Below are 253,429 nucleotides of genomic sequence, written 5' to 3'. Positions count from 1 at the left end.
GACAATGACAATATTGAAATATAAATCACATTTTAACACTTTTACCCCAAAGACATTGAAATATTACGAAAAAAAACGATTAAACCCGAAAAAACCCAATTAAACTCGAAAAACACCCGAAAAAATGGGCCCAGGTGGGTTTGGCTTTTTCAAAAAAGCCCGGGTTATTTCAAACCCTCGTTCATGATGAGCTTTTCTCCTCAAAAAAGTTTTAATAGTAGTCGCTAATGGTTTTCTACAGATGTTAATGTTAAATTGTTAAATTTTTTCAAACTTCCGATGTCCAAGTTTTTGTACCTACACATCGTGAAACAGTGTCAGGAGAAAGGGTTAACACTCGGAAAATGAAAATGAAATATTTGAGTTTTACGTCCCACGGTTATGCCGGTTAGGCTAAAGGAGACGGTGATGATGAGAGATGAATGAAAATGGTGGAATGAAGAAAGTGGGAGGAAACGGGAGAATCCCGAGATAACCCACGCACACGGTGTTTGTCCACCACAAAGTTCACTTGACAGGAGCAGGGTTTGAACCAGGAATCCCATGCACCAGAGATGAACGCTCTACCACTGAGCCACCGCGGCCAGCAAAAAATCAAAATAAGACAGTCTGGTGCAGGTGTAGTTTTGGTGCACTACATTTTGTAAGATTTACAGGTAAAATTCAATACTTTCTATGAAAAGACATGTTTATAAGGAACGAATTTCTACAGGTAACTTAATTACATACAATGTAATACAACTGTATCTTACGTTTACTAATGTTAAACCATTACAAGTGCTTTACGACGAATAAAACGAATGAGTGCATATGAAAAATGGCTCTATTAGATGTTATTTTCCACGGCCGGCTTATTTCTGCACCGTGTACACCGGCATCATATTTCTGCACAGCGTGCAGAACCTGTATTTTGTTTACAAGTGGAGAGTTACTAGTATGAAACAACAACAAGTGTTGTTGAAACTTGTATTATTCTCAAAACGCACTTCCTTCCACTACCCTCACTTCTCCGCATACACACTATCGCAGACGTGCCTGCTCCCTTCGGACGTATTCCCGCGCGGGCCCACCAGCTTCGCCCTATCTGACTCGGTTCGATAGCATTCGTGCTATTTAGTGGCCACCCAGCACAGATTGTTTTGTGCTTTTTTGCGCTGTTTTTATGCTAGACATCTGGAAGCCTTATTTATACGCAAATCGTAAAAGAATTATAATTTTTCAACAATTACTTCTAGAGGTCCCCTTGAATTTTATTTATGCCAAGTAAAATATATTCCGCCCATTTGAAACCGACTAGGGGACAATAAAAAAGAAACTGGTGAAAGAATTATAATTTTTCATTTTTTTTAGTATTGCGCCACAAGTAAACATGTACACAAGAGCGTTTAACCACTACCTCATTTCTCCTGTTTTTTTTTTTTTTAATTGGAAGTTTTCGCTCACATGTGAAACAAGTCCTGCAGTATATAATCTAGTGGATCTTATTAGGTTACTAAAGATACACTAAATACTAGAGAATACTAAAGGAGCACAAACCTTGTCATGGCACAAGCATTATGAGAAATTGTCCACGTTTCTCTAAGATAATTTAGCACCAGGTGCTAGTTGGCCACTAAAGAGCACGAATTCTATATAACTGAGTCAGGGCAGGGCAACGCTGATGGGCCCGCGCGGTAGCGCCGGGGTGTGTCCGAAGGGAAGAAGTGCGTCAGCGACGGTGGGTATACGCGTAAGCGAGGGTAGTGAAAACATATGGGCTTTGGTAATCATACATTTTTCAATATCACTTTTCATGGTTTCATACTAGTAACGCTTCAGTTGTAAACATAAAATACAGCTTTCGTACACTGTGAAGAAATACATTGGCGTTGAGTTAGAAGACACTTATCTTAAAAACTAAGACATGTAAACTTTTGCAATTTCAAGAAGAAAATAATGTACTACAGTTTCTTAACTGTCCCTCGTCTTGTAAATAAAAATTAAGTGAAACCTTTAAGTTTTTTGTCCAACGGTTATGCCGGTTAGGCTAAAGAAGACGGTGATGATGAGTAATGAATGAAATGGTGGAATGGAGAAAGTGTAAATAAACGGGAGAACCCCGAGGAAACCCACGCAGACAGTGTTTGTCCATCACAAAGTTCACATGGCGATGGCTGGGATCGAACCCGGGACCCCAAGTACCAGAGGTGAACGTTCTACCACTGAGCCAGCGCGGACCCTACAATTGTAAGCGAGTTCTTGATATACCGGTAACTCTTTACTTTGGGCAAGGCAATGATATCCTGTCAGTACATAGTATTGCCGAACGAGCGTAAGCGAGTGAAGGCGGGTTAGAGCCCCGCGGGGCACTTTGTTTTCTGTCTTGGGAACTGTAACTATAATTGCGGGAACCAGTTCAGTTGACTTGGTTATTGTCACTGCCTTGCCTAAAGTAATGACTTGCCGATATACCTTAGGGGGTTCGTGAAGGTAAGCAGCAAGGCAACAAATAGAATCGAAGTTAATACACAGGTTGGGCTAGGTAGTACCATTTAAATTACTTTCTTTGATACCCGCCCCCAAAAAATTTTATATGCCAGAGACGCCAGTGCGCGGGAACATACTATAACCGAATCTTTTTCATGCGCAGCAACAATTAACATATGTAACACAACATATAAAATTCATGACAATTTGAAATGTATATGCATAATATTAAATTAACTCACCCCATGTATATGCATAATAAGTGCAATAATATATGCAAATGTATATGAATAATATTAAATTAACTCACCACTCTCTCACTTCATGTTTTCGTGGTATTTGCTTAACCAGCAACTGTGTACAGTTCCAATGAATGAATATTTTTATGATAAACATTATTTTCCCTATTTGTAAACTTATCTCAACGAATTTTTTTTGAAGGACTTTACCCACACTGCATCACAATGTGACAAATGAAGAACGCGAACCGAACATACAGGCAGCGCAACCAGACTACGATTTCTGCAATCAGGCTCTTCAGCGGCAAAGGCGGCTCGGCGCCTGTCCGAGCATCTTTTCAAGGTCGGTCCATCCGCTGTTTGCCGACCTTCTTTCGGCTCCTTTACTTGTCGGCACGCCGCCAACGTTTCGGCGTCTTTCCGACAATATTTGCCGCGGTCGCCGTCCGCTGTTTGCCGTCTCCTTGCAAAATGTTTGTCAAGGATCCTCTCGTACTTGTAATTTATTTTAAGTATTTACTTCTCATATACCCTTTACGTGCAGTCCCTTTACTACATTTCTTTTCATGCATTTACCTTTTTCGTGGTCGGCACGCCGTCAACGTTTCGACGTCTTTACAACCATCCTTTGACGCTGTCGTTCCGTCCGCTGTATGCCAACTTTCTGCCGACTCCGTTTTCACAAGACATATTTTATGGAATTAGTGCCCACCCACAAGAAAAACCTTCGGACAGTTTCAATTTTTACTTCATCATTAAAGAAGATACAGGCTCTATTCATTTTCCAAAATTCGACTCTTTGCCGCTGGTACGCGTTATTGCAACTTTCGCCGACGTCGTGCCGACGTCGCTTCTCAAGAAATTGCCGGCAGTCTCTTTTTGCAGTCGTCGTCCGACTGTCTGCCGACTGTTTCGAGAAAGCTTTATACGAGGGAAATATAAGCCCTAATTCGTATTTTAAAGCAACAAATTACCTTCTAACTCTCTTTGTTTTCTATTGGTGAACGAATCTCTTTTTGCTCGTCGCGGTCGAAAATCGAGCGGAAAGACGCCGGTGTTCGGCGCCGGCAATCCGACCGCGGCATCTGGTCGGCATGCACAAATTGTCCGACTATAGGCGGCAGGATCCTGATGGGGAGAGTTCCGCTACTATCGAATTTCGAGGTCGTTAATTTCACATTGCATACCCTTTTGTGCGCGTATTACGACGTTTTGTGCGTCACTGGAAGACGGTCAAAATGGGCCTCGAAGGTGGGACGAAAATGACCCACTGCTCCGCCACTATACCTACTGAATTTCGTGGTCCTTCCTTTCGCGTCGACTATTGAATGTTTCGTGCCCTTATTTTCACGTTTTGCGCGTTCCAGAAATGTGTGAAAATGTACCTCCAAAGTGTGACCAAAATGACCCATTGTTCCGACACTGTCGAATTTCTAGGTCGTTTCTTTCGCATCGTTTAGTGATTATTTTTTAAAAAGTTTTCTGTGCCTACTTCCTCGTCTTGTGCGTCACCGGAAGTGAGTTAAACGGGCCTTTAAAGTGGGAGTTAAATGACTCACTATTCCGCCACTATCGAATTTCGGGGTTGGTTCTTTCGCATCATTTAGTGTGTATTTTGTACCGTTCTGTTTGCCTACTTCCACGTTTTGAGCATTACCAGAAATGCGTCAAAATAGTCCATCAATGTGTGAGAAAATAGAGCCATTGTTCCGCCACTATCGAATTTGGGGGGTCGTTTCTTTCGCATCGTACAGTGCCTGCTTTGTACCGTTTTGTGCTTCTATTTCCACTTTAGTGCGACAAAAAAAAATGGGTCAAAATGGACTACAAGTATAGCTGAATAACTTAATGCTGTTCCGTCACCATCGAATGAGGTCGTTTCCTTCACATTTTTTATACATGATTTGTGTCGCTTTGTGCATCAGTGGGAGAGGGTCAAAATGGACCTTGAAAGTGGAATGAATATGTCTTTCTCTGCCATATTTGTAGGTCGCCTTTGACCCACTTTCGTTGGTTTACAAAACGTGAAATTATGCGCAGAAACGGTATAAATATGCACTAAACAATGCGAAAAAAGCGACCTTGAAATTCGATACTGGTGGGAGAGTGGATCAGTTTTCTTCCCACATTGAATGCCCATTTTGACCCACTACCATTGAATCACAAAACGTGGAAATAGGCTTACAAAACGGTAGAAAACACGCACAAGACGATGTGAAGGAAACGACCTCGAAATCGTTCCTGACGGAACAGCATTTACTTGTTCCGCAATATTTGTAGGATAACATTGACCCATTTCCGGTGACGCAGAAAACGAGGAAATAGGCGCACAAAAGACACAAAAATGGAAATTTAGCTTAATTACATGGAAATTTTAAGTTTGTAAGCTTAATTATATGGAAAATTTTATACATTTTTCCTTTACGTTGGTCTACTTTACGTTGATTTGGGACTTTTAAATTTTATTCATTTTTCCACTGAAAAGTATGTATAAGTCAACAAGTTGATTTGATTTTGAGTTGATTTTGGGGTTTAACGTCCCGGTCAGCAGCGAGGGTATATGAGACATGGACCTACTGATTAACGTGGAATCCGAACCACATGAGCTCCCGCCGGGAATCGAACCCGGGTCTTCCACGCCAAAGGCGCGTACGCTAACCGCTTAGCCACGGAGGAGCTCTATAATTCAACAACGAAATAATTATTAGTTATAATCATAATAATTATCTATATAATTGAATTCATTGTAATTTGGTCCATAACAAACACTTTACCATTTCGTACTAGCTGTTATGCCCGTTCTTCGAACGGATCAGATAAAATATCAATGTAAACAAACTGAACAACGGGAGAACAATTAAGAAACATTTCTAACATTGGATATATTTTGTGTGAATATATATCCAACAACGTATATGTGTTTTCATTGGGAATGCCGATGGGGGCTGAATTTGAACGTAAACACTATCGGGAGTGTCACTATAGGTCTGAGCAACCCCGATAAATATGGATTTGACACAAATTCTAGTACTTTTACATGTCCTGGTCAACGCCCCCTCAGACCCCCTTGGTTCGTATTGTGAAAAAATCTCCTCTGGCCCCCACCAACCCCCAACTAATACAGCGAAAACAATGAATGTGACATTAACATCTGCCATTTTCTACTACTTTTTACATATGCCGGTAAAAGTCCCTATAATTCTCTGGTTCCAATTTTGAAAAAAAAAAACAATGTCTCTGGCCCGCAGCCGATGGGGGCTGTATTTGGAAGTCAACGCCTGTGGAAGTATCACCATTCATCTCAGCGACAGCGAAAACTATGGATTTGACACTAATATCGGTCACTTTCCATTATTTTTACATGTCTCGCAATTCCCAACCCCCTGTGACTCGCGGCCCGCATACAATGGTGGCTAAATTTGAAAATTATCGCTAATGAAAGTATCACCATTGATCTCAGCCACCGCGAAAACTACGGATTTGACATCGGTCATTGTGGATTATTTTTACATGTCTCGTGATCCCCGTTATAATGCCCCCGTTTCTTAGCTGATGGGGGCTAAATGTAAAGGTAAACGCGTTCTTGAGTTTCACCAATGAGCTCAGCTACCCCGAAAACTATGAATTTGACATTAATATCGGTCATTTTCGATTATTTTTTTTTACATGTCTCGGAATTCCCCCCTCTGGTGACCCAAGGCCCGCATACAACGGTGGATGAATTTGAAAGTCATCGCTAATGGTAGTGTCACCATTGATATCAGCAACCGCGAAAACTATGGATTTGACACTAATATCGGCATTTTGGATTACTTTTACGTTTCGGCATTCCCCCCCTTCCCGTTGACCCACGGCCCGTAGCCGAATACGGTGAATTTGGAAGTTAATGCGATAGGAGTTTCACCATTGATCTCAGCGACCGCGAAAACTATGAAATGGACACTGATATCGGTCATTTTCTACTACTTTTGCATGTCCCGGTAAACGCCCCCCTGAGACCCCCTGGTTTGATTTTTTTCGAAAAAGCTTTGCCTTGGTGTGGGACCTGGACCAAGGTATCTTTGACCAAAATTTTTTAACTCTCGGTCGACTTGTCTGGTCCCCAGGCCGGTACCGGTAAACGTCCCCTGGAGACCCCCTAGTAAGGAATTAAAAAAAAAAAACCTCATCGTCTTGGTCTGTGGCCTAGACCAAGCTACCCGTGACCAAATTTTGAAAAGTTTCGGTCCACTCGTCTCGTCCACAGGTCGCACAAAGATAGACAGATAGACACACGAACAAACTCTATTTTATTTATATTAGAAAGGTCAGATCCGCCGTTATTGTATTAGTGCGGTGCTTGAGCTATTGATCGTAAAAATTCAAACTCCGATGAGTGATAATTTTATAGGCTTGTTTTATTACAAGTTTAAACTCTTTAGTCAGTAGAGAAGAGGGCGTGAATCATGGGTCAGAGTTGATGACAATGTGTTTTGGTGGGTCTGTGGGTCACAGTGGGTAAGAGTGGTTTATGGTGGGTGGTGGGTCAGTGGGTCACGGTGGGTCGTGGGTCACGACGGGTGGTGAGTCAATTGGTCGTGGCTAAAGTTTTCATTGCCCCACGCCCTCTCTGAACTACAGTGTTGAAAATTAATCAGTGAAAATCAATTGCAATTGATCAATCAATTGAAAGTAATTGCTGTGGAAATCAATTGCAATTGAATCAATTGCCAATTAATTTCAATTGCAATTGAATTACAGAATTCAATTGCAATTACTTTCCACTGCAATTACTTTCAATCAATTGATCAATTGCAATTGATTCTCCTTTTTTAATGGCCAACTGCAATTAACAATTAACCATTACTTATTTCAATTGTTAATTGCAATTAACAATTAAATTTACAGATTAATTGTTAATTGTTAATTCAATTGAAATTTGCCCAGCACTGCTATATATTATGTAACGGTCTATATATTATGTCCATGGGCGTCTTTTAGGAGGGAGAGGGGGGAAGTTGCCCCCGCACTTTCTTGAAGTAACCCATTAATGTATATAGTTTTATTTGGAAATGTAAAGATTTTGTATGTGTTACTTGTTCATAGAAAAAATGGTGCCATAGAATATTTGCCATTACATGAATACGCATTGGTTGTCTTCCCGTGGAACAAAGAAAACTACAGGAGTTGCATTTTAATTACCACAGAAAATAACCTATTGGAAAACAATTCCAGCATACTTTCACTTCTTCGTACAAGGGCTCGATATGTTAGTCAGCCGCTTTGAAACTAATTGAGAGAACATTATGAAATAAAAGTATTTCACAAGTTATTTTTTAATTGCAGAAAAATTGACAGTTCCTAAAATGTCTTTTCTTCCTTCTAAAGTAAGGAATATTGATTATAAAGAGCGTAATAAGAAACAACTTCTACCTTTTCCATTGTTTTGTAGTGTAATATACGAGTGAAGTGTTGTGTTTAGAGGTGTACGAGTGTATATACAATTAAATTTAGTAAATTAAACATAATTCTAGGTGTTAAGGTTATTTTATATAACTGAAGTGTGGATTGATTCTAAGTATTGTCGTTTGATGTGTTCCAAGAAAGTGAAAACTGCACCTAATGGCAACAAACATGTTTCGAGAAGTTGCAAAAGTAAATATTTCTATAAATGTCGTAGCATATGCTTGTAGTATTTACTGCCTTTTATTTTCTAAGAGTAATAACATACATTTAATAGCATATGTGGAATTAAATATTAAGTTTTTCATTAATCCCCAGTTTCAATATAACTTTTGAAAAACAAGCATCATTATTCATTACTATGATTAATATTATCCTTTCTGTTTATTTGTTTAGCAAATTCATTATTAAATAATCTGATCACACAATTTTCCAGTCAGAATTTTAAGATGTTCATTAGCAAGGAATCAAATCTCTTCTTACACTTTTTTGTTTAAGAGTACAAAGGGCTAGTATCTACTTGTGTTGCTCTTGTCAATTTACTTAATAAAATATGAAATGCAATATACGGTATTTGAACTGAAAAAGACAACATGTTAATAGTTACACAACCTTTCGTCAAACAAAGTGTTAGAAGCAACCAGGAAAACTAACATTTATATACAAATATTCAGATCATGTCTTGTCCCCCCACTTTTAACGGCTAACCGCCGCCACTGATTATGTCAATGGTCTAAACATGGCGAGAAATATTCTTAATTGCATAAAAGTTTAGCATTTTCAGTGGCGGAGCTATAGGTGAACCTGGGGCCATAAACCTTAGAAACTTAACCATCCTAATGCCATTCAATTCAATAGTAGCTGCTGCCTCAAACTAAAATATTGAAATATACTGGCATTAAACAATAATGATTTGTTACATCAAACATTAAAAATTGTCCTATCTCAAAAATACCAACCTCGATTTTAAGAATTAGAAAAAGAATTATAATGAGTCTGAGTTCAACTTTGGTTATAAATGTAGTACATTGTGTTGCTTGGTAGATAAATAGAATATGCGTGGGTTTTCTAAGGATTCTCCCGTTTCCTTCCACTTTCCTTAATCTACCATGTGGCTAATTATCCTCTCCGTGTCCTGAGCTTTCGGAATGTTAAACAACAATAAGGATAACAAGGAAAAATCCATCCTGATTATTGTATACCGTCATTGTAAAAACTCCGAGCACACTGATGTGTTCTCAGAATTCCCCCCCCCCCAAAAAAAAAGTAGAAAGAGAGAAAAGAAAAAGAAAGAAAAACATGTAGCCCAAGGATGTTATAAAATAGCCTTACAAACCCACTTTGTGGACTAGTTCTGTAAAGTCAGTGTTTTATCCATCCATCTTATTAGGGAAAATTCCCCCCTGAAACTTGTAGAATTCTCCCCCAAAATTTTTGAAGATATTTTCTATAGCTATAAAAATTTTTCCGGTTTCAAATTTATCGTGCAGTTTATGTTTTTCTAATTTGCGAGTTTTCAGTTGATGTCCTTTTTCATATTCCGCAAAAAGTCAGATTCTTTTCATGGTACCATTTTTAAATTTCCCACTTCCCTTGTCATTTCAAGAAAACGCTTGCTAAAATTACCTGCAAAATTTGCTTTTAACTGAGAGACTGAATACTAAGCAATATGTATCTGCATGAAGCAACGACAGAAAAATATCAATGTGTTGATCGGGTTTTAATCTGGTGTAATGCTTGGAGTGTTATATTTCTTTATAATAGAGTTATTTGAAGTATCCGAAATTTAATATTGATGATAATATGTCGTGTTTAAAGAGAAAAAACTCACCCGTGCCTTTTGCCACTAGACAATGATAGTGCTCTTTGTTCAATATGTAGTATATTTTATAAAGAGAGACCACTTTCAAAAGGTTCTATTGGTACTTTCATAACAAAAAGTTTCACAAACTGGAATAAAAGTACAGGTTAAAATCTAAAAGATAATAAACTTTTAAAACAGGAACAAAGCGAAACTCATAGAAAAGCTCTTAGTAGTGACTGCGGGCCAAAAAGAAAGATGGAACAATGTACTTCGGTATATTTCATGTTCCACAATCTGAAAAATAGAAATGAGAAAATTTTCAGTAGCAATCTCTCGTTTGAAGGATATTACGAGTGATTCATCGATTTATTCGGAAATATTTTATAAGTATCACAAGAAAATGATGGAAGAAAGTCTGCGTATTTCTGGATGCAGATTTTGAAGACTAGGATAAACTCCCTAATGAAGTTATGCGACCATATGCGTTAGAGTTGCTAGAAAATTTTGATAGATTTGGGGATACCGTTGGTAAAATTTTTCTATCGTCGGAAGTATTCAATTGTGGTGACATTATATATATGGACAATGGAACACAAGAACTCAAATCGCTGTGTGATTTTTTCTGTGAATTTTGAAGAGTGCGTAACTGAATATAAATGTTTCTATCCAATTTTAAAGAAGTATGCAGAGAAGAATATGAAGTTGAGTGATATTTACACTTCAAGTGGATGATATTGGGGACGGTTTTCCTACATGACGACATATAACTGCCATATTGTGTGTCCTATTGGTTAGTTACCTGCAAAATTGAAAGATCATTCTCAAGTATGGCACGAAGTTGTACTAAATTAAGACAACAATTTACACCACATCACTTAAGTTCACGTGTGTTAAGTTCCTGGAACTTTTTCATATGAGAAATATTATAAAAATCTGGTATAGTGCATCAACTAGAAGAATTGCATTATCTTTTTTAAAACTTAAAATGTAAAATATGTTGGTTTATTCAAAATTTGTATTTAAATTTTTAGTTCATGAAAAGGTAAGAACCTTCTAGATTCGTCTTAATATTTTAATAATTGATTGAATATGAATCTTTACCTGATCAAAATATTATTAGTAATAATTGAACCTCTGATTGGAAAAAGGGAATAAATACAATTTTTTTGCGATTTTAACCTGAGATAGCAGATGTGTTCATTTAAGATAGTTACATCGTTGAGTAGAAAATAGGAATGTTTGGGCAACTCTATATGACCAATGTAGAAGACAAAATCTCTCGCTGGTTAGAAAAAGGGAATAACTACGTTTCTTATTCCCTTCTTCCAGTCACTACAGGACACCACCACAACTGTAAGACTGTGTGTAAGTAGACAACCACCAGAGCCCTGTGCTGTCGTTACGATACTTCGCCTTCTTTTCGCATTGCACAATCTATAGAGAACTTTTTGCCCCAATCAGTTACAGATTTACATGTTTTCAGTGATACAAGTGGTGGTCAAAACTGCAATCGTTCAATGACATGAATGCTTTTCAGCCCGATCGTGTCATAACGGTTCAGCACTATACAGCAATATTTGCCTGTCAGAGGTCACAGTTTTTACCATGTGACCGAAATTTTGCTGTAATCAAACCAGAACTCAAACGACACAATCGTATTTATTTACCAGCACAGTATAACCACATGATTGCAAATGTAAGAAATACTAATTCTCCATTTCAGGTTTACGAAATTGTCAATGAAGAAATCTTAGATTTTAAACATGGAGGACAACCGTTTTACAAGAAATCTTCAGGTAACATTGTGGACAAAACAATGAAATTCCAAGTAAATAGAGACACTGTTTACAAAGCAGAATCTCCAGGTTATGTGCAAGATCATAAGTTTATCAATGGACTAAGAACTGATATTTTTCGATTACTCAAAAGTAATGTCACAAACGTTCCACTGCCAACATCAAAGGCATACGATTGGCAAGTCTCTATCAATCAGAAAAAGATCAACGATTCTTCACAAATCATCAAATACACACCTGACCAATACAAACAGTTTTATAGGATGATTTATTCATGGAAAACCACTGACCAAGAAACTGTAGAAGACGAAGATGCACACGGATAAGACCCTATGTAAAGCCATTCTATTGTGACAACGTATTTTGCTACGTATTTTCTTCAGCTGTCTATTGTATTACTTTTCTTGCTATACAAATAACATGTGTTGTAAAAAAAAAAAAAAAAAAACGAACGGTGACAATAAAAGTGTTAGGAGCCTAACATTCGTGATAGTTTGGATACATATATCCAAGATTAACATACAACATTGTATTCAGCATGTACATTTTCATAGCTTTCTGTCATAAACTGCACATTACATATCCTACACACAATTACAATTGCGTCCAACTCTAATTGATTGGAAAAAGGGAATGTTTTTTTCCGTTTTTAAGCTTATCTAACCAATTGCAGTGCTGCAATACAAGATTGTTCTTCTTGTCTTAGTGTTTGTTAGTTCTTTTGCTACAAGTAATCAATTATACACTTTTTGCAACAAATAGAAACAACGCTTCGGGAAGGTTTTTTTAGCGTTTTTGAAAACTTAGATCTGATGCACTTATTCCCTTTTTCCAATCAGTGATTCAATTATTGTATACAGAGAAGCTTTATATTTTAATAGTTAAAAATTAATGTGTAGGAGTGAAGAACAAATATATAGTTCTCTGAAAGTATACTGACGGTTTCTTTGCACTCAGTATATAAAGGTATGGGTTGCATAAGGTATCTACATGGTTACTTTCCATATTTTTAATGGGCTTCACCCTAGAACTTCAGATTACCCTTTGAAACCGAGGGGACTGAATAAAACACTGGTGAAATAAATATCGCCTCTGGTCTTTTCATTAGAATTTCTGACGGTGTATGCATCCAAAATGTCTGATGTCAATACCTTCACCTGGCTGATGGCCCGAGAAGATTTACTAAAATCATGTCGCCAGGAAAAAAGAAATCTTTCTAATTTGTGCAAGTTTAGTGTTGTGTCACGCTCCGTTAATTTACCGAACTCTGGTAAGGAATAAGGCTCTCGGGGACACGACATAGTAGTATGCATTAACACAAAATTTGCGTTACAGTTTGCGATAATCTACAAAGGATTTATACTTGTATAGCGTTTCGATCTACAAATTTTGCAAAAACCGATATAGAGTATGATATGTAGCAGTTTTGAGGAGCCGAACAAATTAATAAAAAGTATAAAAGGTTGGACTAATGAAAACAAGATTATTTATTAGGAATCAGCGTTTATTCTCAATATATATAATATACAGGTAATCGAGCAAAAGTACATTCGGTGCAGTTTTACTATACGGATTGTAAAATGTACAGAAAAATTTGGGGAAGCCTTTAATTTGCCCATTTTATGCAGAGAACAGAATCCAACGTTCTAACCCGTTCCTACTCCTACTGCTACCCTTACTCCTACTCCTACTCCTATTACTTTTTATACTATGGATCCGTATAGTAAAATTGCACGATACATTTTTCGTACATAAGTAATATTTTGACAAATAGCAGGATACAGATGATGTTGTAAATCAGCATATTTCAAAGTGGGCATCAGGCTACTTTGTGTAACAGTTTGGAAAAATTTTGTGTTTAGTTGGCAACACTGTGGGTGTTAGTTTTTGAAGTCATTTGTAAAACATTTCTGAAGCTGGAAGCGCAATTAAAATAAGTAAACTAACTAAACGTTAAACAGTAGTTCAGAGATACGAAAGCAAGCTGCGGAAGGTGTATACTAAAAATAAGAAAATAGGAGGATGATTGTGATCAAGAGACTACGAATCTGTTTTTGTAATAATAATATCAATATTGCGTCGTCTGCTTTCAGAAAGGTACATACAAGTTTTAAGAACCATAAGGTTAAGGACTTAGCATTTGTTCTGATCTAGAGCATGCAATGAATGTTTGAAATCAAAGTCAAGTGAAATTGTGTTTTTCTTCCAGCAAGACTTTTTAGGATTGCATTGGATTGATGTAAGATCCGTTTTCAGCATCGAGGCAGGTTCCCATGCATAAAGTAGAATCCAAACCACTATTCTGGTTTAGAATCGAAGAAAATCCCTGGACCACAAGCAGAAAGCATGCTGGTTATTTACACAGATATAAAGATATAAGGGCACACTGTATTTTAAGTGTATGGCGAGAGTGCTTTCTGATTGCTATATTTGCTTTAGCCATTAACTCGGAATAATTTAAACAGTATGGATAATGCTTGTATTAGGATAAATGGTACAGTTCCAGTTTATGGACTCTTACATAAATTTATAGCTTATGTTCTAGTTGATTACAAAATGTATCCTAAGTACCTTATAACTTGCTTCTTACATAAGTTTTTGCATTAGTAGGTACAGGTTCATTTTAGGAAGGCTTAGTCGCAATGATTATAAATTCAACCTGTGACGGACATACTGGTATAAGAACAATAGTACAAATAACACTTGTTAGATGAGAGGGTTGGCTGGTTGGGTTCGCTCAAGCGGACGGTACTATGAATTGGAATATTTATAAATAAAATACAATGTGAAACACTTTTCGTGAAGGAACTAGGGTGTGCATGTCTAACATAACCTAAGAAATTGTCAAAATATGTTAGGACCATCTGCTCGAGTAATGCTGGCTGGTTTAAGCCAATTATTATTTACTTTAAAAAGGAAATTAAGTGCAGCAGAGTAGGTCCAGGAATATCCAACCTAACGGAATCAAAACAACTGAGCTATTCTTCCATGAGCTAACCGAGCCTTAGCATACTGGGTATACTTTGCAGCACAAAGGCCAAACAAAAATAAATACAAATAAAATAAAAAAAAGTCACCAATCTTGTGTACTTCATGATGAAATTTCCTTATATATATATATACAGACAGGGTGTTAATGAACTATACCGACAAACTGTAAAAGGTTATTCCTTACACCAAAATAAGAGAAAAAGTTCATATGGACCTGTGGGGGAAAAGTACATAGTTTCAAAGCTAGGGCTGTCCAAAATCGCGAAAAAGTCAAATTTCAACAGGCCATATTTCGAATTTGAGAAACTGTATTGTGGTCCTTATTAGTGTAAAGAAAGTAACGCATACGAAATCCGAAAATGTATATTTCATTTTCAGTGGGTGATCGTAGTATTTCATACACAGTGAAATTCCCAGACATGCCATGAACGGAATTTTGAGATATGCTCTGGCTTTATGGTTAGTCCAAAATAGGCAAACGATAAGCCTTGATAGCAATGAACCCAGAATTCTTTGGTGCGATGTCGGAAGTATTAAGGATCGTCAGTAGCAGGTTCCTCGTACTCGGGAAAATGCATGCTGCAATGTTTTCTTTCACGCTTATAAGTGAGGGAAACGTGATATACATCGTGACGAAATACATCGCATCACACATTATTCCGTACACAAAAAGACAACGAGCTGCCGGTTCCTAACACTTCCGACTTCCCTCTGAAGCATTAGATGTCCATTATTGTCAAGGCTTACCTTCTGCCTACTTTGGACCCTCGTTGAAATCAAGGTATATCTGAAAACTGAGCATCTGAGAATTATAACTTGTAGGGAATACTCTGTGTAGCTATTGAAAAGTGAGGAAATATGCACGCTTAAATTGTGTATGCGTGGCCTCTTTTACGTTGATAAGGGCCACCATCCACAGTTTCTGGAATTCGAAATAAGGCCTTTTAAAACTTGACTTTTTCGCGATTTTGGACAGCCCTAGCTCTAAAACTATGCACTTTTCGCCATAAGTCCATATGAACTTTTTCTCTTATTTTGATGTGGGAAATAACCTCTTACAGTTTGTCGGCATAGTTAACACCCTATATATACGCATCCTATATATATATCAAATCGGCTAATCGCAGATGGTCGCCGGCCCGAATTACACATATATGAAACTGTTTTCAACGCCGTATTGCTGTTTATTTGTTATTATTTTAATATACTTTACCTAGCATTACTCCTCTTTCGTATCCGTCGTTCATTCTTAACTGTTAATCACAAATATTTCTTATTTCTATACTTTCTTTGCTCTTCGCTAAGTAGTGACTAAGCGTATAGTATTACTTTAAAATATTAATACCTTCTACTGTTAGTGTTGCAAACTACCTACTATTCAGAAATAACGAAAATAATGATTCTTTACCTTATCATTTCCACGTAGCACTATAAACAAACTCTACTACAGTATTATGTAAATAGAGCTTTAGAAGAGGGATTGGCGGACCCTCCCCCCTATGTTTATATTGATTAAATATGAACTTCTCTTAGCTGGAAGTGAACTCTTACTGCCTTAGAAAGTACAATTGGACACCAATGATACTGAAGATATGAATATTCTGACGTCTCCTTAACAGAATTTGACTTAAGGGAGGAGTTGCATTAATAGATGCAGATTGACTTCAGGACAACTGAGTAAAACTACAGCGTGTACACATATGGCATAAAAGCTGCAGTGCATAAACAACGAACTAACGTAGAAACAAATCATTTTGTGCTAGGTAGCCACTAAAAAGCACGAATCCCATCTAACCGAGTTAGAACAGGGGTGCAGCGGGGGTACCCGAGCGTCAGCGAGAGGGGGCATATGCAGGCGCGTAATCGATGGTGGGTATATGCATAAACGAGGATAGTGGAGAGACACTGTATATGACATAAAACATGCCTTGTGTGTGGCAGAGATTCGCGACACTTCATACTCTGCTTTCACATGACACTTCACTTCACTTCATGTTTTTCTTATGTAGTACTATGTGCTATATAACACACTTTCCATTTTGTATTTTTACAATATTATACGTGTAAGAGATGAGATCTCGATATATTTTATTCCTTGTACAATCCTATTGTGAAATCAAATAACATATTTCTTCTCTTGATTTCACAATTTTTTACTTTCATGAAATGGGATAGCACCTAAAATTTTGCCCCATTTCACCACATTTGGGTAAGATACAACTCTCCACTTAATAGTTTCTGCTCTACATTTCTGTATTTCCCTCCATTACCGAAGCATACATGTCCTAGGTTAGTTAATAAATAACATCAAGTAATAACAAGAAAGGTTGACAATAGCTATCTAGAATTTATCAACTAAAATGACGTAGTGCATATAACTCGTCTGAAACTTCATCCTCTGCTTCACGTGATTCCTATCAATACTTAAACACTAATGTTTCTTTCCCACTGGTATGCTAAAATAGTTCGTCAGTGCAGATGGCTTAAGATCCCATGTTCGAGCATTTGATACCAAATTTTAACGGTTAACATGGATATAATACAATTTTGATAACTAAATCAAAAACAGACACATACCATACAATAAAGCGGTATAGTGTACAGTAATTTAGTGGATAGGGAGATTCTAATTCATGCCTCATTCTTGGTCCGTATTTACACATTCAGCAGTGATTTGCACTGATAGAGCAGCTAGTAATAGCACTGACACAGCTTTTCAAAACGATCCAATTTGAGAAATGGTTAATTACTTGGATCTACCGCATCGCATATTTCCAAAATGTCTACATGTTAAACTGCTAGTTATGGGTGATATTTTTAATTAAACAAAAAAGTGGAGAAGTTATTTATTTATAATGTTTCTGTCCAAGCTAACAATATTGTGAAAAATAATTATTATTATTATTATTACCTTTCTCCTTCTTGATGGTTCATTATAGTTTGCGAGTCAACCGAAAATATCCGCCGAATTGGAATACGAAGTTCACATTGGTCTGCAAAATAATACAATGAAGGCAAGACATCATCCAGGAGTTCTGAAGACAAAAGCGGTACAGTTACCACATAGATTGGTGAAGTCAATGGAAGTGGTGCTTGGAGGTATGTAGAAAATTAAGCTCTAATTGCGACGTATTCTGAATTATCTTCGCTTTCATACAGTCGCGGATAGCTCTGTATATATACTTCTAAATCAGGAAAGGAAAACTAATTTCACTTGAGCAATATAACAAATAATTGAGAATCTCAAATACAACCTTTTAATCTTTCCTAGTCTTGTAATTCTTGCCCCTTGATCTGCCTTCTGATTATATCCACCATCCTTACTAATGAGGAAAGTTTTACTTTTGTGTCTATCTTGCTTTTTCCTTTAAATTTGACACGAATTTTTTTAAAGCTATCCAGCAACTTGTCCTTGTTGGTGTATACATAGGATGAGACCATTACTTTGTACCAAGTCCTTAACTCTGTTCGTATTTCACAAAGAGCTGAAACGAAATCACGATATATCAGATCACTTGTGCGAGTTAACTGATGCATTTCTGAACTTCAGAAGTTTGGTTTTGAGTGGCGGAAGTCGAGTTTTTCAATGGTAGTATTTGGTTCAAATTTGTAATTACGAAACATATAAATAAATAAATTACATTCACCCCTCCCTATAGTGCATCCTTTGCGTTAAAAATTATGTTAAAAATTTAATAGACAAATAAGCTTAGTATATAGGACACAAATCGTCCACTTTTTCTAAACTGAGAAAACTGAATTACATGTACAGTGTGTACTTATAAGAATATTGGAATTAAAAGTTGTTGTTGTTATGTTTTTTTTTTTAGAGTAGATATACAGTATTCGCTTATGGCCAAAATCAGACAGCAAAGATGGGAGTTTTAATTATATTCATGCATGTAGGTTGATCCCTTCTTTCAATTTGTTAGCACCAGTATCACAGATTGCTGTACCCGAACAGAAAGCCTTCTGTGTTTTGTAGTTTACTAAATGAGAACAGCTTAACCTGCGTTTAGTAGATTTTAATTATCCGAAGTCATAAAGAATTATGGTCTTGTGTGTGTGTGCCTTTGCTATCTAATAACCTACCCGATTTGCGGCGCAGTATTGAAGCAGCAGTCACTTCCATTACTCCAGACAGGCTGATTAAGGTATAGAACTCGTCTATCATTTGGACTTGTGCCACATGTACCGTTCCCTTACATTGAATGTTTGTGGTGGAAAATTGCAAGTGTTACTCCTTTATTTTATTTGTGATTCATTATTGCAAGCCAAAGTGCAGAGATACTACTCAGGTTTAAAACTCCGATATTCTTTTTGTACACTGTATATAGCTTAGTCATAACTGAGAGGCTGTCGACATGTTGCATGTTTGAGGAGAGTGTCGAGATAATGTACCAGTGGTGTGTACACTATTTCATGAAAGCATTTCGAATTCGTCTTTTAGGTAGGGATCTTGCGAATAAGAAAATGAACACATAGTGCTGTCACACGTTTAGAGTTGAGAAGATGGTGCAGCATTTTCTCCTGTACTGATACCATACCTTTGGCCCCATTCCCAAATTACATGTCAGGTGCAGACTGGCTAATTTCAAAAATGTTATACTGCCCTCTGTTTTATTCAGTGAATTCACACTGAGTATACATTTTCATCAAAGTCATATAAAGTAGCATATGCTGAAAGTAACACCAAGCACTCGAAATGAAACTGTTTCGAAATGGTAGACTGATCAAAGATTTTCTACACGAATTGTCTTCACAAATTGCAAGATGATTCGATAACCTGGTAAAAAAAAATGTTGTCACCAACAATCATTTTCCTAGTTCAGGCATAGCAATTTCAGATATATTATTATAAATTTGTGTTTCCGGTAGCAGATAAAGATGATCGAGGTATCCCTTTATCATATAAATGATAGATTTAAATGAATAGGTAAAAAATGAAGTGAAATTACAGTTGAAAGTTTGAATTATGATTGGCTATTATCTATTGCACAATCTCAATTTTATAAACTGATCAACTATCGACCAAATATTTACCCTTCGACAAATACTCGAAAAGAAGTGGAAATACAATGCCCCGGTACAACTATTTATTGATTTTAGAAGGGCTTATGACTCGGTTAGGAGAGAAGCATTGTACAACATTCTTACAGAATTTAAAATACCGAGAAAACTAATTAGATTAATTAAGATATGTTTAAATGAATCCCAAAGGAAAGTCCGAGTAGGAAAATTTTTGTCCACCAGCTTTCACGTCGAGAGTGGCCTGAAGCAAAGAGATGCGTTGTCGCCATTATTATTCAACTTTGTTCTGGAATATGCTATAAGGAAAATCGAAGATAGCAACCACGGCCTAGAGTTGAGTGGTACTCACCAGGTTATGGCGTGTGCTGATGATGTAAATTTAATAGTGGATGATAGGAGAACAATAGAAAGAAATGCAGAGGTCTTATTAAGCACTTGCAGGGACATGGGTTTAGAAGTAAATGTAGGGAAAACTAAATACATGGAAGTTCGTCGGGATCGTAATACAGCAAATGATGAATGCGTTAGAATATCAAATAAAGTGAATACTTTTAAATATCTAGAATCAATATTAACAGACGAAAACCATATTCACAAAGAAATTAAATGTCGACTAAAAGCAGGGAATTCGCGTTATTATTCAGTTTTCAAAATTTCTTGTTGTCGCGAATTCTGTCGAGGAATTTGAAGCTTAAAATATATACAAAGATAATCATGCCTGTTGTTCTGTATGGTTGTGAAACATGGTCGCTTACTCGGAAGGAAGAACATAGACTGAAAGTATTTAACAACAAGATCCTGAGACAAATATTCGGACCCAAGTGAAACGGAGATGGGGAATGGCGGAAACTTCATAACGAGGAACTACATAATTTATACGTTTTACCAAACATGGTTAGGGTCATCAAGTCTAGGAGGCTCAGGTGGGCAGGTCATGTAGCCAGGATGGGAGAAATAGGAACGCTTTCAAAGTCTTAACTGGAAGACCAATCTGAAAACGACCATTAGGAAGACCTATGCGCAGATGAGAGGACAATATTAAGATGGATCTCGCAGGAATAGGAATACAAAGTAGAAACTGGATCCAGTTGCCTAAGGATAGAAGTAAGTGGAGAACTTGGGAACGTGGCATTGAACATCCGGGTTCCATAGGCCATAGAGTGAGTGAGTGAGTGAGTTAGTTATTTTCCAACTTGTTTCGTTTAAAATGATGTGCTTATATCTGAATAGATATAACTCTGTAAAAATTATAATAAATGATTTTAATTTTTACTTAATTCTAATATTATCATATGAAGTTGCGAATACTCAAACACACTTCAAGGAAAACAAATAGATAATTTTCTGTCTTAGATTTTTTAAACCTTCAGTCTACAAAATTGTTTTCGAATATGGTTGGTTATCTATACATGCTGCCTAGATTTCTATGTACTGAAAGTATCCTAAATGGGCACCTGAAATAGTCAAAGTAGAACTCAAATATCCTCTTACAGTATAAGATATGCAGTAAACTATGTAGTATTTTAAAATCTGTTACGTATTCTGTAGGTTGTTACCTCTTCTTATTCAACACTAGCTGAAATACCCATTCTTTGCATGGGTCAGATAAACTATCCAAGTAAACAAACTGAACAATGTATATTCGTCATTTTTTACTACTTTTATATATCCTGGTAAACGTCCCCCGAAACCGTCCTGGTTCCCAGCTTATGGGGGGTGTATTTGGAAGCCAACGCCTGTGGGAGTATCACCATTCATCTCAGCGACCACGAAAACTATGGATTGACACTAATGTCGATCATTTTGGAGTTTTTTTTTACATGTCTCGGTATTTCCCTCTGGAGACTCCCGGCCCACGTACAATGGTAGCTGAATTTGAAAGCCATCGCTAATGGATATGTCACCATTGATCTCGGCGACCTTGAAAACTATGGATTTGACAGTAATATCGGTCATTTTGGATTATTTTTACATGTCTCGGTACCTCTTCGCTGACCTCCGGCCTGCATACAATGGCAGCTGAATTCGAAAGGCATTGTTAAATGGAAGAGTCACCATTAATCTCAACAACCGCGAAAATCATGGATTTGATACTAATATCGGTCATTTTGGATTATTTTTACATGTCTTGGTATCCCCTCCCTTTGCAGGTGACCCCCGGCCCGCAGCCAAATGGGGCGAATTTAGAAGTTAATGCGATTGAGCTAAGCGACCGTGAAAACTATGAATTCGATACTAATATCGGCCATTTTCTACTACTTTTACATATCCCGATAAACGCCCCCTGAGACCCCTTGGTTTCCAGCGGATGGGGACTGTATTTGGAAGTCAATGCCTGTGGGAGTATCACCATTCATCTCAGCGACCGCGAAAACTATGGATTGACACTAATGTCGATCATTTTGGATTATTTTTTTACATGCCTGGGTATCCCCTCCCCCGCAAGTGACCCCCGCCCGCATACAATGGTAACTGAATTCGAAAGTCATCGCTAATGGAAGTGTCACCACTGATCTCAGCGACTGCGAGAACTATGAATTTGACAGTAATATCGGTCATTTTCTACTACTTTTACATGTCCCAGTTAACCGCCCCTCCTCCCCCTGAGACCCTCTTGTTCGAATTAAAAAAAAAGTTTCGTTTTGGTTTTGGGTCTGGACCAAGGTTAGGTAACTCTCGGTCCACTCGTCTGTTCTCCAGGTCACACCCAAACAGACAGACAGACAAACGCACAAACTAACTCCTTATTTTATTAATATTAGTTTATAACCTGTTTTCTTATGATACTCTCGTTTTTCCCACATTCTCATTCCACCAAATATTTCATTATTTACTTTCATTCATCTTCCTCCTTTATCGTAAAGGGTATAACCATGGAACGTAAAACTAGAAGTTAATTTCATTCATTTCTTCTTCTTTATCTTTCTTTATACATTATTATTATTATAAGCCACTCTAAAGTATCACTAATATGCACGTAATCGGGGACCCCAGAAAATAGATATTGCTGAACTTCAGTCTCAGTTTCACAATGAATCGTCAATACTCAGGAACAGAAGTCGTATTTTATGTCAGACAACTCCCTTTTTTGTTTTTCTTTTATATATACACACATCGTTCGACAATTAAGTGATGAGACTGAGTTTATTGTGATTAAACAAAGATAATGTAACCATACATGTTTATTATTCAAAGTACATCTCTCCTGCGTCAATAGAGCGAATGGCACGATTACACAAGAAATAGAACCACCTCTGCAACTGAATTTGTGGTATGTTCTGTAATGCCGTTGTCACAGCTACTTGAATGTCTTCAACATTGTCAAAAAAGTCGTCCTTTTAATTGTAAGTTCAGTTTAGGGAACAGAAAATAGTCTCAGGGGAACAAACCTGGAGAATAGGGAGGTGCTGCAGCATACACAATTGTTTTTTGGTCAAATATTCCTTAACAAGTACTGCCCGCGAGTACATTGTCATGGATAAGAACCAGCTACCTGGGGCTGAATATATAGGACAAACACGACGAATTCTCTTTATGAAATGCTCCAAAACACTTAAATAAGATTTGAGATTCACTGTGTGAACGTCTGGTACAAATTCATGATAAATAATACCCTTATTGTCGTAGAAACACGGGAGTCTTCACTTTTGACTTCGGAAGTCGAAGTTTTCTTGCCTTTGAAGATCCTGGGGACCATTCGGCACTCTGACGTTTAGTGGCTGAATCATAAGGATAACACCAACACCCGTCCTCCGCAACAATGGGAGGTTGGAAATTTTTATTCCTACGGGCTTTTGCCAGGATGGCACGGCATAAGCCCATATCTTCCACTAAGATCTTACGAATTGTCTCCCTGTTAACACCCAACTCATCTGCCATTCTTCTCACGGCCACGCAGCGATCTTCTTGCACACGTTCACGGACCTTTGCAATGAGTTCTTCGTTACGAACACACATTGGACAACCCGGCCGAGGTTAGTCTTCAATCGATTCTACACTATTTTAAAACATTCACACAATCTAAAGATATGAGCACGAGGCATACACGTATTCCGATGTACTCTCCGCATCAGATACAGTCTCTGTGGCACTTTTACCCAGTTTAACACAAAATTTGATATTCGTTCTATGCTGCTAGCGTGACGAGGGCCTGTCAGTGACTGCTGGCAATGGTGTTGTATTTCCCGTTATACTTCATGTGCGACAATACGGTGTTGCCAGATTGTAGAAGAGGGATTTCTCTTTCGAATGTACATATTGGTTTACGTATTGCATTCACTGTACCGTCACAATAAAATTAGTCTCATTACTTAATATATGTATATTTCCTTCTCTTCGTACACATATATACACACATTCTAGCGACCTTGAATTGATTCTATCAAAATATTTTTCTTCCTATTGTATTCACACAACAATTATCAAAATCATAAAAACATGTAATCTTTGTCAGTCAGTAACTGTGGCGTTCGTGCATTGCAACTGTCTGGTGTGTTGAGTGATAATGAATATTACATATTATCGTAGTAAGAATTCGTGTGGCGGTAGTGGTGGGCAATCTTCGTTTTGCGTACTCCTAGTGCACGGTTAGTTCAAACATGGAACATATGTTTCCAAGACTGTCAATATGTTGTGTATTTTGAAAGCAACAATGCCCAACGTGATGATGGTTTATGGAGTATGTACCAGGACCACCAGAGAATAGGAATAGTAAATGGAATCCGAGCATAGGTCAGAAAGATCACCAAATGTTGATGAACATTGTTACAGAGAACAGTAGGGCTAATGCGGCACAACTGACTGCAGCACTCACCCAGCGTCTGGAATGACTTGTTTCTACACGAGAGTTGCATAACCTCAACATTCGTTGTCTTGATTCTATTTCGAAACACATCAACCCCACTAACACGATAGCGCGAGAAAGGTGATGCAAAGAAAAACATGGGGTACCGGTGATTGAAAGAAAGTAATACCGTTCGGTAAGTCATCTTTCTCCTCTATTTCCAATAAGAATTAAGGGTGTAAAAAAAAAATATAAATGCAATCGTTAATGTCCTACGATTATGCTCTGTAGGCTAAAAAACAGATGAATAATGAAAGCGAATGATTATGAAATAATTGGTGGAATTAGAATTTTGGAAGAAATGGGAGGAATCTTAGTAAAGACCCGGTGTTGTCCACTATAACTTACGAGGCAAGATTGTGTATTGCGGACAGCGAAAGAAGCATGCCCTCAGGACTGTATACTTTTTACTGTTAGAATTGCGTCAGATTTATGCTGGTGTAGACCATAAGTTCATAGTTTTTAGTTTGTCCTATTTTTATTCTCAAAGGACGAATGATTCCTAGTGATTATGTGAACATTTTAGGTAATCACTTGCCCTGTGTGTTACATACGTTTTCTAGTATCACACCCTGAAAATGACAATACATCTTGTCAATATGGCTTGAGGACAGTCAGGATGAACATATGTCTTGAGGATATCAGGACTCTCTGGTTTGTTCAATTCGCCAACTACAAAATTATTTAACATACTAGTCAATTCAGAAGAACGGGTCCGGCGCGTATTTCTTCCTTCATCATCGCGGACGCAGCTGAATGCTGCATTACATGATGAATGATCTGGTATCCTCTTGAATCGATTCACGAGTGATATGCCTCAATTCTGCAACAAATATAAGAATGCAACCTATACTCTAGGCTAAAGGTACGCCAAGTGAACTTTGTGGTGGACAAACACCGTGTGCGTGGGTTTTCTCGGGGTACTCCCGTTTCCTCCCACTTTCTTCATTCCACCATTTCATTCATCACTCATTATCACTGTCTCCTTTAGCCTAACCGGCATAACCGTGGGACGTAAAACTCAAAGATTTCATTTCATTTTTTTATAGGCTAAAGGTAAATTCCACCTTTGTGTTTTCAGATGCCTTCATTTTGATAACTATCTGTTGATTGTATTATTTTAAAGATTTTCTAATCACTGTACGTTGACTATTTTTATGTGTAAACTTTTAGTAAAATAAAGTTAGGCTATATAACGTATTTCAGAAAAGCAAAGTAGTAAGAGTTTTTTAACAGCTTTTATTAGGAAAAGTAATAGATAATTTAGTAGTAGATACTTTAAATAAAACAATAGGCTGAAATAACAGTAAAATAAAAAAAAAATGGGCTGAATTTTATTTTCTGGTACAAGTTAATTTAAGAACACTGAGCGATTTCAAGGTAGTTGCGTAGTAGTCAAATTGTATTAATGGATGTTCATTTTTTAGATCAGCAGCATGTAACCGACATTCGTAAACAGAGCAAACTACTTGAAAAGTTTCTCAAAACTCGGAATACTCCAGTCGAAGAAAGCGAGATTCGTAAAAATGCTGCGCTTATCGAAAACTGGGTCAAAGAACAAGGTACTTGTGAATTGTTTCTAGTACATTTTAGTGATATCTGTTCTTTCATATGAAGTAAGATTCTAATAAATACGTTACTTCATATTAATGGTTATTTTACTATACCGTCAATGGGTATATTAGAGATTATTTATACATTATGTAGTATACACAAATTTCGATTTGGTGGAAATACTTGGAGTTGAAAAGATGTCAGATATTTGGATTCGCAACGATTATGCGGCGACCCGCAGCGCCGATCTGTTGGTTGTGGTGTGTTAGAACAAACTTCGTACTGCGTGAGAAGCAGTAGAACGGCAGAGTGAAGTGAAGTGGGCAAACAGAAATAGTGTAAAATGGTCAAACTCTGAATTCCAAGGACAGTAAATAATTGGCGCACGGCTATGTGGTGCGAGGAAACTGTGGAAAGTGGCAAATGTGTTGGATGTGTCGCGAAAAGCAGTGTCCAAGATGGTGACCTACAAAATTCAATGGCGAAACCACACTGGCGAAGAGAAACAATGGTTGAAAGAAAATCTCCAGAGAGAGAATACATTAAAGAGGATTGTCACTCAGAACCGTTGTGCGACTACTGTGCAGAATGACGAATGAACTCAAGCAGCATCTCCCACAGCCTGTGTCGATAATCTCAAGTCTGCCGCGAGTTACATGAGTTGGATTGCGAGGGCGAAACCACAGATAAGGAAGCATAACGCTTTAGCGCTATATCAATGCTGCCACAAGCAGCATGGACCACTGATGACTGGAAACGTGTGGTGTGGTCTGGTGAGTCATTATTTACCTTATTTCAAATCACAGGCTGTGTTTGTGTGAGATGGATGCCCATAAACAGCATATGATCCACAGTGCCTCCGTCCAACTGTAAAATGTAGCAGCCACTCTGTGATGCTGTGGGCCACATTTTCCTGGGTTTGAATGGGTGCACTGCTGACGCTTACCGCGCACGGCACTGCACGAGATTATGTCACCATTTTAGGAGACCATGGGCATTCTATGGCCCAGATGCTGTTTTCGGGCAGTGACACCATACTATAGGATGATAATGTGCCCATACACGTAGCTGGAGCTATTGCGGCTTGGTAGGGACACATCGGGATAAAGTTGACCACCTCTCCCGGCCACCCAATCCCTGGATCTGAATGTTATTGAAAATCTGTGGACCATTTTGGAGATATGAATACAGCGCAAAATTCCACGTCAATCGTCTCTCACGGAATGAATGGTGCGCTGCGCGCAGAATGTTGTAATGTTTCAATTGCCACCATTCACGACCTTTATGACACAATTCCATGTCGCATCATAGATGTTATGTGGAAGAAAAATGGTCCAACGTCACATTATTTTGGTAAGTTACACTATTTTCAGGTATTTCCATTAAATTGATAAATACATATATACTACATATAAAATCGACTTGTGGGTTTGTGGATTTGTACCATGCAAAAACTACATTGTGGAATTTGATTTTTTAATTTATTTTGTGTGATGATTAGACATTACTTGTGTCAAAACTTGTATCGGATTTTTGAAACTGAGCCATCAAAGAGACAGGCGTGTTCATTGTAATCACAGGGTGATTAAAAACAAACAAACTAACTAACTAACTAACTCATGGATTTCATTTGGGTCTAGAGTTTCTAACTGAAGTCCAATTTTCATGCGGTTTATGGCAATTGATCAAAGAAAGATGGGAGATTTGTGGGACTATGTTTACTGGTTTAAATTCACCCGGGGCAATATCGAGCACGCCTCAAGAAAAACAGCAAATATTCGACAGTGTACCTTACAATTGGAATGAGGTTTTGGATTTGTGAAGCGAAATTGCAGAATATAAGTTAAGTGTTAGTGAGAATACAAATTAAGTATTAGTGGTAACACCCATTAATCACATGTTGAATAGTTAAAACCGGTTTCTTGGGACAAACGACAGAGTGGGCGACCTAAAGAGTTGATAACTGACATCTTCCACAACATTCGACTGCACGATCCGATGCTTCCCTATCTTAGAAGCGATCCTCTTTCTTCCAATTTTTTCAGTAGCGATCATATTATGTTCCTGTCTGGGGCAGAAGTGAGACAAATTTGTTTCTAAATGCCCTTTGCGTATCAACTATAGATTCCTTCTCAAAAAACTTTTAACGATAAACTCGTGTTGCTCCAAAGAGTACACTATTCTCACTGTGTTTTGATCATACTCACCAGTAACATAGAACTGTACGTCCACAATTCCCAATACAACAACCCAGTTTCCTGTTTCTTACTGGCCTTGGCGGCACCTCATTCCAATTATAAGGTACACTGCTGTAAAACGATTTGCTGTTTTTCTTGAGGCGTGGCCGATATTACCCCGGATGAATTTAAACCAGTAAACATAGTTCCATCAATCTCCAATTCTTCCTCGATCATTTGCCATAAACCGCATGAAAATCGGTCTTCAATTAGAAATTCTAGACCCGAATGAAATCTGTGAGTTAAAAAAAAAAAATCACGTTGTATATTTTTGTTGAACTACGAAGGCACGGAACTAGTTATGATTTTATTCATTTATTTTGTCAGAGAATACTAGTCTAGTTTGTTTGCACAAATTTAGTATGGTGAACCAAAGTAGTGAAGGGGTGGGATCATTTAAATCTTTGGATGTAAAATCAAGAAGAGATGGATAGGAAGAGCAAAATATTCACTGCTAGTTGCCTTGTTGGTGTATTTGATAGTATTGAATGTCTATTATTAATACATGATATGTGACACAGTGTGTTAAGAAAATTAAGGTGAAAGTAAAATGTTTAACAATTAATCCTGTAACTCTTAAAGAAACTCCTATCCCGTACGTTTTCTTCTGTGATAGAATGGTACTTAAATTATTCTTCTTAATTATTTAGGGAAATATATTAGTCCAAACATTTTTTGTTTGCAGATGGAATTAATGAAGAATCTCTGAGTGAGGATGAAAGATTGCGTATTGAAAAAATACGAAAAAAGACTGTTTTAAGAATGCTTCGAGAACGCACATATCGATGGAAGTCGGTAGAGTATAATACATATTTAGGTTTACAGTATTTGGTAGCACGTTTTGCTCCTGAATATGCTGCACTGATACGAATATTCTCCGAAATTTCTAAGAGATCACCAGATTTCAAACCGCAAACGTTATTTGATTTTGGATCAGGCGTTGGAACTGTTACATGGTAAGAGATCAACTTACAAGTAGTGAGTGTTCTTTTCTTTTACGAGTTGTACAACAAGCTGTTACTATTGATGGTAGTGATGAAAATTGTCTGTTTCATGAAAACTTGCTTCATTTTTTTCCAATATAGTTCTAATACCCTGAACTTTATTTGTAATAGAAGTCTCGTGAGAAAAAGGGACAAAGTGAAAAATCTAACAATCCTTCATTTTTGGAAAAATGTATTCAAAAAATGTAATGTACTTTTTCCTCAGAGTTCATTTTTGATCACAGAAAATCATTATGTTGACGTTTCATCAGCTTCATGCACGTAATACAATGTTTTCTCATAACTTCTACTTTTCTACATTTACTTAGTTCCATCTCATATAAATAAGTACGGCTAATGTAAAGACCTACTGTAAACTTTTCATTACCCAAAATTCCAAAGTTATTTACTGAAATAACTCATTAAAATAAATACTAGAAATTTTCAGAAAGTAAAAAATTATCCATCTATTCATTCAGAAAAGGAAGTAAATTGTAACTAATAGAGAGATTGAGTTTTGCCGTTGTTCTTCCAACTAAAAAATTATATATATATATATATATATATATATATATATATATATAAAACAACTTATAAAAAAGAAGAATACAAAGCTGCAAGCCGTAATAAGTAATTTCATTTTAATTTATAAAATAAAAATATTTTTTATTTCTGGTTGTATACATATTTTTTCTGTCGTATAATTATTATGCTTTTATTATTCTTTTATACAATTTTATAATAATAATTATATGCATTCAATACATTTTTTTCTGACTGCATTGTTTAGAATTACAATGTACAATAATAAACAAGATTGTTGAGAAAAGGAAACAGACATTATATGAAACTATGTTCCAAAGTTAGAAATTCCTTCGGTACGTCCCTGTTTTTATAGCCATAGAAAAATAGATTTAACATATAACCATTTATGAGGAACATTTATGTAATTTTGTAATTAAATAAGAAGAAAGTATTAGTTTCAATATGTATTTACACATTCACAAACCCATATGAATTTTTCATTACCAAGTATGAAATAATATTTGAAAATTGTCCAATTTTGAGAAGTTGTTTCTGGAAAATTAAAATTTGCTCTTATTTAATATTTGTATGCATGTATTCATCCTATTTTACAACTTTATATATACACTAGGTGAAATGCCCGTTCTTCGCGCGCGGAGAATAGGTTTATGGGAAATATCCCCTTAGAATATTTATTTCAATGAAAGTGTAATAAAAATACAGAAGATATTCTACTCAGTATTGAAAGTCATAAATATTGAAAATCCTACCCTCACAGATTACACCTTTAATCAAATTGATATGATTTAGAAGCCCAGCGTGAACGGGGTACTATCTTCCAAAAGTCATTTCGAACGGGTCAGACGTTTTGTCGACTCCGAAAACTATGAATTCGACACAAATCTCATTTTTGACATTTCATTTTTCAACTGCCGATTGGGATGAACATGGATTTAAACGACATTGGGCGCGTAACTATTCATTTCAGCGAGCTCGAGAGCTATGGATTGCATACTAATATCAGACATTTTGCATCATTTTTACTTGTTACTCTTTCCAATTTTCCTCCCCTTGGAGTACCTTACTCCCACAGTACTTTTATTTTCAGATTGAAAGTCATATGTCTACCAGGTTTAGTAAAATTGCTCCAGACGTTCTGGAGTTACGCTGGAATATACTTTCATACACATACATCCATATATATATATATATATATATATATATATACATACATACACACACACACATATTGTGTGTGTGAGGAACGCCTTCGGCATTGCCCCTGTAAATTTTCAATGCAGCTGCTGTGCCCGTTTATGCCTAAACTTGGGATTAGATGTCATCACAGTTGTAACTTAATAGTTTGACAAAGCCATACTATGGATTTGAGACCAATAACTGTCATTTTCAACAATTTTCGCTTCACAATTTCCCCATTCCCCAAGATGGTAATGGAGCTGATCTTGAACTTAAATGGTGTCGGTAGTATCACTGTTTATCTATCAGGGATCCCGAACACTATGGATTCGATACTAATATTGGTCTTTTTTTAAAAATCATTTATATGTCTGTCTTTCTCACTCCCTCTCTAGGAATGCTAAGAGAGTCTTATCCCTCAGGGAGCTGAACTTGGAAATAAACGGTACCAAAACTACCACCAATAAACCTAGCGACGCTGAATGATGTGATAGTAATATCGGCCGTTTTCGATATTTTTATATGCCACCATTTTTCCCTCCTTTCAGGGGTGCTTAAATCGGAATTAAACGGCATGAAGAGTGTCACAATTTATCTAAGCTACCCCTAAAACTATGAGTTCGACAATAATATCGGTCGTTTTCAATCACTTTTATGTCACCACCTTCCCTCCTTGCAGGAGTGCTGGGAGGTTTCACCCCAACTGGGAGCTGACCTTTGACGTAAAGGCAGGCCCGTATTTAGGTAAGTGATGTTCTGTGCTCGAGTACAGGGCGGCAAAATTTTGGAATTTTTTTAAAGATTCACAATCAAGTAATTTTTAAAACTAGCAACCTGCAGAATCCCGCGCAAGCGCGAGAAAATATGTTAGTGTGTTTAATTCGCTCGAATTATAATAGTTACTAATTAGCTAGCTTATCCGATTATTTTTAAAAAGTCATCCTCTCCCACCCACAACACCAAGGCGGGAGGATAAACTTAAACATAATGAAAACTGATACCGTTAAACTCAGCGACCTCGAAAACCATTAATTCAACACTAATATCTGTCTTTTTCGATTACTTTTAAAATACCTCCCCCTCCCTGGGGAGTGAAGTATGACCTTGAAGTTGAATTGTGTTAACTATTACTATTCATCTCAGCGGCCCCAAAAACTATGAATTCAACTCTAATATTAGTCGTTTTCGATTATTTTTAAAATACCCCCATCTTATTCTTATGCGGACCTTGAAGCCCCATATCTCAGCTCAGGTGTAACCTAGCGACTTGAAACACGTCATCTGGATCATTTCTCCGATAGCTGTAAAACATATTAGAATTTCATGTTTCTATCTATTATGGTTCTCTAGTTGAAAAGCGCTACAGACACAGATTATTGTGTTATTAATATAGATGCTATTAAACCAGTACTAACGGTGAATAATGTAAACAATTGTTTATCTTATCAGTTATCACCAATAATTATTGGTGTCTTTCAGTGACGTCCACCAATGTATGTCAGTCAATCCCAGCTTCAAAATTACACCCCCATTTGATCTCTAGTAAGTAGGCTGCTCTAGATAATATTTAGGAGTAAATATTTAAGAAATTCAGTCATAATTCAAGTGAAATTATGGAATATAAAAATGATATAACGATTGATTTAAGAATTGATAGAATATATTTTCTCCGGACAGTAAATTAAAACCTACATTATATGAATAAATTACATGCCAGTATTGAGAGAATGTGGAGTTCCCGATGGATAAGTAGTTAGGCTTGTTGCCTTATAATAAAGGGATCCTGGCTTCTATTCCCTGGGGGATACAAAAGGTTTGGATCCCAAGTCAAGTTATAGGTTCTGTCCTTAGTACGTAATCATCATCCCATGGAAGGCAATGGCAAACTACCATGAGTTCACCTTGCCCAGGGACCTTCGGGTCAAACACCTACCTTCGGGCAGAACACCACATCATTCCGTAATCAACTATCATCATTGAGAGAATTAGACCATTTAAAATTACGTTGTAACTGTTGTAACTTGTAAAACCTAAACTGCTATGCAACAAGAGTTGGTATGTTTGCAAAATCACGGTTTGTTTTCTTGTTTGAGACATGTTTGTGTGTGGGTGGGGGCAAATTATTTAGAGCACAGGGGCGCACAATATATAAATGCGGGCTTGCTTAAAGGGCACCAATATATATTGTATATGTTGTTTATAATATATTGGAATGAGCCAACTGTCTCGTTGCAATTGTTTCCAATTATTGCTTTGTTCTGGTTCCTGTTAGTTGCCAGTTGCTTGTTATGTAGTTATATATCAATAACATTACATGTTAAAATTGTTTTCTGATATACATTATTCCTTATAAATAATTTGCATGATTTTTAAGAGGCAACTAGGCAGCTTGCATCACAAATTGTGTCACTTTCTTTTTCTCCTTGAATTTAAAGTTCATTTAACACAATAAAATACAAATTGAGAAGCCTTTACTATACGTCAAGCATTGTTGTACATCAAAAAACAAAAAAATTGTAAAAGCATCATCTGTTCAGATTCACTAAGTGAGCTTGCTTCATTGAACACAACGGAATGGAAAAGTAAAGCTTCATGGATTATACTAAATATCAAACATTTATATCTCTCTGTCTAAAAATAATTATCTCTTTTTGCCTTTGTCAAAGCTCATGTCAACGTTGATAATAGCAATCAGATGCTGCTGCAAAAAATTCATGCCTTAAGAGAAAGAAAGAAAAAAATAATAATAATAATTAAACTACCTCCAAAGAATTTATACTGTGCTATCATGGGAAAGTACAAATCAGAATTATCTACTTGAAGATACAGTAATCAACAACTTCCAGGACAATTCTACTGGCATATTATTGATAATTATCAAAATAAACCATCCAAATTCATAAAAACTGCTCTAGACGAGAAATTTTACTTTACTATAGATTACTATTTGGTACGACATTAACACCATCAAACTTATTCCAAATTATATATATAAAACCCAAGATATATATCACTGCTGGAGTGACAAAAGACAGACACTTGTCTCCGAGTGTGAACTTCTCCAATCTTCCCGATCAAATTTAATTGCTCTGTTTCAAATTACATGGTTACGATTCTCTTTCATATAAATAAGTTTTGGCAACTAATAATTGGAACTCAATCAAACCAAAACATAAGTTTTAACTTCTATATATAGTAATGTAAAATTCTGTTCTTAGGAAATCACTATTTCAGCGAAGTAATATAAAATAAATACTCATATAAAAAGAGTGTACATCAAATTTGACATTAAAGTCAGACAAAGGCAATCTGAATAAGGAATTTAGTATACATGTAATTTATCAAATCAAGAAATACTTTGAGCCTTATCGAATTATATTACTTCCATCGCTCTTAATTCACAAAATGACATGAAATTCCTGATATTAGTGCAATCATTCTTTATCTACAATTTTAGCATACTTGGGCTGCATTCTGGTGCTCTTAACTACCACTATTAACAGTGAAGAAGTGGGAGTGGAAGTGTATTACAAATTTGTACATCAAAGGATGAGGCTTATTTCCCATGGGCCATGTCCCCAGCATATAGTCCAATGAAATTTATATATGTTAAAGTACCATGCGAGTTATTACGAAAAACCATATTAGTTTGGACAAAGGCCAAACAGGGACGCGAAAATTGAATTTGGAATTAATATTATCATACATATCGGAGGGCCGGATCCAGGATTTTCTGAGGGGGGTGCACCGATAGCTACCAAAATAACCAATCACACTGAAACTCTTCAAAGTGATATGTGACAATATTCTTTACCCCTGACAACACTGATGCATAGAACGGAGGAAAGTATTTTAAAGAGGGTCGCAAGTGTTATGCAGGAAAGAATGTTCTCTCCTCCTGATGGCTTCTGTTTTCTTCCCTACTTGACAAATGTTATATTATTTTGCTTGGAGAATCCTTTTCCTTCAACCTTCAGAAAATCAACTTAAACTATTGGTTTGGAAAGCTCTGCTTTGTTTTAAGCCCCAAACGGAAACATGATGGCAGAAAGTTTCGGAAAGGGTTACTATTTTCACTCCTAGCTTCTCATTTTAGGTAGTCTATTTAAAACGAGAGGGATGCACGTGCACCTCTGCACCCCCCTAAATCCGGCCCTGTATTTGGGAAAAGTACACACACCTTTGAAGGATACAAACACCTTTTTTTAAACATTCCTTGCTTCTTGGTTTTGATAGAATTCTGTGATTTCTGCAGCAGTGAAGCATAGTATATCCCTGTAATTTTGGGATCCTTTGCTTGGAAATCCATCGTCATTGCTCCATGTTTGTACAAACAAACTGTCGTGAAGTCATGACCTTGTCTGCTGAGAGTGGACACAGGTATTCATTGAAGTTGGGGAGGAAGTATGCTTCCATTGCTTTGGCTGGATCTTGCCTCTGGGTCTTAGTAAGGGATTCATGTTTTATCCAAAGTTGTTAGTCTCAAATAAAGTCCTGGTTTTCGTGGTTTCTGGGAGCAGGTGTCTCGTTCCTGCTTTAGGAAAAGTGTCAGTAGCCAGGGAACCCATCGGGCGGACACCTTATAGATGTGGAAATGCTCATGGATTATTTTTCCACAGACTCCACACTTAACTTGACATGTTCAGCTAATTGGCGAATGGTTATGCGACGATTCTCCAAGATGGCAAGTTTCACTTGCTCATTGGGGTCTTCATCAGTGTTGGACTGGGATCCCTGGAATGGGGGCCGTTTCTACGGAAGTTCGACCACACTTGAACTGACGAGGATGGAGCTTCACAACGTCATACGATGGGACAATCTCTCCATAATTCTCTTTAATCTCCTTCTTTGGTGAGCGGCCTCTCTCAAGTACAGAAACTCGATTGCCGTTCGGAATTCACTTGAATCCATCTTTATACTTTCTTTCACTTTAGTGCTTGTAACACAGAAAATGTTAAGAGTTAAAATATTAAATTTCTCTCATAATTGTATCAATACTTCTGTAAAATTTCAGTATCAATATACATGTAAAATTTCATTAAATACAATAGGTCAGAGCAAATGTTCAATGGACCACCCTTGTATTAAGAATATATCAGTTGTTTTCGAAAGAACAACAAGTAGAAATTTACCTTAATACTAATCATGCACTAAGTGTGGTTTATGAAAAAAATATATAAATTATTTTATATTTAAAACTTATTGCATTGATCTACTGGGAGGAGAGATTTGACAAGAAATATCCACTACTGAATCCTTTTAAATTGATAAAAGATAATAAAATAGTGATAGTCTTCGTTATCATGCAAACACATTTTTGAATATCAAACTATGATTAATACTACTGAGTTACACTTCACATTTTAGTTGATTTCAGAAACCCAATGGAGTATTACGTGAGCAGAATGTTTTCGAACTTTTGTTCAAGGGATTTTTTTAAAAAAATGAATTAGAAGGAAAATAAATATTTATAAGACTTATTTGAAACGAGATTTAAATAGGCTTGCAAAAGTAACATACGGTTTGCAATACAAAATATGTTCGTTTGTTTTAAAGTGATAACAAATATGGTTTTGTTTGTTCTAATTATAGTTGACTATCTCGTGTGTTTCCTAAACGAGTTTAGGCAAAATAATCATGCAATGCCAGAGATAAGAACAAAGATCACAATTATACTCATAGTATATTTAGAAATTTGCGTTATTAAATTGTTAATATGTAGAAGCGTCTAATGTTAGAGATGAGAACTTTAGATTAAAAGTTATATATTGGAAATGTATTATTTTGATTATTATTTAGAGATCACAGATCCAGTTGTTGGTATTTCATAGAATTTAAGTAATTAGTTATGTAAATAAAATTTTTGAACAGATACGCATTCACCATTGTTAAAAGAAATATTGTATTCTTGAAATACTACTGTTTCCAGGGCTGCAAGAGCGTTCTGGGAAAAAAGTTTGAAGGAATATTTCTTAGTTGACTCCTGTGCTGAAATGAATGACTTAGCTGATCGTATTCTACGAGATGGTAACCCTGAGAATGATATGCCACTAAGAGGAGTCTTCTTTAGACAATTTCTTCCGGCTTCGCAAACAGTAAGTTTATATCTCAATACATAGTTTACAAGTAGTTTGAGCATAGAATAACTTTCGAGTAAACAATTTTCTTGACGTCAAAAATTATAATAACATTTAACACCCGATTATTATCAGCTGTTTCGAAAAAATCAATATGTTTTGGGTTTTAATGTTTAATTTATTTAACTACTCGTACTTCAAAAATCGATCCACAGTCTTTTCTATTAGGATTGTTCGGGAAACATGTAAGTTGAAATCCGTTTATTTATGTTTACTTAATTACGCTGATGGAAAGAGCCATTGAAACTTTTGTTGGTATAAAATTAAATAAACTTATTTAGTAAGTGAAAATCCAACGAAATCTGTTTGGCATTCTCGCCCTTTCATATGTTTGTACGAATATTATTTGTAGATAATTTATAAATATCATGTTAAGGAACACTATATACGTCACCTTTAAAAACGAATAGCCCGACAAGTCCTCTCACAAGACAAACCACACCACACGGACAACCTGGAAGATTAACAGTTCATTCTTCCATAACATGGAGATTACCTCTTGCCAAGTGCACACAGTTGTGGTTCCATTCAATAATAATAATAATAATAATAATAATAATAATAATAATAATAATAATAATAATAATAATAATAATAATAATAATAATAATAATAATAATAATAATAATAATTATTATTATTATTATTATTATTATTATTATTATTATTATTATTATCCTACGAATGGGACAGTGATTCAGTAATCCGGCTGCTGCTTGTCTGCGATCAATAGTGTGGGATACCACGGGGTATTGGAGTAAGTTCATTACTTGTGCCCAGATACCAGGCATAGATGTGAAGGGGTTACAATGGTCTTCGAGAACAATACACGGATCTTTCTTGGTGTGGTCAAACTTGGACGGCCGGAACCTTGACGACGCGTGTGGTTTCCCCTCACATTCTCATTCAGTCAAACATGGGGTAACTGTCACATCCGAATGTTCTATATGCCTGCGTATTGCACGATTCGACCAGCCCACTATATGCAGGGCCACAGTGAGGTCCTTTTCAATATGTGTCAAATGTTAGTAACGTCGTTACACACGAACACGTAACATTTTTCATGGTTTCTAACAGTGCTTAATAACTGTCTGACACTGCGCATGTTAACACCCTATTAGACCTGATAGCACGGTCTCGAAGTGACAACACTAATGCACTATGGTGACAGTTTTAGCTATCACAGGCCATTACAACTGTTATCATTTGTCACGCTGCTTGTATGCACGTGTAGGAAATTACGTCGACTTTAGACATTCCTTCCAAGTGCTTAACTTTCTTTTTGTCAGTCAGTGTATTATTATTATTATTATTATTATTATTATTATTATTATTATTATTATTATTATTATTATTATTATTATTATTACGGGTTCGATCCCAGCCCCCGCCAAGTAAACTTTGTGGTGGACAAACACCGTGTGTGTGGATTTCCTCGGGGTTCTTCCGTTTCCTCCCACTTTCTTCATTCCACCATTTCGTTCATTACTCATCATCACCGTCTCCTTTAGCCTAACCGGCATAAACGTGGGATGTAAAACTCAAAGCTTTCATTTCATTTTACTACTACTACTACTACTACTAATAATAATAATAATAATGTTAATGTAAAATTGATAATGCTATGCTGCATCTGAAAACGCACAAGGCGTCAGACAAAAAGCATGTATGACTCATAAGCTGGAAGGTGGTGGGGGCAGGGGAAGGGCGTGAAATATGCAGGCTTTACATAGGGAGTGCCAGGTAAACAAGATTGCAAACCACTAGTCTAAAAAGAACACTTTTGCAAACTTCTAAATTCCTACGACAGCGGTTTCGAAGATCTGGTGTGAACCGAGAAAGTATTTAATCCGATTAAAGCATTGCGCCCTCCCAACTCTTCGAGGTTGACTTTCACAAAATTTCTTCTCTCTCGCATTCTAGGGTGGAAGGAAAATGTTTGTACAAAATTTCGATTTCCTGCATTCATTGGTTTTGGAGATTTAAAGAGCAAGAAAGTGTTCAGTCCTTGTTTAAGGGTTGCAATTTCACGAAACCTTGCCCAATCGAAGTCTTGGATTCAATCAGAAGAACTGTACAAGTTCTTATTGGTGTCGAAAATTTGGTCTGAATTAATCTAGATTTGTATATACTAATGAAAAAAGGAAACAACCGATTTTTTTATTTTCTCAACAAATCCTCTATAGGTGCGAATTCTAATGCAAAGTGTGAAAAAATAAGTGACTAGACCGGAACTCGAATCTGGGACCTCCGGTATACTATGCTGATGCGTTAGAATTAGCACCTACGAAGGATGCGTAGTGGTTAACGCATCAGTAGTCCCGAGTTTGAGTTCCGGTCCAGTCAGTCACTTTTTCACTGTGTGTTAATTTAGATTGGTTTACTTTTTTTTTTATCAGTTCAGCTTTTTGTGTGTTTATTAAATTGTATCACGCGTTCACCTCTGGTGCTTGGGGTCCCGGGTTCGATCCCAGCCCCCGCCAAGTGAACTTTGTGATGGACAAACACCGTGTGCGTGGGTTTTCTCGGGGTTCTCCCGTTTCCTCCCACTTTCTTCATTCCACCATTTCATTCATTACTCATCATCACCGTCTCCTTTAGCCTAACCGGCATAACCGTGGGACGTAAAACTCAAAGATTTCATTTCATTTTTAAATTGTATCACGTACAGCCACATAGTGGGATGTTTACATAAAAGTGTAAGGTATATTCTTCAGAAAGATTGTTCCAGAATATTCGTAAATATGTGAGCTCTTTCGTAGCGAAATGATACAATTTTTGTTTTCGGTACGGAGATCAGAGTTTTTCGCACGAAGTAAATACATCTAGTTCATGTCCTATGGTAAACTTCAAGCTCACGATTTGTGTACATTCGTTCCGAAAAAGACCTTTCACTGAGAAAACAACAAAAACGTCATATTTTCAGTACCTATAATCTACCCGTCGTTTAATTGTAGTACTTAAAAATCTCTATCATCTAGTCGCAAAATTGGGGTTCCATAGTTTTCCTTTCTTGATTTTGTGACGCTTTGTTCTAAGAAACTGATGTCTTGCTAGATGGTAACTATAAGACAAGTTACCGAAAAGCATGTAAAATAGAAATAAGTATGAGCCAGAAGAAATGTTTATAAAAATATCAGCCATTTCGTATTTATGAAAGTTGCTTGCCCGTAAGTCCTTTCGTCGTGACCAATCTTTCAAGCAGTTAGACCAAAAAGGAATTATTAGAAAGGAGTACTTTATAGAGCTAAGGAAAATAAGAGAATCCATGAAAGCTATGCCGAAAGACAGTACACACATAGAAAACCAGTTTATCCAAAGATGTTAGACAACATCAAATTCATTTTCAGATTAACTTGTAGTGCCATGCATAGTAGAAGAGAGCAGAATATTTTAAATCTGAGTTTTTTTCAACATCTTACCTATATCTTAACTTTATCACCAACCACTAAGAGTAATTCTTCCAAGGAAACCCGTGCTTTTTTTTTTTTTTTTTTTTTTTTGAAATGAGACTTATTTCCGCGCAAAAAAGTTATTAGTTAATTAATTATTATTATTTTTTTAAAGCTGGAAATGGATTAAGCTCCTTATCCGTGACTGATGTCAATAGACGATAGGCAACATTGGGAAGTCCGAAAGAAAAATGCGTGTCATATTTCATAAAAGTCTGATAATGTTGTAATGAAGATATATTTAATTTTTTTTTTTTTTTTCATAAGATGGGATGTATTCACTTTCCATTTTAATTGATATCAACCCTAAGCGGTAAACCCCATTGGAAGACCTCAAAGAAAACACACGCCGTATTCGCTGAAAGTAGAGTAATTTTTAGGGAAGTTATTATTTTTTTCTTTCTTCTCAACAGAGGTGAATTCATTCCTTACTTCTAACTCCAAACAGTAGGGATTAAAATTAAGTTTTGGGTTTCAACTAAAACGCTTGCTATATTTTAAAAAATCGAAACATTTTACTTTTTTAATTAAGAGATGGGTGGGTATATTCACGCTCGTATTCTTGATAGGTTTCAAATCAAGCTTGTAGGCGTTTGGCATTTGTGGACTCCTTATAGAGTGTCAAAGAAAATTGTGAGATTTATCCCAGATGTGTATTTGTCGTTCAGTTATTTGTTATGTATTTTCCGTGTTGTTATGTTATAATCCGTGTTGTTACTTTCTGTCTTGTAATATAGAATAAGCTCAATAGAGAGAAAATCAATTACAACTCTTTGAGATGTCATGGCTAATTGATAAAAAAAGAAGAAAAATAATATATATTATTAATAAAAACAGGTCAAAAATGTTTCATATATATAATAATTATATTTTACGAAAAAGAACGTCAAGAATTGTTCAAATTAATGTGTAGGAAAGAAAATCTAATTTTGTTTCTGATTTCACCAGTTTTATATTTCTTTAAAAGTAATTTTGGATCTTTTCTTTAAAAAAGTAAAAGGAACAGCTGAGACTTCAGTTTTGAGAAGATTCTTCAACAGATTTTCAATGTACTTCAATTTTATTCTCAATGTATTCTCCAATATGTAATTATGATTAGTTTATTTGTCTCAGCTGGTTCCCAGTGTAGTACTGTCAAGATGAACCACATATAATATGTGAGAAATCTGCCTCTTGTTATATTTCAACTTTCTGTTCTAAATTATTATTTTTGTCTTGAATTCTTCTGTCGGAAAGCAGTTTATCAGAATGTAGAATCTCCTGTTTATTCAAATATATGTGGGGGAAACATGTGTTTGATATTTTTAACAAGCTATAATCGATTTAATAAGGATCTAAGGCCGTGTCATATATAGTATATAACCTATGATTTTGATGGTTGTAGATAGCTCAAGACCAACTAAATAGCGGGGTATTTTGTAGTGGAATAGATGGTTCTACTGGAGAAATCACTATATGACGAACAAAACAAGTATTAGTGTTTGTATTTATGTGTAAAAGGATGTAAATATGATTGCTATTTATTTTATTTACTTATTTAACAATCACCAGATACAGCTCAAAGGACATTTTATGCTGGATATCTAACAACAACAATAACAATGGAAAGGATTTGGGAAGGTATCGGCCAGGGCCTGTATAGTAGGTACCATCCCGGCATTGCCTGGTAGGACTGAGGGAAATCCTAGAAAACCCCAGTCAGGATGGCCGGCAGCGGGAATCGAACTCACGACCTTCCGAATACGAAGCCAACGCTCTACCACTTGAGCTACTTCACTCGGTTAAAAGTATTAATATGATTATTGCAACAGGTAATAATAGTAACTGCCTGTACTTCGAGGAATTTTCCCAATTGGCCAATCGTTGTGGAGATATAAAGTAAACTCGAGTCTGTTCCCTGTAACACCAAATAAGCTACACGTGTGTAGACATAGAATATTATTTCAGTATAAGAATCGGTATCTACAGTCCATATTTTGTAAAGCACTAAGAATTGATGTTGTCTCTACATTAATACGTAACTTCCTGATAGTGTTAAGGAATGAGGCAGTAGCTTATGAACTCCTGAAAAATTGTTACGTCATAGTTAATTAAAAAATGAATCTTGAGAAATAAAAAAGGAACAGAAGAAAGATCTATTTAAAAAGAATTTAGAATTATTTAAAATTTAATTTTCACTTTAATATCATGTACCAAATTGAGCTGCTTTTTAAAAAAAAATTTTTTTTAAAGAAACTAATAAATTTCACACTTCAGAGTTTAAACGAAGAACCCTAATCCTGGAAAGAAATAAACGTTGATCTGTTTTCACTGTTTCTTTTAAACAATGTTTCTTCTAATAGGTTTTGTAGCGAAAATATATGTAAAATCCGAGTCCCAGTAGCTTCGTGTTTTAGGTTATTTTTTTATTTAGGTTAAGTGGTTCGGCTCATTCATATGGCTGAGCTACATTAAACCAAACGACGTGCTACAAGCAGTGGGAATGGTTGGGAAATCTCAAAGTAAATGTTTGCCATACTCCATCGAAGTTAAATATGATGTACAAAAATTATCGTAGAAAATCGTTTCCTTATATTGTGCAATGAAGAAACTTCCAAGCTAGGAGTGTTATATCTTTATTATTGACCATTTTTAAATCTAAGTAATGAGGATGATCGGGGAACTCTAAAAAAATATATAGGAGTTTCTATATTGCTTCCAAATGGAATAATTTTTAAGAAAGTTGCATGCAAAATGTATTTTATTGAAAAAGTTTTTTTTTTCTTTTCTTTTCTTCAGAATTTGCTAATTCATCCTCTCGTCTCTAATTTCAATTCATAAACAAGACCGGTAAATTTCTAGATTTAACCCTTTGACTACCAGCGGAAACATCGTTGGGAATTTGTTTTTAGAAAAATAGAAAAAAAAAATGTTGTTCTCCCATCGGGTCAGATGTGACCAGGAGACTGTTTAGTTTCCAAAACTGTGTACAGACGTCAGGAATATCCCACATTAAAGAAGTCGTACATATAAGAGAATGTTCATATTTAAAAAGAAATTGGTAGTCAAAGGATTAAACAAAACAAACAGTACGTTTCATAAAAATCGAAGAACTTCTATAAAGTAAGTTGTATGAATATATTAAATAGAAGCACGAATTAACCCTTCTTTCTTTGCTGATTTTATAAAAGCGTTTTGTTGGTAAGCGCAAAGAAATACGCGCAATGTTGTGTCAATATCAACCACTTTTTACGAAAGATATCTTAAATCAGGAATCTTAAGAAATCTTACCGTTTTCTTATGGCATTATTATTTATAACAGTAATTTTCCCTTTGGAAAAGAACTTACTCTCTCATCTTTAACTGATTTTAGCCCCAAAAGCGGTAATCATCATTAAGTTCTAACAGGATTCCTACTGGTCAGAGAAGTCAGGAAAAACTCCGAGAAAATGGAGCAGATCAGAGAAGTTCAGGAAAAAAGACTGGAAGTCAGGGAAATTTTATAAAACAAATTTTCTAACATCAATTGTATACCAATTTCAGCTTAGTCAACCATTATAGTGGACGTTGTTCAGATATTTATGGGAAGTAAGTGGAATGTACGTATGAGCAATTGATTACTATCTGTCTCTATAGAATAAATGTTCTCATATATAAATATTCACCGTTATTTATTCCTTATTTACATGTCAACGTCATCCGTCACCTGTCATGAAAGTCAAGAAATTTCCAGCCAAACGTCAGGGAAGGTCAGAGAGATCAGGGAAATAGATTTCTCCAGATCAGTAGGAACCCCGTCAAAAGAAAATGCGAGGCAATTCGTATTGCGTCAAAATTATGTTGAATTCGCCGAAATTATGTTGAAAAATTGTTTTAACTAAAGATAGGATATTTAGACATTGAAAATTTGAAAAATAGGCATGGAGAGGCAAATTAGCACTTACAGTTCAAAATATAAATATATAAAATCTAACTTCAAATAGTGAAGATACAAAAACTGAATTCTAGTCCTGAATAGTGTTCAAATAATTTAAAAATATACACGAACATGATTTTTGAAGAACATCTTTTAAAGAAGTAAGAACTACATTATTTTCATGTAGATTTAATAAATAAATTATTTACAGCTTTTATCGCTATATACAGGGTGAGCACAGAAACAGTATCTGATTTTAAAGTGCCATATAATTAACATTTAATTGAATATTTACATGAAGTTTTGTACAGAGCTCAGTAAACTCAAAGTATTTTCCCATCTATCTATTCAGAATCCTAGTTCTGACCATGGCAGCTAGAGGGCAGTAACATCGAAAATGGCGTTCACCCCACAGCAACGAAGCTGGTGCGTTTTACAATTTGCAAAAACAAGCAGTTTTGTGAGAGTGCAGCGTGATTTCAAACGACAATTTAATGCTGATTCACCCACACACAAATCCATTGTGAAGTGGCATAGAACGTTTATTGAGACGGGGTGCATTTGTGATCAAAGAAAAGGACATTCAGGGCGACGTCCAGTCTCTGAGGAAACTGTGGAGCGCGTAAGAGCAGCCTTCGTATACAGCCCACAGAAGTCTACACGTAAAGCTAGCAGAGAGTTGCAGATGCCACAAACAACAGTAAGCAAGATCTTACGCAAGCGTTTGCGGTGTTACCTGTACCGACAGCAGTTGGTTCAGAAGTTATACCCACAAGACAAGGTAAAGCGCCGTGAGTTCTGTGAGACTATGCAAAATTTCATGGAGGACGACGAAAACTTTCTGGCGAAGATCATTTTCAGCGATGAGGCTACATTTCTCTTAAGTGGAAAGGTGAATAGACACAATGTAAGGATATGGGGAACCCAGAATCCTCATGCAACTGTAAATGTGGAACGTGACTCACCGAAAATCAATGTTTTTTGTGCAGTATCAGAGCGTCGGGTGCACGCTCCGTTCTTCTTTCAGAAACAAACAATTACAGGTGAAAGTTACTTAGCATTGCTACGTAACTGGTTGATTCCGCAACTTAGTAATGCAGAGATAGACGACTTCGTTCTACAACAAGATGGAGCACCGCCACACTGGCATCGTGCTGAACGCAGGTTTCTAAACGAGAACCTCCCAAACCGATGGATAGGGCGCTCTGGAGTCAATGATCAAGTTCTTTGCAAGTGGCCTCTAAGATCACCTGACCTCACTGTTTGTGACTTCTTTCTGTGGGGATTTGTGAAGGACAAAGTGTATGCACCTCTACTGCCCGCAACTCTGAATGATCTCCAAGAACGCATCAGTAATGCTGTCAACTCCATCATACCGGATATGCTTCACAACGTGTGGTTGGAGCTAGATTACCGCCTCGATATTACAGGTGGCGCGCACATCGAGTGTTTGTGATGTCAATTATTGCTACAAAAACTTTTTGAGTTTATGTATCACTGTTCAAAATTTCAGCAAAATATTCCTTCGCATATTAAATTGACACTAATTTGAAACCTGGGACTGTTTCTGTGCTCACCCTGTACAGTAGTCCAGTTTTACAGCATTTTACACACAGTAGTTCGAAGAAAGCGAAGATAAATTGTTAAATATATTTTAACTTAATCCAGCAGTCCGTTAAGATAAAAGATTAATTGCAGTTGCATGTGGTAACAATATATTTCTTTATCAGTTAATAAATTATATTTTCCACCTACAAAATATTTTCTCTTAAATCTAAAACAGTCTTTCTATTTCCATGGATGTAATCACGGCATGTTTAACGCATGTAAGAACCTGAGCCAAGATTCACGTGACACATTTTCATTCCTTAATCCTTGTTTTTTGTTTAAATCCTTACAGCCGTAGTAATTCGTTCAGATTTTTCGCTGCAATACTCTCTGCATATTCGGACTGTAATGTGAACATAAGTGAGTCTTTTTTATTTTTTTTAACCGACAGAAGCCTTTCTTAAAACAAGAAATCAAAGTATTATCCGAGTAAAGTCCTTATTTTGAAGAAAATGCGAAGAATAAGTATTATACGACACTTAAGGAATAATATAGCCTCTGTAGGACGAAATGGGTAAAATAAACTGTACTGAAATTAAAGCAAAGACCTCTCTACCGAACTCTTCAACATTATCAGTTTTTGTTTTATTTGTAACATTAAGAAATAGGTATTTCGTTTAACATCCGAACTCAAGTTATAGCAGGAAAGCACGATGGCTTAGTGGTACTCGTTATCTCTGGTGCTAGGTGTCACTTGTTCGATACTGGCCCAAGTGAATCTGTGGTTGACAACATGTATCCATGAGCTTTTTTCTGAGTCTCCCGTTTCCTCCCACCATATCATTCCATATATATATATTCATTATCATTCATCTTTATTAATATCTGTTTCTTTTACCCTAAAGGGGATAAGCACGTGGGACAAGAAACCAGAAATTTAAGTTCATTTCTAATTGTAACATTATGTATATGTGCGAACTTACAGCAGAGAATTAATTTTATTCCCGTGTTCTTGATGGATTCAACCTAAACAATAGGCTTATTTCCTAAGGTTGGAAGAAAGAAGGCACATTCCTAGCTTCATTAAAGTTGGTTAAGTTTTACGGACGTTATCGGCAACAAAAAAACAGATACGCGAATGTTAGTTGAATAGAATGGTAGAACATCACTTACGTTTACTTCAAATATGAGATGATTACCAACCTCAAGTACTGAAAAAAAGAAGGGTGATTTCACAAATCTATTGATGATTTCCTGAATATATGTCACTGATTGTGAGTGTGGTAAATAGTATATTGGGATAAGGAAAAGAAGTATATTTTAAAAAATAAAGAGATTGAAGAGGTAATCCTATTTCAGGATTGTTGAAACATCCAAAAAAAGCAAAATAAAATGTACAAGTGGTTAAGGTATTGAGAAGATCTAAAGAGGACGTAAGTCTCGGAGCCGCTCTATTATACTTGAAAATTTGGCCTTTAATCAGAATTGGAAAATTTCGGATAAAAATATGGATAATTGTTAGAGTGATTTATTGATTTTTTTTCCTGAGGCAGAGTTGTAAAGAGCAGAATGTAAGAGAAGTAAAGAAATATTACGATTTATTCATATTGACACCGCGTCAAAGAGATTGACGATAAAAGTTCCGACAATCATAATAGGTTTCAATCGAAAGAATACTTACCGTAAAATTTGAACTGCAGTTCTATTATTCTCTTGGTTTCCCCTTTTTTAAAATTACATTTTTCTTTCTCTTTGAATTATCCTTTAAGGAGAATACCAGGTCCTTGAAATATTGGAAGTATTTCTTCATGTCAAAAAGACAGGAGTTTAGTTAAGGCGAAGGGAGAAATGTAGTTTACAAAATTGCAGATAAATTCCTTAAACATATATTAAGTACTATATTTTTCCTTTTTCTACAGTTAAAATATGACATTGTTGTGTGTGCATATACGTTGTTCGAAATGCCTTCATCTCAAAACAGACTAGAGACGATACTGAACTTGTGGAATAAAACTCAAAAATATTTAGTTATCGTTGAGCATGGGACAAATGCTGGATTTGAGGTGAGTAGAATTTATAATTGTAAGCTAATATGTATCAGTAGAGAAGCTTGCTTGAGGTAATATTGTTATTTATGTGTCATTTTATATTGGAACTGCTTCATTAAGTAATTGTAAATTTACCCTGTTCCAGTTACATCGTTATAAAAACAGAAACTTCGCTGTGTTCTCTCTGTTACATCAAACAAAACTAAATTCAAATTGTTTCATAATTACTTTTAAAATGATATGTAAGATTAACATATCACTCAAACCTAAAGAGCTTTCGTTAGATATTTCGTCAAATAAAATCGGGAAGTAGGAAGAAAATTAAAAAAAAAAAAAAAAAAAAAAGTAGCTGAAAATCTTCAGGTTAAGCCATATTGGACGCAGGAATTTGTAATATTTTAATCTGACGCTTATCTGGACACACAATTACTTTTGACCGGACTAACTTGCTTCTTACCTGATGTTTCCGTGATGTGGGAACAAACTCGGAATGATAATAGACGATGACAATAGAAGCAATTGGAGAATAGAAACATCTTTAACGTTGTTGGATCTGCAGATTCCGTTAATGTCAAAATGAATTGAGAGCAGGGGAGCGCAAGGGTAACCTCAAAGAAAATTATGATATTTCCTTTGTCTTATAAAAAATTACGAGAAAGCATAAACTGTAATCACTGTGATTGTTGCAAGTGGAAACATGTACAACATCGTCAGCAAAAAATGAAACTTCAGTACTAGAAAAGAATGCTTATGGTGAAGGCAATCTTGTTCACGAGATTTAAGGATGAATGGACAACGATAAAAGAAGCTTTTTGACATATGGAACTACTGTTATAAAACGCGTCGGTTCCGAACTATAGCCCGCCAGAAATTAGTCGAAATAACCATAACTGGAGAAAGACTTGTCGGATTAAGGTCCGATCAAAGAAAATATTTCGTTGTTGGACTCGGAGATTCCATAATTTAAAAATGATTCCATAAATTTACACAGAAATTATTGTACTTGTTTCAAGAAGAACTGTGTACGATAAACTACGAGAAAGACAAGTAAGCGAAATAGGAAGGCAGCTGCAGTTAATATTAAAAGATCTGCATGGGAGGCGAAGAAGTCTGCTTTAGTGCAGCATACATTTCGGCAGCAGTTGAACTAGTCCAACACTGCTCTCAGTATCCACACTTTCCGTTAGGTGCAAACAATTTTTTACTTCGTGCATATTCACAGGACATACGATCTCCCTCCACACCCTAAAAGTAACATTATATAGCAACGAGAAAGTGAAGTAAGGCAATAGTGGTTGGGAAGTCCAGAAATATCGTGCTTTCTTGCGGGAATAACTTCGTGCCGCCGCTGTCTCAAGGGTTTTTCCCATGTACTTCCAAGGGGAAAATTCTCTGGAGTTTTTCCACTATATTGCAAAGCTAAGATAAATTGCCAATACATTTTACAATAATACCTTGAAATACGAAGTTAATCTGATCCAGAACCCTGTCCGAGTTCTCCAAGACATTTTTCTTCTCTTAAAAATATTATAAATTAGATTAAACCGTTGCTGAGTCTCGAACGATTTTAGTAGTAAATACACTGTATTTTAAGATAAAATATTAACGAAATATAACATACTTGAATGAAAATGAACATTTTGGGCTCCAGCTTCTAATAACGAATTAAACAACGAAGTGCATGGATACGCAAGGGAAATGCACCCCAAAACACACGAAATACGTGCTGGGCGTTCGGATTCCGAAGTATTTGTATTCCGAGGCATAATTTGTTAGAATACAATATGCAATCCAGCTACAATCGTAAACACTGGTACAAGTTTGTTTTACTCGAGATACTACACTTTTCTTTCTTTTTTTTATTTGTTTCTTTCTTCTTCTTTTTTTTTTTACTTTTCATTTGCCTGATATGTATATATAAATGTACATACCCGTTATATCTACAAACATAAGTAGTAAAAGAAGAAAGTTGCTAATAGAATGAGTTTTTAAGGCATTAGAAGTAGATTTTATACAAAGGACACACTATATTTATATTCATTATGTGTGACTTCGATTGATCAATTCGCACCGTCACGATCAGTAAATTAATTTTGTATTATTTTAAAATGTTGGTACAAAGAACTAACTAAAAGATAATTTTGACTTGAACGTAATGTAATTCAGCAATGACTTAATAGTTTAATAGGTCACTTATTACCAATGTTTTAGAAATTATTTTTTCTCTATCTTTGGAATCGGGTATCTTACTTGAAATATTCTTCTGATTACTTTTATTTCGCGTTTCTTTGCTGTGCTTTCTGACTGTTACATTATGAAATGTAGGTTACATTTAACTTTGCATTTTTAATTTTAAGTCTGTTATGTGATAAATCGTCAGCAAAACTATCTATATTGGTGTTAGAATATTAATTTTTTATTGAATTTTATTTCAGCTAGTAACTGAAGCAAGGGATTTTATATTAGAACTCAGTAAGGAAGAATCAAACAACGAGCGAATACCAAAAGCTTATGTATTTTCGCCTGTAAGTACTTTCTTTTTCTATGTAATTCAAATATATATTATGTATAGACCCCAGCAGAAATCCATGCCTATCTCCACATATTCGGTAATTCATAACTTCTTAAAAAATTGATCAATCCTAATACAGTTTTCGAGTATATACATAAAGCTTTTTCCTTGAAAAGGAAACTTATTTCTGCATGCAGTGATGTGTAACTACGAGTGTAAATCCATAGTTACTTGGATATGTAAACAACATATACAGTGTAAAAAAAGTAGACTATGTAATGCATGTAGACAATATGTGATCTATGTAATACCCTGATTTCAAGCATTCACACTCCTAAATCCTGACATCACAATAACATAGGATTGCGAAATTTTGCAGCATGAAATACGTATGACTGTTAACCTTTATTTTACCACTTTGTCAGTACACTGCCAGAATAGTAAATCCGTTCTTTCCCGCGTGTCACGTACTGACATAGGCGAAAGGTCTACTTTGACCCGCGAGCACACACATTTTTTTTAAAAAAATGATTCGCCTTATTGTTTGAAGAAATAGTCCATAGTGAAAGGAACCAAAAACGTTGGTTCTCAACCGGTGTGCTCAGGGGTCAAAGTAGACCTTTCGCCTGTGTCAGTACAGTGACACGCGGGAAAGAACGGATTTTCTCTTCTGGTAGTGTACTGACAAGGGTAAAATAAAGGTTAATCAAATCTTATGTTTTTATTATAAAGTTATTAGTAGTTTCGTCCTATCACGTTCAGATTTTGTAGTCGATGTATGTATAGTACGTAGCGTATGCTGTAATACAAGTACTACTTTCATCAACATCTGCAGAACAGTGTTTTGAATGTTTTAACATTGCATGCGATTTTGCCTGTAATGTATTTCATTATGAATGATAATTCTTTCCTTTTATATTTCGTTATGAATGTAAATTCGTTCCTTGAAAACCGAACTGGGTACCTAGTTTTGTTTCTCTGCGTTAAGAGCACCCTACTTCTTCGACTATTAATTTATAAAGCAATGTTTCTCAGCTTAAGATTACATTTTGAAGGTGTTGAAAGAAGAAATGAAAGAAAAAAACAATAAGAAAATTGAAAAAAGAAAAAGCGATTAAAACATTATAACTGATATGGGAGAACACTTTGTGTACAATAGGAAAGGAATTAGTGAGAATAAAGGAAGAACTAAGTATGGGATCGAGACTAAAACCAGTGCTATCAGAAATTGTAATGAATAAATGGGAACAGAGAGTGAGAGAGAAAAGGGATTAAAGATTGTGATGTTTTGCAGATATGTGGATGATTTCTTAGGTGTTTGGAAAGGAACGAAGAGGCAGTTCGAGCAGTTTGTGAGAAGATAAAAAGAATAAGCCTAGAGGTGGAATTAGAAGAATGGAAAATAAACTTTTTAGATATAACAATAAGAAAAGTAGAAGGGAAAATTGAAACAAAGTGGTATAGGAAAAAATGTTCAGCAGGTTTTTATTGCCACAGAAGGAGTGATGTAGATGAAGGAATTAAAAGAAATTTTATAGAAACATGAAGAAAAGGATAAAAATGATACAGACAGTGATAAAGAGAAGAAAAAGGAAGACATCGAGCAGTTCTATAATTAGTGCAGAATGGATATAGTGAAGCTAAATTGAAGGAGGATAGAAGAAGGAAAAGAAGAAGAAAGCGAGAGAAGACAAGAAATGATGGAATAGAGAGCATAGGAGAAGAAACGAAAGTCGTGAAGAACTTATAGAAAAAAGGAGGAATAACGACATACAGAAAAGGGAGTAGAAGAATGTTAGACTTATTAAAAAGGAAGAAAGTAAAGGAAGCAAAGATTAAACTAAGTGATGAAGGAGTTGTATATAGAATTAAATGGAAAGAATGTAATATGAATTGTATAGATGAAACAAAAAAGATGTTGCAGGAAAGGATTAAACAATACAAGAGCGACGTTAGACTGAAGAGGGATAGTAACGCAATATATAAACATATGAAGAAGACAGGACATGAAATAGACTGGAAGGTGTAGAGGGCTGGAGAGAGAAACATTGTAAGAAAATGGAAAGGATAAGAAAGGAAGAAAGCGAGAAATTAATGAACTGGAAGAGTGCACTAAATATGCATAATGTATGGATAAGGATATTGTATAAAGCAGAAAAGGAAAATAGAGGTAACACAGGTGTATTGAGTAGCAGATAGCCAATTAAAAGTTTAAGGTTCTCAAAAGTGAAAGTTGTTCATTAGAATAACACAGATTTGCGTATTAAAAGGTTAAGCTTTCAAGTGAAAGTTACATCATTAAAAGTTGCAAATATGTAATCAATTAAAAATTGTTAAAAATTAAAGGACTCATCCTATTGGTTGCTAGATATGACCTCCTCTCATTTTCTGAGATATACAAGATGTAGTTTGAGAGATTGTATTTTATAATGCGTCTAATGAAGGCAAAGATATTTTGCCGAAACTGTAACGATAATATTCATTAAATAATATATGCTTTGACGGCATTTCGATAGGAGGCAGAATGATTATGTGTTCACAGTTTGCAAATGATACGGTACTTGTTGCGAAATCTGAAAATAAAAACTTGTCGAACTTGTGAGAATTACAAATATTGAAGTAAGGGGATAGAAAATGTCATGATTTCTGAGTGAAAATGTAATTTTATCAAAAATATCTAATAGTAAAACCCTCGTTTTTTTATTTCTTTGAAATCACAAAACTACTCAGTATCATGAGGAAAGTAGTTTTTAATGTAATGATTATACTTTGCATAACATGTGAATTATAATTTACTTCCATATTATAACATGTTAATTCAGACTTTTTTTTTATTTCTTCTTTTGTAGTGTCCACATGATAATCCATGCCCAAGATACCACAATGATCGAACTCCATGCAATTTCGAAGTTTCGTATTTTCCTTTCACGATTGGTAAACCTGGTGATGTTCAAAAAGAAAGGTTCTCGTACGTAGTTTTAAAGAAGGGTATGTACTGTATAAACTTACACTATTTTGCGATAATGCTATTAACTATACATGGGCTCAAATTATACACATACTAAGCACCCCCATAGCAGAACATGCCGCGATCTGCGATGTGATCACAGAAAATTGCCGCGTCTGTGTAGAAAAATTGTCAGAGGAAAAAAAAAAATAACCAACAGAAAAGTATAAAAACATGCCTGCTATGTGTAGATGTCTTAAATGGACGGACTATTCACATAAATATAGTTTGAACTGTTTTTTACGACGTGTAAAGCGTATTTTTAAGAATCAACTGTTTCTTGTGCAGAAAATTTTTGCAGAGTTATGCGGAAAACTTGACTTACAAAAGCTCATCGCAGAAAGAGAAAGAAAGTTGTGCCATCGGGCTAAGCATTATAGGCAAATTGTGTTAATGTTCGCAGTTTGTAACAGTAATGGAGAGACGCCTTAGGGGTCAAATAAGTATAGCGTTTTGGTGGATGTAATGTATCATTGGAAATACGCTTTACGCCCATTACGTAAACATTGGTTGAAAATATCATAGGACTGACGAGAGTGGCATTTGCTTAGACTTGAATTTTTCAGACGTTTCTCGTAATTTTTGCATTATGTCGTACTTTTTTCGTTCGTTCGTTCGTTCGTCAATAGTAAGTTCGTTCTAAAAGTATTGAAGCTTTCCATCCTTGTTTTGTTACTGTTGAGGTTAGCTGAAGACGGTGGAGCATGGAAGCTTCTCACAAGGAAAGTACTTGGGCTCGAACGGGTGAATACGCATTAAAAGGAAAACATGTGTAATGTTTGCACCCCGGAAGAAAACAGTGAGGTCCGTTTTTCTGCAAGATGGTGTAAACGTCCGCAAGAGCAGGGCAAACTAGAGCCCGTACTGTAACTACAGAGCATCTATAAAGTCTGACACGGGCCATTTTTCTGGAGAAGTGTTGGGTGTATGGAAAAATCAGCGTGCATCTACCCCATTATTTCTAGGGGCACATATTCTCAATGAAAAAGTTGTGTCACAGGGTCTTAGAGAGGGTCCAACCAAAATTTTCAAATGGTAAATGGGTCAAGTAGTGTATCGTTAAAAAGGTATTGTGAAAAGAAATAAGGTGAAGCAAGTCCCGATTCTACACGCTCACCCTGTACAAAATGGTAGGTAGTCAAAATGTCAACACAGTTGTCATATAAGAGTCTGTGACCACCATTTTGCATAGGTTGCACATACAAACTCGGGACTTGCTTCACCTTATTTCTTTTTACAATACCTTTCCAACGACATACTACTTGATCCCCCTTACCATTTGAAAATTCTGGTTGGACCCTGTCTGGGACCTTTCGGGAAAACCTGGGACACAACGTTTTCATTCAAAATGTGTGCCCCTACAAATAATGGAATACGTGTGCGCTTATTTTTTCCATACATCCAACACTTTTTCTCAAAAATGGCCCGGGGTCAGACTTCATAGACGCTCTTTAGTTATGGCATGTGCTGTACTTTGCCCTGCTCTTGCGGACGTTTACATCATCTTGCAGATAAACGAACTTCACTAATTGCTACCGGGATTCTAACATTACACATGTTTTCCTTTTTACACATGTTTTGCGTACTCACCCGTTCGAGCCCAAGTACTTTCCTTGTCAGTTGCCACAAGTGAACTACTAATAATGGCGGAATACTTATGAAATGAAGTGAAATTTCTGAGTTTCACGTCCCACGGTTATGCCGATTAGGCTAAAGGAGACGGTGATGATGAGTAATGAATGAATTGGTGGAATGAAGAAAGTGGGAGAAAACGGGAGAACCCCGAGAAAACCCACGTACACGGTGTTTGTCCACCACAAAGTTCACTTGGCGGGGACTGGGATCGAACCCGGGACTCCAAGCACCAGAGGTGAACGCTCTACCACAGCCCCCGCGGAATACTTATGTTGCTGTTGATGATGATGATATGGAGATACCTGACCCTGGGAGCCCGTTGACGATGCTCACATTGCTAAACAACATTTTCCCGAAAAATTTCGGTTATATATATATATATATATATATATATATATATATAGGTTTCCCCGAATTTATAGGTCATTCATGACACGTGTGTAGTATCATTCAAAAGCTTGATTTACTTTAAAGTCGATGGCGTACAGTGGTACGAAATACTTAAAACGTGGCCAAAATTCAAAATCTCTTTCAAATGGGTATGCTACGGTTTTTGACCTCACTGATCACGAACTTGGTATAAAAATTAAAAACTTCAAAATGGCGGTTCAAATTTTGAAAAAAAAAGTAGAATAAAGTAAGAAATAATTATATACTGTAGGTTTGCAACCCACAGATTACAAATTTAATATCAAAATGAAAAATTGAAAATAGTGGATCCAATATCGCGGATCAATTTTTTTGTAATAAATAAATAAATAAATAAAATAAAAAATAAATCATATAAAATGCAGTATGTGTTTGTGAAAATGTATAATTACACTTTAAAAATCGAAATTATACAAGAAAGAAGAATTATCCAGTGTTAATGAAGAATTAGTGCAAAAAATAGGATATAAATAAAGCTTTTTTTTTTTTTTTTTAGCAATTCAGTTTATTAAAAAGTCTACAAAATACAAAATTTAATCGGCTTAACTGCAATCATCATCAGCTGCTTCATGTGAATCTTCATCCGAATCTTCAGATGAAGTTTTTTGTAAATATTCCTCACAAGATGAGATAGTATAGCTGGTGAACATAATAATTTCACTGGATCTTCAGATAATTTTTTTTTTTTACTTCCTTCTGAGTCTCTTCTCGCAAGGTTGAAATGTGCGGATCTGATGTTGCCATAAGTCTTAAAAAAAAAAAAAAAAAAATCTTCCATACACACGTCTCAGGAACGCTCTCGTGAGAAGTCTTCGCGGTATCTCCTTATCAACCTATTTAACTTATTCTTAAGCTTCGCAACGACCACTCCTCGAAGATAGGCGGTTTTCCAAAGCTTCAGCTATAATTTTTTGACCACTTTTCAAATGGCCTTTCAACTAAACAAGTATCTCTTTTCTCGATAATTGGATGATTTCATCTTTTAAACCTGAAATTACTATAATTAATATTATCAAATAATCACTTCTTGTATTACTAAATGAATTCAATTACTAATTTAATTCAGTTTATTGTACATATTTCATATGAATTATAAAATAATGAAAACAAAAATGTGTGTGTATAGAGATGCAAGGGCTCGAAAAAAAAACGGCTTCTTTAAAAAAAAAACGGTTTTTTCTGCTTTGCTTTTTTGCTTGAGAAATTTTGGGCTTTTTTCAAAATTTTGCTTTAAATTGATAAAGCAAACTTTGTTTCATTTCATTCGTGGTTGATGTAGATAATAATATAGAACCTCTAAAATAAACCATGAATTTCGAAAAGATTTTTTTTTTAAATTCTTAACATATTTACATTATGAATTCCAAAGGATTAACCAATATATATATATAATAATTTTTTAACTTCTTATACAGAAAAATAAGTACTTTTTTAAAAAAATAGATACACAAATAACTAGCAAAATTGTATGTAGTATTTTTACTTCAAAATATCACACACCCTCTTTTTGAAACAAAAAATAAAACATGAGAGAAATACATTTATATGATAATCTTAAAAGCTGCACATCAAGAACTTGGTTTCGGGTGGTTCTGTACATTCTTGAAATTTTTAAGTTTTAACTTTCATATACATTGTATGAATATTTCGAACAAATTTTTCATTCATTGATCACATACGTAATAATGTTACCACCTATCAGGTGCTTGGAATCTGCAAAATCGGTAAAATTCCGAATTATATAATGCACTAACTGTTCCTTGAGCTTGTACAGAATCGGGAAAGTACCAAATTTTCTGTTAATGGATCATATGCGTAATAGGCTGTTCATCTGATCGTGCGGTTTCCTAGACTTATAACCGCCATCACGGTTTACCCAGTCCTGAAGGTTTCTGAATTTTTAACGACAGGAATTCAACATATCATTACGAAACTTAAAAAAAAAAAAAAAAAAAAAAAAAAAAACTATGGAATACATTTAAGAAGAGTGGAAAGAATCAATCACTGTTCCAATTCACAAGAAAGGCGACAAAACTGAATGTAATAATTATCGAGGCATTTCTAACATTCTATTAACAAGATTGATTCCATACGCAAATGAAATTATTGGAGATTATCAGTGTGGATTTAGGGAAATCGATCAACTATCGACCAGATATTTACTATTCGATAAATACTCGAAAAGAAATGGGAATATGTTACCCAGTACATCAGCTGTTTATTGGTTTTAAAAAGGCTTACGACTCGGATAGGAGGGAAACATTGTACAACATTCTTACAGAATCCGGAATACCGAAAAAGCTAGTTAGATTAATTAAAATGTGAATCCCAAAGTAAAGTCCGAGCAGAAAAATTCTTGTCCATGAACTTCCACGTCGAAAATGGCCTGAAACAAGGAGATGCGTTATCGCCATTATTGTTCAGCTTTGTTCCGGAGTACGCTATAAGGAAATTAAAGATAGCAACCAGGCCCTAGAGCTGAATTGTATTCACCAGGTTACGGCGTATGCTGATGATGCAAATTTAATAGGGGATGATAGAACAATATAAAGAAATGCAAAGTCCTTATTATACGTTTACAGCGACATTGGTTTAGAAGTAAATGCAGAGAAAGCTAACTAAATACATGGAAGTTCACCGGGATCGTAATATGGCAAATTATGGATGCATTAAAATATCAAATAATACTTTCGACAAAGTGGATACTTTCAAATATCTGGGATCAATATCACCAGACCAAAATCATATCCACAAAGAAATTAAATGTCGACTGAAATCAGGAAATTGGTGGTATTATTTAGTCCAAAGTATTTTGTTGTCGCGAATTCTGTCGAGGAATTTAAAGCTTAAAATATATAAAGCGATAATCATACCTGTTGTGTTGTATGGTTGTAAAACATGGTCGTTTGAGGGAAGAACGCAGATTGAAAGTATTTGAAATATTCGGACCCAAGAGGAACGGGAATGAGGGAAACTTCATAACGAAGAAATGCATAATTTATACGGTTTATCAAACATCGTTACGGTCATCAAGTGTAGGAGGCTCAGGTGGGCAGGTCATGCATCCAGAATGAAAGAAGGTAGGAACGCTTTCAAAGTTTTAACTGAAAATCCAATCGAAAAACGTCCATTAGGAAGACTTAATCGCAGATGAGAGGACAATATTAAAATGGATCTCGCAGGAATAGGAATACAAAGTAAAAAATGGATCCAGTAGGCTAAGGATTGAAGTCAGTGGAGAGCTTTTGAAGTCAGTGGAGAGCTTTTGTGAACGCGGCATTGAACCTTTGGATTCCATAGGCCATAGAGAGAGAGAATATATTTAAGTTAAGCACAACTGCACAACAACCATGAGTGAGTGGTTAGCTTTAGCGCTTCTATCGGGAAGTCCGGGATTCAATCCCGCATTCGACCATTTTGACAAAAGTTTTTCTTAATTGTATCTGTGAATGTAGAGATAATGCGTGTACTATGAGTTCTGGTCGACTTCCTTTTTTATCGTTTTTAAATCGTTGTTATTACTAAGTACCAGCAGTGACGGATTTGCGAAAGGGGTTAGGGTGGGGATGTTTTACGGGTGAAGCTTGTATCGCGAAATTATAGAATTTTTAAAACAAACGAAATATTTATGTCTTTACTCATAAACTTCAAGCTCTTCTAAAATAAAAATTAGGTATTTTTAGAAAAACTAAACATTAATAAGAAAAATCCCTCCCAAAATACTTTTCTAAATCCGCCACTGTTTACTAGTATAAAATGGTCTTCAAGGTTGTATCCGGAAGGTTATTGCTGAATATACAAACAAAACGAAATATTAGTTATGCTTGTACTCATAAACTCCCAAATAAAAATTAGGAAATTTTAGAAAAAACAAACATTAAGGAGAGAAACACCTCCCAAAATACTTTTCTGAATTCGCTACTGATTATTTGTATAAAATAGTATTCAAGATTGTATCCGGAAGATTATTGCTAGATCATTGCACAGCTAGAGTATAACAAGAATGTGGAAGTACGCTTTGACAGATATATTGACAAACGTACGCTCTGACGGATATATTGAAAAACAACTTATGTGCTAGAAGCTAGAGTAGGCCTACTAATCTCTAGGAAATGAAACACGGATGACTAAAATGAAATGATATAGAAAAGAAAAAATGTCGATACTTAAGAAGTTAAGATAAATATCTTCCACAGTTGTCCTCAAATACTACAAGTTAAATATCTTCCACAGTTGCCCTCAAATACTACGTACTTTATGTTTACTTTAATTCATAAAACATGTGTTCCATCCATCATCATGATGAATTCCAGAGCGAAATATAGCATTTAGGTCATGAAATCTTATTTAAATTTAGAGTATACTATAAGAAAGCTATTTAAATAAAAAAATCATGAAAATGAAAAAAGCCAAAATTTCCAAAATTCTGTTTTTTTTTTCTTCAAAAAAGTCGGGTTTTTATGTGCAAAAAACCATCGATTAAAAAAAGCCGGCGTTTTTGCATCTCTATATATGCATCAACTATCCTTTTCTATGTAATACTGAAGTATTCTTTCTCTTTCTTTATTTGTTGCCCTTCGTGTTATTCTTATTCGTGCATGCCTTATAAACATAATTTTCACTTATTTTATAATAATTTGAGCTTTTTAAAAATGTTTTTGTTCAATATTAACAAAATAATAAAATATTCATCAACTGGAACTTTTTATTCATTCGTTACTTACGAAAAAAGGCGCAGCTAAGTGCAGCTGTTCTTATTATATTCTTGTAGTAAATCGATCACAGATTATGCTTCAATACAAAATTTAGCGGAATAGAGCGTCATATTTAATTTTTAAGGTAAGTTTTTAATCCACTTCGAAATAATTTCAATTTTTTTTTATATAAACATTAATGAAAATAAATATATCGTAATTAATGTATTATAAATAATGTGATGTTAACATACTTTACATACCGTCCAGAAGAACGTCCATTGTGATTGAAACAGATCGGAAAAGTATACAATTAAATATTTCAGAAGAACTCGAGCTATATTTCTCACGCGCAGCAGCTGTTACGAGATACAAAAAATTAGATTTACTTTGACATCCAGTATTATTTCTGGTATAAACGACGAAACGTTTCCATGGGTGAAGTTTAGGAGATCAACTGTCACAGTAGCCAACGTCATACTTAAAATAACCAAATAGAAACTTTCACATTTTCATTTTTAGCCACGTTTTAGGCATTTCGTACCACTGTGGGCGTCCGGACCTTGCATCTGCGATAGTTAGGGTTTGAGCCTTCCAGAGATATCATGTTTTAATTTTTTCAACAATGTCTCAGGTCATATCTGATTCGATTCTTTTATATTTATGCTTTTTATGCATATTTCTACAACTAGAGGCAAGGGCATGCATTATCGTTTAAACTACTTTTTCGGAAGGTACCTGCACCCTGTGCCCCAACTGTTCAGTTATGTTTCCAGATTTTTCATTTTGTTCTAAATTCCCGAAAAACGCCTGAATTTCGTGTCCGAGGGACATTTGTGTGCTATCATTCGAAAATTGATTTGAGAGATAATGGTGTAGGAGCATGAATTTAGGATATGAACATCAGGTTCCTAAGTTAAAATCTAAAATTTCCTTTTGAGACACGCGATTTTAAGAGAGTTCTGTGTAACGCATTATGACAATAGTAAGAATATACAGTGTGATTTGCATTTATATGTTTTATGTGGTTCAGTCTGTAAGGTTCGTGTTACGATAGTTATAATGAAATGATTTAATATCAGAATTATACTAGTCAATATTAGGTTTTCAATATGATAAATAAGTGAGCAATTAATAATGTAAGTGACTGAATAAGTGAGTCCGTGAGCAATTTATTTATTTATTTGGTTTTGCAAACTCATCCAGATTTAGATTCAGGCAAAGTTTTAAGTTGTGTCTTTTTTAATTCAAATTTTTCTTTTCGTTTCGTGTAATAATTTATTTTCGCAGAAATACTGAAGTAGTCGTCTTGTGTATTAGTATGTGAACGTAGAATTTATTTATACAGTGTACCAACGATAAGTATACTAAGCAGAATGTTGAGCAAAATATTACATATAATATCAAGAGTACAAATTATTTCAAAGTTCAGTGCAATTTCTTTTTCTTAACCTTCGCGTTATGTTACTCCCTTTTAATTGGAGTCTTGTCAAAAGTCGTTTCCAAATTATATTTTTCTTTTGATCAAACTGATTTCAACAGTCATTGATTGACATTACTTTAGTATACTCTATTATTAATTACAGAAGCGATGAGACATTTTCATGCTATGACTTTGTAGTTTGTTTAATAGTCGTAATATTAAGCGATTGTCTTTTAACACAAAGTTAGAAAGAAACATAAAGTACATTGCTAAGAAGTTAATGTTACACTTAAACGTGAGATTCTTTTTCTGATCAAAATTCCTTAAAATTATCCTACTTCTTAAACAAAAGATAATTTTATATAAGTAAGATTTCATAAATATTTCTCTTGCTGTAGTAAAGATAACTACAGGGGTTAATTATTATGTCTATGTGGAAATGCAGTTGTTCATATTTTCGATGTAATCAATCTTGTGTGAATGTTAATTCTTGAGAAAGCTAGAAATAGTGAAGTAATTGTTGTGATATCTTGAATCAAACCTTCGAAACCTATTATTTTATATATAGTACTTAGCTTTTAAATCTGTTTCAGTTATTACATAGCTAGAATACTAGTAAAAGGCTTTTCATTTGTAACGTAATTTAAATAGGACCTCGTCCAGAAGACGATCCACAGTGGCCTAGAATAGTTAGAGCTCCCCTGTTACGAAAGAAACATGTAATATGTAGAATGTGTGTGGCTGAAGGATGTTTGAGAGAGATCATATTTACTCCAAGGAAACATGGGAAGTAAGTATATTTTTCAACAGTAAGTATTGTATAATTATAGACACAGACATTATTTGGTCACATCACGCATTTGCCTATTAGCGAAACAGATGTGAGCCTTTTAAATTTTCTGTGTAGGGTGTTCGAAAAAAATTATCAAAAATCTTTGGAAAGTGCTTCCCCGCACGAAAATCATAGTATATATTCTGCAGGGGCGAATTTGATTTTCATCGCAGCTAACCAAAAGTGTGAATGCTGGTACTAAGAAAAACACATATAAAAGGTTTTAGTATACGAGCCGAAGTTCCAAATTTGCGAAACATCTCTAATTCATGGTTATGGTAAATCACAACCCTGCCCTGACTAACGTGGTCTTCTAGGATAACGATGCTTACAGCCAAGGCTATTTTAAAGGATTAAAGTTCGTTCTTTTGACAGACTCTATAGTCAACAACTCAGTAAATATTATATATGTTTAAAAAAATCACAGTTCAAAGAGTGTAATTTCAACTGCTTCGCTGGCAATATAATTACATTTTCATTACAATAATTGTTATATTAGTGACATAAACATGAAACAATATAAAATACTCACAAGCGAGGGTCACGAAGTGGCTCCGCTGAGATCCGAACGAGACAATTGTGTTTGCATTTGATGTCATAACTAGACGAACCCCTAAGTTATACGTGCCACCGGGCGGAATATTGTGAGTTACAACATATTTCTGTAATGTGAAAGCTACAAAGCTGGCATAATAGTTTGAAGCGGAACATTTGTTCGGAAACGGTTGGGTAACTGGAAAACTCGGTGAACACGTATCCTATCATTTTCAAGGGTACACTTTTTGGTATAAAAAAGGTTGCCCCAGAGCCCCCTGCAGGGTCCCAGACAGGTTCAACTGAAAAGTTTCAAATGGCAAGAGGCTTAAGTAACACATCGTTTGAAAGTTGTGAAATAAAGAAAATGGAGCAAGTCTCGACTCAAAATGGCGGTGGGTCAAAATGTTACACAAAAACTTAATTGAAAAGTCCATAACCACCCCTATAAATCGGAAACGGTGAGACAAATGTGAAAACTGGAAAGGACGTGTGGCATCATTTTCAAACTACAATGATTTAAATTAAAATGTCTTGTCCCAGGGGTCCCACAGAGTCCCAGGTGGGGTCCAACTAAAAAAGTCATATCGTTTGAAAGCTGTTCTTAAATGAAATAAGATAGAGCAAGTCTCGACTCTCTAGGATAATCCTGTGCAAAATGGCGATGGGTCAAAATGTAAACACAAACTTAACTGAAAAGTCTATGGTCACCTTGAATCGAAGATTGCCGCTTAAAACCTATGTCAATCATAACAGTACAAATCTAAATCTATTTTTCTCTATTATGTATTTAGAAACAATAGAAAGACTAAACAACAGTTGAATTTCGATTCACTTCAACTATCATTTCATTTCGTAACAACACATATATGTTTTGTTCCGAATGCACGTTCGTCACAGTTTTCTCGATATTTACGTGGATATAACGAATATGCGGTGACCACACAACTCTCACTTCCTATTCATACTGCTAAACAAAAGTTGAATACCTTCTGGTGTTTTTCTAAATTTATCATACGTAGTTCATACATAAAGGACTTGCTGCACCAGTCAGGTTAGGGGCTCTATTGTAACGTATTCATGATGGTTACATTTGTATCCATCCGTTGGTTTGATCACAATATTTCAAGTAATACCAAATGTACAAAAAGCGTTCATTTATAAGATTGGTGAGCAGTACCAAACCACGTGTAAATCATTTCAGTACATCGAGCTGCGCCAAACTTCGTTGGTTTTGTCACAATATTCCAACAAATAACATATTTATATACAAACTCAGTTTTTGTGCTTGCAGCCATATTGGATTACAGATGATACTCTTTGATATTTTGTGGATATTTACTATTGACCATAAGCATAAATACCACATTTCACCTCTCCAACATCAGTAGCTTGAGCTGGACATGCGTTCGAAATATAGTGCGGCATTTTGAACTCAAGATGTCGCGTTTTTGGACATTTCGCATCTTTTCGTCACGTACTAATCAATATTCATGCCAAATTTGGTTTTCCTAGATTCAGTAGTTTGATATGCCTATCCTTTCGACATACGTTTTAAGCGACCATCTTGGATTCAAGGTGGCCATATATTTTTCAATTAAGCTTTTGTTTACATTTTGCCCTGCCGTCATTTTGCACAGGGTTGTCGTAGAGAGTCGAGACTTGCTCCGTCTTCTTTCATTTAACAACCGCTTTCAAATGATATGCTACTTAACTCCTTTGCTATTTGAAACTTTTTAGTTGGACACTACCTAGGACCCTGTGGGGTCCCTGAGAAGACGTTTTAACTTAAATGGTTGTACTTTGAAAATAATGCCACATGTCCTTTCCTGTTTTCACATTTGTTTCACCGTTTCCGATTTATAGGGGTGGTCATGGACTTTTCAATTAAGTTTTTGTTTATATTTTGACCCGCCACCATTTTGCACAGGGTTGTTGTAGAGAGTCGAGACTTGCTCCATTTTCTTTCATTTTACAACAGCTTTCAAACGATATGTTACTTAACCTTCTTACCATTTGAAATTTTTGATTTGGACCCCGTCTTGGAACCTGCGAGGAATCCTGGGGCAAATTTTTTACCCCAAAAAGTGTGCCCTTGAAAATGATGGGGTACGTGTTCGCGAGTTTTCCATTTACTCAACAGTTTTCGAGCAAGTGATTCGGTTCAAACTATTCTACAAGGTAATTTTTTTGTAGCTTTTACATTACAAAATATGTTATAACTCACGATATTCCGCCCAGTGGCACGCATAACTTCGGGATTCGTCTAGTTATAACATATCAAATGCAAACACAATTATTTCGTTCGGATCTCAGCGGAGCCACTTCGTGACCCTCCCTTGTCAGGAAATGAAGTCACTATGTAACAACATCTTTTTATGTAACATATAAAAATTACCTTTTTAACTAAAAAAAACAAGAACTTCTATATAAAGAAAACTTATTCATTTGCAACACTGGATTATAGCATGCAAAAATAAAACTTCTGGGCTAAAACGTTAAACATTTAATCTTTCATTTTAAAATAATATAACACCAATAATATTACGAAAACATGAAACCGTTTTTTATACATGGAGTTTGTACTTGAATCTTACTAGAAGTAACTTTTTTCGTTATCTGCGTGAGAAGTTATCAAACTTCATGGAAGGACAGATAGGACAGCCAGTTAAACATAAGAAATGCTGATTTTTAAGGTATCTTTATATAATACAAACATAAAATATTCACTTAGAATCATGTCTTTTCAAAAAGGTAACAAACATTAAGAGTAGCAAATAAATAAATAAATAAATAAATAGAAATAAAAAGAGAGAAAAAGCTAAAAACTGCGACGCCCCTACAATACAGATATTTATTAATTTAATGGAAGCAGTTTGAAAAAGCGCAACTTACCATTTTCATCCGGTACTGGCCCACCCTTCGTTCTCAGAACAGCACGGAGTGGCGTGAAATTGAGTCATAGAGGTTGTGAATGGAAACAGGTTGAATGTTACACTGTTCTGCATGCACTGAATCACTCAGTTCGGTTAGAGGAGCTGGAGGCTGAAATCTGGACCAGAATGGACCACAAATGTTGTATTCAGGTTCAGGGATTAAGCGGGCCACGGGAGATGTTTAACTTCATTTAACTTCATCCTAATGTTTGACAAACCACTCCGCAACAGCTCCAACTGTGTGAATGGTACAGTATCATTTTATAGCGTTATTGGCCGAAAACAAGATCTGGAACATGAAAATACACATGGTCTTCTAAATTATGACATAATCACGGGTAGTGATATGAACGGTAAGCGTCAGCACAGTATCCACTGAAAACCAGGATATTGCCGCCCACATCACAGTGCCGCCTTCATGTTCACTGTTGGGCGTCTGCCACACATAAGCACTGTTCGTGGTCTGAAATAAGGTAAACAATGATTTGTTTTACTATAGCACATCTTCCCAATCATCAGCGGTGCGTGTTGCATATTCAGGGTATCGTTATAGTCCGTTATCAACCGTTTTGTCCATACAGCTCGACTCCATATGTTCATGTTGCCAACGCAAGCTATGGGAGGTGCTGCTTAAGTTCTTCCGTCACTTAAACCTCTGTCGCACGACGGCTCTGAGTGACAATCTGTTTTAATGCTCGGCGGGCCCTGTCACCGAGAGTTTCTTCTTACCTCTGTTCCTTTTCATTGAGTGGTTTTTCCGTGAATTTTGTAGGTTCATCACCTTGAAAACTCTCCTACGACACCCAACTCACTTGCTACTTTCGTTATGCTTGCTTCATATATCCGAGCGCCAACAATTACCCTCGTTGGAAATCAGAAATCGCCCATTTTTCTCTATCACCGTCTGCTCAGTTACTGCACACTTCCGCTCCTCACGTGATACTGAATTTGTCCTAACACACTACCAGTAACATTCCGACACTGCGGTCGTCGCCTAGACGTGTTCCCAATTCCAGGGTTTCCATATAGACTAATATTAGGGCACAAATTCGTTGTTTCGGAGCTATAGTCTGCCGAAAAATGGGTCGAAGCAAGAAAGTGGGCTCGAGAAAGTAATGTCAGATGAAGGTTCGACTAAAAGAACATAGTAATCATTTCGAGCCTAGATTTCATTAATGTAACAGTGGACGTGAAATAGGGACGATAACAATGTTAGCCTCGAAGCACAGAAAGAGATTCACACTAGGTATGAAATAACTACTATTTCGATTACTTGACTTTCATGTGGACATTTTGTCCTGGAGTTAACGTTATGACGCTTTTCATATCGTTTCGGCTACTTTTCTGCCTGCTGTAATCCAAACTTTCGTACGTGTATTTGTGCACCCAGGTTGACCAATATTTTTTTTTTTTTTTTTTTTGTTTTGTTTTCGGGAGGGTACATTTCGCAGAGTTCCCTGATGTTTCCGAGCAACCTATATAATATTTGCTCAAGTCATTACATAGCTTTTCGAATTTAAAAGGCATTGTGAACCTATTATGTAAAAGTAGATATAATATTCAAATATAAAATATATTCAAGTGTTAGTAAGTGGAATATTTTCACTTTCACAAAAAAAAAAGAAAGAAAAAATAAATAATTAAATAAATATAAAATTAAAAAGGTATGATCTATTTAGTTTTATAGCCAGCAAGTATTTCAACATATTGAAGATGTAATATTCAGTAGTATGTGAATTCAGTAGGAAAAAATACTTCGTGCAAACACAGGTTCTGAATATTTGCGTTCGTTAGGTTTTAATCTTTTATGTAGTGTACGAAGGCAGTTACATCAGAAGCTTTCCACACGAAAATCTTTATGTATTCTGAAATCTCTGAATTCCTAATTAACATGAATAAATCATTATTATCATTATTATAACAAATAAATTAATGTATTTTTGCTTAAAATACATGATATGTTTGATAGTAATAATTTTTTAACAAGAAAGATTTAACTTTGATACTTTCCGGTAATTTATTTAACACACACCTATTACAGAGCCAATTGCTCCAATTACAGCAGGTGAATACAAATTTTATATGCAATTGTGAAATTGCTAAATAATCTATTAGATTAAAATAAATATAAGAAAAAAAACACACAAAAAAGAAAAAAGTCTAAAATAGCAACATTCATGCAGGATATTTTTTCTTTTTTGAATGCAAAAACATAATCATTACATTACATAAGCAGGGTTCAAAAACAATTGAATCAATTTTATATACTTTTCCAAAGACATCGTAAAATCCCCGACTATTCCAGATTTTATAATATCATTATGTTTCTTACAAAGTCTCACAAGTGGTGAATTTTTATGGGAGGTTGTTTTAGATTTAGGTATAACAAATGGTAATCGTACTCTTAAAGATCTACTAGTGCTAAATTTTAACATTTCCAGAAAATCTTGATTAACTATAATACCATTAATAATTTTAAATAGAAAAACATGATGTATTATTTCCCTCCTTTTCACCAGAGACGTACAATTAAATTCCCTTAAGATAACACTATAGTTCACTTTCATTTCATACGCAGAGATTTCGAATCTCTTGTACCATAAATACTTTAAAGATTTTTTTGTATTGATTCGATTTTCCTTATTTGGTTATCATAACAGGGGGACCATACTAATGAAGCGTACTCTAATTTACTTCTAACTAATGAATTAAATAATTTAACTAACACTTCTGCGTTATTTAATTCCTTTGAATTTCTAATTATGAATCCTAAAGCTTTATAGGATTCATTAACAAAGTAACACCCAAATTCTTAATTTGTGTTGATCTTTGTAATATTTCATTGTGAATTTTATAATTATATTGAGCTGGTTCACTTTGTCGTGAAAAAGTAATAACAGAACATTTTTTAACGTTAAATTGTAATTTATTATCAATACTCCATTTGTAGCAACTGTCAAGATCCTTTTGTAATTTCTTTGCGTCTTCCATATTATTTATTGCCCGAAATATTTTTAAGTCATCCGCGTACAACACACATTTGGAATATTTTATAACGCCAGGCAAATCATTAATAAACAAAAGGAAAAAGAGTGGACCCAGTTTAGACCCTTGAATATTCCTGAATGAATCACGTATCTATCTGAACATAGCCCATTATAAGTAACAAACTGTACACGTTCTCTTAAATAGGATTTAATTAGAGTTAATAACGCTTCTGATAAGCTCAAATTTGCTAATTTGTTAAGCAATATGTTATGATCTAATTTGTCAAATGCTTTCGCAAAGTCGGTATATATTACATCAATAGAACAACTGTTTCCGTTCAAGGAGTCCAAACTAAACTGCGTAAGGTTAGTTAGATTCGTAGTAGTGGATCTCCCCGGTAAGAAACCATGTTGATACTCTACTATGTATGATTTTACATGATTAAATATCTTACTGTACAATATGTGTTCAAATATTTTAGATGGCATCGAAATTAATGAAATAGGCCTATAGTTCGTAATATCTTTTGGATTCCCAGATTTATAAATCGGAGTCACTTTACTAATTTTCCAACATTCAGGAAAACACCCAGTAACCAAAATGAGATTATAAATATAGCAAAGAGGAGTTACCAAAACATCTACACAACCCTTAAAAATATAAGATGGTAAATTATCTGGACCACTAGATCTTGTTGATCGAGTTTTCTTTATTGCTTCCTTACATTCTTACTCACTCACTTTTTTTATAACCAGGCAATGAGGTATTAAAGGTATATTCGAGGTGCTCCATTCGTAGAATGAAGACCTTTCATCATACACACTATGAAAATATTGAGCGAAACCCTCAACAATATTTTTATTTGTAATGTAATATTCAGAATCACATTATATATATATATGGTGTTTCAAAACAATCCGACAACGTTTAGGACGTGATTCCTGGCACCAAGATAAGGCGAAAAGTATAGATCAACCTGAGTGCACAGATGCTTCTTTTCGGAGTTCTTTCGGAGATGCTTCCGAAAACAAAAAAATGAAGTTGAAAGATCTATAGCTCCAAAACTGGGACCTACCGTAGTCGGGTCAAGACTTCTCTTGGGAACTAATATGTGCGCTATCCTAAAATACAGGTTTCAGAATCTTAAGGTACTCACACAACAATTTTTATAGAGGCAGTTTGGCTACGAGCATATAATTTGAAGTACTCACCAACTACCTCTATAAAAAATGTTACGGAAATACCGCATACGTACATGCATACGTACATAGATACATACATATACATACATACTTAGATTGATATCAAAGAGCCATATTAAGCAGTAAAGCGCTATTTGGCCAGTAGCAGTCGATTCCCCAGTATTGATATATTATTTCAGGCTGTTTTATGTTATACAATCTTTTGTTTTTCTAAGACACTTAACTAAAACTAGAAACAATTCTTTGACTTCAAACGTGGACATGAATAAATAAGATTAGAATATTTATTATTTTCAGCCTGCAGAGCTAATACTTTATATTTTCATATTTAACAATCAATTTACTTCGTTGGAAAAATACAGATACGATGCTAGTGTTTTAAACGGTCAATTTATTGTCTTTGAAATATCTGATTTTCAAATATCTAGCATAAAATATATTAACTTCTTAAAGATCATTAGTTCGAGCATTGTAATTTTAAATCACTCACTTTCAGCTAGAAAGGGATAATTTTGTCTACCGGACTTAGTTATACTTTTTAAAGTAATTACAAATAAAAAACTGTTTTTCCTGTTTTCTTCCCTGCACCGTAATTGTGCATAGACTGTAGCCTCATTAACCAATACTACTAAGACATCCCACTCTATACATATTTTTATATAAAAATATTTTCTTACAGAATAACATATAGATGCGTAAAAGGAAGTAATTGGGGAGATTTACTTCCAATGAAAACAACAGCTTATGATGAAACTGAGGCTGTTGCTGCCAGTGATAACGATAGTACAGATGAAGATTCACGGTAGTTGTAAATATTCTGCATATATAAACTCTTTTTACATGTGTAAACTAATGTAGAAAAATAAAGACTTATTTTGTATTTAAGATATGTTCCATTGATATTCAAACCTTTATAATAAATAAAGATACATACAGTGTGTGTGTGAGTTTATATTGTTTCTAGCTACCTATTATGTATGCTTACATGCAAGAGGTATATTTTTCTTTCATGATCATGCTTAAGATGGAATTTCCCCTTTGATACGCTATTTATTTGTAGATGTCTTCTAAGCAGTACACATAGAAAATCATAACTGAATACTTCATTTTCTTCTAATTTACTTCAAGTATAGTTTTTATTACACTTTTCAATACGGGTTATGTAACGGAGATAAAAGCAGTCATTTTTAGATATAGTACTTGTAACGTATATCCTGTTTCTAAATATATATATTTACTACAATTATTTTGGAAGGATATTAACACGTTACACGCGCACCTGCCTCCGCAAAGACAACTTAAACGTGCACGCTGGAAGGAAGGAGAATTAAATTCCCCCACTAATAAATAAATTACGGTTATGTTGGTATAGTTCAAGTAACTGAACAAAAGTGGGAACTTATTATATCCAATATCTACCAGTAATAATAAATAAAAAGTCTCATAGCACGCCAGGTAATCTACGCTCTACATTAGGCAAATAATAGATTTAAATCGGATATTATCAACTTTATATCTGTAAACTCGAACAATATAATTAAGTGCCAAATTTGAGAATACAAAAAAAAAAAAAAAAACACAAAATAAATTTAATTTAGATCACAAAATTGTACCTTGAATTCAACTATAAAACTCATTAGCATTCAAATATCGACCAGCGATAACATCATAGAAATAACCACAATGTTAAATGGCGTACTAACTTGGCAAGATAAATTCTAGAAAAATAATTTACTTACAGTAGGTATTCCAGTTATAAACCAAAGCTTTTACAGCAATAAACTCACATATTCACAATTTATCAAATACACTATCAACACCTAATTTAATTTAGAAGCCGATTAGGTTGAAACATATTGAATTTTGACACCAAAGATAATCGTTTTCCTTCCTATTTGATAGCAGCCTGTGATCTGACGATCCCAGGTAGCGCTGCACTTGAACAAAATTATCATTCCAAAAAGTACCACCAGAGGTCATTGAGAGCCATAACTTCTCTTGAAATGACGTAAATCTCAGATTAAGATATTATTATTACAATTCGGTGGAAAATTTGTTATCTTCATTTTAATAACAGAAAAATCGAGGCTAAGTATGATTTATAATTATTTTCGAAAATTCAAAACCTTGGCTATTTAATGACATATTACACACATCCGGACCTCCCTAATTAAAAAGTTAACCTTTTTAATATAAATGTTCCTAAATTATAATCCATTTAATAAGTAACTGCCATAAGGTAACTATTCCTAAATTATATTTAATAAGTAACTGCCATAAGGTAACTACTAATAATATCTCCGTTAGTTAATTCGAATCATCCACTCCATCATTCATACCTAACCCCAAAAAGAAAAAGAAAATTAAACGAACTAAACAAAATCAAATACTAATAATAACCAGAATCATCCATCGCCATACAAAATTCATTCACTCGCGGATCTCTACTTCTAATCCATCACCCGTTAATAATTATGGCAATTAACTCATTAATAAATTATAATAATACAGCCTAAATTTTTTTATCTTGTCTGATAAGTGATATATTAATTTGAAATCTTATTCCTCATAAGCATTATCAAACTAATTATCAATACTCAAATTAACAAAATTTAGCTGACTCGGAAATGCAGAATTGATTTTTTTAAACAAATATTGGCTCTCCAGAACATCCATTTAGGCAATGTACAATAAAAAAAACATATTACTTACATACAGCTGACAAATTCTGCAATAATTGACAATATCCGAAACCAAACTTATTCATGGACACATACATACATCAATGGTAGTCGCGACAATACACAAAACACGGCATTGCAGGCCTGCAATAGAAATAATTACTATTTAATCAAAACAAATAATAAACAAGCAAATGCATAACCAAACTAAAACTATGGTAAGCGGTAACATTCTCTGACTCAGATACTCTAATTAAATTAGCCGGATTTTTTTTTTGTTACAGTTACATCTCTCTCGATACTTTTTTAGTAAGGGCTACATGTGACCTACGAACATCATTAGGATTAGCATCAGATCTAATTTGAACACTGTTCTGACCCAGGAATTTGACCAATGTGTACGGGCCCTCCCAACGATAAGCCAAGCTCTTATTAAACTTGTCCACCAAAGATGACTTAACTTGCGATTTTATTAATAATTTATCCCCCACCTTATAATTAACAGGAATTCTCTTTTTATCATATAACGCCTTCCTTCTCTTCCACGCTAACTCCATATTACGCATCTCCGATGCCCAAATTTCGCCTTTATTCTTATCCACAAATATTTTATCCACATTCCACTTAGTGTCAAGAGGGTCACAAACATTATACCCGTATACTATGTCCACTGGACTACACTTTAGTTCTGTGTGGATCGAATTATTGAGTGAAAATTCAATTTCGTGTATGCCCTTATCCCACTGTTGTTGTTTATCATGGAAAAATATCTTTAACCCATTTTTTACAGAACGTATGTATCTTTCACTCAAATTCGAAAAGGCTGCGTAAGGGGAAATCCTGATATCTTCGATCCCTTGACTATATAAAAAACCCGTGAACAATTTAGATACAAAAATGGAGTGACAATCATGGGCGAAAGCATGAACAAAGCCATGCCTACACATTAACTTATACATCTTATTTATAATACTTTGGCTGGACAAAACTTTAATAGGTTCCAGATAAACAAAACGTAAACAACCATCTACTATAATTAAACAATAACGTCCTGATTTTGATCTTGTTATTGGCCCAATTACAGTCTTTTAATATTCTGATACTAGCAATCCCATCTTTTTCTTATTTTCGGCTTTTGCTAATTGACATTCTCTACAAGTGGTTACATATTCTTTAATATCTTTCAATATACCAGGCCATGTATAGCGCGAGGCTAATTTTCCAATCGTACGGCTCACCCCTCCATGACCACCGGGCAAAATTTGTCCATGATAGAATTCCAACAATACTCTCCATAAATTTTGGGGAACACAAACCTTATAGGGATTCTTATATGCTTTTGTTTTCTTACAAAGTATTCCGTTTACCAATTTATAACCTTCTACCTGTTGTTTGCTTTCCAATTTTTTTAATTATTTCTGACAGAAAAGGATCTTTATACTGATGCTCCTTAATAGATAAAGATGCATAGGGCATATCCCACATATTTACCATACATAGGTTTTGCATTTTCTCATCACTAGATTGTGTATTCTCAATCAGTTCGAAATCATGGGTATTATATACTCTAGAAATAAAATCAGATGTTACATTTAAATTTGACGATATGTGCTTAACATCAAAATGAAAGGCAAACAACCTATGCAACAAGCTACCATATTTTTTTTAAACGTTTAATATTCTTGAGGGCATAAGACAAACTTTGATTATCTACTAATAATTCAAATTTATTATGTAAATAGATTTTAAATCGTTCTAGAGTCTCCACTACTGACATCAATTCAAGCAAATAAATCGGCTTACTGTAATCATAAGGACGTAATTTTCGACTGAAATACGCTACAGGTCTCAAGCAGCCTTCTGAATCGTACTGTTGGATCACCCCTCCAAGACTTTAATGATGAATCGCAACATACTATAAACTTTAGGTTTAAATCGGGTAATTTAAGTACAATGTGGGATTCGAACATTGCCTTGATATCATCTAAGGCTTTTTTTCTGGGCGGGTCCCCAATGAAATGCTACCTTAGGAGATCTCAATTCATTTATAGGATGCGAAAATAAAGGAAAAAGTGACTGGTTTTATTTCAAGGTTGAGAGGGGAAAATGTAAAATAAATAAATTGATGTTTATAAGTAAAATCTTAAGTGAGTGAGTGACTGATCAATATCTAGGCCAAACCACTTAAGCTAGAAACTTGAAATTCTGATGGCTTAGGATTTGGAGTTTTGGAAGTTCGACGGGCAGAGGGGAAAAGAAGAGTAGGAATTATTACCTTAAAATGTGCATATCTCGAAATTTCTAAAGGTTAGAGACACGAAATTTGGTATATGTACTTGTTATTAAACAATTGACACGTATTTCAACGTTTTTTGGTGTTTGACCTAGAAGGAAGAAAAGGGGTAAAAAGGAAAGAGGGGTGGGAATTACATTATAATAAGATGCCGATATCTCGGAATCTCTTGAGGTTAGAGACGGTGACATTCAAATTTGGACTCCAATTTAAAATAATTAAATACTTGTTTCAATGTTTTTTTTTTAAATTGACCTAGAACGAAAGAAAACGGATAAAATGGAAGGAAGAGGAAGATATAATTACTATAATAAAGATACCGACATCCCCAAATTTCTAAAGGTTAAAGACACGAGATTCAATATTTGGACTTCTCATTGAAAATATTTTGACACGTGTTTTACCGGCTTTTGATATTTACCCTAGAAGAGAAAAAGGTTGGGTTACAATTGTTTTAATTAGAGGTCATATCTCGAAACCTGTTGTTTTAGACATGTTACGGATATGTAACTTCGTATATATGTCACAACGTTTCCGAAAACCTCGCTTTTAACGAGAGAAGGGGTTCAGTTTCAATTGTTTCTCAATATATAAAAATGACTGAGGTTGTCAGTCGCATAACCCGAAAACCGGTGAACCATTTGAAACGAATTTTTGAACAAATTTAACACGGGCTAACGAATTTTATCATCTTAATAAAAATACGTACTTTAGGGTGAAAAAGAGTAAATTTTTCGCAAATAGCAATGCCATAAACTTACGGAACCAAAGGCTGAAATATGAGTTGAGGCCGAGCAAATGCGCGGGTCTGAAGGCGAAATCCACAACTGGCCTAAGGCTAGTAAATAAATTAAAAATAGTGCGAAATGATGTCATTTTGGTGACTTTATGACAAAATATCGATTATGTTCACAGATTCTGCACATTTTTCATACCCACTTACACTAGGCTTTCGCACTGTTTTAGTACACAAAGTTTATGCCACTATATTCCAAGGAAACGGAAAATTTACGAAAATAAACAGAAAATGATGCATTTCTGAACTCGACAAAATGTTGGAATTTGTTTTCTGCATTTTCCATGCTGAAACACACTATGTTCATAAATTCTACACAATTACTTATACTGGGTCATTTGTGCTTCATACAGTTTCTGACACTTCATTTAATGGAAAAATAAACTAAAATAATGAAACATTTCTAAACCTATGAGTAAATTCGGATATTTTTGTGATTTTAATACTGGAACTATAAGTGAAAAAGTTTGTAAACAGAACGCTGCAGCCTAGTTGTTGCGCACCTAATCCTACATTTCCCCACTCCCTTCTCAGCGACGATGATGTTTTCCAGTGTTGCAATCTGGAGGGAGCGGAATGGTCTGAGGATTTTCTACGACATTTGAGTGTAAATGCTGTATATTGACTGCACTAAATTTTTAATGCATTTTAGTATTTCTCTTTGAATATTAAATGAATTAAGCATGATTAGGGGTATTTCTTACCAACGTAATATATGAATTAAAAGGTGGAAAACTTCGCAATGAATCTTAATGAAAAATAAATAAATAAATGATAACAGAAATCACCTAAATGTTTTCCATTTCTCCTTCAGTTTCACTCTCCCACTCATCTGAGTCTGTATCGGCCGATGAATCTGAGTCTGAATCGGTTTCGCCAAATCTAATTATCAGTTCATCTAAACACTCATTCATAAGTCCGTCTCTTTCAAAGTAAAAATCTTCAATTTTTTTCACGTGTTCACAACATTTTACTCATTTCTGTGGTGAATATTCATTAAATATCTTTCCCAGTAATTCTTTCTTTTCATCCAGTGAATCGGAAATGCATTGCCTTGCTTTGCTCTTGTTTCCCCCCCACACACACAAGTTCAACAGGATTTAAGTCTGCGTCGTAAGGTGGAAGTCTTATTATAGTGTGCCTCGCGTTTATAAATTTCTTGTCAATCGCGTATTGTTTCACATAAGGTACATTTTGAATTCTTAAGAAAAATTGTCTTCTGTTCATTCTCCACAATGTATTTACTCTATTCTCTGCTTCAATTTCGGTTTCGTTTATAGGTTTGTCTGTCGCTGATAGCCACTGTATCATGTCGCTTTTAAGTGAAGACATAGATAGTCTTTTATTGATTTAAACATTGTGATAACTGGCATTATCAACGACAACAACGCTGTTTTCGGGAAGATTAGGAAGTAGTTTTTCATCGATCCATTTTGAAAAATTTCTACTGTTCATGTCATCATAATAATCTCCACTTTTTTGCTTAGATTTGAACAATAATAGAGCATTATTAACAAACCCAAATTCCCCTCCTGCATGGACAATAATAAGACGAGGCCCTTTTCCAACAGTTTCTGTTGCACCTATTTCACCCTTACTTTGCCAACACGCCGGTACTGAATGTGATGCGTGAATGTAGATTTCATCTCAGGCCGGGCCCGTGAATTAATAATGCGAGGCCCGACTCGAGTTAGCATTTAGGCCCGACCCAAGGGCGCCGATTTCTCTCTAAAGTTGGGGGGGCATTCAGATGCAGAAGGTATATACATGAGGATTTTAAGACAAATTGCATTCAAATTATGCCAAATAATGTATATTCATAAATACAATAGGGGGCCCACATGACCTTTGGGACCTCGAACGTATAACTAGGGTGATAATTAAACCAAATATTTTAATTGCAACTATGCCAAATATTTTGATCCGCACTTCTGGAAGAGGAACTAGCTGAAATAAAAGAAATCGTTGAACAAAGTTTTCTATACTAGTTATCAGTTGTTATAGTTTTTTTTTAACACAAGTTGTATCTTCGGCCTTGGAAGTTGAATAATTATTCATTCTTACTCAGAAGGATGGGGGGCGCAAAATGTTAAACATTATAACACTTGAGACATAGTTTGTACTAACAATAGACTGAAAGCAGCTTATTTGTTGTCTTATATTGACAAAAATACTTTTGTCAACTCGTCTCATTGAAGTAAGACAGAAATATTTCCCTTTCAGAAAGATGCGCCCCCCGTTCTGTATTCGCCCCTGGTTCAGTATCGTAATGTTCTAGTAGGCTCGGCTGTCAGTTCAATCTTTAATGTGGAATCCAGAAAATTAAGCCATTTGCCTTTTGGTTTCTCTTCGTTATAAAGCTTAATAACGAACATACGCAGAATATACTACCATAGAATACGAAGAGCTACCACCGCAACGCATTTTCAAAAGCGGGATTAAATGAAATGGACCACTGATATGAGAATTACGAGTCGATACTGTAGGTATAACGCTACACGGTAATATTTCTCATTTATTTTAGCAGATGATATTTGTTGTAGCATAAGTTTGCTGAGTTAGTATCACTGGTACTTTCAAGGCCAGATCAGTGGATGGAAGAGTAGTGGGGAGGGTGGTGGAATACGAAGTGCTCCTCAGCGATCTGCGCATCTTGGTTTGAAACTTGTCGAGTTATAACAAGGTTTTCGTTAAGTTCTTAACATCTACAAATGCATCATTGTACAGGAGAGACAAGTAAAATGGAAGATCAAAGAAATACCTATGAAATGTAATTGATATTCTTCATTTCAACCTTGACATAGTTCTCTTTAATGTCGGTGTTTTCTAGTGATAAATACGTTGAGGAATTCCACCAAGACATTAATATCGAGAAACTTTACAGAAGAAAGTGAACTCTGCAATGTTCGCGGATTACTGTAAGATGATGCGAAGAGATGCTCCGCAAACGGAATACAAGAAACTGCAAAATTTGAAACAGCGTGAATTTCTGCCAGCAGAATGTCATATTTCATAAATATTTCTTGACCTCTCGTTGTATTTCTTTATCTGCTGTACAGTTAAGAACTCAGAAAAAGATGGAAATTCCATAAACATTTGGTAGGTGTTGTCATAAGCTTAGAAACATTTCCTCTTTTTCTTAGATACTATATTTGTAAATTTTCCCAGTTCTCTTCAAGTAAAGTGTGAAGTTTGTGTATAAAGACAGACAGTGCGAAGATACATGTATATGGCTGTGAAAAGCGTGCAGAATTGATAAACATGTTGAGGGTTGTCATGGAAAACGCAAATATTCCCAAATTTGCCATAGGTTTAGAAACTTCCTATTTCCCTATATTTTAGTAAATTCTCCAACTTGTCATCGACTGAAGTGGAATAATATTTTCATACAAAACAATACGAATGTCTAGAATATGTAGGTATGAGTGTGGAGTTTCTGAATATATTGGAAGCCCTGTCATGAAAATAGAAAATAAATAAATTCGAAGACTTCGTCAAGGGTTTAGAAATACTCTTTTCCGACTAATTTCGTAATTTTCACATTTTCGTTCGAATAAAATGACATAAAGACATTGCGACAATGAAAAATATGTAGAATTTTTGAATATTTTAGCTTTGTCATGAAAACTGCAAAGCTACATTAATTTTCCATTTTTCTCCGACTTTCTCCTTTTTCTGTAATTTTAAAATAAGAATCCAACTTTTTCATGTTTATCACCCGAAAATTACTTTTAAAAACTGCTGGTTATGTCTCCATTTCACACACTTTCTTAAAATTTTATGGATAGTGTTATATTTGAAAACTAGTCTTGGTAAATTGAAAGATAGTGTTCTTTTAGAGTAGGCTGTGGGATATTAGTGATTTCTCCTTAATAATAATAGACAACAAAACCTTGCAAAACTAATGTAATTAGCAGGAGTTTGTCGAAAAAGCTGTAGTTTCTAAGATACAGTCGATTCATTAAAGATGACATTTGTCGTGATGTCTCGAGAACGGATCCACCGAAATCAAGAAAACTGCAAGCCGTAGTATATGCATGATAGCTTTAAAATGAATTGTCTGCACCTGCGCAAATAATTGTGCGCATGCGCATATCTCGGAAACGTGAAGACTGCGATATATTTTTCTCTTGCTTAGTTTGAACTACATTACGAGTATAACAACGCAAGAAAAAAACGACTCAAAGGTGAGCGTTTTCAAGCAATTGAGGTGAGATGATGTTGGGGTGGTCTGGCCCCGGACACCCTCCTCTAGTTACGCACTCTGGCTTCTCAGTCGTACATTTCCATTACACCTGTGTAGAAGTCATATACTTAACGTGAATAGTCGCCATATTGGGGCGTAGTGATATCAATTACTGTGTCATAAATGTTGAACAACAGTAATACAGTATTAGGAGAGCGTAAGAATAAACTATGAGGCTTATAGTCGCTATTTATTGAAACTAGTGGTAAGCACAAAAACAGGTTTTCGATTTTTAGGAAAACCGAGACCGGGTTGAAAAGTTTCAAAAACCCGATTTTTCACCGAAACCGGTTATCCGTTTTCTACAAAGCAGGTTCGGTTTTTCACCGGGTCCGGTTTCGGTTTTCTTCAAACCCGATTCCGTTTTTCCAAAATTGGTTCTATTTCTGATCTGGAAATCGATTCCATTTTCACAGAAATACTTTTGTTTTCGAAAAGTTTTCACAGAAATCAGTTTTGGTGAGAAACCGAACCGGTTTTTGGCGAAAACCGAAGCCGGCGTTGGAGAAAACGAACCGGTTTTGGAGGAAATGAAACCGGTTTCGGTGAGAAACCGAACCGGTTTTGGTGAAAGCCGGACCGTTTTTTGGAGAAAAATTTCGGTTTTTCTAGAAACCAGTTTTTGTAAAAACCGGTTTTGACCATTCCTAATTGGAACCAGGCTATACTTTTTGTGACGAGAGACACAAGCGACAAGATGGGACAACCCCAAAGGTCTCGTCTCATGGCCACACTATATATAGGGAACCTTATGGCCTATAATTTTGCAAGTTTCTTTGAACCATAGATAGCTGCATCACACTGACGTGTTCCAATAGACCGCGACAATAGGCTTGATAGTTTGTTCTTACGCTTTCTTAATACAGTGAAACCTCCCTTAACGGAATCTCTACAATACGGACAGATTTTTTTGTCCCGGCAAAACTATATGTTCTCTTACGGAACAAAACCCTCCCTTTTACGGACACTCTCAGATACGGACGCGAACAGTCCTTTTCCCCCCAAACGTTTCGATAACCTCTTCATAACGGACAGGAATTATTCTCGGCTCTGCAATATATTACAGTAGACAGGAAAGTATTTTCCTCACAAGTGTATCTATCATGAGTCTAGACCTGGTGAATTATCGAACAGAGTAGCTTCAACCTGAACTTGAAATAATTTTTTTATGTCCGCAATAAACTGCTTTCTGGTAGAAATCCTAGATAACCTTCAATAAGCAATAACACTCATGCAGGGTCAGTCGTATGGCCAAGAATTCTATGTGAAAGATCTTCCCTTCCCTAACAAATTTAGCCCCTTCTCCCCACGCTCATGTTTCTTCCGAAACCGTACTGAGGATTCTCAGATGACGTTTCCTAATGAATTTTATTACCCTTGTAGAGAAAAAAAGCATGCCTTTTTCGGTAAACTAAAGAGTTTAGCCGGTTGCGGTATACGAATATATTAACACATCCCTCGGCAATAATATTATTAAACAGAAATGAATTTCTCCTTCATCCCTCCGAGTAATTCAAATACGTACTAAATAGAGTATTTTCACATTGAATTTTACGTATTTACTCTCATACATACTATATTTATTGTATATTACTGCATACAATTACCGTTGTGAGAAATTAAATTTCTGTAACCTCTCTGTAACGGACAAATATTCACGTCCCATTGGTGTCCGTTATTTAGAGGTTTCACTGTACTGTGTTAGTGTTGTGCACCATTGATGACACAGTACTTGATGTCACTACGACCCGAATATGGCGACTATTTACGTTAACTATATGACTTCTACACAGGTATAATGGAAATGTGTGAATGAGAAGCCAGACAGAGTGCTTAACTAAAGGCGGGTGTCCGCGGGGGCAGACAACCCCAACATTTTCTCACCTCAATTGCTTGAAAACGCTCACCTTTTGAGTCTATTTTTTTCTTGCATTATGTTATACTCGTAATGTAGCTCAAACTAAGCAAGAGAAAAATATATCTGTCTTCACGCTTTCGAGATATGCGCATGCGCACAATTATTTGCGCAGGTGCAGACAATTCGTGTTAAAGCTATCATGTATCTACTATGGCTTGCAAAGTTTGCTTGATCTCGGTGGAGCCGTTCTCGAGATATCACGACAAATGTCATCTTTAATGAATCGACTGTATCTCAGAAACTACAGCTTTTTCGACAAATTCCTGCTAGTTACATTAGTTTTGCAAGGTGTCCTATTAGTCTATCAAGTTTCATCAAAATCGGTTGTTGTGGCCCAGACACCTTGTGTATGTCACAGGCCCTTTTATGATTAGTAAACCATATTCTAATGCACATGTTCGATTATTTGCTAGTTACTGTTAAAGGTGAGTTCTGCGTTGTACAGACTGCAGATTATTTGGCTTTACTAATATATACTTGTTTTAAGCATAATAAACTGTCTGAATAAGCCGAGTCCTTCATGAATATTATTTAGAAGATAAATTGCAACAATCAGACGCATAATTTATTTAACTATAATAACATTTTAAAAATAATTCTTAAATAAAGTAATTATTTAATTCTGATTGCAAAAAGTGAAATTTCTACTATATGATACATGTTCAGATGGTTATCAAAAAGATCGCAGTACCTGAAGAAAATGCAGCTTGTGAATCGTGGAATAGATATATATAGAAGTCGTGCATGGTTTCTAGGGAATTATTGTACACCTATTGAATTAACTGGCTTAGCCAACGCCACCTGGATACAAGGCTTTACAACTACGTCATTCGGGGCGCTTGACGTCACATACTGTAAGCTATCAAGACAGATTCCTTCTGCAATGTAAAATGTGATTCTTGTTCTCGTAATTGAAGTAGAACAAAATGTTTTATAAGTTGTATTCCTGGGTGTAGAGGAAACTATCAAGGAGGACCGAAAGTGCATATATTTTCTTTGCCTCGAAAAGATGAACTCCATGAGAAATGGAAGAAAAGTATACCACGACAAAATTTAATTGTACTTAGCAGTACCGTCGGAGCTAGAAGGTAACACTATGGCTCTTTTTACTTTTTTGGTCGTTTAAGGAAGAATTTCGGGTACCCTTCTCCACGAATTGTTTGCAACTACTTTGAATAATTGAAGCAGACATATATCTGACTCAGATGTAAGCAGTGGTGCATGTAGGTAGGGATAAGGGGTCATTTCCATAAATCTTTCATCACACATAATATATATTGGAAACTAATTTGAAAAATGGATACAAAACATGTAACATGAGGGATTTCAGAAAAATGAAAGTAAATATTCATATTATTTAGTCGTAAATTGATGCATGTGATAGAGGGTGGAATGAGGCATTCTTCTTTCATATTTTATTATAGGTCTTTTTTCTAGTCATCAGATGGATCCAGCGGTATGAATGAAATTTGTCACTACTTTTGCGATATGTTTGTACCGCTGGATCTATCTTATGAATTGTGAGAATTGTTGATAGATTTGGAAATAATTGTAATCTGAAGGAGTGTTGCGGTGCCATCGTGCAATAATAGTCGTTGATAAAGAAACTTTCAAAAATCTTTGCTGGTGCGTTTAGGATTGCCATTGGTCTGTGGTTTTGGATTTTGTCAGTTCCACTACACCTAGGAATAGGGCAAACAGTGGTAGTTTTCCACTTTGTTTAGAATTCTTCTGCTAAGAACAAGTTAAAGACACATGCTAGAGGGGCAGCAAGTAGATGCATGCATTTCTAAATTATATATGGTGGGATTCCAACAGAACCAGAAACTGTTTTGTGTTTGAGACTTTTTATAGCTTTTTCAACTTTTAGACACATCATACAGGGCAAATGAGTCAAGAATTTTATTCACTTCGAGTCCTTTAAGAAGAGCAGAATCGTACATGGCAGGATGAGATTTATACGTAGAAAGAAAGTGTTGGATGAATGCATGGGCAGTTTCCTTATTACAGGTTAGTTTTATTCCTATATGTGAGAGTTCTGTTTATGTCCTTCCTATCCTTATGGCGTATAAAAGACCAGAAATTCTTTATATCAAGATTATATCAATTTCCGTTTTTTTTAACGTAATTATTGTAGACCACATGAATGAGTTATTTAAAAATTCTCTTCGTAAATTTTCAAATTGTTTCCGACGATGAGCATTTTCTATACCGCATTTTCAGTTCTTGTGATGGCGTGTTCCTAAGTGCTCTAATTAACTCTTACGTGAACCAGCAGAGAAAGTTTGAGCCGGCGTAGATCCTGTTGTAAGGTACAGTTTTTTTTTTTTTCAAATATCCCCTCCAAAAAAGTCAAGTGTACTGTTTGCATTGCTTTGATTAAGAAGTTCATCCCAGCTGATCAATATTCCCTCATACATTATTTTAAAGTCAGCATTGCGGGTGATGTCCATTAGTGTTACTAGAGTTTGGGTTTCGCTATATACGTACAATTTTCAATATTCAATAAATCTAATGTTCTGTTATTGGCACTAACGACATTGTTTTTGCTTGTAAGATTGTAATAGCACATGAAGTTATGGAGGGCATGGCATTTCTATAAACCTTTATTGAGATCGAAGCTAGAATTACTAATTTCCGGTTACTTAATATCAGCGGTAAGGATTATGCGTGACCGCACTGGAGAGACTATATAGAAAGTATCAACGAAACATTCATACGTGGTTAATTTCTGAGGGAGGGAAATATCCTATACATATAAAAGTGGCATAATATTAATTAAGTTTAAGTGCGAACACATCGTATTGACAAGTCCGGTAAACCAAGGGAAACTGAAGATATTTTATTCTGTATTCCAATAAAAACACCGCCGCCATCTTTTTTACCCATTGATGTATCACTTTCATGTTTGTTCATGTGGTACTTAGAATCTAACACTTCATCGCCTTTAATACTCGGTTGTAACCAATCATGTGGTTCGGATTCCACGTTAATCAGGAGGTCCCGTCTCATATAGCCTCGCTGCTGAAAGGGACGTTAAACTCAAAATCAACTCAACTCGGTTTTAACCAGCTTTCAACTACGGCTATTGCACTATAATCATTGCGCAATCCTCTGACATACTGAAATGCAATTGTAAACGTGCTTTTACTCACATAGTTTGCATTTTGACATTTCTTGGATATTCCTTCCTCACCGCAACCAGTGCTTTGGAATGCGCTCTTTCAGTGCTGTGAGGTATTTCGCTCTGATCTTGTGGGGAAGAGGGAGACCTGTTGTTCATTGTTGCTTTCTTTCATTGATGAACATTCACCACAAGGAGGGAGGGGGAGAGCAGGTTGTGCATGATGATAGTGGATTTCAATGCAGTCAATAGTAGATAAAGATGAGCAAGAAGAAATAGTATAGAAAGAGAAGATGAATCACCCTATGAAGAGTACCCTTCGAAAATGATAATACTAGAAGAGAAGAATGGCGTTCATATTCAGCCCTGGAAGATGTAGAGATAAATATAAAAGAACAAACATATGCGTCAATAATTGAGGTATTAAAAGAAAACCGTGCACAAGTAAAAAAAAAAAATATTGCGCACAAGTAGAAAATTGGTTAGTCAATTTAGTTTCAAATACTGCGAAAGAAAAATCATATCCAACTAGAATGGAAGTGTTATTAGAGGATGGTTTGAGAGAAGAGGAGTAAGAAGAAACGTTTATCAATAGTTGGTATATTAAAAGACGTTCTACAAAGGAAGTGTAGAAGAATTTTACTATAATCATTTGAAAAAAGGTTAGCAAATTTAGTTTCAATTCGTGGGAAAGATACATATTTAACTATAATAGAAGTGTTATTAGTGGATAATGAGATAGAAGAGGAAAAAATTGAATCTATAAACCTTGAAGAAATAGAAAAGCAACCAGATGAAATAATACAAGAGTGTAATCAAAACACAAATAAGATAAGATAACTAGGGTATGGGAATAGTAATCATGATGATGAGTAATGAACATTTCGAATTACAGAAGAAACGAGATGACAAGACAAGCAGTATGATATGTTAGGTAGAAGGTTAAAAATATCTCCTGTTTTCGAAAGTGAGAACTCCTATTGAAAATTGTTTACGTAAGCTAGTAAATTACCTCTTACAAAAACATTAAAACACATGATGAAGCTGGACTGGCAATTATAAATAAAAGTGAAAGAAACGCAAAAGACAATTGTTACAATTACAAATAAAGATAAAATGTACTCAGCAGGACGTTTGTGATAACTAGAGGATTACGAAAATATAAGTAAGTACATGTAGGAGAATGTAGGAAACATCTAAAAAAGAAACTTCTCTAATAGATCAAGAAACGCAAAACGTGACGATGCTAGTATAGATTTAAGTAATGGATAATTCCACAAATATGTAAATTTAAAAAGTACTTAGCTAATTATGAAATCTCACTTGTCAGTATAATTAGTTAGAATTAAGACTATTATTACACATAACAGAGTGACGAACTTATATATTTCATACAATAATGGCGCCAAGATAGCCCCCCCCCCCAAATGTCATCCCCTGTTTCTCGAAAACTATAGGGTACAAACGAAACTTTTCGGTACAAACGATTTGCTTTCGAATGGTGTGTTTCAATTTTTTGTTCTGTGATACGGGGCGCTATCTTGACTCCAAGATAACCCCCCAAATGTCATCCTTTCTCGAAAACTATCAGGGTACAAACGAAACTTTTTTTCGGTACAAACGGTTTGCTTTCGAATGGTGTATTTCAATTTTTTGTGCTGTGGTACTGGGGGGGCTATCTTGGCGCCAAGATACCCCCCGAGTTAACCTCTCAAGTAACCCTATAAGGAAAATGATACAAACGAAAATATTTTCGGTACAAATGGTACAAACGAATGACCTAAGTCATTGTTTCAATTTTCTAAAGTAGGGGGGGGGGGCTATCTTGTCAGACGTCACATGCATCATTTATAGAGAGTTCCAATCCCTTTTAGAAATTTGTCATCAAAGGTACATCATCATGGATTTTTAAAGGAATATGAAGACATTAGTATTTTCGTTTTATTGAAATACTACATTGCGTATATATGTTAAAGCATTATTTTAAATTAAAGATGTCCAACACTGTGAAATTACAGAGTTCTTATATCAAATACTTTACTTCATAATTATCATGTAGGCGTGTTTGCAGCGAATAAATTACCATATCATGCGTATTTAGCTCTAGCTGGTATAATAAGTACTCTCTCTTCCAGAAAACGAGGTGTGCACTTGATGGCAATATATATTAATAATGAAAGATATGATTATCTTGATCCATTCAGAGTTAAAGAATTGTTTTCCTTCATAATATAATAATTGTTCTCCAAGAATAATTAATTTATGTTCAATTTATTCACTTATTTCCATCATAAAAAGCACCTTTTTATGTACACTGAATTCACACACACACACACACACACACACACACATATATATATATATATATATATATATATATATATATATATATATATATATATATCAACCAATCAATAATTGAAATCAGTGAAACAATGATAACAGAAACCACATACACGTAATAAATAATATTATTTTATTTAAAGACAATCTCGTAAATAAACCTTGAATTTAATTTCGGGGCCATGGATAAACGACTATTTTTCCTGGAAGAGGAAAGACTTTCCTCTACCCCCTGTGGCTTAGCAACCGCAAACTGCACTGGAGGTCGCGAAGAACTCAATGATGCCAGATTTCTAAACTGAATGAACTGGCTTATCTCTGTTTTAAAGGTTTCCATTCCAGATTGTCATATGGGAACAGCAGACGTAAAAACTTATTTTTTAGTTCAACCTATTTTCAGTTCAACCTAGACCAAGCTTGCATTATGTTAGTATTCGAAGTTTGAGTTCTCTACTTTCCCTCGACATTTTCTTCGAAGAGATTGTAGGATGCTGGTGGTGTCTACGTATTTTCTCGCTAATTTATTTCGGCGGTACCAGATTTTAAGCAACCTGGTCCTTTTGACCAGAGCAGTCAGGGCCGCAACTAGGGGGGGGGCAGAGGGGGCACGTGCCCCGGGCGCGTGGTTGGAGGGGGCGCCAGAAAGAAGATAGTATATCAATTGTTTTAAAAATCGCACCCTTTCCCTTGAGGAACTTATTCTAGAGGTTAAAAGAAATCAGAAGTTTACTTGGCCTTTTCCATGGGACCTCTTTTAGAGAGAGAGACAGTCTCATCTAAATAGGTGTAATGTCATACATTAAAAACCTAATATTGCATGCATTTGTTCCTTTGGGCGACCACAGAGAATCCGCCCCCCTTTCCTTTTCCTACCACAAGGAGCTGTTTGTCTGTATAATTCCATTGAGTTGAGTTGATTTTGAGTTTAACGTCCCTTTCAGCAGCAAGGCTATATGAGACGTGGACCTACTGATTAACGTGGAATCCGAACCACATGAGCTTCCGCCAGGAATCGAACCCGGGTCTCCCACGCCAAAGGCGCTTACGCCAACCACTTAGCCACGAAGAAGCTCTACAATTCCATTGAGAACAGCTCTGAAGCTTAAAACGCTGTTATCAATAGGGGCGGGGGCGAAAAGTTACCGATTTTTGTTGCTTGCTGGTGGTTGAAGAGTTTAGCTCAGACGCGCCCCCTGTAATGTTACGCAATTGCTGTAATGTTCTTAAACTAGAGTGCAGTTTTGTGGCGGAAAAGATAAGTTACAAGCCTCGGTGTATTTAATTGTTTCTTGTACGCCTACCAAGGGATTTTGCGAGTGAAGGCTGTATGAAGTTTTATCTATTAGTTTTGCTTGAGAGCTTTTCGAGGCATTTTGAATTGTTATCTATCAGTCCAACTTATGCTTCATTATGCTTTATTGTTAATTTCAATAATTGTTTTACATTAATCGTGTATAATGTATAATATTTACTATAAATTAAATAATCTAAATATCTTGATCTATTTATTAATATTTTATGAAGCAATTTCTTTCATATTTAATGAACTTTCTAGTTAATGCACTGTAAAGAGATATGCTTTGCTCGAATCAGTTTTTTCTGTCACTTGTGTGCACTTGTGTACAAAATTATTTTTGGGTTTATTAGAACTAAATGTTATTTCAATTATAACTTTATGATGTACTAGATATTTTCTAGTTTATTTTGTGTTAGTTTCTTATTTTAATATGAAAGCGTATGTTCATAATTATTCTTCGGGTTATTAAAACTAAATGTGTTATTTCAATTAATAACTGTATAATGTGGCAGATATTTTCTAGTTCATTTTGTTTTGATTTTTTCATACAACATTAAAACAAAATGTATGTACAAAATTATTCTTAAAACTTGTGAGCACATAACGAATGTAATATATTTTTGTGGTTAAAGTAAGTTTGATTAAAGTACTTAAAAATCGATATAACTGGTTTCATTAAGAATGCTATTTACAGTTGCAATCCATAAGTAAGCGATACTTTTCGACTAAACCGGGGGGGGGGGGCGCCGAATTGTATGTTTGCCCCGGGTGACAGAAACCCTAGTTGCGGGCCTGAGAGCAGTCAGTACAAATAGAAGAATCGGGTACTTGAAGTGAAGCAAAGCAGAGGAAACAAAGCTTGAAAGTTTCAGGGGGCTGAAGGTGGTCGAAGGGGGCTCAACCCCTAGCTACTCCTAGCTAGGATCTGGTTTCGATATGAACATTGGTTAAGGAATCCGGGCGACATGTAGATATAATTTTTTTTTTAGATATAATCACTTTAGATATAATCTTCTTTATAATTTTAAAATATAATAGTGTATATATATATCTTTTTTTTTAAAAAAAAAAACATAAATAATTCGTGTTCAGTTTAGGTATTTTCGCCCTATTTGAATTATGTTGTTGGCACTCGATCATTTAACATTTTTCTTAGATCATTTTTTATTACACAATTCACGGCTCAATACGTTTCTACTACGGTTTTCAGAATGGCTTTCTCTAGAAGAAAAAACATATGGTGTCCAGACATTTTCAAGAAAAAATATGACAACCTTGTCCCTCAGCACGTGCAGAAAACACTTTTGTGGTCACTTGTGGTCATGTTTGCGGAAGGGGCTGTTTATTACGAAGGGTATGGGTAAGAGCCGCTTATCGGTGGCCGCGACTTTATGTGATTTTTAAATAATAATATTGTATTAGGCCAGTTTTAGGCGAAAGCATTTATCGTAGCATTTCTCGTAGCAGATATGCTGCCAAAAATCTCGTATAATATTCTATGGCATCAAAAGTATATTTTGGTTTTACACGGTAGCATTTTGTGGTGACGTAGCAAACAAATCACTGGAGAAGAGCGCAATTATGGCTCCAAAACTAAAAACAGATATTTCAGTCACTATTTCTTCTAAAACCCTTTTTCACATATCTTATTATGATACAAAGGACTTTTAACGGTGCAGTTATACTATTCAGATCCATAGATTTTAAAATTTAAAGAAAATCCTAATATTTTAATAGAGTAATGTATAAATAATTGAAACAGTGGCGTAGGGAAGGGGGGCCCGGAGGGGCCGGCCCCCCCAAAGAGGTCCGACAATGTACTTTGGTACTTTGATGTTTGTAATTTTTTTATATATTTTTATGTTTATAAATTTTTTTGTTTGTAATTTTTCTATATTTACCTATAACAGCACTTGCCCCCCCCCAAACACACATCCTGGCTACGCTACTGAATGGAAATATGGTGTGCACTTACATCTGAGATGCGTATTTACGTGGAAATATAGAAATTAAAGTCGAACCTGAAATGCACGTAATCTTCAATAAGCTGCCATAAAATTTTGGCAAGTCTGTAATTTCCCCATTTTGTATCGGGAATAGAACCCAACCAACCCTTTCGGGGCTTCTAACCCGCTCCCACTACTACTACTACTACTACGACTACCACTACTACTCCTATTCCAACTGCTACTACTACACGTTCCTACTCCTACTCCTATTCCTACTACTCTTACTATTACTACACCTACTGCTACTGTTACTATTACTAAGTACTCCTACTTCTACTCTTACTACTACTTACTCCTCCTCCTACAACTACTACTTCTACTACTATTACTACTACTACTACTACTACTACTACTTCTCCTCCTACCACTAGTACTACTACTTATACTATAGATCCGTATAGTAAAACTACACGTTGCTACCTGTTAAAGTGAACCTGCACCGGAGAATGCAAGAGCACACCTCAGAAATGATTGCTGAAGGTACAATAAATGAAACGAAAAGTATTTTTTTTAATGAATTTCTGTGTGGATCCATATAGTGAAACTGCACGCTTTTAACTTTGTACAAACAAGGGTGTTCCTCATATTTTTTAATCAACATAATAATAAAATCCCTACTCCAACTCATTTTTCTTTACTATAATTCAATTTCCCACACAAAACAGAGAGCATGGATATTTGACACAAAATCTTTCGCTTCCTTTTAACACACCACGGCGCTACAATCGGAGCAGAAATGCTGGGGAAAATGCTACGAAATAGAGCAGGTTCTATCGACAAGAAATGCCATAGGATATGCCATGGCATGGGAAATGCTATAGCATTTGCTACTTTACACGGTAGGATATCAATAATACGATTTTTACTACGATAAATGCTACGATAAATGCTTCCGTCTAAAACTAGCCTTATAATGAATTCAAATACTTTGTGTATTTTAAAAACAAGTATGTCAATTCTTTACTATCAAAATAAAGAAAAAATAAATATTATAAGATTCTTTTATATTTCAAATTATTTCACTGATTCTAATTATAAAAATTACTATTTTCAAATTTATAAAAAGCCTATCGTATAAAAGGACCACCTACATAGAGAGACTTTTGTAACAAAATGTTAAATTTCTATGCATGTTTATTGTTTCCACTAACAATACACTACGTTTACACTATTGTTTAAAAATTTGATTTTCTTCTTTCAAAATTTGTTTTTAGCCATGTTCACTCCATCAATACCATTTACTTTGTCTTAACAAAATACTTTGGTTTCTTCATCATCAACTTAAACACCAGCACTATCAGCAACCCACTTGGAGACTCCATGCTTATTGAATTTATTACACTCTGTTTATCAACACATGTTTTAATACCAGCCACATGTTTTAATGTAAGACATTGCGCTTGCACATGTATACGAATATTATCTACATGCTGTTCAAAGTTTTCTTGCAGTTCTCACTGTTTCGTACATAGTAATATCTCAAAAAACATTTGCAACTCGCTTGTATTCAAATATACTTCGAGGAGTGAAAAATATTTCTTTCTTTTCAGTTATCATCAATTTCTCACCCATTAATTTATAAAACATTAGTTCATGACGTGCAAGTTATTTAAAAATGGTTATTTCCGCTCCCGAATCCAAATAATCAGAAACAAACGGGACCAAAATAACAAGTTTTCTCTATGCAACCAATTTTAACTTCACTCTGAACAAAAGCCCTTCGCCAATTCAAATAGCTGAATCAAAGAACCATTGTCTAATGCAACAAAAAACCTGGTTTTCGTAGAGCTTAGATTATATTTCTCATTCAACAAATGATCTTTCTTAGCTGCCATAGTTGACGCAAAACACTCGTAGATATGTTATTTTAAGAAATATCAACGCATGATACCTCCCAACATGAAGTTATGTTAGGGAATTTTCGTACAACCTGTATAATATCGTATAACAATGTCAGATAAGATGTAAAAGTTGTAGTGGTGCAATGTTGAGATTTATTTCTTTTTGGTAATATTAGAGGTAGGATTAAGTTATTAAGTGTTTAGAATAGGTTAGGATTTATTTTGCAGTTATTCTATATATTTTGTTCTTTTCTGCCTTGATTTCGTATATTTCTTAAAGATTTTACCATATATCTCTTCATTTTTATCAGTAGAACGCTTTTCCTATCTCAAAACATCCTAAAAGCTCTCCCAGAAATTTTCTTCAAATTTTAATTTAAAAATATAATTCATAAAAATTCTTTAATTTTCAGCCATCTTGATAGAAATTCGTCAAAATTACTCAATTTTTAGTTCATCTTCAATTTTGTCTAGTATGACGTCAGTAGCAGATTTACGAAATTATCCATAATTGGTCGCTTTCCTTTGAAGTATCTTGTCATTTGCTCATTAGCCGATCTTCGTATTATAACGTCACATTGTTATTGTCTTGAATCTCATCAGTTCCAGGAGAGCAGTAGCTATATACTGGCCGTTGATTCTTTAAAGAAAATAAAGTGGTTACAAATGTTGCTGCAGAACAGAGTTAGGCGAAATTAGTTTTAAAAGTTATTCAGCCAGAAATTTTGCGATATACAAGTTTGCAGATTGGACTGAACGGAACTAACAGCATAAAATTTTGATGAGGCAGCTTCTTGTTGATTTCGCCAGCATGGCGAATGCTGATATGATTTGAAGTATTGAAGTTAAGAAATTTTAAATTTTTGAAGGAACGACGAATGTTTATCTTTGGATAAACCGTTCAATATTAAAATATACTTTATTCTGCGTCGTGTGAAACCTTTTTTGGAATGACTAAACGTTTAATCTGGCTTGTGTGTAGAATGTCATATGGTGGTTCAAAACAGTACTTCAGATTTCAAAGAGAGTGATATTTCTTCCATCTGGATAACTGTAAGTAAAGTTTTGGTTTTAATCTTGAGTGAAACAGTGTCAGAAACTCGAAACCTGAATTGGAAATAGTTACTTTTAACATTCAAATTAATCGAGTTAGATACAGTGTCACAATGGTGTGTTTCATAAAATATAGCAGTGTAAGCATACATTCGAAATCCCTTCCGTTCCCAAAGGATCTACCTAATTACTCAGACAATATGTGACGGCTTGAGTTTATTTAGAAAAGGGGGGAAATAGAATAAATTATTGATATAACGTAAGGATAGATTCCTTTAACGTAATTTCGTTTAAGAACGACCATCCTATAACAACAAATTAAAATCAGCCTAATCTCAGAAATGCAGTCGTATTCGTTTTCTTATTTTTATGATTTTACTTGTTTGGTCATGTATTGTTTCGACCCTTATGTAAACAAATGGGATAGTAGATAGGAGTGACGTTCTCTGGTGTCGAATCAATATAATATACAGATTTTTTTTTATATTCGTATGAAAGTTTATTCCAAAGCTGTACTTTGGCTGAAAGCTGATAATTTTTTTTTTCTATTAAGATTTCGATAGGGGCAACTGGTTTTCCGTATCGTGCGTTTATTCATATAGATGTAGAGAGATACAGCAAGTGGCAAAATCGCTTCACGATATTAACATTGGCCTTGGGTGCCGACTTAAACGTCTTTACGAAAGAATAATTTTCATTTATGTGTGTGTGTGTGTGGTGAGGTATGAATGCGTAGTAGGTTAGATTACATTAAGATTTCATACTTTTGTGTATATTTTCTTATTGTGCATGCTAGGTTAAGGCTTTCTTGAGATGTGGTGCCTACAAATGTGAGCTGTAGTATACAGCCATATAATTTAGAATTTGTTTATGGATGAGAATACTAGTACAAAACGAAAGAAGGCACAGGCATGTAAGCGAAACAAATGATTTATAAATATATAATGTGAAAGTTGATGTGATGTTTGTGAAAATAAATTACGAATGTCATGTGTGTGTGTGGAATTTAAAGAAAAATGCTTAGTCACGCGTAGTGACATGTACTTGGAAACAGATTGGCCATAGGAGCGTAAAGCGAACGCATCATTGTTCCCTATCGTATTTAAAATGACCTTGTAAGAATATAGCTTTCTTGAAACAAGTAAAGGTTTAGAAGTATAAAACCTGTTTTATTTGGTACTTAAAAGAAATAGTGCAGTAGAATATGAAAGTTTATTTGGCTGGTATAGCACAGCTTAATCAGTAAGTGCATAATAGTTCGTCTTCCTATCCGTCGTGCTAATAAATCTGAAGGGAAATGACAAAAAGGAAATTTTACGGGAAACCCATCGTTGGATGTCACGAATCTTGAATTTTTTTATTTTTCCAAAATTTCAAGTTTCTTTATGTTTTTCCGTTGCGCAAATCTTCATTCAGATAGTACACTTGTAGGACAGGTCTTCTGAGTTCCGATTCTTTCTCCCATGACTATGGAGCGAATGAATGCATCTCTGGTTGTGAGCTATTCGTCTGTGATGGCCACATAGACTTGTAGCTGGTTAAACTGGTGATATACTCAAACGCACCTTGGTCCAGAGAAAGCGAACATCTGAGAACAACAGTAGACACAATCACATGCAATACACGCAGAATAACCACACAATGTGTAGTAACATCTGCACACACATAAAGATGAAAATTCATGTTTCAACTTTTGTACATGATCACTGCACTTTTAAGGTGTCACTGCACTTTTCGTCACACCAACTCGTCAAATTCCAAATCGTGGATGTTACGTACAGAAAACTTTATCTTCTTTCTCTTATAAATTAAATCAACACTACCACCTTGCAAATACGATTTTTGTACTCCATTATCTGATTTCAATATTTCCATATAGCGACTACGTAAATTACTCCATTTACTTCTTGTAATGTCACACAAGCATTCTTTTCATATGGAGTATATATTATCTGACAGTGTATGATCCACTACGGTACATCGAATTTCAAATCACTAACTTTCATAAACAATATCAGTGTTGTAGTGATAAGTTTAGCCAATAACTTCAGAGACGACGTCATCTTTGATTGGTTGTATCTTCTCAGCACCAGTTAGCAGAATGCTCTGCACATACGAAGGCAAACCTCACATCCACCCTATAAGTCACCTGACGACATCCTCTTTTATTCTCTATTTCTCGACATATCACCGACCTCTACTACGTCATCATCACGTGACCCTATCACCGACCTCCCTATCTTCCCTTACGATAGCTCTCTGTATACGAATGCAGACTCAGCTTAATTTGACACTTATGGTCCAAACCTCGGTTTGTTCTATCTTCCATCTTGACTATTCAATGTTTATTGATGATGTCACATCGTGATTACGTCAATTAGAATGTTTCTATATTTACTAGTGGAAGAGTAGTTAAAAATAATATGATCTATATTTCTAGATGTTTGCTGGTACTCTAATAGACTTACACAAGTTGAATGTTGCTATAGAGTTGTCAGTTAACAATTATGCTATTTGTTATTTATTATATATCAATTGTATGTTCGTGTTGCATTTGATTGTTGTTTCATTGAAATACTAGCTGGAAGTTCAATCTAGACAAAACACAAGAACAACAACAAAAAAAAAAAAAAAAAAAAAAAAAAAAACGAATTGTATGTATGAGAAAGCATTTTTGTCGAAATGAGAATTGGTAATTTGTAGAGATACCAACACCATTGAACACCATTGATTCCAGTTCTAGATACAGAAACAAAATATCTTAGGTTGCAGGATTATTGAAAGCTGAAGTCCAGACACGAAAACTACGGGTTCTGAGGGAATAAGTTTTCATCAAAATTAGTGATAGTCATTAGAATGTTGTTCGAGCAAATCCCTGCATCATGTTACATAGGAATTAAGCTCCAAGAAGTCAACCTACGTCTATTTACTTAGAAATACACCTAACCGACTTTTGACTCTAGTCTAATACGTCTATTTACTTAGAAATACACCTAACAGACTTTGACTCTAGTCTAAGAAGTACTGTTGCATGACAACGGATCTGAAATGAATTTTCATAATTTAGTTCTACAGAATTTTGTTTATGGTATTATTGTAGTACTGCGAAAGAGTGGTTTATGTAGCAGTCAGGCGGTACAGTGTCAACAAGTGAGCAAGAAACGAGGGAGTGAAAGTCATTATGCTTCGTCGATATTGATATTTTTTCTGTCAGAGAGCAATGCAACTTCTCTTATGGCGAAATTGAGTGCATACACGGCATGCTGTTACAATGTGATGCTTATGTAGAATCAATGGTAAGTAGAGAATCATATGCAGTAGTTTACGCAATATGTCTAAACCATGGAATGACAGATATCTTGTCCACATAGACGTAACGGATCGTATGGAGATGTTTACAGTGTAATGTCGAAATTGTCTGCGTCGACAGTTCGTCGGAGTCTGCTGGATTTGTGCCACACAAACCTTTGTTTCTACTGTCGACACATTAGGCTGCAATCAATATGTAGCGTGCTCAGTGTAGAAAGCTGCATCTTCTGACTATGCTCGCTTCAACATATCTATATTGATCGTCGTATACGTGTTACATACAATTGTGCTGAGCGTGATCTGACAGCGCGCATTGTCGAGCATCATACGTTCAAGCAGATGTGGTAATCATGTGGAGCAGCCTAATATATACTGCATGTTGCTATGGTTTGAGAGCAACATCATCAGTGAGTGACTCATTGATTGCTAAGTAGGTTTCAGAGATTGAAATCATTGCGTCTCTCGTGGTTTTTGATCCCATGCTTTATTACGATTGCTAGCTTATCGCTTTGTGGAATCACAACCACCCATAAGAGAAACACAATTGACTGTGCATATAAAATTCTTCACATTGAAATTCAAGCACTGAAAGAATCACCAATAGAATGGATAACCAGGATACACTTATCAATATCTATCTACTTCTATGAAATTCTTACCCTGAGTTCTTTCACTCTCAAATATCCTCGCACAGGCCAGCGATCTGTCTCGACCATTACTTGTGTATTCTTGAATTCCTTCATTTGTGTCTTATCAAGTGAAAAGACAACCAACTAGACATCAAAGACTGGTCAGAAACGTATCTACACTTTTATCCATGATTGATTTGAATTCCTTCGCATTGAAGTACAGGGTGCGGCACGTAAAACCGGCCCGTAAAGTGAACACATAAATGAAATGTAATGTATTGAATATGACTACTCACCTTCACAGCAGGTGCTGAAAGTGTCCTCCGCCCACTTCAACACACATGTGAGCACGATTGAGGAGATTCATATATACCCTTGTCAGTTCTTGTGTTATAATGCTATTGGTGACATCCTGGATCCTGGTCTTGAGCTCTTCAATTGTATGTAGATTTGTTTCGTATACTCTTCCCTTTAACAGTCCCCATAAGTAAAAGTCACACGTGGACAAGTCTGGTGACTGAGGAGGCCACAAGCCTTTGCTGATTGTCCTCTCTGGTGTAAACATCTCATGCACAAGGGACAATGATGCAACTGATGTGTGGCATGTTGCACCGTCCTGCTGAAAGTAACATAACTGACGCTCCTCTTCGGTCAAGTGTGTATAAAACTCCTCCAGGATTCCCATATACACGTCACTGTTCACTGTCGTCTCAAAGAATATGGGCCCAATAACGCGTGTGGCGGAAATGGCACACCAAACACCAATCTTCTCATCATGCAAGGGTACCTGGTGGATTACGTGTGGATTTTCTGTCGACCAATACCGGTTGTTTTGGGAATTTACGTACCCAGACAGGTGGAACCACGCCTCGTCACTCATGATGAGCATTAGTGGATCCAAGAAACCACTGGCAAAATTGCTCAACAGCCATGAACAAAAATGCACCCTCTTCTGCAGGTCAGGCTCCTTCAGTTCTTGCACAACACTTATCCGGTACGGTTTTAACTTCAGTCCCCTTAAAACACGTCTGCAACTTCTCTCACTCGCATGAACCTGTTGACTCAATCTCCTGGTTGACTTTCGAGGACTTCTTGTCATTATCTCCTCCACCTGCATCTTTAATTCAGGTGTGCAGACAGATGGTCGTCTGTTCCTGGAAGTATTTTGAACCGATCCTGTACGCCGCCATTTTTCAATCAATTCCTGAATGGTGCGTTTTGCTGGCACAGAACGTCCTGGAAATTTTCCCCGAAACAAATTCTTTGTTTGCACAAAATATCCAGTGAGAATGAACCCTTCAACAATGGCAACACGCTCGGGTATCGAATACGGCATTATCACACACTGACACTCACCCGGCTTAACACAACGAGGCCTTTTTCTCAACTGGTTTCGACAAGTTTCACTGGCTGCGGCTGCACGTGACTGCTGCAAGTCACGTAAGTCGACCCAATTTCGACACGCCATCTCTTGGTAGGAAGGTAGATTATTTAAGTGTTGCCAAAAACACAATATACCAGAATATTACTACGGGCCGGTTTTACGTGCCGCACCCTGTATTATCGAACTAGATGTAAATTTATCTGTAGCCAGAGTCAAATTTCTTCACAGTGTTTTCGAACAGTGATCTCCCTTGGCAGAAATTCACGGGAGATAGCCAATGACTGTTACTTCAAAGAAGTTATAGAGACCGAGGTTATATCCTTTTAGACAACCACAGACTCCATATTTCAACAGAACAATGCCTGGTCATTTGTATTTTGTTATATGCAATCCTCCGCCAAGGAACAACGAGTACCGCTGCTTCCCAAACCTGCATGATCGGCTGACATTTCACTTACCAAATATAGTTGCTCGTCACGGTCCTCTAGCATACAATGTCGGTCTTGTGGTCTCACACACAAGCAGTATGACAGGAAATTCCTAGAAACATATCTAATATCTGTTTCGTTCTACGCCAGATTATTGAGGCTCTGATCACAGCACGGGAAACCTTCACGGAAGATGCTTTACGATTGATTTGTCAAGGTTTGTGGTCCTGTACAATTGATATTGTAATCTATCATGTAACGTATTTGTGGTATAAATTTCATTCTATTCACACGTATTTTCCTTCGTGTTTCAAATTTCTCAAACAGAGGTATGTATTTCCAAAACTCCGAGAATTTCCTCGTAAAAGCCAGAAAACTTTAAAACCTAATTTATACCATACGTTCAAAGGAATCACCTAAGGATTGCAACGATTCCAGCAATGTTTGTATTGTTGGAAGCACTGTTGGAAGTCCACTAGCTGTATTGTGATTAGAAACTATTGCGACTCCGCTTGCATGTCTTGGGTTAAGTTGGAATGCCATCCTTTAATCTGAAATTTCATTTTAGGGAAGAGGTAGAAATCGCAAGTGACTGGGTCAGTGGGTTGAATGTCAGTGTCACGTTATTTTCTGACCATAACATGGTGGTCTTGTTAATAGTAGTTCAAGAGAAAGGAAAGAAATATTACTGTAATTATAATGTTCAGTTTATCTACTAGAATCCGTTGACATGTCCTGCATTACAGCCCAACTTTATTGCCTGTCTCCTGACTTAATGGTGACTTCAAGTAGTTCCTCAATCTTTGTGTATGGTGACAGTAGACCCGAATGTTTATCATCCTCTCCAGACTCCCAGCCATCTGTGTGGCGTTTAAAGTACTCAAACGTTCTTGCTTGGCTTAAAGCTTGCTCACCGAAAGAAAGCCTCCTTCGACATTCAGAGTGTTCCAGTTGTCGTTTTGTTGCAATCTTAATGTAGATCCTTTACTCCTTCAAGTCAACCATTTCGAAACTAGCAGACACAGTGATTGGCATAACTAGAGGAACAGGGACAGATTCCTAGAACACTGTTCGTCCTCCTAGAAGACCATTGGACCACAGATAAAGTTCTTTCAATTCTCAGAATTTAGGGATCATGTCTCCACTATCCAAACATCTCAGGTACGTCAATGAACACTAGGGTTCCCACCTTTTGGTAAGCATAAAACGGGAACACTTGTCGAACGTGCACATATACTTAATTCCTCATGCCCAAATTTCTATATAGGACAATTTATTAGAAACAACAGAAAGAAATAGATACCCAGGCAAAAATTTAAACCAAAAAACAAACGAAACAGAAAAAACCTTAATTCCAATTCGTTGACGGTTAGTCAAACATAAGATATGGACTATTGATCCGTACAAAGAATAACACATTTAACGCTGATTTCATTGCTGTCGTGAAAAATTTATCGATATAGAACCATATCGATATCTCGATAGTCATATCATGGGTCGAATTACAAATATCACTTTCATATTTTCCAAGAGGTTTGGATAATTTCCACCATATAATGCATCCCGTAATTCGGGACACTGAAAATTCTTTAAAATTTGGGATGTACCGCCTAATTCGGGACATTTGACAATCCTAATGGACACAGCAAAATTGTATAACGAAACTAGGGATGGACAAAATTTTCCGGAATCCGGATTCCGGAAATTTTGTTTTCCGGAATCGGAAAATTTACTTTCCGGAATTCGGAAAAATTCCGGAATTCGGAAAAATTCCGGAATTCAGAAAAATTCCGGATTTCGGAAAAAAATCCGGAATTCAGAAAAATTCCGGATTTCGGAAAAATTCCGGAATCCAGAAAAATTCCGGATTTCGGAAAAATTCCGGAATTCGGAAAAATTCCGGATTTCGGAAAAATTCCGGAATTCAGAAAAAATCCGGATTTCGGAAAAATTCCGGATTTCGGAAAAATTCCGGAATTCAGAAAAAATCCGGAATTCGGAAAAAATCCGGATTTCGGAAAAATTCCGACATTCGGAAAAATCCGGAATTTAGAAAAAAATCGGAATTTTTCCGAAATCCGGAATTTTTCCGATTTTACTTTCCGGAAAGTAAAAATTCTGGAATTGGCCATCCCTAGCTAGTAGCTGTTAAAAGAGAAACACAATAATGAATATATATACTGTATTAGTTTCTTGTAGTTGGATATGTCTTTATCACTTACGTAGACAATTGCTACTGCAGTTATTTACTGTTATATAAGGAAGGTCTTATTTTCACACACAAAAAAGTCGCCGGTATGTCTCAAACATTATCGCGTTCCCACCTACAGCTGCTCCAAAGCACTGCAAACTACTTTTTAACCAGGCGAAAGGCAGTGTAGGAAAAGAAATCTCAACAAATATTCTAATAACATTCGCTTATTGTCAACATACCTACAGTGAGCGCAGAAAGTGTTCGTACACCGTGCATACTTTATATTGAAAACAGCTAGCATGAGAACGGGAGGTGGAAAATATATATATAACCAGAATTAAGACTACACATTCATACATTTTATTTCTATATACAAGAGAAAGGCCAAACAAACACAATCACTGTTTTGTTCAGAAGAAAAGAGAGAATTCCTTTTTTGTAAACGCAAAATGTCACCGTACACTTATGCTTGAATTAGTGCTTATAAAGTATATTACGTTATTTGATATTTTGTGGGATTACCCTGTGCGTTAATGATCGTCTGTAGTCTTCGTGGCACTGATTTCACCTGTAGTAGTTCGTAGTTCTGTAGCTTCGGGACTGATTATGTCCCATTCTTCTTGAATAGCTTTTCTTAGGCCTTCTTTAGTAGAGACAGGGCCGGCGCGAGAGAGGGTCGAGCCGTGCCACCGTCCAGAGCGGCAAGTCTAATGGGCGGCAAAATTTGAAAAAGAAAAGAATACTATCAAAATATAATGCTTCGTAATAGGCTCACATGGAAAAATAAGATTGTGTTAACCTGAGAATGTAATTGAACTTACTTTACTCACATTCAAGAAAATACTCTCTCAGGAAATTCAGAGCATTCCTCCTCGTTTTCAATTATCAAACTACTAGCCACAGGTATCTCGTTCAATATTTTCCTTGCAGCAGTGTAGATAGGATTTTGAGCTAGAGTGCATAAGATTATCACGGTGTCTTTTTATATTTTTTTCTATTCAATAATGTTCTAACGCTCCGCTCCAAGTATGCAAAAGGTACACTCCCACTTGAGACAGGCCGTTCTAGCCTGTAGCATCCAGGGGCGGATCCAGGACGGACTTCTGGGGGGGGGCGGTGGGTTGTAATACTGCTACTTAGAGCTACTTTTAAGAGCGTCAAAAAATAAACTATATATTTTATTTATATATAAAATAAAAAAGTTTCCTCTTCTGGGGGGCAATCGCCCGATCGCCCCCCCCTGGATCCGCCCCTGGTAGCATCTAGAGACATTTAGGTTCTAATAGCGAGTTTTTGACCAATTTACAAATTGTTCATTCCGAATATAGTAAATCGTACAACGTATTATTTCTTGAGAAATGTCTCTTTTTTGTATAGCTAAAAAAAAAGTTTATGACTTTTTTTCTGCGTCAGTTCAACGTTAGGCCTTACTAAAGGAACATATTAGTAGTCTTACTTTAAAATCATAATCCACCACAAGGTGGGAGAGCCGAATTGATGCTCTGACTCAGTTATCAAATATAGGAAGTTTATGATGCCTTACTTCAAATAAGTAATGACAATAGAACCGATAGAATGGTCGTCCACGATGCTCTGTGTATAGCAAACCAGCTGAGTTACTTTTCTTTCCTTTACTCACTCGTTGTCTGATATGACTTTAAAGCATTGATTCTCATGTGTTGGATGCAGTAGGATTTCTTGAAAATATATCTGGGTACTTTGAGAGGAGCAGAAATTATGCAAAGTTTAAATCTTACTTAGTTGATACGATGGACTTGGCATCAGCATTAGATACGGGTGATCCACTGATACGTAATACAGTGCAAGCTCGAAGTCGAAAGAAGAGACAGTTTCAGTACGAGGCAGAGGATGAAGCTACTGAAAACATCCACAAACAAGATACAAGATCGATTTTTATTACAAAGTTCTAGAAGTGATTGTGTTAGCTTTTAAGAGAAAGATTTGAGCAACTTAAACATCACAGCGAGTATTTCAATTTTCTTTGCGATATAAGTAATCGTAAAGATATAGCCTACCACCTGAACTTTTTGTCTGAAAAGTGTACTAAACTTACCATCATTTTAACACACGAAGAATTGAAAGATATTAACCCCAGTGATTTGAAAGACAAACTGAAAGTGTTATCCACTATAATTAAGCCTGTGAAAGTTCACAAAAATAATAATAATAATAATAATAATAATAATAATAATAATAATAATAATAATAATAATAATAATAATAATAATAATTTAGGAACATGACTTTGCTCCCAATGTTAGTATTGCACGTAGAATTTTGTTAATCTTGCCTGTAACAGTGGCAAGTGGAGAAAGAAGTTTTTGGAAACTTAAGTTTATTAGAAACTATCTACACTCTTCTATGTCTGAAACACGCTTGAGTGGTCTAGTGACGATATCAATAGAACACAAATTGGCTAAAACATTGGACTACGTGATGTGATAAAGGAATTTGCTCATATCAAAGCAAGAAAAGTTTCTTTCAATTAAGGTATGTTAAATTTATGTATGTCTATTGTGTTTTAGTACATTATAAGGCTTAAGCTAATCACTTACATTTACCATAATTATCTGATTTACTGTATTATCTTCTTGCTCCATACTCTGTTGAAAACGCCTTTTGATATAAAATAAGCCTAAAAATTAAAATTCTTAGTCATGATTAAAGTATATTTTTAAAATTTTATTTCTGTATGCGCTGCTCTATATTACAAATATACAGCGAAATCGAGCATACTGAATATTGTGTCAGTATAGAGTCGTTTAAATATTACGTGAACATTCCAGAAAGGTAGTTCTTTTTTTTTTTTTGTTTGTTTGTTTGTTTGTTTACTTTTCCATTTTATACATGTTTTTAAATGACACTTGAACGTTATCTGTCAAAATAAGGTTTGCGGATTAAAGGGGCGGCATGTGAAAGCACCGCCCAAGTCGGCAAAATTGCTAGCGCCGGCCCTGAGTAGAGAAGCTGTGCCTTCTGATTGTTGTCTCCAGAACAGACCATAGATGTTCTATGGGGTTCATATCTGGGGATTGGGGAGGTGTGCGAAGCTGTTTCAAGGTATTATAGAGTAGCCACAATCGAGTATTTTCCGCTGTATGTTTGGAGTCGTTGTCTTGCTGAACAATAAATTGTTTTCAAGAACCATCTTCTGCGCACTAGTATGGAGATTTTCCTTTAATATGTTAATATACACTTTGTGGATCATCACTCCATCGATAAGGTGGAGACGACCCACTCCTGAGGCACTCATACAACCCCAGACGAGCACGGACCCTCCTCCGTGTCTTACTTTAGGGACGAGATTTTGAGGATTCATCTCTGTATTCACCTTGCGCCATACCATACGCCTCCCATTGGACTCGATAAATTAAATTTACTTTCGTCCGAAAATATGACCCTATTCCAGAAAGAAGCCTGATCCCTTATATTTATACTCTTTTTCAAACTTTAGTCTCTTTATACGATTTGTCTTGTTCACCCAGAACATTTTCCTGGCTATCCGACCATGATACCTTGCAAATATTCCGCACTGTACTGGCTGATACTTTAACACCGCGTGTTTCCAGATCCGTTGCCAATTGCACAGCACTATTTTTTGGAACCTTTTTTCTTTCCCTAATAATGTAACATTTATCTTGTTCACTCAACACTCTTGGTCTTCCAGTTTTTTTTTTTTTTTTTTTTCGCACAGTGATAGAAACATTATACATCGCAATTATTGTTTGTACTGTTGAACGAGGCCTGTCTGCAAGGTTTGCTATCTTTCTCAAAGACTTACCCTTCTTATGCAATTTAATAATTACTTTTCTTGTCTCCTCATTTGTTTCTGTTCGGTTGCTTCCCACTTTGACAGCCCACCGTGCAGTTTTTTCACTTCTATTCACAACTAAACTCATTCTGTTACTCGTCATGCTATACAGAGGTGTATACCCAGGTGAATACTAGTGAACCCCAGTTGTGGTATCTTTGTTTCGTATTCGTACGTCAGGTGTACGATCACATTTTGCGTCTACTCTATACACTTTCTACGGAATTTATTTACTTTCTGACCATTAAATTTGTCTTTGTGGTTCTTTATTGATATATTCATAAAGCTTAGTTTTCATTATTCATATTGTGTGTGTTATTACACTTCTTAAATTTTCTGTTTCTTTTTCGCAGGCATTCTCGTTTCAATAGCATAGGTGTACGAACACTTTCTGCGCTCACTGTATGTACAGTAAATACAAATTTATAATTTTTGACTTTACGAAGTGTACAATGTAATTGTTCAATAATTAACATAAGCAGGCATTCATTAATTTATATTAATATAATAATTAATAAAACTAATAAGCGGGTGATTGATGACTCAGTGGTAGAGTTTTCATCTATGGTATTCTAACCCAGGACATGTGGGTTTTCGATGGCTAATTTTGTGTTAGAAAATTTTCCCGGTGGAAGGCCTACCTTTCTTATATTTGTTCCATCATCACTCATTAACGAATTTAGTTTATCAAAACTCTATAGCCATATATTCATTCTGTCCGTCAGTGAAACAAACAGTCTCAAGAACTATCTGATGGATTACCAATCAATTTTGGCCATGATGTACAGAGTCAATAGTTAAGAATCGAGTTCCCTGATAAATGTAATATTCAAACCGGAAGCGGTACAAATCAACCATTTCCGGTTTTAACGTTAATCATTATATAGTAAATATGGTAATAGATAGCGAGAAGCGGTTTCCAGTAATCGACATATATATAACATTCATGTAGATAGAATGTTACCCAATTTGTGCATCTGCTGAAAATAATGAGCTTAGGTATTTAGAGAGCATTTTCCGCTTTAGAAAATGTGTGCTTGGTAAAGAATGTAGAGAATTAGCTGAGTCAGGCATGTAGCTAGAATATGGTAATAGGAAGGGGGGGGGGGTCTGTCACGAAATACTGTGGTTATTTACCAGGGGCTCAATCATTCTAAACTATTCTATTGGCAACATATATTGGTTCGTTTAGCCAAGATTTCTAATGGGGGGATGATATGAAATACTGTGGTTACACACCAGAGGCTCGATCAATCTAAATATTTTACTGACAACATACCCATATTGATTGGTTAGGACAATAAAATGAGGATATATTAGTAAGTATTTTAATAAGAAGCTATGAAGAAATCTCGAGTAAAAGAATATAAAAAAGTATTGAAAAAGATATAGTTTTCCGAGGTCATTCGAACGGTGTCGAGAATTTTGCGTCTGGGAAATTTGCGCCCTACCTCAAGAACAGGGAAAATTGCGCCTGCGATGTACCTCCACCGGGAAGTTGAGCCCTGCGAAATAAAAGAACCTATTGGAGCTTACGCATTTGCTCGGAGGGGCTGACATTACAGAATAAACAATCCTCCCCCCACAACCATGCCATTTGTGATTTATTTTCATTGTAGCTATATAAGGGGAGAATAAACTTCAATATAAGCCAAAAGAACACAACGGATCAACGCAATCACTGTTTCTTCCAGAGATGATTTTGGGGGAACACTGGCCTCCCCAGAGCTCTCAGAGTGCCCCCTCGGAGGAGACCAAAATAATACGTCTATAATATAATAATAAATAGAATAGTACCAGCAGTGACCCCCCTCCGGAATACTAAGTGTGCACCCCGGAATTTTTTTTTTCTGAAAGAACGACTGAACGCAATTGTGTGTTTGAATTCCAGCAAGTAAACACACTGTACATATTTTTCTTGATAATATTACTGAACTGATTTTACATTCACTTTACATTTTCTTTTCTATATTTTGTGTCCTGAAAAGCCAAACAACTCGCAAGGATTGTGAACAGAGATATCTGGGTAGAGCCAAACAGCCTTTTGTAGATTAAATTATACTCTTTGATTATATTAATAATTATATATCAGTCATTTATACTTTTTTGTAAATTTTGTAGTATAATGAAAAATTGTATTTGTATGGATTGCCCTTTAGTGAACTAAAATTGTATTTTTTTCATTTGTTCGGAATATTATAACGGATGGAGTAACTCACTGAGACGATGATAGGCAAGCCTAGTTCAAGTGTGAGTGGAAGTTACTTTACACAATACAAAAATAAGTTGAATTGTAGGGCGCTAACATCCCAGTGCAAATATATAGCCGGCGCATTTTCCCCTCTTTTTGGGGTAGGGCGCAAACATCCCAGTGCAAATATATTGCGAGCGCATTTTTTCCTATTTTTGTGGTAGGGCGCAAATTTCCTGGGCGCAAAATTCTCTCATTCAAGGAAAATATAATGTCCGTGAAGTTGACAAGCCACTTATGTCAGACTCCATTTCGACTTTAAACGTCGCTAGTGCTACGTTAGTGTTCGATAGTGACGCAAATTGTTAGTACTTCACAGATAACGTGTGCTTTTTAAATAATGGATATAGGTCTTCTAACTGCATGCCAACACGCACACTTCTAAGAATCATCTCAAAAATGAGGTTAACCGTTAGAGCAAGTAAGTGCTCATTAGTGCCATTAACATTAATGCCTCCATCGTACGGCCCTTTGAGTAATGATAATAGCACGCTCTTTGCTAGTCTCAATGCGTCCCTATATTCTCGCGAACATTCTGAAGTGCCCAAGTTAGTTACTTTTCTTTCTTTTTTCTTTTTTTTTTTTTTGCAACTATTGTTTATCTGTTATTGTTTATTGCTAGTCTGCAGAGTAGTCCTTACATTAATATGCCATTGTCCTTGATAATCATTGCGTATTTACAAGCAGTTTGTTATTACTGTTAGAAGATATCAAAAAACAACAGATAAAATCTACTACTTAACGGTTCACATTTTTCTTTTACAGTACATAAACGATTAATAATAATAATAATAATAATAATAATAATAATAATAATAATAATAATAATAATAATAATAATAATAATAATAATACTATTCCAGCATAAAAGTTATCAATTGCATCCCACTGGCAACAAGCGACGCATATTTTAACTTCACAAAAATTAGTTTCTCACGATTTTCTGGAAAACTACGTATGATGATATCTTCATTATGTCAAGTTGTTTATCTCAGTCTGATATATGTCTTACCTCTGGACAATATCACAGTAAAACAAAAATTAAATATGAGAAGTACATCGTACTTTTGGACTACATCTCATTAACCATGGGAAGATTGAGTAGTGTATACTTTAGGATGTAAGTTTCAGCTTAACTTGCATCATACATTCTTAGGATTACAAAAAGGAAATTTGTTCGTTTGCGTTTGAACAAAATTCTTAGGATTACAAAAAGAAATAATATTTTTTCCGAATTCCGGAATTTTTCCGAAATCCGGATTTTTTCCGAAATCCGGAATTTTTCTAAATTCCGGATTTTTTCCGAATTCCGGATTTTTTCCGAATTCCGGATTTTTTCTAAATTCCGGATTTTTTCCGAATTCCGGAATTTTTCCGAAATCCGGCATTTTTCCGAAATCCGGAATTTTTCCGAATTCCGGATTTTTTCCGAATTCCGGAATTTTTCCGAAATCCGGAATTTTTCTAAATTCCGGAATTTTTCCGAAATCCGGAATTTTTCTAAATTCCGGAATTTTTCTAAATTCCGGATTTTTCCGAAATCCGGATTTTTTCCGAAATCCGGAATTTTTCGGAATTCCGGAATTTTCCGATTTTACTTTCCGGATTCCGGAAAGTAAAAATTCCGGAATTGGCCATCCCTAAACGAAACCAGCAAAAACTAACCTAAGATAAAAGCGTGGATACAGAACTCGGCAGAATATATCGCCTCATTCTATAACGGTCTTTGTAAAATTTGCAGATCCCAATTCAACGTAAATAATTCAATAAGTAATTATAACTGCAGTGCCGACCATAGAAAATTAAAACGCAAATTTTGCATTACGTTCACCTAAACCCGTACGAAATGAGGCCCATTAAGTAAACTAGCGGCATGAATCGTATTACTATTTGCTTGGGTGGAATACTAAAATCCTGGAAAATTTTTGTATTATTTCGTACACTTCAGAAAATGCAAATATGCATTTAATTTCACAAATTCATCATATGAATACACAGAAGAATATAGGCTATCGTATAATAAACATCTTATTAAAATTACTTTTACCTCCGTACCGTTTTTTAAATACTAAAATATTATATAGCTATAATCAGGGCCGTACTAGCCAGGCGGGAAAAGGGAAATTTCCCGTTGGGCCCTGGACGCTGATTTTTTTTTAGTGGGCCCTCCGCCTCGTACCGCAAGTATCGGTATATGAACAAATAGGCAACCGTCACGCACTCCTCGCATACAGGGGCAAGGGAACGAAGGACGATAACACGTCGAGTACCGGCAATACAGTGAGCTAATCCCAGAACAGCGTTGCCAGCCCATGATGTGAAAAGAGAATTTCAGCTGCTTGGACAGACCATTGCAACAACCAAAAGCGATCACTAGTATTCTATTACAAATAAGAGCATTTTTCAAGCGGCTTACCTGGTGTGATTGGAAAGTTTTAAGACAGTTGGCAACACTGCTCAGGAGGAGTAGATATAATCGCCCGTTAGCATGGAAGCGGTGGCTTGGTGTGTCCTTTAGACATGTTGAAACATGCACCGAGATATCTTTATTCAGTACGGCGCGCAGTGGTCGGAAACTGGGAAAAAGCGGTCAAAAATAGATTTTGTCAACTTCTCCGCCTATGAAATCAGTATTGATATTTGATTATAAGTATCCCTCCTGCTTCCAAACCCGGAGTTTCAGGACATAGGAATATTTTCGCTCTCCATAAAATGCACGTAAACATGAACAAATAAAAATGCCGAAAAATCAGTAAAAATGAACCAAACAATGTGATACATTTTAACCATTTATATAATTTCTGAGGTCGATGAAAGCGGTTGAATAGTACTTCGGACTCAAATACTGTGTGTTTAGGGAAGAGTTTTATTTATCATTGTCATATCATTTATATGATAGCTTTGTTAGTGTTACCGAAAAGTTACGTATACGCTGATGTTACTAGCTCTGCAGTCTAAGGTTATCCTTGCTTATCTGCAAAATAAGGTTTATTGAGTTGCAGTTAGTAGTACGAAAGTTGAGCATTGGAAGTAGCTGCAGTCAAGTGCAGCTGAAGGACTCAGCCCCATCTAACTGCAAATGCATGATGAGTAATGCTGTTGTGGTCGCAATCGAGATCCACAATCTGAGACTTACAAAGGGAAAAGGCATATTGTCTTGTACTTAATTTGGATTGCCCTTCGTCCCTGAATCAAAGTTGTACTGAAAAGCGCATACACATTGCAGTGATCAGTCATGTGGAGCTGCTGTATAATACAAGTAGTGCAGTAATATATATTAAGATTGTATACTGAATCGTTTAATCTTACCGAAACAACTAAATTATATTCCAGTAATTATTAGTGTCTCTTCGAAGATTTTGCGAGTGCAAAACCGCGAACTTCAATTTTGTATCATAAGGACAAACACACATTTATTTTACACCGTCTTTATTAGCTGCACTTACAATTAGAGGGAGAGCACGTTGAACCGTAACCGCTTCTTGGATGCATATTAACACCTGTCATAACTTTGTATTGGCTAGCGATGTCCAATTCACATAAGGCGTCAACATGTTATGTTTTCAATTTATAAACTGTACGTATGATTCACGATGGTGGATTTCAAGGTGGCGGCTTTCATTGTTCTGTTTCCTCCCCAATTTCCCCTCACCTTTATTACTCCCCTATATTGTTCCTTTGGTTATATTTTGCAGTATTTGACATTTATGCGAGGGGTGTCCACACTTTTGAACCACCTGTGTATATATAACTGCACGTATTGCAGCAGGGGTTCTTCGAATCACTTTCGCAGTGGTTGCAATAGATTTAGAAAGGACAATTACGTATAGAACGATAGACGTTCGTCGACTTCCAATGTTTCGGAATAAACTATTTTTGTCCGCTTTTTCCAAGTTTCCAACCACTTCGCGGCGTAGCAACCAGTTGAGTACGGGTATGTGTGTGTGTGTTGGCGGATTTTTAAGTGTGCAAATTGGATGAAAAATTGGAATAACGCGTTCGTGTGAAATTTTGTTTTAAAACTGGAAAATCTGCTTCGGAGATTTACGAACTCTTAAAAACAGCTTTTGGAGACAAATGTCTGAGCCGGTCTAACGTGTTTATCTGGTTTTACAGATTCAAAGATGGCCACGAGTCAGTAGCAGGGGTGGACTGGCCATAATCAAGTACCGGCCCGATGACCGCTGCGCCCTCTTCACATCAGTGCCTTTGCGCCTTCCTCGGGAGGGACTAAGACCCGTCTTTGCCTCCGGAAGGCGCACAATTTCCTCTCTGAACACATTTAAAAAAAAACAAAGCTACATAATTATTTTATAAATTCGCTAGCCTTTGGCCAACTAGGGCCTCACCCCAGACCCTGGTATTTGCTCGGCCTGCGGCCTCACTCTTTCTGTTTTCGGCATGGGAATGCTATTAATGACATTAGATTTACCCCTAAATATATAGATTTGACTCTAATATTGGTCATTTTGGACGATTTTTACATATCACCCTTACCAACCCCACGCTCCGCCCCAAATCCCAGTATTTGCTCGGCCTGCGGCCTCGCTCTTTCTGTCTTTGGCTTTGGGAATGTCATTATAATGATCTTAGGGAGCCTGAAATTTATAGATTTGACTCTAATATCGGTCATTTTGGATGATTTTTATATATCAACCCTCCCACCCCCACTGCTCCGCCCCCAGATCCCGTCTTTACTCGGCCTATGGCCATTCCCTTTCTGTTTTAGACTTTGGTGGTACCATTAATGATCTCAGCGACTTCGAAATATATCGATTTGACTCTAATCTCAGTCATTTTGGATCATTTTTACATGTCTCTCCCTCCCACTCCCGCCGTTAGGGGCGCTAGTAGCGTTATATACCAAGGCTGTTTTATGTCACACTATAACCTATATGTTTCCAAAATTTCGTTAAAATTATTTTTCTCGTTCTTACGTTATACCATTAAAACCATTCCTACTGTTATAAGAAGTGCTGTCGAAATTGGTTTTTGAAAAAAACGAAAACCGGTTTTTGAAAAAAGTGAAATTTCATAAAACCTAAATGTCGGTTTTGAAAACCGCATTTGCGGTTTCGGTTTTGAAAACCGCATTTGCGGTTTCGGTTTTCAAAACCGCTTTTGCGGTTTCGGTTTTAAAAAACGCATTTGCGGTTTCGGTTTTAAAAAAACGCATTTGTGCTTTCGGTTTTGAAAACCGATTTTGCAGTTTTCGGTTTTCAGAAATCCGGTTTTCTCAAAAACCGCAAATGTCACAAATTCAACAGCACTAGTTATAACCCCCATTTAAGTAGCATTGGGTTCAAGTTTCCACCCCTCCCCCTCTGCAAAGGAAAGAGTTGCGGGTTGCTAACCCAGACAGTGTTGATTACCTGGTACCAAAGAATATTTATGCCAAGTTTGCTCAAAATCGGTTGAACCGTCTAGGAGGAAATGTGGAACATACTCATACATACATACAAACATTCATACAAACATACAATGGCATTTATAATATAGTAGATATACAGTATATACAGTATTATTTTACGTATGTATGCACATTGAAAAAGTATACATATGCAAAATTATATGATGCCCAAATACGTAATGTATATAGAATATACACTTGCAATCAAAACAGCAATTGCCAAAGAAGTTGGAGTTTTTTCTGTCATGATGGACACGACCCTAGATGTCTCCACATATGACCAGTGCTCCATAGTGCTTCGGTATGTTTACAATGGATTTGTTCGGGAAAGAGTTATTGCCCTCAAACATGTGATTTCTACAACAGGAGAAAACCTCTTTCAAACCCTCGAACAGTCTTTGGCTGAAGTAAAAATACCTATCGAAAAATGTGTGACAGACGCCTTTGATGGAGCGTCAAATATGAGCGGACTATATAAAGATGTGACAGCAAAGCTGAAAGAGATCAATCCGAAACACATTGATATATGGCGCCATTAACATGTGTTGAACTTGGTGATAACTGACATCGCTCAAAGTTTGTGTGTTTGCATATCTTTCTTTGGGCTTCTCCAGGAAATTCAGATATTTTTGAAAGAATCTCAGAAACGACTTGAGGTGTACTTGGAACAAAATCCAAGCGTCCGTCTTGAGGCTTGAGGATAACTCGATGAAGAAGTAAAAGCAACACTGCTGTAAAAATATTTGGACACTTTCATTATTGGGCACCCGACTCAAAAGATGTCAGACCAAGAAAATCAAAACTAGTATATGTGGAGCTTGTAGCAGCTTTAAGTGTGATTGGCAACTCGCAAGAATTCAATTCCAAAGTCAGACATGATGCAATGTCTCTCATTCAAAAGTTGTGCTCCTTTGAGACTATCATTGTGGCTATGATGTTTTTATTGATTTTTCAGCATACCATATTTTATCAGACTACTTGCAAACGAAAAACTTAGACCATGTCCAAGCATGATATCCTCAACTCAAAATAAGTTGAAAGAAGCTAGGGACCAGTTTGACAAAGTCTACAAAGCAGCAGAACACTTTGCAACAGAAATGTCAAATAGTATTGAAGGACTCGTTACAGATGTTCCTAGTCTAGAACAAGTTACTATAGAAACAGAATGTAAGATGTAGAAAAAAGAAAGAAAATGGCAGGGGAATCAGCTTCTCATGAAGTAATTGAAGACAGTAAATACAGATTTGAAGTAACCGTTTTCAACTGTGTTCTAGAACAAATTTCTAACAGCATGCAGGAACGATTTGCTAAAAATTAAAGCTTATACTTAGATTTAGAGTGTTTTGATCCTAAGAAGTTCAAGAGTTTAAGTCTGGCTTCGTTGTCACTGAAAAGAATCACTGAATTAATTCCTGATTGTGAAGAGGGAAAACTTAAAGATGAGCTTCTTTCGTTTTCATCAATATGGGAAGAGTTTTCAAAATCCCCTTATGAGAAAAGAATCAAGAAGCTATTGAGGTTCGTACGATTGAAGAGGATAAGTTTTCTGAAGATTTCATGGAGGATGAGGAGGAATATTTGGGGCCAACTGACGATATTGTGGATTTAAGGTCTATAAAATGTGATGGAGTGAAGTGCAATTCTTGCTTTAAGTGCGTCTTCGATGTGATTCTGCAGTACAATATGTACTCAATACTCTACACAGAATTATTCAAAGTTTATAAGTATATCCTTACATTACCGGGCAACACAAGTGTCCTGTGAGCGAGCATTTTCAAAGCTCAGATACATAAAAACAACTCCGTTCAAGACTTTACAGATGAACATCTGGAATCATTGTTCTCAGTGTGCGAATTAGATAAAGCTCCTTCAAGCATAAAGCAGTGACTTTACTTTCATTTTCCAGTTTTGTTTTTAAATTTTTCTTTTCTTTTCTTTTCTTTTTTTCTTTCTTTTTTTTTTTTGCTTGGTAGGTATATAATTCTAAATTTACTTTTGTTAATTTGTAGTAAATGTTTCATGTATACTTTTTATCAACGGTTTTACAAATAGATGAAAAATAAGTTAATGTTATGATGAACATAGCTTTAAAAGGACAAAAGTATGGAAAATAACATAAGCCCCAAACTTAACTCAAATCTTCAGTTATAATTAGGCTGTTAACAAATGTAGCCGAAGAATTTAAACAACTGCTGTGATTTTTGTAGCCTCAGTTAAAGTGTGCAGATTTATATAGGCCTAATATATTTAGTACTCAAAGTCTCTTTGTTTATGAAAATATTGAATTTGTATAATTCTATCGTGATTAACTGCAATAGCTACTAAATCTTTTATTGTTTTTTGTGTACTACCAGGGGAAGACCCCAGCTCTTCCTTTTATTAAGAGGGGGTATTCCACATAAGCGAAAGCCTCGAATGGACGGCGCCCTCCCAGAGTATGTGACCGCGCCCTTTTTACATAGCCAGTCCACCCCTGGTCAGTAGAGGATGACCCCCGGTCTGGCCGGCCTTCAACAAAAACATTGCGAAAGTTGGCGATTTAGTGCGCTCGAGCCGCAGACTTACAATTAGGGAGATGCCTGAAGACCTGAATTTAAGTTTCTATGCAGCTTAGTCAATTTTAATTGATGATTTCAACATGCGTCGAGTGTCCGCGAAATTCATTCCAAGAGTGTTGTCACACGAGTAGAAACAACACAGATTTGAAGTATTCCAAGAACTGTTTAATCGAGCCGAAATGGACTCTTGAATAGGGTAATAACAGGTGATGAATCATGGGTTTATGGGTATGACCCAGAAACAAAGGCTCTCAGCGCAAGTGCCCAGATTCACCAATACCAAAGAAAGCGCGACAAAGTCGTTCGAATGTGAAGACAATATTGGTGTTTTTTCGATTCTAAGGGTATCGTACATCATGAATTTGCCCCTAGGGGGCAGACAGTCAAGCAGGAATACTACAAAAGTGTCCTTCAGCGTCTGCGCGAAAATGTGCGGCGGAAAAGGCCTGCCCTCTGGAAAGAAAAGAATTTGATTCTCCACCACGACAATGCACCAGCGCATTGTGCATTCTCGATCCAGGAATTTTTGGTCAAATTCAACATTCCTGTGCTTCCGCAAACCCCGTATTCTCCAGGTTTGGCCCCGGCCGACTTCTACCTTTTTCCTAAATTAAAATTGTCATTGAAAGGGAAGAGATTTGGCTCAATTGAGGACATTCAAGCAAATACGGAGAGAGTGCTTCACACCATCACGGAAAATAATTTTCAGGAATGCTTCCAGAAGTGGAAACACCGTTGGAATCGTTGTGTTCATTCAGCAGTGGACTACTTTGAAGGAGATCCATCACAATAGCCTGTGAGTACTGTCGTTTGTAAATTACAAGCCTAGTCTTAAAACTTTCCAATCACACCTCGTATATTAGTTTTGTTAAACGCGACAAAACTACCTTTGATTGTATACAAATCCAATTGGAGAACAGTTAGAAATTTACAACTATTTACAACGTTTCATACTATCGATAATAAATGAAATTGCATGCATTATAAACTATGTGCTTTTAAAATGTTCGAAATGGGTGACAGCATTAATTTCCAGTAATAACTGTAAACTTTTCAAATTTTATTCTGTATATGAGCACACAAATAGCATTTTAATTTCGATTGTTTTGTGGTAAAAAATATTTTGTGAAATGTATTAGATATTCAGAAGCCTGCTTTGAGAATTTCTCAATTTTGGTCGATGGAGGTGAAAAATATGTTAAATGTTTCTTTTCAAAATTCAAATGTAGTTTGGCTACTACACATGTTTTAAATTATAGTAATTACTTAATTTCTTGAATGAAAGTTCTGAATTTAAGACTACTTATTATTAATTTACGTATTGAAAATACACTAATACATACACACTAATCTATACACATACAATTATATATATAATGTGTGTATATGATTGTATGTATGTAGATAGATAAAAATATCACATAACTTGATACGTTTGCACAAAAAAATATCCTGGTGATACAAGTAGTTCATGAAATCATCCCAATAAATTCATTCAAATTAGAAGCATTTCATATGTCAATGGAATTAAAAAGATTACTGGCAGTGATCAGTCTTTGAAAAAGACAAAATTCGTTAGGTTAAGGTCTGATCTCTTCATTTTCAATATTCTCGCGCAAACAACAGCTTGTGGCCTTCTATATCACATCATCATTAACAGATCATATATAATAACTTTCTTTAAGTAATAAGTAAAAGCTTGTTGAGACTCATTGAAACGTTTGAGTTGCGAACGAAGCGAGAAAGATTTTTTTTCTTTAAAAAAAAAAAAAAAAAAAGAAAGCTATTCCTTTGCAATTCTACAACAATATTGATGTAATATGGGCCCAATACTTTTTTTGGGGGGGAAGCGACGTGTCATTTATTCATTTCTAACACGTTTTCTTCTTGCTTGTTCGGCACCTTCCTGCTATCAGCGCCCGGGGCCACGGCATCGCTCCCCACCCCCCCATACTTACGATTCTTCTGTTAATATAGGACAATGGAGAAGTGTTGCATTTGAATTACGTACTTCTGATGCTTCATATATGTATTTGTATATGCACCAGGGGCGCATATATAAGGTTTATGGCACAAGTGCGGCATTGTTATTTTAGGGGAAGATATGAAGTAATGGAGCTTGCGCAGATGATTGTATAGTTGCAAGAGAAAAATGAAGGATTGGGCATTACTTCAAATCAGTCAGTGTCAGGGGCGAAATTACTGCCTTAAAATAAGTTTTAAATCTGCATTTTAAGACTTTTCAGTATACTTGATCCGGGTGGTACTCCCGGACTCCTTTTATTGTCGGGGTCAGTACGTACATGTGAGTGCGCCTCCTAGAAAGTGCTTTCCCTCTGGGCCCCTGGGTTGTAGTACGGCTCTGGCTGTAATGGTCAAAGAAATAAATTATGTAAACATTCACTTCTACGAGAATCAAACGTTTTCAAAGCACACACAAATATTTTTGTAACATTGCGTGGATGTTTTTAGACTTTCACGTGAAGCGAATATCTCAGTTGACCAAAGAAGATTTGTATTTGTTTGATTTAATTCTGTCTATGTTTAAAAAAAAATACAGAGCTTTTTAATCAGAGGTAGAACTTTTTTTAACAAGTCTGCATGTTCATGTTCTTTTGCATTCCTCCAACCTTCTTGAAGTTTTCAGATCGCCACGTTGACAATTTTTTTTTTTTAATGGTTTGGAACTGAATAAATCATTATGAAACACCATGTTATTGGAATTTATGCTTCTGGATGAGATATTAACACTCATGATCCTGTGTACACAAGTGACTAAAATATGACACAACTGCGATACACATATCCTGCTTATTCTAGTAATGATAAATGTGTTTTATCAGATAGTCATGAAGCCACATCTTCAAGACCGTTGAAAATTAATTGATTTGGTTGACATTTATAGCCTTGAAAACTCGTGAAAATATATTTTGAAATAAGAAAGTACAAAGACAGCCAATGGCACAGTTATTGCGTTAAATAATCAGTTATAAATTTTCTTTTTCCTTTAGTTTGTACATCATTACTTGAATAGTAATCAAGTTGACGTAAATTGATATTATATTTTACGTAATTTGACATACACAGTTACATCATAAACAAAATATAAGAATTATGAGGAATACCAGTAGTAATAGATTCTTTGCTTCGCCTTGTAAAAGAAGCTTGGAACTATATAAAGGAAAGATACCCTTTTAATATCTTAGCTGAAGTCAACGGATAAAGTAGAACTCGGGAGTTTTCAGCCATGTTTACGTTAAATATTGGGTTATGCGTACTCTTAGCAACCACAGCTTATGGGTTTTACTCTAAACTCGCTCGCGAACGTATACCAATTCCTGTTAGTGACAACGAGCACCCTCAGCCCGATCCAAGGCCACAGTTGTTGCACTTTCGTGACAAGACACCAATTAGTCTTGAAGATAATGAATATCCTATTCCCGAACCTAGACCTCTATTGGTAACAGTTCCTCAATATGATGAAGATGAGGATAATGAACAGCCTGTGGAAATAGAACCAAGACAATATTTTCAAATGCCGTGGTGGCTTTACTATTACTATAATCCTTTCTATGGTTTTCAGAGACCTACTAATGGTCAGCCTGGTCAAGAAACTTCTCAGCAACAACAATCCGGAGAAGTGCCTCAATATCAGGAACAGCCTGGAGGAACTGATGCAACTTGTTGTAAGTATTACAAAGGATACGTTACACCGAATATAATTAAGTATTTTTCAACTTTCTTATTTCTAATACTTTACGATAACATGTGCGTAAAGAGTATATAGGGCCTATGTCACTGTTAAGCAGGGTTGGCTGGTTTAAACCAACCAAACAAAAAAAAAAAAAAAAAAAAAAAAAGAACGAAAAATGCTTCAAATCATGTGAACCTCATGGTGACGTTTCCACATATCAAACCATCTGCTTTAGTTTTAACTCCTTTTCACCTTTTTAATCAAGGCGTCCCATGTTCAATTCTCGGTCGAAACACAGCCCTTCTTTCAAGTGTAAACCAAATAGCGGTTCGGACGTCACTTTAAACGAAAGTCTTCTTGATAACCTCGGTATTACATAATGTTAAGCCTAAACACACGAAACGGAACCAAATTGTATATTTCAGTTTGCTTGTTGTTTTAGAAAGAAGTTAATGTTGCTTAAATATATTGATAGAAATTGGCAAAATTTATCGACTGCCTACGTAGCCTCCAACATTAGCTTGGATAGGACTTTCAGTTTTAATTTTATTGAATGATATCTACATACTAAATTTGTAATTTAATACCTCAGTTTTAGCTTACTGATTATGATACATTGACCGTAAAACTTTACATACTAAGCAATAACGAGAGTTTCCCGTTATTGCTTTGCATTTAAAGTAATAAGAGGATTTTCCTGGTGGCTAAGACGGGTGTTTTCCGATTTAAAAATTTTACTGACCGGACCACCCACTTTATAGCGAAACGGGACAGTCCTGATTTCCGAATAAACGAATGTGCTATTGGTGTTCGAGTGAAGTGGGTGGAACTTCCATTCTGTTGTTTCAAGCCCAAAAATAGGACAATTTCTCTCGGATGTAAGCCGAGAAGCGGTTTGACTCCGCTTTAAGCTTATGTGACCCCTTCCAGCATAACCTTGTTGCATAGTAACACCAAGGCGAAACAAACTTATTTCTGTCCATATGTAATCTAAATACACAGAACACATTATTTAAACCAAAGAAATCTGGTTTAAACAAAAAACCGGGTTTAAACCAAAGATTTTTTAAAAAAAAAAATGTTTTTTGCCAACCCTACTGTTAAGAAAATGCAAAACGCAATTTGATAGTTAACAAGATTATTTTACTGCATATACGGTACAATCATAAAAAAAAATCTTCCATCAAAATAATAAAAAAAATCAGTTACTATGTTAATACTAGTGGAAGTAGAAGTGTTGCACTGGAAGAATAATGTTTACACATATTTTCTAAGAAAATAGTGAACTGAGACGACAAACGACATCTTCAACATTGCCGCAGTCAATCTCCGGGCCAGCTTAGACGAATGTTTTTAACTAAAGTTGAGATCGTCGCCAATCAGCTTAGCGACGGCAAAAACTATGTACTTAACAATAATCTCGGTCATTTATGACGTCAATCTTCTAGCCACCATGCCGACGGAGGCTGAACTTGAATTTCACGCAATCTGGATTGTCACTATTCAGCTCAGCAACTCCGAAAACTGAAGTTGACACTAATATTGGTCGTTTTCGATTATTTTTGCATGCCAGCCCCTTACCATCCCTAGGGATGTCTTACGCCAACAGTTTTTTTTTTCAGATTGTATGTCACACGTAAGCTAGAATTTCTACTACCTAACTCTGTAAATATAAATACATTTATGCTCTAAAAATGGCAAAATATGACCTAAAAAATGGTGGGCGTCTTTAGAGCTGCAGAGTGGAGCACAGTTATATATACATATACATTTCAGTCAACATTGTAATAGTAAACCAAGGAAATACTAGAAACTCCATTTATATCGAAGATTGTTCCCCTTTTCCCAAGTAAATATTGAAATGACGCTACTGCTTAAAATAACGGAATTTCACACTACTAGAACACTTAAGGGTTTTCACTACAGCGAAATTAAACAACCGCTAATTTTAGAGTTTTTCTGTAATATCTTCAAAACAAATAAAAATATTCGAAAAATAGAAACGTAGTGAACTAGACAATACGATTTTGCATGTGATACCATTATCACAACTCATCTATCTGCTTTCGAATTGCAACTGTAGATATATTAGCACTTTTTGCGGGTTCTGTAAATAGCGGCATAGCAAAAACAGATAGGTGAATTGTGGTAAAGGTATCACATGCAAAATCGTATTTTCTAGTTCAGTATGTTTCTCCTTTTCGAATATTTGTATTATTCGAAATATGTTTATATTTGAACAGACGTTTAAAAAGATGCCAGATAATTAAGGACATGTCATAGAAATCCAAGCTTAACGTATATGCATGTCAAGATCTTTTTAAAACTGAACTTTTTTTACACACCGAGTTTCACCTTCCTAACATCAGGAGTTCGTGAAATACTCTATGTTTGACATATATTTTAAACTATTCTTTTCCTCTTTAAACCCCTCTACTTCCCTTAGGATACGCATTAGAAACTCTAAGTAACCTACAGTGTGTTCGATACAGTTAGTTACAAGTACGGAGAGCTAACGGTGTGGACATGTATACCGGACAAACACACGAATAAAGAAACATTCATTTTTATATATAAGAAATTGCAATGAGTGACATCATACACGTTCTAGCGCCACCGAAGTTCGTTGTTATATCTCATTAATCATACTATGTACTGTCGTCTTGCTACTGTCATAATGAAGATTTTAATGAGGGCAGCAGTTTAAATAAGAGGCATTGTTCTTATAGAGCAGTGGCTCTCAAACTTCAGTGTTCATTCCGAAAGTGATTGCGGACCCCCTTGCAATGCTGTCTGATATTTCACATGGTATATAAACCTACATTATTATTATTATTATTATTATTATTATTATTATTATTATTATTATTATTATTATTATTATTATTATTATTATTATTATTATTATTATTATTATTATTTTAGGGAATCCACTTGATAAACAATGTTCTCAAATGTGAGTTCACTAATGTGAGGAATCAAATTCTTTGTGTCTTTCCATAATTGCATTGAAATCTGGAACAAGCCTTGTCACAACGAATCTTAGGTTCGATTCCACATTAAGACGATTTCACTTTAATGTTTTAATAGTGCAAAGAGCAGAAAAGGTCTGCTCACATAAGTAAGTGGTAGGAAAAGGCATCAAATGTAATGCCTTTTTAGACAACTCTTCATACTCACAGCGCACACGCAATCGAAAGCTACACAGAGAGAAATCCGTTCTCCGGACAGCGGTATACTATACAAATATACGGTATCCTCTTGCTTACTATAGAAATCAGTACGGAACATACGTTATCCGTATACTACATAGGCACTGCCCTCAGATGTTACATCATGCCATTGCAGGATGTCTGATGTCTATCACATACATATACTTATGTTACCTTCGTCAGCGATATGAAATGAAATGAAATGAAATCTTTAGTTTTACGTCCCACGGTTATGCCGGTTAGGCTAAAGGAGACGGTGATTATGAGAGATGAGTGAAATGATGGAATGAAGAAAGTGGGAGGAAACGGGAGAACCCCGAGAAAACCCACGAGCACGATGTTTGTCCACCACAAAGTCCACACGGCGCGAGCTGGGATCGAACCAGGGACCCCAAGCACCGGAGGTGAACGCTCTACCACTGAGCCACCGCGCCCCCTCGTCAGCGATATATTATATACGTCCATTTGTATGTGAGATCCTGATCGCCTACATTGTTTCATACAGAAAGTGCGTATAGATGGAACACTTATACAGAAAGTATTATAAAACATGCATTTTCAGTTATACATCTGCTGTACGTTAAGTCCAAAAACTACAGGAATTACGCATGTAACCTATCTTTTTAAGTACGTCACCTACATTATTTTCCTCAGTGTACAAAGTTCATTTTATTTGAAAACGTTTTTCCATGAAGTATCGCAGGATAGTTCAAATAGCTGTTCTTGTTCTGTATTAGAGATCCATACCTTGTATGTCATGGATTTCTGCGTTAGTGAAAGGACTTTAAATCGAATCATTACCAGGTTGTGGGACAGGGAAATATTCTCGAAAACTTGCAGCTAATGCTTTCAAGTATCCAAGTGTTTTGTGCATTTGAGCAGAAAGTTTTTCACCTGAAGAATCAGTGAAATCCTTGAGCACTGAAGATGATGAATAGGTATTGTTTTGTACTCGTGCTGCCCACAGCTACAGTTTCTTAATCTTAAAAATACTAATTGCATAAGAGCTGTGAGTTACATTTTATTACAGCACATTTCGATTTTTAGGCGTCGCGGACCCCTCTGACTAAATTCCGCGGACCCCACTTTGAGAACCATTGTTATAGAGCATCCATTTTTTGGTTGAGAAGTTAATTGTTTTTTTTTCATTTTCTCGTAAACTACGCATGAGCTTTTACAGTCACGCTCATTTTGTTCTGCTTAATAAGACTTATCAATTGGTATACTGTATATGTTTTTCAACTAAATGTTAATAATATTGTAGAACTTTTAAATTGATCTTTTTTCGTAATGATAACAATACCTCTGAAACTCATTCGATATACGAAGCGTGGTTTTTAAGTAAGTACCGTTTTAAAATTCGGCGGCTATAGCGCTGCAGGTGACATCCCGCACATGCGCTCTGTGTACTTACATCTATTGGCAAGCCACAGACGACATTACAGAAACATTTGACCGTGAGTAGTTAAAATTCCTCCGCCGCTTGAAAATCTCGCCGACTGTGAACGCTGTGATTCGTTCTCTTAGGGCTAAAGGCATGAAAGCGGCTGAAATTCATTGCCAGATTAGTGAAGTACGAGAAGAAGTCAAAAAGTAAAGGGACTTTCAATTTCTCACACTAGAGTCTGGTAACACTGCTATTATCCAGTGCTGAATCAGTGTCGTCTGCAACAATTCTATGCAACGTGTCACTCTTATTCCCACGTTAGTCGTTGGAGTGTAGCAGACCGTTAAACGCTCTGTTCCAATGTCGATCTGCACTAAGGAGGAAATTATTCTTCGAATCCAAGCGCAGTATGGTGACAGCTGTTTATCTCAAAACAGGATCTATGAATGGATAGTGTGTTTCAAACAGGAAGAACTTTTTTATGTGACAAGGAAAGATCGGACAGGCGATCGACGTCAACGACTGAGAACGATTTGAAAGCCGTTGAGGGTATGGTGATGGAAAGCAAAACGAATCATAGTGGACGAAATCGCCAATACTTTACATATCAGTCATGGTTCAGCGTATTCGATTGAAGGAAGCGCTCAGAGGAGAAGATTTGCAACCGCGGTGCAACAGAAAAACTTTTTTTCCGACGGAATAAAAAAAAAAAAAAACCGTGAAACGTTGGGAAAAGTGCGTTGAAGAGCAGGGAGGTTATATAGAAAAATAATATATGTTTAGTTTTCTATCATTAGAATAAATTTACCTTTTCTCAAAAGTCCCTTTAGTTTTTGACCTTCCTCGTATATAGAGAAAACATTATGAGCGATGGAATAGTATGGAAATGGGTCAGAGCTATTGAAGATGTCCTCACAAATATTCAAGGTAAGGAATGAAGTGGACGACCTTCAGTTATCACTGAATACTTCGTGCAAAAAGTTGACGAAAACGTGAAGAACAGACACTTTACGATCTGGTCATTATTTGATAAATTTCTTCAAGTTTCAAGGCATGTGGGTGGTTAGAGCTACGAGAACGATAATGAAATCAAAATGGCCCTGTTCCAAATCAAATCAGGTCAGGTCAGTAGTTGTCAAATCAGGTAGCAGATTTGTATGAGGATAGTATTCAAAAGCTTGTACGATACGATTAGTGCCTTAATGCTGGTGGAAACGATGTAGAAAAATAGATTAAGGTACAGGTTTTCATGTAACAATAAAATTGTTACGAAAAATATACTAGTTTTTTTATTTCAAAATAGTACTTAATTTTTTTAAAAATGCCCCTCATTCATACAACATAAACGAATGATTCGTATAGACTTTCGGATATGCACTCTTTTTGTAGTGTAATCATAGAAAGGCGTGAAGTTTTCTGAGATTTTTCTTAGTCATTGCAACGATCATTTTTAAACCATTAAATTCACACTTATATAGGTATACTCTATTTCCCAATTGACAGTTAAGGTCACTATGATTTCAACTTCATGGAGTCAGATCTGCTTTTGGTATATCGCCGCATAATATTTTGCTTTGATTACTGTTTCATTCAATATCAAGACCCTGTATCTTAAAAGATTGGAAGGGAAACTCTGGAGATAACTATTCGTTACTTTCAGTTAATATCTAGCGTCTATTAATAGAAACATTAAACGCTTTAACTATTTACCAAAATTAAAACTTGTGAAATATGGTTAAAATAATATCAATTTTTAGTAATTTTCAATGAAATAACTTGGAATTCATTGACTAGTAGATTGTGAAGCACTTGTATGAAATGATATTAGAGGTACAGTATACTCCGCAATTATTTCCTATTACATTCTACTCCTTAAAGAATAGGAGTTCCTGCAGAGAGATCATGAAATAATGTGCATTCTACTGAAAAGCAATTAGGCGAAAATATAAAATTAATTCATGCACTCAATGAAATCTGCTGTTGTAAGTTTATCCCATGAATATTTAATTTGCTCTAGGACAATAATGGCCAGTGTATAACGCACTGCGAGCCAAGACGCACGCCTACTTTCGTGGCACATGCCTACTTTCACGATTGTAAGGATTAACAAAAACGTTCATTACGAAAGCAGTACTTGATCTAGAAGGATAAAACCAAAAGCATTTCATTGGTAATGAATCAAAGTAAAAAAACTAAGTCTATAAGTATTTACCTGTGCTTCTCCTTTCTATGAGAAACTTACAAGTAAAAGTATACATCAATATCGATGCAATTTCACGTTTTGTAATGTTTTACAAGTAGGAAGGAGCGTTGTACACAGTTTGATTTAGTTTGTGATATCAAGAGATATGAGTGGTTTTATAGAAAAAATATTGATTGCAATATATTTACCCTTATGTTTGTATGATTGTGTTACAATCCCCGTTTTGTCGAAAAACCTGAAGTTTGGGTTCAAATAACTCTGATGGGGATAATGATAAAAATATCAAATTAGCACAGGGTGTAGTGTTGTTGTGTATGTTTATGGCAAATAAAACACATTCTTGTGTATTTTACTAATACTGTACAAAAGTTATAGCCTCTCAAAAGTGAAACGTATTCCGTTGAAGTGTCACCGTTTTGGCGCACTGAAGAAGTGCCATGTAGGGGATTACTTGTCTTCAGAGCATGTTGATAGCTTCACACATATCAAAGTACAGTTGCAGTGTATTATACTTGAACATTTTCACGGCTAGACTACGTTATGACAGGCTAGGGTCATTTATAGCCGCAAGTGTTGATTCAACACACTCAGTGTAACTATGCTGTATGTGACCGGTCAGTTTGACAGTAGTAAGTTATCCGTTCACATATGAAACAAATGGCTCAAGTTTATGAAGGGTTAAATAGTAAAATATTTATTAAAATTATGGGTTTAATAATGCCATGCGAATCTATATTTTTAACATCTGAATGTTTATGTTGTAGGTACCGTATAAACAGGCAGGTAAACAGACATTGTTGGACATGTTCAATGTTTCCAACAAAACTAATGAGTTGCCCGATGCAGTAACGTACAAAAAGCGGATAACAGCTGATTGGGCAGAGATTAACATAGTTCTCAAGAGCAAAATTGATTTTTTTTAATCATTAGTGGAGAAATTGGAAAACCTAAAATCACATACTCTTGTGTCAAAGTCTCAAGCTGTTTCTTAAGAAGAAAATAGCAGAACTTACTGCAGAAGAATGTTTGATGTTAGCAGATTTTGTAGAAAATTATTCATTCATCGTTCAGAATGAGATACAGAGTTTCCACTGGATCATTATCCAAGCCACAGTTCACCCTTTCGTGTTCTATTTGAAGAAAAATGATAAATTAGAACACAAAACTGTTTGTTTTTTAAGTGATAACTTGAAGCAAGATACAACGTCATTTTATTGCTTTCAAAAGATTTTGAAAGCATACATTCGAATATTAAAGAAGTACATTTTAATATTAAAACAACTTATTTATTTTACTGATGGAGCTTCAAGTCAATATAAAAACAAAAGGAAATTTGTTAATCTATGCTGTCACAAACACAACTTCAATCTTGACTCTGAATGGCACATTTTCGGATCATCCTATGGAAAAACGCCTGTGATGGTGTGGGTGGAACTACAAAACGAGAAGTCGGAAAAGCAAGTTTGCAAAGGTCAGTAAAGAATAAGATACTCAACGTAGATGACATGTTTTCACTTTGTAATAAAAAGTCACAAAACACAAAATATTTTCTGGTGAAATCAGATGAAGTAGCTGAGATAACAGAAACTCTGTAAAAACGTTTTGACCACTGTACAAGATTTCTTGCTACTAGAAGGTACCACAAATATGTTCCTATCTCAGAAGGCATTGTAAGATGTTACGTTACTTTAGAATCAAAGGACTACGACGACCATCCTGTGTTACGTATTCTATCACTTGCATCAAATTAGTTTGTTAGAATCAAACATAATGGAATGGATATCTTACTAACATGCAGTTATATATATATATATATATATATATATATATATATATATATATATATATATATATATATATATATATATATTACAACAATGCGTTTTTTAAAAAAATAGTTTCCTTTTATTGCAATCTCAGTTGTGCTAAACGCTTCGGGTAAGGTACTCTCTCTCAAATAGGGGTCCCGGGTTCGATCCCAGCCCCCGCCAAGTGAACTTTGTGGTGGACAAAAACCGTGCTTGTGGGTTTTCTCGGGGTTCTCCCGTTTCCTCCCACTTTCTTCATTCCACCATTTCACTCATCTCTCATATCACCGTCTCCTTTAGCCTAACCGGCATAGCCGTGGGACGAAAAACTCAAAGATTTCATTTTCTCTCTCAAATAGTAATAGATTATTAGTATTGTTTAATCTCCATATACTTAGTATAAGTGCTGGGTATAGGAAAATACACAAAAACAATTATTGTTCCAATATTGACACAATACACTACATATAGGACAAGTATGCAGCATATTAACGTGCTCTGAGACAAGTAACTTTCTATATAGCACTTCGTCAGTGTGCCAAAACGGTATCACTGTAATGGAGTAACGTAACGTTTCATTTTTGAGAGACTATACCATTTGTAGTAGTAAAGTACACAAGCATGTCTTTTATTTGCCAAATACTATACAACAGCACTACATCCTGTGCTAATTTGAGATTTTTATCACCAGCCCCATGAGAGTTATTTGAAACCAAACTTCAGGTTTTACGACAAAACCGGGATTTTTACACAATCATAAAAACATAAGGATAAGTATATCGCAATCAATATTGTTTCTGGTAAAACTACTGACATATCTCTTGTACTCTTGATATCACAAACTAAATCAAACTGTGTATAACGCTCCTTCCTACTTATAAACATTACGAAACGTGAAGCTGCATCGATATTGATGTGCACTTTTACTTGTAAGTTTCTCATAGAAAGCAGAGACATAGGTAAATACTTATAGACCCAGTTTTTACTTCGATCCATTACCAATGAAATGCTTTTGGTTTTATCCTTCTAGACCAAGTACTGTTTTCGTAATGAACGTTTTTGTTAACCCTTACAATCGTGAAAGTAGGCTGGCGCCACGAAACAAACATGGCCACCACTGGCAAACCGTTTCAGATAAACATATTGTAAGCACAGTTTTAAAGTCTTAAAACATGAAACAAACAACTTCGTAGGTTTCATAATTTTCAATAAGTTTCAGCAACCAACTCTGGATCACTTCAAATGGATTGACCCAATGGTGGAATGAAGAAAGTTGGAGGGAACGGGAGGACCTCGAGAAAACCCACGCACACGGTGTTTGTCCACCAAAAAGCTCACTTGGCGCGAGCTTGGGATCGAACCAAGGGTCTCATTCACCAGAGGTGAACGCTCTATCACTTAACCATCGCAGTCCCTATAAAAATGAGCGCAGGATAAAACATCCTCGTGAGTAGATATGGGGCATCTAGTAAAGTAAGTTCCTAATTATGTATTCATGACACGTAGCAAGCTGCTTTACTTTTCTGCATGTTAAAATCAAACTTGACATTGATGAATAGCTTTGAATTACATATTCCGTGGAGATGTTGTACATAATAATTGTTTTTACGGGCGGTCTTTTTATAGTATGACAGTGTGAAGAATGGATACACCTTTTTCCGGTGAAAAGAAATGTTAATTGGACAAGCAGAATACAGAAAAGACCTTTCGGAAATAAAATATGCAGATCACACACGTAGAACAAGGTAATAGATTGTTAGATTCATTAATATGCAGCACATGTAACGCGACAGCTGCTGTTGGAGAATATTCTAGAAATTTGGATCGTCGGAATGAGTGAAAGAAAGCAGTGGAAACTTCGAGATCTTTTCCCAAGCTTATTATTGTTGGAATAGGGGAAAGAACACTTTCGAAACTCCTGGAAAGGTTTAAGGGTATAAAAATAACGATTTATTTGCATGATTCGTACAACGTATAAGAGATAAGAAACGCAAATATACTGTTGGAAGAAGAAAATTGATACATAGAAGGCACCGGAAGAAAAAATCATTAGTAGGGACTAACTTTGTAGTTTTCTTGTATTATACTTGTTCATTTTTATATGGAAAAGGGACATATTGTAATTGTCTGGAGTATAAGGGGACGGAACTGTTTGGTTTTAATCGGGAATTGATTGCGGATTTTCCGGCATTGAAAATGATATGAATTGGTGTAATTTTATGGAATTATAACGTGACTAAGATATAGTATAATGTAATATGGAGGGTACAGGGAATCAACATTTTTTTATTGCACCGGGACTCGAATTAGTATTCTCCCACGTGGAGAACCGTACGCTAAATATTTTGCTTGCAGTGCGAACTTGTTACTTATACATAACTATGAATTGTGTATGACATAACCGGTATATATAAATTATATTGTACAGAAAGTTAGCAGAATACTCCCCGGGAATTGAACCAGAGCTCTTCCACGTGAAAAGCCGTACGACAAACATTTTGCTTAGCAGATGTTGTTACTTATATGTAGCTATGAATTGTGTAAGACATAACAGGTATATATAAATTATATTGTACAGAAAGTTAGCGGAATGCGTCCCCGGGAATCGAGCCAGGGCTCTTCCATGTGAAAAGCCGTACGACAAACATTATGCTTAGCAGATGTTGTTACTTATATGTGGGTATGAATTGTGTAAGACATAACAGGTATATATAAATTATATTGTACAGAAAGTTAGCAGAATGCGCCCCCGGGAATCGAACCAGAGCTCTTTCACGTGAAAAGCCGTACGACAAACATTTTGCTTAGCAGATGTTGTTACTTATATGTGGCTATGAATTGTGTAGGACATAACAGTTATATATAAATTATATTGTACAGAAAGTTAGCAGAATGCGCCCCCGGGAATTGAGCCAGGGCTCTTCCACGTGAAAAGCCGTACGGCAAACATTTTGCTTAGCAGATGTTGTTACTTATATGTAGCTATGAATTGTGTAAGACGTATAACTGGTATTTAGAAAGTATATGGTAAGAATTATTATTATTATTATTATTGTAAACTGTTGTTTTTTGTTTCATAAACGCTAGTGTAACAATGAGGTTATATGGTGACAGAACGTTTAACGTTACCGCAGATTGAACTTAAGGGTTTTTATGTTGAAAGCTAAGGCAATAAAAAGAGACCCGAGACAGTTTGAACATATTACCCAGGATGAAATGTAGTAGTGAAGTTAAAAGGGAAACTTTATACTTATATTTTGTAATTGGAAATCGTAATACAGCAAATAATTAATATTTAATTCTTTTATTGCTTTTAGGTGGTGAAGGAAATAAAAAAAATTTAATAGAAACAGTGGAGAACAAACCTTATTTTCCTGAATTGTTTGTTGTTGAAATATAGCGGAGGTTTTTTAGTGAAAAGGAGTTATAGATTAGTTTTAAAATATGGATTCACTGAAACCGTTGGATTTTAGTTGTATGAAATATCGAAAATATTGGATAATGTGTGATATAAATATTGAATACTGAAATATCGACATAAAAGTTATTATAAGTGTTACATCCAACGAATATACTGGCTAGACTAAAGGAGACGGTGATGATGAGAAATTAATGAATATGGTGGAATGAAGAAAGTGGGAAGAAGCAGGAGAACTACGACAAAAACCCACGCACATAGTGTTTGTGCACCAAAAAGCTAACTTGAAACAAGCTGGGATTGAATTAAGGACTCCGTGCACCAGAGGTGAACGCTGTATTGCGTACCCACTATAGCTTTTCTATGTATTATATTTGGATGAATAAAGTACACATTTATAATTTGGTGGAAACCGGGGATTGTAGGAGGAAACGGGAGAACTTTACACACAATGTTTAAACTAAAAATACACTTGGAATGAGCGAAAGCATTTAGTTTCAGAAGTGACTTTTTTATGATTAGCGCTATTTAATGTGTATGAAGGAGGAAAGAAACTTACTGTAGCGCTTATTGGAGAATTATACTTTTGATACTCTTTATACAAAACTAGGTGTTTATATAACTTCATACATACTAGTAAAGAAAATATATCTAATAAGACGTAATGTACGTTAGGTACAATTTTGACATGATTTAAACAGTTTAGGTAACGACTCTTTTAAGGCAATACAAGAGACGGACAATTATTTGACAGCGCAGATTGTGATAGTAATGGTGTGCTTGGTTTATTAGGATTAGTCATATGCAGATGGAAACAATTGCTTTAAATAAGAGATAGCACTTTGAACGTATAGTTTGGTTAAAAGCGCTTTACTTTAGAACTCATAACATTAAGTACAAGGTAACCAACACCATTGGCGATAACTATTAGCAGGACTGTGAACGATGGGAATTAGCGTGTTGGAGAGACAGATACATTTTGCGTATATAATAATAATGAGCATGAATATTTAACTTTGGCGTCTAGAAGATTATGGAACCGACAAGTTAAAAATGTTTTGAGGATTGCATATTATATTTACAGACAGTCTGATACGATTTTGTATTTTACTTGAAGTGTGATGAATGTTTGTTGAACTAAATGGGTATTTTATTTATAGATCTTGTTTGTAACTTAGAAAAAAACAAGAAAATATTCTTGTAATGGTGCTACGACCGCCAGAAACGAAATAATAGCTAACATGTCCTTTTTACAGTTGAAATAGATTTCTGTCAATATTAAACTTTAATAAAAACTAGTCTGAATTTCGACAATTTTAAACTTTATTGTAATTGTTACAAAATGCATAAGAAAATAGTATTTTAATGTTTTAGTTGTCTGCATATAGAGTGTATATATATATATAGTTGTGAGCGAATACATGGCATACAGTTATAACATATTAGAAGTGTTGTGCTCAAGAAATTAGATTTCCCTAAACGTTAAAGAGATTATATTGTGCAGTTTGCACTTATTGAGTTAAATTTGGTCATTTAAGACGAACTGTGGTTTTGCTTTTTTACCCAATGCAATTGTATTGGATTGAAATACGGAAGTTTTACTATGTTTGGAATTTTTAGTTACTGTTTTGCTGGTTTTCACGAGCGATTTCGGAGGGCTGTTATTAAAAGTGGAATTTGAACCATTACTAATGCTTGTAACGAGAAAGTATATCTATTGAGAAGTGTGGATTTTCTTTGACGCAAATGAGAAGTAGCCCGTGTTTAAGAGAGCTTGATGAAAACGAATGTTTGCACAACGAATTGAATCACTAATGCTCACACCAAGATTAATTTAACTGTATCTGGGACTTTTGATTGATTAGTAAATGAGTAAATTATATTTTAAAGCGGTGTTGAGATTTATTTCGTATTAGGTTTTTAACTACTGTTTGGATTATTTTTTAAATTTATGTTTTATATACTAACAAGGTTATAAGGAACAGTATATTAACAGTAAAATGGGTTTTGAACCACAATAGGGACAACGTTAATGCAGTTGCTGTGCATATGAACTGTTATGGAAGATTAATTTTCATAGTATATATCATTTCTTTTATGTTATCGTAACTGCAAGAGAACTGTATTATAAGACTACCTACCACATGTAAATAATAGTTAGAGCTAAAATACTGAAGTTCTGGCAACTGAATTGTCAGTGAGAGTAATGTATTGTTTTAAAGAAATAAATAAATAGATATTAGAAAAAATAATCTTAGTTGTTTCTATGCTATATGAAGAAACTAGTGTTTAAGAAGCAGCGCATTAGAAGAAAAATAATTGGTTTCGAAGAATATGGTAGGAAACTGAAAGTATTTAATACTTAATTTTAGATTATTTTTACAGACATTACCAACGTAACTGAATGATGAACTGTTGTCCATTGAACAAGAGTTACTGAGCTTGATACCTTGTGTTTACTTTATGATATGAAGACTTTAAAACTTTTCTTTTCAAAACTTTTTAAAGAAAATTATGGTTGCAGTAGGAGAGAAATGCGTGATATACTGTAGAAAAGTTGATGTTACAGTACCCTTGTGCTCCTTTCTTATAAAAAGAAGTTAGTGTACTATTTTGTTGAGAATATAGATGAAAATATTGTAAAATTACATCTTGTTTTATTGCAAGTAGAATAATGCTACTTCAATAATGCTTAAACGTAGTGACTGTTATCCTTTACCTCAAAGTATTGAGCTCTCTAAGCTTTATTATTTTAAAAAGCATATACCAAGTAAGGGTCTGCACATCCTGAAATTTGTTGAAGGGTGGATCCAGCCCTAACAGTCACTACGTTTAAGCATTATTGAAGTAGCATTATTCTACTTGCAATAAAACAAGATGTAATTTTACAATATTTTCATCTATATTCTCAACAAAATAGTACACTAACTTCTTTTTATAAGAAAGGAGCACAAGGGTACTGTAACATCAACTTTTCTACAGTATATCACGCATTTCTCTCCTACTGCAACCATAATTTTCTTTAAAAAGTTTTGAAAAGAAAAGTTTTAAAGTCTTCATATCATAAAGTAAACACAAGGTATCAAGCTCAGTAACTCTTGTTCAATGGACAACAGTTCATCATTCAGTTACGTTGGTAATGTCTGTAAAAATAATCTAAAATTAAGTATTAAATACTTTCAGTTTCCTACCATATTCTTCGAAACCAATTATTTTTCTTCTAATGCGCTGCTTCTTAAACACTAGTTTCTTCATATAGCATAGAAACAACTAAGATTATTTTTTCTAATATCTATTTATTTATTTCTTTAAAACAATACATTACTCTCACTGACAATTCAGTTGCCAGAACTTCAGTATTTTAGCTCTAACTATTATTTACATGTGGTAGGTAGTCTTATAATACAGTTCTCTTGCAGTTACGATAACATAAAAGAAATGATATATACTATGAAAATTAATCTTCCATAACAGTTCATATGCACAGCAACTGCATTAACGTTGTCCCTATTGTGGTTCAAAACCCATTTTACTGTTAATATACTGTTCCTTATAACCTTGTTAGTATATAAAACATAAATTTAAAAAATAATCCAAACAGTAGTTAAAAACCTAATACGAAATAAATCTCAACACCGCTTTAAAATATAATTTACTCATTTACTAATCAATCAAAAGTCCCAGATACAGTTAAATTAATCTTGGTGTGAGCATTAGTGATTCAATTCGTTGTGCAAACATTCGTTTTCATCAAGCTCTCTTAAACACGGGCTACTTCTCATTTGCGTCAAAGAAAATCCACACTTCTCAATAGATATACTTTCTCGTTACAAGCATTAGTAATGGTTCAAATTCCACTTTTAATAACAGCCCTCCGAAATCGCTCGTGAAAACCAGCAAAACAGTAACTAAAAATTCCAAACATAGTAAAACTTCCGTATTTCAATCCAATACAATTGCATTGGGTAAAAAAGCAAAACCACAGTTCGTCTTAAATGACCAAATTTAACTCAATAAGTGCAAACTGCACAATATAATCTCTTTAACGTTTAGGGAAATCTAATTTCTTGAGCACAACACTTCTAATATGTTATAACTGTATGCCATGTATTCGCTCACAACTATATATATATATACACTCTATATGCAGACAACTAAAACATTAAAATACTATTTTCTTATGCATTTTGTAACAATTACAATAAAGTTTAAAATTGTCGAAATTCAGACTAGTTTTTATTAAAGTTTAATATTGACAGAAATCTATTTCAACTGTAAAAAGGACATGTTAGCTATTATTTCGTTTCTGGCGGTCGTAGCACCATTACAAGAATATTTTCTTGTTTTTTTTCTAAGTTACAAACAAGATCTATAAATAAAATACCCATTTAGTTCAACAAACATTCATCACACTTCAAGTAAAATACAAAATCGTATCAGACTGTCTGTAAATATAATATGCAATCCTCAAAACATTTTTAACTTGTCGGTTCCATAATCTTCTAGACGCCAAAGTTAAATATTCATGCTCATTATTATTATATACGCAAAATGTATCTGTCTCTCCAACACGCTAATTCCCATCGTTCACAGTCCTGCTAATAGTTATCGCCAATGGTGTTGGTTACCTTGTACTTAATGTTATGAGTTCTAAAGTAAAGCGCTTTTAACCAAACTATACGTTCAAAGTGCTATCTCTTATTTAAAGCAATTGTTTCCATCTGCATATGACTAATCCTAATAAACCAAGCACACCATTACTATCACAATCTGCGCTGTCAAATAATTGTCCGTCTCTTGTATTGCCTTAAAAGAGTCGTTACCTAAACTGTTTAAATCATGTCAAAATTGTACCTAACGTACATTACGTCTTATTAGATATATTTTCTTTACTAGTATGTATGAAGTTATATAAACACCTAGTTTTGTATAAAGAGTATCAAAAGTATAATTCTCCAATAAGCGCTACAGTAAGTTTCTTTCCTCCTTCATACACATTAAATAGCGCTAATCATAAAAAAGTCACTTCTGAAACTAAATGCTTTCGCTCATTCCAAGTGTATTTTTAGTTTAAACATTGTGTGTAAAGTTCTCCCGTTTCCTCCTACAATCCCCGGTTTCCACCAAATTATAAATGTGTACTTTATTCATCCAAATATAATACATAGAAAAGCTATAGTGGGTACGCAATACAGCGTTCACCTCTGGTGCACGGAGTCCTTAATTCAATCCCAGCTTGTTTCAAGTTAGCTTTTTGGTGCACAAACACTATGTGCGTGGGTTTTTGTCGTAGTTCTCCTGCTTCTTCCCACTTTCTTCATTCCACCATATTCATTAATTTCTCATCATCACCGTCTCCTTTAGTCTAGCCAGTATATTCGTTGGATGTAACACTTATAATAACTTTTATGTCGATATTTCAGTATTCAATATTTATATCACACATTATCCAATATTTTCGATATTTCATACAACTAAAATCCAACGGTTTCAGTGAATCCATATTTTAAAACTAATCTATAACTCCTTTTCACTAAAAAACCTCCGCTATATTTCAACAACAAACAATTCAGGAAAATAAGGTTTGTTCTCCACTGTTTCTATTAATTTTTTTTTATTTCCTTCACCACCTAAAAGCAATAAAAGAATTAAATATTAATTATTTGCTGTATTACGATTTCCAATTACAAAATATAAGTATAAAGTTTCCCTTTTAACTTCACTACTACATTTCATCCTGGGTAATATGTTCAAACTGTCTCGGGTCTCTTTTTATTGCCTTAGCTTTCAATATAAAAACCCTTAAGTTCAATCTGCGGTAACGTTAAACGTTCTGTCACCATATAACCTCATTGTTACACTAGCGTTTATGAAACAAAAAACAACAGTTTACAATAATAATAATAATAATAATTCTTACCATATACTTTCTAAATACCAGTTATACGTCTTACACAATTCATAGCTACATATAAGTAACAACATCTGCTAAGCAAAATGTTTGCCGTACGGCTTTTCACGTGGAAGAGCCCTGGCTCAATTCCCGGGGGCGCATTCTGCTAACTTTCTGTACAATATAATTTATATATAACTGTTATGTCCTACACAATTCATAGCCACATATAAGTAACAACATCTGCTAAGCAAAATGTTTGTCGTACGGCTTTTCACGTGAAAGAGCTCTGGTTCGATTCCCGGGGGCGCATTCTGCTAACTTTCTGTACAATATAATTTATATATACCTGTTATGTCTTACACAATTCATACCCACATATAAGTAACAACATCTGCTAAGCATAATGTTTGTCGTACGGCTTTTCACATGGAAGAGCCCTGGCTCGATTCCCGGGGACGCATTCCGCTAACTTTCTGTACAATATAATTTATATATACCTGTTATGTCTTACACAATTCATAGCTACATATAAGTAACAACATCTGCTAAGCAAAATGTTTGTCGTACGGCTTTTCACGTGGAAGAGCTCTGGTTCAATTCCCGGGGAGTATTCTGCTAACTTTCTGTACAATATAATTTATATATACCGGTTATGTCATACACAATTCATAGTTATGTATAAGTAACAAGTTCGCACTGCAAGCAAAATATTTAGCGTACGGTTTTCCACGTGGGAGAATACTAATTCGAGTCCCGGTGCAATAAAAAAATGTTGATTCCCTGTACCCTCCATATTATATTATACTATATCTTAGTCACGTTATAATTCCATAAAATTACACCAATTCATATCATTTTCAATGCCGGAAAATCCGCAATCAATTCCCGATTAAAACCAAACAGTTCCGTCCCCTTATACTCCAGACAATTACAATATGTCCCTTTTCCATATAAAAATGAACAAGTATAATACAAGAAAACTACAAAGTTAGTCCCTACTAATGATTTTTTCTTCCGGTGCCTTCTATGTATCAATTTTCTTCTTCCAACAGTATATTTGCGTTTCTTATCTCTTATACGTTGTACGAATCATGCAAATAAATCGTTATTTTTATACCCTTAAACCTTTCCAGGAGTTTCGAAAGTGTTCTTTCCCCTATTCCAACAATAATAAGCTTGGGAAAAGATCTCGAAGTTTCCACTGCTTTCTTTCACTCATTCCGACGATCCAAATTTCTAGAATATTCTCCAACAGCAGCTGTCGCGTTACATGTACTGCATATTAATGAATCTAACAATCTATTACCTTGTTCTACGTGTGTGATCTGCATATTTTATTTCCGGAAGGTCTTTTCTGTATTCTGCTTGTCCAATTAACATTTCTTTTCACCGGAAAAAGGTGTATCCATTCTTCACACTGTCATACTATAAAAAGACCGCCCGTAAAAACAATTATTATGTACAACATCTCCACGGAATATGTAATTCAAAGCTATTCATCAATGTCAAGTTTGATTTTAACATGCAGAAAAGTAAAGCAGCTTGCTACGTGTCATGAATACATAATTAGGAACTTACTTTACTAGATGCCCCATATTTACTCTCATGTAATGATATCGGTCCGCGAGCAGTTTAGCCATCACCGCTCTAATGTGATGATAAATCTTTGACACTGTATATAGATCTACTGTCCAACTCCTATTAGAGTTCTTTGACTCGACCTCTGTGAGAAGAAAATTAATAAAAATTATTCCTAAACATTGAGAAAACAATACATCAAGATATAAACGATGATTAGACAGTCTTAAATCGAAAAGAAATTCCATTTCATAGCTAAGTAGCCCCTTTAATATTCTTGTATGCTACGAAAGCTCTATTGATCACACCCACAATTTTAAACACCTCCAATATAATGCAGTTGGAATAGCTAGACCTTATCTTTTCAGAATCTAATCCTAAGATCTGTGAACGTTTTTTTTTATTGCACTCTATGAGACAACGAATTCTTCGTTAAAAAGATCGATAAGAATAACTTTAGGTAACAATAGCTACAAGAAATGTAGGGAAATATGGCAAAGGATAAGAATATTTTAAATAATTAAAACGAAGTAGTTTTTAATTATCATAAGAGAACATTAAGGATAAACTATACTCTAAGAGAAAGATAGTAAATGTAACGAGAAACAAGAAAGAGAAAAATATCAGAAACAAAAGGGAAGAAAAACACAAGAGAGGAAAATGGGAACAAAAGGACGAACAACATTTAGCAAGACAGTTCTTAGGTGAAAGCAAAATTTAGGACGAAATGTTTACAGGCACTTCGATGTACAGCCAATGACTTTCCAATGTATACTAATGTTAACTAATATTATTTGTATAATTCTAAATTTGCACACATTCCCCTCGATGAAGTGCATTTCAAACTGTGCAAACTCAAAGTACATTTCGAATTTTCAGACTGTGGCCTACGAAGATCCAACCGTATTGTAAATGGCGAAGAAGCTCCTCCAAACAAATGGTGTTGGCAGGTTCAGCTGATTACGTGGGCCAATGCCCAAAAGACTTCTTATTATCTCTGTGGAGGAACTGTCATCTGCAATAAATACGTGGTGACTGCTGCTCATTGTGTGGACGAGTCGTAAGTATACGTTAAATACAGTAGTATATTATTTTATAGACCGAAAAACTCGATTTCCTTAGAATAACTTTATAATATGTCTTTGTATTTGGTGAAGTTCCTCATACAATGTACGAAGCGCATGTCAAAAAATGGGGGCGGCGATATTTTTTAAGGAAGAAGAAAATGCTAGGAGAAGAAATTTATTGTGATTGATATAGAAGTAAGTGCTTTGGCAATTTTTCGATGTAATCACTGTACAACCAGTCCAGAACTCATGTCTTGAGCATTTTGTCGTTGAAACACTTAAGTCACTTGGGGCAATTCGAGGTTGTAAAGGGATGATTGTACAGTTCTCATCGAAATCTTTGAATTGTTTCAACAGTACTAGTGTAGTTGTGTGTGGGTGTGCATGATCATGGATCAGAATAATTCCAGAGTATAGGATTCCTTTGTGCCAATTTCAGATGCCACGTCACAAATTATCCAGTTTGGCAATACACATCTTCTGTAATTGCTCGTCATGGTTCCAAGAATTCCACAATAATCACACCCTTTTAGTCCCGAAACACGATTGCCATGATTTTTTGAACTGATGGTTTCTGTTTGAATTTCTTCGCTTTGAGAGAACCAGAGTGCTGTCATTTACTGAAAGCTTCGATTGCCCAGCGACGTAGAATATTCAGATTTCATCCTCCGTTACTATGTGAGGAAAAAGTTCATCCTCATCCTCCCCCAGCGGACAAAAAAATCACGTGCAGTCGTCATTCTTTGTTCTTTGTGACACTTCGCACACAATTGGTGATAATACAGTTTGTCAATTACAATTCGATGCACTGTATACACTTCTGGAAACTCTTCGGCAAGTTGTTATTGTGAACTGGCGATTGGATCGCACCTTGTTGTTAACGCGTTCTACCAGATTGTCCGTCTGAATACTAAGGCTTTCACCACGCTCATCATCATGAAATTTGAACGTCCTTCCTGAAATCCTCTGCACCATTGCCTGACCTTCACTTCATTTATAACTGTCGGTTCGTAAATGGCCCACAATTTCTGATTGATGTCAGCTGCATTCTGTCCTTTTGCGTTCGAAAATCGTAGGACAGATCTCACTTCAGATTTTGCAGGATCTTGTATTATAGTAGCATTTCACCTTACTCCTACTCTCACGTATGCAACTCCACGCGGACGATTCTGCAAGTACAGAAGACTAAGACATGTTCCTGCGCATGCTCAGTTTCATCAGTGTTACCAACCCCGCAATCATGGCGCGAAATACACATGGATTTAGAAAACGTCGAAATCAGAAAGAATACAAAACAAGTTTCAAAACTCGCGAATCCTGACTGAAATTGGGATGTTCTTTTGAGTACACCTCTAAGAGCTAGCATGAGAAAATGAAACTGACAACTCAGTGAGAAACAACAGGAAAGATATATTTTTCAAAACAGTGTATGCGTACAAAATGAGTTTCTTTTTTTTTTTTCAGTTGCTAGAAGCTAGGAAAATGGATATAATTGTAATTCAAATTTATTTGCTGCTACTGGCGAACACCAGCTCCAAATTTGCAAATCTGTTACATTACCAACAAAAGTTAAGTGAAATGAAATCTTTCAGTTTAACTTCCTCCATTATGGTAAGGGAGACGATGATTAAAGCAAGTGAATGATGAAGGAATTGGTGGAATGAAAATGTAGGAGAAAACGGGAGTACCCCGAGGAAATCCACGGACATGATGTTGTCCACCACAAACTTACTTGGCCGGAGATCGAACCAGGAACTCCGCACACCAGAGGTAAGCGCTCTACTACTGAGCCACTGTACCTGAGTTGTACAGGTTCATATAACTAACAATACATAATTCAGGAAGATTATACAATACTGTGTTCCCCTTACTCTTTATAAAGTCGATTTGAGGAGTTTCAACATATCTTTCGTAGTCTGATCCTATTATTTTATATGCTAATTTATTCTCTGTATTTTTACTTTCGAGGATCGGTAGGAGAAAAGAAAGTAAGGAATTCGTGAAAATTATTGCTTTCGAAATACCAAAAAATTTTACACATTTCATGGCCCCTATGCTGAAAAAGTGATTTTTGGATGTCTATTCGTTTAGAAGTTATACTGTTCAATGTATCCAGGCCGAATTTATTACTTAAGAATTTTATGAGATTCCTATAGTTTCTAACAGCATTTTCCGAATGTCCTTCCTACCTCTAAAAATAAGAGGCAGTTTGCTGGAAGGCGAAAATCAAACTTTGTCATTTTCTCTACAACAGCTCTAATAATTTTGTTTATATTTCGTAAATCAATATATCATTATAATATATCAATATATCATTCATACGTTATGAGTCATTTTTCTAGGAAATATCCAAAAGGGATTTTTTTTTTTACTATTGTCTGTAAAACGACTGAGGAAGTTTCGTTCATATTTTATAAACAAATATTCATTAACAGACATAACGGTGTATGTAAGTCATGTCTCTTTTAAAAAGTCACAACTGTTATTTTTTTCTGAGGTGTATTTTTTGGATGATCTTTTCACAAACAACTAAGGCGATTTTGTTCGTATTTCATAAATAAATATGTCATTAATTATTAATATGACGTAAGACTTTCCTCTAAAACAGTGGGTCTTAACCTAATTAGTATCACGACTCCTATTTTATCACATCCTCCTGCCGGCGACCGCCTTATAATTTTGGTTTGTAATAAACTTGTGTGGGATTTTTAATATACTTATTCAAGAGATCTCACGGTATCTATATATTTCTACAATAGTAGAATCTCTTTCTTGTATATACAGGATATAGCAACTTCCCTAAAAGCGAATGGATTAAAACCAAATTTTTTCTCTTCATTCATATTACAAATATCGAATCCGATCCTCTTTCATTTAAATTGATTTTTAAACAACTCTCTACCTGTTGGAAATGTTTAGTAGATCTATCTTTTAAAGTTCTTAAACAGTATGTATAAAATTAAAAATATGTCTATCAGAACAAAATTTAAAATAATATTTAAAAATATTTTCCGGTATTAGATTCTAATTATATTGATCTCTTTCGCTTATCTTCGTGACACCCCTGGGGGTCGCGACCTCCAGGTTGAGAAACCCTGCCCTAAAATATTCAAAAGGGTTAGTTTATTCTTAGGCTGAGACTTTTTCGAACAATTTTCTCAGAAACTTCTCTGACGATTTTGCTCATATTTAATAAATATATATTTTCTAACAATGCTATAACGTGGTCTAAGCCGTTCTTCTGTAAAGATCAAGACGTAGTTTGCTTTTGGAGCGAACTTTATTCAGATGATTTTGATAGAAACTGCTGTCGATTTTGTTCATACTTGAGAATTAAAAATTAACGAATCTTAAATATTCTTTTAAAGTTATTTCTTATGGGAAAACAAGGGGTTATGTGCTCTTGGGATGAGGTTTTCAAGACGGTTTTATCAAGAACTCCACACGCCATTTTGATCATATTTCATAAATAAATATTTCACTAACAGCCCTATAATGTAGCGCAAGCAGATTCCATCTGAAGATAACCATAACGGATAGTATGTTTTTGTGGGGGTAAGGTTGTCATATAAGCACCTGTCGGGAATTGAGCTCGGATCTCCTACGCTAAAGACACCAAGGTCTCCCTAGACGTTTTTGGCTTGTAAGACAGGGGTTCGATTTCCGGCGGGAGCTCATGTGGTTCAGATCCCACGTTAAGCTGTAGGACAACGTCTCATATAGCCTTGCTTCTCATAAAGGGCCATTCCATATGAAATCAACAAAGCAAGGTGGCTCATATGTCTTAGATTTTCTACAAATTTCGTACAAATGCTGTGGCATTTAAACATAGCTCACCTGTAAAATTTTACAGCTCTACCTCAAAGGGGACTCCTGTAGAAGCCATTCAAAATTTGGGGGTTTTGTGCAAAAAAAAAAAAAAAAAAAAAAACAACCTAAGTCCGCCTTCGTCTTAAAGTACTGAAAACGTTAGATCTCTGGAGATATTGAAGCTATTTGAAAATGGTTTTCACTAAAACAATCTTAGAATTTGTAGTATTTAAGACATTGTAGTAATGAACTGCTCAAGTGGGGTTAAGCATTTGAATTTCACCATCAAAGAGAAAAAAGAAAAAAATAATGTCAAAATTTGGCAATTATTACTGGAAAAGGCTCACCTAACATCAGCCTCAAATTTTCAAAATAAGTAGCTCTGGTATTCCTCTTTAACATATAAAAAATTAGGACAGTGTTTTTTTGTATGTTCAAGAAAAAAATATGACCCAATGTAAGTTGGGGGGGCGGAACTGCTCAAGTGGGGTTAAGCATTTGAATTTCACCATCAAAGAGAAAAAAGAAAAAAATAATGTCAAAATATGGCAGTTATTTCTGAAAAAGACCCACCTCACATCAACCTCAAATTTTCGAAATAAGTAGCTCTGGTATTCCTCTTTATCATTAAAAAAAAAAAAAAAAAAAAAACAAAAACAAAAAAACTAGCAGGGTGTTTTTGGTATGTTGAAATTTAAAAAAATAACTCAAGTCTCATATTATTTAATTTTCTAGTAATACGACTTGTATGGGTAAGTATCTTCCTTTGCAATGTTTGATGATTCTTGTGAAAAAAAAAGTGGAACCTCTTAACTTAAATGTAATTTATAAAGTTATTTGAGAACAATATTATGTATCGATTACGCAGCATATATAGTCCTGTTTGAATTAAAAAAAGAAACATTGAACAATATTGAACTATCGTCATATACAAACAAATAACATTTACATGTTTGGTTGATTGTAAACAATTTGAAATATTGAGCCTAAGGTCTTTTATCACCAATTTCAGATGTCTTCTCAATAGCTTTAATCTCTTCAACAGAAATACTGTAATTTCTGTCAGTATCAGTTGAAATACTAGGTACCCCAATATTAGCGATGCAGTTGTCATATGGAATCCAGCATGTGTCAGGTGTTTTTGTCCAGAAAAACATTTTCTTGGGTCCATGGGGATGAAGGGAATTCACATTGGTCACAAATTCTCAAATATTTTTTCCTGTGAATTCTCAAATATTTTTTCCAAACCACCACTTCTCTTCATAAATGCACGCAATAAATTGCTTATGTGAAAGGTTAATGTGCTTCGATTCTGCTCGAGTATTTAGAGTGAATGTTGTCTTTGAAGAAGATGCACGACTGACTTCAAGTTTTGACAGGCTGATGTGTTTATAATGATGATTTTCACGTGTCCCTTGCGACGTGATGGTTTCTCCAGTTTCTTTTGAAGCAAAGGACGAACGTTTTCAACATTTTTCGTCACAAGAAAACGGTCACAAGACAACGTTTGACATTGGTTATAGTTTGGCAAAATTCGAAGAAATCGACAACAGTAATCGAAGAAATTCAGTTATCCAGTGGCCTTTGTAAACTAGCATGTCTCGCTAGACATTTCAGCATCCCACCTATGCTAATGCAAACACTTTTGCCGTGGCTTGTGGTAAAATTGTTCCACTCACAAGTGAGTCCAAAATCACTCATGGAGTCATAAGTTGACAAAGTTTTTAAATAGTTTTTATATCGGGCTGCTGACCCACCTCTAAAGTAGATAATGTGTTTAATCTGAGGAAACACGTTGTTGACGTGCTTCAAAAGAATAACTCTTAAAACATAAAATGTAACTCTATTGTGCTTTGACATATCCCTGACACAACATAACGGGTCATTTGATAACAGAAATTGCAATATCTCAGTAGTATATTCCAAAAGGATTAGACTGTTGCACAGTTGAGTAGATTGGTCTAGTGGAACCCTTAAACTTCATCTTGAATAATACAGGAATAGTTATCAGCAAAATAAACTATAATTAAGCATGATTTGTCATCCAAAGTCTCTTTTGTGTGTTTGAAGTAGTCTCTTTGGGATTTGGCTTCGAAGTGATGCTGCGCTAATCTAATTTTTTCCTACCAAAATTTCAATGAAGTCGTCTGTATCTTTAATCATTGTCTTCATTTGGGTTTTGTTTCACAACACACGAGAAACATTTCAGTTTCAAATTTGGTATTTTCGTATGGAATGGCCCATAAACGTTGTAAAATAACTACAAAATTACATGATTTTATTTAATAAATGAAAAATGGAAAGTTTAGTGCGGTGGTTCGTATCTTATATTTAATTTCTCATTAAATATGCATTTTAAATAAATTTCTCGGATATTACTAATTAAATGGTTCTAAAAAGTAAATAGTAGGCCTATTATGCTTATTTTTAAGCTGATCTGGTTAATCTCATTTTACAATCACCAAATTGTAGTATTAAGAGCCACTCACATTTACCTTGCCTAGATTAAGGATGAAATTGTTTATTGATATTTGGGATGAAAGAAGTTATGTCCAAAAAACAAAGATTGATAAAGAAAATTAATAGTTCCATTACGCTACTAAAATGCTGAATTACTTACAAGTTACTTCAATACATAGAATTTCATTACAGGAGCTCTTTCAGGAATCTAAGCATAGCGGGCGTGTTAGTTTTTGAACGGGTTAATAAACGTTTTTGAAGTATCCATTATTATTATTATTATTATTATTATTATTATTATTATTATTATTATTATTATTATTATTATTATTATTATTATTATTATTATTATTATTATTATTATTATTATTACTATAGTAGGTAGCTTGAGTGAAGAATATAACTAAAATTATAGTTACTACGCACATAAAATCTCATATTGATGTAGAGCAGTTTAAAAATTTTAACGATTTATGCTCCTCTAGGTACTTATGGTCTCTCCAAACTTCTATGGCTGGTTGAGGGCCTGCTAAATATACTCACACAGCTTTGGTACCTTAATATTCTATCAGATAAAAGATAAGGTTTTACAATTTATCTTGCTAAGCTAGCATTAGCATTAGCCTTAACTGTTCAATAAATTGAGAATATCAAAACAATATGATATACTTTTTCAATTTAATGTAATAAAATAAAGTTACTAATTTTTGTTTATAACCTATGTTTCAGTGTGAATGATCCTTCTAAATCAGAAGTATTCCTTGGCGCACACACAAGTTACAGAGATCGAAATTCCACCAAATATACTATTCGAAAAATACAAATTCATCCACAGTAAGTATACAGAAATTAAATAAATTAGTATGAAATATTATAGTATAGCATTATCTTGTCTATATCAGGGGTAAAAGTGGATCTGGAAAGGTAGGGGGACGAATGACGTCACGCCGTCTCCCGTGTCTATCTTTGCCCATTGTAGTTTTTTAGGAAGTGGAAGGATGCTATGGATATTTTTGAAGTGGGGGAACGTCATCCTTCTGCGTTCCACCTCACTTTTACCCCTTATTTATATGTATAATTTTACTGATTCATTCTTTATGAACAATCAATAGTTTTTTTTTTTTTAATTTTAGAATAATTTTATAAATGATGCTGTACAGGACTTTTATTAAATTGTCTAAGCATAGATATAATAGTTTACTCTACGTGATAAGTAAATTATTATGAAAGGTTGTTTCGAATCAGTTTCAGGAATAAAGCCAATCTAGAATCTTCAGTATGTTACCAAGAACAAGTAGAAACTGATTTTATTCTTTCAAACTCCCGAAGACTATTAAAATTGTGTGGAAGCATGTGGAATTCATGTATCAGTCGTGTGAAGCTGCTCTAAATTACACGTCAGTGCAGTAGTATATAAGAAGATTCTATACTGAATTTTTTAATCTTACCGAAACAACGTAATCCTGAACTAAATTACATTCCAGTAAGTATTAGTGTTTTTTCGAAGATGGTGCGGGTCAAAAACCGCGAACTTTCATTTTGTATCCTAAGGCCAAACACTCATTTGTTTTACAGCATCTTTTTATTAGCTGCACATAAAGTTAGAGGAAGAGCACATTGAACCTGTGACTGCTTCTTGGATACATATTAACTTCTGTCATAACTTCGTACTGACTAGCGATGTCCAATTCATATAAGGCGTCAACATGTTGTGTTTTCAATTTATAAACTGTATGTATGATATGCTTCACGATGGTGGATTTCAAGATGGCGACTTTCATTGTTCTATGTCCTCCCCAATTGTTCCTCACCTTTATTACTCTCCTATATTGTTCCTTTGGTTATATTTTGCAGTATTTGACATTTATGCGAGGGGTTTCCACACTTTTGGACCACCCTGTATATATATAACTGCAGTATTGTAGCAGGGGTTCGTCGAATCATTTTCGCAGTAGTTGCAATCGATCTAGAAGAGGCAATTACGTATAGAACGATAGACAGACGTCCGTCAACTTCCATTATTTCGGAATAAACTATTTTTGTCCGCTTTTTCCAAGTTTCTGACCACTGTGCGACGGCCCCGGCGCAAAAGTAAGTTGGTGAAACATTTGGGGGAAAAAAGAAAAGAAGGAAAAAAGATAGGAAAAATTACTTGGAATATTTTAGATAAACAGCAGTAGTTTTCAATCTAATATTTATTATTACTCATGTTATTAAAATGCATGTGAACGTATATAAAATGGAAGGAGAAAAGTAATAAAAGGTACTCAAAATCAAGGAAAAGCAGGGTTTCTTACTGAAAATTTTCTTACGATTCGCGTCAACCATGGTGACGCTTCGCGGCTGATATTTTAGCCTCACTCACATGTAGGGGGCACGGTCGTATACTCTCGCCCTGGGCGCTGATTTTCCACGGCATGGCACTGTCTGCTACAATACAATCAGTCATTTCCTCCTATGTAATTACCTACTTTTGTCATATTTGCACAAAATACAGTTGTTACTTCGTGTACATTAACAATGCGTAATCACCAAGAACCTCCACATTATTCCTCTTTTCTTATTTACCGTAATTACAAATGAATAATGAAATGATTTTTTTTAATTTAACGTCCCATGGTTATGCCTTTTAGGTTAAAGTAGGCGGTTGATTAATCAAAGTGAATGTTGTGAAATTAAATTTGTTGTGCTTTTTCATCGGGAATCGAACCGGGGACGACATTCACCAAAAGCACACGTTCTAGTCACAAAACCAGCCGGGAGGGACACAGCTTAATTACAGCAACACAAAATCTGTTTCTGTTCAATTTTCACATATCTTTATTCGTATAAGTCGACATCACATCATCAGTAATAATAATTTCCATTCGATTCTATCATAACTTCATTCCATAAAAAGCAAAACAACAATCAAACCCTCATAGCCTTGGTTCAACGGCTCGCGCGTGTACTATTGGTGCATATGATCCCGGTTTCGATTAAAAAAAAAAAAAAAAAACTTTTACAATCATTTACCTTCATAAATTATCCGTCTCCTTTATTCTACACGTTAAACTGTAAAAATTCATTTAATTTTCTTTTTCAAAACAGATAATCTGTTTTTATCTTTTTCAAATCTAACCACTGTGTATAGTATTACATATTTAGTAAATAGGCCTAATTTCCAGTGCTCCTATATGAACAATTCAACATCCCAACTAGTTCGTTATGATAAATAACCAAATTTTCTTAAAGAGGTTAAAAACTGTTAAATTTAAGGACTGTAGAGACCACCACACGAGACTATTTCGAGACTGCTTCGAACGACGGTAATGTTAGTGAGAGAAAGCACTCTCAACGGAATATGTAAAAGAAACCACTGTAGTAAATCAAAATCTAATATACAATATTTAGAAACGATTCAGAAAATAAAAATAGGGACTTCCTGAGAAGTCAAGAAGTTTTTGTCACTATTTTCTTGCTTGATCTGAAACGCTTACTAGTGACAGTGAACCGATTTTGTTATCCCTTTCCATTCTGTAATTGACGCAGTGCTTTTTTATTATCATTCTTAACACAAAATAGTAGCTATTGAATAACGCTGTGTGAAAAACCAATACGTCAGACAATGGTACCAGAGTATACGTAGTTTGAGATAAATGTCCCTAATCTAGGGAAATTTCGTAGGTAAATTTAAGAAAAAAAGCGAAACAGGGATTGTTTCGACAAAACATGAAAATCAAGGGAAATTCTAGTGCAGACTAATTGACCAATATAAGTGTTTAAACCTTTCTTTGTTAATCAGAAATGAAACAATACAATAGCAATAGTTTGTATGTGCGTCTGTTCAAAGTAGCATGATTTGTACTCATTGTTTGTTGGGTACATTTGTGTGTATCTTTTTTTTTTGTAATAAATAAATAAATAAATAAAGGTGAAGGAAAAAAATAAAAGAACTAGAAGCAAAAACAAATGTGGTTAGCATTTCCTTTAATATAGCTAAATTAATTTTACCAGTAACTTCTGTCATAGGAATTGGCCATTCAACAACTAGGGAAAATTTGATAAGGATAAATTTTGTCAGTCGAGGGAAATTTGCTTAGGGAAACCTACGAACGCTGCTTTGTTGTAAAAGACGAAATTAAGTATAACAGAACTACGATGTCTAGATTATATTTTCTTAGGGATACCAAGGAATAAGTTTGCCATTCCTCCTGGAAAATCTGGGACCGTCACGGAATCGAGATCTGCGTCCTGGCGTCCCGAAAATATTTGTCGGAATGCTTAAATGTTTCGGATTTCAGTGTAGAAGAAAAGAAGGGATTTTTTTTTTTTTTTTTTTTTACAGGATTAGGTATATAATTAGTTTCTTCAACTTCTGAGTATGGCAATTCAGATGTAAAAAAAATGAATACATAAAACGGATTTAATTAAGTTCACGATTTAATTATTTTGACATTGAACGAAGCATTCGTTTCATTGGGCCAGGGACAAAAGGTTTTACTGCTCAATCTTACTGTTATCTTTAATACTCTGTTTCAATCTGCATCGTGCTTCTGAAATATTTTAATCAATAATCTGAAACTGATATTTTAGTAATTTTCCACTGACCATTCAAGAAGAAAACTATATTGTTTTAATTAATAAAACTCAACAGACAACAATGGGAAAATGTTGGAATAGAACATATTGCCAAAGAATTAACCGTTCTAAAATAAATAAATAAATAAATACAACACGAACAGACAAAACGTGTGAAAGGAAACATCATAAATCGAATAAGCTAAAACAGACTCCGAAAGGCATAAAACATAGCAAACCCTTAGAAATTAAAAAAAAAAAAAAAAAAAAATGCGTACCAGGGGGGGATGGAGTAAATCGTCTGCTTACGTCTAGGGGGAGAAGGTCTACTAAAATTACTTAAAATGTCATTATGTAATACTTGAACAACTCTACTTAGTGGAAGATAGTAAATTAGTGTAATACTTCTTTTCATTTTAAGCATTTCAAAGATTCTCGTAATTTAGTAGCGACCCGGATTTTCATTTTTGGAATATGGCAACCCTACCAAGGAATCAAATGACAATTATTGAAATGATTAAGGGGCAAGAAAAATATGAAAACACAAACAAGGGTTTGTATAAGCTCGCGTGGTGAGATAAGATACGATTTACATAAGTATTGCGGCAAGAATTCGCGTGCTGAACTCAACCATCTAAAATCCTTCATTACATTATCAAGAATAAAAACAACGTAACGTGTTCGTCTAAACTTTCCAGATATGATAAATCTACTCAGAACTACGACATTGCTCTGATTGAATTGATCGAGGAAATTGCATATACAGATAAAATCTGTCCAGCATGTCTGCCATCAGGTGACACGAATTACGAAGGGAAAGATGCTATAGTCACTGGCTGGGGAAATCTCAAAGAAAACGTAAGTAGAAACTTCAAGTACTAATCTTAAATTAGTTAAATTCTAAAATACCATCAAATTGAAATGAATGCTGTCCTGTTTTAGGTCAGCATACTGCCATTAACGATATTTTTATGCTCCATCTGTCAGCATAACTGTCGAAATATCATTGATTTTGTTAATTGGCTATTATTTGTTTCAGTTCATGTTGTTAAGTTTGAGAAGTTGCTTGATTTTGAATTTTTGTTAATTTTGTTATTATATTGTTAATTTTGTTATCATATGTGTTAAGTTGCAAAGGCGGACCAACTGGAACGAATGGTCCATATCGTTTGATAATACGTAGAAGAAGTCTTGAGATAAACAAATACTACCCGGCGCCTCCAAAATTTCTGTAAAATTTCTTTGTAGATAGAGCTAGGTTTAATAAAATCAAGGTCCGGAATCGACTCCAACTACCGGTTTTATTTAGAGAATTCACTATAATAACAACATTTACAGAAAATACTACAAAATGCTTTCTCTAATTTGTCAGGTAGTAATTAGGTAGTACTTGACCGTAAGTTCGCGAACAGGATCTGCAGAGATACCCCGAAGCAGGCTAAACAGAGTGGCGTAGGTAACCCCAATGCTCCGAAGCAAGCAGGAGGGATTTAGAAATCACAGAGCCCCAAAGCGGGATAATTAGCTGAGGTAGGAATCCCAACAAAGCCGAAGCAGGCTAAGCCAAGAGGAAAGAAATAACCAAGAGTCCCGAAACAGACTAGAGGCTTTAGGGGTAGGTTTGAAAGAAAACAAAAAAAAAAAAAAAAATGTATAAACGAAGAAAATAATACGCAATGTAGAGGAGTCGCTAAAATTAATTCTCTTTAACGAGGACGATTACGAAAGATCACTTGCTGATTGAAATCCAGATTATTTTCCAATAGAGTAACTTCCAATAAACCTTTTGTTATTGTTAATTATTCCATATCGGACTCCCGAAGAAAACTCATAGAAACAACGTATTGACCGTGCCAATAGCAACTACTCTCAATCATGACTCCGTTTTCTTTCATTTAGAAATAGGAAAGAAAGAGAAGAAAGTAGAAGGGTAAAAGAAGGAGGTAGGTAAAGAAGAAAGAAAAGAAATAGGGTATTTTAATGAGAAACAGATTACTGGATAATTCCGGAAATATAGTAAAAGGTCGGGAAAGTCGTTGAAAGATGAATCATTCTAAATGTTATTAACAACTAATCAATTTTGGAATGCTTCGGAATAGACACATGTCCCCTCATACCACCAGACCTAGCTCCAGGCACCACGATCATGGGGTTGCCCAGACCTAGACCTGGAAATGAGAAAAGTGAAATTTAATTCTTTGTAATGTTATTCCGACCGGTGACTGATAACTATCCAGCATCTGAACTCTGTCCTCTAGGATCGACCACACATATGAATTAGCCAAGAGGAAAAAAAAAAAAAAACTTATTAACTCAATATAAATTTAGGTATCGTATCAATCGAAGTCTCAACTTCCTGGAAGAAAGGTGTCGTATTTAGGCTTATCCTGCTATTTTTGCTTCACTCCTCGAGCCGATTTAAACCATTAGTGACGGTCCTTCATGACCTAGGTTATTTACCTTAACACATATATTAAAACATGACACATATATTACAAATGTTAATATGACAAATGATATCACTAAAATTACTTATATTAAATCTATCATGCATTCACACGCTCACTCACTCAGGACAGTGTATATATGTTTAAAGGAAAATCAACTAGCTACAAGGGTACAAATAGTTTATTACATTCATAGTGAAAAGAAAAAGAACAAAACAAATAATTATGAAGAAAATATTAAACGCACAAGTTCTTGGTTATATATTAATAGAGTACATAGTGTTATATTTTAGTAATTTTTTATATATTCAATCATATTGACAAATGAAAAAGAAAGAAAAAAAATAATTACACGTATCATATCTTAGGCATGCTAAAGCAAAATGATGATTTGCGACATACGCAAATACGACACTTATTTCACTTTAAAAAAAATTGGACAAAGAGGAAAGAAAAAAAAAACTTTTTGGTGTATTAGAACTTATATGAGTCTCTACCTCACGTCGAGATATTAAAATATTAATAATTTCGAGCGTCCAAATCACAACTCACGCACTAGTCGTAGTGTCCAAAACGTTTCGCTCCATTTAACTTAGTTTGTGGTCATTTATATATATCTCTATATGTATATATATATATCTATTGGTTTACAAAACCATTCGTCGTCTATATTTGGTTTGTAACTGGTAACAGTTTATATCTGCAATCGCACACTGCTACGTCTATACCCATCTAGGGATTTCGAGAAAATAGCTTTCACTAGAGGAAGTTTCTCCTCTTAGACGGTCTATTTCCAAATTTATTAATCGAATAATTTCAAGTTATTTATCCAACACTGGGACACTTCACGAGACCTTTCATTAGGATCACTTTCGTATATGTTTATATATGGTTCGGATTAAAAAAAAAATGATCTTCCACAGGTGTACGGAGTATGATGGTTCAAATTGAGGATAAAAAAAAAACTGGTCAAGTCATAGGATACACATGTAGGTGAGAAGGATTCAAGGTGCACTTTCCACAATGGTTTTAGGTTAACTGTTCAGGGATAATATTTGTTATGATGTGGGTTACGTTTAGACCTGCCGATATTTTTTCAATGCATGCCATTATATAAGTACAGAGGTTATCACTTACATTGATTCAGAGGAAAAGGAAAATTACTTAAGTGCACGGCGGTATTCTTAACAAAATCTACGTTCTTAAATTCGTCGGAAGACTTCTGGTAAACTATAGCAACCAATACACGTCTAGGGGGGACAGACACGAGCGCTCTTACATATATTCATAATACATTTAATATCAAACTTTTACTTTAACATCATATTCACATACTAATTACACATACATTTCGAAGTATTTATTTCTCTCTCTATATATATATATTTATAATAAATGCGCACACATTTAAATTAATCACCCCAACAATAAAATTTTTCAAGGTTGCAACATTGTCCAAGAAAACAAATGACTTCCAACATTACATTTGGAAACAAATTAAATTTTATCTGATACCGCGCGTCTATAAATTTTTAACTTTTATATAATCAATTCGTGTTTAAATCATGAAGGAAAAAAAAAAACTTTGGGAGGCAGGCACGTAACACAGAGCATTTCTAGATATAACTAGGTAAATCAAAATACAATTTCTGGGCCCAGGTTAACTACAAAGTAATTGAAAACCAAAACAGAAAGGAAAGTGACCAACGGATTAAAAAAAAACTTAAGAGGGACGACGGTGAAAGAACGTAATCGAAGTGTCGTCAACTACGAAGTCTTTGTTCATTTCAGCGATAGGTCAAAATGTGATGGAGGACCCAATCATTATCTACTCCATTCATGAATCGTGTCTTGCAACGTCTCAGCTGGTAATTTTAGATCAGAGTTGTACGTTAAATAAATTGTAAGTAACAAGTTCAAAATCTTGGGGGGGGGGAAGGTTGAAAAAAAATAAAAAAAACTTGAAGAAATGAAGACAGAGAGAGAGATAGAGAAGAAGGAAGACGAAGAATAGGGGCGCCAAAGACTTAAGTGAAAAATAACTAACGCTACAAAGTTAGAAGTCGAATTTCGCTCTCAACAAAATCCATAGCCAAAATATTCTTAACATGCCAAAAGGGGTTCGGCTTACCAAATAAATAGCCGATACAACTGTCTGCGAAGATGAGACAAGTCTGTGTCCACAATGGGATTTTCGGAAAGACAAAGGCTTTAGGGAAATCCCACCACTCACCGTATCCGGTCAACACCCTTGCAGACCCCGAAAACCTCCGGAAGGTTAGAGACGGCGTTAATTTAGGATTTCAAAAGGGAGAAAAAAAAATCATCCGACCTCTTGGAAACTAGAAGATTCCAGGATAGTAATGAAATTAGAGTAATAGTTAAGATATCCCTAATTAGTGATTTGCCAAAATAAAAAAAAATTAAATAAACTGAATTTTGGATCGGTGATTTCTATTCCAAACCATCACCGATAGCTACCCTGCGCAGACACGCCACAGTCTGGGATGTCGTTAATTTCCCTCGTCTAATTAAACTAAGAAAAGAAATGAAAATACTTAAAGGGACTAGGGGTCGACATCCGGGTACGCGAAAATAAATTTCAATAACTAATTGTTTTGATTCTGTACCCAGTCAGAGCTGTCGCCTCCATGAACATTGTAAGCTAGCCCGAGTAGGTAACGTGGGAAAAAAAAAATCTTACGGAGCAGGATATTCTATTTTAAAAACCGACCAGAAAATATAATTCACTACAGCCCTGTTGTATAACTACTACTGTCTTTTCATAATTTATTATTCAATATGTCTAGTCTGCGATTATATGATGCTACCTATTCTATCAGATGGTATTACTATGGTTGATTATTATTATAACACATAAAACTACAAAGTATTACCGTAGTCCGACTATATATCGCCCTCCGGTCCGCGTGATATTATGGTGCAGGGGTCAGAACCTGAGATGTTTGTAGTTACACGTATCTATTCAATATCTATATATCAACACACGGCGAAGTATTCACTGGGCTACTATATATTTAACTATATGGGTGTCCTATATTCTATATTCATTTACTACAATATTCATATACTTATTAATATTCATATTCACATTAATATTCATTTGCCACGACGCTATATTCTACAAACACCCTGTTTCCTCTATCTACGCCCAGCCTATTTACACATTTCATCATAATACTTTAAAATCTATAATCACTACAAACATTTTCCCATTCCGATCACCGCACGACAACCTCACTCGAACCCAAGACTCTTTTACCACACACACAATACTATGTAATACTTGGTAGCTTTATTAAGAACGAAAGAAAAAAAATCCTATGTATGTTCACTGAAAATAGAATTATCTGCGATAATGTCTAATGTTTATAAAATTCTGCATCAACAATGAAATTCTACAGCCACGAAGAAAAATGGACATTTAATATATTTTCAAAGCGAAGAACTAGCATCATATCGCCCGACTTCTGTTAAAAATTTACGTATTGTTTATTTATTTAAATATTTAGATTTCTAGACTATGCAGAATGTTGAAACTTTCAGAATATATTAATTTTGGGTCACTTGACCTAACTGTACATTCATATGGGCTGTGAATTATACCTTCTAGGTTTTATTTCGGAAAGAAAGGTCAATTTCATGAAAACTAAATCACTAAGCACCTCGACGGAAGAATGGCGGTTAGTACTGACTTCTGACACTAGGGCTAGCGACGATATAATGAACCCTTGAACAACTGAATGTGACCTTGTACACGGAATTATTATACTATATTACGTTCACTTAATGACGGAGTAATAAAAATTTATCGCATAGTAAATACTACACTGTCCAACACACTCTTTCATCACTTAATTATCACTATCACTGATACTACATTACAAATATACACATACTACTCGAACTACAAGACACATCATGCCACATTCATACTACACACTACATTAATACATGTTATACTAATAAATATACACGGAAATCATTCAGATTTTACCATGTTAAATCGGCTCTATGAAAGGTAACGAAAGGAAAGAAATGAACAGGGCCAACTGGCCCTTTATTTACTAAATCATATTCTTGAAATCAACCTGTTTAATCGATGCCCTGAGGGGACATATCGGAGTATTAGCTAACAATAGGACCCCTGCCCTGAAGGGGCAGGAACCCGGAAACAAACTACATGTTCAACTCATCCCGCTGGAAGCCGTACTCCCAATTTGGGAGTCAGATAGGAGCCCTTACTGAAATTTACACGTGCATTGTGATTACTGGACTGACTACCACAAAATTAAATACCGCCATGTTACTAATAAATAAATACAAAAAGAAATCACATCCACTACATACACGAACACAAACGGTAGTGAGGCAGGCCTTACGTAACTAGAAAAGGAATAATTTTAAGGATAAGAATATTTTAAGGGAGAAAACACCACTCCTCCGAAACTGTTTATAGATTCCTAAGAAAACTCGCAAACTGATGCACTTTAGAAAGCCTGTCCATAACTAACAATATCTGCACAACATGGCGTCATCTATTTTTTATTTCTTCAGTCCGGTTTTTACTATGAAAAACTAACAAATTATGGCTCCGTAGCTTCCTGCTTGGTAGTTATTCGACTATTATATTAGTTTTACCTTTTACTGCAGTTTTTCTAGCTCATTTTTATCTTTCTGAGCTGGAAATCCGAATCTGGCTGTTGTCAGTGAGATTTTCCGGCGTAGAATGGAATAATTGCGCCCTAATATCATCGCGTGGGTTTATCATCCAATCAAAACTAAGCATTTTGGCGGTGGGGCTTTGAAGCGAATAAAATTTGGTAAAATCTGGATTAAACTAGATTTTAGAAGGACCTAGGTATCTAAAAGAGAGGTGAAGGGTGGTCCTGAAAATTCTGTCGAATTTTAGATTGGTTATTTGATCTGGAAAGTTCCGTCCAATAGTGGATCTATATTTTCGGATAGCACTGACACCGTAAGAATTGTAATAATCCATTTACATATCCATATACAAGACTTATAACTAATTTAAAATATAAATAAAGATATTGATTCCCAAAACTATAATTCCTAATGAATTTTTTACAGTTTTTCCATGTTAATTTGAAATAGAATAACAAATAAAATTACGGATTATCTGAACAGCCAGAAATTTTTTGTTAAACGTCAAGTACAGTCGGTGCAAAAAATTTCGGGCACCCTCCTATTAAAAACATAATTTCACTAGACTGTAATGGCATATTACAGTTCCCCGGCGTCGTTAAAAAAAAATTTGTTTGAATAACAAAATTTTGTTGAATAGAATTAACATGTATTAATACTCATAAACTAACTACTCACTCATACTCTCATACACTCAAATGAGACAGTGTAACATTCACTTTGGGTATTGAGATAGAAGTTCCCGTTTTTTGTCCTCGGTACAGTTGAAAAGCTTAAGATTTTGTAAATTGTGAGTTCACCTTTTAGGTAGCAGGAAAACACGAGGTAGAAAGTTCGCGATGTTCCCATCGAAAGTGGGAAAATGTTCGATGTCCCTGAGGGAAACTTTGGAACCCATACTAACATAAGCAGGGGAATAGTTACTGGGAATTAACATATTATCCTGCACAATCGGAGTCGTCACCGGATTTACCACCGACGACGTAGTAGCGGTGTTATAATTACCCATGTAAGTGAAAGGGATTTTGTTGGTCGTATTGAATATGTTGGGCTCCATCCCCGGACCAATCGCACCCATGAACAACGACTCAGAATGGCACCCATCTCCTTTTCCCGGCAACACGCTATGTGATTGTATACCTCCATGTAAGGAGGGAGCACTCACGCTAGTGACCGTAGTCGTCACAACACTCGACTGATTCGGCACACTATTAGAATTGAACCACGACTTTGGTTCTGACCGATGCATGGGGTAGTGCGTCGCAATATCCCGTGCATCAACCGACATTAAATTTTCTTTTCCTGCGCTACATGTAGTTGTTATCGCAGGTAATATTTCTGAGAAATCGCTACCGGGGAAAGGATAGGTTACCTCTGGTTTTCCGCAACTAGGTTTCGTTATTTCTCTTTGAATATTTACTATTTCGTTCTGAATTTTCGAAATTTTTTGGTCAGTCATTTCCAGTTTGGTTTCTAATGATAAATCTGACAAGGTTGACTTTAAACTATCAATTTCGGCCTGCTGTGTTTCTAATTTATTGTTAATCTTGTGCAATTTGGTATCTATTTGTTCGATTTCAGAATTTACATTATCTAATTTACCCTCAGTCTCCTGCTGAAGTTGCTTTAGGGACTGTTGAGCCTCGCATCTGACCAAATCAATTTCAGTAGACGTTTGCTGCCTCAATGTGGTTATTGAGGAAGCAAAGTCCAAACATATGTTGTCGATTTTCTGGGTTAATACCTCGAATCGAGATTCGGTTTCTCGTTTCGAGGTGTCAAATTTTTCATTTATTTCACGTCTCATCTCTCGGCTATTCTCATTTATTTCGCGTCTCATCTCCAGGCTATTTTCATCTATTTTTTCATTTATTTCGCGTCTCATTTCCCGGCTATTTTCATTCATTTCGCGTCTCATTTCCTGTAGCATTTGTTGTAATGAAAGGAGGAGAGCGTCATTATTAGACGACCCAGTCTTCCTTTGCTTTTCTTTGGGTTTATCACCAATTGGATCCCCATCTCTTTCATCATCATCGAGGTCAGATATCTCCACTGGAGATATTTGGCCTCGGTTCTTCGGGGTACTATACCCTCGTTCACCGTCCGAATCGGGATGTTCATTTTCCTTTACAGAGGATAAACTCATGGGTTCACGCGACTGGTGGAGCTTCCCCTCACATTCTTTACAATATTTGACTATCTCACCAGCCCGGACCTTTTCTGCATTTTCCGCAGTATCCTCTAAATTAATACAACTGAAATGAATCCATTTCAGCCCACATTCGTGACACCTCACTAGCCTACGAGAGACGCGAGCTCTTTTCTCACTACTTTCTAATGTACATTGCGTACATGAGACTTCCGCGTTCTCGTGTGATACTACTTCCCTATTGGTTGCCATAGTTTCCATATAAAAAGACACAATATAAACACATGCAATTATATCCTTATAAACTAACAATACTTATTATTCAGGTACTATTCATAAATTAAGGGACTCCTATCTAATTCCCTCCTTGGGTCAACTTCCAGCATTTTCAATTTTTAGAATTTACTTTAGCAAATTCCTTCATTTCCCCCTTTCTACAGAGAGAGACAAAGATAGCAGAACAGCCAATGACTATAATTATTTAATCTCACTGTAACTTTTTAATTATGCACCTTTTGTGGCCAAGTCAATATGTGCTCGATCCTAAACAGTGTTTAATAAATAATTTCAGATTCGTTACCAGGGAAAACAATTGTTTCCATGGTAACTGTCCGATGTCAACGGTCGCCAATATTGAAAGAAAATCGTCTGTCCGTTGCCATAGAAACCACCGTTTCCAGGGCAACAGATCCTGTCACAGTTAGCCAATATTGAAAGAAAATCGTAAAAATTTAACGAAGATAAAAGAGCTAATGTAGAGGTTGGAGAGGAGTCGCTAAAATTAATTCTCTTTAACGAGGACGATTACGAAAGATCACTTGCTGATTGAAATCCAGATTATTTTCCAATAGAGTAACTTCCAATAAACCTTTTGTTATTGTTAATTATTCCATATCGGACTCCCGAAGAAAACTCATAGAAACAACGTATTGACCGTGCCAATAGCGACTACTCTCAATCATGACTCCGTTTTCTTTCATTTAGAAATAGGAAAGAAAGAGAAGAAAGTAGAAGGGTAAAAGAAGGAGGTAGGTAAAGAAGAAAGAAAAGAAATAGGATATTTTAATGAGAAACAGATTACTGGATAATTCCGGAAATATAGTAAAAGGTCGGGAAAGTCGTTGAAAGATGAATCATTCTAAATGTTATTAACAACTAATCAATTTTGGAATGCTTCGGAATAGACACATGTCCCCTCATACCACCCAGACCTAGCTCCAGGCACCACGATCATGGGGTTGCCCAGACCTAGACCTGGAAATGAGAAAAGTGAAATTTAATTCTTTGTAATGTTATTCCGACCGGTGACTGATAACTATCCAGCATCTGAACTCTGTCCTCTAGGATCGACCACACATATGAATTAGCCAAGAGGAAAAAAAAAAAAAACTTATTAACTCAATATAAATTTAGGTATCGTATCAATCGAAGTCTCAACTTCCTGGAAGAAAGGTGTCGTATTTAGGCTTATCCTGCTATTTTTGCTTCACTCCTCGAGCCGATTTAAACCATTAGTGACGGTCCTTCATGACCTAGGTTATTTACCTTAACACATATATTAAAACATGACACATATATTACAGATGTTAATATGACAAATGATATCACTAAAATTACTTATATTAAATCTATCATGCATTCACACGCTCACTCACTCAGGACAGTGTATATATGTTTAAAGGAAAATCAACTAGCTACAAGGGTACAAATAGTTTATTACATTCATAGTGAAAAGAAAAAGAACAAAACAAATAATTATGAAGAAAATATTAAACGCACAAGTTCTTGGTTATATATTAATAGAGTACATAGTGTTATATTTTAGTAATTTTTTATATATTCAATCATATTGACAAATGAAAAAGAAAGAAAAAAAATAATTACAAGTATCATATCTTAGGCATGCTAAAGCAAAATGATGATTTGCGACATACGCAAATACGACACTTATTTCACTTTAAAAAAAATTGGACAAAGAAGAAAGAAAAAAAACTTTTTGGTGTATTAGAACTTATATGAGTCTCTACCTCACGTCGAGATATTAAAATATTAATAATTTCGAGCGTCCAAATCACAACTCACGCACTAGTCGTAGTGTCCAAAACGTTTCGCTCCATTTAACTTAGTTTGTGGTCATTTATATATATCTCTATATGTATATATATATATCTATTGGTTTACAAAACCATTCGTCGTCTATATTTGGTTTGTAACTGGTAACAGTTTATATCTGCAATCGCACACTGCTACGTCTATACCCATCTAGGGATTTCGAGAAAATAGCTTTCACTAGAGGAAGTTTCTCCTCTTAGACGGTCTATTTCCAAATTTATTAATCGAATAATTTCAAGTTATTTATCCAACACTGGGACACTTCACGAGACCTTTCATTAGGATCACTTTCGTATATGTTTATATATGGTTCGGATTAAAAAAAAATGATCTTCCACAGGTGTACGGAGTATGATGGTTCAAATTGAGGATAAAAAAAAAACTGGTCAAGTCATAGGATACACATGTAGGTGAGAAGGATTCAAGGTGCACTTTCCACAATGGTTTTAGGTTAACTGTTCAGGGATAATATTTGTTATGATGTGGGTTACGTTTAGACCTGCCGATATTTTTTCAATGCATGCCATTATATAAGTACAGAGGTTATCACTTACATTGATTCAGAGGAAAAGGAAAATTACTTAAGTGCACGGCGGTATTCTTAACAAAATCTACGTTCTTAAATTCGTCGGAAGACTTCTGGTAAACTATAGCAACCAATACACGTCTAGGGGGGACAGACACGAGCGCTCTTACATATATTCATAATACATTTAATATCAAACTTTTACTTTAACATCATATTCACATACTAATTACACATACATTTCGAAGTATTTATTTCTATATATATATATATATATATATTTATAATAAATGCGCACACATTTAAATTAATCACCCCAACAATAAAATTTTTCAAGGTTGCAACATTGTCCAAGAAAACAAATGACTTCCAACATTACATTTGGAAACAAATTAAATTTTATCTGATACCGCGCGTCTATAAATTTTTAACTTTTATATAATCAATTCGTGTTTAAATCATGAAGGAAAAAAAAAACTTTGGGAGGCAGGCACGTAACACAGAGTATTTCTAGATATAACTAGGTAAATCAAAATACAATTTCTGGGCCCAGGTTAACTACAAAGTAATTGAAAACCAAAACAGAAAGGAAAGTGACCAACGGATTAAAAAAAAACTTAAGAGGGACGACGGTGAAAGAACGTAATCGAAGTGTCGTCAACTACGAAGTCTTTGTTCATTTCAGCGATAGGTCAAAATGTGATGGAGGACCCAATCATTATCTACTCCATTCATGAATCGTGTCTTGCAACGTCTCAGCTGGTAATTTCAGATCAGAGTTGTACGTTAAATAAATTGTAAGTAACAAGTTCAAAATCTTGGGGGGGGGGGGAAGGTTGAAAAAAAATAAAAAAAACTTGAAGAAATGAAGACAGAGAGAGAGATAGAGAAGAAGGAAGACGAAGAATAGGGGCGCCAAAGACTTAAGTGAAAAATAACTAACGCTACAAAGTTAGAAGTCGAATTTCGCTCTCAACAAAATCCATAGCCAAAATATTCTTAACATGCCAAAAGGGGTTCGGCTTACCAAATAAATAGCCGATAAAACTGTCTGCGAAGATGAGACAAGTCTGTGTCCACAATGGGATTTTCGGAAAGACAAAGGCTTTAGGGAAATCCCACCACTCACCGTATCCGGTCAACACCCTTGCAGACCCCGAAATCCTCCGGAAGGTTAGAGACGGCGTTAATTTAGGATTTCAAAAGGGAGAAAAAAAAAATCATCCGACCTCTTGGAAACTAGAAGATTCCAGGATAGTAATGAAATTAGAGTAATAGTTAAGATATCCCTAATTAGTGATTTGCCAAAATAAAAAAAAATTAAATAAACTGAATTTTGGATCGGTGATTTCTATTCCAAACCATCACCGATAGCTACCCTGCGCAGACACGCCACAGTCTGGGATGTCGTTAATTTCCCTCGTCTAATTAAACTAAGAAAAGAAATGAAAATACTTAAAGGGACTAGGGGTCGACATCCGGGTACGCGAAAATAAATTTCAATAACTAATTGTTTTGATTCTGTACCCAGTCAGAGCTGTCGCCTCCATGAACATTGTAAGCTAGCCCGAGTAGGTAACGTGGGAAAAAAAAAATCTTACGGAGCAGGATATTCTATTTTAAAAACCGACCAGAAAATATAATTCACTACAGCCCTGTTGTATAACTACTACTGTCTTTTCATAATTTATTATTCAATATGTCTAGTCTGCGATTATATGATGCTACCTATTCTATCAGATGGTATTACTATGGTTGATTATTATTATAACACATAAAACTACAAAGTATTACCGTAGTCCGACTATATATCGCCCTCCGGTCCGCGTGATATTATGGTGCAGGGGTCAGAACCTGAGATGTTTGTAGTTACACGTATCTATTCAATATCTATATATCAACACACGGCGAAGTATTCACTGGGCTACTATATATTTAACTATATGGGTGTCCTATATTCTATATTCATTTACTACAATATTCATATACTTATTAATATTCATATTCACATTAATATTCATTTGCCACGACGCTATATTCTACAAACACCCTGTTTCCTCTATCTACGCCCAGCCTATTTACACATTTCATCATAATACTTTAAAATCTATAATCACTACAAACATTTTCCCATTCCGATCACCGCACGACAACCTCACTCGAACCCAAGACTCTTTTACCACACACACAATACTATGTAATACTTGGTAGCTTTATTAAGAACGAAAGAAAAAAAAATCCTATGTATGTTCACTGAAAATAGAATTATCTGCGATAATGTCTAATGTTTATAAAATTCTGCATCAACAATGAAATTCTACAGCCACGAAGAAAAATGGACATTTAATATATTTTCAAAGCGAAGAACTAGCATCATATCGCCCGACTTCTGTTAAAAATTTACGTATTGTTTATTTATTTAAATATTTAGATTTCTAGACTATGCAGAATGTTGAAACTTTCAGAATATATTAATTTTGGGTCACTTGACCTAACTGTACATTCATATGGGCTGTGAATTATACCTTCTAGGTTTTATTTCGGAAAGAAAGGTCAATTTCATGAAAACTAAATCACTAAGCACCTCGACGGAAGAATGGCGGTTAGTACTGACTTCTGACACTAGGGCTAGCGACGATATAATGAACCCTTGAACAACTGAATGTGACCTTGTACACGGAATTATTATACTATATTACGTTCACTTAATGACGGAGTAATAAAAATTTATCGCATAGTAAATACTACACTGTCCAACACACTCTTTCATCACTTAATTATCACTATCACTGATACTACATTACAAATATACACATACTACTCGAACTACAAGACACATCATGCCACATTCATACTACACACTACATTAATACATGTTATACTAATAAATATACACGGAAATCATTCAGATTTTACCATGTTAAATCGGCTCTATGAAAGGTAACGAAAGGAAAGAAATGAACAGGGCCAACTGGCCCTTTATTTACTAAATCATATTCTTGAAATCAACCTGTTTAATCGATGCCCTGAGGGGACATATCGGAGTATTAGCTAACAATAGGACCCCTGCCCTGAAGGGGCAGGAACCCGGAAACAAACTACATGTTCAACTCATCCCGCTGGAAGCCGTACTCCCAATTTGGGAGTCAGATAGGAGCCCTTACTGAAATTTACACGTGCATTGTGATTACTGGACTGACTACCACAAAATTAAATACCGCCATGTTACTAATAAATAAATACAAAAAGAAATCACATCCACTACATACACGAACACAAACGGTAGTGAGGCAGGCCTTACGTAACTAGAAAAGGAATAATTTTAAGGATAAGAATATTTTAAGGGAGAAAACACCACTCCTCCGAAACTGTTTATAGATTCCTAAGAAAACTCGCAAACTGATGCACTTTACAAAGCCTGTCCATAACTAACAATATCTGCACAACATGGCGTCATCTATTTTTTATTTCTTCAGTCCGGTTTTTACTATGAAAAACTAACAAATTATGGCTCCGTAGCTTCCTGCTTGGTAGTTATTCGACTATTATATTAGTTTTACCTTTTACTGCAGTTTTTCTAGCTCATTTTTATCTTTCTGAGCTGGAAATCCGAATCTGGCTGTTGTCAGTGAGATTTTCCGGCGTAGAATGGAATAATTGCGCCCTAATATCATCGCGTGGGTTTATCATCCAATCAAAACTAAGCATTTTGGCAGTGGGGCTTTGAAGCGAATAAAATTTGGTAAAATCTGGATTAAACTAGATTTTAGAAGGACCTAGGTATCTAAAAGAGAGGTGAAGGGTGGTCCTGAAAATTCTGTCGAATTTTAGATTGGTTATTTGATCTGGAAAGTTCCGTCCAATAGTGGATCTATATTTTCGGATAGCACTGACACCGTAAGAATTGTAATAATCCATTTACATATCCATATACAAGACTTATAACTAATTTAAAATATAAATAAAGATATTGATTCCCAAAACTATAATTCCTAATGAATTTTTTACAGTTTTTCCATGTTAATTTGAAATAGAATAACAAATAAAATTACGGATTATCTGAACAGCCAGAAATTTTTTGTTAAACGTCAAGTACAGTCGGTGCAAAAAATTTCGGGCACCCTCCTGTTAAAAACATAATTTCACTAGACTGTAATGGCATATTACAGGTTACTCCTAATGTTCCAAGGCAAGCCGTAGCAGAGACACCAGAGAACTGGTACTGGAGTATTAGAACTGAACAAATGATATAATGAACAAATGAAATTTGTGCCTGTTGGGAAAACCATTCTAATCACAATCAGCCAAGTTTTAACCAAAGTATCTAGCCAGAAATATTTGGAGGATATCTGGTGGAAAGTCCATGGTGGTGGTGACTTGATATGCGTTCTACAGGAAGCCCGCCAAGAACATAGATGTGAGCTCTCCCTTGTGATTTCCAAGCTCAGTATTTATATAAGAAGGCTACGCACTTTCACTTTCTAGTTCTATACGTCACCTGTTGTTGTTACCTTTCAATATTCCTGCCTGTTTTTATTTTTACATACTCAAGTCTCTGGCTATGAATTACCTTTTACGAAATTTTTATTTTTTTTTAAATATTATAAATAATCGTTCCAAAACATACCATAGTTGTATTAAACATGACACAGCCGCCCTTTGTAAAATTGTTTCAGAATATATGAATATATTTTTGAATATGGATATTGAGAATATATTTGGTTTGTAATGAAAAGGGTTAAGGTTTGATAGCTAATGATTTATTGTTTAATATTAAAACGATAATATAATTAACAATTTTGTATATAGCTATTATAAAGCACAATTTAAGGGAATAATAATTATTTTTTTAAAATTGAGATATAGTATTATTTGCTTATACAGACATTTCTGAACACATTTAAACAACAATAATGCTTTTAACTTTTATGTTTGTTTAGTAGCCATTATAGAAGATGAATTTAAATAATGTATAACTAATTTACGACAAATATAAATTACATTTATAGTTGGTAGCAGGCACGTAGCCAAGGGAGGGGTCCGGGGGTCCGGACCCCCTTCCCTTCGTGACCAGAAATGAAAAAAATAAGGAAGGATGAAACAAAATGAAATGAGAAAAAGAAGGATCAGCGTTAAAAATAAAAAAGCTACAGGAAGCTTTTGGTTCTCTTTCTTATGAGAACATTTCTATTATTTCCAATACATGGTGGCGAGGTGAGCGAGATATCCTGGAAAAGTCAGGAAATTTGAAATTTGTAGAAAATTTACGGAGTTCTCAGGATTTCTGCTACTTGTCAGGGAAATTTCAAGCTTTCGAAAACATAGTGCCGTTCTGTAACATTGTGGACATTTGTTTTATCAATATTTCGTCATTACTTCACTGCAGTATCAAACATGTTATTTCAGAAACAGTTTTCTACTGCTCCTTTAACTTGTCATTTGGAACAGACAGTAGTTGACAAAATAATGAAAACAAAAATGTTTGTGGAAAGAAAGTTCTGTTAACATTTGATTTAATAGAGAAAGGAACGCAGATATTGTAAAATATTTTACAAAACATTATTGAGTATGTACTTTTCATAATAGTGAATATGTACTTTTTATAATAGTCGAGGCCATAATGAAAGGAAAATTGTTAAATTTGAATGAACAGAGGGAGGACATAAATATTGTAAAATCTTTTTCAATACTTCTTTTTAAAATTATTATTTTACTAGACTTCTTCATAGTTTGTTATTAAAATACTTACCAACATATACTCATTTTATTGTCCTAACAAACCAATATATGTTGATAGTAAAGTAGTTTAGATTGATCGAGTTCCTGGGCCTTCAGAATTTTATTTACTCCCCCTCTCCGAAATCCTGGCTAAACGAACAAATATATGTTCCAGTAAAATAGTTTAGAATGATCGAGCCCATGGTATGATAACCACAATATTTCATAAAACGCCCCCCTCCCTTCACGAAATCCTGGCTACGTGCCTGGTTGGTAGTAATAATGGAGTATTAAAACTGGACAAATAATATAATGAACAAATAAAATTTTTGCCTGTCGGAAAAACCATCCTAATTACAATCAGCCAAATTTAAACCAAAATATCTAACCAAAATATTTTTTTAAAAATAACTTACGTTATTTGTTAAAAAAATGTTCTCAATAACTATTAATGTGCATTTTTTTTTTTAAAAAAATCACCAATAACAAAAATGTAAACTCTACCTTATAATTTCCAAACTTAATATTTATATATCAAAACTACACACTTTTACTTTTTACTTCCATTATTTTACCTTTCAATATTCCTATCTATTTTTATTTTTACATACTCAAATTTCTAGCTATAAATTACCTTTTATAAAATTTTAATTTTTTTAATATTATAAATAATCGTTCCAAATTATACCATAGTTATATTAAACATAACACACGCCCGTTGTTCTGTATGGTTGCGAAACATGGTCGCTTACTTTAAGGGAAGAACGCAAACTGAAAGTGTTTGAGAATAACATCCTGAGACTAATATTCGGACCTAAGTGGAACAGCAATCGGGAATGGCGGAAGCTTCATAACGAGGAACTAAATAATTTACGCCCTTTACCAAACATTGTTAGGGTTATCAAGTCTAGAAGGCTCAGGTGGACAGGTCGTGTAGCTAGAATGGAAGAAAGCAGAGCGCTTTCAAATTTTGACTGGGAATCCAATTGGAAAATGTGCGTTAGGAAGACGTAGACGCAGATGGAAAGACAATATTAAGACGAATCTCGGAGAAATAGAAATACAAAGTAGAAACTGGATTCAGTTGGGTAAGGACAGAAGTCTTTGGAGAGGTTTTATGAACGTGGCATTGAACCTCCGGGTTCAATAGGCCATAGGGTTAGTTAGTTCTTTTACGGTAAAAACTATTTTGTGAAATATAACGGACATTCAGAAGATTTATGTTTTGTTTGTATGTAGATAGATAAAACAGAGGACAACTGATACGTATGTACAGAAGACATCCTGGCGATACAAGTAGCTGATGTAGAAATGATCCCAATAAATTTCTTCAAATTGGAAGCCATTCATATGTCAATGAAATTTTAAAAATTCACTAGTAGTGATTAGTTTATGGAAAAGATGGAATTCGTTGGGTTAAGTTCTGATCCTTTTAGCCACTACTCTACGATTTAGAATATGATATTATTCTCCTTGTTTACCTTCATTTTTAATATTCCCGCTCAAACAGCAACAGCGTGTTTCTCTTCAGTCCTTCCATTTTCATACTTTCATTCTTACCATTGTGATTATTCCAATTGGGTGGAAAAGGGTGATTAACTAAGCAAAAGTCATTAAGATCACAACACTGAAAACGTGTTTCAGACCTTGACCGTTACCGATTTTGAAAACGCTGCTGCATAGACTATAAGTATTACTCGACGCCTTGTATATCAAATCGTCGTTAACAAATCGTATATAATAACTTTCTTTAAGTAATAAGTACAAACTTGTGACTCTTATTAAAATATTCGGGTTGCGAGTAGGGATGCGCACGAGTCGAGACATGTCTCGAATCTCGACTCGACCCGACTCGAATTCGAGTCGAGACACACTTTGTAAAATTCGAGACGAGTCGAGACTGCTTGTAAAAATCTCGACTCGATTCGAATGTTTCGAAAATCTTTGTGTAATTTTTAATATTACTTTAAAGAAGGTGTTCACTCAGAAACAACCTTGAAACCATTTCCAGCATTTATTACTTTAGAAAGATACAGAAGGCATAAACTTAATAGTTAATCTTTGGAGATCAAGGTTTTAATTTTCAGCTCAATTCTATTAAAACCTTAATTAAAACTAATAATTAATGTCGTGATATTTGATCGTACTTCAAATATAATAATAATAATAATAATAATAATAATAATAATAATAATAATAATAATAATAATAATTATTATTATTATTATTATTATTATTATTATTTAGTGTGTATAAAACTATTGCGATAAAGTGAACTTCATAAATTCTCTGAATGAGTAATTGGCACTCTACAGTAATTTAGCATATTTATAGTTATTGTGTTTTTGTTTCTAGGGATGCGCACGAGTCGAGACATGTCTCGAATCTCGACTCGACTCGACTCGAATTCGAGTCGAGATTCGAGTCGAGACACACTTTGTAAAATTCGAGACGAGTCGAGACAAACGTGTTTCTCGACTCGAATTTTCGAGTCGAGACACGAGTCGAGTCGAGACAGCTCATAAAAATCTCGACTCGACTCGAATGTCTCGAAAATTTTTCTAAAACTTTTAATATTATTATGAAGAAATTATTCATTCAGGAACAGCCTTGAAACCAATTCCAGCATTTATTACTTTAGAAAGGTACAGAACGTATAAATTTAATAGTTAATCTTTCGAAATCAAGATTTAATTTTCAGCTCAATTCAGTTAATTAAAACTAGTAATTAATGTCGTGATATTTGATTGTACTTCAAATATAATAATAATAATAATAATAATAATAATAATAATAATAATAATAATAATAATAATAATAATAATAATAATAATAATAATAATAATAATAATAATTGATTATCTAGTTTGTATAAAACTATTATCCGTAGCCTATATCTAGTCTGTATAAAAACATTGCAATAAAGTGAACATCATAAATTCTCTGAATGAGCAATTGGCAGTCTATAGTAATTTAGCATAGTTATAACTATTGTGTTTTTATTTCCATGAACGCCATAGGGTTACATAACTTCTGGACAGGGCCGGATTTAGGGGGGTGCAAATGTGCACGCTACCCCCCTTTGTTGTAAATATACCTATCTAAAATGAGAAGCTAGCAGTGAAAATACCGCGACACGGTAATCAAATTGCAAAACGTAGGGAAAAATGTATATTTGTATTGCACATTACTATGAACCTCTACTATGAATCTACAATTTTAAGTTTCATGCCGTGTTATAATCTGTACATTTCTAATGTTGAAAAAAGTATTTGTTATTGTTATGACCATTATTGCTTCTTTATCGTTACAGACTATTTCGTAACTTGAAAATTTAAAATATCATTCAATCCTTTCGATAAATTATTCACATTTGTGTTTTAAAAGTAAAATAGATTTATTTGTTCGTTCGTTATTTAATGATCTTCATTCTTAGTAAAAGGTTGGAGACAGTTTTCGAAAGAGTAAGCGTATTTTTAATAACCTGAGTCCAACATTTCATTGCAGTTATTTTCTCCTTTTAAATTAGAATGAAAAATAAGCATAGTGATTTACCACGAGGAAAACCCAGTGATCGAGCTTTCTTCTCTGTGCGAAGGAAATCAGTAATCAAAGAAAAAAAATACCAATGTGTTTTATAGTTACAAATAATAATATCTATAAGTGTGCCGCGAGAATCCATGTTACACCCGTAGTGTGCTGCAAGTTGAAAAAGGTTGGGAAACGCTGTTTTAGAGGAAAGAATAATTGGTACACTCCCTCCTCCCTGCTCTCTCTCTCTGCCTAGTATATTTTCTTTATTTTATTGTCTCCGAAACACCATTCCAGACAAATGCTTTTCGGTAGAAAAGCTAGAAACAAACCACCCCGCTCTTGGACAAAGTGGGCAGCATGCGGTAGTCAGGTCAATGAACCTGCTTTGGAAATTTTCGTGCAATTTAGATTACTGAGAGGGTGTAGTTTCTTCAACTATGCCGCCTTCTACTATGGCTCGTGCCATAAATAAATCATCGTCTGATCGTATGGGAAACACCGCTAGTTGTCCTTGCCTGACATCTGTTTCATACGTATTCATATTAGCCAGTGACAGCGATAAAGAGCGCGCATACCCTAGGGTGCGGGGGAGCATACTTGAGGGAGCCTCTACAAGGTACGCTCAGCAAGGTACCTTTTACTTGTCATTTATATTTTTAATGCATTTTGAAAGCGTTTCTACACAGCTTATAATTAATTCTAACAGTTTCACAGAATAAAACCAGTTGAGAATGTTCCATGAGCATTGCCAGAACGAACTTAAAAAGAATGGAGATATGGAGCGGGAAGAAAAACTGTCATTGTTCCTACCTCGCAAAAATTAGTAATTAAAAGGTAGTAAAATATTATCTCTCTATGACTTACAGTTCTCGAGATATGGCTGCTTAAATATCTAGAAATTTGAACTTTTTGGCCAGTATTTGGAGAACGGTGGCCAGTTGGCCAGTAGACAGTTAATCAGTGGGCACTGGTTATTATTTGGTATTAAAATGTTCACCACCCTCTTAGGTATTGATCAACACCAATATGATCTCTCTACAACTTACGGCTCCCAAGCTATTGCTCCTTAAATATCTAGAAATTGGCCATTTTTGGCCAACATCACGGGAACGGTAAGTCATAGAGAGATGATATTGGTGTTAATCAATACCTAAGAGGATGGTATGCATTTTAGTACCGATATTAATTGGTGACCACTATACAACTGGCCATTGGTCAAACTAGTATTACTATTTAGTTACTATTTGATACCAAAATGTTCACCATCCTCTTAGGTAATGAACAACATCAATGTGATCTCTCTGTGACTTATGGTTCCCGAGATATGGCTCCTTAAATCTCTGGAAGTCGGCTATTTTTTGGCCAATATCTTGGGAACGGTAAGAGTGACGCGAAAAATTTAATCACTTTTTCTGATAGTTTTTGAAGCTCTATCAAATACACGGTTCAAAATTGAAAAATCGCAAATAACAGACAGACGGACAGACAGACACACAGACATAAAGAATTCAGTATCGAACTTTTTAAGTTCGTTGATAATGAAGTAATAATTAAAATCAAATAATGAGGAATGACTGAACATGAATGTCAGGTTCCTCTTTGCGATTTTCCAAAGATTTTATTTTCCAGTGTAACATTTGAATATTATTATGTTAGTCTATAATGCCATATTTTCGATATCGTGTATCTTAGACTAGAATTACAGTGTATTACAATAAATTATCGTATTTACCAGAAATATCTTCCAAGAAAATAATTCGAGATATAACAACTTGTTACTTGAAGAAGACAGTTGCTTACTGACAAGGGAGTGGCTCCACTGAGATCCGAACGAGACAATTGTGTTCGCATTGGATATGTTATAACTAGACGAATCCCGAAGTTATACGTGTCACCGGGCGGGATATTGTGAGTTACAACATATTCAACGAACTTAAAAAGTTCGTTACTGAATTCTCTATGTCTGTGTGTCTATCTGTCCGTCTGTCTGTTATTTGCAATTTTTTCAATTTTGTACACTGCATTAGATAGAGCATCAAAAACTATCAGACAAAATGATTAAATTTTTCGCGTCAATCTAACCGTTCGCAAGATAGTGGCCAAAAAATGACCGATTTATAGAAATTTAAGTAGCCATATATCGGGAACCGTAACTCATAGAGAGATCATATTGGTGTTGATCAATATCTAAAAGGATGGTAAACATTTTGGTACCAAATAGGAACCGGTAGTCATTGTCCAACTGGCCAGTAGTTTGGCCAATGGCCAGTTGGCCAGTGGCCACCAATTAATATCAGGACAAAAATGTTTAACATTCTATTAGGGATTGATTACCACCAATATCATATCTCTATGGCTTACCGTTCCCGTGATATTGGCCAAAAACGTGGCCAATTTCTAGATATTTAAAAAGTAGGAAATTACCTGCTAGAATATTTTGAACCGAGTCATTTGTTCGGAAACGATTGGGTAAATGGAAAACTCGGTGAACATGTATCCCATCATTTTCAAGGCCACACTTTTTTGGGGTAAAAACTTTTTACTAAAAAGTTTGCCCCAGGGTTCCCCGCAGGGCCCCAGACGGGATCCAACTAAAAAGTTTCAAATGGCAAGGGGGGTTAAGTAGCACATCGTTTGAAATCTGTTGTAAAATGAAGGAAAATGGAGCAAGTCTCGACTCTCTATGACAACCCTGGGCAAAATGGCGGCGGGTCAAAATGAAAACAAAAACTTAATTGAAAAGTCCACGCCACCCGTATAAATCGAAAATGGTGAGACAAATGTAAAAACAAGAAAGGACGTGTGGCATTACGAGATCGAGCTAAAGAGAATTTCACAGTAAATATCAAGCTCAAGCTCGAATTAGTGAGAAACTTGACTAGTGTGATCCTCATTGAGATTAACGAACGCGAGCTCCATTGAGGATAGAGAGCATGAGTCCGAGTGAGTCACGGTTGCAAAATTACCAATTTTACTTCTATCTATCTTTCTTTCTTTTTTTCTTTCTTTTCTTTTCTTTTCTTTTTTTTTCCTACTCCAATGCGTAAGGTTTATGAACAACAGAAGTGCTTGCTAGAAAGACCTTAATTAGCATTGCTTGAATTATCCATAGACTAGGAACTGCTTAGATATCTAATGCAACTTACGTTCGCATTTTAACAATTCAGGTTGTAATTAAAACCTTGAATACTGAGCAGATGAGCACGCAGAATGTTTTGTTGGGGTGTATTTCTAATACGCAATTAATTCTTCATAAACAAATACAACTCTATAGTATCTGAAGCGGCTTGAGTTGGATTGAATGAAAACGTGAACATGTATTCGAACTGCGCAATGTATTGTTAATTATCATGAACTGGAACAATTAGAAAAAAAAAAAATGGAAGCGCGACTGATGAGCACCAAACATCAAAATTTCAAAAGGCATGGTCAAAGCTCACACCTCAAAGACCAGAAAAAAAGATTGCCCCATCAACTAACCGTTGTCTTGTCCAAGTCAGATGCTTCTTTTCATGTGAAATTTCCTGCAAGTTAATCAGAATGTTGAAAATTTCCTACATTTTAAATTTATTTAGTATGTACTGATCAGTCAGAACATTATGACTACCAACCTACTATCGATATAATTTACGTCCAGGCGATATCTGTGTCACCTGCCGACGAATGCCTGCTAGTCATTCACGTGTACGGTGCATGTAGTATCAGTGACAGTGCTGGCCGTGTGTAGAATGGGGAAGGCGCGCGATCTGAGTTTGACCGAGGGCAGGTTGTAATGGCCCGCAGACTCGGCAGGAGAATTTCGGAAACTGCAGGACTTGTCGGATGTTCGAGGAGTGCTGTGGTGAGTGTCTTCAACAAGTCGCGAAACCAAGGGAAAACGACGTCCAAACGTCGAGGGGTTGGGCGCTCCCACCTCATTACAGATGTCGGACGTCATAGGCTGGGCAGACTGGTAAAACAAGACAGGCAGCGAACTGTGGCAGAGCTAACATCATACTTTATTACTGGGCAAAGTACAAGTGCGTTTGAACACACAGTGCACCGAACACCCCTAACGATGGGCCTCCGAAGCCCATGTCCCATCTGTGTGCGAATGTTAACACCACGACATCGGCAACTACGACTGAAATGAACACATGACCATCGTCATTAAACCTTGGCACAGTGGCAGAGCGTTGCATTGTCTGATGAATCCCAATACCTTCTTCATCATGACGATGGGAGGGTGCGAATCCGTCGTGTTTCAAGAGAACAGTTCTTTGACACCTGTACTGCGGGACGGAGACAAGCTGGCGGTGGCTTAATTATGCTCCGGAAAACATTTACGTGAGCATCCATGTGTCTAGTGAAGCTCGAGCAAGGCACCATGACGGCCAAGGCGTATCACACACTGCTTGCAGACGACGACCATGTTTCCCAACGGGAGTGTCATTTTTCGAAAAGATAATGCACCATATCACAAGGCCAGGATTGTGATGGAGTGGTTCGAGGAACACAGAGGCAAGTTCCAAGTGATGTGCTGGCCGCCCAACTCGCCTGATCTGACCTAATCGAACACAAATGGGATGTGATTGAACATGACTTCAGAGCGCATCGCCCCTCCCCGGAATTTACGGGAATTAGATGACCTGTGTGCAAGAGCGCCGATCCTGGGGGGCCGAGGGGGCTCCCCCAAAGCTCATGTGAGCCCCCGCATTGTATTTATGAATATACAGTATTTGGCATAATTTGAATACAATTTGAATTAAAATCGTCATATATATGCCTTCTGCATCTGAATGCCCCCCCCCCACATTTACAGAAAAATCTGCGCCCTTGCCTATGTGTAGCAATCAACTCTCTCCAGTGACCTTTCAAGGATCATTGCGTCCATGCCAAAACGCGTCGCCATTGTTATCCGTGCCAAAGTTGGACACACTGACAATAAGGTAGGTAGTCATAATATTCTGGCTGATGTGTGCGTATATTTTAACTCGTATATTTTAACTCGTATATTTTGTCTCGACTCGAATTTCGAGACGTCTCGACTCAAATTCGAGTCGAGTCGAGACAGAGACTGTCGAGTCGAGACACGAGTCGAGACAGAAACATATTTTCGAGTCGAGACACGAGTCGAGACAACATTTTCTCGAGACGAGTCGAGACAGGCTTAAATCTCGACTCGACTCGACTCGAATGCATCCCTATTTGTTTCCATGAACGCAATAGGACTAAATAACTTCTGGATTATTCGCTTCCCCAACTATGTCGAGGCTTTAATGTGTTGCAGCATATCAAAAGTTACGGACAATATATAATGTAGCATTTGTTGTACATCACGTATTATGATACGAGACTATTTTACATAGTATGTTACAATAAATGGATTGCTTGGTTGCCAAGAACAAGTACATATAGGTATCTTTTACTTCTATAGATAGGCATTTTTTAAAAGGATTTTTGTAAGCACTAAATTATAAAACAATAAACTACATACAGTAGTTACGGTTTTGATTCCCACCATAAAAGAAATATAGATTGTTCATGAGATATTGAAATTCAACTTTCATTCCTGGCTGATTTGTGCGTATATTTCAACTCGTATATTTTGTCTCGACTCGAATTACGAGACGTCTCGTTTCGAATTCGAGTCGAGTCGAGACAAACTGTCCGAGTCTGAAACATATTTTCGAGTGGAGACAACATTTTCTCGAGAAGAGTCGAGACAGGTTAAATCTCGACTCGACGCTTGCGCATCTCTTGTTGCGAGCGGAGCGAGAAAGAAAATTTTTAACAAGTGTATTTCATTGCAAACCGACAACAATAGCCTATTGATTTAATAGGGTGCCAATTCTTTTAGGGGCGCCGCGTCGCTTACTCTTTTCCGACACCTTTTCTTTCTTCTTGCTCGTTGGGCGCCCCTTTGCTATCAGCGCCAGGGGCGACCGCCCCGCTGGCCCCTGCATAGTTACGGCTCTGGTTATCATGTGTGAGCTATCAATATTAATAACCTGAATTCATTAAGCCTTATGCAGAGTCGTTCTGTAGCGTGATTAGTGCCATACTAAAGAGTTCGAGTAACATATGTTTCTTGCAGTAGTCAGGCCTTTAGTATGACGCTAATCATAATTCAAAACGACTTTACATAAGGCGGAATATGTCTATAGTATAATCATATCGTTCGTTGTTAATACTAATTAGTTTTTCTTCCGTTTATTTCCTTCCCAATCTTTTGCTATTTCTTGATATGATTGATTTTAATTACATTTACTATAAAATCTAACTACTCAGAACTTATGCTCCAATATCAGTGGTGTATACTGGGTTTGATGGATTGGACTACCGCTATCCTTTATAACGTGTACGTTAATAATAATACTAATACTACTACTACTAATAATAATAATATAAACAATTTGTAATAATAATAATAATACGAGCTCTTAATCTTCGGAGTCATTAGTAATTGCTTGGGGCCTAGTTACGCCTACGTCCTCCCTACTTGGTCTAGTCGCCAGCGCGCGCCTTTGCTGCACATGGTCCCGGATTGAATTCTCGGTAGGAGAGTGTTAAACATGTGATGTATCAGATTCTACCTTAGCTTGTCGGTCCATGTCTCATGTAGCCTCGGTGCTGCAAAGAGACACTACTATCAAACAAACAAAAACAAGAATAACAATAATGCATAAAAATACGTAGCAATTTGCAAATAATATTGCTATAAATCAATTACTTACCTGTTTACATTGCTGAATAACAAATACAACCAACAAAATATTTTAAACAACTTAGAGCTACCACAGAACTAATTAAAATTATCATACGAACATAATTTAAAATGGCGTGTGCACTTACGGCGTTCTTCTTTTACATCCTTAAATAAATTTAACTCAGGAGTTGGTCTTGTCACTTTCACAATTTCTAGTTTCTCGTTATAGCTATGAACGACTATATATTTATTAAACTTTCTGTAACACAGTACTGTCAATAGAAACCCCTCCTGAAACTTGCTCTGCCATTCGTTACCCCCACAATGTCACAACAAAAATGAACAATTTATTAACTTGGTTTCAGTTTTTACACTTAAACAGAACCCTACTTCAAAACACAAAGTACAATTTCCATCGCCTCCTCTGATGCTATTTTGCGCCACTTGTTATTTATTTATATTTTTTTATTTATTTTACTTATTTTTATTTATTGTACACTTATTTTTTATTTCTTTTACACAATATTATATTATATACACTGAAAAAAAATATTTCACATTTTGTTATTTGAAAATTACCTTCACAATCTTTCATTCACTTTTATGTTTGCTTCTTTAATCACTCTATTGCAGGACAAAAATAAAAACAAACAATTTGTTTCTTTAATATATTTATAGCTCTTTCATATTCCTACAAGAGGTACCACAACTCGTACGTCACTCACCACCGTTCCGATTTTGTCGAGACAATCCCAACTTCGGAGAAAATTAGTTGCTCCCAACGTGGCTCTGTTGCGACTTTAAAATATCCCGACTTTTGATGAAGTTGGTGACATTATTATTATTATTATTATTATTATTATTATTATTATTATTATTATTATTATTATTATTATTATTATTATTATTATTATTATTATTATTATTGGCGTTTAGTTTTTACCTTATTGTAAATCATCAAAACAAGAGAAAACATTGCAAAACATTTTCCTTTTATCAAGTAAATAAACATGATTTGCTCGTCACTAGAAAGACTATTTTATTATCTTGTAAGCTATTACGGTAAAACGATCGTACATTTCTACTTTCATTTGCTGCATGAAGTGTCCCTACATTTGTATAGATTGTAACCCTACTCCCTAGAGTAAGTGGAAGTTGTGCTACGAATAAATATACTGAAATAGGTGATTAGCCAATGAAGGAGCCTCAGTCTGTAAGAGCCTTCGCAACGTAACGTAAATAATGAAACAAGTATATATAGCAGCTATGTCACTATCGTAAAATACTGTAAAACACAAAAAGTGCGTTGCGTTGACGCAAACCGCTAGGGAACGAGGCTTAAGATGCCGGAACAATTCCTCGAGTCCTCCAAAATAAACTGTCATTACTCGTATAACTTCCTTTTAACCCTCCGCTTACGCCCAAGAAACCGATTTCTCTAGAGGAAACTGGTGTTATCTGGCAGCCCGTTCGTACGCTGTGGGAAGAGTTGGAGACATGGAGCGAGAGGAATGGGCTGATAACTACGATTCTTGCTGGAGTAAGTAGAGAAGAGGTTTCTGCTAGCTTGTCATGTTGATCTCTTAAAAACCGAAGCAGACTGCGTGCAAAGCAACGAATGGATGTTTCTAAATTCTAACTAACTAACTAACTAACTAACTCTATGGCCTATGGAACCCGGAGGTTCAGTGCCGCGTTCACAAAAGCTCTCCACTGACTTCTATCCTTAGGTAATTGGATCCAGTTTCTACTTTGTATTCCTATCTCTGCGAGATCTATCTTAATATTATCCTCCCATCTGCGCCTAGGTCTTCCTAATGGTCGTTTCCCTATGGGTCTACCAGTCAAGACTTTGAAAGCGTTTCTACTTTCTTCCATTCTAGCTACATGACCTGCCCACCTAAGCCTCCTAGACTTGACGACCCTCACAATGTTGGTTAAACCGTATAAACTATGTAGTTCCTCGTTATGAAGCTTCCGCCATTTCCCATTCTCATTCCTCTTGGGTCCGAATATTCTTCTCAGAATCCTGTTCTCAAATACTTTCAGTCTATGTTCTTCCCTCAGAGTAAGCGACCATGTTTCGCAACCATACAGGACAACAGGCACGATTATCGTTTTATATATTTTAAGCTTCAAATTCCTCGACAGAATTCGCGACGACAAGAGATTTTGAACCGAATAGTAACACGAATTCCCTGCTTTTAGTCGACATTTAATTTCTTCGTGAATATGATTTTCGTCTGTTAATATTGATCCTAAATATTTGAAAGTATCCACTTTATCAAAAGTATTATTTAATATTTTAACGCCTCCACAATTTGCCGTATTACGGTCCCGACGCACTTCCATGTATTTAGTTTTCTCTGCATTTACTTCTAAACCCATGTCCCTGCAAGCGTTTAATAATATCTCTGCATTTATTTCTACTGTTCTCCTATCATTCCCTATTAAATTTACATCATCAGCATAAGCCATAACCTGGTGAATGCCGTTTAACTCTAGGCCCTGGTTGCTATCTTTGATTTTCCTTATGGCGTATTCCAGCACAAAGTTAAATAATAATGGCGACAACGCATCTCCTTGTTTCAGGCCATTTTCGACGTGGAAGCTCGTGGACAAAAATTTTCCTACCCGGACTTTACTTTGGGATTCACTTAAACATATCTTAATTAATCTAATTAGCTTTCTCGGTATTGCAAGCTCTGTAAGAACGTTGTATAATGTTTCTCTCCTAACCGAGTCGTAAGCCTTTCTAAAATCAATAAATAGTTGATGTACCGGGGTATTGTATTCCCACTTCTTTTCGAGTATTTGGCGAATGGTAAATATTTGGTCGATAGTTGATCGATTTCGTCTAAATCCGCACTGATAATCTCCAATAATTTCATCTGCGTATGGGGTCAATCTTGCTAACAGAATATTTGAAAGGATTTTATAGGATGTTGACAGAAGAGAAATGGCTCGATAATTATTACAGTCAGTTTTGTCGCCTTTCTTGTGAATTGGAACAATGATTGACTCTTTCCACTCTTGTGGCAATTCTTCCTTGTTCCAGATAAGGAGAATGAGTTTGTGTATCTTGTTCCACAATTTTTCGCCTCCAGCTAAAATCAACTCAGCCGGAATTTCATTTACACCCGGAGATTTGTGTTTCTTTAATTTCTTTATAGCGGCTTCCACTTCTATTCGATTGGGTTCTGGAATATACGGTTATGCGGTGTGTATCTCCTTTTCTACACGCACATTAGTTTTTGGCTGCGTGTTCAGCAAATCGTCAAAGAAATCTTTCCATCTATTTAAGAGGCTATCCGTATCAGTGAGAACTGTTCCGTCAGATTTCTTTAAGATATAAGCACGAGGTTGATAGCCTTTCTTAAATTCGCTGATCCCCTTATACATGTCCCGAATATTTTTATTTTTACGATTATCTTGAAGTTCCTTAATTTTAGCTTTCAAAAAATCCCGTTTCTTTGTTCTAAAAGTTTTGGAAGTTTTCTTCCTGATATCTGCGAAATTTTGTGTAGTTATTTCATTCGGATTTTGTAGCCACCGTAATTTTGCCTGTTTTCTCTTCTCTGCTAGTTTAATGCATTCTTGGTCGAACCATGGTTTGTTCCTACGTATTTCCGCGTGTCCCAATTTTTCTATTGCTGAACTTTTAATGCTATCTCTAATTTCAATCCAAGTATCTTCAACACTAGTGCACTCCGAGTCTTCTAAAACTGAGAATCTATTCGAAACTTCAATCTGGTATTCCTCTCTTACCTGGCTCTCTTCTAATTTCTTTAAATTAAATCTCTCCGTTTTCGGACATTGAGTATTACCTTTATTCAACGATAATCTCTCCCGTATTATCGCTGCTACCAGGTAGTGATCAGTGTCACAATCAGCCCCTCTAAACGACCGGACGTCAATTATGCTAGATTGTCTTCTTCTATCTACTAAAACGTGATCAATTTGATTATGTGTTTTCCCGTCTGGTGATGTCCAAGTGTATTTATGAACGTCGCGATGTGGGAATTTTGTACTCTTCACGATTAGGTTTTTGGATGTTGCAAAGTTCACGAGTCTAACACCGTTGTCATTACTTTCCTTATGCAAACTTTCGTTTCCTATAATCGGTTTGAAAATATCCTCTCGTCCTACCTTCGCATTGAAATCCCCTAATAGAATCTTCATATGGTATCGCGGGAGTTGGTCAAATATCCGTTCCACTTCTTTTACATCGTCACCCTTATCTTCAGTTGGAGCATGTACATTTAAAACAATAATATCACACCACCGTCCCTTAAGAGTAATAAAAGAAAGTCTGTCAGTAACAAATTCAACCCGTTTAATTGTTGGTAATATTCGTTTGTGAACGAAAAGCCCTGTTCCTAACTGATGATTTTTATTTCCTTCCCCGTAAAAAAAACGTAAAATTTCCGGAATTCTCAGATCCGGAGAGTAGGGTACTCCCTCGATACTAGCACAAACACATGGATTCGAATGGGTAAGCGCATGCCGAGGATGTACGCTACATCGCGACCTAGAGGTCGACCGCGAGGGTGAATTAGTGGTCGCGATGATGAACAACTAAGTTTATTTTTAAGTTGATTTCAACGGAAGCATCGCTGTGGCTCGTGTTCTCATTGGCTCTCCCTGAAGTGCTACACGGAATAAAGTCTTCATTTGTTTAAAATTTCGTCTGCAGAGGATTGTGTGTGTCTATGCTGGAGAGGTTTTGCTGCACTATTACATTTGAATATGAAAGCCATATTAATAGAACTAATGAGGAATGTTTCAGCCACAAACAACATCATAATAGACACGTTTTAAATAGAGAATGGAACAAAATAGCAACTGAAATGGGAATGCCAGATAAATTATTTATTTGAGAATTATACTGAAGTTTATTATTATATAAGGTAGTGGCGGTCGCAGGGAGGGGGCTTTTAGGTTGAAGTCCGTAAATTGTAGAATTTTTAAAGAAAAAAGAAGCTACTGTTAATCATATCTATGCTTAAAAACACCACGCCCTCCCCAATTCCAAGATTAATAAAAAGGGTTTCTTCTAAATTCGTTATTGATATAAGATAAAGAAATACCTGTAAATACAGGGACGTATCCATAGAGGAAACGTCGAATAATGGAATTGCAGTCTCGAAACTTCATTTGCTGCAGTTAATATCCCCTCCACCTCGAAACCTGAAGACATACCTGATTCATTTATTTATTTATTTTACTGGGAAACGATTTCTCGCCTGAATGCTAAAAGAGGGTATTTATTCACGGAAAATTGAATAAAAGGTAAAAGTCTTTGATTTAGAATATTGATAGAGATGAACAAGAGATGAGACTCAAATATTTTTGCGAAACAAGAGACGAGGCTTTGGCATTCCTCACATCTTGTCTCGCGTCCCTCCCTATTTATAAACTGTTTGATCCTTTCAATTTCAAAATGTGGTTTCGCAGTGATTTTTATTCACTGACGGAATAATTTCATATGCGTCACAGCAATGTTTCTCCTTAAACTGAGAACTTAACAGCGAGGGCGCGACCTCTTCGCTATTTGTGCCCTTCATCCATCGCGACCTAGACATCAAGGTAGCGACCGCGACTTAAACCTCGACCTCGATCGCGAGGTATCTTCGGCATGTCCCTGCCCTTAAGAACTTGAAATGTACTTCAAAATCCAAAGACAATGAAAAAGCTAAGGAACAATTTTTAAAGAATCAGTAACATTTAGAGAAAATTGCCAGTAAAATATGTATTTATATTAATTAAGCAACATAAATCAATAATTGCCTCATTCTTCTTCCTTAGGGTGATTCGGCTAAAACACTGCAACAAGTGACAGTCCAGGTTCAGAACAAGACCAAATGCGAACAAAGTTACGGAAGGAAGTTACCTAAAATTATCTGTGCAAGTGGAGATGGTAAAGATTCCTGTCAGGTAAACGATTTTATTGTCTTTGTTTTTTACGTTCAGAATAATAATATCTGAAAATTTATGACCTGTACGAAATTGCATTTTCGAGATTTTTTTTAAAATTTTAGTGTATTATATCACTAACTGACTGTGATAGCTCTTTTCTGAAAGTAGCATTCGAGTATTGGAGAGTATTGGAGATAAGACTTGCTTCCTACTAAGCGCTTGTTATATTTTCTGCTAAATTATGTATGCATATGCTAACGAATTATTTATTGTTGTCGTCTTATCATCGGTTCACGAGTAATTGATTCCTGACTTTCAGGGCATAAAACATTCGAAGTAATTCAGATACAGGAAAATAAAAGTCGAATCTAAATTTCACAGTAAATTACTATGTGATTTGTATATAAGCTAAAGTGATATGAGGTTGTCTAAAAAGTATTTAGCTTTATGTGCATGAGATGGCGTTAGTGTCATAAATCTGAATGAATATGAATCGCACTGAGTCAGGGCTAACACCACTTGTCAGCTGGCAACCAAAACTAGCGAATGTTAAAAAAGTGGTGGCATCAGACGTAAGGTATTGCACCATGAAGATGCATTAACTATCCACAAAATAGCACTACATTTTACGATTTTATTTCGATAAATACTCAAATATTGCGTAAACCCGTAAAGAAATTTGTACCGTATATGGATAAGATATGTCAACAAAGGCGACAACCAAAAAATACAGGGTGCGGCACGTAAAACCGGCCCGTAAAGTGAACACATAAAATGAAATGTAATGTATTGAATATGATTAACTACAACACATAAATGAAATGTAATGTATTGAATATGACTACTCACCTTCACAGCAGGTGCTGAAAGTGTCCTCCGCCCACTTCAACACACATGTGAGCACGATTGAGGAAATTCATATATACCCTTGTCAGTTCTTGTGTTTTAATGCTATTGGTGACATCCTGGATCCTGGTCTTGAGTTCTTCAATTGTGTGTGGATTTGTTTCGTATACTCTTCCCTTTAACAGTCCCCATAAGTAAAAGTCAGGTGGTATTTTCTGTCGACCAATACCGGTTGTTTTGGGAATTTACGTACCCAGACAGGTGGAACCACGCCTCGTCACTCATGATGAGCATTAGTGGATCCAAGAAACCACTGGCAACATTGCTCAGCAGCCATGAACAGAAATGCACCATCTTCTGCAGGTCAGGCTCCTTCAGTTCTTGCACAACACTTATCCGGTACAGTTTTAACTTCAGTCCCCTTAAAACGTCTGCAACTTCTCTCACTCGCATGAACCTGTTGACTCAATCTCCTGGTTGACTTTCGAGGACTTCTTGTCATTATCTCCTCCACCTGCATCTTTAACTCAGGTGTGCAGACAGATGGTCGTCTATTCCTGGGAGCATTTTGAACCGATCCTGTACGCCGCCATTTTTCAATCAATTCCTGAATGGTGCTTTTTGCTGGCACAGAACGTCCTGGAAATTTCTCCCGAAACAAATTCTTTGTTTTCACAAAAGATCCAGTGAGAATGAACCCTTCAACAATGGCAACACGCTCGGGTATCGAATACGGCATTATCACACACTGACACTCACCCGCCTTAACACAACGAGGCCTTTTTCTCAACTGGTTTCGACAAGTTTCACTGGCTGCGGCTGCACGTGACTGCTGCAGGTCACGTAAGTCGACCCGACCTCGACACGCCATCTCTTGGTAGGAAGGTAGATTATTTAAGTGTTGCCAAAAACACAATATACCAGAATATTACGACGGTCCGGTTTTACGTGCCGCACCCTGTAGTTCTGTCTATTTCGTTCCAGAAATTTCGATGTTCAAGATGCTGATCCCAGTTAGCGACCAATCATTGCAGAAGTGAATGATATTCTGGTAAAAGTCGAACAAAACCGGGATGTGAGCAGTCATTGATAGAATTTTTATTGATTGATTTGAAGCAGCAAGGCTATATGAGAGATGTATCAACAGTTTAACAGAAGCATTTGAGCTCCTTGAAACGTAGCAAACTCGAACCATTTATAAAACAATTGATCACGAATGATAAGAAGTGGATAATCTACGGCAACTGTGTGTGAGGAAGATCGCGCTCGAAGGGAGTAGGAGCTCCACAATGTGTCACAAAGCAAACACTGACGTCCAGGAGGGTCATGTTATGTGTTTGATGGGATTGAAGGGGCATCGTGGATTACGAGCTGCTGCTGCCGGGCAGAACGACAAACTCTAACCTGTACTGTCGAGAATTAGCGCGAATGCAACTAGTAATTCAAAATAAACGGCCAGAACTGGTAAACAGAAAGAATGTCGTATACCACGCCACCCTTTCTTACTTGTCCACCGTATAACTTAGACCTTGCAAAGTCAGACTACCATTTATGTTGTCTCTGTAGAACTCCCTGACTATTGTTAATTTAGTTTCAAAAGAGGCCTGTGAAAACCATATATACATTTTTTTTGACCAGAAAATACACAAGTTTTATAGCGGTGGGATTATAATGTTGCCGGTAAAATATCAATGACTATATAATGTTATTTTCATATAATAAATGTATTTCGAATTTTTGTCTGCGAAGGTTCATTAGTTTACGGACAAGTCTCAGTATAGGTGATCTAAGATGCCTCTGACAAAAGAGTAGAAAATAGAAATAATTCTAATATCCGGAACGAAGTTTTAGAGTATCATAGAGGACTACAACAGATGACACTCAAACAGACTTCCAGTATCGTACTGCATGGTAACACACGTGCCACCAAATTCCGAAAAACTTGCATTGCCGAAGATAGGGCACGTAGTAGGCAACCAAGAGCTTCCACCAATGAGGAGACCTCTGACAGTTCTACCAACATTTGTGAAGGTTTCCAAACGCAGTACTCGTTAACACGAACTGGAACCCTCCTTTATACGTGACATACTGTTGAGCAACGAAGCCTATTTTTGTTTCTATTGGGAGTATTGACGTGAAACTACTCCGATTCGAGTGAGAAACATAGTCCCGCAAACGAATGCCGACATCATTGTCCGTTTTTTATACTATAGACACTGGTTTTAGTTAGACGTGATGTTAGGTACTTCATGTCAGGGTTATCAGACAGTCTCCACCTTATCTGTCACAGTTATAGAAGTTTGCTGAAACTTGATTTCTTGCAACTGCCAGTTTATGGTAAGTGCCCCTTCTCCAAAGAACACAAACGTTCGTGTTGTAAAAGAAATGAGGTCATAGTCATAAGATGTATTTATAAATAAGTTGGAAATAATATACTTGTGTTTATTTTTAAAGTAAAACAAGAAAAGATGATTATGTTTTCTGCATTAAAATAAGAACGATAACAGTTTCAATCGTAAAAACACTATATTAATATAAACAAGTATTTATTTTAGTAAAGTACACGGTAAATTTATTTTTAAACTTTGATTAAGTACAAAGGCAGCATAGTTTTTCTCGCTTTTTATTTTTATTTACCTCTCAAAACGAAAGAAATTACTCGTTATCACATATGCCGATAGTATTGTTCGGTGTTAAGATTTATATATTGATTTCGATATGTTTTAAATACCAGCTAATATTGTTACATAGCAAAATAGAAATACTTTAAGAGAGGATATTTTATTTTAATGAAATCTTTTCAGTTTAACATCCCACGGGTAAATGTAATGCCAATTTTTGGTAGAACTGACCGTTTTCAAAATCCATACCGTATACACATCCTATAAAACGCTAGTTCTTTCATAAGTTACAGGTGAATATGCGCTGGACTATAAAAATATTAGATGGGTATACTCAGGGCTATGGTCGAGAGTACACCCAATCTTAGTCATTAGAGCAGGGATGCAAATAACTACTCGCCCGGGGCGAGTGGCTCATTGGTGCGGGCGAGTATTTAATATCATACAGAAGGTAAATAAATGATTTTTATTGTGGGATGTGGGGTGGTAAGTTTTTTCTTGGTCGAGTAAAATTTTGTTCTTTATTTGCATCCCTGCATTAGAGTATACCTTCTGCTTCAAGGCGTATTGTACTTTTGTTTCGTTTATACTTATTTATTATTTATTTAATTGGGTCATAACTGAAATGATAAAATGACTATATCACTTTTCTTTTCTATTCTATTCTTAACCGCTGTTCAAGTATATCGGTAATGCGTAAAATGCACTTTTTCTCACTCCTATATGACCACAAAAGAGATAAGGAGGATAGGGTTCGAATTTAGCGTTTCTCTGAGCGTCGAGGCTACATGAAATGTGGATCTATAGCTTAACATGGAATCCGAACCAGATGAGCTCCATTTGGGTGTCGATCACGGATCTCTCGCCTCGAAGACGCACACGCTAACAATATACCCACGAGAGGGGAATTACAAAAGAGATAGATAATAAAAATAAAAAAATATATATATATACATGAGCTCTGTCGTAGTTCATGTTGTTTTGATCCGTGAATATCAGTACGGAAGTTTTGTTTAACTGTCATATATGTATTTAAACACTACTCCTAGCCACAGTTTTCTTAATTTATTCTAGCACATCGGGCGCGGTTCTTTCTGTTTTTTCTTGCAGTAGGTTGGCTCCTTTTGTGTATCTACACCCATTTGTGTTATTAATGGAGTGATTTATCTAAAGAGTATAACAAAGAACATAGTATAAAACGCTTTTGAACTATATAGAACAGTGTCTCAGCCGTTACATTTTAATGGAATTATTAATATGTATATGCGTTTTACGTTATTATCATTATTTTTTAAATGAACTTTTCTATTGTCTATAAATATTTTATGTCAATTATAGGTGTTTACAAAACAGCGTATACTCTGTGAACATTTTAAGACTATAGCACTAGATATACTTTTCATTGCATTCCTATATAGAAGTTCTCTAGGCGCTCTATGGTTAGCCTACGCGTTTTCGCGTGAAAATCCCAAGTTCATTCCTGGAGGGAATTAATCGCTCGGATCGTACGTTAAACTGTAGGTCCATGTTTCACATGACCTTGATAGTAGAGAAAAGACGGTAAACATCAATATGATCAACAAACTAGGAAATACCATAAATTACCAAAAAATTTAAAATATTGAAAATCGAACGATATGATCAAATACTAAAAAAACGAAAATACCGAAAGAAGATAGATCAGCAAATTAAAATACGCAACGACGACAAAATATATGTAACTAGAAATTGCTAATATTAGATATGTTTGAATAAAGACGAAAGTCTAGAAACAACAACTAAATCAGTCTCTACAATATTACAGTATGTCTTGAAAGTGTTATCCCGTTTTAAGTGGAAAATTTCGTACAATATTTAATTTTCATATTTTATTTAAGAAATATAGTCTAGGAATGTAACAGAGGAAATTGTAGTTTCGAGTTTCAATTTGGTGTCCTCCATCATTACGTACGGAACACCGAATGTTTCTTGAGAATACGTAACTTCATTTAGAAAAGGAAAGAAAAATAAAGAACCAACAATTACACTCGGATAAAATATATTTGTATATACAAAAAAAAAAATGTAAGGGACTTATAATATACAGTGAAACCTCTTTAAAGCGGACAGCCATGGGGAATCAAAGAGGTGTCCGCTTTAGAGAGAGGTTTTAATATTTTGTTACGTAAATTAGTAAACAAGATAATATGCAATTAAAAATACATTTTTGCATTAATAATGTATTTATGAATATTGCAAAAATGTTACTGCATCTGCATTATCCTCCGCAATCCAATACTCTATGTTCAAGGCACAACATGGAAATAAGATGTTATAGTTTTCTGCACTTTACATTTATCACTACGTACTACGTTTTCGGTATGTTGCTTTAATTTGTGAGTTAATTGCAGTTTGGGCAAAAATACCAAACTTGTCTTTTGCTTGGTTAGAGATTCCAGCGGGACAGTAGAATGACGTGCCATCCCAAACAGCAGGCAACTGTCAACCACTTTTGTGTTTAAAACAAGCTGGGTGGAAGTGAAATGCAAGCAAAGGACATCAGGGTGTTGTTACACAAAGACGCTTTATCTGGGTTGCTGAGTAGACAGTTGAGGAGGCAAAATGTTGTCATAATGCTTCCTTGGTAACACATGTATGACTTAACAACACACATTTTACTATACTTTTCAGAGAAAGTGTCCGTAATACGGAGGTAAATAATACCCATGAAAGACAGAAAAGACTGTCCGTGTTCGTACTAGAGAGTGTCCGCTTCAGAGATGTTTGTTAATATGTTTTTATAGTGTTTGGAGATTACAAAATATGTTCGTTACGGGAGGTATCCGCTTTATAAAGGTGTCCGTAAGCACAGGTTTCACTGTACTTGAATGTAAAGTAGAAATTCGGCGCCTGCTTTGACAAGAGACAAAAATAAAGGAGAAAGAAAAACGTAAAAAGAATAATGCAGATATTGATTAATATCTTCATATTTCGGTAGGATTCGGTATTTTTGGTATTTTGGTTTTCGATATTTTCGGTATGGTTCGCTATTTCAACAATTCAGTACGGTATTTTCGATATTTAGATTTTTCGGTATGGTTAAATAGGTATATCTTTGGTATTATGGTTTTTGATATTTCTATATATCTATATTTCAGTATGAGTAATACCTACATTTCAGTATTCAAAAATACCGATACTGGTTTCGGTATTTTTTACAGTCATAGTTTAAGGCAGGTAATACTCAGAAAGAGTCAGTAAATTCTGTTCCCGTAGAGTTGCGGAACTTCATGCATAATTCATGCAAAGCTTCGTATTTTGAAGCTTTATCTTGGGTATATGATTTGCAAACATGTTTTTGACATTTGATACCAGGGTTCAATTCTTGATAGGAATACATGTAATTCAGAGTCTACGTTAAATAATCGATCTACGTATTGGTGCTGAAAATGAATGGTTAAATGAATTATAATTTGCTTCAGAAATCATCCAAATTAAACACATAGCCTACCTATTTCAATTTTAGAAGCAAATGATAAACAAAACTACTTAACGCTTAACTATTACTTAGTTTTTGTATCCCTTTCAAATTACACTCTTAAGTATGTATGCTAATGGGTACGCAACCGATTCATTTTTATAGAACCGATTGAGAGAGGGGCTAGGTGGCTCAGTGGTAGTGCTCTCATCTTTAGTACGAGAGGTTTGATCACCTCACACGAGCTTGTGATCAACAATATCGTCTTTGTGGGTTTTATCCAGGTTGTTCCTTTCCTCCCACATTCTCATTCTACTAATGGTTTAATAATTAAATTTCATTAATCTACCAGTTTCCTTAAGCCTTAAGTATAGTAGCATGGGATGTAAAACTAGAAATTTCATTTCATTTAGTAAATCGATTGAGAAAATTCAATTGAAAAAATAGGTTCTAGTGTGGCAACATCAATTGTTTTTCGCTTCTTGAATAACTTGAATTCTTTGGACTGAATAAAGTATGTAAAATTAAGTTAAATAATCTGTAGTATAACATTAAAAGTGATTATGTTTGTGACTATTAATCTCTTGAACCACCCGACCAATTTCGATCAAATTTTCAACATAGATGAAGTTCGTGTCTGAGATTTTTTTTTATCATTTCACTTTGACAGAGCAACTTAGGGGAGGGAAAGGGGACAGATATATATATAATAAAAATGAAAGTAATTGTCTTTGTGACTTCATTACTCTTGAATCACTTCACCGATTTTGATTAAATTTTCAACATATGAAGTTTAGACCTAAGATGGGTTTTGTCATATCACTTTTACGGTACAACTTAGAGGAGGGGAAGGGGAGAGACATTTATAAACGATCGAAAATGACCAATATTAGTGACGAATCTATAGTATTCGAAGTCGCTGAGATGAACAGTGATACATCCGATGCTGCTTAAAACCAAATTTAGACCAGCAACTTGGCGGCGGAGAAGGGGGAAATGTATAAAATTATCGAAATTACCGATATCAGTGTCGAATCCATAGTTTTCGGGATCACTGACATGAACAATGATACTTCCGATGCTATTTAAATCCAAATTCAGCACCGCAACTCCTGGGGAAGGGGAGAAAAGAGATACTGTATAGAAAAATGATCGAAAATGACCAATATCAGTGTCGAATCCGTGGTTTTCGGGGTTGCTGAGATGAACTGTGACACTTCTGATGCCGTGTCCCGCAATATGAGGGAGGGGGAACCATCAAAAATGACCGATATTAGTTCCGAATCCATAGTTTTTAGGGGTCGCTGAAATGAACAATGATGCCGTTTAAATCCAAATTCAGCCTTGCAACTTAAGGGAGGAGTAGGGGAAGATATATAAAAATGATCGAAATTACCAATATCAGTTTCGAATCCTTAGTTTTCGGGGTCACAGATGAACAATGACACTTCTGATGCCGTGCCCCACAACATAGGGAAGGGGAGGGTGGGGGTATATAAAAATAGTCGAAAATGACCGATACTAGTGGCGAAATCATAGTTTTCTGGGTCGCTGTGAAGAACATTGACACTTCCGATGCCGCTTAAATCTAAATTCAGCCACTCCACATGGGGAAGGAGGAGAGGAGAAAATATAAAAATGATCGAAAATGACCGATATCAGAGAGCGCTTCAGTAATATTAAAAAATGTCTGACTAGTGAAACATACTACGATTTTCTCTTAATTTAACCCAGCAATGCAGGTAGATGCTAGTTCTGTCTATAAGGAATAGTATATGATTACAGGATGGCAATTTTCCCTGCAATATTCGTGCGAGAGTGAGTCAAAGTATCTACAAAAATTTTTATTATTTATTACCACAAAAGTACAATGTTTTTATTTATGCCATTTTTCAACATAGTCCCCTGCTTTTCAATGCAGCTGGTCCATCGTTACAAAGCTTTCCGATACCCTCTGCCAAAAAAGAAAAAAAAAAGTTTTTAGGGTTTTTGATTGTGCAGCAAGCCACGAATGCAACACTTTTTTCATCTGTTGATCGGGGCTGAATCGACGGCCTTCGAGAGCATCTTTAAGTGGTCCAAACAGATGGTAATCCAATGAGGTGAGGTGGAAACTATGTAGGATGCTCCAACACTTCAAAACGCAGCGTCTAAAGAGTTTGAGCAGTGTGGGCGGCGGTATGTGGATTTACATTATCATGCAACACAAGAACATCTTTCGACAATCGACCTGTGCGTTTATTACGAATTGCAGGCTTCAACTTCCTTACCATACACTGTACTTTTTACTGTTTATTGGTGACTACTTTCCAGGTAATGTTTCAGGATTGGCCCTTGTGAGTTCCAAAACACGGTGAGCATTGCTTTTCCTGCAAAAGGTTAAGTCATGATTTTTTTAGACGGGAGATTCGGGGCACTTCCATTCCATGCTATGGCGTTGCTCTCTGATTCAAAGCGATTAATCCACGTTTCATCTCCAGTGTTGATTCGTCTAACAAACGCTTCACCTATGTTAGCATGACGATCCAGTAGGTTAGGCACGACGATTCTCATACCGTTTCGCTTGTCCACTTCATTCAGTTTTTCGAAACTCATCTCCCACAGACTTTTTGAAAGTTGAGCCTCTTATGCATGATGTCATATGCAGAATCATGATTAATTTGCATATGGGTTGCCACTTCATCAACGGCCACACATCTGTTATTTAGAACCAAGGTAGGGACTCGTTCAAAATCAGTTTTTGGTGTAGTAGACACTCTACTCTTTCCTCATACTTCCCGATTGTTCGATCAGTTTTGAACTGTTTAATCTACTGGTAAGCACTTCGCTGTGGCAAACATTGTCCCTGTATTGTGCTGAAAGTCTTCTACGAGTCTCCGCTCCGGGTACACCTGCAGATCACAAATAATAATAATAAATATTATTATGAAATAAAACATAAAGGATGACAGAACGTTGGTCTTCTTGGGTGAACACAGAGAGTGGCGCGGCCATCTTAACTTCGCAACAGCGCAAGGCAGACTCATGTGATGACGTTGTAACCTACCACAGACGAAGCGAAGTGTGACACCTAGCATCTGGTGAGCACACAATGCCGTAGAGCCAACCTTAAAAGAAATAAAATATGTTGCCGTTACTTATTCACTTACCCTTGTATCTAATATTAGAAGTTAAAGAATTCTTTCAACATAAAACACCACTAGGAAATTCAAAGCCAAGGGTGATTTCGACTTGGAATTGGGATGGAGTGCAAAGCGAGTTCTACTCTAGTGCCACCACTGACTTATATTAATATTCATTCAAGTACTCTAGTACTGATGTTGAATCATCCAGATGACAGGCAGATATGCCGTGACTTGCTACTAGTATGTAGTGACCGATCATCTGGTATAATCAGGCATACAAACATATAGTTCTGTTCATAGCGACGTAATAAGTACGCGTCACACACTTTTGTTTCTTTTCGCCATCGTTTTTGTGATTTTAATCTTTCTTCTTTTCATCTAACCATTTGGTTAGTTACTAGCCTTTTGTGAGTGTGGTACAGGATTCGATTCTCAAAGGACTTTCTAATGTATGTGAAACTAACATCGTAACGCATTTGGGAAGTCAGTTTATACAATTGAGAAGCTTAATCCAAGAAACCCATAATTAAGCCGTATGTGCTGATACACATGACTCAATAAAAAAATATCTTAACATCAGTAGTTCTTCCCGGGCTGAAATCGCAATTTTTAATACATCTTTGAATATTACTTCTTGCTACAATTCAAAACTTCAAAATGACTTAAAATGTTAATTTACTTTTATACGTTCGTAGAAGTCATGAAATATATGCAGTTTAGTTTCTTTTTAAAAGAAAAGAAACATACGCTTTTAGTGTTTCTTAGAAAGGAGATTATAGTTTCTTTAATGTGTTGTATTTGTGCCTTATAGGGTGATAGTGGAGGTCCTCTGGTGACAAAAGCGAATGACGGCAACTATGAACTGATTGGAGTTGTGTCTTCTGGTTACGGATGCGCTCGTGCTGGATATCCTGGTAAAGTTCACCTAAAAGTTAATTTGATTGGATACGTTGAACAAATATACACGTATATCAATTCAAGACCATGTTCAAAATGTCTTTCTTGTTGTCCTTGAAGGACTGTTTCCATAAAAATAAGAATCATTATTGGGTGCCTTGAAAGCGCTAATATCATCCTGACCAATAAGACTCCTTCGGGTGTCCATAAAATATTCACATCTATTTACATTGCATATAGCTATAACGTCTATTGAACATCTGTGGGTATGTTATGGACATCCTTTGGGATGATTTTATCTTCAATAAATACATATATCATTTTTGAACATGGTTTTCAATGGCAACACAGTGTTACGGTTTCAACCTAGTTTTAAGTAAGCTTTTCCTCAAATATATAATCGTAAGCATTATTGGTAAATAAGTCATACTTAATGAAGTAATAATTATTCCTATGCTAGCATGTAACCAAATCGTATGATGTAATCAAATCAATGTTTGTGACGTTATGCTGGCGATCGTAAGGCAAAAACTTTGGGAGTTCGAATCCCTCTGAGAAGCATGGGCATTTTAAAACTATCCTCGAGGTTTCTGTGTTCGCGTCACTGTCGGGGTCGTGCTGGATTAAGTAGAAGACCTTGGAGACACTTGAAAATTCAAATTCGAGATTTGTGATGTGAAACAAAGATAAACTAATCTATTAACGCCGTGTGAGAATATTTACTATGTATGAAATAATAAATTATGAAACATTAGAGGCATTATATACGAAGTAAAATTATCACAAACGAATCGAATTTATTAACAAGAAAATATGATATTATAACCAGGGGTGCCCACAAGGGGGGGCTATGACGCAAACTGCGTCATTGAAGTATTTGGGCAGGGTTAAAAATCTATATAAATATGTTTGAGGGGGTGTAAAAATTAATCGAAAAGTTTTTTTTTTTTAATGGAAGAACACCTACGGATAGACAATTGAAAGGGGGTGCGTCATGGAGATACGGGGAGGGGCACCACTGTTATAACACATATATTCGTATCACAAGACAATTACGTATACAAACAAAATTATCCACAAGATAATAATGGATTATTTCTGAAAATTATATATAAAAGCAGAAGCAATTATTCGTTAAATTTCCATGCAGATCAATGCGATAAGTTTTGTAGACATCTTGAAAGGTAGCACAGATTTCATGCATTTCTACAATCATGTACTACAGAAACAGTTTCATACTTAGTTAAATTATTTTTTAAGAATTTGGGTTGAGTGTTGCTTAAAGTAAGTATTCATATACACATCTATTGTGCACAGCATTTAATATCTAAAGAAAGTGCTTAGAAACAAGACGATCATAGGTGTTGTCAAATAAAGCACATGCGAAAATGAGATGAACTAACAAATAATTCATTACAACAGGAATGTATTTAGTTATAACGAATCTAAGTGCCAAATGTAAAAGTTTTGGATATTATCACAAAACTATTTATATTCACATATTGAGGTGGTTGGTGCTCTAAAACAATATAAGATGATTGTTCAGTAGTTCTATAACAGTTATATTCACCTGCAGTTATGCAAAGGCTATGGTTTAGTGTGTATTAATTTTTGAAAGAAATAATAGTCTTTGCAATAGTCTAAGAAGCAATGTCTGAGGACTGGTAATATTGTAAATGTGCTAGGCCAAGGTAAACAAATTACCAATTTTGCTAGAAAAGTTTATTTTACATTATACATACTGTTTCAAAGAATTTCAAAATAAAGAGTAGATCTGCAGAAAAAAGATCTATCGTATGCTGAAATGTGTGGTAGCATTTTCCGCAGATAAAACTTCTTTGCTTCACTTATTTCTTTACTGTTGGCAAAGATGAAAGTAGCAAATATTTTCGTGTGAAGTTTAACTGCGAACTTGAGAATCTCATGTTCTTGCGATGACTATATCACTGAAAATCTATTTGATGAGAACTAGGACTCTTTTGTTTATTAATACGGATTTGAGATGCTGTTGATATTTCTGATTTTTTCCATATTAAGAGCTGAATCTATAGCAGAATCAAAGTTCAGAAATTTGCTATCAATTTCCATGGAATGACCTTTCATGACGGGTAGTGACAATACTTTTTTCTTTTTTTTTTTACATCTTCCTGTGTTTCAGCAGGAAATTATTTACACCATGTTTCAATAATAGAGAAGATTTTGTCTGCTGCAGAAAAACTGTGGCCTACAATAAAAAAAAAAATATATGGTCAACGCTATCAAAAATACCAATGGCAACAAGATACATTTACAATATTGATTTAATTTGATTTTGAGTTTAACGTCCATATCAACAACGAAGCTATGTGACACGTGGACATACAGTTTAAGGTGGTATCTGAACTACATAAGCTTCCGCCGGGTCTCTCACGCCAAAAGCGCGTATACTAACTGCTTAGCCACGAGAAAGCTCTCCATTTACAAGAAAACGATCAATCGGTTTTTCATAAGTCCAAAGCAATTATCACTCTGTACAACAACCTGTGTTTGTTTCTGTACTTTGTATTATTGAGAGCTCTATGAAACAGAAAGCCATCTGAATTTATTGTACAGCTGACTGCTCCTCATTGATTTAGGTGAATTCACAAATTGACAAAGTAATGTTGTTGTTGAGTTGTCTTTGAGTTTTACGTCCCGTTCAGCAGCGAGGCTATATGAGACGTAGACCTACTGATTAATGTGGAATCCGAACCACATGAGCTCCCGCCGGGAATCGAACCCGGGTCTCCCACGCCAAAGGCGCGTGCGCTAACCGCTTAGCCACGAAGGAGATCAAATTGACAAAGTAAGAACAATGCATGCACATATAAATAGATTAAATAAAATTTAAAAGAATATAACAAAGAATTAAAATTTTACCACTGTATTAAACGAAGTACAAGGTATACAACGAAGAATAAAATCTGGAATGGCTGGCGAAGCAGAAACATTATACGCCTTGCTAATGTATATTTAGTGAAAATGTTGGTATTATACGAATATGATTTACTTCTCTCGGAGTTTCATTATTGTTAATACATTTATCATTTAATTAGTTTTCAAGTTAGAGCTTTTACGAAATTTCTACTAAATTCTACTAAATGTGTCATACTAAATGTTTGTAATATTCTCATAATGTTTCGTATTTTCTCTTTACATTTGGAAATAGTAGTTGTAGATAGTAATGATAATATATTTAATGATACTAGGAACTTTCCGTGGAGATGACATAACACAATATAATTAGTTGGCTGGTTTAGCATTAGATGGAATCAGAATGCTTGAATAAAGTTGTGATCTGCTATTACCATGTATGGAGAGGTGTGTTTTGTTACAATTGTGTATAAATGCAACACATACTAAGTTAGAGGTAGTTTTAGCAGTATTGTGACGGAATAAAGAAATATATGAAGAACGTATAAGGTTTAATTACAGGCAAAGTTGTACGAGGCCTAATGAAGTTACAAGTATTGTTGATTGGTTATTATACTCTAAGGAATTAACGAGTTTACTTCTTCTTGGAATCAATACACTGTTAGTACATAGTGTCAATTTAATATCAATAATAGTACATACGACTAATTTACCAGCAGATATATATTCATCGGTACGGGAATTATTGCTACACAGTAAAAAAAAAAGGGGGTGTTAATTCAACTCAATTTTAACACAGGGCAGTGGTTCCAGCGTGACTACCACTATGCGGTGTTCATTCAACACAAACCCCGCGGTGTTGGCGTTTAACACAGAGGATGTGTTACGGTTTTAATACACAACCGGTTTTGAGCGGTGTTAAATTCGGATCTGTGTTAGTATTTTCGGTGTTGATTCAACACCATGTCAGGGTCGGTAGTGTGGGGAAAAGTGTTGAGTGTTACTTGTGGCGGTGTTGCACCAACACGAAGAAAGTAACACAGTGTGTAGTGTATTAATTGGTTTGTGTTAATATTACACCATGTCAGCTGTCAATATAACACAGTCCCTGTGTTATTTCAATATCATTTTCTTATTATTTCAACACACCATATGTGTCATAATTCAAGGTCAAAGCCATATAAGTAACATCGTTTTCATGTGAACTCAGCACCCCCTGTGTTAAAATTCAAGATCAAACCACCAGATTAACACCGTTTTTGGTGTTAGTTCAACTTCACTTCTGTGTTACTACGACACATATTTCGGTGTTGAAATAACTCCGCGTGCGATGTTGATGTAACCCTTTTTCTGTGTTGGAAAAGCAAGTGATGTGCGTGTTCTACGGTGTTCTTACGGTGGTTTGTCATCTGTGAATACTAGCTAGTTAATATGACAACCAATTCATCGCGTTCATAAATAACGAAAAGAACTGCAACAGATTAATTCGTGAATATCGTCAATTTCGTCAAGTGTTTCCGAACGTGACCTTTCTTGAAATGCCCTGTTAAAATGTTAACAGGGCGAGGTAGGAAACAAATTCTAATTTTAAAACAAGAATAGTACACTACAGAACACTTTATTTAGAAAATCTTCATAAATTTTTTTCTCGTCCTCCCCAACAATTATTGTGATGTATTTTTAATTGTGCAAAACACAACCTTCACCAACATCTTGTTCAAGAATGACAGGAAACTCTTACCTATTTCCCTATAACATGATTGCTCCTTATTCATGTTTCTATTTGCTTTCCGTCATTTTTGAAACACAGTCCCCGGTATTGACTGGTGAGCTTTAGTGCAGTGTAGAAGTGATACAGTAATGCGGTGATGCTTCTCGCCGTTGATATATTTCTTCAGAAACATGTAAAACACACCACGCGGTTTGCATGTTGAAATTTTTGTGAATACCTGGATTTCTTTAATATTTTTTCTACTGTGTTTTTAGCTTCAGTGCATAAGCTCTTACAAGTAGATGCGCATCATATTTGACAATTACGCAGAAAATAACATCGACGATTCTATACTTTCGTTAATTCAACACACAGGATGTGTGCCATTTCATCTACCGTCATTTGACACACAACTTCAAATGGAGAGTGAGTTGTTCTAACCACTTGTTTGTGTTATATTTTAAAACAATCCCATGAATACATAGGCATGTCGTTAAAATAGCACAACGATTTGTTACAGTGTAGTTGTCAATTCTCAGCCTCAATCGGGCCAAACTGCAAGTTGTTGGAATTATTATGTTTCTTTTTTCTTTTTTCTTTTTTTTATAATGATACAACTAAGCGAAATTGTTGGGGAAACTTATTTGATAGTGTAGGCTTATATTACGCTACATGCCCAATCTACTTTGACGTTGAAGTAACTGTAGACAATAAACATGAAAAGTTGTCTTTCTGTGAATGTAAGAAATAACACAGAACTATGTACACTGGTGTCCAAAATTATTGTCTCATGTCTATAAATATGTTGTTGTAGGAATATAATTTGATAACGAATTCGTCCGGTACTTCTTATAATGTTAGTATGAGTATAATTGGCAAAGATATGTATGTGGCAAATTTCATGTCAAAAGAGCAGTAAATAAGAACAATAGAACGAAAATAAAATGTTCTTGTCCATTTAGCGACATTTTGTTTTACTCATTCTAATTTTCGTATTTATAATTCTTTCCCTATGAAATTTACCACAAATATACATTTCCCGATTACACACATAGTATCAGTATTAAAAGTACCCTGAAAAATTTTTATCAAATTATATTCTTACAAGAAGACACTTATAGATATGCGACGAACATTTTGGACATGAGTGTACATGTACATAGTAAAGTTATTTTTATTTTATTTTATTTATTTATTTATTTATTTATTTATTTATTTATTTATTTTTTGCGTCTGAATATACATTCTATTATTATATGATGTATAACTCTTGTCTTGATTTCTTCTAGGTCTTTATACAAGTGTGAAGGAATTTTTGGATTGGATTTATAACAATATCAACTGCCCGATTTGTTCTCGTCGATCGATTTAACATCAAGTGTTATTTCTACTTTTGCGTGAAAAGAGCTTATGATTTTGCAGATACCACATGAGACAATAAATGCATTTCGTTTGTTAATATGTGAGTTTCTTGTTATTAATCCCGAAATGACCTGAGTTCCTATCCTAATATCGTATTTATCTCCAAAACATGATAAAATATCTCCTAGAAAAATCTTTTCAGTTTATTGTTCTAAAAGTTCTCCATTTTCCTCGAATTCCCTTTTTCAGGTATGTGATACGGATATGGAAATGATACCGTTTTAGAAGGTTGCTTTATTCTAAAGAGAATAACGTACGAACCAAAATCCAAGGATAAAAAGTGATGATGCAGTAGCCGTTAACTGAAAGTCTAAAATATACTTTTAAAATCCCCAAATTCGAACATGAGACCCCATGCACTAGAAGTTAGCGCTCTACTACTAAGTCCCACTCCTTTTATTATTAAAGTTGTCACCAATTACAGGACCACTATTTGATTTTCTATAGGTTTAAGACAAGTATTTATTTCTTGTTGCATATTTTAAAGCTCTATTGATAGGAATTTATATACCACGATTAGGCCTGTTCCCCACGTAAAGTTCTATCTGAGCTCCGTTTAAATCAACTTAAGTTTGGAGGCAATTCAATAGAACTCGAACTCTTCAATGATAACTGACTGTTCTACCATATTTTAAATATCACACCTCTAGTCTGGTGCGTCTATGTATGTCTTTTAAGTAGTAGTGATGTTTGAAGATATCTCAGAAACTGGAGATTTTCCCTCGTGCTTGTTTCCCATATGTGTCTACTACGAGAAACAGACTAAGTTCATTGGTATTTTGTTGCACTCAGTGTCTGAGCGTGCTGAGTTACAAAACTTCCTTTCTCACTTCGATTACTAGGTTTATTTGTGTTTACTTTTGAACATTAGACTGTGTGTAATTTGTACCTAGAAAACATTAAAGAACTAAAATCTTTCGTTTAATGTCCAAGGTTAGGTCCTGTAGAAGATACTGAAGTGGGTAAAATGATGATTCTAGGAAACCAGAGAACCCCTAAAAAAAGCTCAAGAACACAATGTTAATTAACACAAGCTCACATAGGCTGGGCATATACTAAGAACCCTGCCCATTAGAGATCAGCGCAGTACCATTGAACCTCAGTGCCCCTTCTCCGAAAGTTGAATCTAGAGTTTCAGAAGAAGACTTACATCGAATGAAAGTTAGAAGTTAACAAAATGTATTTCTGTGCATTTTATAAGTATTCCGTAAATGGGTCAAATTTGATTCCCGTGTAATCTTGTACTATATTCACTGTTTCACTACCAACATGTACAGTGTGTCTGTCATTTATGGCACCTATATCTGTTGATTCCGTGCTCAGATATAGTGTAATACTGGTATGCCATAAGTTCGCCGCACGACCGAAGTAGGCATCATATCTGCTCGGTAGGTCGATAAATTCAATATCGCGTATTGTATCGCTGCTATCTTTGTGTCTACGAAGGAATCATGTCCCATCAAACCCATTTTTATGACTTTGAACGAGGACGGATAAGCTTGAGTGGGAGTAGCAGACAGTGATGTAGGACTTTCAGGTATGCCTCTGGCGGATTCTAGAAGCAAGGAAACATAAGCTGTATCATATCTTGAGTCCAGCACCTCGCAAATAATATTTCTCGGCATACCTTGACTTAACAACTAATGAGAACAGGTTTTATACCTGGAACTGGTCTAATGCATTGCACTGGCAATAGCAAGCAAAGAGCTCGCCTGATAAAGCGCCAGAAACATCTGAATAAGCTACGGACCAGCATTAATATACAATATTCTTACATAAAATCTCTGTCCACAGCGACTGTCGACATCTATACATCTAATGTGCACACAGTATGCATCACTATGTAAAATAATAATAATGATAATAATAATAATAATAATAATAATAATAATAATAATAATAATAATAATAATAATAATAATAATAATAATAATAATAATAATAATAAATCAGTTCGGAGATTGCCTATACCAGTATGAGTATTGAGAAGAGAAAGAGTTCATATGCCATAAGATGGATCGATAAAAATTAGTTTTCAAATGTCGAATTATAATAGTAGAGAAAAGTTGCGCATTCGCATGCTAATAAAGGGGAAAATATTGAAAAAGTCCTTTAAAAAAACGGCCAAAAACACAATTTATTGTCTAACCATTCAAATTTTTTGGATTACGTTTTTCAATCCTTTTAATAGAATGAAACTGCTCTATTTTACTTGTTAATAATGGTAAAAAGTATTCAGAAACTTATAACGGAACATTTAAAGTCCGGGCATATGCCCTAAATTTAGAAAATTTAGGTGAAAATATGATTTTATTAAGTTTTACAAAAAAAAAAAAAAAAAACTATGTGCGTGGTGCTACGCGTTGTGATATACTACAAATGCATTCTGAAGGAATGTTATTTCGCTTGCAATTTTGCTTCCTTTCTGTCTTGCACACCTTCATCTTCTCGGATACCATAATGCGGGAGTACATGCCAGATATGCCGTAATTGACTTTAAACATTTGTACATACATATAATTGCAATTTGCTTATTTGTACACAATGAATTCATTATTGTAAACCTGTTATTATTGTAATCTTCAATCTTAAGTCTTTTAATTTCTTTTATATTGAAATTACATTATGTTATTGTTTGTCTCAATTTGTAAAAGTCAACATTTACGTAACATATGTGAATGAAATCATAGAAAGTACAACTTTAAGTAATGAAATTACTTCTTTACATAAATGTGTAGATGGAAATTTTCATTTTTTACAAATCAAGTTCCTTAACCTGAAAATCTGAACACATATTGTTCAATGCTGTGACAGGGATTAGAAATCTCAGCTTTCTATCCTATATAAAATCCTAACGTTTTAAGCTGAGAAATCAGAGAATGTACGGCAAATTAAAAAAAAAGACAGTGGAGACGAATAGGAGATAGAAGGACATCAATTTGACTCCTGACCTAGGTCTGACAGTCGTCATTTATTTTTTCCCAAGTCGGGAGTAAGTGAAGTACCACTTTAGACTTACCAAAATTAGGCTCTGCGCTTGAGGTTCTTAGTTCGAGTCGAGAACTTAGCACATCTACAGTTGTGGGATACGTCAATACTAAAGCTTCAACGTAATCAATCACTTAAAGAGTTCTCATTACTGTACTGTACTGTAATTTAGGACAAGAAGAAAATGGACTGCAAAACTCCTATTCAAGTCTTAAAATTGAGTTGAGTGATACCTTGAGCACAAACCAAACAAAGGAATTTACTCCAATAAGGAATTTATCACATGGATATGATAGTATCATTGCATACTACAATGCGAGAATTGATACAGTCTGAACGAATTTAATCTCTCAGGAAATACGAAGATGATATTAAAAGTAAGAACTTAATATTGACAAGTTATCATGTTAGAAAGCTTTCTAAAATAATTAAAATTTGATGAAATATTGAATTCTAACGATGTAACGGTGGAAAAAAATATTTACCAGGATGAATAACAGAGCAAACGATTTAGCCCACAATGAAGGGAAAAATAAATTATCAGATGCGCAACCATAAACAGAATGAGAAATATTGCTATAATTAGTTTGTCAATCTGAAATTATTTGCTTGTGTTTTGATAGATGCTTACTTGAGAGCAACAAATGAGCACTCGTTAAAATCTATCTGCTACACACAAGATGATGGAGATATGGACCTTCATCCTGTGAAGAATATCATGTATTTACATATTTAGCATAAATTTTGGCTCCACTGAGACTTTCTTTATTCTCAGAGATGCGAACCACGTCATGTTTTTTTAAAATTAACTATTGTAATAATAAATATCATGCCATTGCAAGTCATGTCATTCTTTTGGATTTTCAAAACCCAAATATTCCCTCCCTGCATATTTTTATTTTCCACCTTTTCTTTCTTGTTAGCAATGCAAAGATTTGTTTTTACTTTATTTTTCTGTGATTTTTCTTTGGTATGATGTAATTTATATATGATATACTGCTTATTAAAATATTTAATTGGTATTTGCTGTATGCTTCGATTATTGGAGGAACAATACAGAAGTTTTGATGACCTACATGGTACGAGGGTAGTCCCAAAATTGCTCGACGAAACAAAGAAAACACAAAAAGTTTTGGAAAAACTATCTTGAATTTCACAACATAGTATTCTTTTAGCTCGCTACACTTTCTCATTATTTCACAACATAGTCTTCTTTTAGCTCGCTACACTTTTCTCAGCATTTCACAACATAATCTTCTTTTAGCTCGCTACACTTTTCTCAGCATTTCACAACATAGTCTTCTTTTAGCTCGCTACACTTTTCTCAGCATTTCACAACATAATCTTCTTTTAGCTCGCTACACTTTTCTCAGCATTTCACAACATAGTCTTCTTTTAGCTCGCTACACTTTTCTCAGCATTTCACAACATAGTCTTCTTTTAGCTCGCTACACTTTTCTCAGCAATGTTCAATAGCCTCGATACCCTGTTCATAGTATGAATCGTCGAGCTTCTCAAAATAGTCATTAACCGCAGACTACACCTCTTCATTATTGGTAAAGCTTTTAACACCGAGTAATTTTTCATATTTGAAAAGAGAAAATAATCCGAGGGGCAGACTCTGGCGAATAGGATGCGTGAGGAAGCAGTTCAAACTTATTGATTTTGGCCTTCACGATAACGGATGTGATAACTGGTGAATTGTCTTCATAACACAACACTCTCTTTTCGCCAGTTTTTCCTTGATTTCATCACTCAAACACTCAATTAAGTTTGTATATTATTCGCCGTTGGGTGCTTTTCCTTTTTGAAGATGATCAATGACTTATCCCACTTGCATCCTGAAAACTGATGTCATGATCTTGCAAGCAGATGGAACTGTCTTTACCTTCTTTGAAGCCGATTCATTTATTTTAGTCCATTGTTTTGACTGTTCTTTTGTCTCAGGTGTTAAGAGATAAACCCATATGTCATCCATACTTTTGAATCGTCACAAAAATTCGGCTTTATTTCTGTGAAACATCGTCAGAAACTCGATTGATAGATCCTCACGATGCTATTGTGAGCAAACGCGGCAGCCATTTTGCATACAGCTTTCTTATGCTTAAATTTTCAGTCAATATGCAACGTACAGTACTTTTTGAAGTATCTATCATGTCTGGTAGCTTGCGCACTTTCAGTCGACGGACATCCAATATTATTTTGTGGATTTTCTTTACTATATTTGGCATGACCACATCATTTGGTCGATCACTGCAATATTCGTCTTTGCAGCTCGTACGTCTCCGTATAAACTCTGCCACCCAACAATTTACTGTTGCAAACGAAAGACTGAACTTCTCCAGAGTAGAATCTAGTTCGACTTTGATATTGGTTTTATTGAAACGTTTCAAATGAAAGTACTGTATTACATAACGATGACCTATTTTTCCATGTTTACAAATACACAGAGAACGTTCACTATTGATGGCTGCCAAAAAAATACTAAACAACGTAGTGCGGTAACAACTGCCATCTATACGTTAGGTCGGGTATTTCTAGGACTACCCTCGTGTCTCTACCATGCAGTGTTTTGAACCGCAAATTTTATTTGTCGCCTATTGTCATTATTTTACAATGAAACATTTCTCTAATCTTGAAAATAATTTGCAATTATCGACATCGATACCATTTACATCTGACTCTTTTACGCCGGATATAGCTGAAAATAATAGTAAGTCTGGAGAAAGGTCTTTGACCTCTATTCACACAATAGTTAGTCCTGAACAGTTTTATTCCAAATTAGAAGGATATATCAATAGACATCTGCAAAATAATGAAGCAATTGCTTCTACAAAAACAATTGAAGATTCAAGGATAAGGCTAATGCTTTGTACGCTTTTGAAGAGTTCAGGTGAATTTTGTGTGCATATTGTTTCTAACAAAAAGGAGTTTGCTATGACCAATTAAAAGCTCAATGAATTGAAGCCTTAGTTAACAATACTATGCTTTATCTGAATGAAAATGAAATGAGAGAACACAAACAGGTGAAACAGGAAACAAAACTAAACCACAATTTCAGAGTGGACTTTGAAGTCCATCCCCTCAATTACTTTTGGACCACCCTGTATAAACGCAATAGACTGTAGATGGCTTGTAACCTGAATATTTTAGGACAATTATTCGTAAAGAATATGATTCAATTGAATAGTTAATAGCTGACTTAATAGCAGTAGAGAAAACAAAAATATTACCCAAACGAAAAGCTATTGATAAATACATGAAGCAAAATTAACCCTTTCGTGCATAATATCCACTGGAGTGAACACTGCTGATTGGTTACGATTGTATTCTGTCGGAACTCTCTCCCGCAACCCAAGTGCATTCTTTTTCAATAGAAGTTACCTGGGTGCCCTGACGATCTGAAATTTTTCTGCCACCTAGCGTGAAACTCTGAAAACACAGGTGTGACGTTATCGGTGCATACTTGAAACAGGCAGGAAAGAGGCGTGGCGAGTTCTTCTGAAATATATGCTGATATCTTCTACGGAGGGTGTGCCAAGCAAGGGATATTTTTTCCTTTTCTTTGTTACAATGTCTGAAACAAGCTGACATGGTGATATTATCAGGTTTTGTTCTTGTATCTACAGAAATCACCCAAACAAACATGTCCCATGTAGTGGACAGCATGCACTTGAAGCACATTTGTCTGCCGCAAACTGTCCACTGTATTGGACTTTATGCATCTATTGAATATATGATTGGTTTTGCCAGAAATGGTGTTTGCCATTTACAAAATTTAAAAAAAATCTAGCCTCTATGGCAACCAATAAACCTCTTCAAGACTTCTTACTAATATATGTGTGAAATCTGCGTTCGATTTCCAGTTGATGTCACTACACTTGACTCCAATACGTTATACACAGAGAAAAATCCGTTCTCCGGACAGCGGTATATTGTACAAATATGAGGAATCCTCTTGCTTACTATAGAAATCAGTACGGAGCATACGTTATCCGTATGGTACATAGGCAATGCCCTTAGATGTTACATCATGCCGTTGCAGGATGTCTGACATCTAACAGTTTTCCGTATATCACATGTATATACTTATGTTACCTTCGTCAGCTATATGTTATATACGTCCATTTATATGTGAGATCCTGAACGCCTGAGGACGCTCTCAACGCTTTCGTGGAGAAAATCATAGAGCGCAGGAGCGCAAAAAAATATGTATTAACATTGTTCGTAGATATAGAAGGGGCTTTCGACAATCTGTGGATTCCGTCGCTAGTAAGAAGACTAAAAGATCTAAAAATACCAGAATATTTAGTAAATACAATAAAAGATTATTTTCAAAATAGAAACATAATAATAAAAGAAGAGAACGGAGATATAATCATTAATACCCAAAAAGGATGCCCACAGGGATCTATTTTAGGCCCATTAATGTGGGATATTGAATTTCAGCCATGTTTGGAAGCATTAAATAAAAATAAATGCATAGATCGGGTAATAGCCTTCGCAGATGATCTTGCAGTAATAACCTCGGCAAACACAAGAAGAGAAATAGAAGAGAACTCGAAAGAAATAATAAGGACATTGGAAGACTGGAGTTTACAGTGTAAACTAAAATTATCAAAGAAAAAAACTAAATTTATGATGTTCGGAACAAAATTGGTAAGGGATCCAATTATCAAAATTGGAGAAGAAAAAATAGAAAAAGTTAATGAATTCAAATACCTTGGCATTCAAATTGATGATAAATTAAATTTTGGACAACACATAAACTATATTATTGATAAAGGTCATAAGGTTACTAACAAACTTATAAATATTGCAAGTAACAAATACAAGCTCCCACGTAAAGTAATAAAAATTTATCATGACTTAATTCTAGGGGCAACCATGAACTATGCTGCTAGCGTGTGGGCCCACAGATTGTTAGAAAATAACACGTTAAAACAGAAAGTAGAAAGACCTCAAAGAAATATAATGATCAGATTAAGCGGGGCTTTTGGTACCACTCCCCGCAATGCGTTAGCTGTACTGATGGGGTTAAAGCCGATGCATTTATTAATAATTCAACGGGCGGCAACATACTGGCTCAAAAAAGGGGATAAAAATAGAGTAAAGGACTTAATTGGGATAGAGGTGGATAACATACAAGATATAGAAAAAGGAATATTAGACAAGTGGCAAAGAGATTGGAATAATTCAGAAAAGGCAAGAAGAACATATAGCTTAATCCCAAATATAAGGGAAAGACTTAAATGGCACCACTTTGATCCATCTGCTGGCCTTGTCCACTTTCTCACGGGACATGGCCCCTATGGCCAATGCCTTCAAAGATTTGGACTAAAAGAAGACGGAAACTGTGATTGTGGCGAATTTGGCACACCGGAACATTACATTTTGTGGTGCCCTCTACTTGAGGATCGAATAAACGACAGGAATATCATAAGAACAAGAAGAATGGAAGATGTTATCTCCGATGAAAGAGACTTCAAAGTAGTAAATAAAATAGTCACTGATTTTTCCAACGGAGTAAAAAACAATATGAGGAAAGGAATTTAGCAAATAGGAACCAATAAGGAATCAACAGATTTGAAAGAGAAAGAAACGGAGTGTGTGAATTGGGTGTTTGTGTCTTTCTTTTCGGACCGGAGGTCATCTCCTGGAACGCTGGTATTCCGCGTGCCCCGGAAGGAAACGCGTGAGTGAATGTGGGCTCGACACATCCCCGGCACAGACCGGAATGGAACTCCGGATGCGTCGGGCCGGAGTGAATTTTGATTTTCGGTGGCGGGACGTCGTGTTCTTCAATAAACAAATATATAAGATATCATGGAACTATATAACGTTACGAATCAATACGAAAGATAACGTGACTCTCCGTGACTAAGCAGCGTAGGCGCCATTTCCGTTTCCGGTGCGACGGCGGTGGGACACCACTGACCAGGGCCCACACTAAGTGCTCTGAGTGGGTCCTGGGCCCCAAGCCGTTGCTTGAGGGATCGAGGACGTACAAAACAACCGAGGAACATAAATTAGAAACATAAGATAAACAAGGCATTAGGGAAGAATACACGACAGGGGAATGTAGTGAGTGAAATGAGTGTAGTGAAATAGTGTTAAGTTGTGTTTCTCACACAGGAGTGAGATAGTGTGCTAGTGTCCAAACTACAAAAATTCAGTGTGGATAGGGCTAAATAGTGCTAAGCGATGTGTGTGATTAGTGATATAATTGGAGAATGTGGTGAATTCTCGCACAGGAGAGAGTCAAATTACACACAGAGGTGAAACAAAAAAAAAAAAAAATCATACAGGGAAAAACTTGAACAGAACGGGAAAAAAAAGAAGAGGAAATAGTACGGGAAAGGCTAAGTATAGAGCAGAAGCAACGAATGATGAAAATGATAGGCCTGACGTCAAGTTCGACTCGAGTCAAAGTCAAAGTAGATTAGTTAGATTATATAAAGGAAGATTACTCATTATCAGATAATAATTAGTAGTTAGGATCCTGTTTTTTTTATTTTTTTCTCAAATTTTATTGTTTGTTTTGTTTTGTTTGTTTTCTTGTTTTCTTGTTCAACGTTGTGATTTGTTAAATCCAACCTTGTCCTCGTCCTTGTCCTTGTCCCCGTTCCTCAAATAAATATGAATGATGAAATAAAGGTTGTAGAATGATATTGCAATGATGATAGCCCGTTTCGGTTCAAATCTTCAGGTGCCGAAACCGAAGAGGCGCGTCTGAGCAATAAAAAAAAAAAAAAAAAAAAAATCCTGAACGCCTACATTGTTTCATACGGAAAGTACGTATAGATGGAACACTTATACAGAAAGTATTATAAAACATGCGTTTTCAGTTTACGTCTGCTGTACGTTAAGTTCAACAAGTACAGGAATTACGCATGTAACCTATCTTTTTAAGTACCCCATCTACATTTTTTCTCAGTGTAGCAGACAAAATTGGTATGTTCATAACACCTCCGAAAATGACCATCTTTCCTGAAATCAGAAACATGTAGACCTATACACACAAACTGCCATGAACATATGTTACTCACAAGGGAACCTTCCGAAAATGACAGTTGCAGTGAAAGATGTGACCTATGCCAATTGAAAGAGCTATAACAGAGATGAGCATTCCCAAAAAATTAGCTGCCCATAGCAATAGGTTCAAGAAATGTAAGAGGTGGAAGTTCGGGAAACAACAAGGTTGGACAAGGGGAGAAAAGTGCAAATTCCGCCAAAAAAAAGAGAGCACGGCAAAATACAATGCTGACAAGTGATGTATAGAAAGAGACTTGCCACAATAGGGAACAAATGAAGGCCACCAGTGGGGTTAACAGTGTTGCCAACTGCAATGAAAAGTATATGTTTTGCAAAGAGCACTATATGAAGTGAGTGCAATATTCAGTGTCAACCTGTCATGTAGAACATAAGATATGACGTGTATAATCAGTGGTACAATCTAACAAAAGAAAATAGAAGAACAGAAGTACGAAAAATACGGAAAAGACGGAGTTGGCCATAATGCGCCACATTTGATCACGAGCTGTACATATTAGAACGAACAAAACAAGAAAGCGCCAACTATGCAGGAAACCGACGTACCTAGAGTCGAAAAGAAAGAGTTCCAAAGTTGGCAACACTGGCCTTGAAAATCCAGACAATTCTAATATAGTTAGGCCAGTCGCTTCACAAAAGGAAAATTCTGGCAACAGACATTAGCTTTCGCATCATTTTTGCATGCTTGTCAATTTTGTAATGCAATTGTTCGATGAGACAATGGTCCAAGCAGAAGATACATTTGCAGTGAGCACAGCGGAATACTGCCAATCCGTCACACATGGTACGATGGTCGCCTGTGAATGTCTTCAAACAGTACCCTAGAGGTATCGAAACCTTTGGTGGTCTTTCTATCACATATCCACACCTGTAGAAAGAAAACATAATCAAAGGCTTGAATAAACACGCCGTAAAGTGGTAATGGGTTAAGGCTTGAAGTTTAGGAAAATTCTCGCGGGACCAAATGTTAAATTGAGTATCTTATAGCACAAGCTCTGTAACGTAGCGCACAAAGTTCTTGTATGGTCTAAAAACATAAACATCAAGTGGTTGTATCAGATCCGTACAACCAGGAGGGATCAGCTCAACTTTGAAATTCACTCCGGATGGTACATGCTCGTAGAGCAAGTTGGTGTCTTTGTTCGCTGTCTAAGAATCAACAAGTAGCACAACATCAGTTAGATTTCTTTCGTCATCACTTCTTTATCACCTTCGTATATGATAATGCCTGTCATCTCTGCTGATGGAACTCTCTTGTCACCAATGTATGTGTAAGTGGCAGAAGGCAAAGGAAAATTACCCCAGAAGACCAAAGATTTTTTGTCAACTCTTCCGAATATTAAGGCCTTCCCAAATACAACTGCAAACATGCGAAAGAGTGATTTCAGCGTGTTTTAAGCCAACGTGTTTTGGCCAAGTTTGGCAGAAAGAAACACAACTGATGTTGTGCAACTTGTTGATTCTTGGACAGCGAACAAAGACACCAACTTGCTATACGAGCATGTACCATCCGGAGTGAATTTCAAAGTTGAGCTGATCTCTCCTGGTTGTACGGGTCTGATACAACCACTTGATGTTTATGTTTTTAGACCATACAAGAACTTTGTGCGCTACGTTACAGAGCTTGTGTTATCAGATACTCACTTTAACATTTGGTCCCGGAAGAATTTCCAGAAACTTCAAGCCTTAACCCATTTCCACTTAACGGCAACTTTATTCAAGCCTTTGATTATGTTTGCTTTCTACAGGTGTGTATACAGGGTTTTCATAAAGTCTGGACGGATTTAATTTGCTTATAATTTTCATAAAAATGCTCATATTGAAATCAAATAAAGTGCAAACGGTAGCGGAAGGATTAAATTTTTACCTGTAATCTGCACCAGCTCAGTTCATTCACCGCCACACCTCAAACTGGGCGCCATTTACGTCCACACATTCGCGTAGGACCGTCTAGGAATCGACTTCTGTGGGCTGTTGATCATGCTTTCCCTTACCCTGCTCACTGTTGCAGGCGATGTTGGCGGCCTCCCACTTCGAGGACGGTCCAGGGCGCTTCCTGTCTCCAAGAACTTAGCATGCCACTTTCGGATTGCACTCTCACTCGGTGCCGGCTTTTTGAACTCTGGTGAACTTTCGACACATCAGAATTGGCTTGCCCTCCCTCTCCCTCTCTCAACGTGTTCAGAGTTGCCGCTTATCTAACAGTATTGCCAACTAAAAATTTAATCCTTCCGCTACCGTTTGCACTTTATTTGATTTCATTATGAGCATTTTTATGAAAATTATAAGCAAATTAAATCCGTCCAGACTTTATGAAAACCCTGTATGTGATAGAAAGACCACCAAAGGTTTCGATACCTCTAGGGTACTGTTTCGAGACATTCACAGGCGATCATTGTACCATGTGTGACGGATTGGCAGTATTCCGCTGTGCTCACTGCGAATGTATCTTCTGCTTGGACCATTGTCTCATCGAACAATTGCACGTACAATATTGACAAGCATGCATAAATGATGCGAAAGCTAATGTCTGTTGCCAGAATTTTCCTTTTGTGAAGTGAGTGGCCTAACTATATTAGAAATGTCTGGTTTTTCATGGCCAGTGTTGCCAACTTTGGAACTAGTTTTTCTTTTCTACTCTAGTTACGTCGGTTTCCTGCATAGTTGGCGCTTTTTTGTTTTGTTCATTCTGATATGTACAGCTCGTGATCAAATGTGGCGCATTATGGCCAACTCCGTCTTTTCCGTATTTTTCGTACTTCTGTTCTTCTATTTTCTTTTGTTAGATTGTACCACTGATTATACACGTCATATCTTATGTTCTAAATGACAGGTTGACACTGAATGACAAGTCTCTTTCTATACATCATTTGTAAGCATTGTATTTTGCCGTGCCCCCCCTTTTTGCGGAATTTGCACTTTTCCTCCCTTGTCCAACCTTGCTGTTTCCCGAACTTCCACCCCTTATATTTCTGGAACATATTGCTATGGGCAGCTAATTTTTTGGGAATGCTCATATCTGTTACAGCTGTTACAGCTCTTTCAATTGGCATAGGTCACACCTTGCACTGCAACTATCATTTTCGGAAGGTTTCCTTGTCAGTATATTGAGGACGACGGAAGTGAATCAGTATAAGCGAATGAACAAAAAGAAATTGAAGATCCTTCTCTGACTAGAAGCAACCAAAGACGACAACAAGCAAAATTGAGGTGGTCAAAATGTGACAATAAGTTTTCACAAAATGTTTCTCCATTTCTTAAAAGTAACAATGTAAATATTACAAGAAATGAACAAATTGATTTGTTTTAGCAGTTATTTACAGATGATGTTGTAAATGACATTGTTTCAGACCAATCTATATGCGAATCAAAATGGCAAGGAACACGACAGCGTTGGTCTTATGATGAAGTTTTACGTTTTAAAGTTGTAGCTATCGTAATGTCAGTAAACCGGTATGGAGATATATTCATTTCCATGAAAATTCACAGCCTCGGGATGTGAACGACAAAGTTTATAAATTACAATATGTTCTGAATATACTGAAGGAGAGATTCAAATTTGCTGTGAATGATGAAGAGTATGAATGCATTGACGGGTAAATCATGCCATTTAAGGGTTAACGTAAATTAAACTAATATATACCCACGAAGCCGAAAGCTTGGTTGTGAAAATTTGGGAAAGGGCACAGAGTTGTGGTTACATGTACGATTTTGATGAATATGTTGATTTTTAACTCTTATTACTTGCACCAAAATCACTTTGGCAAGTTTTCTACAATATAACGTTTATTCCATTTATTTTTCGTGTAATTTTGCAAACTTTATGTGCTACAATTCAGAAATGATTATCTTACCCAAAATGCATGAAGTCCATTCAAGTGGACAGATAAAGATAATGATTAAATCCTGTTAAGAAAATATCAAATTTCGAAATTTTCGATTTTACATGTCATAGTACATCAAGAACAATTTGTAAGAAAAAAAATCATAATCATATGTCAATGAGAACATATTTTATGCATGAAAGGGTTAATCAATTTTACCTATCATCGTTGGTTGCTTCTAACTCAAACGTTGAACTTGCTAACCCAGATCCTTCTTCGCTGTCTAGTGTAACCAAGAATGTTTCTGCTCTGAAAATGCTGACGTACGTGTAAAATATCGGATCCTGAATCGAATACTTTGCAACAAATCCAGCAATAGCTAAAGAATATTTCTTTGAATGTTACTTCTCTGACTGCAAATTAAGGACAGTCGGCCAACACAGAAAATCCTAATTCATCTTATTGTGGGAATAATAGAGAAAGAAGAAGCCTGCGAAGAATATATGCTCGGAAGAATAAATGCTACCGTTATTCAGTCACAGTTGTGCTCAAAATTCATGTACTAATAATGACACGAGTAATGTGGGTGTAGGCAACTTGAGATACAGGGTACGAATTCTGCTTCAGGAATCTCCAGATCTCTACGATTCCCTATTGTTTGCTGAAGTTTCAAGGGTTGAATCATATAACTCGCAGTTGCAGGGCATTCTTAAAAGAAGAAACGGGTTGGTTGACAGGATATTGGTGTCCGTCACTCGGTGATACAAGTCTATATATTTCAGGCATCAGAACTCCCGTACATAAGTACTAAAGCAGGGAGCATGTATACTCCCATGTTAATTGATTCAGGAATTCTATTTTCTTGTCTTCCAGAAAATCTGTTCCTAGCCAAGCTAAGAAAATTAGTTTTACCACGAAATTAAGAAGACTGAGTGGAAAACTTTTGAACTTTCTCATATTGAATTTTCGAATTTTTATATAGAGTAAAGGTTTTGTACATTATTTTCGGCAATTTCAAGATTTCATTTTAAACCACTTCTGGGACAGAACTTTATAACTTCGTACTATGTATTTCTACTTTCCAAGATAACACTTTTCTATTACCAGATGTAGTACACCCCCTATCGAATCAACTCCAGCGTGATAATAATGACGACATAAGCTCTGAAACTGAAAGAAAAACTAGCCTCTATTTTGAAAGCTATTTACTAGCTTCTACTGTTTCTGAAGGTATAGGCTGTTAATGTGAAAATACACATGAGGAGTTTTCTTAATGAACATTGCGACGTTGGCGAAATTAAGATTTTTATTAGTTCCTAACCTTTCATTGCAGAATAAGTTAAATTTTTTTAAAAAAAATTCTTCTTGTATTACATCTTCATCTCAACCTTTTGTGAGGATTTCAATTCCCACTAGTAGAGACATACTAGTGCGGTCTGTAAGTGCAATAATTTGTATGGATCGTGCATTTCCGGTTACCAGCACGAAATTTGGTCAGAGTGTTTAGCGCAACATGAAAATGAGAAAAAAGCCGGCAGACAGCTTCTTAATATGTTTCGTGTGACTCTGGGCGCCATCTTGAAAAATGGCCTACAAGTTCCCCAAATGTTGTCCGATTTACACCGTCTTTGGGCTTAAATTCACAGGCAAAACGACTATAGATGACTGTGAACTGCTAGATAATAACGGCAATAGGTTTAATTTCTTGAGGGGGGCAGTTATTTTGTGTACACCAAAAATAACACTATTGTGTTACTTGACCTATATATCAAGTCAACATCTCTGGGAAGGGGACTCACGACAGGCCCGTATCCACGGGGGTCATGGAGGGCCACCCCCTAAATTTCTACTGCCCCTAAAGTTTTCACGGCAGCTTGTAAGAGCAGATATTACAGTTAATATGGTTAGATCGGGTCCCTTAACTTCTACCGCCCCCCTACATTTTTGCGATGGCTACGAGCCTGGCTCACGATGCCTCCAGAGGGCACTTGCCCCCTTCTTCATATCTAGCGTTGTCACAGTGCCACCATAATTTGCAACATAAATCGACTATTAATACACATACATATTCTGAAGCAACTTTCAGTTCATCATCTGATGTATTTAAGGAATTCTCTAAATGACGTTTCACCACTAGGAAATCTTACCGGCACTTTTCACGTATGTCAGACGACCAGCTTCATGAACAGAATAACAAACTGATAAAAGAAAGTGGTTCTCTATGGGGAGCTTCCGATAACCCATTTACTCTTTTGAAAAAAATAGTCAGTTGTTCCGAAATCGCTCGTTTACTGGCTGAGTATGAAGACAGCTACTCTGCTGAGTTGCACGTATGGAGATCACACCACTAGGACACGGATGCATTCCAAAGCAAGTACAGGACACATGTGAAGAACCTAAATGATGTACTTCGTGATACTGGTAATCCTTTTGAAGAAGAGCATCTACAGTTGGGTTCACCAGACGTATAGCGCCAGAAGATTCGTACCAGTCTGTCCGCATCGCAGCTACCACAGGAATCAAAATGTACGAGGACTTCGTTTATAACCGTCTAACGACATACAAGCGGTCCATACACGATGTTATAAAGAAAGTTAATATTCAGCTTTTCAACTGTAGCTCGTTGAAAGTTCATTGCAAAGATGAGATGAAACTTACTAGTGCACACAAAGATTCTAGCCTGTTCTGCAAGATGTTCATAGCATGTCAGGAAAGGGAGGCCGATATCAGAGAGTTCTTTTCTCATAAGAACACAACTTATCCTCCATCAATATCTGAATTTGGAGATCTCAGACTTCCTACCTCTAAATCAGATATTTTGAAATGTTTTGAAAAATTTGACGGGTGTACAAGTACTATCATCCCCCATTCCTATTGCCTTGCTGTCGATGGAGCGATGCTGGTACACCAACTGCAACCAGGAGCAGCGAACTTATTTGCAGAATATGCCGCAGTTGTGAATAACTGGGTTTCTTTCACACTTCGAGACACTAAACGCTTAGACCGCTACATTGAAAAGAGCTTCAAAACACAGAAGCGTGGGCAGGGTGACCGCTTTGTTGTCAAGCTAACGGGACCGCTTCCGAAAAATTTCCAGTTCCTTGCAAACGATGACAACAAGGAAAGGCTATTTCATTACCTCGCCGAAACTATAACTGCAGCTGATATTTCAGAAAGAGAAATATTCTGCACAAGAGGAAATCAAGTCTTATCCTCTTCCTCAGACTTAGATATTACTGGTATTTCTCCCTCATCCCACACGACTGTGTGAATCCTTCTGCACGTCCGTCATGCCGCCGAGAAGGACACAAAATTATTACAGTTCGCACAGTTGACTCCGATGTTGTTATCGCTCTCTATGCGTTTCTGCATCTGTCACGCACTCTGGAGAAACTATGGATTGATTTTGATTCTGCAAAGATGCGACGTTTCGTTCCTATACACACCATGTGCACGAATTTATCTTCTGGAATGATAGATTTGCTGCCGATTTTTCACCGTTTTACGGGCTGTGACACAGGGTCAGCCTTCCTTGGCGTTGACAAGACAAATGCATGGAATATTTGGATGGCGTTTAGAGAAGTGGATACAGCTTTCCAGGAACTGTCAATCGTTCATTCTCACGATGTTGTAATCTACCAATCTCGCATGCTAATCCAGCGATTTGTGACGCTCATGTATGACAGATCAAGTACTTGCGAGGAAGCCAACGAAACCAGACGTATTCTATTCAGCAAGAAAAATCGCACAATAGACAAAATACCTTCAATAGAAGATGCATTGAATCTCTATACAAGAAGAGCAACTCTTCAGTGCAAGATCTGAGGACAGTGTCTCGAAAGGGATGTGCATAATGTTGAACCCCTGAACTGGGGTTGGAAGGAAACAGATGACGGACTCGGTTACCAACCTGTGTGGACTACGTTGAGGAGTAAGTCTGATAACAGTCGACAACTAGTGACATGCCGTTGCAAACTGCGCTGTACTGGGAAATGTACTTGTATTAAGAACGGCCTCGTCTGTACGTTGCTTTGCGACTGTGAAGGAAAATGCTCACAGTGATATCACTATGAATACAGCAGCTGAACTTTTTTTTTAAATGTGAAAGTGTATATGAGTTATGTAGATATGTAACATTGTAGCAAACGCATTAAAGTTGTAAAATGATAAACTGTATTAGTTTGTACTTGATATACAACACCTCTACAATAAAATCTCACAGTAAGGTCGGGTGAGTGGGGAGGCCATTTATGCAGTTAACAGTTAACCCTTATGGGACCTTGCCTTTTTAGGTAAATGTTAGAGCTTCAGTCAAGCAGCTATTGCAATGATACTATTTATCGTAGGATCATGGTTCATACCTCGTTGTTTTGTAATGAAGCTGCGATTCCAACTGTACTAGTCAAATTTCCTTATTTTGTACATGAGGCGGGAAATTCCCGCCCAAAGTAGGAAAAACGGAAATCACAAAAAAAATGGCACCAATATCTCCCCTCGAACATGCAAGTGGTACATGACACGAACATGCATGTGGTACCAAAAAAGCTTTGCTTTACAGTGAATAGAATGAGGTATGAAGAATGGTCCCCCCAAAATTAATGTAGATGCTCTAGCCGATTTACCAATTTCCCTCAATAATGCATTGTCAGTCAATTGTTTTTCAATGAGCTTGAGCATAAATACTATTCTTCGTAGGAACATAAATCGTATCTTGTTGTCTTTGGAATAAATCATCCTTTCGAATGGTACCGCTTACATATGGGTACCGTGTGCCTGTGGACAGAAAATTACCTCCAAAGAGAAATTTTGTCAGAAAAAACACCCTTTTTTAAGTTTGGGTCCCTCCCCTCCTTGTGTTAACGCTTGGATCTGAAAATCGCCTAAAACATACTACATGGTGTATGTAATATCTGTGGAAAATATCAATCACATATCTTGAAAACTAAGGGCGGTAAAACAAATTCCCTCACGTGGAAAGCATAAACCCTACTACTTTAAGGGAAAAACAAAAAATCCCTGACACGTCCCTATTTATCCGAGGATCATAATTCACAAACGATTTCGTGTCAAATTAGGGTAGCTTTCGAATGGTACTACTCATATGTCCCTATCTTGTCCCTGAGGGGGGAAATCCCAAAAAAGGGAAATTGTTCCTAAAAAATTTACTTTTTTCAATTTGGACACGATTTTCTCGCTTCCGATACACAATAGGGAAATTGTAATAGTACAGTTGGAAACAGTACTTCATTACGAACACAACGAGGTAGGAACCATGATACTAGAATAAATAGGAACTTGTCAGAAATTTTCCAAATACAAGTAATTAACAATTTTTTCTTCTTCAATGTTCGTGACGTCACCACCCGTAGACATCGCACGCGTGACTAGAAATGACCACGAAACACGTTCTTTGATGCTTCCATGCTTGAATAAATACAAAAAACCTGGTGTGGAAAGCTTAACTAGAGACTTATAAGGCAAATTCCAAAGGTCGACGCTATGGTCCCCAAAGGGTTCCATCGGTCCCCAAAGGGTTAAATGACTAAAATCGGAAAATTTTTGCTATTAACTGTTTCTTATTCTGTTTAAGAGCAGACTGGAGAAGAAGAAGAAAAGTGTTTTCTAAACCTTTCATGTAAATATTTAGATTAAGTTGCTAGAAATTAGCCATTTTCCAATATGGCGTCCAGTGTTGACCATAATGATCCTATAAACTGTCTCCCGGTAATTTTCCAACATTGATTGGACATGTAACAAAATGGCGAACTTTCATGCTGGTAACCGGAAATGCAGGATACTTACGCTAACATACCACACTATACCCTTAAAGAAAAATAAAAAATAGGCTTAGGTAAGAAGTATAAAGAAATTAAGGGCAAAGATTCTGTTTATTTGTGGGGTGCATTGAGGAAGAATTATCATCGGAAATTTTGGGGAAAAGGAAATTATTTGAAAAATCTAGAAACAGGCTATCTTGAACTTAAAGAAAGGCTCTATGAACTAGCTAGTTAGGTATGGTGTTATCTTCGTTTGGAATGACTTGGATTTTGGATTTGGAAAGGGAGATGGGTACAAATTATACTGAGAACCTATCCCTGTGTATAGACCAGCTTCCTATGCCTTACCTCTTACGTCCAGTAATTAAGAATCAACTGCATAATTTACTGAAAAGAAGCATTATCTCTAGTTCAGTCTCATCATGGAATTCTCCCATTCTTTTAATTAAAAATGTTCAGGACACTTCAAAATTGTCTGTGATTTGAGGGCTTTTGACCTGCAAACTAAGGTCTATCCTTTTCCTATCCCAGTTGGGAGAACATGTTAAATAGAGTTTGTATTAGCACCTTTTGATATGATAAGACGCCTTCTAGAAAATTCGTGTTACTGAAGATAGTAAACCAATCGCAGTATTTTACGTTCTCAGGGAGGGCTCGTTTCATTTTAACGTTGTCTCACAAGGGACGATTCTTTCTCTGCGGCATTAAACCGGCCTCATTAAACTAACGCAGGCTACATACCCTCAACTCACATTCAAAATTATCTTGTATCTGACACCATCTCAGAAACGTTAGAATTGTATTATTTTTAGCTAGTTGGCGAGAAAGAAATTTGAAATTATCAGCAAAGAAGACAAAATTTATTCAAAGTTCTGTTATCGTACTTGAACACGAAATTCCAAAATATGGGATTTTAATTTCAAGCTAAATAATTAACCCACTTGATAATTAAAAGGGTTCTAAAACAAAGAAGCTCTTAAAATGTTTTTTGTAGTTTCATCCGCCTATTCGTTAAGGACTTATCGAAAATTCCTTCCCTTTATTAATTTAACTTAAGGAGAATGTATCGTTCAGCTGCGAAACGTATAAGATTCCTTTGGAAAACTAAAGAAAGCTATTTTAAATTCCCCAACTCCATTGGATTATCATCCTATAAAGAAGGCTGAAGAGAAATTTAAACAAAGAAGATCCAATACAGTGAAAAAAGGAGAAAGAAGTAACGTTTCTTACGAACACTGGATACGCAGACAAAAAGTTGTTGACACACAAGATACGAGACGTAAGTTGAGCCAATTCAATATCTTGGATAAAGGTAAAGATGAAGAAGTTTTTAACTAACAAGTTACACTTCCCAAGTTTAACACTCCGATTTTGATAAAATTTGGCAGGTAGATACTATACATAAAATAAACGAATACGTGTTTTTTATTTTCTGCGGAAAAACGGTTTTAGGGGACAAAAGCCCCCATCAAAAAAATTGAAAGTTGACGCCTGAAAGGCAAAAACAAGTGAAAAGAAGTCAACGAAATTGTGCACAGATATTGCACACGTAAAATGAGGAAATACGTGTTTCGTATTTTCCTGAAAAAAAAAAAAACGGTTAGGTGGGGCACGGACCCTCCAATCCTTGGGTCACGAAACATCAAATATGCTAGTAACAGTATGTCAGTTGTGTGTAAAGGACATGAAGAATTGCAACGAAATTTTGTGGATGAACAATACGGAAAAAATAAACGAATACGAGCTTTTTTATTTTCTGCGAAAAAACGGTTTTAGGGGGCAAAAGCCCCACACAAAATGTTGAAAGTTGACGCCCGAAAGGCAAGAAGTGGGCCAAAGTGAATCAAATTGTGCAGAGATATTGTAGACGTAAAATGAGGGAATACAGGTTTCGTATTGTCCTGAAAAAAAAAAAAAAAAACGGTTGGGTGGAGCACGGACACCTCCAAACCTTTGATCATTAAATATCAAAAGTGCTAATAACAGTATGTCAGAAGTGCCTAAAGGACATGAAGATTTGAAACAAAATTTTGTGTAGAGACAATACGCAAAAAATAAACGAGTATATGTTTTTTTTTTTATTTTCTGCGGAAAAGCGGTTTTAGGGGGCAAAAACCCCCACCCAGAATTTTGGAATTTGACACCCGAAAGGAAAGAAGTGGACCGAAATGAATTAATTGTGCACAAATATTGTAGAGGTAAGATGAGGGAATACGCGTTTCGTATTTTCCTGAAAAGAGAAAACCGTTGAGTGGACCTAGGTATTGAATGGCAGAAGGAGCGGACCGAAGCGAATGAAATTGTATGTAGATATTGGATATGTAAAATAAGGCCTTTCGTGTTTCACAAGTGTCTCCATTCGATTTCTTTAAATTTGGCAGTTGAACAACAAGCACAAATAAGAATGGGCATTAGCAAGTTCGAGCGAGTTTTCGTTGAAACTCGACTCGACTCGAAACAGACATCTTTGAGCTCGACTCGAGAACTCGGCTCGAAAAATTTCCTCCAACTCGACTCGAATTTGACTCGAGTTTTGAGTCGAGTAGACCTAAATCGAGCCAAATGCTGTGTGTAGTTTCAACTACTTTCTTCAAGTCTGGCACATAGACAATATAATTATTATCAATGATACTACTACTACTATAACATATTATTATTATTATTATTATTATTATTATTATTATTATTATTATTATTATTATTATTAGACCCTATTATTATTATAATTATTATTATTATAACAACACCGTGTATAAACATGAAAGAAAGGTGGTTTGTATCTGAATACTAAAAACTAGTTGACTGCTGACCTCGGTAGTCGTGAAGTCTTGGAGGTAAGGACATCGTTCACGAGGTTCTGGGTTTGAGTTCCGGAGGAGCAAGTATCCGGGATCGTACAAAAAATCGTTAAAAGTTAGAGGGTGCCGGCCACACATGTTCAAAACTGCTTGGTCTGGGTTTAGGGTTATCAATGGCTCGAGCGGCTCGGCTCACAGATAATTCCCTATCGAGCCGAGCCAACAGCTCATCCTTCCAGGAACTGAAACTAACCGAGCTGATGGCTCACCCCAACCGAGCCGGCTCGAGACGATGACTCACCTGAGAACCAAGCCGGCTCGAGTTGTTCGCTCAGTTGAACCGAGCTAAGCCGGTTAACATTCCTACACGGGTTGGGCTTCTGCTGCGGCTCAATACTTTCTCAGACTTGGTGGTGAGAACTTATGTTAATACTCACGACATTTGAGGCTGTCTCGTTATAAAAATCCTCATGTGGTTCGGATTCCACGTTAATCAGTAGGTCCACGTCTCATATAGCCTCGCTGCTGAAAGGGACGCTAAACTAAAATCAACTCAACTCGTTATAAAAATCCGTTGTCGTCTTGTTAATCGAGACGAGGCGAGATGTGTATCAACTCGTGAGCAAAACTAAAAATATTCCATATTAGTGCTTACATTTCTCACAGCTTTCGCTTTCCAGTCTAATCAGGCAATTATTTCAAAACGAGTTAAAACGAGCTAAACGAGCGAGCCATTTTTCAAACTCGACTCGACTCGAAACTTGACCTCAAACCAGTGACTCGGCTCGGAACTCAATTCGAATTTGCTTCGAGTTTCGAGTCGAGTCGAGTTTTAGCTCGACTCGTGTCCATCCCTAAGCACAAACAGTATAGCCTATTTTATAGTATTTCAGGAGATACCTTAAACCCTTACAATGGTTTTCCGCATAAACAAAAACACGGTTCGACTAATTTCCTATTTGCTTTGAAGCAAATTTGAAGCAAAACGGATAGGGACACTTGAGAAACACGAAAGACCTTATTTCACATAGGATCTATACAATATCTACACACAATTTCATTTGCTTGGGTCCACGCCTTCCTGCGCTATTACGGTAATATTTACTTTTTTGGGAGGGAGCTTAGGCCCGAACGTGTTTTTGCGCACAAATTAAAACACGTTTCATTTCTTGTTTTGCAAATTGTCCCTATACGAAGTTTCGTTGCAATTCTCCATTTCTTTAGGAATTTCTAATTTATACTTATTTGCACTTTTTTTTTTTTAAAAAAATATATATTTCGTAGTCAATGGTTTAGAAGGTCCGTGCCCCACAAACCCGCTTTTTTTCAGAAAAATACGAAACCCAATTACATCATTTTACGTCTACAATATCTGTGTACAATTTCATTCAATTCGGTGTACTTTTTCTTGCCATTTTGGCCTCAAATTTCAAAATTTTGGGCTTTTGCCTTTTGGGCGTCAATTTTCAATATTTTGGGTGGGGGCTTTTGTCCTCTAAAACCATTTTTCCGCAGAAAGTAAAAAAAAAAAACACACACACGTGTTCGTTTATTTCATGTGTAGTATCTACCTGCCAAATTTGATCAAAATCCGAGCGTTACACTTGGGAAATGTTACTTGTGAGTAAAAGAAGGTACTTAGGAGTACAGAACGAGAAGATCTGCCCGTTTAACAAAGGTAGGGGTTGTGCTGGTGGCTGCGTGGCTATTAAAGGCCATAGAAACAAGAAAGTTCTCTGGAGAAGTTGCCAGAGTATGTTCCTATAGTGGAGGGAAGCAGCTCCACTATTACCTTTCTAACGTAAGATTCAAAAGAGATATTAACATAAGATTCAGAAATGTTCACAACCGCGCATGGGGAGAATGTCTTTAATAGCTCTTTTACTGAAGTTGAAAGAACACAAAAATCTATCTCTTTACGAGATTTCCCACTTATCACTTTGGATGAAGTATTCATTAAGAATATCATAGAGAGTTACAACACAATTGTAATACAGGACGTTATCCACGTCAGGGCTCCTACGGTTACCATTATTGTTAACTCATTAATCATGAGTTATTAGCACATTCCTCTCCTAAACACTAATAACATTAACTAATTATGGTTAATGATAACAACGCTTCAAATCACTCTTAATAATAATGATCACAATGGCTATATAAATAATTTGCGAATTGCTATAAACATGGAACACGCAACTTGTATCCATATAATGCTGTTTTCCATTGATTCAGTCTATCGAACTCCTGTTCACACATTCAAAACCATCTATTAACGTACTCTTTTCATCTGAGAACCATTACATTTCTGCTTCTAACTAATCTAATAATTTTCCTTATCCTGTAATCTTTCCCCTTCATTATTTCTTTTTACTGTTAACTTTTCCATAATGTCTTGAAAAACTATAAAATAATAATAATGACCTTTAAAGACCATAAACGGTGTAGTATTACCTAATGCTTCAAAAGCAAACATATTCCTCACTTAACAAGAAAAATGACTGTTAATATTGATACACTCGCTTGATATTTACTACCTACGAATATAATAAGTATAGCCAATCAGCGAGCAGTAGACTATCTAGAATTCTTTGTACTACAAAGACTATAATGATTCCAATATGATTTATGACTAAAGCTAGCTTGATAATTTTCCTCTCCTAAACTTTCGTTATTTCAGTTATACAGAAGGATTACCAGGAATCAATTTGGTTTCATGCATTAACCCACTCCAATTGTATGTATTGTTAGACCGAGCCGATCTGAGTATTTGTGGAGGAATCAGTTCTCCTTATCGAGAGATGTTATGGTACGTGTGGTTTAGATTGGCTTCCGCGCTATCCAGAGGTCACCTACGTACCATACGTTACAGCATAAGAAGGCAATTGGGATTCAAGCAAACTAGAATGTGTTCATCAAAAATAATTCTCCGAAACTGATTTTCATTTACGTTCTTTTGTGAACAGAGATGCTACAAGGGACGAGAGACCCGCATTTAAAAGTTAGGTCTGAACCACTATGTTCTTCCATTATGTCCGGACCTAGTACACTAGAAGCACATACGCTGCTCATTAGATCTGCCACAAGAGTTTAGGAGGACTCAGCAAATTCCCGTTTCTCAGCAATCATCGATGGATAACCTTATACTAGACTCTCTGCAGCATATCCGGTGTGACCAGCTTTACAGCTCCAGCAATAAGTTCGTGCAAAATATTACTTTTATTCTGGCATTAAAGTATCCGCAAGAAGAAAATGCCACACACAGGACTGGTAATATTGGGAATCATCTGAAAACAATTAGCCACTTTGTCATGTGCAGCCAAGCCATCTGTGTGGTAAGTACTCTTTGAAAAATTCACTAAAACCAGTGCTAGTATAACTTTGGCCTACTTTGGCGAAAGAAAGTCACAAGTTTCAGGAGCGTGTTCTAGAACCAACCAAGTGATTAGCATTTCCACGTAATGTTGACCAGTATAGAGTTTCATCTCAAAATGAAATATTCTTATGCTGATCTAAACATTCCGTTCTGATGTGACCCCCACATACTAAAATCTTGAAGCCACGTTCAACCTCAAAGGTGGCAAGCGGGTTCTCACTCCTCTATTAATCTACTGTGTCTGTTGACGTTTCCACTTAACCGGAGGATTGCATCAGCACTAAAAATGATTTTTAGCTGTAGGTCACGGAGATTCCGGATATGTGAAGTACGGTCTTGTCAGTTCTTGTAGCTCGAACTAAGAAAAACAAAATTAAGCAATTGCGGATTTAGAACTGACAAGCCATCCGAAGATTTTGTAAACTAAAATGTTTAGAGCAGAGAAATTGAATTCGTGACTTGGGTTGCTTTACAAATAAAATTGAATACTTTTCAATTGGAAACAGATTGTAATGTAAGAGGGAGAAAAGAGGGTGAAAGGGATGAATTTAGGTAAAATTCAACGCAGCACTTCCTTGGAATGTTCTTTTATCTTTCATCGATGATTCGTTCAAAGTGTTGTTGCCTTCCTTCAAGAACATGCAGTCTGAGCTCTGAACAACTAGACGGCTTGACCAAAACTTCGGTCCGGAAGCAACGAAATTAGAATCAACTTATAGTGTAGAATGACACGGCGTATGGGCACTTTTTCATAATATTGTCTTTGATAAAGAATATGCAAATGTATGCGTTACCCAAATAGGTATGGATAATGTTTTAAACTCTAAAATCAAGAATCGTAGAGCGTTCTGTATCGTCCTCGTTGGTTGGCTCTGTCTATTCTCTCCTCTTTGTCTGGTTTTGTTGTAAGGCGTTGGTCGTTGAATTCTCAATTCGATGAATCAACAGCAACTTGATGAAATGTAAAGCGTGTAGATTGACGTCAGATAAGGTGATCTTTAGGAATGTGGACAAAGAAATAATCTATATGTTTATTCATTAAGAAATACATGAAAGAAATGTCAACACAAAATATAAATTCTTTTAAATCTGAGCATGTAAATGAATCGTAAGTTGCTCTGACAGAAAAAAGTTAAAATATAATTTTAATAGTTATTGGACAGTGAAAAATTACTGTCCATGATTTCAAATAAATAATGTTTGTAGTTTTCACAGAATTTCAGTGCAAAATATCACATGTCCTAAACTTGTTATTATTATCGAATCACATCATTCATCGTGCTGGACACGATATCTTCATAGTTTCATCATAACAGGGAGATTCATCTTATTGATGATGTCGACCGAAACTATGTTACTTGAAAATCTAACACTCTGAAATGTTGTAGTAATGAGATTAAGGAATTGCAAAATTCAAATCTCTAAAATTCATTATTTCCGGAATTTCAATGGTCAAGAGTCCGAAACAGCATCGTTCCAAGAATTCAATATACTGGGCCAATATAATTACGTCGTTGGTCATTCTTAATTTCAAGAATTCGGCAGTGCTGGACCGAAATTCCCATACTCTGGAATTCCAAAAATTCGAATAACAATTCTAATATTCCGAAATTTCAGTCTGAAATTCCCAGATTCTGAGTTCAAACCTTTCTAATATCGTAGATTCCGAAATGTCAAGCTAAAGTTTGAAGTTCCGGAACTTCGAAATTTACAATATTTTAAGATTTTATTCTATAACAGTACTTTGTCAGTGATATTTTAACGTGAATAAGTCCTGTTTCTTGAAGTGTAATAAGAGAAGCTCATTTTTCTTTCATAAGAAAAATGCTTAAAGTATTTGTACCCTTATGCAACCTTAAGTATTTTTATCCATTAATACAGATCAAAAGGCTGTCAATAGCCTCAGAGTTCAAGAACAAACTTAAATGCTGTATATTGAAAGCTCTTAGGATTTTGGGAATGAAAGTTTCGAGGATTATTGACAAGAAAAGATAATGTGCGAATAATACAAACAAAATCATTATAGCGGTTTTCGAGAAAATTGCATTTTTTATTTTCAACCAGTCTTCGTTCTGGACATAGGAAGACATTTCTATCCACAAAATTTCCTCTGCAGAATTGTATAGAAAACTTAGTTCAACATTCTGTCCATGTATATCCTGTAGCAAAGTGTACTTAGATCGGACCAGACGGACGAATATATGGATAGACATCAAAAAATAACTTTTTGGCGTAAACGCATAAATATGTTAAAATCTAGAATTTGATTTTTTCAGTATCTACTATCGTCACTCGAAAGTAAAAATGAGTCCAATTGAGTTACCTTTCTCTACATTCACATACATGTAGTTTCTAAATTTTAGTTTCTTGCCATACCTTTCTTGGCTTGTGTTAGTCTGTGATTTCCTAAAAGACCACGCCATGAGATTTTGTCTATTGAGCAATTGAGAGTTTTTTGTTTCGATTTTTTGTAAATAATGCTACTTTCTTATCTAACCGTGTGTTATTATTATTTTCTCAGAAAAATACTAATTGTTTGTTACGCCTCATTACAGAATAATATATTCTTACGCTCACAAGGATGGTTTTGAGTGATCTCTATGAACTATAATACTACTTCCAGATTCTCACAGTATTTTAAGACTTGAAGTGGACAAATCTTACGAATTCTGTTCTCAATTTCATATTACTTCAGTTTCTTTAACCTATTACTTATGCTATCATATGCTTTTTTTTATAAACTTTGGAGAAATGTCCCTTCTTCGCCCTGCAAAAGATAAGAGGTTAGTTTAGAATAGCCTGTTTGAAAGTTGTTCAGACGTCTCCCTCCACAGTACTCATCGTAAATTCCAATTCACTGGTGTTCCTTAAACCCCTTAGAACTTAGTTCAAAATTCCTATCCTAATGAAGAGCCCTAACTCGAGCTATTTCTTGCACAGAAAATAGGAGATCCGTCTCACAGCAGCTTTCACAAAACGAATTAATCCGACCTCACTTTGATATAACTAATTCCATACTTGGAAACTTGTTAAATAATTTTCCCTCGGAAAAGAAAAAGATTAATCTCACTTGATGGAAATTGTTAGACAAAATCTCTGAGTTTCGGAAAAATAACTTTTCAACACTAAATCATCGCTGTTTCGAGGATATTGTTACTATAAATTCCTAGCAATCAAAATGTATTTCCAAGTGGCACTCGTAGATAATTTTCTCACGTTAGAAACATAGCCAAGTCGTCTTCTCTCATTCGAAAACGGTAGATTTATAACTCCCTTAAATTGTTGAAAAAAAAACTCTTACCTTATAATTAAATTGGTTTTCGCAACCCACACTTAAATGACTTTTTTAATACAGTCAAAACCTATAATTTGCTGATTCACGCATATTTCACAGTGTTCAATAATTGTATGGCCCCAAAACAGAATCCACACAGATGCCAAAGTGAGTGTCATTACGCACTGCTGATTATACGTTACCCTCTATATGTGATTGGCACTCGTATAAATAACTACTATTGTTCTTCCTTCAGCTTTCTGTCAACACTCATATTAAATTCGTAAGAACGAACTGGGACCTAGAGGTTTGCATTATATGCAACAGATGTATCAAACCAGTGGCAGCTACAAGCTTCGCAAATCATGCGATGTAGGGCATCTTTCAAATTATGAAATGAAATTCGCAAGAGGTTTGTTTTTTTCAGTTCTATGGAGAGAGCAAAACCAATTTGCCGCCACTGTATCAAATTACCTGCTGTTACGTCCTGAGGTTCTAAAGTTACTACTGAAGGTCAAAAGTAACATGCATTCTTTTTCTGCCTATCGTATCGAGTGCGATTTATGATTAGGATCAGAGGTAAAAGTTTATCAGAAAAGATAGGGGGACGCATGACGTCAGGCCGTCCCCCCTGCCTATCTTTACCCATTGTAAGTTTTTAGGAAGTGGGGTACGCCATAGATATTTTGTCAACGGAGCCCCCTCGAGTTCTCCATCACTTTTACCTCTGATTAGGATACTTGTCTCAGATAAAAAATATATAAGTACTTCGCATCGAATAAAGTAGTAGACAACCTCATATAGTTTTTGGTGCTATGAAAGGCACGATAATCAACCCACTGATCAAAAGACTGATTCCAATTTTGGTGCTTCCCTTTGCATCAATATTCATGTTGAATTTGTGTCGGTGAGAATATTTTTTGTTCAAAAAAGAGAAAGCTTTACATGCGAAGATTAGTACTATTATATCTAACATTTTAATGTTTAAAGTCACTTATGAAAATTCATCTTCTAACATGTAGAGGATGAATTTAGCTATAATATGTGAAGAGAAAATATCTACTGAAGTTTCCGTTAAGTTGTTGCGAGGAGATTTATAGAATAATCGGACTTGGTATTGAAAAGAAATTCATTGTTCATTTATTGTTTATTGTGAAATGATTAAATGTTATTGAGTAGCTAAAATGATGTCGCATCAGGCGGATGTGTTGTGTCGCTAACGAGTCTTTTTTGAAACACCATGAATATGGTGGAAAATTAATTACTTAAAACAACTACTTACGATATTAACAATTTACGACAGGCAGTTCAAACATAAGTTTGTGCCAACTATTACAATTTAACTAAAAACAAGTTTACTCACAAATACATCTTATATTATAGTGAACTTGACCTTACGGTTGAAGTATCCTTTTCATAACCTGACATGAATGTCAAGAAAGAAAAAATAAGAAGTTAGTAGATTTGAAAGAAAACGATAAGTGTATTGGATCGGTGGGTCTTGAGTATTTCCAATTGTAGAGCATGTGGGCTCTTGTGTCAAGTAGTTAAATAGAATAGTAAGGAAGAGAAAATATTAAATATCGTCCTTTCTACTGTGAAAAATAACTTATTTGAGTACCAAGTTGTAAATGATAATTGTCTTAGCAACCAGTTATTCAATGTTAGATTTCTTTGCGTGAGAGTAATTAATACTGGAGTCGCTGAACGTTTTGTATATTGTCAAATCGCAATTGTGTCAAAATTGACTCAGGAAATTTTTGCTTAAATACAAGTGTTTCTTCTGCTTGTACTGACTTATTTTTTTCTGATATTCAATAAATATTTTATTGTAACAGTATAATAATAAATTATTGATTTGTTTAATATCAAGTAGTGTTGTTTGTTTGTCTAAAACAGACACACGTTTCTCAGTAGCATTTCCTTTTTTTTTGTATGTATTTATTTTATTCAATGGATCCTAATTTAAAATTGTCATATCCTTATCTATGAAATACAAAGTATGAAAAATACAAAATACGAATGCTAAAATTCTAATACGAAACAAGAAAATAATAAAGAACCACAAATTTGCTTATATCCACACTGTTTACACCTATGACATTTTTGAGTCCCCTGTTTGCAGTAGTTGCTTTTTAGTGTCGCAATTAGAACACGTGAGAAAGGTATTTGTTGTCCGTTGTTTAGATATGCAAACCTTTTGCAGTGTAAACAGTGATTTCAATGTATTCTTCCTCCGCAAGTTTTTTCTCTAAGATCGCTAAGTGCAATGTCATAATTGGTCAAGAGTTTATTTATGCCAGTAAGATTGAATACATAACAGAACGCGTGTAGATGTCAGCATCTGAAGGGTGAGGTCAAGGTGTATGCCTATTCTCTGGCAATTTGATTACACTGTCTACTTCATATTTAATTGTATTATAAAGAATACCGTTCCAGGCCTTTTGTTTTCGTATCTGCACCGATCTTCACGACTTTATGAATGCTTCTCAAAAAACAGATGTTATTATGACCTTGTCACATATATAATGTCGAAGTCCCCTGAATAGACTTAGTACAACTGTACTATACAACTTTTCTTTAATTTTCTTTACACAAATCAGTACTTCTTACCTAACCTTATTAACAGCAATAACAAAATAGGTGTCCATTTCTGTATACTTTCGGATGGAAATAAATAAGTAAAGAAATTGTCGTAAGTGCCATTTCTTCTTTTGTTCACAGTACGATCAAGCAGCTTTCTTACCACACGACCAACAACACGTTAGTCTTGCAAAACCGCAAGTCTGTACGTGTTTCAATATTTCGTAAGCACGGAAAGGCATTGATGGTGATGGCGTCAATGTTGGCAGTTCATTCTCAAAAGCACTCAGGTTAAATGACCTGTAGATACGAGAAAATGACCTCGTACATGCAAACAGAATATGGATAAGAATTTATGTTAATTTTAGTACACTGCAATAACTCGAGACATTTCAATAACTCGAGCGTGTGAAAGTACATATAACGAACTGGAAAAGTGGTGTGGCTGGCGACGATCAGACGCTTGGACACCTGTTCTACTTTGGTCTGCTCTAATCTACTGCAATATTTCCATAAACAATTAAAGAAAGCACTTAATTCAGTTCCAAATAACAATAGAATATAGACTGTGCATATTAATAAGTCAGGGAGAAACACTGAAAAGGTTCGTCGCTCACTGAAATGTTCTCAGCACAAAGCAATGTTTTAAATATATATATATATATAAAATGAAAGACTTCTTTGTTCAATTGAGTGGGAAGGAAGCAATTCCCACCAAAGAAAGAACTTATTTGCGTCGCAGAATAAGGTATAAATCGAAAAAATAATTACTGTCTTTACGAAATATACAGAGCGTCCACAAAAAATACTTCTATAACCTGGTGGCGGTTATAATGGTACCATGCGCGCCGACTACGTGGGTGCTCCGGGGCTCCAGCACCCACACAAATACTCTTGTGGGTGCACTGCATCCAAGGATTTTTAGATAGAAACAAAACAAAATAAAAAGTTCTCACTTGCCATAATCAAAAAATAACAAACAATTAAAACATCGAGATGGAAGTTAAAATTTCTAACCTCTAAAATACAATTGTTTGTTTCAAATGTGTTTGTGCAAAGGCAACCAAGCAACACACTGCTCCTTTCCTTTCCTGTCTTTGGCCTAGTTGAAAGCATTCTACACAATAAAAAAAAATAACTATATTGTGAATAGAATCGAGCCCAGCCCTTTATGAAAGTGTTCATAAAAGATTTTAGCTAAAAGAAAATCAACGAAAAAATATCGAGACTCCCCTGGAAACATATAACATGCTCCGCTATTGATATGAACTCACATAAATTTTGGAAAGTAAGCGCCGTTGGATAGTACCTATATTTAATGACATCTTTATGACACACTATCTTTACTTTGTAAATATATTTAATGACATCCAATATTTTACCCAACATGTGATTTCCCTGCCGTAAATTGTGTAAAATTGCAAACATTTTGAAGGAAATAGTTTTTCGTCTACAATATCAGATATATAGTAAATTCGACTATTTCATATGAATTTATTCCACATCTCCGTTATATGGGAAACTTGTCAGTTTGCAAACTTTCTCATGTTATGGACTTTAAATAAAATCTTAAAATCTAATAATAATATATCTAAATCTCACTTGTATCTATGCAAAACAGTATTCGTCACTTGTTTGACTACTATAAAGATCTATCTCAATATATTTTTCCTTCAGATTCTAAATTATCAGTCATTGAGAGATTCAAGGATTTATAGCGTCGTTAAGTGTTTCTTCTCTTCAACCATGATACATACAAACAAATAAACAATATTGTAGCTAATAAAAGAAAATTGAAAACTAACAGAGATTGAGTGACATAGGCAAAGCTACAGAAATTCTGAACATTGAACTTCAACAAGGATATAGACTCGAAATTATAAGAGGTAAAGGTTTTACTAATCCAGTAGTAGGTGAAAAACAAAGTGTGAGGATTATTCCTAGCAGAACTATAAATTATCCAAGTAGAAATTGGGTCAAAAATGAACCGACCGCGGTTCTGAATTATCTTCGACACTAACGGAGAAAAGTAATTTGATTTTTAGTTTTAATTCTGCATGTCCATCTGAATGAATAAAACTCATAAATTTCTTATTAATCAAGCGTGAGCTATGTGAAAGAAGATAAAATAGAATTAGTCCAAAAATGACCAATATGTAATCCTAGTGTAAGGGACCACAGTTTAAAGCGCCTTCCTAATAATAATAATAATAATAATAATAATAATAATAATAATAATAATAATAATAATAATAATAATAATAATAATAATAATAATAATAATAATAATAATCCTCCTCTTAACTGCTCGACTCTTCCTTCGAAATGGAATTTCGTAGAATTTTGTCTTAAATATGTCTGGAAAAACATTTGTACAAAGTTTCGACTTTCTAGCTCGAACAGTCTCACTGTCAGATTCAAAAGAGAACATTGCTACTAAATTTCAGTTTCCAAACCTAATATGTTTGAACATCTGATAAAAGGCAAATAAAAGTTTATCACTTTTCCCTCTTAGGGGAAGCGTTTCATTTTACTAAAGGCCGTCTTATCTCCAGCCAATGTGGTTGGTTCATGGACAAAAATCATACAAAATTTCAAGTTCGTACTTTCAATGAATTCCGAAGGCTGAAGAAAGACGAGGATAAAATTCAAAATAATTTCCCTGCTTGAATAGCAGTTTGCAAAACCTCATCTTATATACAATCTAATGTTTATGAAATGCATTGTGCAAAGTTCAATTTGTTTTTACACCCAGCGACTAAGGAAATCTTATGAAAGGCTTGAAAAGGTTCAGCACCCTTTTCCTTTTCTTGAGCCTTCACTTCTAAAGGATCATTTTATAAACGGAGAACACTTCTACAAATCTTAAGTTCCTACACTTAAGAATTTTGGCGATCTGGTGATAAGTGAGTCAGTGAATTCGTTATCTTTCAAGGATATGTAAATTTTACTTCGGTAAGTTAAAAATAAGTCAGTACCTATTCGTTGAGTGATTAGAATTTAGCGTCCCATCACAGCACCAAGATTGTATGAGACGTTGACCTACAGTTTAAGGTGGCATTCGAATGACCATAATGAGTTCAAATTTCAAGACTCTCTCACCGGGAATTAAATCCAGTACCAAAGTTACACATGATTACCACTAGACCGGCGGGGAGTGCTGGTACCTTTCGTAACCAAGTGTCTAACGTATAGTCTTTTTCAAAAATCTAGCCCACGTGCATCTTGGTACACAAATAAGCCATCTATGCCAGGTCTATGGACCTAACGTCATGAGCAAGCAGATGGAGCGTTGCTGGTGTAGACAATTTGGAACAGCACGCCAAAATGTACATGATGAGAAGCGCAGTGGGAAGCCGACCGTCATCGCAGACAACCTTGTGGACTTTGTTCGGGAACGCGTCATGAAAAATCGTCGCTTCCCAATAACGGAACTCAGTGGATAGGTTCCCGTTTCTTATTGCATACCATTGTCACAGCTCACATTTCGCACACGGTGGGAGTATTATTTTTCTATTGTAAATCTTTGTTTTCGATTCTTCATAAAGCACATATTTCAAACAGCATTGTAGCAAACTACTCCTTCTTACATCATTAAAGTATATATTCATAATAAAATCTAAAATCGAAAAATTTGTTTGCAATGTTTTTGTGAGTCTATTATTATTTAGAAATGAGTTGTATTTCTTTTTTCAAAAAAGCCTAAAAAATTCCAGGATACTTGAATAAACAAGGTCAGATTAGCTCAGGATCACAAGTGTTAAAGCGCTACGTCAAACTATACACATTTCTTATCAATATGTTAAACGAAACTTACAAACTTACGTCCGCTACAGAATCACAAAACCCCTAAATTTGGAGGCTTATTCAACAGTAATAACGCAACTGAAGCGGACGGAATAATGTACATTTAGAGTACCACAGTTACCGAATACTATAATCATGATCATGATATGGCATATTTAAAATAAAAGGGAACCAAGTTAAAATGGTTCGAAAAAGATTTTCTTTTCTTAAAAAAAGGCTTAATTTTAAAAAAAATCTGCCTAGAAGAGTATCATCACCAATTAAGTAGATGGCTTCTCGATAAATATACAGGGAAAAGTCAAAATAAAGGACTAATTTTGGAGATTTATTCTGTGAAATCGAGTAGCGAAGCGTACAATGAGGCTCTGATGCTGGGCCTACCCTTTCTCTGCCGTATATTTTCTTTATCTTTGGTTTCTTATCAAATAAAGTAAATACTTCAACATTTCGGTTTTTTGGTAACAAAATAGTAGATTGGAAACACTTGGAGACTCTTACATCAGAGCCTTACCAGCTCGCTAGACAGGCTTACGGGCTATGCTGCTGAGAGAGCGAAGATATTATCGCTGAGGATTCCATGCATTGTTGGGAAGGTGTGATGGCTCGCCTCTGCAGTGGCGTAAATAACGGGCCCACAGGGCCCGCAATGCTGGGAGGTCAAGAACAAAAGGGGACCAATTAAGTTTCGAAGATTAATTTATCTTAGGAAGGTTAAAATTATGCAATATTAAAAACGTGGGGTTCAAATGACACCTTAAGTTTTTGTCAGTAATGACGCCAACATCTGAGGAATTATTCAGTAAACTAAAAGCCAACTAAACATACACTAGCCAGCCAATATATTATGATCATTCGCTACTTTTTGAACGAAATTCTTGGGCTGCAGTAACATCCACTGTGCACAGCTGTTTATCAACTGTTTATCAATACAAATAAACTGTTTATCAATACAGGTATGTACCCACGAACGATGTTGACAACCATCACACCAAATAGATACATGTTGTACAAGATGCATAACACATTTCTGAAAGTAGTATTTTTCCTGGAATATACTTGTTTTGTTGCACACTTCCACTGCATGTTTTACACACTGGAATACGTTGATGAATTTGGTCCATTTCGGTTGCGTTAGATACACTATGTTGCGGGCTTCATGCAGCGTACCTGTTTTTTACGTAACAGGACCATCTTCTTCTCGAGGACTCTACGCAGCACCACTTCATGATTTGAGCCTAATGACTTGACTATGGTCACATTTAGCTCATCATGAAAATAATCATTCATTTGGTCGATACGTGTACATAATATCTGCCATTCTTCGATGTTCAGTTGTACACCAAATTGTTCTGCTTTGCCCAATCGAATCACAGGTTCAAATATTGTAGCACAGATACCAACCAAGACATGTTTTGTTTTAAATATATTTATTGGATAATAGCTTGCGAAGAGGAATTCTTTATCGTTAGAAGTACACATCTTTCCTCCTGAAACGAACTTGCTCGAATGATTTCGGGACTGACACGAAATTTGCATTGATGATTTCATAGAGCTATTGCTGACGTCATTGGAAAGGAATTTGCTGACGTGTGAATTCATGATTTCATCACAATTGCTGACGTCATGTTGACCAAACCAAATTCACAGATTCGGCTGTGTACTAAATTCATATTGACGACTTCGACCCAAGAATCCTTTGTGGCATTAAGACACAGATCCAGTGTTTAAGAAAAGTAACATTTCTTCTCGTTTTGATGCTTCCATGGGTAAATATCTTGCTGGTAAAATAATATTCTTATCATTTTCAAGCTTCACTAAGATTCTTAATCCAAACTTTATAGGGATCACTTGGCTAGCTAATATTCTATGATATATTCTGTTGTAAATCAGTAATCTTGGTAAATTATTTCATCACTTCACGTGAGTTTAAAAACAGCAGATGAACTATGATGCATAACTGATGACGTTGCATTACCATGTTATAACGTATAATATTGCATCATAATAAACAGTGTTGCTAGACGTTCTTGTTCTAAACAATTCCGGTTCTTTACCCATGAGTGCACAAACTTAAAACTTTCAAACAAAAAGTTTCAAACACAAAAATTTTACAAACAAAAATTTCAAAGAAAATTTTTCAAACAAAATTTTGAAAAAAAATTTCAAACAAAAATTTCAAACAAAATATTATCAAACAAAATTTTGAAAAAAATACAAACAAAAATTTCAAACAAAATTTTGAAACGAAAAATTTTTCAAAAAATTTCAAACGAAATTTTGAAACAAAAAATTTTTAAACAAAATTTTGAAAAAAAATGTCAAAAAAATTTCAAATAAAAATTTTTAAACAAAATTTTGAAAAAAAATTCAAACAAAAATTTCAACACGAAAAATGTTGAAACGAAAATTTTGAAAAAATTTACAAACATTACAACTAAAATAATTTCACATTTCACGGTTAACAGTAAAACATTAACCGGTTTTTAACTATTCGATTAACAAATAAACGGTTTTGATCATATTTATCAGTGAGTGCAAAATGTTGAACGAAAGTGTTCAAATCAAGGTTTTAAAACAGTAATCAATAAATGTTAAACAAAACAACACTGAATGCAGTAAAGATTTGAAAATCATCAGCCAATCAGATTGCACGAAAGATAGTGATCAACCAATCAGATTGCATGAAAGATAGTAAGATAGTAGTCAGTCAATCAAATTGCATCGACAATAACTCTGCCAGTACCAAATTACGTAACCTTGTGTTTAAATTTCAAAGTGTTGTAGCATGTATTGCTCTTTCGTCTATGAGTCATAAGATTCAATAATGTCACCTATCAAATTTCTGAAAACTGAAGGTAAAATCAACCACCACCAATGATCTTAGACTATGAGCTATGACTAAAGTTCAAAGTATTGTTTCAAATTTCGCGTCTCATACTAAAATTTTGTTTATCACAATTCCCAAATTTAAAGAATGGTCCTATGTACCTCTTTCGATATACCTAAGTCATAGAATTAACCATATAATTATATGTTCAATGAGGTCAATAACCTCCGTCAATTGTTTATCTTAGCAGAGCCAATTGTTGTCTAGAAACGTGTTATTTGATAACTTCCACGAATTTTGAAAAGGAAATGAACCCCTGTATACTACTTCATCAAGGTCAATCACGTGGTACATCGTATTGCTTACGTTTATATTTGACCCATAGCCGGGAATAATCAAAACGAATGACGTAATTTCAGTTTTTGACAATTCTCAAATTATCCTACAAAGTTTAAATGTACCAATGTCCTAGACTCCTAATCCCATGATAGGCCAATAACAGATGATGTGACCATACTCATATTTGACAATGATTTACCCAAAGAATGAGATACCACCCAATTCTAAGAACAACTACCAATTATTGATTTAACAATAAGAAATAAACCCCTTCCAAAAATTAAGATTGGTACACAAATACACCTGTGTCTCATGAAAAAGTAAAATCCTGTACTCATTCAATAATATAGCCGTATCAAAAAAGATAAAGTAGGTCAATAAGCTTTAAAATTTGAATATTTGACCATAAGAGGGACACCAACATTTACAATGGGTCCTAGAAAACGTTTACCTACATTTTTGACAATTTTTTACCCATGAAAGGGAACGAGATTTATAATGGTATTTATTAGGGCACTATACTAGTATACCAAATTGGGCAATTTCCAAATTTTAAGGGGTGAGTCAATGTACCTCTCCTAAATTTTCAATGTACCTATATCTTAAGAAAGAAAATAGACCTTTGTACACGTCTATATAATCATATAAGGTAATAAGACTTTATCAAATGGAATAAATTGGGTCAATAACCGAACACTTGGCCATACTAATTTTCATCAATTTTTTAACCGTAAAAAGGAACCAGATGGATCGCCGAAGATTATAAGTAGCAATACATATTAGAGTCTTATATTATTATATCAAAGTTTAAAATTGGACAACTTCCAAAATTTAAGGGTGGGCCAATGTACCTCTACCAAAATTTTAAGATGGAACCATCGATGTACCTATATCTTAAGAAATAAAATAAACCCTTGTACATTCCACATAATCACATAAGGTAACAAACATCATAAAAGGGAGTCAATAACCTCCGAAATTTGATTTTTGGTAGTTCTTTACCTATGAAAGTGAACGAGGTAAACCATCCAAATTTATAGTGGTACATATTGAGATCCTGTACTATGATACCAAATGCTTATATTAAACAATTTCTAAAATTGAATGGGTGAGCCATGGTACCCCTCCCAAATTTTTAAAGGGGTACATCAACGTACCCATGTCTTATGATAGGAAATTGATCCCTATACATGACCATATAACCATATAAGGTAATAGGATCTCATCAAAGAGGATAAATTGAGCCAAAAACCAAACACGTGGTACAACGTATTGCTTACGTTTATATTTTGGCAATTTTGCACCCCCTAAAAGACAACGAGGTGGACTACCCAAATTTATAGTGATCTATATTAGGACACTATACTATGATACCAAATGCTTAAATTGGTACATTTCCAAAATAAAGGGATGGGTCAATGTACCACTTCCAAAATTTTAAAGTAATGCAACAATGTACCTATGTCTTATCATAGGAAATGGACGCCTATACATAACCATATAACCATATAAGGTAATAGGACCACATCAAACCTATTGATAAACAACAACACAATGTACCATGTGATTGATCTTCATAAGGTAGTGTACAGGGATTCATTTCCTTTTCAAAACTCGTGGAAGTTATCAAATAACACGTTTCTAGACAACAATACTGCTAAGGTAAACAATTGACCTAATTGAGACCTAACTACAACATGTAATTATATGATTAATTCTAAGACTTAGGTGTATCGAGAGAGGTACGTAGGACCATTCTTTAAATTTGGGAATTGTGATAAACAAAATTTTAGTATGAGACGCGAAATTTGAAACAATACTTTGAACTTTAGTCATAGCTCATAGTCTAAGATCATTGGTGGTGGTTGATTTTACCTTCAGTTTTCAGAAATCTGATAGGTAACCTTATGAAATCTTATGACTCATAGACGAAAGGCAATACATGCTACAACACTTTGAAATTTAATCACAAGGTGACGTAATTTGATTCGTTAATCACTAGCAAAGTTATTGTTGATGCAATTTGATTGATTGATCACTATCTTTCATGCAATCTGATTGGTTGATCACTATCTTTCGTGCAATCTGATTGGCTGATGATTTTCATATCTTTCCTGCATTCAGTTTTAAGTTTTGTTTAACATTTATTAATTACTGTTTAAAAATCTTGGTTTGAACACTTTCGTTCAACATTTTGCACTCACTGATAAATATGATCAAAACCGTTTATTTGTTAATCGAATAGTTAAAAACCGGTTAATGTTTGATGGTTAACCGTGAAACTTAAAATTATTTTCGTTGAAAATTTATTGTTTGAAAATTTTGTTTGTAAATATTTCGTTTGAATTGTTTTTGTAAAAATTTTTGTTTCAAATTTTTGTTTAAAAATTTGGTTTTAAATCTTTTTCGTTTGAATTTTTTTTGAAATTTTTTTGTTAAAGTTTTTATTTCAAAATTTTGATATTTTTTAAGTTTGTGCACGCAGTAGCAAAGAACCGTTTCGTAACTGTTTAGAACAAAAATATCTGGCAACATTGTTTATCATAATGCAATAGTACACGTCAGAACATGTGGTTGTACTTGAAATGAGAAACCACAAATCATTGAAATAGATCATTTTATTACACTGGTTAATCACATACATCCATACCAGATATAGAATCTGGATATTGTCGATACAATGTATTTTGAACTTCTTGCACTAGTTTGTCTTTAGCGTATACTTTTAATTCCAACTGAAGTCTTTTAAGGTATATTGCAATATCAATTGGTGGAAACTCAATGTCCATTTGATCACAAATAAACTGTTTATCAATATGGGTCAGGTATGCACCCACGAACGATGTTGACAACCATCACACCATCCAGATACATGTTGTACAATATGCATAACACATTTCTGAAAATAATACTTTTTGAGGAATATACTTGTTTTGTTGCACACTTCCACTGCATGTTTTCTTTTTGGGATACATGGTGTTAGGCCACGCCTTTGTGGGGTAGTTTTACCGAGGTGGTTGATTTTGTTTCCTTTTACGGCATAAAATTTCGGCCAAGTCAGGCGCTTACTACTAGAACTCCTCACCACACAGTGACAGGAATCTCACTCGATTAGCTGGTGTAATGGTTGTGCTTGTAGTGGAGAAGGACGGCGATATATAAGAGCTTAATGAGATGGCCAGACGGCTGGGGATGCCATTTAGGAAACAGCGTGACTTGTTCGATGTTTCCTATCTGCTTAGTATCTTTCAAGGTTCGGGAAAGGACGCTGAAGTCATCACTAAAAACAAAGCATAAGAAGTGAGCGGCCACACCTCATTAAAAATGTTGAACGTCATAGACTTTCGAGTTGGTACAACGGAGTAGGGAAAATCCGTGGCACAATCAATAGCAGACTTCAACAGACCGTAGCAGTGGACAAAGGACGAATGTGCCTGAGCATGCAGTTTACCGCATGCTCTTAGGTATAGGCCTCCACACCTGACGTCCCACATGTGTATGTTAACTGGATGGCATAATCGATAACAACTGAAATGGGCACGTGCCAATCGTCACTGAATCGCAGAACAATGGCACAACATTGCACGGTCTGATGAATCATGATACTGTCTTCATGATGTAGATGGCCGGGTAAGAATCCGGCATCTTCCAGAGGAACGGCTGCAAGAGATGTGTAGAACAGAGTGACAACAGGCCGGTAGTGGCTCCGTTATGATCTAAGGAGCCTTCACATGGTCACTCATGGACCCAGTAGTGCGTGTGGAGGGCACCATGACGGCAGGGCATTGATGGTCACGTACACCGATTCATGTAGACCATATTTCCAGCTGGGAATGGAATCTTTCAGCAGGACAAAGCCTCTCGTCACAAGGCCATTGTTGTGCAGTGGTCCGAAGAGCACTGTGATAAATTTCAATTGCTGCAATGACACCCAAACTCACCCGATATTAACCCAATTGGATTGAACACCTTTGGGATATCATTGAATGAAACGTCCGAGCTTACCGACTTCCTCTGTGAAATTTACTGTAATTAAGTTACTTGTGTAAACAGATGTGGTGCGCCATGCCTCCAACCACTTATCAATGTCTCATTGTTTCCATGCTAAACCGCATTATTGCTGTCTTGCTAGCCAAAGGTGAACAACATACCAGATATTTAATAGGCAGTCAAAATGCCTTAACTGGTTACTGTATATTCGTAGCATAATAATACAGATCATCGAGTTTTTTCTCAATCCAGAGCACTGAAAGCTAAGAAAATCAATATGTTGATACCGACAAAGTAGACAACGGATTCCTCTTCCAAACGATTCACTGCTTTTGGAAAGTTGTGAGCAGCATCGTGAAGTTTCGGTGAGCTTTCATATAGACTACTAGTAGTTTAAACATTTTACTTTCTTGAAATTACTACTACTACTACTACTACTACTACTACTACTACTACTACTACTACTACTACTAATAATAATAATAATAATAATAATAATAATAATAATGTGTTAGTTTTTCCCACAAGTAGTGATTGACTAGATGGAATTTATAAATTTCACATGCCTTCGTGATCGGAGAAAGTGGGAGCCCTTTTGACAATTTTGCGGGGAGGCCCATGCATTCTTAGTTACACTACTGCGCCTCTGGGAGTTTAGTTTTAGCGTTGAAGATATCTTTCAATGTTAGTATGTTATAAAATGATTTCCTTAACACAGAGTAAGAAATTTCTGTGTACAATTATGTGTTTCTATTAGTAATAATTTGTTTAATCTAGGTATGTACTCTCAGGAGTTATTCAAAGTAGCTTTTAAAATATGTCTGATACATTAAACATATATATAAATTTACCAAACGCTACCGTACAGGATAAAATAATAATATCTGCATGTAATTTTAGTTGATTTTTCCATTTCATAGAATCAGTGGGGTATTTAATTTTGATTCGAGAGGTTTTGCTTGTTTCGGGAGGGGCTTTGCGAACTTTATTCCTGGTAATGTGGAAATTCTACAATATATATACACAGGGTGTCCCAGGAAGAAGGGGCAATATTTTAGGAAATAGTAGTATGAGTGATTCTAAGCAAAAAAGTTCATATGAACATAGGTCCTAATCTCAACGGTTTGAGAGCTACAGGTTGTGAACCATTTTTGACTTTGTTGCGTATTGTTCACCCTGTAACTATTTTGCAGAGGTAAGACATAGCGAATTTGGAAGGTGATATAATGACCTTTCAAACGGTATGCAGCAAATGGCAGTGTTGTCTTAAGAAGAAAAGCTATTCACGGAAATTTGAGAAAGTTAAGGGAATTTAAAGAAATTGGATGGCAACACTGATCCAAATATTCCTCAATAACTTCTCTTCCAAAGACACCACTGTCACATATTGCATATCGTTGGAAAGGTCATTTCATTACCTTTGAAATCTGCTATGAGGCACTTCTGTAGAATAACTACAGGGTGAGCAATACGCAACAAAGTCAAAAATAGTTCACAAACCTGTAGCTCTCAAACCGTTGGGATTAGCAACTATGTTCATATAAACTTTTTTGCTTAGAATCACTCGTACTTAGAGATGCAAGGGCCCGAAAAAAAACCGGCTTTTTTGAAAAAAAAACTCGGTTTTTTCTGCTTCGCTTTTTTTGCTTGGGAAATTTTGGGCTTTTTTGAAAATTTTGCTTTAAACTGATAATGCAGACTTTGTTTCGCTTCTCTACAACAAAGAAACTCATTTAATTAATGTTTGATGCAGATAATAATACGAAACCTCGAAAATAAACCATGAATTTCAAAAAAGTATTTTTTTTTTTAATTCTTAACATTTTTACATTATGAATTCCAAAGGATTAACCAATATATGTAATAATATTTTTGCCTATTATATACAATAAGAACTTAAAAAATGATACATAAATAACGAGCAAAATTGTATGTAGTATTTATACTTCAAAATATCACACACCCTCTTTTTGAAGCAAAATAAAGAAAAAAAAAAAAACACGAGAGAAATATGCACATCAAGAGCTTCGTTTCGGGTAGCTCTGTACATTCTTGAAATTTTTCAGTTAAGTTTTAATTTTCATATACATTGTATGAATATTTCGAACAAATTTTTACTGATTGATCACAAACGTAATAATCTGTTACCACCTATCAGGTGCTTCGGATCTGCAAAATCGGTAAAGCTCCAAATTCTGTAATGCACTGACTGTTCCTTAAGCTTGTTAAGAATCGGGATAGTATCGAATTTTCTGTTCATGGATTATATACGTAATAGACGGTTCATCTGAGCATATGGTTTCTTAGGCTGTAGAATATATAACCACCATCACGGTTTACCCAGTCCTGAAGGTTTCTGAATTTTTAACAAGAAAATTCAACATATCGTTACGATTTTTTTTTTACCAAAAAGAAAAACTATGGAATACATTTAAAAAGAGTGGAAGAATCAATCACTGTTCCAATTCACAAGAAATGAGACAAAATTGACTGTAATAATTATCGAGGCATTTCTCAACATTCTATTAATAAGACTGATCCCATACGCAGATGAAATTATTGGAGATTATCAGTGTGTATTTAGTCGAAATCGATCAGATATTTGCCATTCGACAAATACTTGAAAAGAAATGAGAATATATTACCCAGTACACCGACTGTTTATTGATTTTAGAAGGGCTTACAACCAGGGTTGAATTCAGGGGGTAGCCCGGGGGATATCTCCCCCCGAAGAAAATTCATTCCCCCCGGAGAAATTTTAAAAATTTCAGTCACAAAATGTAGAAATTACTTCACCCAATTATTTGCTTTCTTTCCGTGCACGTGCAGACGAAATCCGACCTCTCAATATACATATAAACGACGCAGACCCAGTCTATATATGTACTAAACATGTAACATAAAAGATAGAATACCAAATAGTCAATAAAACCTGTATTTCTTAACGCTATGACCGAGTTTGGTAGAACATTAAATTGTCAACTGTTGAAGAAAGGATTGTATTTTCGTAGGTACTATAGGTACTAGCACAGATTGAGATAGGAAAGGAAAGATAGGGAAGATCTTTCGATCATTCCATATGATCTCTGATGTCAGCAGACTTCAGTTCTTGAAAATGTACAGTTCTTGCATTATTTGAAATAGAGCGCCTAAATCCCATTTCTCGCATCGGAAGTAACAGACGTAAATGTGTTTTACAATTGTTAAAGTAAACACACCTTTCTTTAATTAAAAATAATTCAGTTAAAGGGTGAGATTCAGAGGGCGTCATTTAGAGGGATCAGGGAGGAACAGTTATCCCTCCGGGTTAGAGATTTATATAGAATTTATCAATATAATAGTAGTATATAAGTGAAAGATTGCTATTGTAGGTGACGAAGGAGAGGGAAACAGGGCGACGGCCCCGGCCACCGAAATAAGAGGCGCAAAATTCGGGAGGGAAAAATAAAAGAAAAGAAGGAAAGAAAAACAGAGGAATGAAACACATGTGCGCATGTGCAGATATATAAGATGAAAGGAAAAAAGTAATGAAAAGTGCTCAAAATCAAGGAAAAGCAGGGTTTACTTTTCAAAATTTTCTCACCTTTCGCGGCTGGTCTGTCGACCTCACTCATATATACGGGGGTGCCGTCGTATAGTCTCGCGCCAAGCGCTGATTTTCCACTACACGGCACTAATTCTACTGAAGATTTCGTAAACTAAACTATTGATGTGTATGCAGTGAAGACACCAACGCTAATATGCTTGATTTAGAATCAGAAGTGTGAGAAACAATGATAACGTTTTGTTAAGATATTCCTATGTATGTTTGTTTTAGGACAAAAAATAATTGAATTAATTTAAATCTTTTTAAAAACTTCTACATTAGTAACAAACAGTAACTACTGAATATAGGAAATAATAACAAAAATAGCTACTGTAAATAGCAGTTAAAGTTTAGTGTAAAATATTTTTGCCAGTCTTTATTTAATGTTTTAGATAAAATTAAACGATTGTTTTTTGTTTGTTTTTTTAAATGATAATCTCACATTGAATATTTATCAGCAATTAGTCTCAATATTAGGTAAGATGTGGGTGTGAATGGAATTGTTAAATATGCTGCTTTCTTGCAAAAATACAGAAAAACAACCCTCCCCCCGAGTAGTTGACATTCCCACCCGGGTGAAAATATCTGAATTCAACAGTGCTTACAACTCGGTTAGGGGGAAACATTGTACAACATTCTTACAGAATTTGGAATACCGAAAAAGCTAGATTTACTAAGTGTTTAAATGAATCCCAGAGTAAAGTCCAAGTAGAAAACTGCGAGCTTTCACGTCGAGATTGGTCTGAAACAAGGATATGCGTTATTGCCGTTATTATTCAGTTTTGTTCCGGAGTACGCTATAAAAAAAATCAAAGATAGGAACCAGGGCCAAGAGTTGAATGGTGTTCACCAGGTTATGGTGTATGCTGATGATGTAAATCTAATAGGAGAACAATCGAAAGAAATGTAGAGGTTTTATTAAACACTTGCAGGGATATGAGTAAATGCAGAGAAATCTAAATACAAGGAAGTTCACAAGGATCGTAATATGGCAAATTATGAGTGCGTTAAAACATCAATTAATACTTTCGACACAGTTGATACTTTCAAATATCTTGAATCAGTATTACCAGACCAAAATCATACCCACAAAGAAATTAAATGTCGACTGAAATAAGGAAATTCTTGTTATTATTCAGTTCAAAATATTTTGTCGTCGCGAATTCTGTCAAGGAGTTTAAAGCTTAAAATATATAAAATGATAATCATGCCTGTTAAATGATAATCACGCCTGTTATGCTTTATGCTTGTGAAACATGGTCGCTTACGCTGAGGGAAGAACGCAGACTTAAATTATTTGAGAAAAAAATTCAGGAGAATATTTGGACCCAAAAGGGACGGGAATGGGGAATGGCGGAAACTTCATAAGAAGGAACTACATAATTTATACGGTTTACCAAACATCGTTAGAGTCATCAAGTCTAGGAGGCTCAGGTGGGCAGGTCATGTAGCCAGAATGGAAGAAAGTAGGAGCGCTTTCAAAGTTTTAACTGGAAATCCAATCGGGAAACGTCCATTAGGAAAACCTAGGCCCAGATAGGAGGACAATATTAAGATGAATATAGTAGAAATAGGAATACAGAGTAGAAACTGGATTGAATTGGATAAGGCCAGAAGTCAATGGAGAGCTTTTGTGGCCATAGAGAAAGAGAGAGAGAGAGAGAGAGAGAGAGAGAGAGAGAATACATTTAAGTTAAGCACAACAAACATGAGTGAGTGGTTAGCTTTTGCGCTTCTATCGTGAAGTCCGGGATTCAACCCCGCACTCGACCATTTTGACAAAAGTTTTCTTGATCCCATCTGTGAATGTAGAGATAGTGCGTGTACTGAGTGTCCTGGCCGACTTCCTTTCTAATCGTTTCTAAATCTTTGTTATTACTAATTACCAGCAGTGATGGATTTGCAAAGATGGTTAGGGGTGGGGATGTCTTTCGGATTGAAGCCTCAACCCTGAAATTACGGAATTTCTAAAACAAACTAAATATTAGTTTTGCCTTTACTCATAAACTACAAGCTGTCCCCAAATAAAAAAAAGGAATTTTTAGAAAAACTAATCATTAATAAAAAAAAGCCCCTCCCAAAATACTTTTCTAAATCCGTCACTGATTATCAGTATAAAATGGTCTTCAAGGTTGTATCTGAAAGATTATAGCTGAAAATTCAAACGAAACGACATATTATTATGACTGTACTCATAAACTTAAGCTCCTCTTAAATAAAAGTTAGGAATGTTTTAGAAAAACCAAACATTGTTCAGAAAAACCCCTCCCAAATATTTTTCTAAATCCGATACTGATTATTTCTATCAAATGGTATTCAAGGTTGTGTCCGGAAGATTATTGTTAAATCATTGCACAGCTACAGTATAACGGAAACGTGTAAGTATGCTCTGATGGATATATTGAAAAACATAAGTTTAATTATGTGCTAGAAGCTAGGGTTCTAAGCTCCAAGATATGAAACACGGATGACTAAAAAGAAATGATCTAGAGAAGAAAAACATGTCGATGATTCAGAAGTTCAAATAAGGTTAAACCGCTTCTAAAATTCCCCTCAAATACTACATACTTTATGTTTACTTTAATTCATAAACCATGTGCTCCATCCATCATGATGGTGAATTACAGAGCGAAATATGGCATTCAGGTCATGAAATCTTATTTAACTTTAGAGTATACTATAAGAAAGCTATTTAAACAGAAAAATCATGAAAATGAAAAAAGCCAAAATTTCCAAAATTTTCGTTTTTTCCCCAAAAAAGCCGGCTTTTTATGTGCAAAAAACCATCGATTGAAAAAAGCCGGCTTTTTTGCATCTCTACTCGTACTACAATTTCCAAAAATACTGCCCCTTCCTCCTGGGACATAAAACAATAGAAATTGCTATAAAATTTCCGTTAGTGCTTACGCCATGAAGCCAGCTCCTTAAATATGCCAGTCCATAGAATACAATATTAAATATTTTGCGATAATTCTAATGAAATTCCTTCTGAGCATTAACATTTCGAGTGAAGTCATTATCATGTGATGCACGAATTAAATGCAGTATTGTACTTACTTTAAAGTGATAGATGCAAGTAACAAACCCTAATCCAAGAAATTTGACAGTTAACTGTGAAAATGTACTTTCTTTTTCTCTCTCTCCATTTTCATATTTGTAGGAAATGAAAACAGCAAGTGAGAAGGAAATTCCCCTCATCCCCCCTGCTAATCCCAGGCAGAAGAAAATATGAACTGCACTTCAAAATATTTGTAGTGGAGCTAATTGGGAGTATTGATTAACACACATTGCGTGTTTTCCTCCATGTAAATATTATTATTATTATTATTATTATTATTATTATTATTATTATTATTATTATTATTATTATTATTATTATTATTATTATTATTATTATACTTTCTATCTGGTTTTGCTCCTATAAATACTCGTTCTTTCTTGCTAAATTAAACAACAACAACTAATATGTATACATGCACATAAATTTAACTCTAGACAGTGTTAGAAATAGAGTTAAGGAAGTTCTTTAAAATAAATAGATTTCGTAGTTTCTTTGGTTTAACTCAAGTAAAATAGAATTCTGACTATAATTTTAAAGATTTTATGATATATGAAATGTATCATACATTAAATGTTATTTGTGATATTAATTTATTGGGTTTACCCTACTTGTGGGTTATTGGCCACTGGTAAAATCTAATAAACATGTGTTATTGTGAGACACACGCTTCGAAGGGTTAACTTTCAGTTTCCATGCAGTGTTTCCACTTTGTACCGCTTAGAGTCAGCAGTGAGCAGATGAGAAAAATGGTGTTGACTGGAAAACTGAGATCTTTCTGTTTGGCAGGAGATAGAATACCGGCTTGATGTATGCCGTGTTACGCGAAGGCTCACACAGAACAATTGTGATATATTTGAAGAAAACTTTGACAGTTTTCGTTTTTTAGCACATGTCTCACAATAACATATGTTTAATGTTAGTTTTCACAGAATAAATTTCTGAAATCCAGTCCATCATTTTGACTCACCCTATGAATAGATAATAATGTAGTTCACAGCCATTTGATATATCAAACCGTTCCGAAGATATGAGAAACATTGCTAAAGTTTATAATATTGCTTAAAATTATGAGAGGCTTAATTCGAGAATTTACTGTAAGTGGAACTATTCCTGTAATGTTATGTAAGTGAAAGAAAGCAACAATAGTTCCTAAAATTACCACACACGTCAACATTACAGCAATCTAATCTTCTTTTTCTTATCTCAGGAACGATTTAGATATCAAATTGCTGTAAATGGCATTATGATTTTCACATTTGCTGGAAACCACCTCGTATATGGTCGGATATGATACTTATCAAACACTTCCTCGAAATTATTTTTTTAAAAGTCAAATATTCAAATCCTCTTAACTTGGTTGCTAATTATTCGAAATGCGTCACATCATTGTAATAGCATTTGACACTATAATATTTTCTATGTGCGTCATTCCATCGTCTTAGTTACATTATTACTGTTCAAGAGACGTCCAAAATTTTGATGTTCGTGATACTACAGCGTCCTAAGTATCTAATACGCAATAATTAATGTGATATAGTCGTTTTTCGTTTAATACGTAAACTTGAAATATGTACACTGTGTAGACTATGGCTAGTCTGTCGTAGTGAAATCTGAATAAACAATACAACTCAAGTATAAGTATTCCCGATCCCGAATGTACCAAAAGATGAACAATAACATTAGAGAACATACACATGCATATAAATGTCTATTGCTAAGGTTTATTCTCTAACTTGGAAATCTTCAGAATTTTTGCAATGATTCGATTAGCTTATAACATTATATAACTATTTAGAAAATTTAATTTTAGCCTTCTTCATATAATAATAATAATAATAATAATAATAATAATAATAATAATAATAATAATAATAATAATAATAATAATAATAATAATAATAATAATAATAATAATAATAATAATAAAAGCAGTTCATATTCCTTCATTTTGTCGAAAATCAGCGAAGATACTGTAACTGTCATACTTCTGAGGAAATACTGACAAATGTGTCTCTACCATGTATGAATGTGTACAAGTAGGCTACACATAGTTCACAAGTCTACAAGTGTAATTATGTAATTTATGTACAATCGATTAAAATATAGATAGTAGGAAGTATTAAAACATTGGTTTCTTGAATGTTAAAATTCTTAAATGTTCTGGATTTCTACAAATAGGTAAACAACAATATATTGTAGGTAAGACTCACAGATGCTGATGATACATGTAATACAGGAACCAATATTATAGTGCACCTGGCGAACTAGGTGAAGGATATATTGCTAATGATGATTTAGTGTATTACCCCATGTCTGTGTGTTCTCCG

At 35.5% G+C, this 253,429-nt stretch overlaps 2 protein-coding genes across 4 annotated transcripts; both read left to right on the top strand.

Moving 5' to 3' along the window:
• Positions 1-13,615: 13,615 nt before the first annotated feature.
• LOC145662960 (ribosome assembly protein METTL17, mitochondrial) lies at positions 13,616-71,265 on the top strand. 2 transcript variants are annotated; one of them, XM_081729022.1, is made up of 10 exons: positions 13,616-13,844; positions 17,678-17,837; positions 26,040-26,174; positions 29,089-29,359; positions 37,038-37,203; positions 48,060-48,203; positions 50,624-50,713; positions 53,550-53,688; positions 62,540-62,678; positions 71,060-71,265. In XM_081729022.1, exons 1-10 carry the CDS (start codon positions 13,770-13,772, stop codon positions 71,184-71,186), a joined length of 1,446 nt encoding a protein of 481 aa, XP_081585148.1. In that variant the 5' UTR covers positions 13,616-13,769; the 3' UTR covers positions 71,187-71,265. The 2 variants fall into 2 exon arrangements, with proteins under 2 accessions (XP_081585148.1, XP_081585149.1); XM_081729023.1 differs by lacking the exon at positions 13,616-13,844 and adding an exon at positions 13,974-14,241.
• A 12,878-nt stretch (positions 71,266-84,143) lies between these two features.
• Positions 84,144-201,828, top strand: LOC145662958 (trypsin-1-like). 2 transcript variants are annotated; one of them, XM_081729021.1, is made up of 7 exons: positions 84,144-84,324; positions 140,052-140,232; positions 147,239-147,343; positions 151,768-151,927; positions 184,738-184,866; positions 195,709-195,811; positions 201,687-201,828. In XM_081729021.1, exons 1-7 carry the CDS (start codon positions 84,264-84,266, stop codon positions 201,767-201,769), a joined length of 822 nt encoding a protein of 273 aa, XP_081585147.1. In that variant the 5' UTR covers positions 84,144-84,263; the 3' UTR covers positions 201,770-201,828. The 2 variants fall into 2 exon arrangements, with proteins under 2 accessions (XP_081585147.1, XP_081585146.1); XM_081729020.1 differs by lacking the exon at positions 84,144-84,324 and adding an exon at positions 119,131-119,662.
• Positions 201,829-253,429: the final 51,601 nt, after the last annotated feature.

The sequence above is a fragment of the Thermobia domestica genome, chromosome 10 (assembly GCF_964235325.1).
Source record: "Thermobia domestica chromosome 10, izTheDome1.hap1.1, whole genome shotgun sequence".
Taxonomy (NCBI): Eukaryota; Metazoa; Arthropoda; class Insecta; order Zygentoma; family Lepismatidae; genus Thermobia; species Thermobia domestica.
The sequence above is the reverse complement of the archived record's forward strand: the minus strand, read 5'-3'. Positions and strand labels throughout refer to the sequence as shown.

Excerpts from the sequence above, each read along its gene's own strand:
- LOC145662960 (XM_081729022.1), top strand. The coding sequence starts at position 13,770 with ATGATTGTGATCAAGAGACTACGAATCTGTTTTTGTAATAATAATATC. Across the intron at positions 13,845-17,677 it reads CGTCGTCTGCTTTCAGAAAG|TTTGCGAGTCAACCGAAAAT; the intron begins GTACATACAAGT and ends GGTTCATTATAG. Across the intron at positions 17,838-26,039 it reads AATGGAAGTGGTGCTTGGAG|ATCAGCAGCATGTAACCGAC; the intron begins GTATGTAGAAAA and ends TTCATTTTTTAG.
- LOC145662958 (XM_081729020.1), top strand. The coding sequence starts at position 119,224 with ATGTTTACGTTAAATATTGGGTTATGCGTACTCTTAGCAACCACAGCT. Across the intron at positions 119,663-140,051 it reads AGGAACTGATGCAACTTGTT|ACTGTGGCCTACGAAGATCC; the intron begins GTAAGTATTACA and ends TCGAATTTTCAG. Across the intron at positions 140,233-147,238 it reads GCTCATTGTGTGGACGAGTC|TGTGAATGATCCTTCTAAAT; the intron begins GTAAGTATACGT and ends CCTATGTTTCAG.